This window comes from Dipodomys merriami, unplaced genomic scaffold (genome assembly GCF_024711535.1).
Source record: "Dipodomys merriami isolate MVZ:Mamm:240054 unplaced genomic scaffold, mDipMer1.0.p SCAF_3, whole genome shotgun sequence".
Taxonomy (NCBI): Eukaryota; Metazoa; Chordata; class Mammalia; order Rodentia; family Heteromyidae; genus Dipodomys; species Dipodomys merriami.
In genome coordinates, this window is record NW_027204492.1 from 28,200,282 (window position 1) to 28,486,809 (window position 286,528).

The following is a 286,528-nucleotide window of genomic DNA, read 5'->3' on the forward strand; positions in this document are numbered from 1 at the left end:
CCCTGAGCTGCTTTTTGCTCAAGGCTAGTATTCTACCACTTGAGCCACAGCACCACTTCCGGCCTTTTCTGTTTATGTGGTATGGAGAAATCGAACCCAAGGCTTCATACATGCTTGGCAAGCACTCTATCACTAAGCCACATTCCCAGCCCCAAAACGTATTGTCTTTACCACTATGATTTTTTTTTTTGGGGGGGAGAGGGTCCGGTCGTGGGGCCTGAACTCTGGGCCTGAGTGCTGTCCCTCAGCTCTTCAGCTCAAGGCTAGCGCTCTACCACTTGAGCCACAGCACCACTTCCGGCTTTTTTCTTTTTGCTTATGTGGTGCTGAGGAATCGAACCCAGGGCCTCATGCATGCAAGGCAAGTGCTCTACCACTGAGCCACCTTCCCAGCCCTGATTTTTGTTGTTGTTGTTGTTGTTGGTCATGGGATTTGAACTTTGGGCCTGGACTCTGTCTCTGAGCTCTTCTCTACCACTTGAGCTATAGCACCACTTCTGGTTTTCTGGTAGTTGATTAGAGATAAGAGTCTCATGGATGTTCCTGCCCGGGCTGGCTTTGAACTGTGATCCTCATATCTCAGCCTCATGAGTAGCTAGGATTACAGGTGTGAGCCACTGCGCCTGGCTACTGTATCTTTTTCCTGTCTGAACTTTCTGTTTCCCTGCTACTCTTTTTCTTTTCTTTACTTTTAACAGCAGGGGCTGGGGCTGCCAGGGCCCCTCTTTTTCTTTCAACCACCTACTACACATGGTTGTGAGTGAAGCTTGAGGTCCTGGATAGAGGTAACAGTGTGGAAAATACTCTGCCTTTCTACTTCCATTCCATTCATTCATTTATTCACATGACTTGTCCAGACATGTTCCTCTAGGACCATGCTGCTCTGAGGTAGAGGTTGCTCCTTCCTGTCAACAATCTATATGGGGGCTAGGAAGGTGGCTCAGTGGTAGAGTGCTTGCCTTGCCTGCATGAGGCCTTGGGTTCGATTCCTCAGCACCACATAAGCAGAAAAAGCTTGGGGTGGGACTGAGGCTCAAGTGGTTAGAGGGCTAGTCTACATCTGAAGAGCTGAAGGACAGAGCCCAGGCCCAGAGTTCGGGCACCACAACTGACAAAAAAAAGAAAAAACAAAACAAAACAATCTATATGTTTTGTTTTTTTTAATTTTTATTTATGTATTTATGTATTTATTTATTTATGGCCAGTCCTGGGGCTTGAACTCAGGGCCTGGGCACTGTCCATGAGCTTCTTTTTGCTCAAGGCTAGCACTCTACCACTTGAGCCACAGCACCAATTCTGGCCTTTTTGTTGTTGTTGTTGTTTGTTTATGTGGTACAGAGGAATTGAACCCAGGGCTTCATGGATGCTAGGAAAGCAGTCTACCACTAAGCTACATTACCAGCCCTATTTATTTTATTTTATTTTATTTTTTTGTCAGCCATGGGGCTTGAACTTTGGGCCTGGGCATTGTCCTTGAGTTCTTCAGCTAAAGGCAAGTACTCTACCACCTGAGTCACAGCTCCACTCTGGCTTTTTGGTGGTAAGTTGCAAATAAGAGTCTCACAGACTTTCCTGCCTAGGCTAGCATTTAACTGTGATCCTCAGATCTCAGCCTACTGAGTAGTTAGGCTTATGGGCACCCAGTCCTAACTGCTTTAAGCACTCTCTCCTCCAATCTTTTTTTTTTTCCCCAAGATCAAGCCAGTATGACCTTTCAAAATTACAAATGTATTTGTCACTCCCCAAGTCAAAGCTCTTCAGCTCCTCTCACCATCTAAGGGGCAGTTTCTCCAACTGATTCAAGTGGCCCAGCATCTAGACATTGTCATCCTCCTTCCAGAATGCCCTGGAATAATTGATATATTAAATTACACCATATGAAATAAGTCACTTTTCAAAAGAACACTTCTGCTAGCTGAAAAATATGTCTACATTCTGTGTGTGCAATAGAAAATCATAGCCACAAGCACAGATGTCCATTGGAAAAAAAAAATAAACTGTTGAATTAAGCATGATCTGCACTGGAATGGTCTGTTTAATATTCATTTGCTACTTGTTCATTCGTTTTGTTGCTTGCTAGCAGATAAGCAAGAGCATCTGTTAAAGATTTTGGAAAATTTTTATGGTTAAAAAAATTCTAGCCGGGTGCCGGTGGCTCACGCCTGTAATCCTAGCTACTCAGGAGGCTGAGATCTGAGGATCGTGGTTCAAAGCAGCCAGGGCAGGAAAGTCCTTGAGACTCTTACCTACAATAAACCACCAGAAAACTGGAAGTAGTGGTATAGCTCAAGTGGTAGAGTGCTCGCCTTGAGCTGAATTGCTGAGGGACAGCACCCAGGCCCAGAGTTCAAGCCCCATGACTGACAGAAAAAAAAAATTCTACCCATTAACTGATTTTCTTTTGCTCTATGAGTACCCTGTTAAGCAGGGTCAGGATTCCAGGCAGGGCTGAGTAGGCTTTATTCCCTAGAGAGTATGTTTTCCTCCACTCCAGAGCTAAAAGCTTATGTGAATAATTATTCCTAACATGACCTCTTCCAAACCTTTCCACATGTTACCTTCCAGTCTTATTTGTAGCTATGATCTTCTCATTCTCCCATTCCCTTTAGCCAAGACTTGAAATTCCTTAAATGCTCTCTGCCCAGTTTGTTTCTTTGCAGTGCTAGAGATTGAACTCAGGGACTTCTTGCATGCATTTTGCTCCTGATTTCCACTCCTGGACTGCCTTTGCTTTCTGTGATCTTTTTATTTTTATTTTTTTTTAAGAAAAAGAAAAAAAAAACTATTGCTTCCATTTTTTGGAGGTGATCTGTGAGCTTATACTATTTTCTGCCTGGCACTGGTGGTTCATGTCTGTACTACTTATTCAGTAGGCTGAGATCTGAGGATCACGGTTTGAAACCAGCCCAGGCAGAAAAGTTTGTAAGGCTCTTACCACCAATAAACTACTCAGAAAAAGCAAGAGGTGGTGCTATCACTCAAGTGCTAGAGCACTAGCCTTGAACACTAAGAGGCTCAGGGACAGCAGTACCCATCTTATGCCCAGATAAGGATCCCCAAAGACCACCAAGGAGCCGATATCAACGCAAGCACACCAGAGTTGTTTATTGCAACCTGGAGCCTGGACCCATCATGACGGTCACCGATGCAGCAGATCTAGATCGAGGGTCCTGACCCTTCATCTAGCAGGGTTTTTAGGGACTTTTATGCGTCATTGCAGCACTTAACAAATCATATCACACCGTGGGAAAATCATAAAATAATTCTAAAAGATGATTAGCGTAACCAGTGGCAGGAACCAACCAGGTACTGGGGATTGGCTGGTTCATGGGGTTGATGCTCTTCAAAATGATTGGCTAAAGCAGATGGTCTGAGCCCTGACCAAGTGGTTTTTAACTTGCAGGAATACCTGGAACTTTCGGTTTTTCCTGTTATCTGCTGATTAGCTGTAGTTAGTGGAATTTTCCGTAAAGGGGTATTTCTGGAATTTGGGCTCAAGGGGACCAAGGGGAGTTGCTGACACAGTTCCTGGCCAAAATGGAATCCAAACCTAAAATTGCTATATTTTGTTCAGGCTTTACACCCAGGCCCTGAGTTCAAGCCCTAGAACTGGCAAAACAAACAAACAAAAAACAAAAAAAATGGCTGGTCCTAAGGTTATCATTGATTGTTCACAGTCAGTTACAAAAAACAAAAAAACAACCAAACAAACAAGCAAAAAAATCACATATTATTTTCTGTAACTCTCCTTGACTGCTAGACCGACCAGCCATTTTTTTCTTTAAGAGTCAATCCAGGGCTGGGAAGTTGGCTCAGTGGTAGAGTGCTTGCCTCGCATTCATGAGCTCCTGGGTTCGATTCCTCAGCACCATATAAGCAGAAAAAAGCCAGAAGTGGTGTTGTGGCCCAAGTGGTAGGTGTTAGCCTTGAGCTGAAGAGCTGAGGGACAGTGCCCAGGCCCTGAGTTCAGCTCCCTAGATCGACCAAAAAAAGACTCAATCCAATTGGCTCTTCTTTTTTTTTTGGGGGGGGGGGGGCAGTCGTGGAGCCTGAACTCTGGGCCAGGGCGCTGTCCCTCAGCTCTTCAGCTCAAGGCTAGCACTCTACCACTTGAGCCACAGCACCACTTCCGGCTTTTTTTCTTTTTGCTTATGTGGTGCTGAGGAATTGAACCCAGGGCCTCATGCATGCAAGGTAAGCGCTCTACCACGGAGCCACCTTCCCAGCCCGCCAATTGGCTCCTCTTTGAAGTTTCTTTCAAACCCCAGGGTTGTGCTCTGTACTGTTCTTATCACTTATCCCATGATCACTTATGTGACCAGTCTGGAGACTACTGACCTAGGTTTGCTTTGTTTGTTTTTTTTCTTTTTCTTTTTTAATCAAGGCTAACACGCTACCACTTTGAGCCACTGCTCCACTTCTGGTTTTTGGTAATTTATTGGTGATAAGATTCACAGACTTTTTCTCTTTTTTTGGGGGGGGGTCCAGTCATGGGGCCTGAACTCTGGGCCTGGGCGCTGTCCCTCAGCTCTTCAGCTCAAGGCTAACACTGTACCACTTGAGCCATAGCGCCACTTCCGGCTTTTTTTCTTTTTGCTTATGTGGTGCTGAGGAATCGAACCCAGGGCCTCATGCATGCAAGGCAAGCGCTCTACCACTGAGCCACCTTCCCAGCCCCTCACAGACTTTTTTTTCCAGGCTGACTTTGAACTGCCGTCCTCAGATCTCAGCCTCTGAGTTGCTACGATTAAGGACTACAGGCATGAACCCACTAGAGCCCAGCTCTGGGAGCTTCTTATATAAGTAAGGCGTTTACTTATTTAATTTAAAATTTTTGGGAGGTGGTAATGGGATTTGAACTGAAAGCTTCACACTTACTCAGCTTGCTAGTTCATGGCTATCACTTTGCCACATGAAGCATACTTCCAGCCTGGCTTTTGGCTGATCACTTTGGAGCTGGCACGTTGCAGACTCTGCAGTGGAATCGTTAGTTCATCTACAGTCCACCCCTTTACTGTGTTTCTAATTCAATTGGTATCCTTTAGGTTTGATGAATTCGAGATCGCTTCCCCCTTCTTTTCTTCTTCTTCTTCCTCCTTCAACTTTCTTTTGAAATTCTCAGGGCTTCTTTACTCTCAGAGCAACTGCACTCTATTCTCAGAGCAACTCTATTGTCCTCTCTGCTTTCACAAAGCCATAGCTTCAGGGCAAAGGCTTTTCTCTCCCTTTCAGTGTCCTCCTCTCTCTTCCTGTCCCCTGGTCCTATCCGGTACCAGCAGTCCCTCCACCCCAGCAGTTAAAATGACCTTCCAAAGCTTGGCTCCACTTAGGGCCCACTCCTCTGTATCAGGGGAAGCCATTTCCTGTTCAGGGAGGGAGATTGTGGCTCCACAAACAATATTAGCATGATGACAGCAGTCACCTGCTGGCCCTTGGGAAATTGTGGTTTGCTCCAGCTTCCTCCAGGACAGTGGAAAAACCCAAAGTGTCTCATTTATGTGCTTCCCTTCACACCTCCATCAACAAACAGACTGAGCACCTGCCAAACACACTGCTAGGCCCGAGGGACCCCACCAGGACACATCAGACACGTGTACATGTTCATGTGTGCATTAGACCCCCAAAATGCCTCCAGATAATGGGGATCTGTTTTGATCTGGAGATGGGGACAGATAATCAAGGGAGAAAACCCACCAACTGTCCATTCATGAGATTTCTTTTCTCCTTAAGCCCTTCCTTCCATTTTCCCTGTGCCTGGGGAGGTGACCAGGATCAGCCTGGGAAGGTGACCAGGACCAAAGACTGGAAGGCTCCAACCCCCTTTGATAAAATGAGAATTGGAATTCACTTCTCTCAGTTGTTCACCTACTCACTATAGAGAGGATCAGGTATGCAAGCCCAGAACCTAGTCAGCCTAAAACTCTCTACTCTACTTTGACATAAGCACATTGTCACATACCACCACGTACCAGTGTCCTACAAACCTTATATACATACTTACCACTGCACAGCAAAACACACAAACATGCGCACACCTACTCACACATCATGCCTAAAGCATACCCCAGGGAGATCAGGAAGCCCAAGCCCAGGAGTGGTTTCCAGCGGCATATAGCAGCTTATTAGAGGAAATCAACCTCCAAGTTGCAAGAGACTTAATTATATACTCTGTCCCAGACTGGGAGGTCCAGTGTTTTGGAGGAAGTGACTTTGTGACCTTGTCAGTGAGGTTCTGAGTCTCTAGGGACCTGTGGCAGAGCAGGGCACAAAAAGTTGAATGGTATAGTGCTATTAGGCTGGGTGGAAATGTACCTGGCTTCAGTCAGTTCACAGAGCTACTGCTCATGGGTTGGGGAAGAGAGAGAGAGAGAGAGAGAGAGAGAGAGAGAGAGAGACAGACAGACAGACAGACAGACAGACAGACAGACAGACAGACAGAGACAGACAGAGAGGAGAAGAGAGAGAAAGAAGGGGAACAGAGAGAGATGGGGGGGAAAGAGAGATTGAGAGAGGATTCCTGAAGAGTTGTATACTCTTGAGTAGCAGCTCTCATCTCGTTCTCACGGTAACTCCAAGCTTAGCTCAGAACCTGGCCTGAGGCCCTTTCCCATCTGTCTCACCAAAGCTAAGGCCTGGGAAGACTGTCTTCCAGCCCCCATCTGGTTGGGGCCCAAGCTTTACAGCAAGTGGTTCCTCAAATTTAGCCCTGGTCACAAGTGTCACTGCCATTCCAATCCATAGCCCAGTTTCTCCCCCAGGGATTCTCGAAGACCCCAGTTACCCCTCTTCTTTGCCACAGCCACGTACCTTATGGCAGGGTCACTTTGGGGTCTCCAAAACAACCATGTGGCACAGTGGACACCTTCTGGATACTTAGCTTTCAATACTGTCCCCCTACTGCTACTCCTAGTGTCTCATTACCATTATGTCTGCGTTTTGTGTTATTTTTCCCATTAGCCCTGGGGCTTGGAACTTGGCCTGGGCACTATCTCTGAGCTTTTTTGCTTTTTTTTTTTTGTTAATTGGCAATGAATCTCATGGATTTTTCTGCCTGGGCTGGCTTTCAACCTCAATCCTCAGATCTCAGCTTCCTGAGTAGCTAGATTACAGGCATGAGCCATCAACTCCCAGCTATGTCTGTTTTTTTTTTTTTTTCCTTTGGTCCCTATTGGAATCGTCTTCTTCTTGTTCAGGAAATGCTGAACAGAGTAACTACCTTGTAGATGCTAGGCCTTGCATTTCATATTGGGGGCAGAATTTTTGCAGTTTTTGTAGTCAAAATACACAAGAGCCAGGCCCTGGAGGTTTACATCTAATTCTAGCTACTCAGGAGAGGTTCAGGGCTGGAATTTGGAGCTAGTTTAGGCAGAAAAGTCCAAGAGACTCTATGTCCAAACTGTTAGGAAACTGAGTCACGGGGATATTAGAACAATCAAAGAGCAGACTATGACTTCAACTGACCAGACCAACTTGAATGAAAAGTTGAAGGGTCCAAGGAGAGTCAGGAGACAAGAGGCATCACGGGAGGTAAGAGGTGGAGGAACTTAAATAGGGTAATGGGTAGGGGGCAGGGTCTTTAGTAGCTCAAGGGTTCCAAGAGTTTAGCAAGTTTCTGGTGCAGGGTTTATTTATGATGCAAGTCAGGCTCAGGGAACTTACTGGTGGAACAAGTCTCCGGTCTTGTATCTCAGTCTCTCCTGGCACCTATCACCTGGGGGGGGGGGGAAGGGAGTGGGCATTCATATTTAGATTAAGATTCTAAGATGGAGCTGGGAGATCCCCTGGGGGAAGGGTAGTTAGTGGGCTAAGCTGTTGGGAGCAATATTGAGTTAGGAGAAAAAAGCAGATTCCCATAAAAAATAATTCACCAAAAGGAAGACTAGAAGAGTGTCTCAAGTGGTAGAATGCCAGATGAGGAAGCAAGGCAGCTGAGTGAGAGTAAAGCCCTGGGTTCACACACCAATACAATAATCAATCAGTTGTTGCCCAGAGAGTAAGAGGAGGGCTACCTCTGGGGGAGGGGTGGGGGGTGGGGGGGATGGGTAGGGGAGAGAAGAGAATCAAATGCCAAGGATGGCTCCCATGACCTTACCATTTCCTTGCCTCCCTTTAAGGCGTAGAGTAGTGGGTTTCCTTCTTCTTCTGTCTACTCAATGCCTTCCTTTCACTTAGCTCTTCAACCTTAGTCTCTCTGGCGTTGAGAATCTTGAAGGTCTTCTCTCAATCTCTATAGGATCCCTTCGTAGCCAGGATTTTCTCCATTAGCTGTTGCCCTTCTTGCGGCATTTATCTCTGAGACCAGGGATCCTACCTGTTTGTACCCTCTTGGGCCTCTAGCTCGTTAAATCTGCCAGGGTTCAATACTCACAGGCAGCTCACAAGTGGCCAGGGATGGAGAGATGGTGAGTTGTGAGAACAAGGGAGAGAACTCACCAGGGCAGATGAGTAGAAAGAAAAGGGCAGCAGGCTGGCATAGTCCTTGCTTTTAGTCCTTCCTCTACCACAAATGACAATTCATGGGAGCTGGGCACTGGTGGCTCACACCTGTAATCCTAGCTGCTCAGGAGGCTGAGATCTCAAGATAGCAGTTTAAAGCCAGTCTGGGCAGGAAAGTCCTAGAGACTCATCTCCAATTAACTACTAGGAAACCAGAAGTGGATCTGTAGCTTAAAGTGTCACGGGACAGAGGTGAGAATTAGTGAAGCTCTCCTTTAAATATATTAATATGTTAACTCTTCACTTCGGGTTCTTGACTTCAATTGCAGAATAAGAATTTCTGGACAAGTCACAAAGGTAAGAACACTTGGCAAAGCTTTATTAAGTAAAAGAAGCAAGGAAACAGACAAAAAAGCAGACAAACAGAAGGGCAGGGGCACACTCTAGCAGAGTGTGGGTGCTCTCATAGGGACACAAAGACACAGACACACACAAGGAGACACCCAGAGAGACACACAGCTCCTTGGGCTGTTGGGTATATACAGGGTAAAGGCAGGGGGTCTGGCTTTAAGTTATGCAAAACTAGGTGCTTTGTTTTCGTTTTAACTACACCTGGTGTTCCAGGTAAGAATGCATCCTGCCATAAAACAGATCCTTATCCTTAAACAAGGAGACACCCTGCTATCTGCATTTTAAGGCATCCTGTCAGGCAGTTGTGAATTCTTGGGTGAGAGATGCATCTCTTAGGAAAGAATGCATTCAGTTGCCTTTGTTTGAAACAAAGATAGCATTTCTAAGTTTTTAGATAACATATTTCTGAGTTGCCTACCGCAGGCTGTTCCATAAGTTATTCTGCTTCAAAAGTAGTAGAGAGCTAGCCTTGAGCATAAAACAGCTCAGGGACAGGCCCCAGAACTGGAGAAAAAATAAAATAAGAATTCATAGGGAATTGGGGGGGGGGCAGGACAGAGAGCCTGATTCAGCTCCCCCTACCTGCTTCTCCATCTGGGTCAATACCGTTGGGGCCCTGGCCTAGGAAGGGTGGATAGTTGGAACCTCAGTTTAAGTTAAGGTTCTGGGACACGGGCCCAGTGGGGAAATAGCCATGAGGACCGTTTGTGTTAAGTAGTCAGTGGTGGTGAATTAGGCTTCTTGAAATTCCAGCCCACAGCACCCAAGGTTTGGGGACCCTAGGGCAGGAGAGAGGTCCTGGCTTCAGAATGTACAAGTAACAGCTGGGTTGGGGGGCATCCCATTTTCTAAGCTGCAATGTGGAGCTGCAGGTGCCCCAACCCCTCCCCTCCAGCTGCAGCAATTCTCCTGGGTCCTGGTGGGGTGTGGAGCATTGGCACTCAGGGGCTGAAGTCAAAGAGGGGGTTTAGGGGGCTGGGAGGAAGGAGTGTTGAGCTGAGCACGGGAGGGGGGAGGAGGGAGGGGTTCCTTCCTTCCCAGCCTGGGGTGTAAGTGTGTGTGTGTGGAGGGGGGGCGATCTGGGGACTCAGGGATGTAAAGGGGGGGATAATTCATCAGAGGGAGGTCGGGACGTACCATGGAGCCCAGTGGAGGGAGGGGGCAGAGGACATGGTCATCGAGGGGAGCCCCCGCCCCCTTGGCCGAAGCCTGGGGCTAGGGTTGGAGGGAGAAGTGGAACTGGGCTGGCGGGTGGAGGTGGGGGGAAGGGAGGGAGGCGGTGTGCTCCTTCCATCCCATCCCCCCCCCCCCAAACCCGGACTTCCGAGGGGGTGGGTGTTAGAGGAGAGGTTAGGCTTGGAGCGGGCGACGAGGGGGCCCCTCCCTTGCACCTCCCCCCCCCGACTTGGTCGCGCCCGAAGTGTAACACTTTCTCTTTGTCGGAGGAGCTCTTCTCTTGTTTCCTGTGCTGTGGCTCCGGTTGCAGCGGCGGCGCCGGTGGCAGCCCTGGCGGACGCGGGAGCGATGGCAGCGGCCGACATAGCTCGCCAGGTGGTGAGTGCGGGCTTTGGATTGCCAGCGCCAAGGGGAATTGGTGGTGGTGGTGAGGGGATTGGGGACGAACGGGGGGGGGGACTTCATCGCCAACCCGCGTGCAAGGAGGCAGTGGGCAGCCTTAAAGATCTGAGGCTTGGAAGGACTTTGGTTTCGGGGTTGGGGGGGTAGGTCAATGACTAGTTCCCCTTACCCCCACTCCCTTGGCTTGATCGGTGTGTGTGTGGGGGGGGACTCTTGGCAAAAAGCCTGCAGGCGGCAGCTGAACTTGCGTGGCCCTAGCCCGCTGCAGTAGGCGCCGCTGCCGCCTCCTTTGCTGCAGCTGCGGTCGCGCTGCTGGCTGGGGCGTTGCCGAATGAATGGCCGCACAAGCCGCTGAGTCCTGGGGTCCCTGGCCGGCCCCCGCTCCGACCTTGCTGCGCCCCCCCGGCACACTACTGCCTGCTGGGACTCATGCTAGCTGTGGCTAAGGGGCGAGGGGCAGGGGCTAGCCTGGGGCAGAGGGATGAGGGGGGCGGGGAAGTGACTGGCTGGAGTAGGGTTTCTCCATATGCATTGCATATGTGACTGCGTCTGTGTATGTGTTAGCCGTGTGTGCTTGTATATGTGCACGCGTGCGCTTTCGTGCCTTCCCCCGACCAGGCAGATGTGGCTCCTGGCCTTCTATCTATGACCCTAGATGAATCGATCTGTTTGTATAGAGACAGAGGTGTGCTTACTTCTTGAGTTGTGCATTGGTACGTCCGAATGCGACTGCAGCAGCTTGTGCTCTGTGCCAAGGGGTCCCCTGTGTGCCTCTGTGTGTGAGGGTGCAGTTCAGTGGCTTGTACTTCCATGGCTGCATATTTGGGCACGTTTCTGAGTGGGCCTGGGGGGGGGGGTGTCTGTCTCCAGTGTGTGTTCAGGGTAGCTGGGCTTGTTTACCAAAACCTGTGGAGCTGGCTTCTTTCTGTGGGGACTCAGGAAAATAAGTGTGAGACTTAAAATGCAGTACTGACTCTTTTTTTTTTCCTTTTTGTTGGCTTAAACTCTGGTTAAAACAAAACAAAACAAAAAAGCAACCCAAAACCCCAACAACAAACAACTCCCCCCCCCCAAAACCCCTTCATTTTAGAAACTGAAACTGAAGTTTTCCAGAGTGGGACTTACAGAGAAATCAAGTGACCCCATACTCCTCTTTTTTTTTTTTGACCAGAAGTTTGCTTGCAAAGGGAGAAGTTGATTCCATTTGCAGGGAATAATCTAGCTCCTTATCTATGGATATCTGGGATTTTTAAAAGCCCATCAGCATCCTGAGTTCATGAGTAGAACAGGTAGAGTAAATTCCCCTACACCAAATACGACTTGATGAAAATCTCTGAACCACACAAAAATGTTGCTAAACCTCATAGCTTATTTAGAGAAATAGTCCATACAATGCAATTCCAGTGGGGGGAAATGCCTGTAGGTATTTGCCGTAATCAACATTGATTTTCAAGATCTGAGTCCAAAATCTGACATTCATTTTCTCTACAGGACAGAGAAATGTAGTCCATTCCCTCTCCCACATTGGAAGGAAGGTGAAGATCGTTTCTTTGCAATCATCCCATCCCCTGTGCACCTAACACAGAACTCTGTAGGCAGTCCTAGTGAGGAAGGTTATGATGAATAAGTTAGGAGATAGTGCTCTCTGATGATGGAATTTAAGAGAATTCTCTTTCCCCCAAGATTGGCACTGTAATATATGTTGTTTTAGTGTTTAGAGGGCAACCAGAGTGCTTTTTTTATTCTTTGTTATGTACATTTTACAGATGGCATAATTAAGTAGAGAAATTACCCCCCTGGGTCACACTTGCTCTATTCTTAGTGACCAAAAATGGCACTAATGATTTTTTTTCTTGTTAGATAATGAATTTGCATTGATCGATACATACACTCTCACCACACTCCTTTTGCCTGGATTAGGATTGCAGGGCAGATGTTGTTAAAAGAACATTCCAGAAGGTTATTTCACTTCAAACACAACTAAGGCAACCCAGGGAGCTCTTTTGTTCTGCAAAATGGGGAGCAGGGGATGGAAGGCCTCTTGGTTTGCTTTGCTTGGTTCCACTTTGCTCTGGCTGCCTTCAGCCATGTTGTATACTGAAGTACATAATTGCAATGGCAGATTCTGGAGCCGAAAAAGCAGCCCAAGCACTTGAGACCTTGTTATTGTGATAAATGGGTTTCTGGGAAAACTGACGTCACTCTTCATGCTTCCATTTCCCCCCACCCCCACCCCCCAGCCAGTGAAGATCTTATTTATATGTCAATTGTCTCTGCTTTGCATCTGCAAGAAGTTGTAATTTACTGGCAGAAGTAGGGATAGACTCAGGAGACCTTGGGTGGCTGGTTACTGCTGGTTTCTTGTATCTAGGTTGTGAGAAAATTATAAGTCTGGAATCTTAGCTACTCAGGAGGCTGAGATCTCAGGAGCGTGGTTTGAAGGCAGCCCAGGCAGAAAAGTCTGTGAGATTCTTATCTCCCATTAACCACCAAGAGTCCAAAGTGGAGATGTGGCTCAGAGTACTAGCCTTGAGCGGAAAAGACTAGGGACAGTGTGGAAGTCCAGAGTTCAAGCATCAGTTCTCTCTGTCTGTCTGTCTGACACACACACACACACACACACACACACACACACGCACACGCACACACACACACACACACACACACACACGAATAAGCCTGATGGTTACAGGGCTTGAATTCATGGCCTGGGCACTACCCCTGAGCTTTTTTGCTAAAGGCTAAGCACTCTACCATTTTGATCCACAGCTCCACTTCTGGTTTTCTGGTGGTTAATTGGAGACAAGAGTCTCACAGACTTTTCTGCCATGGCTGGCTTTGAACCATGATCCTGAATAGCTAGGATTATAGGCATGAGCCACCAGTGCCCAGCAGGGGTGACGTCTTAATAAGCACTGAGATAGAGTATCATGCCAATAGTGCCTTCATGTGTGTGTGTTTGGTTTTTCTTTTTCTAGAGTCAGTTGAGGGTCACTGTGCCTAAATATCCTTAGTGCTTTAACAGGTCTGGAGTGCTTGGGGAAGGTCTGTATTTGGGCAAGTGTGCATCTTGGAATTTGTTCTTGTATGCATAATTCAATGCCTTCCCCTATGAATGGATACCACAAACCATTCTGTATGACAACATTATTTCTCCACTGCGTCCATGACTGACTCATGTATCCAAGTCTGCGGCTAGCCTTTGTCATCTAGACCAAAAAAGTAGTAGACAAAGTTCATCGCTTTTCAGCTTCTAGCCTATTTGGAGAGACAAATTGGGGACACAGTGGGACAATTAGAGAATTTGAGAAGATCCTTGGAGTTTTTACCCCAAATTTCTTTTCTTTTCTTTCTTTTTTGTCCAAGACAGGGACTGTAACCTCTCAGTATCTATAGATTTTGCTCATTGCCTAGTGCTCTACCAACTGAGCCATGCCTCCAACTCCTAACCCAAACTTCTAATAGTGCCTTGGGCTGCTACTTACTCTGTACTCTGGGAAGTTAACATGATTCATCTGAGGTAACAGCGAGGCACAGGGCAGAACTTCAAAAACCTGTAACTTCTACCTCTTACATTAGGAAGTTTCTCTCAGTTTTCAGCTTGGGGATTCAGCCATTAAATGCTGGCCTACAGAAAGCACAATCTGGTTGATTATTTTTAGAACCAATCCCAGGATTGGCAGTGGCACTCTAGGGCGTGGTCAATGCTAGCTCTCTCAAGTTTTCCATGAAAGAATTTGTGGGAGCTAATTTTACCCTATGAACTTGGGAGGGCTGCTTAAGTCTTGCTATTAAATGGCAGCTTTTAAAATTTTTTGTAAATGTGTGTGTGTGTGTGTGTGTGTGTGTGTGTGTGTGTGTGTGTGTGTGTGTGTGTGTGTGTGTGTGTGTGTGTGTGTGTGTGTGTGTGTGTGTGTGTGTGTGTGTGTGTGTGTGTGTGTGTGTGTGTGTGTGTGTGTGTGTTCTAGGCTTGAACTCAGGGCCTGGGTGCTATTCCTGAACTTTTTTGCTCAATCTAGCATTCCACCACTTGAGCTACAGCTCCACTTCTGGCTTTTTTGTAATTTATTGGAGATGGGTGTCTCACAGACTTTCTGGCCCTGGCTGGCTTTGAACCGTGATCCTCAGATCTCAGCCTCCTGAGGAGCTAAGATTACAGGCATGAGCTACCAACGCCCATTTTTTGGGGGGGGGGTAAATTTTTGAGTCAGGGTTTTGCTCTGAAACCACGGCTGGTCTTGAACTCCAGATCCTCTTACCTTAGCCTCTTGGTGGTGTATACCAATATGCTTGATGGCTTTAACTCTTCTCAAAGCTTCTGGCTGAGGTGGTCCCCTACTCACTAGGAGAGAAAACAAAATGCCAGTACTGTATTCACCTAGAGCTCTAATGGGACTATAGCACTGAGGAAAGTGTCCATGGCCCTAAGTATTAAAATTTTGTTGAATCCAAGTCAGGTATAGGGCAATCACTATACAAATTTCCAACTAGTCTACATGTTTGAGATTTGACAAAACAAAATTGGAGGAGCATTTCAGTTCCCCCCAAATGCACGTAGTCCTTTCCCTGAAAGAGTTTTCAGACTATTGATAGACACAGACACCATTAGATCATATTTATCATGGTGCTAAGTCCACACAGGGTAGCTATTGCCTGCCATGAGATTTCATTACTAGTGGTCCTAATTCAGCAGTTGATGAGGACTATGACAAGAAAGGCTTCTGGAGAGCTATAACACAAGAGGGAACAATTCATCTGTTCATTCACCCTTGATTATTTTCATTCATTCCTTTAACATTTATTTATTGGGCACCGATCCTGCCAGGTCCTGTGCCAAGGCCTGGCAATGTAATAGTGATTAAGGTACACAGGAACTCTTACCCTCTCAGAACTTCCAGGTAAAGGCAGGAATAAGCCTTGTTTCCTCTTCACAATCAAAATCCTGGAAATGAGAGCTTTGGCAGTGTGCTTATTACAAACCGCATCACAGTCCAGTGATTTGTCTGCACAGTGTAATGAGATTTTGAACTACCGTCATATGTATAGCATTTGTTTTGTGGCATCTCTGTTGTAAATTTTCTCTTGAAATTACTGGCTATGTTGCCCGGTATTGGCCCCTTCCCTTCGTGTGCTCTTGGAAGGGAATAAATCCATTGCATTGATCTGTGCAAAACTAATTAGCAAGGAATATTCCTTGGAAAAGGATTCTCCAAAAATGAAACAGGACTGATTTCTAGACTTTCCTGGATTTCCTTTCCTTTCCTTTTCTTTCCTTTTTTCCTTTCCTTTCCTTCCTTCCTTCCTTCCTTCCTTCCTTCCTTCCTTCCTTCCTTCCTTCCTTCCTTCCTTCCTTCCTTCCTTCCTTCCTTCCTCTCTCTCTTTTTTTCTTTCTTTCTTTTTCTTTCTTTCTTTCTTGCTTGCTTGCTTTTTTGTTGGTTGTGGGGCTTGAACTCTGGGCCTGGGCTCTGTCTCTAAGCTCTTCAACTCAACAGTGCCACTTCCAGTTTTCAGGTGTTTTCTGGAGTAGCTAGGATTATAGATGTGAGCCACTGGCGCCTGGCACTTGCCCGGATTTCTGAATTATCTAAGCCATGATTTAATATTGTTATTATTATTAAGGAGAAGCAGAAGGGTTATAACTCCACAAGTCGACTAATAGGTAATTTTTTTGTTTGGACACTGTCACCCCCTCTTTGACTTTCTCCTCAGTCCCCTCCAGTCCCAGCCCACAACAAGTTGCAAAGTTCATGGTTTACTTTTTTTTTTTTTTTCTCTCCAGTCATGGGGCTTGGATGCTGTCTCTGAGCTCTTTTGTTCAAGGCTAGCGCTCTACCACTTTGAGCCACATCGTCACTTCCGGTTTTCTGGTGGTTAATTGGAAATAAGAGTCTCAAAGGGACTTTCCTGCCTAGGCTGGCGTTGAACTGTGATCCTCAGATCTCAGCCTCCTGAGTAGCTAGGATTACTGGCATGAGCCACCAGCACCTGGCTTATTTTAATATTTGTGTGAACAATTGAGAAAGGGCTTTGAGTTGCATATATATTAAAAGGAAAAGGGAGGAAAGGGAAAGGGGTGGAGAAAGGAAGGGAAGAAGGAAGGAGAAAGAGAAAGCAAAGGAAAAGAAAACCATGGAGAGATGTAACATGTTTCTTTAAATTATCTCACAGTGCTTTCATCTGTATGATTTCACCTTCCCTGACAGCTTCCTGGACAAATATTATTCTCTTCATTTTAATGTGTGCAGGGAGACTAAGTGACTTAATCCAAAATTTTACTGCTGGTCAGTAGATGAGATAATGGAACACCTACCAGATGATACAGATTCCCTGTTTGAAAACTCTCACCTTTCCAAGATGTTTATGAGACATTGAAATCCTAACATGCCCCTCTTCTCACCCCTGTCAGCATACTCACAGGAATCAGAGAAGGGTTCACATGCTACTTTGGACATTCTGATAGATTCACCTTAAAATCTAAGATAACACAGTCATGGCTTGTGTGGGTTTTCTTTTTCTTTCTTCCTCTCCATATTACTTTAAATAAAAATCTTGGAGCCACCCGCCATGTAATGATGGATTATTTTAAGTAACAACTGGGGGGGGGCAGAATAAATTAGAAACAGACCCTTCTTCCTCAGTTTGGCAGCTTCTGCTGCTGGGATTTGAAATCATGGGTTTCTCTGCTGCCTGCACAGAGGAAGGAGGCCACGTGCTCAGGAGGGTGAAAAATCATGTTAGCCTCTTCTCCAGTGTCTTCTCCTTAGAGACAGCCATCTGCTGAACGATGCAGCGCCCTTTCTGCTGGCCCTGGCGAGGGGTTATTTGTGTGACCAAGGGGCAATCTGTAGGCCTTCTCAGGGAAGGCCTCAGGGTTCTGGGTTCCCCTCCCAGGGACCTCTCTGACCCCTACCTAAGGCCCTGGGGTAACAGGAGCTGAGCACTGCTTTCACAGTCCTGATGAAGTGTGAGATGGTGTTCGATTTCCTCCCACAGCAAAGGCCCCAATTCTGAACACTGGCTGATGTACAGGCAGGAACTGTTTTTTTTTTTTTTTTTTCTTTCTCTTTCATATCCCCTTTAAATAAGACCAGATGGAGGCAGGGGCAAATTCAGGCTCCCCAGAGGGCAATTGGGCATTCACCCAGAGGCCTATGGGAAAACCTAATTTTTTTTTTTTCCTTTTTCTTTTTAAGACATTAGAGGTTAACAATGGCCAGAAGACCAGAACACCTAGAAAACTCCATTGGGAGTGCCTGGCTTGAGGGAGAGTGTATGTGGCTTTTGTGGGAAAGTTGGCCCACCCTTAAGCAGGGGTCAGACCTGGGTTGAGATGGAGATATTTAACCTAGACAATGGCTTGTTGAGTTAGGTAGGGTTGTTAGCCTGGGACTCTTGAGTGGAGCTGGGCAGCTGGCCAGGCTGAGGCTTAGGCCAGAGAGAGAAGAGAGGAAAAGAGAAAGAAGAGTGGGGGAAGAGAGAGATGAGAAGGAACACTGGCCTTTCAGCAGCATCAGCTACCTCAGTTGCCTTCCAACTGGTCAGAGCCACCTTAGTGAGCTTCCAGGCCATGGTCCTTTGACCTTTCTTCTTCCTGACCATCAGGAATACCAAGTCCTGGATTTTTTTTCCCCTTATCTGTCCTGAGGCTTGAACTGTATACCTGCGACCTATCCCTGAGCTCCTTTTGCTCAAGGCTAGCGCTACAGCGCCACGTCCGGTTTTCTGATGATTAATTGGAGATGAGTCTCCTGGACCTGCTTGCGCTCGATTCTCAGATCTCAGCCTCCTAAGTAGCTAGGAGTACAGGTGTGAGCCACCAGTGGCAGGCTTGTCATGGAATTTTCATTCGCAGAAAGAAATACATCCACCACTGCAGTCAGTGTTGCCATCAGAGTGAGAGTCTGCTTTCCCAGTGGCCTTGCACCTAACACCACCATTCTCTGCCACTCTGAGTCAGACAAGTCACTTCCTTTCTCTGAGTCTCTGGTTCCCCTTTTGTAAAAGAAGAAAAAAGAAAAAGAGAAAGACCGTGTTGTTGGATCAGGTGATCTTCCAAGGTGTTGGTGGCTCTGAATTTATGTGGGTCTTAGGGTTTCTTCTCTAAGCTAATTTCTTTTAGGTTCTAGCAGCTTCTGCTTCCCAGTGAAGTGCCAGAATTAAGCTCCGCCCCTTCCCTCCTCTGACTTTTTGAGCTGGGAGGAGAAAGCTGGAGAGAAAGCCGGGCTATGCTTTGGGCTCAGTAGGGTCTCCATAAGTGGAATGGAAACAACCCTTCAGCCATTGCCTGTGGTGTGGGTATATATAGCTATTGCCTTCCAGATAGGTACACAACAGCTCAGTATTTGTCTATGGATCCCACTTTAAATATACTAGGAGAGCTGGCTATTTAATGCATTCCTGCTGTGAATTCTTTTATAGAATGAAAAGCCATGCTGGAACTGAACTTCTGTATTGAAATCAGTTAGGCCATTTCCCTTGTATGGTGTGAACTGTCTTCCTTGTGCTTCGTCTAGGTCCTCGAAACTCATCTCCACTGACGGACAATTCTGAGGGTGCTTGGAGGGTGCTGTCAGCTTTGTCAGGCCTGATTTCTCCTTAAAATGGCCCCCAAATTTCTCTGAAGGCAGCAGATGAGTCAGTTGTCTCAGGACTTTTCTCTGTGTGTTTCAGAGCATGTGATTTGTCTTCTAGTTTCCATGAATCTTTATAAGTTATACTGTATAATGCATGTTATATATATATTAATATTACATGTGAAATCAGTTATAACAAGGAGAATAATAGGGTTTTTATTGGGTTATTGGCAAAATAAATGTGCCTTATATATAATGGAACTGCCCAAAAGCTAAATGCCCTTCTTAACTAAATTTTCTGGTTATTTGTATGTAAAGCACCTTTTGGTTGTAGTTGAAGATTTTCGTCAAATATCTGAGGCTACTTTCTACCTAAGAAAGTATCCTCAGCCGGGCGCTGGTGGCTCACGCCTGTAATCCTAGCTACTCAGGAGGCTGAGATCTGAGGATCCTGGTTCAAAGCCAGCCCGGGCAGGAGAGACCGTGCGACTCTTATCTCCAATAAACCACCAGAAAACCGGAAGTGGTGCTGTAGCTCAAGTGGTAGAGCCGCTGGCCTTGACCTGAAGAGCTGAGGGACAGCGCCCAGGCCCAGAGTTCAAGCCCCATGACTGACCAAAAAAAAAAAAAAGAAAGTATCCTCACAGACTTAAAAAATATTAATTTATGGCTTAGTACCAGTGGCTCATGCCTGTAATCCTTGCTACTCTGGAGGTTGAGATCTGAGGATTGCAGTTTGAAGCCAGCCCAGGCAGAAAAGTCCGTGAGACTCATCTCCAATTAAGCCCCCCAAAAGCCAGAAATGGAGCTGTGGCTCAAGTGATAGAACACTAGCCTTAAGCAGAAAAGCTCATGGACAGTACCCTTGCCCTGAGTTCAAGCCCCAGGACTAAGTCTCCTCTCTCTCTCTCTTTCTCTCTCTCTCTCTCTCTCTCTCTGTCTCTGTCTCTCTCTCTGTCTCGTCTCTGTCTCTCTTTCTCTCTCTCGCGCACACACACACACACACACACACACACACACACGCAATATTTTTTCCATGCGTACTGTAGAAATTTTGGAAAACTGAAAAACAGTATGACGTATCATAAGCTACTTTCTACGCCAAACTTAGCACTGTCACTATTCCTACTCCCTACCTACCAGAGATGCTTCTGTGTATGTAGGTTTTTTTTTCTTTGCATGTTATTAAACATTCTTAGAAAATATTTTCCATTAGCTGCTTAATATTTCATCAGGTATCCTTGAACTGACGAATTGGAGCTTTGTGGTGTCTCAGACATCAATCAGTATTCAGGGCCTGAATGGGGATGGAGAAAGAGAAGGTGTGAGGGAATGGACTCATCATTAAGCTTCTGCGGGGACGCTGAAGAACATTCCACTTCAGTGTTTCTGTTTTTTTCCTTTTGTGTGTGTGTTGGTTTTAGGACTTGAATTCAGGGCCTGGGTGCTGTCCCTGAGCTCTTTTTTTTTTTTTTGGGTCCCGTCCTGGAGCCTGAACTCTGGGCCTGGGCACTGTCCCTCAGCTCTTCAGCTCAAGGCTAGCGCTCTACCACCTGAGCCACAGCGCCACTTCCTGCTTTTTTCTTTTTGCTTATGTGGTGCTAAGGAATCGAACCCAGGGCTTCAGGCATGCAAGGCAAGTGCTCTACCACTGAGCCACCTTCCCAGCCCGTCCCTGAGCTCTTTTTGCTCAAGCCGAACACTCTACCACCTTGGGCCACAGCACCACTTCTAGTTTTTGAGTAGTTAACTGGAGGGACTTTTCTGCTCAGGCTGGCTTTGAACTGTGATCATCAGATCTAAGCCTCCCATGTAGCTAGGATTACAGGCCTAAGGCACTAGTGTCCAGCTTGTCCCTTAGCTTTTTAACTCAAGGTTGACACTTGAGCCTTTCTCTTCACTTTTGGTGCTTAATTGGACATGAATCTCATGGCCTTTACCTGCTTAGGCTGACTTTGAACCATGATCCTCAAAACTCAGCCTCTTGAGTATGTAAGATTACAGGCAGAAGCCATCAGTGCCCAGCTCGGTTTAGTGTTTCTGTCCTTTGTTACCACTTGGATGCAAAAGGCCGGAGGGGAAAGTCAGTGGTGGGTCATGTGTTCCTGACATTTTGTTCTTATTGTTCAGGATGACAGTTACTAACTTAGCTACCTTGGCTTTAAAGGGAGGCAGGAAATTCTCCCTGGACACAGACAGATCCTCAATTCCTTATGGTCTCAAATCCCACTTGCTGTCTCTAGCAGGGATGTCAGATGAGAGGCAGCATAGAGTGTGAGACAGCAGTTACCTATTTGGTTACTTTATTTTCTGGAATCACAGCAGTGAGAAGAAGATACACAGCTGGAAGTGCCGTAACTCTTTTTTCTTAATAGGAATATCCAATTAAAAAACGCAGTTGGTATGTTCTCAAGGGAGGAGGCGGAAGAGGAGAGCAGAGTTTTTGCCTGTGATGTGAAAGGTGGTATAACGTATTTGAAAACCACATGTGGCTACAGATGAGGAGCAAACAGGAAATGGAATTGGGGAGGGGGGGGAGGATTTTGTCATTACTCAGGGGCCCTCTCATTTTGCCTTTGAAAGTTCCTCATCATGGCTCACACTTGCAATCCTAGCTACTCAAGGAGGCTGAAATTTCCAGGTAGGAAAGTCTGTAAGAGTCCTATCTTCAATTAGTCACCAAACAGCCCAAAATGGAGCTGTGGCTCAAGTGGTAGAGTGCTACCCTTGAGCAAAAAGGCTCAAGGACTACACCCAGGTCCTGAGTTCAAGCTCTTCTCAACCCCTGGCATCCTAATTACTCCTGCTATAAAGCCAAGTGAGCTAGAACAGGCCTTTCTTTTATTAATTACACAGGTGATATGGGAATACATTCATGCTATAAAAGAACCAAGCATTATGAAAGCGAGCTGACAGCTCTCCTGGACTGGGCCCTCACTTCCATTCCTTTCCCCTGATGTAGTTGGTTTGGCAAGTGTCATTTTGGTAATGTCTATGCATTGTATTTTTGTGTGCTGATACACATACAGGCTTTTTGTACCTATATTGCCTCAGATTCTGCATCTTGTTCTCCAACTTCTTTTTATTTACTTTTGTGTGCCAGTGCTAGGGGTTAAACTGAGGGCTTAGGCACTGTCCTCTAGCTTTTTCTTTCAAGGTTGACACTCTACCACCTGAGCCACAGCTCCACTTCCAGCTTTTTGGAGGTTAATTAGAGATAAGCATCTCATGCAATTTCCTGCTTGGGTCAGCTTTGAATTGCACTTCTCAGATCTCAGGCTCCTGAGAAGTTAGGATAATAGGTCTGAGCCACTGGCACCTGGCTCTATCCTTGATAGGCACCTGGTAGGCACCTGGCTTGAATTCAGGGCCTGGGTGCTGTCCCTGAGCTTTTCTACTCAAGGCTAGTGCTCTACCACTTTGAGGCACAGAACCATGACCAGTTTTCTGGTGGTTAATTGGAGATAAGTGTTTCATGGACTTTCCTGCCTGGGCTGGCTTTAACCTTGATCCTCAGATCTCAGTCTCCTGTGTAGTTAGGATTACAGGTATGAGCCACCCGGCACCTGACTTCTATTATTCTTCTGTATGGCTACACAATGTTCCAGAACATGCCCTGTACCATAATTTAGTAAAATATTTTTCTGTTGTCAGACATTTCCAGTTTTTCAGTGTTATAAACAATGCTGTAATAAATTTCGTTGTATATAGATCTTTGTACAGAATGGGAGGTTTTGTAAAATAGACTGAAAGAGGAGGTTTCAGGGTTATAGGAGCCATGCAATTTACAATTTTGGTGACTGGCCTTTCTGGCATCTGTGTTTAAGCTTTGCACATGGCCCTGACTGTTACTCAAGATGACAGTGGAAGGTTTCATTGTTGGACGTGCTGGGCCAAGCTGCCAGTTCCATCTCCCCTTGTGCACATTGTAGTCAAGGAAACATTCAATTAAGTGCAATTAAAGTAATCAGGACTTCAATTAATCAGGAGGACGGGGAAAGAGATAAGGTGGCAGAGGCTTAGTGAGACAGTAGGAAAGACACTTCTAAAGTCAGTATGCTTTCAGTGCAATGTTTTTGTCTATTGCTACAAATTTACCTCTGAACAATGAAGGCTAATATTCACAATGAAGACCTTAACTAAGATTCATCAAGCCCGGTGCTGGTAACTCATGCCTGTAATCTTAGCTACTCAGGAGGCTGAGATCTGAGGATTGTGGTTCAAAGCCAGGGGCAGGAAAGTCCATGAGACTCATCTCCAATTAACCACCAGAAAACCAGAAGTGGCGCTGTGGCTCAGGTGGTAGAGCCCTTGCCTTGAGCTAAAGAGCTGAGGGAAAGATTAATCAAAACACAACCAAGGTGCCTGCTAGACAGGATCTCCTAAAGCAGGAACTGTACTTTTTTTGTTGTTGTTGGTCATGGGGCTTGAGCTCTGGGCCTGGGCACTGTCCCCCAGCTCTTCAGCTCAAGGCTAATGCTCTACCACTTGAGCCATAGCACCACTTCCGGCTTTTTTCTGCTTATGTGGTGCTGAGGAATCGAACCCAAGGCTTCATGCATGCATGCAAGGCAAAGCACTCTACCACTGAGCCACCTTCCCAGCCCGAACTGTACATTTTTGAAACTTAACTATCACGATTGAGATTAAACAAACAAAAAAAAAAGGTTGTGAGGCTTGAACTCAAGGCCTGGGCACTGTCCCTGCACTTTTCTGCTCAAGGGTAGCATTCTACCACTTTGAGCCATAGCACCACTTCCTGTTTCTGGTGGTTATTTGTAGAGAAGAGTCTCATGGGGGACTTTCATGCCCAGGGTGGCTTTGAACCGTGATTCTCAGATCTCAGCCTCCTGAGTAGCTAAGATTATAGGCTTGAGCCAACAGCACCTAGTTTTGGATTGAGATTAAAAAAAAAAAGTTTGCTGCTTAAATATTAACAAGGAAAACAAAACAAACCATTAAGCCATGTTACTGTGGCTCAAACATGTAATCTTAGCTACTTAGGAGGAGGCTTAGTTCTGAGAATTACAGTTTGAAGCTAGCTTGGGCAGGAAAGTCCATGAGACTCTTCAATTAACTACCAAAAAGCCAGAAGTGGATCTGTGGCTCAAAGTGCTAGAGTGCTAGCCTTGAGCAAAAGTGTTCATGGACAGAGCCCAGGTCCTAAATTCAAGCCCTAGTACCAGCACACAAAAAAGGAAAAGAAAGGGCATGAGGCCCTGGGTTCGATTCCTCAGCACAACATAACCAGAAAAAGCCAGAGGTGGCGCTGTGGCTCAAGTGGTAGAGCACTAGCCTTGAGCTGAAGAGCTGAAAGACAGCGCCCAGGCCCAGAGTTCAAGCCCCACAACCGGCAAAAAAAAAAAAAAAAAAAAAAGGAAAAGAAAAAGAAAGGAAAGGCTATATGGCCAATAAAAATAAGAATTGATTTATACTTTATTACTCAAGAAAACACCCTTCTGTATTGTGTCAGATTAAGTCAGATTATGAAAAGGAATATAGAGGAATATCCCTGTCCTTTTAAATAAAGGTGTATAGACTGGAGGGAGATACATATAAATATTAAATGATTATCCCTGGAGAATAATATGGGTGATTTTATTTTTAAAAATAATTTCTGTATGAGAATTTTTGCAATGGAGCTTGATTATTTCTATAAAATATAAAGCCTACCAGGTGTTAGCAGCTCTCCCTTGTAATCCTAGCTATGCAAGAGGCTGAGATCTGAGGATCTTGGTTTGAAGCCAACTTGAGCAGGAAAGTCCAGGAGACGGTTAGCTCCAATTAACCAACAAAAAGCCAGAAGTAGAGCTTTTGGCTCAAGTGTCAGAGCACCACCCTTGAGAGAAAAAGCTAAGGGGCAACACCCAGGTAGTGTGCATATACAACACACACACACACACACACACACACACACACACACACACACACACACACACACACACACACACACACACACACACACACACACACACACACACACACACACACACACACACACACACACACACACACACAAAACAAAAATACAGAAAAGCCTGGTAAGTGCAATGTTTTGAATAACGGTTTATTTAAAAGCACATGCCTTGACATCCCACTAAACAAACTTCTTTTCTTGGCTTCTTTCCTTCTATCTGTGGTGCTATCAGCCAGAGCTCCCAGACTTAGACCTTGTAGCCAGCTTTGGTTTCTTATTCACTCGGCCTGGTTACTCAGTGGATCTCAGACCTCAGTTAGGACAACCTCAAATCTGTTCCTTTCTTGTCTGCAGTGCTAGGCATGCAACCCAAGGCCTCACTTGTGCTAAGGCTTAGCATTGGTGCTTAGTAGCTAAGCATATGGTCTACTGCTGAGATTCCTCCCCTCTTTCCTTCCCTCTCTTCGTTTTCTTCTCCTCCTTCCTTGTCTTTTTCTTTTTCTCCTTCCTCCTCCCCCTCTTCTTCCTCCTTCTTCTTCTCTTCCCTCGTTCTTCCTTTCTTCTTGTCTTGCTTTGTTGCCTAGGCTGGCTTAAATTTGAGATCCTCCTGCTTCCACCTCCCAAGTGCTGGGATTGCAGGAATGAATGTACTACCATGACATCAGGTCAGTTACAGCAGTTACCCTGCCAGTTCAGCATTATTGGAGCCATATCCTACTATGTCTCCTTGATATTAGTTTCTTGTTCTTCCTTCCCTACAGCTGGTGTGACGTTTCACCAACGCTACTTATATCATGGCCCTCCCTTCTCATTACTCAAGATTGTCTCAGCTCTACTGCTAAGGGAATAGAGCCCATCTCCTCCTTTTGTTTGCTGGAGTATAACAAGGGACACCTGGGAGGTGTTGTGCAAGTTTCTGATAATGAGAGAAATCTTTATGGCGAGGGACTGTCCACACTGTCCTCTATGGAGTCTTCCTTTCCTCTCCTTTTTTGCCACTTTAGATCAGAAGTTTTGGAGCACTTGAAATTTCATGGTGCTGAATTTAGAGACAGGAAGAGGCAGCCAGAGGCGATAAAATATGGCTCAGGAAACTTCCACTCTGAATCCCTCCCAATTTTCTGGGGCCTGCTACGTAGGAGGCGCCATGGAGAGAAGCATATTGGTTCTTAAGTTCCTTCTCCCAAGAACCAAACAGTGAAAAACTTTCATTTTAACTGTTTGCTTTACTAAAAAAGAAGGGGAAAAGGGGGAAGGAGAAGCAGCAAAGGGGTTGAAATAGAGAACAAAGCCCCAGTGATGGAAGCCCTTTGGGGGGGGGGCTGGGTGGAGGGTAGTTGGAGGAGACCACAGGCTCCGCCAACCTGATTGAATGATGGCATATGGCCGTCTGTCAAGTGTGCTCCACTGGGAGTGTGTGGGGGTGATACATGTGAGGGTAATGAACCTGCCAGATGGTAGTTACCGCCACTAGCTCTTGGAGGATCCAAGAGGATCCACTCACTAGCAGGGAGGTGCTGTCTGGAGCCAAACATTTTGGCAAAGTTAGGTACTAAGAGGCTCTTATATTGTCTCATCTCATTCCAATTTGTTTATTTATTTATTTATTCTGTCATGGGGCTTGAACTCCAAGCCTGGGCGCTGTCCCTGAGCTCAAAGGGGTAGAGTACTCACTTTGAGCCACAGCACCACTTCTGGTTTTCTGGTGGTTCGTTGGAGATAAGAGTCTCAGACTTTTCCTGCCCAGCCTGGCTTTGAATTGCGATCTTCAGACCTCAGCCTCCTGAGTGTGTAGCTGGGATTATAGGAGTGAGCCACGGGTGCCTGGCACTCCATTCCTTTTAATGTGAAAATGCCCTTCGATGGACCTAGCTTATTTTTTTTTTGTCGGTCGTGGGGCTTGAACTCTGGGCCTGGGTGCTGTCCCTCAGTTCTTCAGCTCAAGGCGAGCGCTCTACCACTTGAGCTACAGTGCCACTTCCCGACGGACCTAGCTTAACATCAGGTCTAGTCCAGGTAAGATGGTGCAGGCCTCCTGGTACTACCCATCCCTTTGGGGTTACTCCTGGCATCTTTCTCCGTATGGAAAGCTTTGGTGCAGCCCCACCCAACAGAAAGGCTTCTTCCAAAACCCATAATTCCTCTCTAGCTCTGCTGTCTCACAGTTTCCTTTCCTGTTCCTTCTGCCTTCCCCTTCTCCACTCTGACCGTTGGCAGTCGACATGTTTCTTGAGTACTTGTAGGCCATATGTGTCCTTTCCTCCTGGCTCCTTGGAAACCTGCCCTGGTTTGAACTTCTCGTTGGTTTTGTAAAACCATTAGCCACACCATGCTTTAGGCCTGCAAAGCTTTGGGCCTTGCAGGCAAAGCAAAGTCCCTAGCCTTTCCAGGGTTGGGAGTGGTGTGGCCGATCCTTGTGGAATCAAGGGAATGGGGAAACTTGGAGACAGTAGGAGGGAGCCACACATATTCTGTGGCATTCTGGGGTTAGTCTGCGTCCAAGGACAACCTCCCAGTGCAGTGGAAAGGAGAGCTACTGTTAACTGAATGGTTTCTCCATGCTAGACACTCTACTGTATGCTCCAGGAGCATTAACCTATAGAATCTGCTCACCAAATACTAGTTCCTGCTTGGCACTTGTAGCTCACATCTGTAATCCTAGCTACTCAGGAGCTGAGATCTGAGGATCACAGTTCAAAGGCAACCCAGGCAAGAAAGGCTGTGACACTCATCTCCAGTTAAGCATGAAAAAGCTAAAAGAAGTGGCTCTGTGGCTCAAGTAGTAGAGTACTAACCTTGAGCAAAAAAAGCTCAGGGACAGTGCCCAGGCCCTGAGTTCAAGCCTCAAAGCCCTGGAAAACACACACACACGGAGAAACTTATTGAGTAACTTGTCACAGGTCACAAGCTAGATGATGGCAAACCTGCCTGATTTCAAAGCCGTGTGTGTGTGCGTGCGTGCGTGCATGCACATCAGCCCTGGGGCTTGAACTATGGGCCTGGGTTCTATCTCTGAGCTTCTTTTGCTCAAGGCTTGCTCTCTAGCTCTACCATTCTTGAGCCACAGCTCTATTGGCTTTTTTTGTTTTTTTGGTGTTGTAGTTAGTTACAGGGTTTGAAGTCAGGGCCTGGGCACTGTTCTTAAGCTCTTTTGCTCAAGGCTAGTGTTCTACTACTTGAGCCACAGCCCCTACAGCCCCACTTCTGGTTTTTGACTGGTTAATTGGAGATAAAAGTCTCTCAGGGATTTTTCTGCCTTGGTTGGCTTCAGACCTTCATTCTCAGATCTCAGCCTCCTGAGTAGCTAGGATTACAGGTGTGAGCCACCGGCGCCCGGCTAAGCCTGTATTCTTTTTTTTTTTTGTCGGTCGTGGGGCTTGAACTCTGGGCCTGGGCGCTGTCCCTCAGCTCTTCAGCTCAAGGCGAGCGCTCTACCACTTGAGCTACAGCGCCACTTCCGGTTTTCTGGTGGTTTATTGGAGATAGGAGTCTCACGGTCTCTCCTGCCCGGGCTGGCTTTGAACCATGATCCTCAGATCTCAGCCTCCTGAGTAGCTAGGATTACAGGCGTGAGCCACCAGCGCCCGGCTTAAGCCTGTATTCTTAATGTGTACCCTGACACTTTTATAGATAGATCCTCAAAGTGTACATCCTAGAGGATTCACTTTATTTTTAAGGTCATTGGAAAGTTTGCTGAACACTTATACATAAACCACGCCTATTATGTGAAGTAGCTGATTTGACTTTCTCCCTCACCTCTAAGATTAGCCATATAATTTTTTTTTTGGGGTCAGTCATGGTGCTTGAACTTGGGGACTTGGCGCCGTCCTTGAGCTCTTCAGCTCAAGGCGAGCGCTCTACCACTTGAGCCACAGCGCCACCTCTGGTTTTCTGGTGGTTAATTGGAGATAAGGGTCTCACGGATCTTCTTGCCTAGGCTGGCTTTGAACTGTGGTCCTCAGAGTTCAGTCTCCTGAGTAGCTAAGATTATAGGTGTGAGCCACCAGCGCCTGGCTTTAGCCATATCATTTTGTAGGATGGACATAGGATGAAACTGAATCTCAGAGACATTACCCACTTCATAAGCGATGCAGTCAGAATTGCACCCAAGTCTGGGTTCCACCAGTACCAGTATTCTCTTTTCTTTTCTTTCTTTCTTTCTTTTTTTTTTTTTTTTTGGGTCCGATTGTGGGGCCTGAACTCTGGGCCTGGGCACTGTCCCTCAGTTCTTCAGCTCAAGGCGAGCACTCTACCACTTGAGCCACAGCGCCACTTCCGGCTTCTTTCTTTTTGCTTATGTGGTGCTGAGGAATTGAACCCAGGGCCTCAGGCATGCAAGGCAAGCGCTCTACCACTGAGCCACCTTCCCAGCTCCCAGTGTTCTCTTTTCTGACTTTCTCCTCCTTCCCCATTGAGCCTCTTTTGTGGTTTCTGGAACTTCATTAATGTTTGTTACTGAGCTTACAGGATGCCGGCACCCAAGCGTCCATGACTTCCAAGTTGATGGATGACCATTTCTTTGAAGTCAGGGAGTGGCTGAGTGAAGAGGGGGGTGGGGCGGGGGGGGCGGTTACTTCCTTCTATGTGCATGGAGAATCGAGACCTAGATTGCTTCTAAGCACATTTTTTATGTTCTCCCCTCTCCTCTCTTAAATCAGGGTGAAGGTTGCCGAACTGTCCCCCTGGCTGGACATGTGGGGTTTGACAGCTTGCCTGACCAGCTGGTGAATAAGTCAGTCAGCCAGGGCTTCTGCTTCAACATCCTGTGCGTGGGTGAGTTATTTCCATAGCAGGAAATTCTATTGCAGAATATGGACCCTTAATGGTGGCTGGATGTGGCTTTGCAGGTAATTAGGTTCAATAATGTGTCATTCTGATCTAGTTGCAAGAACTTCCCCCTCTCCCCCTTCTCCTCTTAGCTCTCTGCTCGCTTTTAAAGCAGCCAGCCATAATTACATTTTTTTTTTTTCCTGGCTAGACTAGAGTCTGGGCCTATACCTTGGGGGAAACAGGGCTGTGTAAAACCCAGTGGAAACTCTTTGAACAGGGGGCTGGGCTGCTCACGGACTGCTGTCAGGTTCATCCTGATTGAAGAAGACATGAACCAGGTCACAATTGAGAGGTTATGATGGCCGAGGAAAGAAAAATGGCTGCTCACCAGCTCTGAGAAGGGTGTTGGGCATGTTGCTTCCATTTGTAGCTCCTTTAGCCTTGGTACAAGTGAGATCACCCATGGGGTGTGCTGAGATCTTTAATTCCCCTTAACTTATCTCTGTCCTATACCTTTAATCTCATCTCATTTGTGGGAGCCATATCTTTTAGTTGTTATTGTTTTGCTTTTTTTTTTTTTATTTGTAGAGAGGTTCTCATTTGTTTTAGCTCAGGTCTTTGGATCTTCTTGCCTCAGCCTCTTGAATGCTGGAATTCTAGGTGTGTGCATCATACTCAGCTCAGAGCCACATCTCAGTCCCCTCTATATGTTCATAAAGAGAGTTCAGTGTTTGTGAAATGAATGGATGAGACAACTCCACAGGAACCACTCATTTAGTTCCTCACTCTCTCTTATTAGCTACTTAGGTCCTTAGTCTGCAAAGTGAGCAGAACAAGTAGCGTTTATATCCTTGTAGAACCCAGGAACACAGGACTTGGGAAAGACAAAGGATTTACCCCAGGCAAAAAAGAAAACATGGCAGAGCCATAACACAGACCCAGGCCTGGCCTTCCTGTTCCTCTTACTGCCTTTCCAGCTGCTGCCAACAATATCTTTGGAGAACACGATAGCACTTTGGAAAGCATCAAGTACCAATCATGCAACCACGAGGAACAACAGTTCCTTGATATTCTTTAAGAATGTCTCCTTAGACCTTAGAAACCCCAAATTTGCAAACACAATCATATAATTTTCACCCCACAGTGCAGGAAAGCAAACCTGTGTATTTTCAGTGACTTGCTTCTGAACCTTAATGATTATATAAATACCATAATAAAGTCAGTTTTCATACTGGCTGGAACACTCAAACACTTTGGCTAATTGCTTTTGATTATTTTTGTAGAGATTGTATAAGTAACTCATTCATGGTGTAGCTCAGAACCAACCATTGCATTGAATATTGTACTCTTAAAAATTCTTTTTTGCCGGGCGCCAGTGGCTCACGCCTATAATCCTAGCTACTCAGAAGGCTGAGATCTGAGGATCACGGTTCAAAGCCAGCCCAGGCAGGAAAGACCATGAGACTCTTATCTCCAATAAACCACTCAGAAAACCAGAAGTGGTGCTGTTGCTCAAAAAAAAAAAATTCTTAAAAAAACAAATTCTTTTTTTTCTTAAGGTTTAAAAATTCTTTTTTTTCTCACTTAAGGTTATTTCCTTCCCTTCCTTCCTTCCTTCCTTCCTTCCTTCCTTCCTTCCTTCCTTCCTTCCTTCTTGAACTTAGGGCCTGGGCACTGTCCCTGAGCTTCTTTTGCTCAAGGTTAGCACTCTACCACTTGAGCCACAGTGCCACTTCTGGATTTTTCTGTTTATATGGTACTGAGGAATTGAACCCAGGGCCTCATGCATACTAGGCAAGTACTCTACCACTAAGCCACATTCCCAGCCTCAAGCTTATTATTTTCTTGGGCTTTTTTTTTTTCTTCTCCCTTCCTTCACTCTTTCCCAAGTTATTTTCTGAAAGAGAATCACTGCACACTCAAGGACAAGTAGAAAATAACAAAGTGACTTCTAAATATGGAGGGCAGACAAGTCAAGCTAGGCTCACTCACTAGCGATATGACTCTTTTCCATGTCTCAGATTCAGAACCTATGACATGAAAATATATGTTTCACACACTTACACATTTAGGGGCTTTAGAGTCCAGATCAAGCCTACCAACCTTTTGAATTCTGAAAGTCTAATTCATAGTAACAATTAGGAGTTATGTGTAGGTGCTATTAGGATTGAGGAAACAAAACAAATCGAAGACAGAATGATTGACATCAAGAACAAATGCCATCACATCCCATATTAGCACCACCACATCTCTATTTAACAAGATCTCCAATCTTTGGCTGGTGGCCACCTTCTTTCCCCTAATATTTGATTACTGAAATATTCCAGCACAAACATATCAGATTCCCTTGGCATTCCTCCCAGAGCTTCCTCCATATGACCTGTGCTGAAGTTTGAGATGAGAAACGACCAAAATTCACCCGAAGCAACATTTCAACCAAGTGCACAACTGGGTGGGCCTTGGAAAGCTTCAGGATCCAGACTCTGTGAAGCAGAATGGCTCTCGATGGCAGAAATATGTAGGGGGACATGACATGGAGATCACAGGCTCTTCTGGGGTCCAAAGGAAAAGGCAGCCAAGACTAAGACAAAGTGCCTGGAAAAATAGTAACTCCCCTCCCCCTTCCTACTTCCCACACATGCCTTATCCAACTACAGCTGCTTAAACCTGCACCTGCTGGGATGGAATAGCTCGGAGGGCCGGGGGGCCGGGAGGGGGGCCCAGGACAGGACAGGCCCTCCAAGAGGGGAGGAGGAAGAAGGAAACCCTCACATCCTTAAGCTCTCTGTCTCTGTCTCTGTCTCTGTCTCTGTCTCTCTGTCTCTGTCTCTCTCTGTCTCTCTGTCTCTCTGTCTCTCTGTCTCTCTCTCTCTCCCCATATACATATTTGTCAAGTTCTAGGAAATGGCTGCCCCAGTAACTCCTTTTAGACCTGTGTGTGGAGCTATTGGGTAGTCAGTCCCACCTGGATGGGGTTAATCTTTTTATTTTTATTTTAATTTTTAATTGCTATTATGAAGGTACAGATGGGTTATATACATCAGGTAATGAGGCCATTTCTCCAGTGAATGGGGTTTAATATTATGCTCATGTACCCTCCTTTTGTTGAGCCAAGGTCACAGCAGCATAGAGTGGCTGAGACTGCAGTCTCAGCCTAGCCACAGTGCTGGGTTGTCACTGACTTGGCAAAGAGGCAGTAGCTTGGCTGGCGAAGGTGATCTTTCCTCTTAGAGGACTTTGAGAGCAGGTGTTCAAGCCTATTGCCTGTGCGTAACTGTCAGGTGAACTTCGTTAATGACTGTTATAAAACCCTTCTGTTTGGACATAAAATGTATTCCCTCGAAGTATTTTTAACATAAAATTGTGACAATGCTAGTTTGCATTATTAACTGAGAGCTTTGATCTCTTTTCTACATTATTTCTCTTGATACCCATGTCCAGCAGAGTATCTGATCTACAGATGTGTGTGTGTGTGTGTGTGTGCGTGCGCGTGCGCGTGCGTATGTGTGTGTGTGCACGCCTGATGGTTGAAATTGAGAGGGACAACTTTTATGAATCTAGAGCCTGATTTATACTAAGAGTACCCGTAAGTGGTTCCCATAATTATTACTTTGAGCTGTGCACATTGGTGTGAACATATTGTAACTCAGGTCCAATAGACTCTCTGAGGCTGCTGATAATTAGAGTGGATTGAGATTCCTCTTCCTCCATCAGAAATCATTTCGGAGGGGCTGAGAAGGTGGCTCAGAGGTAGAGTGCTTGCCTTGCATGCATGAAGCCCTGGGTTCGATTCCTCAGCACCGCATAAGCAGCAAAAGGAAGAAGTGGCGCTGTGGCTCAAGTGGCAGAGCACTAGCCTTGAGCTGAAGAGCTGAGGGACAGCGCCCAGGCCCAGAGTTCAGACCCTATGACTGACCCCCCCCCCCCCAGGCACTGTTGGCTCATGCCTTTAATCTTAGCTACTCTGGAGGCTGAAATCTGAGGATCAAAGTTTGAAGCCAGCCTGAGCAAAAAAGGCCTGCTGTGAGATTTTACCTCCAATAAAGCACCAAAAGCCAGAAGTGGACGCTATGGCTCAAAGTAGTAGAGCACTAGCCTTGAGCACTAATTGTCAGGACAGTGCCAAGGCCTTGAGTTCAAGTCCCTGGATAGGCACTAAAAAAATTCTATCTTAAGCCAGGTGTTGGTGCCTCATGCCTATAATCCTAGCTACTCAGGAGGCTGAGATCTGAGGATCAGGGTTCAAAGCTAGTATGGGCAGAGAAGTCCGCAGGAGACTCATCTCTAACCACTCAAAAACTGTAAGTGGTGCTGTGGCTCAAATGGTGGAGAGCTAGCCTTGAGCACAAAGAGGCTCAGGGACAGCGCCCAGGCCCTGAGTTCAAGCCCTACAACTGACCAAAAAAATACTATTGGAGCTGGGAATGTGGCTTAGTGGTAGAGTGCTTGCCTAGCTAGCATGCATGAAGCCCTGAGTTCGATTCCTCAGTACCACATAAACAGAAAAAGCCAGAAGGGGAGCTGTGGCTCAAGTGGAAGAGTCCTAGCCTTGGGCAAAAGAAGCTTGGGATAGAACTGGCACAAAAAGGTCCTATCTTATTCTTTAGCTTCAGAAAATTGTGAAGATCCCATGATTGTATTTGTTTGTTGTTTTTTGTCGCTTGTGGGGCCTGAACTCTGGGGCTGGGCACTGTCTCTGAGCTCTTCAGCTCAAGGCTAGTGCTCTACCACTTGAGCCACAGTGCTTTTTCTGCTTATGTGGTGCTGAGATCCCATGATTGTAGATGTGATTATAGGAGACCTCAAAGGAGCTGCCAGACCCCACAGTACATGTGTTCTGGGACCCATTGCTTTTATACCTCTGGAGACAATTCATCCACATGTGGCAGCAATAGGAAGGGCTAGGAGAGGAGCACAAAGGGTTATAATGATAATATTTACTTTGAAGCTGCTCAGGATTCCAGACTCAACTGTGCTCTATTGAACTTGGAAAACACACAAGAGAAGCAGGATTGAGGCATTCTACCAGAGCAAGGAAAGGGCAGCTAGCATTCTCTCAAGGTCACTGGCCAATTATTCTCATACCTTTGTGTCTGGGAAATGCAGCTGCTCACCTAAGACAGGCTGCTAGCATCAGCCAGCATCTAATGAGGAATCACAGGACAAAACTTGCCAAGGAGCCGGGTGCCAGTGGCTCACACCTGTAATTTTAGCTACTCAGGAGGCTGAGATCTGAGGATCATGGTTCAAAGCCAGCCCAGGCAGGAAAGTCTATGAGACTCTTGGCGCTGTGGCTTAAGTGGTAGAGCACTTGCCTTGAGCTGAAGAGCTCAGGGACAGTGCCTAGGCCCAGAGTTAAAACCCTACGACCAGGGGGAAAACCAAACAAACAAACAAAAAACCTTGCCGTGGTTTGTATTATTATCCATTCGTTTCTATAATGTCATTCTTCCCACTATAGCTGATTTGAAGCTACCCATGTAACACTGATGCATGCAGATTCCGAAAGAGAGGCAGGAAGCTGGACAATGCTGGCTGGAGTATGTCAGCGTTTGCCAGCCTTCTGCCAGTTCAGGAAGGAGAAAGGGCAAGGTCACAGGACCAGTTAGGAACCTGTCCCCAACCATAGGCTACCTAGATCTACCGGAGTTCCAGTGGAGTTCCTATTGAACTCAGAGCTATTCCTCTTGTTTACCCCAACATTCAAAGCTGAAAGGACTGGGTTCTAGCAGAGTGTTGTAAAGCATTTGCCTAGTAAGCCATGGGTTCAACTCCCAGCACCGCCAATAAGAGAAAAATAACAAAGGCGAAGGAGACTTGAGTTCCATCTCAACTGTGATACTGGCTCTGTTTTTGGTTGGTCATGGGGCTTGAACTCTGGGCTTGGGTGCTGCCCCTGAGCCTCTTTGTGCTCAAGGCTAGTGCTCTATCACTTTGAGCCACAGCTCCACTTCCGGTTTTCTTGTGGATAATTGGAGATAAGAGTTTTACAGCCTTTCCTGCCCAAGCTGGTTTTGAACAGCAATTCTCAGATCTCAGCCTCCTGAGTGGCTAGGATTATAGGCGTGAGTTACTAGTGCCCGGTTGGGATAGTGGCTCTTGTTCATCTATATGTCTTCAGCCTCTGGTTTCTATTAGAGGTTAGGGAACTACTTGGCAAACTGAACAAATCTATCATATTTAACCACATCCATTCCAGCATTACCATTGATGGAAATGCTGCTGGCTCTGCCACTTACCTGTTTGGGACACTAGCTTGTTACACATTCTCCACATTGTAAAGATTAGGAAAAGTAGGAGTAGGAGAGGCTGAGCAACAGAAGGAATTCACACTGCTAATGAGGGGCTTAGTAAGCTAACTGTAAATGGAGGACACACTGTGGTATCTTGGCGCTGGTTGGGGTGGAGTTCAATGGTGGAGATTTCTCATGGAACATGCATTTAGGCCCTAGGCTCCACCCCTACAAGCTTAAAAGGTCAAATTGTAGTATTTTCCTAATAGTCTTGTTATGAGGACTAAATAGAAAAAAATACATGTGGCTGAAGTTTATTTAGCTCAGTGGTCAAGTACTTGCCTCATAGGTGTGAGGTGCTAGATTTCATACTGAGCACTGCAAAGAAAGAAAGAAACAGAGAGAGAGAGAGAAAGGAAGGAAGGAAGGAAGGAAGGAAGGAAGGAAGGAAGAAAGAAGAGAGAAATTACATATATATTTACAGCAATACTAGGCACAGAGTCAGTGTACTATAAATAGTTGCCATAGTTTCACTTCAACGTTCTTTTTTTTGTGGTTGTGGGGCTTGAACTCAGGGCCTGGGCACTGTCCCTGAGCTTCTTTCTTTCTTTCTTTCTTTTTTCTTTTTGGGTCCAGTCAGGGGGCCTGAACTCTGGGCCTGGGCGCTGTCCCTCAGCTCTTCAGCTCAAGGCTAGCGCTCTACCACTTGAGCCACAGCGCCACTTCCGGCTTTTTTTTCTTTTTGCTTATGTGGTGCTGAGGAATCGAACCCAGGGCCTCAGGCATGCAAGGCAAGCGCTCTACCACTGAGCCATCTTCCCAGCCCCCCTGAGCTTCTTTCTTATGCTTAAGGTTAGCACTCTACCATTTGAGCCACAGTGCCACTTCTGGCTTTTTCTTTTCTTTCTTTTTTGTTTTTTTTGCTGGCCCTGGGGCTTGAACTCAGGGCCTGGGCACTGTCCTTGAGCCTCTCCATGCTCAAAGCTAACGCTCTATTACTTGAATCACAGCTCCACTTCCAGTTTTTTCTGTTTATGTGATACTGAAGAATTGAACCTAGGACTTCATGCATGCTAGGCAAGCACTCTACCACTAAGCCACATTCCCAGCCCATCAACCTTCTCTTTCTGTGGGAAAATAGACTGGGACTCAAAGATGGTCCAGGGTTGTGACTCAGGCTGTCCCGTGGTGACCAGGCTAGGATTCTTCATTTCATGACTTGCAAGATCTTAATTGCACAAGGTACCAGGATAAAAACAGCAGCTGAGGAAAAGGAATAAATCTTTTCCTCCCACTTGCTGGCCCAGGGACTTGAACTCTGAGCCTGAGCACTGATTTTGTGCTTCTTTTGCTCAAGGCTAGCACTCTAGCACTTGAGCCACAGCACCACTTCTGGCTTTTTCTGAGTAGTTTATTTGAGATAAGAGTCTCAAGGACTTTCTTACCTGGGCTGTCCTCCAACCCAGATCCTCAGACCTCAGCTCCTGAGTAGGTAAGATTATAGGCATGAGCTACCAGCACCCGAGGAAGACAGCTGAATTTGTATAAGTTTGTGTATTTGTATGTATATATATGTGCCAGTACTGGGGCTTGAGCTCAGACCTTTATGTTGTCACTTGGCTTTCTTGATTGTAGCTAGCACTCCACCACTTGAGTCATTTTGCTGGTTAATTGGTGATAGAATCTTGAGGACTTTTCTTCCCAGGCTGGCTTTAAACCCAGGCTGGCTTCTTCCAGGTCTCAGCCTCCTGAGTAAGTAGGACTATATACATGAGCCACTGATATATGGCTTAACTTTTACTATAGTGGTTTTTGTGTGTGTGTGTGTGTGTGTGTGTGTGTGTGTGTGTGTGTGTGTGTGTGTGTGTGTGTGTGTGTGTGTGTGTGTGTGTTATTGTAAAAATGCAGTACAGAAGGGTTACAGTTACATGAGCAAGGTAATGAGTACATTTCCTATTGAGCATTGTTGCTTCCTCCTTTGTTTTTCCCCTACCATTCCTTCTCTCCCCACCTCCACAACTACCCTCTCCCCGCCCCCCATAGTGGATTTTTGTTTGTTTGTTTGATTTTCTGTGGTGCTAAGGTTTGAGCTCACAGCCTGGCCTTGTCTTGTTAGGCAATTTCCAGTCATGCCCTCAAAACTTTTCTTTTTCCTTTCTGCTTTAGCTGTTTTTCAAATGAGATCTCAAGCTTTTTGCCTGTGCTGGCCTCAAATTTCTATCCTCCTACCTATGTGTAGGTGAGATCTACACGTGTGAAACACCGCACCTGGCTTCTTCTTTGCAATGGGGTCTCAGTAACCATTTCCCTGGGCTGGCCTCCAACTCCAATCTTCCTATCTCTGTCTTCTAAAACCTGAGATTCCACCTGGGTGCTTGCTGTGTGCCACACTGATTTTTCACCCAGGCTGGTGAAATCGACATCACACTGTCTCAAGGAGTATAGATCCTGGGGCTTGAACTCAGGTCTTGCCTGCTGTCCCTGAGCTTTTATGCTCAAGGCTAGTGCTCTGCCACTTGAACCACAGCTCCACTTATGGCTTTTTGGTGGTTAATTGGAGATAAAAGTCTCACAGCCTTTGTTGCTGGCTTCAACCTGTGATCCTCAGACCTCAGCCTCCTAAGTAGCTCGGATTACAGACATGAGCCACTACTGTCTGGCTCTAGAAAAAGTATATATTATATGCTTTCCATTTAAATATAGTTTCCCAAATAACTATCTACCTTAACTAAAGTGAGAGGAAATCCTCTTGGATGTTAGTATGCATGAGTTTTAAGAAACTCTAGTGTCTCCATGCTCTGGGAAGGCTAGGGAGAAGGAGAAGAGAGGGAAATTGACTCCTTGGGATTCCTCAAATTTCCTACTGGAGTCTAATTGCCAAGTTGCTACCTTCTTGCTGACAGGATCCCATTTAGGCCATGTACCTCCCTCCCCCAATCCAGTATCAGCCCAGGGCAGCTGTTAGAAGGGACTGTATCTCAGGTTCAAGCTGGGTTTGTGGCTGCCATTGAGAGAGATTCCCGCCCCCCCCCCCCCTTCCGCCCCAGCTTGACACTGCTGGGAACATGAGCACTCAAGAACCATAGGGAGAACAGCCTTGATTTTCTGCTCTTTCTGAGATATTGCATTTATTGCCATTCTTAAGCACCAGGAGTTTCTTTTTTTGCAGACCTTCATTAGCTGACATCTCATTTCCAAAACCCTTCTGTGCTGGCTTGCATCTGGGCAGTCATTTTACTGCTCTTCAGTCCTGATGCTTACCCTGCCTTCCCAGCCCTCATTTCTCCAGCTGTGCAAACAGGGTGGATCCCTTGCTCTGCAGTGCTACTCTTTTGTTGTTGTTGTTGGTCATGTGGGGATTGAACTCAGGGCTTGGGCACTGGCCCTGAGCTCTTGCTCAAGGGCCAGTGCTCTACCACTTTGAGCCACAGCACCACTTCCAGTTTTCTGGTGGTTAAATGGAGATGAGTCTCATGGACTTTCTTGCCTGGGCTGGCTTTGAACTGTGATCCTTACATCTCAGCCTCCTGAATAGCTAGGATTACAGATGTGAGCCAGCAGTGTCTGGCCTTGCAGTGCTACTCTTAAGCACCAAAGATTCTCTCCCAGAATTCTTAGGATGGGGAGCCAATGAGACTATGTTGGGTGCTGGGGAGTAAGCCCACCTTTCTCTAGGAGCTGCTAGACTTTGAGTTAGGAGCTTATGCCAGGAAAGGGGTGAGGGTGGAGATGCACATGGAAAATCCATTAGGCACTTACTAAGACTGGCTAGAATATACCTTGAAACAGTGCTGTAACCACCCTGTGTACTTCAAAAGTGCTGGCCCCATTTGCAGTTAAACTTTACCCCTACTTTAGGAGGTGTGTATTATGTGCGTGTATGTTTTAGGTGTGTGTGTGTTTCAGGGGTGTGTGTGTGTGTGTGTGTGTGTGTGTGTGTGTGTGTGTGATAGATCCCACTGCTTTGCCCAAGTCTGTTACCTTTCATGGCAAGATCCCAACTCATCCTATTTTTCTTGGGACCCAAATGCTTCCTGCTCCATTCATTAGAGGTGGACGAAAGAGGCCTCTTTTCAGTCTTTGCTGCTAATGGATCTAGCAGACCCTGGCTAGAAACCTGATCTATTTGAGGACCCATTTCCACACACCCTGGCCATCCACCATGTTACCCAGACTTGGAGCTGAAACTGAATGGTCTCCTTGTCTCCCCTGCCCCTTCCCTCTCCCCTTCTTACTCTTTCTCCTTTCCTCATACAAAATGCTCTCATCATAGACAGATATTTTTGAAAGCACCTCCTCCCTTCATAGCTCATTATTCAGGATAAAAGAAGCTTGGAACATGTGAAGCTAGACACACCCAAAGGGTGGAGAGAGATGAAGCCTTTTCGGGATTTCTAAATGTGCAGCTTTAGCTCAAGCCCTGCACTGCCTTGCAAATGTGTACTGTTGGTCCCAAAGGGGAGATTTCCAGGTTAAGAGCTTCCCAGGGCAAGCTGTGAAGAAAAGACAAAGCTCTAAAGTCTTCAACACACACACACACACACACACACACACACACACACACACACACACACACACACACACACACACACACACACACACACACACACACACACACACACACACACACACACACACACACACACACACAGCTCACACACCAAGCTGTGAAGAAAAGACAAAGCTCTAAAGTCTTCAACACACACACACACACACACACACACACACACACACAGCTCACACACATCCCCTGGTTGGGGAGGGGTGGGAAGAAGGATAGTGTAGGAAAATCAATCATAGGTATGCAAAGGGCAGTGAGAGTCGTTCACTACTGACATTTAGAGCTGGGTACGGTAAGAGGCCAAATACCTTCTGGATCCTTGGATATTCTAAGTGGTTTTAGAGCCTAGCCCAGCTTGTGGTTTCCTATCAGATTCCTGCCTAACTCTCTTGTCACCAACTTCCCTCCAAATTGAGCCTTATGATGTCTCATTCCCAAAGTGGCTTCAGGCAGTGCCTTGATAGGCCCTGGAGTTCCCAAAAATAACCTTCCCAAACCTTTGTCAGTCAGCCCCAGCCCTTCCCCCATTCATCTCCCTCTCATGAAATTCCAGACTTTTTAAATTCCAGTGCTTTAATTTATTAATGTCCCAAAGCCTATTAGTTAAACAAACAAATGACTGGTTTGTTTGAAATTTAAGGAGAACAGTAATTTGTGCTGTTCCTCCTCCCCCCATTAGCTAAAAATAGTACCACTAGAAAGCTCAAGCAGGCCTGAGGGAAGCCTAGAGCAGACTCAGTCTTCCTACTGGAGACACATTTGGACATATACAGAGTGCCTGGGGAGAGTGAGAAGGGGTAGGAAGGAGGGGGCTTTCCTTCCTTCCTTCCTTCCTTCCTTCCTTCCTTCCTTCCTTCCTTCCTTCCTTCCTTCCTTCCTTCCTTCCTTTCCCCAGTCCTGGGGCTGGAACTCAGGTCCTGGTCACTATCCTTGAGTTCTTTTTGTTCAAGGCTAGCACTGTACCACTTTGAGCCACAGCACTACTTCTGTTTTCTGGTGGTTAATTAGAGATAAGAGTCTCACAGACTATCCTGCCCATGCTGATTCTGAATCATGATCCTCAGATCTCAACCTCCTAAGTAGCTAGGATTACATGTATGAGCCACCAGTGCCCTGCTCTCTTTAATTTTCTTATTACCAAACTATACATGTTCTACTTGGAAAACACAGGAAAGTAGAAAGAAATACAAAGCACACATAATCCCATCACTCAGGCAAGCATGGGTAAAAGTGTATTGTGTTTCTTTACAGTCTTGCTGGCCATAACTATACCTCTCCATTACTGCCTAAATATAAATTACTATTATTATTATATTAGTATTTTTGCCAGTCCTGGGCTTGAACTTAAGGCCTGGGCACTATCTCTGACCTTCTTTTGCTCAAGGCTAGCACTCTACCGCGTAAGCCACAGTGCCAGTTCTGGCTTTTTCTGTGTATGTGGTACTGAGGAATGGAACCCAGGGAGAGAGAGTCTTACAGTCTTTCCTGCCTCAGCTGACTGTGAACCGTGTTCCTCAGATCTCAGCCGCCTGAGTAGCTAGTATAAATATTTTTCTGGATATGTACTCTAGATAAAAATATGAAATGACAGAAACAATCTGAGGAGTAAAATGGAAATGACCTGAATTCCAGTTAGAGTGCGGTGACTGGTAGCTCCCGCATTCCCTTTGGTCATTTGCATGTAATTGAGACGATGTAGTCAGTGTTCTTCCCTCTGCTTTTCCTTAGGTGTCGTGTGTATATTTGCTTACATACACAACGTCACTTGAAACATGGCGTGTAATGGCCGCATAGTCACTGTGTGAATGGATCCCAACTTACCTTTTTGTTTTTCAGGAGAGACGGGTTTGGGCAAGTCCACCCTCATGGACACTCTGTTCAACACCAAGTTTGAGGGGGAGCCAGCCACTCACACACAGCCGGGTGTCCAGCTCAGATCCAATACCTATGACCTTCAAGAGAGCAATGTGGGGCTGAAGCTCACGATTGTTAGCACAGTGGGCTTTGGGGACCAGATCAACAAGGAAGACAGGTAAGGATGGCATTCGGGTGGGAGGTGGTGGCTGGGGTGGGGGGCGCAGTAGAGCATTGCCCAGAGGACCTCAGGATGTTATCATGGATGCTGGGATCCAGCCTGTCTCCCCACAATTACAGGTAGCAGGTCCCTCATAAGCAGCACAGACCAGTACCTTACTCACTGCTCTAACTCCATACACTTGGCCTAAAGAAGGCCATTTTTCCCAGTATATATGGGTGGGCCCCCAAGTGTACACTAAAGTGTGCATTCAGCACACTTGTAGGTTTCTGCCTTGTGCTGGGTGTCATGTTCTTGGAATCCAATAAGGTACATACACATAGTATCTGTCCTTGACGCATTCCTGGGCAAGATCAGTGCTAAGTAAATAAGCCAATAATTTCCATAGAGTGCTATGTGTTCCATAAAGGACAAGGTACAAAAAGGCAGGGGTGAAAAGTGTCACTTCTTTGCAGTTAGAGGAGGTCAGGGTCGACCGGCGCCGGTGGCTCACGCCTGTAATCCTAACTACTCAGGAGGCTGAGATCTGAGGATCGTAATTCAAAGCCAGCCCGGGCAGGAGAGACCGTGAGACTCCTATCTCCAGTAAACCACTAGAAAACCGGAAGTGGCGCTGTGGCTCAAATGGTAGAGCGCTCGCCTTGAGCTGAAGAGCTGAGGGACAGTGCCCAGGCCCAGAGTTCAAGCCCCACAACCGACCAAAAAAAAAAAAAAAAAAAGGAGGTCAGGGTCAAGGAAGCCTTCACAAAGCCCCCCATGACTCTGAAGGATGAATCACACTACCAGATAGACAATGGATAGAACAGAGGGCATTCTAGGAAGAGGTAATTGCCGGGACAAAGGCAAAATGATGAAGAGAGTTCTAACAGTGGGTGTTGGAGGCGTGGCTCAAGGGGTACAGCGCCAGCTAATGAGAAAAAAGCGTCAGAGTCTTGGTTTTTAATGAAAAAAAAAAGAAAGAATTTTGATGTATTCTAGGAAACTGCAACTGTTTGACTAGATAGCTAGAGTTACAGAGAAACTAAAGAAGCTTAAGCTTTGGGATCCTATAACCAAATTTTAGTCAGAAGGTAGAATTAGTTTACTTGGAAGGTTAAGAATAAGTGTAACTCCCTCTGAAATGTGGATCTGCCCCTGGGCTAGTAGTTGAAGTGATGAGAGGACAATAGAGGAGGTGAGTCTGCAGATAGAGTGGTACCAAATCCTAGAGGGATTTAGATGTACATTTATGTAGAGCTGTTGAAAGATTCAGTATGGCTGAAGTTGGCAGAACACCTGCCTAGCAAGTGCTAGACCTGAGTTCAAACTCCAGTACCTCAGAGGTGGTAGGGGGAAGGAGGTAGATGATGAAGACCGGCTGGCTTTGAAAACAATCCTTTCAGATAGTATGCAGATAAACTAGATAATCAAGAAGACCAACCAAACTAGTGGAGCAATAAGATTGAAGAAGTAAAATAATGCTAAGATAGGCAACAGGAGACTGATTTTCATAGATACTGAGTGGGTAATATCACGGGGCTTGGTTTTGTTTTTATTTTTCTTTTGTCTTTGTTTGTTGTTGTTGTTGTTGTTTATTTTTTATTTTTTTTTGTTTTGGTCAATGGTGAGGCTTGAACTCAGGGCCTAGGCACTGTCCCTGGGCTATTTTGCTTCAGGCTAGCGCTGTACCACTTTGAGCTAGCTTTTTGTGGCTAATTAGAGATAAGTCTCACAGCCTTTCCTGCCTGGTCTGGCTTCAAACCAATGATCCTCAGATCTCAACCTTCTGTGTATCTAGGCATATAGGTGGGAGCCTCTGACGCCTGGCTATTCTATTATTATTTTGTTTTTAAAAATTATTTTTATTTTATTTATTAACTGTACAAAGGAGTTTCACTGTGATATGTTTGCACATGTATTGTGTACTTTGATCATATTCATCCATCTTCTACTTTCATTTTTCTTTTCTTTTTTTTTCTTTTTTTTTTTTGTGCTGGTCCTGGGGCATGAAATCAGGGTTTGGGCACTGTCACTGAGCATCTATGCTCAAGGCTAGCTCTCTACCACTTGAGCCACAGCTCCACTTCTGCTTTTTGGTAATTAATTGGTAGTTAATTTTGGTAATTAATATAAAAGTCTCATGGACTTTACTGTCTGGGCTGGCTTTAAACTTAGATCCTCAGATCTCAGCCTTCTGAGTAACTAGGATTACAGGCATGAGCTGCCAGCACTTGGCTATTACTCTTTCTTATTCCCCTTTGTGTTCTCCCCTCATTAAACTTTTTTTTTTTTTAACAGATTTTGGGAATGGGTTTTTTTATGCATTTCTTTTTTTCTTTCTTTTTTGGGTCCGGTCGTGGGGCCTGAACTCTGGGCCTGGGCGCTGTCCCTCAGCTCTTCAGCTCAAGGCTAGTGCTCTACCACTTGAGCCACAGCGCCACTTCCAGCCTTTTTTCTTTTTGCTTATGTGGTGCTGAGGAATCGAACCCAGGGCCTCATGCATGCAAGGCAAGCGCTCTACCACCGAGCCACCTTCCCAGCCCCTTATGCATTTCTCATATGTATACAATATACTTCATATTCACCTCCAGCTTGTTTTTCTTCTATCTCCTGCCATTTTCTCCCCAAACAGTCCCCCTTTAATGTTCATATATATATATATATATATATATATATATATTTTTTTTTTTTTTTAATTTTTAATGTTTTGGTGCCAATCCCAGAGCTTGAACTCAGGGCCTGGGAAGTTCCTAAGCTTTTTTGTTTTTCAAGGCTAGCATTCTACCACTTGAGCCATAGCTCTACATTTGGCTTCTTGGTGGTTCATTGGAGATAAAAGTCTCACAGACGCTGGGAAGGTAGCTCAGTGGTAAAGCGCTTGCCTTGCATGTCTGAGGCCCTGGGTTCGATTCCTCAGCACCACATAAGCAGGAAAAAAAAGCCGGAAGTGGCGCTGTGGCTCAAGTGGTAGAGTGCTAGCCTTGAGCTGAAGAGCTGAAGGGACAGTGCCCAGGCCCAGAGTTCAGGCCCCACGACCGGATCCAAAAAAAGTCTCACAGACTTTCCTGCCCTGGCTGGCTTTGAATGGCAGCCCTTAGATCTCAATCTTTTGGATTACAGGCTTGAGCTGTTGGTGCCTGGCTATTTTATTTTTAAATTAGTATATATTAACCGTATAAAGGAGTTTCACCATAGTATTGGCATGCATCTGTATTATACTTGGATTAGATTAACCCTCTCTACTACTCTCTTTCCTTATGTCATCTTTATACATAAACATAATATGCTGGAAACTGGTGTCTCATACCTATAATCCTAGCTACTCAGGCTGCTGAGATCTGAGATCATGGTTCAATGCCGATCCGGGCAGGAAAGTCTGTGAGACTTTTTTTTTTTGCCAGTCCTGGGGCTTGAACACAGGGCCTGGGCACTGTCCCTGAGCTTCTTTTGCTCAAGGCTCGAGCTCTACCACTTGAGCCACAGAGCCATTTCCAGCTTTCTCTGTTTATGTGGTACTATCAAATCCAGGGCTTCATGCCTGCTAGGCAAGCACTCTACCACTAAGCCACATTTCCAGCCCCTGAAAGACTCTTTTCTTCAATTAACCACCAGAAAACTGGAAGTAGAATTGTAGCTCAAAGTGGTAGAGCACTAGTCTTGAGCAAAAGAGCTCAGGGACAGTGCCCAGGCCCTCAGTTTAAACCCCAGGACTAGCGTGCATGCCACACACATGCACGCACACAAAAGTATATGAACATTAAAAACATTAAAAAGTATATGTATATATATTGTCATCTTTCCCTTTTTTCTCCTCCTCTTCATAGACAGTCCCATAATTATAGTGATGGGGTTGTTTATATTTGTATATATATTTTTAGGTCTACTTCCACACAAGAGGAACAATTTCTATTCCTTATGAATATATGTAGCTCCTTAAGATGATATAAATACTCTTTTTCATTTGCGATTCTAGAAAGATCTCTGCCTCTCCCTTCCTTCTGTGTGTTTTTTTTTTTCCTCTGTCTGAGCTGGAATTCACTATGTGACCTAGGTTGGCTTCTAACTAGAGATCCTCCTGCCTGAAGCTTCCCAGGTTGGGATTTTAGTTATATGCTATCATGCTAATCATACTAATCTTGTTAGCATGAGGATAATTAGACTTTGCACCATCAGTTGAGTAGTTGGGCCACAATGTGCTTGATCTCAGCTGCAGATTTTCAGGAACTTCTCAATTAAATTTGTAACAGCCTTTTCAGTTTCATTTATTCAACATATCTAGTATTGGACAATGCCTTAATGATGGCTTGGGGGGACTGAATGGATACTGCCCTTAGAGGCAAATCTACTTGTAATTTGTTTGTTTGCTTATTGTATCAGTATTGGAGCTTGAACTGGGCAAGAGTGTGTCTGAGCTTTTTTTACTCAAGGCTAGTGCTCTACCACTTTAGCCACACCTCCACTTCCGGTTTTTGGTCATTAATTGGAGATAAGAGTTCCACAGACTTTCCTGCTTGGGCTGGCTTCCAACCTTGATCCTCAGATCTCAGCCTCTGAGTAGCTAGGATTACAGGTGTGAGACACTAGTGCCCATCTTCATGGCTATTTATTAGTTAATCCAGAGACCTTAGGCAAGATACTGAAATTCTCTGGGCCTCCATTTCTAGTCACTTGTACAATAAGGCTAAAGATCATAATAACCTTACATTAAAGGGCTGTGATGAATTGTACTTGACAAGAATACCATAAAAGGGCACCAGTGGCTCTTGCTTGTAAATCCTAGCTGCTCACGAATCTGAGATCTGAGGATTTTGGTTCAAAGCCAACCTAGGCAAGAAAGTCCACAAGACTCATCTCCAATTAACAACAAAGATAATCAGAAGTGGTATTGTGGCTCAAGTGGTAGAATGCTATCCTTGAGGAAATAAAAATTGCAGAGAGGGCCGGGAAGGTGGCTTAGTGGTAGAGTGTTTGCCTAGCATGCATGAAGTATTGGGTTCGATTCCTCATAAACAGAAAAAGCCAGAATTGGCGCTGTGGCTCAAGTGGTAGAGTGCTAGCCTTGAGCAAAAGAAACTCAGGGACAGTGCCAAGGGCTCTGAGTCCAAGTCCCAGTACTAGTGTGTACACACACACACACACACACACACACACACACACACACACACTCATAGCATGAAAAATGCTTAAGCAGCACCTGGCATGGACTACCTCACAAACTCAAGGTGTTACTATGGTTATAATTTTAATTGATAGAAGAATAAAGGGAACACTTGTATCATGCAGCATATAGGAGGAAATTATAAATGGTGTCCAGAAAAATCAGATCAGAAAAATAACCACTGTGTTTGATATGAAGGTCATGAGTATATTTAGGAAGAATAAACCCAGGAGAAATATCGGTAGAAGCTATATTGCTATGATTACAGACTGAAAGGGATGGAAGAATGTAAAAGCATCCAAATAGCAAAAAGGGTCATAGAACAGAAAAAACAAGTTCAAGATCAGATTCATGTTTGCATGAAAATCTAGCATATATAAGGCAGCAGGAGGAAAAAAAAAATGAACTATTTAGGAAATGATGCTAGGAAAATAGGCCATCCATTTAGGAAGGAAAAAAAAAACCCCAAATGAGACCCTTTTACACAAACACCATTCATAAAAATAGATTCCCAATGAACTAAAAACACAATTCTAAAAATATAAGGAGAAAATGTCAGAGAATATTTTTATAACTGCAGGGATAGAGAAAGCTTTTCTAGCCATGACACGAAATCCAAGTCATAGATTGACAAATCTATAGTCATTCAAATGAAATCACTTTTATATATCAAAAAGATATAAGTAAAAGGAAAAATGTGCTACAGATTGGGCAGAAATCTTTGAAATCTATTTCATGGACAAATGATTTTGTAAAATGTCAGAAATGCTTCTACAATTCCCTGAAACTAATTGGCAGAAAGAAAGAGACTTAAATAGCCAATCAACATATGGAATGATGCTGTTTCTACTTCCCTGTTGAAATGTAAAAAGAAACAATATAAGATTCTTTTTTTAGCCATCAAATTTTCCAAAATAAAAAATAGTATAATATTCCCTAACACAAAGTAATTTCATTTGCGTTGGTGGGAGTATAAACTGATACACATTTTTTTTTGGGGGGGGGGTCAAATTTGGCAATGCCCACTAAAACCTAAAATATGAATATTTTTGTGCTGGTCAGGGGCTTGAACTCAGGGCCTGAGCACTGTCCTTGAGCTTTTGCTCAAAGCTATTGCTCCACTACTTGAGCCACAGTTCTCCTTCCAGCTTTTTGGTAGGCAGTTAATTGGAGATAAGAGTCTCAAGACTTTCTTACCGGGGCTGGCTTTGAACTGTGATCCTCAGATCTCTGCCTTCCGATTAGCTAAAACTATAGGTATGAGCCACCAGCTCTAGGCCATGCGAATAATTTTTGACCCAGCAGTTCAACTTCTAACTATACAACCTAGAGAAACAACTGCTTATGTTAATAAGCATCCAGAAAGGACATGGATTGCACTGCACTGCACCACACGGCACTGCACTGCAGTACTGGCAATCAAAATAAAGAAAACAAAACTTTAAATATTCTAAATTTCTATCAATAGAGCAATTAAAAGCATCCACAAAGGCTATGTGTTGCAGCACCAGTGATTGAATTAAAAAAAAAAAGCCTCAATTTTCATAAATAGAGCGGTCAAATGAACTGTTGCACAGCCCATAGCATAGAGTTGAATTTGATCATTTAAAAGAATGAGACAGCCGGGCACCTAGGGCTCACGCCTGAAATCCTAGCTTACTTAGGAGGCTGAGATCTGAGGATCAGGGTTCAGAGTCAGCCAGGCAGGAAAATCCGTAAGACTTTCAATAAACCACCAGAAAACCGGAAGTGGTGCTGTGGCTCAAGTGGTAGAGCACTGGCCTTGAGCTAAAGAGCTCAGGGACAGCACCGAGATCGAGAGTTCAAGCCTCACAACTGACCAGAGAGAGGGAGGGAGAGAGGGAGAGGGAGAGGAAGGGTGGGGGGGGGGAGAGAGAGAGAGATAGAGAGCGAGAGTGCACCAGGTATGTAGATGCCTGATGTCTGGAAGCCCAGCACTTGGGAAGCTGAAGCAAGACGATCAGGAATTTGAAGGCCTCCTGGGCTATGTACCATGACCATGTCTCAAAAACCCAAACAACAAGAAAAATAATGAGGTAGATTCATGTCCTTATGTGGTTAAAAATCCATGTGATGGGGCTGGGGAAGGTGGTTCAGTGGTAGAGCGCTTGCCTTGCATGCATGAGGCCCTGGGTTCGATTTCTCAGCACCACATAAGCAAAAAAGAAAAAAAGCTGGAAGTAGTGCTGTGGCTCAAGTGGTAGAGCCCTAACCTTGAGCTGAAGAGCTGAGGGACAGCGCCCAGGCCCAGAGTTCAGGCCCCACGACCGGACCCCCCCCCAAAAAAAAAGTCCATGTGATGTTCTTACATGAAGTTAAGAATTCCAGAATGACACACAGATGACGATATTATTTGACTAACTCAGTCTCCACCCTACAACAGAACACCACACATGTCTATTTCTATAAACACAGGGGAAAGATCTGAAAGAATAATCAATACACTGAAAATAAAGATTAACTCTGAGAGAAAGAGGTGTACTTGTGTGACTTGGATTTTTTTTTTTGGGGGGGGGTGTCAGTCGTGGGGCCTGAACTCTGGGCCTGGGCGCTGTCCCTCAGCTCTTCAGCTCAAGGCTAGTGCTCTCCCACTTGAGCCATAGTGCCATTTCCGGCTTTTTCTGCTTATATGGTGCTGAGGAATCGAACCCAGCGCCTCATACATGCAAGGCAAGCACTCTACCACTGAGCCACCTTCCCAGCCCCTGACTTGCATAATTAAAAGTAAATCAAGCTGGGTGCCAGTGGCTCACATCTCTTATCCTAGTTACTCAGGGGGCTGAGATCTAAGGATCACAGTTCAAAGCCAGCCTGGACTGTGAGACTCTATCTACCAAAAAAGGCAGAACTGAAGCTGTGGCCGTGTGGTCAGAGATAGAACACTGGCCCTGAGTTCAAGCCCCAGAGTCTAGCATTAAAAAAAACAGGATGAAGTTTTATTTATTTATTTTTAAAAAGAGAAAATAGTCGTACACTGCTCATTTTAAAAGCTTGTCTGAAGCTGGACAGTAGTGGCTCTCGTGTATAGCCCTCATAACTCAGGAGGTTGAGACCTGGAGGATTTCAGTTTGAAGCCAGGTGGGACAGAAAAGTCTTTACGACTCCAACTCCAATTAACCAGCAAAATACTGGACAGGAGGCATGGTTCAAATGGTAGAGCTCTAGCCATGAGCAAGAAAGCAGAGAGTGTGTGGCACTGAGCTGAAGCCCTGGTGTAGCTCCCCCTTTCTACCACACCAAGTTTATCCCAGTTGGGAAGAGGAAAGAAAAAGCAGGATGTAAAAGGAGTGACTGAAAATGCGAGAGATTTTAAAAGAAAGAGGGGCAGAGACCGAGAGACCAGCCACAAGATGTAGCCAAGTTGCTGCAAGGAAGGAGAGAGCAGGTGGTCAGAAAATACTGAGTTAGGAAGGACACTGGTGGGACAGGAAAGGGTGAGTTAATTTTTAGAGGACAGGAAGGGAGATGAACCTGGTGGCCTTGAGTTTGTTGGTTATGTAGGTTGTCAGATCTCTTTGTAAGAGTAGAAGGCTCATGGGTAATTTTGGAGTATGAAGAAATAGGCAAGTGTTTGGTGATTATTCGTCCTTTTTTTCTTCTTTTTTTGTCCAAGACTAGGATTGGAACTCGGTATCTGATGCTTGCTTTCACTCATTGGCTGGTGTTCTGTGACCTGAGCCATGCCTCCAAGCCCTGGGTGAGCATTAAGGACAGTCAGTGAGACCAATGAGAAGGGAACTCATCAAAACTAAGTAAAGAGGTAGTCATGTTGCTTTGGATGCCCATATGAGCTTGGAGACCAGGAGTTTGTAAAGGTCTTTAGGCCTATACTTTTGTGTTCTCACCTTTAGCAACAGTGGTGTAAGGGCAGAGAAAGCAAATCTTGCCATGTATTCAGTGTAGCAATTTTGTTAAGCAACTATAGCAGAAGGACAGGGCTGGAGTGAGATGAATGTGTCAATAAAAAGTCCGGTTTAGGGGCTGGGAATGGGACTTAGTGGTAGAGTGCTTGCCTAGGATGCATGAAGCCCTGGGTTTGATTCCCTAGTACCTCCAGTCTAGCTTTTTGCTAGTTATTTTGGAGATGAAGTCTTTTAGACTTCACAGGCTGGCTCAAACCAGTATTTTCTGGATCTTTTTTTTGGCAGGGGTGTGCGGTGGGGGGTGGGGGGGAATCAGTCATGGGGCTTGAACTCAGGACCTGGGTACTGTCCCTGAGCTTTTTCACTCGTAGCTAGCATTCTTAGCACTTATAGCTACAGCACCATTTCTGGGGTGGTGGCTTATTGGAGGTAAGAGTCTCATAGACTTTTCTGCCCAAGCTGGCTTCGAACCTTGATCCTCAGATCTCAGCCTCTTAAGTAGCTAGGGTTACATACATGAGCCATCAGTGCCTGGCTAGAATTCCCTTGTTTTTATGCCTGAAGCTATTTCATGTTATGGATGGTCCCATTTTCTTTGTTCCAGTTAACAATGAATGGACATTTGTGGCCCTTCTACCTTTCAGCTATTGTAAATGGCTATTATTTGTCCTTCACTTGCTGGATCTCGGTTCCCTGAACTACTTCCTATTGCCAAACATGTCAAGTTAGTTTCTGCTGTGGATGAGGAGTTTGTAAGTCCAGTAGAATATGGGCAGTGATGCTCCCGATGGGGGTGAGGGCCCCTTACAGTATTGCAGGCACCAGGCTAGGCACTGGGGACCCAAAGATGACTTCGACAAAACGAGTCACCCATTTCAAACCAAATCTTGGTGTCTCATGGGCTGACTGGGTTGGCCTGATCTGTGGACATCTTCAGAGACCCTGAGAGCCAGAGGCAACAGCAACAAGATGGGTACAAGGTATCACTAGAGATTTTGGGGGTGGGGGAGGGAAGCTTAAGAAAAAAATGTCCTTTCCCCCTTCTGTTGCCTTTTGGAAAGCAGAAAATGAAGCTTAGAAAGTTATGTAATGGACCCAAAAATGAAGCAGTATCATGATCAGATGATTCACCCCAGTCAATCATCTAAAAATGATTTGAGCCTAGAGGAGGATATGTCACCACCTTCACCCTGAATTATTCTAGAACATTCTAAGGATCTTTGCCACCAAGTGGTCCTTTGATACTGTTACATTTCAGAACAGTGTTGGCTCATAGAAGTCACGGGAAGAAAGAGAAGTCTATATTTTTAGATTTTTTTTTTCCTTTGGAGCTCCAAAGCTATGCCACACCTGGATTTCTTCTCTCTGCGTGGCTCTTGATAACTAGGATGTTATGATTCTTTTGTAAATGCTATTTTCCAGCCAGGCTTTGGTGGCTCATGCCTGTAATCCTAGCTACCCAAGGAGGCTGAGATCTGAGGATCAAGGTTCAAAGCCAGCCTGGCCAGGAAAGTCAGTGAGACTCTTATCTCCAGTTAACCTAAATGCCAGAAATAGAATGTGGCTCAAGTGGTAGAGTACCAGCCTTAAGTGAAAGAGCTAAGGGACAGCAACTAGGCCTTGAGTTCAAGTCCTAATACTGGCAACCACCACTCCCCTTCCCTCCCGCCCCTCCCCCTCCCCAAAGCTGTTTTCCCTTATCTACTAGGAGGCTGTTTTCTCACGTTGGGAACTGCTATGCCCAGGAGGCATTGGTTGGGCTCATCATCTTCTTTGATAGTTTCTTTTTGCAGTGGCATCTAAAAAATCCCTGCCCTAGGCCTAGGGAGCAAAGTCAATTGATAGGCAGCAAGCACACAGACAGGGGAGATGAGATTAAGAGCACCGGTAGAGCTGTAGCTGAGCTGATCTAGTTAGAATGGAAAGAGACTGTGTAAGGGATGACCGGGTAGGCCTGGGCAGAGACTAGAAAAGGGAAGAGGGAAGTTTCTCAAAGTGGCTCAAGACTGAGAGGAGAAGAGAGCTGAATATTGGGTGAGAAGCCTTGATGCTGGGTGGCCAGTCTGGGTTACACAGTATAAAGGTCCTGTCTCCAAAAAGGGAAGAGAATGACAGAAGAGAGTCTGATCAAAGCACATTGTTCATTATGTGGACATGTTACCCCCTTATACAACTGGTTGATGCAATTTTTTTAAAAAGCAGAATAAGAAACAAAAAAGCAGGGAGCTAGTGACTCATGCCTGAAATCCAAGCTACCCAGGAGGCTGAGATCTGAGGATCGTGATTCAAAGCCAGCCTCTGCAGGAAAATCCATAAGACTCTTAGCCCCAGTTAACCACCAGAAAACTGGAAGTGGCACTATGGCTCAAAGTGGTAGAGTGCTAACTTTGAGCTGAAGAGCTCAGGGACAGTGTCTCAGCCCCAAGTTCAATCCCCATGACAACCAAAAAAAAAAAAAATAGACCAGTGTAGTGATGCACTCTTTTTTGGGGGACAGGGAGGGTCCGGTCGTGGGGCCTGAACTCTGGGCCTGGGCACTGTCCCTCAGCTCTTCAGCTCAAGGCTAGCGCTCTACCACTTGAGCCACAGTGCCATTTCCGGCTTATATGGTGCTGTGGAATCGAACCCAGGGCCTCATGCATGCAAGGCAAGCGCTCTACCACTGAGCCACCTTCCCAGCCCAGTATGCACTCTTATAATTCAGCTTGACATTAAGATCCCAGGTGGAGATGGTTTCAGGCTAACCCCAGCCAAAGAATGAGACTTTATGGGAATAGGGAACTAAAACTAAAATGTATAGGGATGTGGGTCACATGGTAGACTTCCTTCATATCAAAATGAAGAGCCTTGGGTTCAAACTCCAGTACTGCTAAAATAATAATAATAATAATAATAATAATAATAATAATAATAATAATAATAATAATAATAATAATAAAAAAGAAGTGTTGGGAATTAGAATCAGAAAAGTATGTGGCCCTTAGGGGAACTGAGTGAGGTGTTCTAGTCAACCCAGTAAGAATGAGCAAAAAGATTTCAGTATTCTGAGAAGATTCTCCTAGGTAGGCTAAGGAGAGATGTGTACCCAGCCCTCATCTAGTCATAGTGATGGAGGAAACAGACAGGCACCTGGTAGGGAAGAAAATTAGCTCAGTCACTGATCTACTAGTGGACTTGCATCACTTCAGGGCCCGTTGGGGATAGAGAAGGACCCTGTCCAAGCCCTGTCTTTCAGGATACAGTTCATTTGAGAGAACAATAATCATGGAGAAGCAAGAGGAAGTAGTCCAATACACTGTGTGTGTGTGTGTGTGTGTGTGTGTGTGTGTGTGTGTGTGTGTGTGTGTGTGTGTGTGTGTGTGTGTGTGTGTGTGTGTGTGTGTGTGTGTGTGTGTGTGTGTGTGTGTTTTCTTTTTGTGCCAGTTTTTGTGCCAGTCCTGGGGCTTGAACTCAGGCCCTGAACTATGCTCCTTTTTCATTTTTTAAAACATTTTAAAATTATTATTATCTTGTTTTGTTTTGTTTTTGTTTTTGTTTTTTGGGTCCAGTCGTGGGGCCTGAACTCTGGGCCTGGGCGCTGTCCCTCAGCTCTTCAGCTCAAGGCTAGTGCTCTACCACTTGAGCCACAGTGCCACTTCTGGCTTTTTTCTTTTTGCTTATGTGGTGCTGAGAAATCGAACCCAGGGCCTCATGCATGCAAGGCAAGCACTCTACCACTGAGCCACCTTCCCAGCCCTAATTATTATTATCTTTAAATAGTTGTACAAAGAAGTTCCCATTCTACAAAACAGTATATGAGTACAAGGTGACAACATTGTCACTCATCACTCCCTAACCTATCCTTTCTCTTACTTTCTTTTTTTTTTTTTTAATTGAGATTAGGTGGGGCTGGGAAGGTGGCTCAGTGATAGAGCGCTGGGTTCGATTCCTCAGTACCACATAAGCAAAAAGAAAAAAAGCTGGAAATGGTGCTCTGGCTCAAGTGGTAGAGCGCTAGCCTTGAGCTGAAGAGCTGAGGGACAGCGCCCAGGCCTAGAGTTCAGGCCCCACGACCAGACCCCCCCAAAAAAAATTGAGATTAGGTGATTACATAAATTCCCATATTTCACAGTATTGTGGAATAGTGATAGTTAAGTCACAAACACATTTTAACCTTCACAAGGCACATTGTCTTTATCATGGTCCATAAAGTTTGTGAATTCTATGAGCTTTGACAATATAATTATTTCTTCCACATCAGGTGATGATTACATTTCTTTCCTTTTGCTTAGTGTAGGCTGTTCCCTCTTTCCCTCTCATTCCTCCCTTCCCATCACTGTCTTAGGGTTGCTTAGTTTTTTTCTTCCATGTCTAGTGCAGCTGATGCTCCTTTTCATTTAAATCTGGCACTCTACCACTTGAGCCATAGCTCTACTTCCTGATTTTTGGTGTTTCATTGGAAATGAGTCTCATGGACTTTCCTGCCTAGGTTGGCTTCAAACTGTGATCCTTAGATCTCAGCCTCCTGAGAGCTGGGATTATAGGTGTGAGCCACTGACGCCCAGCTCAATACCATATTTTTATTCTCTTGGGTCATGAAGGTGTTCCTGGACTGTAGGCAGGAGGGAGGCATCAAACTGAGCCCTGGGCAGTGAGAGGGAAGGGTTGGGATAAGCAGGAAGAAATGAGCCTTCCAGAGTGAAGGTGAACACATAGGAATTAATTGAGCTCATGTAGGGACCAAGAAGATTGCCAGGCTAACAGCCCATGAAGAGGAGATGGAGGAAACCAATTGGATGAGGAAGACTCTTACTGCAGAAGGCACTTCACATTTCTAAAAGGGACTATGTTGCCAGGCACTGGTATAATCTTAGCTACTCAGGAAGCTGAGATGTGAGGATCACGGTTCAAAGCCAGCCTGGGCGGGAAAGTGTGTGAGACTCCTATCTCTAATTTTTAAAAAGCCAAAATTGGAACTATGGCTCAAGAGTTTCAAAAGCAGCTCAGAGACAGCGCCCAGACCCTGAGTTCAATTCCTGGCAACAAATTACTAAATAAATTAAAAGAGACTACATTATGTCAAAATCCAAGTGCTTGGGCTTCACTCATTTCTCTCTCCCCTGTAGCTACAAGCCCATTGTTGAATTCATTGATGCACAATTTGAGGCCTACCTGCAGGAAGAGTTAAAGATCCGAAGAGTGCTGCACACCTACCATGACTCCCGAATCCACGCGTGCTTGTACTTCATCGCCCCCACAGGACATTCACTGAAGTCCCTGGATCTAGTGACAATGAAGAAGCTGGACAGTAAGGTCTGGAAGTGGGGCAAAAGCTGGGGCTGGAGCAGGGGCAGGTGGGAGGCTGGAAAAACTGGATTCACTCATTGATCTCTTGTATTTACTAGGTACCTGATTGCTGACCAGACTTTGTGGCTTCCCCATCCTCTTTCCTTGTCCCTCTATAAAGATGGTATTATTATTAATCTAGTACCTAGCTCATTCACTTTGCCATCTCGTTTCCCAGCACTGGAGATGGGTTTGCCCTAAGCCTTCATAGAAATAGGGTTGCAACCAGGTGTAGTTGGTTCATGCCTGCGTGAAATTCTAGCTGTTCAGGAAGCTGAGATGTGAGGATAGAAGCTAGCCTGGGCAGGAAGGTCCCTGAGACTCTTATCTCCAGTTAACTGGAAAAATGTGAGGTGTGGAGCTGTGGCTCAAGTGGCAGAGCACTAGTTTTGAGCAAAAAAAGCTCAGAGGCATTGCCTAAGCCCTGAGTTCAAGCTTCAAGACTGGCAAACAAAAACCAAAAAAAACAAAGTAGTATGCTTGCATACAAGATGACTCTCCAGGGCTGGGAAGGTGGCTCAGTGGTAGAGCGCTTGCCTTGCATGCCTGAGGCCCTGGGTTCGATTCCTCAGCACCACATAAGCAAAAAGAAAAAAGCCGGAAGTGGCGCTGTGGCTCAAGTGGTTAGAGCGCTAGCCTTGAGCTAAAGAGCTGAGGGACAACGCCCAGGCCCAGAGTTCAGGCCCCATGACCGGACTAAAAAAAACAAAACAAGATGACTCTCCAGGTCTAACAGTACAGGTTTTTCTTTCTTTTTCTGTCCCAGTATTAATCAGCACATGGTAGAATCAAATATGCAGACTTGACTTTGAAACTTATTATGGTTAGTTTTTGGCATAGCAGGCAACATTTCTTTTTTTTTTCTTTTCTTTCTTTCTTTTTTTTTTTTTGCAGGCAACATTTCTTAAACCTTCATTTTATGCCATGACCGAGCTAAGTATCTCATGGAGTATTTGACTAAATCCTTTTGCCCCTATGAGGTAACTATTTCAGTTACCACCAGTTAAAGAAGAGAAGATTGAGTCTCTGAGAGGTTGTGGCTGCTTTGTCAAATAGCTACTGATGGGTTCTAGATTCGAACCCCAATCTGACACTTGTGTTATTTTGGGTCCATATTTGAGAAAGATAGCTGTGGAAATCAGATATTTTCTGCTTTCATAGAAAAATGCAAATACGATGTATAAATTAGACAAGAATTCTTTGTTAAAGGATTATTTGCAGTACACTTGAGCTGACTACAGGATTATTTAAAAAGCTTAATGACCAGTACCTTTACTTTTAACATTTAACATGTGCTAGGCACTGTAAGTACTTTATATGTGTTATTTTTTAAATAAAAATTATTTAAGCAGTACTTGGATTTGAACTCGGGGTCTAGTGATTGCCAGTAGGCACACTACCACTTGTATATGCACCCACAGCCCTGATATGTGTCATTTTATTTCCCTCTTCCAATTAATCCAGTGTGGTAGATACTGTTGTTACTCCATTTTTTTTTATTGTAAAGATACTATACAGAGGGTTACAGTTACATGAGTGAGGTAATGAGTACACTTCCTCTTGAACATTGTTACCCCTCCATTGTTTTCCCCCTACCATCCCCTCCCTCCCTCCCTTCCCAGAGGTTCTTTTTTTTCTTTTTTTGATTGTGATTAAGTGATTACATAATTTCAGGAAATTCACAGTATTGTGGAATAATGATGCTCATTTAAAGTCACAAGTTCATTCTAACTTTCCTGGAGCAAATTGTCTATCACAGTCTGTAATATATAACGGTGCTCACATGTTATATACCATATATGTGATCAGCAGCATGGGGATATTTAGTAGTGGTTCAACCAGATGAGTGGGAGTTCTTTGTTTCTTAAGTCCTGTTAGTTTTGTCATATCACCTAACATTTTGGATTTAGCATCCACTCATCAGGGAGACCATGTACCGTTTGTCTCTTCGTTCTTGGCTTACCTTGCTCAACATGATTCCTTCTAGCTCCATCCATTTCCCTGCAAATGCTATTATTTTGTCATTTCTAATGGCTGCATAATATTCCATTGTGTATAGATACAACAATTTTTGGATCCATTCATCTGTGGTGGGGCATCTAGGTTGTTTCCATATCCTAGCTATTGCGAACAGTGCTGCAATAAACATGGAGGTGCACGTGTCCTTGTATATTGGTTCCTGTTGTTCAGGGTAGATGCCTAGAAGTGGTATGACTGGGTCGTAAGGGAGGTCAATCTTAAGCTTTCTAAGGACCCTCCAGACTGCTTTCCAAAGTGGTTGTATAAGTGTACATTCCCACCAGCAGTGTAATAGGGTTCCTCTTTCTCCACATCCCCTCCAGCATTTGTCATTGGCTGATTTGTGGATGTGGGACATTCTGACTGGGGTAAGGTGGTATCTTAGGGTTGTCTTTATTTGCATTTCCTTCACCACTAGGGATGATGAACATTTCCTCATATGTTTCTTTGCCATTTTTATTTCTTCATTTGAGAAGTCCCTCTTTAGTTCCCTTGCCCATTTAGTAACTGGTTTGTTAGGTTTGGGAAGGATTAGTTTCTTGAGTTCCCTGTATATACAGGATTGTTACTTTATTTTATTTTAATTCATTGATTAGTGCCAATACTGGGGCTTGAACTTGTGGCTAGGTTAGTCTTCCCCAGTTTTTTTGATCAAGGCTGACAATCTACCACTTGTACCATACCTCCACTTTGCAGCTTTTTTTGGCAATTAATTGGAGATAGGGATTTGCGGACTTTTCTGCTCAGACTGGCTTTGACTAGAGATCCTCAGATCTCAGCCTCCTGAGTAGCTAGGGTTATAGGTGTGAGCCACCAGTTCCTTGTAATTATTTTATTTTGCATATGAGAAAAAAATGGAGAGGCAAGTAGTTTGCTTAAGGACAGACAGCTTGCAATAATGGGTCTGAGATTTGGATCTAACTCTGACTGTAAAGGATTTTTATTTTCCAAAAATGCTTTTATTTGGGTACAAGCAATACTGGTATTTTAACTCAGGGCCTTGCACTTGTTAGCTAAGCGCTCTACCACTTGAGTCATATCTCAGCCCTTTATTTTTACAAAATTCTAGTTTATATGCAGTCATGTAGTAGCATAGTCACTAAAAGAAAAACTGGATGTCAGCTATAACAAGAATTAGAGCAATTGAGCTCACTGCTCATGAATAATAGACTGCTGTTGAAATGTCGCCATGCCCAGCATGCCCCTGTATCGGGCAGCAGTGAGCGTGTGGCTGGCAGCTTGCTGGGTGGGCTGTGCTAACTAAGCAGCTTTTCACATGTTTATAGCATGAGTTGGCACTTTGCAAAAAGTGACAAGAATTGGATTTTCCCCCTTGTTACACATTGCCAAGGGCACCACCCTCCTCCCCCCTCCACAAAGACATCAAGGCAAGTACCTCCAAGGTCTAGATTTTATTTGCCCAGTACCTGAATCCCTGTGTGGCACAAGACTTGAGGCTTTTTTTTTTTTTTTTTTTTTTTTTTTTTTTTTTTTTTTTTTTTTTTGTCGTGGGGCTTGAACTCTGGGCTTAGACGCTGTCCTTCAGCTCAAGGCGAGGGCTCTTCCACTTGAGCCACAGCGCCACTTCTAGTTTTCTGGTGGTTTATTGAAGATAAGAGTCTCACAGACTTTCCTACCTGGGCTGGCTTCAAACTGCGGTTCTCAGATCTCAGCCTCCTGAGTAGCGACGATTACAGGCGTGAGCCACCAGTGCCCGGCTTTAGAGGCATTTCTAAGTCAAAGTGCAGGGGAGGCAGAACTTCTCTTCCAGGTCCATAGCTCTTCAGGCCCCCCCTTCAGAGCCTAGGGCCTGAGCACCGTAAGTGCCACCCCATTGAGACATGGTAGCAGGCAAGACTGTATCCTCCTTGGGGACTTGAGCTTAGGTGTTGTTCTGTCTCCCAAAGCCATGCCCAGGTCAAATTTCTTTAACCTTGTCTCTCTCTCTCTTTTTTTTTTTTTTTTGTCTTTTCTTTTTTGGTACTGGGGATTGAACCCAAGCACTTAGCCACTGACCTACATCCCAGTCCCCCCTCCCCCCTTGTCCCTTCTTGAAGAGATTTCAGGAATTAGGGTTCAGATGGGTTACACTTGCAAGCACATTAGGACTTTCTCCTACTGTCTGAAATTGGAAATGTCTGCTTTCTTTACCTGGAAATGAATCATCGGATTCAAACAGTATAACTGGATTTTTTTGTTTGTTTTTTGATTTTTGGCCAGTCATGGGCTTGAACTCATGGCTTGGGCACTGTCTCTGAGCTCTTTTTGCTCAAGGCTAGCACTCTACCTCTTTGAGCCGCAGTGCCCTTTCCCCAACAGTAGACCTCTTTGGTCAAATTGTTAACAGAGTCTTTGACCAATGAGACTGCTAGCAACAAGGGAGCCAGGTGTGTTTCCTCCCTGAGTACTGCTTGGCCTCCCTTCCTCCCTTTTCCACTAGCACCCATGTCATACATTGCTGGGGCTTAGCCTGGCCTGAACCTATTGGGACCATTTACTGTTAGCAAGGAGTGACCTCATCTCCTATTTCAATTACAAATGCCTTGCTATCACCTTTCTGCTTTGAAACACCCCAGCAATGACTTTGATAGTAAGCTATCACAGCTCTTCAACTTGGATCTGAACTGCTAGACAGCTCCAGTAAGTCTGTGGACTTAGGAAGAAGGCTTGGGTTTGAATCCTAGTTCTGCAAATTACCTGTCCTATGGCCTTGGACAGGTTATGTCACCTCTCTGCTGTTCAATTTCTCATTGGGAAAACAACAGTAATAATATGCAGCCTTGGAGGGTTATTTTCAGGATTAATTTTGTTAAACCCATACAAAATAGGTTGGTACCCAGCACATAAGTGCTTACAGTCGTTTATCATATTGTTCGGTTACAGAGGTGGCCAATCCCAGGCCAATAGGCAGAACTGCCCATGGGTGTAGTGTTTAGTGTATCAAAGTATATGGAGCATTTCCTCTTAGCTGGAAGTAAGTGGACTCTCAAGGTCATGCTTTCAAGGTCATGCAGTTACATTACCAACAATGATCCCAATTTGCTTCTCCTTTCCCTAGGTGAACATCATCCCCATCATTGCCAAATCAGATGCCATTTCTAAGAGTGAACTCACAAAGTTCAAAATCAAAATCACCAGTGAACTTGTCAGCAACGGGGTCCAGATCTATCAGTTCCCCACAGATGATGAGTCGGTGGCCGAGATCAATGGAACTATGAATGTGAGTGGGGAGCATAGAGATTCAACTTTCTAATCATTGCTCTGTTATTATTTTACAATAATAAATATTTTATAATATTAATAAATAATATTGCCTACTGAGTGGCACGCATCGGTGAAAGAAAATTCAGAACCCAAGTAGCCTCTCTTGCCAGTGTGGTCAGTACAAAGCCCCAGAGAGCCAGAGCCCGAGGGACAGAGAAAGGCTGACTCCAAGGTGGGGTTGAGAGCAAGGAATTCAGGCCTGTTTTCCTACCCAATCTCCTCCATACTGCTCTGATCTAAGCCAAGCAGCCTCCATAGGATTATAGAGGAAAGACATAGAGCCTTTCTCTGATCCATACACTGTTGGGACAGAAAGAAAATGTTGGCTGGCTTTGGTTGATTAAAAGGTGATGTGTCCTCAGCTCATCTAGCCCTCTGGGGGTGGGGTGGGGGGAGGAGGAATGAGGTATAGAGCCTCCAGTTTTGCTGGTGACTAAAGAAATGTTGCTTTTACTTTATTTTTTTTTTGCCAATCTTGGGGCTTGAACTCAGGGCCTGGGCACTGTCCCTGAGCTTCTCTGTGCTCAAGGCTAGCACTCTTACCACTTTCGACAGCTCCACTTCTGGTTTTTTCTGAGTAGTTTATTGGAGATGAGTCTCACGGACTTTCCTGTCCAGGCTGGCTTTGAATTGCAATCCTCAGATCTCGGCTTCTTGAGTAGCTAGGATTACAGGCATGAGCCACTGGCACCCAGTGAGATGTTGCTTTTAAATATTAGGGTTCTGCTTTGCTTTATTATTAAGTGTGAATGAATTAAATAAGCCCTGAGTCCTTCCTCTTTTCTCTCCTCCCCCACATTCCCTAGTAGAGGAGTGAGTAATAAAAAAAAGGCAGAGAATCAAACATCTCCTCATGGTTCTTTACAATGTGTTGATGGTGTTGCTGCAAATGCTTCAATGTTGTGATTTCAAGGAGACAGCTAATAGCTTTCAGAAAGCCTCTGCTTCGGGAACAAATTTCTTTTTGCTTTATTGAAAGACATCACATTTTCCTAATGACATAATGCCTAGGGATCGCCAAACTCAGGAAAGCTTTGTAATAAAAGCCATTTTTAGAAAACTTTTCCTGCTGCCGTTGCCCTCTAAGTTATCATTACAGCATCAGCTGCCACCTCCTATGAATCGGCCAACAAATTAGCATAGCAGGGTAGCAACTCATTGTCTCGCCTGACTTCCTGCCCCTTGTTCTGCCCAGGATAGGATTGTTACTAGAAGTTCCCTTATCATCTTCAACAAATTTGGTTCCAGGGTAAAGCTATATGGATGTGATAGGTGGATCTATGTCCTCTGTGACCTGCTGTGCACATGGACAAATTCAGAGATAAGTGCTTGTCCCTCTCCCACAGTCAGGGCATTTGGATAGAGACTAAAGTTCCTTTTCTTTTTCTGTTTTTGTCAACTCTGGGGCTGGGCACTGTCCCCCAGCTTCTTCGTGCTTAAGGTTAGCGCTCTACCACTTGAACCACAGCACCACTCACTTCTGGCTTTTTCTGAGTAGTTTATTGGAGATAAGAGTCTCAGACTTTCCTGCCCAAGACTGGCTTTGAGCCGTGATCCTCAGATCTTAGCTTCCTGAGTAGTTAGGATTAGAGGCGTGAGCTACCAATGCCTGGCCTAAGTTCATTTATGATGAAAAAAAGTGAGAAATCCTCACTGTCTGGGTGTCCCTGGCACTGGTGTGTGGAAGCATCTAGTTGCCTATGCTGGTCAGTCCCCACAGAGAGCTTGCAAACTCCTCATTCCCTAAGTCACCAAGTAGCTTTCAGCCTTGTGCTTTTTTTTTTTAAGAACAAATATGGTGGGGGGTGTTGGGAAGGAGGAAAAGTTGGAGAAAAATGAGGGAGGGGGTAACAATGTAATATAAGGTAATGTACTCATTACCTTACGTATGTAACTGTAACCCCTCTGTACATGACCTTGACAATAAAATTAAAAAAAAGAACAAGTAAGGGCTGGGTGCCAGTGGCTCATGCCTGTAATCCTAGCTACTCAGGAGGCTGAACTCTGAGGATCGAGGTTGAAAGCCAGCCCAGGCAGGAAAGTCCTGAACTCCTTATCTCCAATAAACCCCAGAAAACCAGGAGTGGCTCAGAATGGTAGAGCACTAGCCTTGAATGAAAAAAAAAGCTCAGGGACAGCACCCAGGCCCTGAGTGCAAGTTCCATGATCGACAGGGAGAAAAAAAGAACAAATAAGGGCTATGATTTCTCAGCAATCTCAAGGTGTAAAAGCAAACCACATTTCACCACATTGTGGATTAAGAATGACAGTCATTTTGAGCTGTATTCTCCACTCAGTTCAAGTGTCTTGCTTTAGCCTTAGGGTAGGTTCAACCTTAAGGTTGGCCCTCTTGTATCCTTATACAATTGAACCTACCTGTGCTTTGGTCATGAACTTCCTAGCTTCCAGGATTGCAGAAACTGTATTTCCATTCTTTATGGATTATCCAGCCTCAAGTATTTGGTTTTAGTAATACAAACTGGACTAAGACAGGTGGTGAATGTGCCAAGAGGCTCAGGAGTGGCTAGAGATTGTCTGTTGTGGAGCTCTCTGTGGCTGGAAGATGTGACATGTAGGGGGACACCTTACCAGCAGTGTGGATGACAGTCACAAGGCTCCTTTTAGCAGCACTGCTTCACAACTATCAGAGTTTCCTCCCTGGGGCCCCATGTACAAAACAGCACTTGTCAGGCTCCTATAGGCACCTGAAGAAAATGAAGAGAAAGCCTGGTATCCAATTTGGGTCGTATGGATAGGATCTGTGAGCATGTTTGGGGAATTAGCATTTTCCTGCCCTATCTGACTCCATTCTGGTTGCTATAGCCATCTGTCTCTCAAGCAGCAGGATACACAGAGGCTCAGAGCACGGTTCCCAGGATTTTCGCCTGTCATGGTTGGCTGATTTCCAGCAGATGCTGTTTAGCCAGAAGGCAGAGCATAAACCACCCTAGGTGAATGGGGGAGGCTGGCTGCCAATATGTAATGGCCTCAGTACTTTCTGCAAAGAGCTGGACATGGGACGTTGGGACTTGGGTAAAGTATTTAACCTCTCAGATCCCAATTCCCTCAGCTCATGCAGGAGGTTTATATTCATGGATATCTAAGGTTGGTGTGCGAATCATTCCGTTGGGAGCACTTGGAAATGATCTGCTTGCATATACTTATCAGAACTTGCTTTTGCCACTTGCAAAAGAATGTGCCATGACACGCCATGCTGTGGGAGGGCTTCGGAGCCCATGGATTTCCGTTTGGTGGGGGCTGTGTATTTGAGAACAGGGGAGGGAGCTAGAGGAATCAAATGACAGCAATTTGAGGAAATGGAGAAACAAGTAATATTGTCATTCTGATGGGCAGTATCTCTCCAAAGTAAAAATAACAGGCCCAAGGGAAGACTGACATTTCCTGTGCCTTTATTTTCTTCTTGCAGTTTCCCCCTTTATTTCCCCCTCCTTTCTTCTTGAGCCCAGAGAAGTGCCTCCCACTTCACACGCCTTCCTTCCTCCTCCATCACTTACAGCTGAGAGCCCAGGATGAGAGCAGAGGATATAAGGCGCTGTTTTCTCTTTCTCGCTTCCTCCCTCAGTCTAGCCCTCTGCAGCTGCTTCTCTTTGGCTCTGTGTGTGTGTGTGTGTGTGTGTGTGTGTGTGTGTGTTGCAATCTCGCTTCCTCCCTCAGTCTAGCCCTCTGTAGCTGCTTCTCTTTGGCTGTGTGTGTGTGTGTGTGTGTGTGTGTGTGTGTTGCAATCTCGCTTCCTCCCTCAGTCTAGCCCTCTGTAGCTGCTTCTCTTTGGCTGTGTGTGTGTGTGTGTGTGTGTGTGTGTGTGTGTGTGTGTGTGTGTGTGTGTGTGTGTGTGTGTGTGTGTGTGTGTGTGTGTGTGTGTGTGTGTGTGTGTGTGTGTGTGTGTGTGTGTGTGTGTGTGTGTGTTGCACATAAAGCTTTGGGCCTTCTGCAGAGGTTTCCCCAGAAAATGTTTGCAGGGAATTTGATGCTCTTGAAGCTTCTAGAGTCCCCAAGTAGGAATGAACTGTGCCCAGCTGACCTCTTAAAAAGCTAGCTGGCACAGGCAGAAGATGTTCAAGCATTTGAGTAACATTTTTAGGGAGTCAGTCTTCCCCAAATGCTCGTGGTTATGTGCCCACTCCTTTGTTGATCATTTATCTCCTAGCAATGATAAAAAAACTCTACCTCCAGCCCACACCCAATGTCCACATCTGTAATTCCCTCTTCCTCTCTTTCCTGTGTCCCTAATTGCAGTGACACAGTACAGTAAGGGAAGGGCTGCCTGAGAGGGATATTTAACAGAGTAGAAAGGAAGAGCAACTTCAACTGCTTCCTGAGCCTTTTCAAGAATTTATAGTTATCCTAACACTGAGTGCCTGATGAGAACATGTGTTTTGCTGCACCAAATAATATTTTGGGGCCAGGCCCTAGTGGCTCATGCTCGTAATCTTAGTTACTCAGGAGGCTGAGATCTGAGGATCACAGTTCAAATGCAGCCCAGGCAGGAAAGTCCATGAAATTCTTACCTCCAATTATCCATCAGAAAGCTGGAAGTAGAGCTATGGCTCAAGTGGTAAGAGAGCTAGCCTTGAGCCTAAAAGCTCAGGGACAGCACATTGGCTTTGAGTTCTAGCCCTAGGACCAGCATTAAAAAAAAAGAATATTCTTAGAAACCGGACCTAAAAAAGAATGGAAAATGATTGGCTCTGAGATCAGTATGCAGCTAAAGCCTTTAAGCAACAGATTGGCTGGGCTTTCTAGAACTGAACTTCCTTTTATAAACTGGTTTTGCACAAACCAATTTTCCTCTCCCTCTCCCTTCCACATGATTAGGAGTGTTTGTCTTGACTGCTGCTTGAAACTCAAATGGGATCAAGAAGGAGTGGTCTTGGAAATTAGAGAGACTCAGAGTCTATATCTAGCTCTGCTGTTTCTACTGTGTACCTCCTGACAAGGCATTTAACTCTTCTGGGCCTCAGTTTTCTCATCTATACAGTGCATTGGTAGCATATATACTATAAAATGAGGATTGTGGGCTGAGAATGTGGCTTAGTGGTAGAGTGCATGAAGCCCTGGGTTCCATTCCTCAGTACCACATACACAGAAAAAGCCAGAAGTGGCATTGTGGCTCAAGTTGTAGAGTGCTAGCCTTGAGCAAAAGAAGCTCAAGAAGAGTGCCTAGGCCCTGAGTTCAAGCATCAGGAATAGTCAAAAAAAAAAAAAAAAAAAAAGAGGATTATAAGATTTGGAAGATTGAGGCTGGGAAGGTGGCTTAGTGGTAGAGCGCTTGCCTTGCATGCATGAAGCCCTGGGTTCAATTCCTCAGCACCACATAAGCAAAAAGGAAAAAAGCAGAAGTGGCACTGTGGCTCAAGTGGTAGAGCACTAGCCTTGAGCTGAAGAGCTGAGGGACAGCACCCAGGCCCAGAGTTCAGGCCCACAACCGGACCCAAAAACAAAAAAAAAGATTTGGAAGATTGAGGTAAGCCAGGTGCTGGTGGCTCATACTTATAATCCTAGTTACTCACGAGGTTGAGATATGAGGTTTGAAGCCTGCTGAGGCAGAAAAGTCTGTGAGAGTCCATCTCCAGTTAGCTAGCAAAAATGCTGGACTGGAGACATGGCTCAAGTAGAACACCAGCCATGAGCGAGCAAAAGCTGTGTTATTACAAGGCCCTGTTTCAAGCACTGGTACTAGTATATATACCTGCCTTAAAAAGAAAAATCAGGGGCTGGGAAGGTGGCTCAGTGGTAGAGCGCTTGCCTTGCATGCTCAAGGCCCTGGGTTCGATTCCTCAGCACCACATAAGCAAAAAGAAAAAAGCCGGAAGTGGCGCTGTGGCTCAAGTGGTAGAGCACTAGCCTTGAGCTGAAGAGCTGAGGGACAGTGCCCAGGCCCAGAGTTCAGGCCCCACGACCGGACCCAAAAAAAAAAAAAAAAAAAAAAAAAAAAAAAAAAAAAAAAAAAAAAAAAAAGAAAAATCAATGGTGACTAGGAAAAAAAAGAAAGAAAAAAAAAGAAAAGAAAAAGAAAAAAATCAATGATATGGGAGGAATATGATAAAAAATAGATTTCAGGAAGTGGCACTGTGGCTCAAATGGTAAAGCATTTGCCTTGAGCTGAAGAGCTCAGGGACAGTGCCCAGACCCAGAGTTCAAGCCTCACGAAATGTAATAACGAACCCCCCACATTGTGTAACTAATATATGCTAATCAAAATGTAGGGGAAATATATAATGGGGTAATGTAATATAAAGCACCTAGTACACAGGGTTGCTGTGAATGTTTCATTTTGATTTTTGTTTTGTTGCTGTTTTTTTTTTTTTTTTTTTTTGGGGTGGGGGGGGTCGGTCCTGGGACCTGAACTCAGGGCTTGGGCACTATCTCTGAGCTCACTTTGCTCAAGGCAAGTACTCTACCACTTTGAGCCACAGCTTCACTTCTGGTTTTCTGGTGGTTTTTTGGAGGTAAGAGTCTCATGGACTTTCCTGCCCAGATGGCTTTCATTTGTAATTCTTAGATCTCAGTCTCCTGAGTAGCTAGTATTACAGGTGTAAGCTACCAGAATCGGGCTGCTGCTGTGAATTTGAAAGCTGCAAACAATGCTCATGGTATCTATTCTGGTACTGACTTTGTTTTCCCATAAAGTTGATGGCTTCCTGTTTGTATTCCTTCAGCCCTTGAGCCTCACGGTCCAACTCTGACCCACTCTAGTATCATTGTGGCCATGTCTCTTCCAGCACATTGTACTCTCCAGGGGCAGACTGCTCTATCAACATGTATTTATGAATCCCAGCCCATAGTTGGAAGTCAGTAAGTATTTATACAATGGATCAGTAAGCCAGTGAGTGAAAATATCTAAAGACTGTGGCCCATTTCTGTAAGCTGGCTATGAAAGCTCTCTCCAATAATCAGTCACCCAGGGCTTGTGGCTCATGCCTGTAATCCTAGCTACTTAGGAGGCTGAGATCTGAGGATCTCAGTTTGAAGCCAGCCTGGACAGGAAAGTCTGTGAGACTCTTATCTCCAGTTAACTGCCCTAAAAGCCGGAAGTGGAGCTGTGACTCACGTGGTAGAAGGCTAGCCTTGAGCAAAAAATGCTCAGGGAAAGTACCCAGACCTTAAGTTCAAGCCCCACGACTGGTACAAAAAATAAAATAAACTTCCCACAATCTTATCTCCTCTTTTCTTTATGCATGTAGCATCACCCTTCAAAGTATTTATTACGCACCTCCTATGTGCCAGACACACTGGTCACATACTGTCATGTATGATTGTAGGTTTGTAATTTGGGTTTCCCCAATCAGACTGGAGCATAGTTCCAGTGGGCAAGGCAGTGTGGCCTGCACTGCTCACCGGCATTACAGAGGCTCTTCCGGTCCCAGCCATTATGACTAGTAAATAGCTTGTCAATACATCTAGCAGCTTATTTTTTATCTACTTAGTGTCGTTGTTTCCTATGTGTTGGGCTATGTCCTTGTTATCTTCATGGGTTTGGGAGGAGCAGAGGCTGGGCATAGGCCTGGCTCCTCTTTTAGTCAATGCCTCTGGGTGATGGGGCCAGGAGCTACATTGCAGTGGGGTGGCCTGAAGCCTTTCCTCTAGAGGTCTAAGCAGTCTGTTTGCCTTCCGTTGCAGGCTCACTTGCCTTTCGCTGTCATTGGCAGCACAGAAGAACTGAAGATAGGCAATAAGATGATGAAAGCCCGGCAGTATCCTTGGGGGACGGTGCAGGGTAAGTCTCCAGCAGAAGGACTATGTTTGGGTAGCTAGCCCCTTCTGTCTGTTTCTGCTTGTCCTTAGTCACTAAGTCCCTAACTTGTCTATAGACTCTGCTTACTCAGCTTGGGTCTCTTAACAGCCATAGGGGTCACTAGCAGGCAAACTCTGGCCTCAGTTCTCTGATGGGAACATGCTCCCTTTGTGTCAATGGAGAAAGCCCTTTAGAAACATAATCAAATGTCTGTGTGCTTGTTAGAAATAGCTTGGAATACTGGAGTGTCATGGAATAAAGACACCAACTCAAAAGAAACTCAGTAAGGCAAAGTTTACTTCTGCAGAAGGGTGCGCTCTGTCATCTAAGTCTAGCAAGCAAGCACACAGAGCAGGCAGGGTGCTCCCTTTTTTGTTGTTGTTGTTGTTGGTTGTAGGGCTTGAACTTGGCCTGGGCATTGTCCTTGAGATCTTCAGCTCAAGGCAAGCACTCTACCACTTGAGCCACAGCACAACTTCTGGTTTTCTGGTGGTTAATTGGAGATCAGAGTCTCACAGGTGTTCCTACCGGACTGGCTTTGAACTGTGATCCTCAGATCTCAGCCTCCTGAGTAGCTAGGATTACAGGCATGAGCCAGCGGCCCCTGGTGATGCTCCCCTTTTATCCCTAACCCAGCAGGTCCTGCCCCTCTGCTCAACATTGTCTGAGCTCCAAAAGGATGCAGCTTAATTAACAGGATATAACTAAAACTCAAAGAGCTTCTAACAGGATGTCTTAAAGTGCTCGGGAAAAGGACATATGTGACTAAATTGTTCTTAACAGGGGCCAAGCCACCTGACCAATGCAGGAACCCTTCAGAAAAACATTCTCTCAGGAAGATAGAAAAGACAATTTTTCTCACACCACTGTTGGCTCACACCTATAACCCTAGCTGCATAGGAGGCTGAGATCTGAAGATTGCTGTTGAAAGCCAACTGGGACAGGAAAGTCGATGAGACTCTTATCTTCAAATTAACCAGCGAAAAGAAAAAAACAAAAAACAAACAGAGGTAGAACTGTGGCCCAAAGTGGTAGAGTGCTAGCCTTGAGTATAAAAGCTAAGAGAGAGACAGTCCCCAGGCCCTGAATTTGAGTCCAGGACGAGAGAGAGAGAGAGAGAGAGAGAGAGAGAGAGAGAGAGAGAGAGAGAGAGAGAGAGAGAGAAAGAGAGAGAGAGAGAGAGAGAGAGAGAGAGAGCAGGAAAGGAAAGGAAAGGATACTTGCGTGAGGATGCCAGGAGATGTACAGAATATTCACAATTGTGTGTTTGTAATGACAAATTATTAGAAACAACCAGATAGCCACAAAGAAAACTGAGTAAACTGAAATATTCATGTAGTAGGATATTACATAGCAATGAAAATTAATGAACTAAAGTTATATTGCCATGAATGAATGTCAGAAATATAATGTGGACCTAAACATATTACAGAAAAATGAATACTGTTGAATTCCATTTCTATGAATTCCAAAATTAATAAGATAATTATTTTAGGAGTTCATACAAGAGTGATAAAACTATAAAAGAAACTGAATGGCCCACAGGTGTGGCTCATGCCTAGCAACACAGGAAACAGGTCTGAGGACCGTGGTTTGAAGCCAACCTGGGCAGAAAAAACCTGTGAAAAAAGTCTGCGCATGCACACGCACACCTGCCCGCCCGCGTGTGCACCCCCCACCCCCACACACATATTAAAAAAAGAAAGAAGAGCTGGGTACCAGTGGCTCACACCTTGTAATCCTAGCTACTCAGGAGGTTGAGATCTGAGAATCATGGTTCAAAGCCAGCCCGGGCAGGAAAGTGCATGAGACTCATCTTCAGTTAACCACCAGAAAAATTAGAAGTGATGCTGTGGCTCAAAGTAGTAGAACACTAGCCTTAAGTAAAGTGAGTTCAGGGACTGTGCCCAGCTCTTGAGTTCAAGCCTCACAACTAACTACAAACAAAAAAGAAAAGAAAATGATTAGCCCAATGTCAGTATACTGGTTAAGTTTCATTGCTGTGGAGATGAGGGATGAAGGGAGGTGTGTGGGATTAGAAAAAGGAGGCAAGAACTTTCCAAGTGGTGGCAGCTCTGCCTCCGCTTTTGTCATTTTTGCAATGTATTCTGTTTGTTTATTTGTGTCTGTTCTTCCATTAAAGTTTTAAGGTCCTGAGTGTAACAATATTTGGACTGCGGTTCTGAAATCCAAGTGCCCCATATAGTACTATGGAAATACTTATGGAACATGTGTGATGCACTGTTGTCTGCAAAATGGCTTAGGGCAGACCCTCCTATGAGCCTCTGATGAATGGAATGAAATTTGCGTTGAGGCACAATGAATATCCTGGATTTTGTTTTTGTTTTTTGGTCATAGGGCTTGAATTTGGGTCCTGGGCACTGTCCTGAGCTCTTTTGATCAAGGCTAGCACTCTACTACTTGAAAGGCATAGCTCCACTTCTGGCTTTTTGCTGGTTAATTGGAGATAAGTGTATCGATGACATCCCTATCCAGGTTGGCTTTGAGCTGTGACCCTCAGATCTCAACCACTTGAGTAGCTAGGATTACAAGAACTGAGCCATCAGTGCTCAGGCTGGCATTACAGTTTGATCTCTTTTATTTTGTAACATTTGGTTTTCGTCTTTGGTAGAAGAATCAAAGTAGGAGGTACATTTACAGGCTGTGTATTACCCAGATTGCAAGGCAATGTCACTGCTAAGATTTGCCTCTCATCTTGTCTGTTTTTGCTTCTGCTGCCCTTCCTTTTCAATATACTTGCAATTCCCCAACCCATCCCTATGCAGTTGAAAATGAGGCCCACTGCGACTTTGTGAAGCTGCGGGAGATGCTGATTCGGGTTAACATGGAGGATCTGCGGGAACAGACCCATACTCGGCACTATGAGCTGTACCGCCGCTGTAAGCTGGAGGAGATGGGCTTCAAGGACACCGATCCTGACAGCAAACCCTTCAGGTACCATTCCCACCAGGCCAGGCCAGGCCAGCTCAGCTCATCCCACCCAAGTGTTATGGAAGCCTTTCCCTTGAGAAATCACAGGGGAGGCAACACTTGGGTGCTAGCAAGAAGGGCAAGGTGACTTCTTCTTGTCCACTTTCTTTTTTTTTTTTTTTTTTTGGTCTGTCATGGTGCTTGAACTCAGGGCCTGGGCGCTGCCCCTCATCTCTTCAGCTCCAGACAAGCACTCTACCACTTGAGCCAAAGTGCCACTTTCAGTTTTCTGGTGGTTAATTAGAGATAAGAGTCTCACAGACTTTCCTGCCGGGCCTGGCCTTGAACCATGATCCTCAGCTAGCAGCCTCCTGAGTAACTAGGATTGCAGGCGTGAGCTTCTTCTTGTCCACTTTTGCTTGTCCATTCCTTCTCTGTTTTATCCATGTGTTAGGCAAGCTGAGGCCCTGATTTAGAAGAATGGAGGAATGGAGGAGACCCAGAACAGCAGCTCCAGTCAGCTGCATTGGAGGGAAGCCCTGAGTTTTGAGGCCTTGTTCCTTAGGGTGACAGAAACGACTGTCTCCTGCCCCATTTTCTTTATTTCTTTTTTTCAATATATTTTTTTATTGTAAAGATACTGTACAGAGGGGTTACAGTTATATGAGTAAGGTAATGAGTACATTTCCTATGGAGCATTGTTACCTCCTCCTTTGTTTTTCCCTACCATCCCTTCCCTCCCCACCTCCCCAACTCCTCCCTCTTTTCCCCCCTTCCGTGCCTGAAGTTCTAAAGTTCGTTTTCAACATAGTATCTTGTACATCTCATTGTTACAATGGGTCAACCTGTATCCTTATATAAGCATTTTGTTTTTTCCCTTCCTCTCCCCAAATTAGAAAAATGTATATAAAAGATGCAGGGCTCTGGAATCAAATACAGTGAAAACAAGAGTCATGCCGTGGGAGAGGAACATAACAAAGAAACAAAAAAAAATCACATAGTACATTATAAATACGTTAAAAATAATAGCAAGAATGAGAAAAACTACTTGTGTCCCTATCTTGGGGTTCATTTCACTTAAATCATCTTATATGGTCATATGTACATAGCTTTTGACCTTTGCTGCTTGTCCTAGACATAAATTAGTTATTGCAAATAAGGGAAACCATGGGACCTATGTTTCTTTTCTCTGCCCCACTTTCTTTGTCAGGCTCCTGCTGCTCAGGCAGGTTTCTAGACTGTTCTTCCATACATACATTCCTCCCTATTCTGACAGCCAGAAAGGAGAACTTAGGGGTGCAGCTCAATGGTAGTGTGCTTACCTAGCATGTGCAAGGCCCTGGGATCCATCCCCAGCACTGAAAAAATAAAGGAAGGAAGGGGAGGAGAGAGAGGGAGAGAGGGAGGGAGGGAGGGAGGGAGGGAGAGTGAGAGAGAAAGAGAGAGAGAGAGGGGGGGGAGGGAGGGAGGGAGAGGCATAGTCTGGCACTGGTGGCTCACGCCTGTAATCCTAGCTACTCAGTAGGCTGAGATCTGAGGATTACGGTTCATAGCCAGCCCAGGCAGAAAAATCTGTGAGACTCCGATCTCCAATTAACCACTAGAAAACCGGAAGTGGCATTGTGGCTCAAGTGGTAGAGCCCTCACTTTGAGCAGAAGAGCTGGGGAACAGTGCCTAGGCCCAGAGTACAAGCCCAGGACCGGCCAAAAAAAAAAGAAACACATAAACTTGAACATCCGTCATGTTGCCTACCATGATGCACTGTAGGCTCTTCATTTGCTGCCTTGCATTCCAGTGTAAGTTTTGTTTTGGACCACAGGAAATGAATAATCAGTGGTGTATTTTTCAAAGCTTTTCAGAAAAGGGGAGTGTTTGGGAAAAGCAGTTTATTTTATACAGATGGGAGTGATAGACCAAGTAGAAGTATCGGATCTAGATAGGTGGTGTGTGACATAAGCTCTACATTTTTAAATTACCATGTGGTACCCTTTATATGGTACTGTGGCTCCTGTTGGAAAATGTCAGACAGCAAAAAGCAATTGAGCAGGGAAGTTTGTGAGTGGTGAAGGTGATCCCAGGATATCTGTTCACAGTAGAAAGCTGATCTGGGGCATACTTCAGGGAGTTTTGGCATGGCAGCTTTTCGGGGCAGGAGACAACTTTGCAACCCTATGGGAACAGATAATCCAGGGTCCCAGAGTACCTGGCCTAGCAGAAGGTGTGCTTGTCTTTTTTGTGGGAACTTCCTTAGCTCTTTCTCTCCTTTGCCTCTAATATCTTTTATCTGGGGGTGTGCCCCTACCTGGCCATTCAGTCCCTGCCTCTCTTCCGGTGTTCCATCCCAAATACCTGCATTCCATCCCAAATACCTGTGTTTGTATCTTCCCCTCTTCACTCTCCTTCACTCACCCTACATAAACACTCCTACATTTGGGGAACATTCCTACCTTTACCCTGCTCTTTCTTCCTAGCCTCTGCCATGTCAACAAGTTTGGTTGTAGTCAGACTAAAGGAGGATACCCTTAGGGAAGGAAGCCAAAAATATAACTTATCTGGACATTTAAAATACTATTTAAGGGCTGGGAAGGTGGCTCAGTGGTAGAGCGCTTGCCTTGCATGCCTGAGGCCCTGGGTTCGATTCCTCAGCACCACATAAGAAAAAAGCCAGAAGTGGCGCTGTGGCTCAAGTGGTAGAGCGCTAGCTTTGAGCTGAAGAGCTGAGGGACAGTGCCCAGGCCCAGAGTTCAGGCCCCACGACTGGACTCCCCCCCCCCCCCCCAAAAAAAATACAATTTAAGAGGCTGCAAATGTGGCTTATTGGTAGAGTGCTTGCCTAGCATGCATGAAGCCCTGGGTTCAGTTCCTCAGTACCATATAAACAGAAAAAGCCGGAAGTAGTGCTGTGGCTTAAGTGGTAGAGTGCTAACCTTGAGCAAAAGAAGCTCAGGGACAGTGCCCAGGCCCTGAGTTCAAGCCCCAGGACTGACAAAAAAAAAAATAATATTATTTAAGCCAGATGCCAGTAGCTCATGTCTGTATTCCTAGCTACTCAAGAGGCTGAGATCTGAGGATCAGTTCGAAGCCAGCCCAGGCAGGAAAGTCTGTGAGACTTACCTCAAATTAATCACAGAAGAAGCTGGAAGTAGTACTGTGGCTTAAGTGGTAGAGTGCTAGCCTTGAGCAAAAGTAGCTTAGGAACAGTGCTCAGTTCGAGTTTAAGCCCCAGGACTGGCAAAATAAAATACTATTTATTGGCCGGGCACTGATATCTCATGCCTGCAATCCTAGCTACTCAGGAGGCTGTGAGATCTGAGGGTCATGGTTCAAAGACAGCCCAGGTAAAAAAAAGTCCCTGTGAGACTCTTATCTCCAATTAACCACTCAAAAACTGGAAGTGGAGCTGTGGATCCAAGTGGTAGATTGCTAGCCTTGAGCAAAAGAGCTCAGGGACAGTGCCCAGGCCGGACTTAAGAAATAGTAACCTCTCTGTACAACACCTTAATAATAACAATACAAATTATATTAAAATAAGTTTGGTTCTGGCAGGAATGAAAAAGAGCTCTATATTTATTAATTCCTGTGACTCTTGTCTCATTTATTTCCTCTACACAATGTAGTCTGTCACCTACCCCCAACATTCCACAGAAGTGTGTCTCTCCAAGGCTAGCAATTTTAGACTGGGAACCACTTTCATTGTGACCTTTCAGTCTCATCATCTTTCATCTCAACAGGCATTTGATGCTATTTCCCACTACTTCCTTTTTATTTATTTTTGTGGGTGTGCTGGCGCTGGGACTTGAACTCAGGGCCTAAATGTTGTCCCTTAGCTTTTTTTTTTTTTTTTCCTTTTTTGGTACTGGGGATCGAACCCAGGACGTTGCACTTACTAGGCAAGCGCTTTGTCACTGAGCTACATCCCAGCCCTCTTTTTTTTTTTTTTTAAGTCCACTCAAGGTTAGTGCTTTACCACTTACCACAGCAACACTTCCAGCTTTTTTTTTGTGGTAAAATGGAGATAAGTATCTCATGGACTTGCCTGCCCATGCTGACTTGAGCTATGATCCTCAGAACTCAGCCTCCTGAATAGCTAGAATTACCGGCATCACTCACAAGTCCTCAGTGCCCACTGCCTCCTTGTGATGCTCTCTGCCTGTGGCTCTTCCAGTATTAGCTTTGTAATTTTATCCTTCTTTCTCTGTGTCTCACTACTCTTTCTCGATCTTGCTTGCAGGCTCATTTTCTTCAGCTTACTCCTTTAAATGTCAGTGTTCCCACAGGGCTTCTCTGCTCCTTGCATTTTATTCACTTTGTGCTGCTTCTTTCTCTTCTTACAGCCCTAATTACCACCTAGAAATAGATGACTCCCTAGCTAAAATCTGAGCATTGAACTCACTGATGCAATTGCATACTGGGCATTCCACTCAGACATCCCACAGAGGCCCCTCCCTGCAACTCAAGCTGTCCAGAATCTACTTCATCTTCTTCTCTCTCCAGTGCTCCATGCAGAATTATGGAGCACCGTGCTCATGGTGTCCCTATCCACCAGGTAACCCAAGCTAAAAAACAGAATCAGACTTGACTTCCGCTATCCTCAGAGTTCTGATTCCCTTACTGTTAGTTCATATTCCTCTGATCCCTACCAGCCCTTAACATGAAGATACTGTCATTTCCTACTTGGATTGTTGGGAGCAATTTCTCTCATAAAGCAGCCATAATGATCTTTCTCACTTTTCTTGATTAGTTCTAATCAATCTTCCTGTTTAATACCTCTCTGGATACATATTCTTGTGTGTGTGTGTGTGTGTGTGTCTGTGTCTGTGTCTGTGTCTCTGTGTCTCTGTGTGTCTGTGTATGTGTGTGTCTGTGTGAATGTGTGTACACACTACAGGTCCTGTGGCTTGAAATCAGGGTCTGGGTGTTGTCCCTGAGACTTCTTGCTCAAGGCTAGTGTTCTACCACTTTGAGCCATAGTGCTACTTCTAGTTTTTGGAGAGTTCATTGGAGAGTCTCATAAACTTTCTTGCCCAGGCTGGCTTCAAACCGTGATCTTCAGATCTCAGCTTCCTGAGTACCTAGAATTACAGGCATGATCCATCGAAACCCCACCTGTCCATTCCTTTAATATAGCACCTGAAGCCTGTCCTCTCTTTCCAGACTCAGGAACTTCACCTCCCACTTCTTTACCATTTACATGATATCCTCTGCCCTGTTAAACTATTCCTGGCTCTTCAAGAACACCACTCCATCACCCTCCCGTCGCCATGCCTTTATCCATGTAGCCCTCTGGAACATTTGGAGCACTCTCCCTCCTGTTCTTCACCAGGCTAAGTCCTACTTCCTGAAGTGCAGGCCAGGGTTAAGGGGTTTTAGTTCAGACATTTTCTACTACCACCCTGAGTTCCTTGAAGGCAAGCATGGTGGCTATGGGTTCTAGATGTTGAGCGGCTAGCAGGTCCATTAGTAATGTATGTAGAACATCGTAGCATCTCATCAAAAATTTGAAGTGAGCTGGGTGCCAGTGGCTCATGCTTGTAAATTCCTAGCTGCTCAGGAGGCTGAGATCTGAGGATCACAGTTCAAAGCCAGCCCAGGTAGGAAACTCTGTAAGACTCTTACCTCCAATAAACCAATAGAAAACCGGAAATGGTGCTATGGCTCATGTGGTAGAGTGCTTACCTTGAGCTGAAGAGAAAGCTCCCAGGCCCAGAGTTCAAGCCCCACAGCAGACAAAAATAAATAAATAAAAAATTTGAAGTGATAAATTTAATGTAGTCAGTTTCAGAACCAAGGTCTAACAGTACAGTATAATCAGTGGGTTCAGATGAAGACACAGGAGACCTAGCTTCTGGTCCCATCTCTACCTCTGATCCTGCTGTCACATGCCAGGCCAGTGGCCTTGTGGCTTTGTTTTTTTCTTTTAATTTTTTGATATTATAAAGGTGGTGTACAAAGGGGATTACTGTTACGTAAGTCAGGTAGAGTACATTTCTTGTAGAACCACATCACCCCTTCTCTCACTCTCTCCTAGTTTTTCCTTCCCATTGGATTTGTATTGCAACGATCAGATTTGGAGAACTAAGCCCAGAAGCTGACCTCAGGGAGGATAATTGGGGCTTGTTTTTATCAAGTTGGAGCCACCAGAAAACTGAAAGGGGAACTGTGGTTTCTGCCTTCTGAGAAGGTAGAGAATTAACCTAGCCATGTTCTCAGCTTACAGGAGACATATGAAGCCAAACGAAACGAATTCCTAGGGGAGCTCCAGAAGAAAGAAGAAGAAATGAGGCAGATGTTTGTTCAGAGAGTCAAGGAAAAAGAAGCAGAGCTCAAAGAGGCAGAGAAAGAGGTAAATGTGAACCTGTGGCCTGGCAGAAAGGAAAGGGAGTTTGCGTGTGTGATATAGAAGAGGATTCAGCCTCAAGAGCAGCCAAGGTGGCCATCCCTGCAGCCACTGGGCAGGAATGGGGTGCAGCTTGTCTGGCAAAGAGACTCAAGACTTTGCCTGCCAGGGCTGACTTTGAACTGTGATCCTCAGATCTCAGCCTCCTGAGTAGCTAGGATTACCAGTGTGAGCCACCAGTGCCTAGCTTTTGTTTATTTCTAAGAGACAAGTGTATCAGAAAAACAACCTGATGGGCTGGGAAGGTGGCTCAGTGGTAGAGCGCTTGCCTTGCATGCATGAGGCCCTGAGTTCGATTCCTCAGCACCACATAAGCAAAAAGAAAAAAGCCGGAAGAGGCGCTGTGGCTCAAGTGGTAGAGTGCTAGCCTTGAGCTGAAGAGCCCAGGCCCAGACTTCAGGCCCCATGAAACAAACACCTGAGTTTCTTCTATGGGCTCCATAGCTTCATAATGATTACATTATAAAGCTAGGTGCACTTAATATTCATTTTCAATTGTTAATTACATTTATTAGCATCAAGTAGTTGTACAGGGGCTTTCATTTTGATTGTCCTTTTATTCATACAGTGTACCTTGATCAAACCCTTCCATCACTCTACCTCATCTGCAGTCCCACTGCCCAAACCTGTCTCAGCAAGCTTTGTTGTTCCATTTCACCCATGTACATGAAATATTTTGACCATATTCACCCTCCTTAACCCTTTAATGTTCCCCCTTATTAGTACTCACACTCCAGATAGGCCCTGCCTTTTTGTTTTTAAGTATATTACGTTAATTGTCCAAATGGGTTTCACTGTGGCACATCACATGTGCATAGACTATTTTGTTTTTGGCGGGGGGGTGGGGTGGTGGGGGTCAGTCGTGGGGCTTGAACTCTGGGCCTGGGCGCTGTCCCTCAGCTCGTCAGCTCAAGGCTAGCGCTCTACCACTTGAGCCACAGCTCACTTCCAGTTTTCTGGTGGTTAATTGGAGATATGAATCTCACAGACTTGGCTGCCCAGGCTGGCTGTGAACCATGATCCTCAGATCTCAGCCTCCTGAGTAGCTAGGATTACAGGCATGAACCACTGGTACCCACCTGCTATGGAGATTCTTTTAGAGAATACACTGATCCTTGATGACTTGAGGGGTAGAGATTTTGACATGAGATAATATAGCTACCCACAGTATGGTGCCTTTTTGGTGCCATCCTGGCAATCCCTGGCAGAAATATCTCTTGAGGTCCCAGGGGCCTGCAGGGTTACAGCCGTACCAATCCCCACCCACCCTGGGCTCCACTCGGCTAGGGAGACTGCTCAGAGGAGACTCTAATTTCCATATGCATCCACGACAGCTCCATGAGAAATTTGACCGTCTGAAGAAACTGCACCAGGATGAGAAGAAGAAGCTGGAAGATAAGAAGAAGTCCCTGGATGATGAAGTGAATGCTTTCAAACAGAGAAAGACTGCAGCTGAGCTACTTCAGACCCAGGGTTCCCAGGCTGGGGGCTCACAGACTCTGAAAAGAGACAAAGAGAAGAAGAAGTAAGTATTAGGTGCTTCTGGGGGTGGTGGCTTCTTCCTCCTTCTCTTCCCCTTAAGGAAAGACTTGTGAGGTGAGATGCTTGAGGGCTGGTGACCAGGTATGAGCGATGGGCTGTTGTTCCATGAATGTAGATGGCTACAACTAATCTTCTGAGTGCCTGTGACATCGTTGCATTCTTGAGAGTTTGGGGAGCTGAGAATAAGGGAGGGATGTAGTTTTAAGAGGCCCCGTCCTTCTGTTTGCATCACTTATGCAAACTCAAAGCAGATGGTTGAGAGGGGGGGGGAAAAAGAAAGAAAGGAGGAGGGAAGCCAAGGGAACATGGAAAACCTAGATGCAGAGAAGAAGCAATGAGAAGTGTAGATATAGAAGAGGAACAAAAAGTTGTGGAAGAGTGAGCCACTGAGCATTTCTCATCTCACAGGTTAGACCTGATGTGGCTTACAGGCGGCCTTCCTACTGGTTCTACCATCTAAGGTGCCTCACTTCTCTATGCCTATATGTCAACTCTATCCCTGCCTCTGTTCTCACTAGTGACAGACATCTGAATTGAGCTGTTGCAGTTGAAGGCTGCAGCCCTGCTCTCATTGCCAACTCTCCTGATTGGCTGCTTCGGGGTACTGAGAACTTTGTGGGGAGCTTTTGGATGCCAGTGTTCTTCGTGTGTCTCCTCCCCGCATCCTCAAGTTGAGGGCGTGATTTTAAACCAAATCTGTCTGTCTTGCTAAGGCTTTTGCTTACTCAATGAGTCAATAGGCCTGGCCCTCCTTGGGTCTCTGCTTGTTGAAGTTCCCCATTCTTCTCAGAGCCAGAGAAGAACAGTGTTTTCTGGAGAGACCTAGGTAGTCTCAAGGAATCATCAAACGGCACCCTTGCGCTCTACAACTCCAGAAGCTCCCACATAGAGTTTTAGCAATGTCCTTCCTAAAGGGTTCTTAGGATCCAAAGATGGCTGTGGTTGTTCCTTTTTAGTTTTAGCCACTTGTTCCTACATTCAACTTTTGAATACTTGCTGTAAGAAGCAACATCTCCCTTTCCTGAACCTAGTGTGTCATGTGGGAATAATACCCATGCCTTTGTACAGTTGTGAACTATTTTGTATTTGGATTTACAAGCTAGCTATTCACATGTAGTTTGGAAATTTTCACTAAGTGGTCCATAGATTTTTTTTGTGTAGGGGGGGAAGGGGGCGTGTATGTGTGTGTGCTGGTCTTGGGATTTGAACTCAGGACATAGGCACTCTCCTTGAATTTCTTTTGCTCAAAGCTAGTGCTGTGCCATTTGAGCCACAGTTCCACTTTTGGCCTTTTTGATAGTTTAGTGAAGATAGGCGTCTCACAGACTTTCGTACCCTGGCTGGCTTTGAACCGAGATCCTCAGCTCTCAGCCTCCTGAGTAGCTAGGATTATGGATGTGAGCCATCGGCAGGTTCAGAGATTTTTTTTTTTTACTGGTCCTGGGTCTTGAACTCAGGGCTTGGGCATTGTCCCTAAGCCTCTCTGTGCTCAAGGCTAGCGTTCTACTACTTGAGCCACACAGCACCACTTCCAACTTTTTTCTGTTTATGTGGTACTGAGGAATCAAATCCAGAGTTTCATGCATGCTGAGCAAGCACACTACCAGTAAGCCACATTCCCAGCCACAGAGATTTTTTTAAATCACTGAAACTTAAAACTTTATGCCAAAATTCACTAATTAATTTTTTTTGTATTATCTGATAACATTCCATTAGTCAGAAGTAAGTCTCTTGGGACACACTATATGTTAGTTTACATGTGTTGGTATATTCATTGTACCAGCAGGAATAGATTCCTTTTTTAAAAAATAAGTTTTTTATTGTAAAAATACTACATTGCTTCTTTTATTTATGGATTTTTGTTGTTGTTGTGGGGCTTGAACACAGGGTATGATTGTTGTCCTTGAGCTCTTATGCTCAAGGCTAGTACTCTACCACATTGAGCCATGGCTCCACTTCTAGTTTTCTAGTGGTTAACTGGACTCTTGTAAGTCTTATGGACTTTTCTGCCTAAGCTGGCCTTGAACCTTCTTTCTCATCAGCCTTCTGAGTGGCTAGGATTACAAGCATGAGCCACTGGCGTCTGGCTTGTTTATGTATTTTTGTTTTTTACTCACTGCAGTGCTGAGGGTGATGGGACCCAGGGCTTTGTGCACGCTAGGCAGTCATCACCACTGAGCCCCCGATTCCTTTTTTCCTCCCTCTTTCTTTCCTTCTCTTTCTTTCCTTCTTTCTTTCTTTCTTTCTTTCCTTCTTTCTTTCTTTCTTTCTTTCTTTCCTTCTTTCTTTCTTTCTTTCTTTCTTTCTTTCTTCCTTTCTTTCTTTCTTCCTTTCTTTCTTTCTATCTTCCTTCCTTCCTCCCTCTCTTTATTTCCTTCCTTCCTTCCTTCTTCTTTCCTTTTTTCTTTTTTCCTCCTTCCTTCTTTCTTTCCTTCTTTCTTTTTCTTCCTTCTTTCCTCCTTCCTTCCTTCTTTCTTCTTTCCTTCCTTCTTTCCTTCCTCCTTCCTTCCTTCTTTCCTCCCTCCCTCAGGTCCTGTCCTCTCTCTCTTTCTCGCTCTCCTCTTTCTTTCCTTTCCTTTCCTTCCTTCCTTCCTTCCTTCCTTCCTTCCTTCCTTCCTTCCTTCCTTTTCTTTCTTTCTTTCTTTCTTTCTTTCTTTCTTTCTTTCTTTCTTTCTTTCTTTCTTTCTTTCTTTCTTTCTTTCTTTCTTTCTTTCCTTCCATCCAGTACTAGGGCTTGAACTCACAGCTTGGGTGCTGTCCCTGAGCTTTGTTGCTCAAGGGTAGCACTCTGCTACTTGAGCTACAACTCTACTTCTGCCCTTTGGGTGGTTAATTGAAGATAAAAGTCTCAGGGATTTTTCTTGCCTAGGCTGGGGGCTGGCTTCAACTATCTTCACATCTCAGCCTCCTGAGGAGCTAGGATTACAGGTATAAAGCCACCAGTGCCTGGCTAGATTTGTTTGTTTGTTTTTTGCCAGTCCTGGGGCTTGAACTCAGGGCCTAGGCTCTGTACCTGAGCTTCTTTTGCTCAAGGCTAGCGCCCTACCACTAGAGCCACAGTGCCACTTCTGGCTTTTTCTGTTTATGTGGTATTGACGAATCAAGCCCAAGGCTTCATGCATGCTAGGCAAGTACTCTATCACTTAAGCCACATTCCCAGCCCTAGATTCTGATTATTTATTTAGGTATTTATTTATTTTTGTCAGTCATGGGGCTTGAACTCTGGGCCTGGGCTCTGTCCCTGCACTCTTCAACTCAAGGCGAGTACTCTACCACTTGAGCCACAGCACTAATTCTGGTTTTCTGGTGGTTAATTGGGAATAAGGGTCTCACGGACTTTCCTGCCCAAGCTGGCTTTGAACTGCGGTCCTCAGATTTCAGCCTCCTGAGTAGCTAGGATTACAGGCATGAGCCACCAGCACCCAGCTAGCTTCTGATTTTTAAGATGAGGAAAATTAAAATTTATCTTTCAGTTCTAACCTGCTGCCTTCTTAGTCCCATAGCTTTGGTTAACTCACTCTGCAGGTTCATAGCCTGCTTGTAGGACTCAAGAGATTACATGGTTCATTCAGACCGCACCACACCACGCCATAAATATTCCCTGTTCAAGATGTTCAATGAAAGCTTCCTCTCAGATCAGGTTTTCCACTTGTGGCTCCAAATTCACTCATTTCCTTCCACAGCAGACCGAAGACTCCACGTAAGAGAAAGACATCTTTCAATAGTCTTCAGACATATTTTGTATGGGCAACAGTGCCCTTTTCCAGTTCCAAGATGCCCTTGCTAGAATGTACCATCTCCTCTTAGCAATAAAGGCCTGCCACAATAGCTTTCCTCTTTCATCCTTCTAGATGTGTCAGAGGCTCCAGGTGTAGGCTCCTCCTCCAATTCCATGAATAATTAGTTAACTTCTAGAGCATCCAATTCAACTTATGCTCCTCTGCTCTCAAAGTGATGCTGCTGGTGGTGGGATTTGGCGGGTAAAAATGGTGATAGTAGCATTTCTTTTTTAAGAGGGATGGTGGTTGGATCTAATCAAGTCTGCATTTCCTTCAGCTGCCCTTAAGGAGACTCAGAAAGAGCAGCAGAGTTTTCAAGGGTCTCTACTAATTTACCTTTTCTTCCCTCCCGACTCCTAATCTCTCTTGACCCCTAACTCTTCATTATTTATTTGAACTCATAGTCTTTCATTTCTCCTAATGTTCACTCCATCTTCATCAGTTCTTACTGTTTTACAGTTAACTCTGCTGTTTGCTGCATGCTGCATGAGACCCAAGGTCCTGGTAAGCTTTATTAACTTGAAATAGAACTAGCAGTGGCTTCTAGAGGATTATCTCCCCAACATCTGCCCCTTCCCACACACATGTAATGATAAAATAAGGCTGCTTCCTTAGATTAGGTGATTTCTTCTTGTAACTTGGAATATGAAGAAGTAGGGCTGGGAATGTAGCTCAGTGGTAGAGTGCTTACCTTGCATGCATGAGTGCCCGGGTTTGATTCCTCAGCACCACAGAAACAGAAAAAGCTGGAAGTGGCGCTGTGGCTCAAATGGTAGAGCGCTAGCCTTGAGCTGAAGAGCTGAGGGACAGCGCCCAGGCCCAGAGTAAAAGAAAGAAAAGAAGTAGCCTGGTGTGGCTTCAGGTGTGTACGATAGAATTGTGGTCTTTTTTGATGGAACAGCTGGGTAGCATAGTTGGGTCCAGGTGAGCAATATTTGAGGTTTGAACTTAGGATTATTTTTTGTTGTTTGTTTTTTCCTTAAGGAGTCATGAACTACATTGTAAAACGTAGTTTTTCCAGAAGTTATTTTAGGAATCATAGGTAATAAAGTCATTACTTTTCAGAATAAAAAGTGCCAGTGGAAGAAAGTTTGGGGTGCTAGGAATGTGGCTTAGTGGTAGAGTGCTTGCATGAAGCCCTGGGTTCGATTCCTCAGTACCACATAAACAGAAAAATCCAGAAGTTGCACTGTGGCTCAAGTGGTAGAGTGCTAGTCTTGAGCAAAAGAAGCTCAGGAACAGTGCCCAGGCTCTGAGTTCAAGACCCAGGACTGGCAAAAAAAATGAAAATAAAAAATGGGGTTCACAAGATTAGGGAAACTGCAGAGCCAGTGCGAGCATTGTTTCTCTATTTCACTCCTGTGACTGTCTTATCTGGGAGTTTTGAGTTCTCTTGATTTCCTTTGACTGTACATCATCCCCCAACCATAATTAAAGTAGAAGTAAACTAAGTAAAGAGACTTCATATGCTATAGATAAATTTTTACCATTTTTGTGGGGGAGAGGATACTGGACCTGGGTCTTGACCTCAGGGTCTGGACAGTGCCCCTGAGGTTTTTCTATCCCCCCCCCCCATCTCTCTGTTTCTTTCTTTCTCTTTCTTTTCTTGTTTTTTTTTTTTTTTTTTTTTTTTTTTGTCGGTCGTGGGGCTTGAACTCTGGGCCTGGGCGCTGTCCCTCAGTTCTTCAGCTCAAGGCAAGCGCTCTACTACTTGAGCTACAGCGCCACTTCCGGTTTTCTGGTGGTTTATTGGAGATAGGAGTCTCACGGTCTTTCCTGCCCGGGCTGGCTTTGAACCGCGATCCTCACATCTCAGCCTCCTGAGTAGCTAGGATTACAGGCATGAGCCACCAGCACCCGGTTCTTTCTTTTTTCTTCTTTCTTTTTGAGGCTAGTGCTCAACCTCTTAAGCTGTCACTCCACTTCTGGCTTTTTGGTGCTTACTGGAAAGAAAAGTCTTACAGACTTTCCTGCCCAGGCTGGCTTCAAACCATAATCCTCAGATCTCACCCTCTTGAGTAGCTAGGATTACAGGTATAAGCCTCTAGTGCCTAGCTTAGAGAAGTCCTTCTATTAAATCCTACAAGTACAGCAGCTTCACGAAAACCTGCTGAGGAGCTGAGCAGGTGACTTTGGGTAGAAAGGATTCCTGAGGGCTAGGGTTCTTGTCTACAATAGATAAAGCAGTGACTCTTGAGGCTGGGAAGGTGGCTCAGTGGTAGAGTGCTTGCCTTGCATGCCTGAGGCCCTGGGTTCGATTCCTCAGCACCACATAAGCAAAGAGAAAAAAGCAGGAGGTGGCGCTGTGGCTCAAGTGGTAGAGCGCTAGTCTTGAGCTGAAGAGCTGAGGGACAGCGATCAGGCCCCACGACCGGACCCCCCCACCCCACCCCCCAAAAAAAAGCAGTGACTCTTGTGAGTTTATCAGGAGGCTGAAAGCCATGATTAGCCACCTTCCATCTAATCTGCTGTTCCTAGGAAGAGAGTATGCATATTTTATTTTATTTTTTGCTGGTCGTGGGGCCTGAGCTCTGGGCCTGGGCGTTGTCCCTCAGCTCTTCAGCTCAAGGCTAGCGCTCTACCACTTGAGCCACAGCGCCACTTCTGGATTTTTCTGCTTATGTGGTGCTGAGGAATCGAACACTCTACCACTGAGCCACCTTCCCAGCCCAAGAGTATGCATATTTTAATTTAACATAATTAGGCTTATTTATTCTTCTCAAAAGTTTACCATGGAAGCTAGGTGCTGGTGGTTCATGTCTATAATCCCTGTTAGGAGGCTGAGGTTTGGGGATCACAGTTCAAAGCCTTCCTGGAGAGAAAAGTCTGTGTGAGATTCTTATCTCTAATTAACCACACAAAAAAAGCTGAAAGTAGAGCTGGGGCTCAGGTGGTAGAGTGCTAGCCTTGAGCGCCAAAGCTCAGCGACAACTCCCAGGTCCTGAGTTCAAGCCCTAGGACTGTAACACGAAAAACAATTAAAAATAACTAAAATGGCCAGAGATGCCCTTTATTTCCTAAATGCCCTTTTAACTTTTGTTCTTTTAGGGGAATATTAAGTATTGAGAAGGAATGAAAACATGCTAAGAAGAACAATTCGAACAATTCAATGATTTCCTGGCTGATTTAAAGGCTAGTGCACTGTAATTAAGCAGCAGCTCTTCATTTAGGAAGAATGTAAAGTCTTAATTATCTCTCCACTGCAGTGGGCCACTGCCGAGCAAAGTGTCTGTGATAGAGTATGGGATCTAGCCAAGAGCCCAGAGTACAGAATTAATTAATTAATTAATGTCACTTGTGGATCTTGAACTCAGGGCATGGGCACTGTCCCTGAGCTTTTTTTTTTTTTTTTTTGCCCAAGGATAGCACTCTACCACTTTGAGCCACAGTTTCACTTCTGGTTTTCTGGTGGTTAATTGGAGATAAAGAATCTCATGGGGGGCTGGGAAGGTGGCTCAGTGGTAGAGCACTTGCCTTGCAAGCCTGAGACCCTGGGTTTGATTCCTCAGCACCATATAAGCAAAAAGAAAAAAGCCGGAAGTGGCACTGCAGCTCAAGTGGTAGAGCACTAGCCTTGAGCTGAAGAGCTGAGGGACAGTGGCCAGGCCCAGAGTTCAGGCCCCACGACCGGACCCCCCCCCCCCAAAAAAAAAAAAACAAAGAATCTCCTGGGGGGGCTGGGAAGGTGGCTCAGTGGTAGAGCACTTCCCTTGCATGCCTGAGGCCCTGGGTTCGATTCCTCAGCACCACATAAGCAAAAAGAAAAAAAAAGCTGGAAGTGATGCTTTGGCTCAAGTGGTAGAGTGCTAGCCTTGAGCTGAATAGCTGAAGGACCGCACCCAGGCCCAGATTTCAGGCCCCACAACCGGACCCCCGCCCCCCAAAAAAGAATCTCATGGATTTTTCTTCTAAACTGGCTTACAACTATGATCCTCAGATCTCAGCCTCCTAAGTAGCTAGGATTACAGGTGTGTGCTACCAGCACATGGCTCAGTTTCTCTCATTTTCATTGAGGAAAGCAGGAAATATAACTCTTATTGAGTTGGAATTTGGCTCATTCATGTCATTGTACTTGGCTAGCCATGATTTCCCTGAAAAATCATTGTTAGTGATCATTCTTAAAATGAATTCTGGAAAAAATATTTTACAAGAGGCTATTGCTATTGCTAAACAGCTAGAACATCCAACCCCAAGTAGATTGGTTTTTCCTGGCAAACTTCTCCCCTGTAGACCACCAAAAAACATTTCTGAGCCAAATAGTCAGGGAAGGCCTTGCTGGCTCAGTACCTGAAAGCAACAAGGGTAACATTCTTCTCCCCTCAGCCCTCACTTGTAAGTGCCCTGCAGAGGCCCTCCAGAATGCAGGCCGAGTGAGACTTGCTGTTTCACCTTAACTTTTGTGTTATTTAGGCATTCCTATTCATAGTAGTGCCTAACTCATAATTAGGAGAGAAAGTTTCTTTTTTTGGGTCAGTCATAGGGCTTGAACTAGGGACCTAGACACTCCCTGAGTGCTTTTGCTCAAGGCTAGTGCTCTATCAGTTTGAGCCACAGCGCCACCTCCAGTTTTCTGGCAGTTAAATGGAGATAAAAATCTTGACTTTTCAGAAGGGCTGGCTTTGAACCCAGAGCCTCAGATCCGTCTCCTGAGTAGCTAGGATCACAGGCAGGAGCCACTGGCGCCTGCCCGGCTGACAATGGATTTTTTTAATTGTTATTATTCTTTCCCTAGAACATAGACAAAGAACAAAATAAGAAGCAAGCATACATGTAACATTTGCTTATTTTTTTGTTTGTGTGGTGCTGAGGAATTGAACCCAGGGCCTCTGCCTGCTAGGCAAACACTCTACCACTGAGCCACCTTCCCAGCCCCATCATTCATGTAATATTTATTACTTAAATTTTTTTTTTTACCTTTCACAATATTTTTCTGTGTGATATCTAACTTTACCACATTTCTGAGAGGTAAAGAAGGAAGGAAGAATTTGAGGGAGTCAGCCAAGGACCACTCAGTGTGTTAGTGCCTGCTAATTCCTGGTATAAATTGCCATTTACCTTAGGGTGTGTGTGTGTGTGTGTGTGTGTGTGTGTGTGTGTGTGTGTGTGTGTGTGTGTGTGTGTGTGTGTGTGTGTGTGTGTGTGTGTGTGTGTGTGTGTGTGTGTGTGTGTGTGTGTGTGTGTGTGTGTGTGTGTGTGTGTGTGTGCCATTTACCTTAGGGTGTGTGTGTGTGTGTGTGTGTGTGTGTGCGTGCGTGCGTGCGTGCGTGCGTGTCCGTGTGTGTGTGTGTGTGTGTGTCCGTCCAGAGTGGGTATTTATATAATCAAAGTGTTTTTTTTTAAATTTTGAGGAAGTCCGTGTGTGTGTGTGTGTGTGTGTGTGTGTGTGTGTGTGTGTGTGTGTGTGTGTGTGTGTGTGTGTGTGTGTGTGTGTGTGTGTGTGTGTCCAGAGTGGGTATTTATATAATCAAAGTGTTTTTTTTTTTAAATTTTGAGGAAGTCCCTGCACAGTTTCATATGCACATACTTTAAATATATTCTACAAATATCTAGTAATCTTGATTTTTTTTTTTTTTTGGCAGTCCTGGGGCTTGAACTCAAGGCCTAGGCACTGTCCCTGAGCTTCTTTTGCTCAGCACTCTACCACTTGAGCCACCACTCCCTTTCTAGCTTTATCTATTTATGTGGCACTGAGGAATCGAACCCAGGGCTTCATGCATGCTAGGCAAGCACTCTACCACTAAGCCATATTCCCAAACTTTTTTTCTTAGGGTTACTGTAGGATCATGAGAAGATTCTCATGAAATAACTCAGACCCTAGGTGTGACCCTTTCTTTGTGACCCCAGGGAAGGCAGTTAACTCCTTTGTATATCAATCGGATGGGGTCACCTAGATCAATACTAATTGTCCTATTGCTGTCGTAGGGATGAAGTTCAAATGGGAAATTGGTCAAAGTACTATGGGAACAGAACCAATAGGGCACTGCCATAGTTCAGGTTTTCAAGTAACTGTGGGCTATACCCATCTCCAGCCTCTTGACTAAGGACTATGTATTTAGCTGACTTGGCCAGCTCTGAGGAATACCTTACCTGCAACTTCAGTTCTTCTGTTTTTCCTAAAGGACAAGGAAACACACTGGCCATGAGCCTGGTGTAGCATCCAGTGCCCTTAGGATACTTGCTAAATAGATTCTTGTATAAGGTTTCGTAGAGGTATTGGTAGGGAATTAGTCAGAACTTAGTACTTAAGAAAAAAAGAGTTTAAAAAGTCTTTAGGTGGGCCAGGTACTGGTGGCTCATGCCTATAATCCTAGTTCTCAGGAGGCTGAGATTTGAGGATCACAGTTCAAAGCCAGCCTGGGCAGGAAACTTTGTGAGACTCTATCTGCCAGAAACTACCAAAAAAAAGAAAGAAAAAGAAAAGAAAAAAAGCTGGAAATGGAGCTGTGGCTCAAGTGGTAGAGCATTAGCCTTGAGCAAAAGAAGCTTGGGGACAGTGCTTAGTCCCTTAGTTCAAACCTCAAGATCAGCACACACAGAGAAAATATTTTTGTAATTCTCAAGATTTATGTGATTCTCAATCATTATTTCGTTTTTGGGTTTTTGTTTTGTTTTGTTTTTGTTTTTTGTTTTGGTCCAACTCTGGGCCTAGTTGCTGTCCCTTAGCTCTTCAGCTCAAGGCTTGTGCTCTACCACTTGAACCACAGCACCATTTCTCGTTTTCTGGTAGTTTATTGAGTTTATAAGAGTCTCACAGACTTTCCTGCCCAGGCTGGCTTTGAACCCTGATCCTCTGATCTCAGCCTCCTTCGTAGCTAGGATTATAGGCATGAGCCACTAGTTCCCGGCCATTATTTTGCTTTCTAATGCCACTACTGCTGCCATTCAGGGCTGTGTGTGCATGTATGAGAGAGAAAGCATGTTTGTAGGAGCCAATAAAGCCATCTAACAGCCATATTCTAATTTATTCATTAGTCATCATGACTTAATTTTCTTCTGACTTTTTTGGTACATTAATCCATTCATTCATTAACCCAACTTCTCTTTTCATTTTCAGTTTGGGCTTCCTGTAGAAGCGCCCTTTCCTGCACAACAGAGCTGGTCCTCCCTTTTCTAACTCCTCCTCTAATATGTCAGACAACCCATGCCTTCCCTTCTCTTCCTGCAAAAGTTGATAGATTCCCTGAGAGTCAGAGGATGGTGCCTGCCCTCTGATCAAGAAGTTAACAGACTTTGTAGCTGCATCCTGCATCCCAGTCCCCCACCCCTACCCCACTTCTCCAGCTGTCCACACACTCCCTTACTCTTCCCCCCACATCCTTATCCTTGCATCCTTGCCAGACTGTAACACATTCAGGAGGCCCATCTGCTACTTCTTAACCACCAGCCTCCCCATTCCAACTCTCATCGCTGCTGCCTCCCTGATGTATTTCTATCCACCGTGAGTGGGTAGATACCAGGCAGCTTCCACATGTTCCAGCTGTCCCCCTTAGTTTCCTTGTGACCCAGTTAGGGTCTTCCCTGTCCCTTCCCCCTGTCTTCAGAAATCACTGTCCTTTCTCAGGCTCCAAATGGGAGATTCTGGAATGCCTTTTCCTCTGGCCTCCTAGCCCAGCCCTTTTCTGTTCTCAGTCATTCACAGTAACTGCACTGAAGCCACATTGAAAGTCCACCACAAGTTTATTTACAGTGACCAAGCCCTTTTCCATAAAAACACAATTGCTTGAGCAAATAGCATAAATCTCCTCCCACCCCAATCTCTGGCTACCCCACAGATGCAGAAGGGAATAAACTTGAATGCTATTACCAGCCTAGAGTCTTGAGTTGACAGATTTACAGAATTCTGAGAGCTTCTTGGTCATTTCCCAGGGGGCTTTTTGCCATCCCAATAAAATGTGATCAATAGCAGAAATCATAGTCCCAGCATCATATAAAAGTGGCGAGCTGACTGGGAAAAGAATGAAGTGCTTGGGGGTTTGCTTGGATGAATTTTCTGGTCTTATTTGGGGAATGGGATGATAATTTTAAAATGCGTTTTGCACGTGTTACCTGTAAGAAGAGACGAAATTATCCACCCAGAAGAATAGAGGTATTGTGTTGGGAAGATCCTTAACTTTGTGTTTTGATGTTTTCAAACTATTCCAGCCCTAATTTTGACCATGAATACCACTTGATAGTGACTGTGGGAACCCCTTTGAAGTAGTAAGGTCTCCATTCTTAGGGCCATGAGAAGTACAGGCCTTTGCTGTTTGGCCAGTGAGAGAATGAAAGAGCTGGAGGCCAGCTACCAATGCTGTGGCTAATATGCCGTCTTTCTGCCCTTCCTTTGCAGTAACCTATGGCTGTGTACTGAATAGTATGCCCCGCTACAGCTGGACTGGACTCCACTTAGCCTTTTAAATGAAGGTTCTTATTTTAACTGACAGCTTTCCTTTGGGGTGCCAGACAGCTGAGCCCCCCATTCCCTCCCCTAATCCCTGCTGTATACTTCAAGCCCCACTGCTTCTTTTTGAGTTCTACAACTTGCTCCTTCTGTCTTCCAATCCCACTGGCACCATGACCACCTTATTTTTCTTTTCTTTTTCTTTTTTCCTTTTGTGATCACTTCCTTTATAAAAAAAAAATCACAGTGGTACCAAGTTTCTAGACCTTGTTGAAGTATTGCAAGACAATACTAAGAAGCAACACACGCACACATTACTCTTGTTGGCAAACAAGCAAGCCAGTTTTAGCCAGGTGCTGGTGGCTAACGCCTGTAATCCTAGCTACTCAGGAGACTGAGATCTGAAGATTGCAGTTTGAAGCCAGCCCAGACAGTAAACCTATGAGACTCTTAACCTCCAAGTAACCACAAAATGCCAGAAGTAGAGTTGTGGCTCAAGTGATAGAGCACTGGCCTTGAGCAAAAGAAGTTCAGAGACAACACCCAAGCCCTGAGTTTCAAGCCCCATGACAGGCACAAAAAATACCTTTAAATTCCCAATCCATTCCACCAAAGACAAGCTTGTTTATTTTTGATGGTGATGGTGATGGAACCCTGGGCCTTTTACCCATGCCAGGCACTCACTCTACCAATGAGCTCCAACCTTAACCCTCATGTTTTGAGACCATGTCTCTGTGTAGCCAGGCACAGCCTCCCCAGTGCTTAGATTATGGGTATAGAACCACCTCACCTGGCCAGAAACAAGGTCTTTTAACACAGTCAGGGTTAGAGGTCTCTTGAAGGTTCTTACCCTATATAAAACACCCAGAGATGGGGCAGGTGGGGATGGGCAAAGGAAAGTTTCCAGGGCAGCTTCTTAAGTAAGTTGCTGCCACCCACCCTTCTGTCTTTGGGACAAGACATCTGTTATTCTGGGGTCAGCCTTCCTGCATATCTAGAAATAGTGAATATAGGGTTAACAGGTGCTCAGGATGATCTTGTAATCGGAAGTTTGGTAAATAAAAATCTAACCTGTGAGTGTATATGAGGCCATTACAGCACTGGTGGCTCATGCCTGTAATACTAGTTAGGAGGCCAAGATCTGAGGCTCACAGTTCAAAGCCAACCTGGACAACAAAGTCCCTGAGACTCTAATCTTCAATTATCCACCAAAAATTAAAAAAGCTGGAAGTAGTGCTGTGACTCAAATGGTAGAGTGTTCTCCTTGAGCAAAAAATAGCTCAAGGACAGTGCTCAGGCCCAGAATTCAAGCCCCAGGACCGGGGCTGCAGGGGGTGGGGGGATGCTTATATCACTGCGTAGCTCTTCCTCACTGTAGACAGAAAAGGCTTTTTTAATTAATACAATTGTTACTATTTTTATTCTGTTTACTTGCGATGAAATGAAACCAGTCATTAGAAATGACGTGTGCTATTATCTTCCAAGACTAGGATGAAATGGATACACGCACGCACACACACACACATGCACACACTTCATTTCCCTTAAGCCAAAAAAAAAGTCTGCTTTCCCCAGCTGCATTTCGGATCAGTTTTTTTTTTATTTTTGTTTTAATCATTTGGCATTCAAATGTGGCTGTAATATGTGCTTATTTTTAATTAAACCAAGAAGCTTTAAACCAATGTGTAGTGTTCTGGAAACCTCTGTAGATTTTCCCTATGGTGCCAGCCCACGGACTCTGTTCCTAACCTGTCTTCTCAGAGTAGACTCTGTGCTACCTCATGCTGCAAGTTGCCTTTCCCTTGTCTCACTTTGGATGTCCTTTTTTCTGTGGCTAATTTCCTGTTTTCTTTCTCTTTCTCTCTCCCTCTCCAGCTTTTTTTAATCTTGTCTTCAGCAGCTGCACTAAATCTAAAGGAGAAGACTGCCATGATAGAAGAGTTAGGGTTCCATATGGTCTCAAACCAGAAATCAACCAGTTATCTCTCCTCCCCCAACTGCACACATATACACTCACACCACATGCAACAAGGGTTCATGTATCCCCGTGTCCTGGCAAGAAGCTCTCTTCTGATTTACATGGTATTTTCAGTGGAAGTGTCTTGTTCTAAACTAACAAGGCAGGAAAAGAATCACCAGAGTTGGAAAATGGATCAGATGGTAACCTCAGAGAGAAAACTGCAATACCACTCACTCGAGTGTAAGTGATTGGGGCAGGAGACCTCCGCTGTGGGAGTGGATGTGCTCCTTGTAAGGTTTTGAGTGTGAAGTTTTTCTTTTGAAACAATTCTTTAGTTCAGAGGGCTGACTGTTGCCAGCCACTATTAAACACTTCTGAAATAGGCAACAGAAAAAATTGTGTCTTCAACATTCATAGCCCTCCTTCAGACCCTAGCAAGGGAGAAAATAATGGGGTCTACTCTCTTAACCATTCAGGTGGAAAGAGACATTGATAGAGACACTGGGATTGAGGTTAAAGAACAAAATGACTCCATTCGAATTTCCAAGGCCATGTGGAATTTTGGGGAGAAGTTTCTGGTTCAGCTTTGGGATCTGGAGAGAGAGCTTTCATGTTGATCAATCTACCTTGAATTCATTGGCTAAACTTGCATCAAAATACCATGTGAGTGTGTTCATTCCAATATGTCCCGACCAACATCAATACCATTCTGCTGTTCAGTGTCTCTTGAGAGAGCCTCTTTGCATGTTTTCCAGAACCTGTGTTTGTTTTTCCTGTCTTCTCTGTTCTTTTTGCTCAAAGGTGTGACCAGTCATTGGCCCTTTGAGGCTTTGATTTTCCAAGAAAAACATCCCAGAACCAGCACTGTTTAGCTTAATACCTTTCTAATGTCCATGTTAATTTTCAATAAAATTCAAAGAAATGCTAATGGCTCTGTGATCTGATTTTGAATCAATAGACGATGTGCCTCACAACATCTCCCCTTCAGTAGGAATGGGTGGCTGCCTCCCAAATGGGTGGATTTGGGGGGCTCAGGGAAGCACCAGAGGCCACAAAATCATCTTCAGTGACTGCCATGCCCACTCCTTTCTTCCATTTGGCCTTGAAATCTCACTGGAGCAGAGTGAGTGTGAGCAGGAAGTCTTCTGCTTGCTTTATTAGCATGCATTAAATTAATCTGTTGGGCTAATTAACTTGTGGAATAATGGGTGAAGGAAGTGGTGAATAAGATTCCACAGGACAAGATTCAGGTTACATCTAATTCTAGAAGGAAAAGAACTCTTGTGTCCCTTCTGTCATTGAATCCTGCCATGTGACCATCACCCAGATTATCTTTGTCTGGAAAAGCATTATGTATATATCCAGTCATACTTCTGTATCCTGGGTATGCCAGCAGAGGAAGCCTACTTGTAGGTGTTAAAGTGGACAATAAGGAGAGATCAGTTTCTAGAATTGTGGTTGAGAGTAGGTGGGATTTCCTTTCCTCTGGTTTATTTATTTAATGTGCAGATGCTGAAGATTGGATGAATGTGCTGTTCACATTTTCAGAAGCCTGGTGGCCTCTGCAGGATACCGGAGGAAATGCTAGTAGCCTGCTTTTATGCAGTTTTCCCACTAGAGGGCAGCTGAGCAAAACCATAATCTCATGTGACGTCTCTGAGCAGAAGCAGACCCTGAGGTATGGAAAAATACAGACTCCAGCCAGGCAGGTTTGCTTGCTGTGTGCACAGAGGTAAGTTGTGTTATGAATGTTAGAGAAGGAGAATACCAGTGATTTCCTTGCAGAGTCATTGTGATGGCTTTCTGAGCTAATATAAATAAAATAATAAAAGAACCAAGCTTTATTTAAGATGAATTTTCTCTGTACCAGAACATACTCATTTTAAGGTCCTTTCTGGGTTGTTTTGTTTGTTTTTTGTTTTTGCCAGACCCGGGGCTTGAACTCAGAATCTGGGCACTGTCCCTGAGCCTCTCTGTGCTCAAGGCTAGTGTTCTACTACAGCGCCACTTCCGGCCTTTTCTTTGTATGTTGTACTGAAGAATTGAACCCAGGGCTTCATGCATGCTAGGCAAGCACTCTACCACTAAGCCTCATTTCCAGCCCACCTCTCAGGTTTTTTTAGTCTAAGCACTAAGAACATTTGGAACCAAATAGTTGTCCTGTGCATTATAGAATATTGAGTAGCATGCCTGGGCTCTACCCAGACCTCAGTAGCACACCCCTAGCCCTCACAATATGGCAGCAATGTTTCCAAAATATCCAGTTGTCCCCTGGAGCCTCAGTAAACGTTTTTCTATGAAGGACTAATGATAGTTAAGGCTTTGTAGGCCATATTCAACTGCAGCATGAAAACAGCCATACATAAAAGAATGGATATGGCTGTGCTCCAATAAAAAAAAATTGGAATTTCACCTTTTTTGGGGGTCAGTTATAGGGATTGAACTCATGTCCTAGGTGCTGTTCCTGAACTCTTATACACCAGGCTAGTAGTATACCACTTGGAGCCACAGAACCACTTCAGGTTTTTCTGGTGGTTAATTGGAGATAAGAGTCTCACAGTCTTACCTACCTGGGCTGGCTTCGAACCATGATCTTCAAATCTCAGCCTCCTGAGTAGCTAGGATTTCATGTGAGGCACCAGCACCTGGCTTGGAATTGCACATTTTTAACATTCTCAGCTGTACTTTTGATTATACTTATGTTTTTTATTAACCATTAAAAATGCAAAAATAGCTGGGCACCAGTGCCTCACGCCTGTAATCCTAGCTATTCAGGAGGCTGAGATCTGAGGATTGCCGTTCAAAGCCAGCCTGGGCAGGAAAGTCCGTGAGACTTATCTCCAATAAACCACTAGAAAACTGGAAGTGGCGCTGTGGCTCAAGCAGTAGAGTGCTCGCCTTGAGCTGAAGAGTGCAGGGACAGTGCCCAAGCTCAGAGTCCAAGTGCCATGACCGGCAAAAAATAGTGCAAAAATAGGCTGGGTACCTGTGGCTAATGCCTGTAATCCTAGCTACTCAGGAGGCTGAGATCTGAGGATCTCAATTCAAAGCCAGCCTGAGCAGGAAAGTCCATGAGACTTATCTCCAGTTAATCACAAGAAAACTGAAAGTGGTGCTGTGGCTCAAGTGGTAGAGTGCTTGCCTTGAGCTGAAGAGCTTAGGGTCAGTGCCCAAGCCCAGAGTGCAAGCCCCTGGACCAACAACAACAACAAAAAAACAAAAATAGGCTAATGCTAGTGCCTCAAGCCTGTAATCCTAGCTACTCAGGAAGCTGAGATCTGAGGGTCACAGTTCAAAGCCAGCCTGTGCAAGAAAGTCTTTGAGACTCTTATCTCCAATTAACTGAGTTGTGGCTCAAGTGAACAGAGCCCAGGTCCTGAGTTAAAAAAAAAAAACAAACCCAGAACTAGCCCATGTGCACACACACACAAATGCAAAAATACTCATCATAGAATATTTATCAAAATGAAAATAATTGTAAAATAGTCTGGGACTGGTGGCTCACATGGTAATCCTAGTTACTCAAGAGGCTGAGATTTGAGGTTCACAGTTTGAAGCCAGACTGTGCAGGAAAGTCCATGAGACTCTTCAATAAAACACCACAAAAAAAGCTGGAAGTGGAGTAGTGGGTGGCTCAAGTGGTAGAGTACTAGCCTTGAGGACAAAAGCTCTGGCCCTGAGTTCAAGCCCCAGGACCAGCACAAAAAATGCAAAAATATTCCTAAAGTAAAGGTCAATAAAAATTCAGGGCAGGAGGCCACTGGGTTTCACACTATGTTAGACAATCGCTCTACCACTGAGCTACAAGCTAGCTAGCACATAGCCTCTTAAATCAGTGCCAGTGTCTTTCACATTCTGATTCAGGAGTCTGGTTGCAATTGTTTTCAGTGCAGCTAAGAGGAAGAAATTCCTTTTTTCCCCAGATTGTTTTCTAGGGAACATAAGTTTTCATTACAGTCTTGTTTTGCTGAAGATCAGCAGCTTGAGCAAGGTCTTAGTCAATGTGTGCTATTATAACAAAATACCTGTAAATAACAGGTATTTATTTCTCAAGAATTCGGGAAGCTGGAAAGTTTGAAGTTAAGACACCAGCAGATTTGGTTATCTGGTAAAGGATGTTCTGTGCTTCCAAGATGGCTTCTTTTGCTGCAGTCTTTGGGAGAGTAGGAACACTGTTCTCACATGGTTGGTGGAGAGTGGAAGGGCAAACAGCAAAACACTGCATGAAACTTGAGGGCATTAATCCCATTCAGGAGAGAGTAGACTACTGTTAGTATAGTTTGTTTTTTTTTTGGGGGGGGAGGGGTTGTCAGTCGTAGGGCCTGAACTCTGGGCCTGGGCACTGTCCCGCAGGTCTTCAATTCAAGGCTAGCGCTCTACCACTTGAGCCACAGCACCACTTCCAGATTTTTCTGCTCATGTGGTGCTGAGGAATCGAACCCAGGGTGTTAGTGTAGTTCTAGAGGCAGCAAAGAGGCTCAGAGAAAGCCTCCTGACTCCAAAAACAAAAAGCAATTCCTGGGGCTGCTGGCCCCTTTTACACTGCTAATAATGATGTGTGGCCCACACAATATTTTTTTAAATTTTTATTGTTATTACGAAGGTGACATACAGAGGGGTTAGTTACATAGGTCAGGTAATGAGTACATACTTTTAAAATTGTTCATATAAAGGTGATGTACAAAGGAATTAGTTACATAAGTCAGAGAAAGTATATTTCTTTTTTTGACAGATTTTTTATTATTATCTTTAAGTAGTTGTACAAAGAAGTTCCCATTCTATAAAACAGTATATGAATACAACAATGTCACCCTTCCCTTGCTCTCCCAGTTTTTCCCTCCCATCCCCACTCACAGTCGTATAGTTCATTTTCAACAGTGTCTAGTACCATTGCTGCATTTGTTCACCCTTTGTCCCTTCATTTCTGTGCCCCTCTCCCCGCCCCTAGCCAGATAAAACAAAAAGGAAAGAAAACCAAAACAAAGAAAAAACACTTGTTTGGCATATGCATTATTAATCTCATAATAAAATCCCCTCCCTTCCCCAATAGTTTGAATCCTTTTTATTTTACATATTTTAAAATATTTTTTACAGGCAGTTGCTCGAAAACATGTAGACAGTATTTTTCCTCAATCTTGCTTTAGTTCCAGCAGATTTCTCAGGTCCTACACAGGGACCTGAGGGATTTCCTCCTTTCATCTCAATACCTCACCGAAGAAGACACCTCTCTGCAGGAAATAGAAGAGCCTTTTCCACCCTAGTGTCTAACCTACTACTCTCAATAAATAATAATAATTTTTTAAAAAACAAACAGGAAGAGGCTGGGATGTAGTTCAGTGGCAAAGTGCTTGCCTAGCAAGTGCAATGTCCTGGGTTCGATCCCCAGTACCAAAAAAGAAAATAAAAAATAAGTTTTAAGAAAGGAAGAGGGGCTGGGAAGTTGGCTCAGTGGTAGAGCGCTTGCCTTGCATGCATGAGGCCCTGGGTTCAATTCCTCAGCACCACATAAGAAAAAAGAAAAAAGCGGGAAGTGGCACTGTGGCTCAAGTGGTAGAGCGCTAGCCTTGAGCTGAAGAGCTGAGGGACAGTGCCCAGGCCCAGAGTTAAGGCCCCACAACCGGACCCCCCAAAAAAAAGAAGAAATGTTACTTCTGAATAGTCAGGTGCTGGATCAGAATTTAAGGAGGCTTTAACAGATTTGGACTTGAACAGACACCTCACCTGGTTTACTCTCATTTCACACATTATTTTTTTGTCCTACCATTAGTTGTTTTTTTTTGTTTTGTTTTGTTTTGTTTATCGGTTGTGGGGCTTGAACTCTGGGCTTGGGCACTGTCCGGTCCCTGAGCTCTTCAACTCAAGGCAAGCACTCTGCTGCTTGAGCCACAGCTCCACTTCCAGTTTTCGAGTGGTTTATCGGAGATAAAGAGTCTCAGGGACTTTCTTGCCCAGGCTGGCTTTGAACTGTGATCTCAGATCTCAGCCTCTTGAGTAGCTAGGATTACAGGTGTGAGCCACCAGCGCCCGGCCCATTAGTTGTTTTTATAGCAATCCCCAATAAATGCCAGCATTCCCATGGACTTACTGCTAGCCTGTACGGGATAATGGATCTCTAAGGTGTAGCTGGGCTCCTCAGGTTTTCTCTCAAATAAACCAGTGCTGGTGATGAACCATGTTTGTCTATTCTCCATGTCTTTTGACCGCAACAAACGTATCTTATAATTATCTCTTGTCTGGTGCAGGCCTGTCATCCTACTACTCAGGAGGCTGAGATCTGAGGATCACAGTTCAAAGTCAGCCTGGGCAGCAAAGTCCATGAGTCTCAATTAAGCACCCAAAAATCTGGAAGTGTAACTTTGGCTTAAGTGATAGAACGTTGGCCCTGAGCAAAAATGCTCAGGGACTGGCCATGCCTTGAGTTGAAGCCTCAAATTGGAAAAAAAAACCAAAACCAAAAACAAAAAAAAACTCTACCATTTAATGCCATCACAATGGTATGAAATTTCAACTCCTGAATTTTGAAAGGGGACTGAAATCAATTCAGCCTTGGCAGGCTGAAATCAATTCCATTATAAAAACAATAAAATCAGTTCATGATGTAAGCTCCAAGAAAATGTATTTCACTAGGCTGGAACAATTGAAAAAGTGTTCATTCATTCATTCATTCATATTAACAAAAATCTAGAGTAGCTGCAAGTGTTAGGTACAGGTGCTAATAGCCAAACAAGATGAGTTCCCTGCTATCCTCATAAAGAAAGTCAAGTTTTGTTTTTTTTTAAGCAAGGGAATGAGAAGGAAAGAGAAACAGCTTACACTAAGCAAAAGGAAAAAAAGCTACATATCACCCGATGTGGAAGAAATAGTTGTACTGTCACAGCTTACAGAACCAAACATTATAGGTCATGATAATGACAATTTGCCTTGTGAAGGTTAAAATGTGCTTGTAACTTTAAGTAGCACTACCCCACAATACTGTGAAATTTATGTAATCACTTAATCTCAATTTAAAAATATTTTTTTTAAAAGGAAGTCAGGCGCTGGTGGCTCATGCCTGAAACCGTAGCTATTCAAGAGGCTGAGATCTGAGGCTCATGGTTCGAATGCAGCCTAAGCAGGAAAGTCCAAGAGACTCATCTGCAATTAACCACCAGGAAACCGGAAGTGGAGTTGTGGCTTAAGAGGTAGAGCACTCACCTTCAATGAAAGTGCTTAGAGACAACACCCAGGCCTCGAGTTCGCGCCCCAGGATCGACACACACACAAAAGTGTAAAATCCATCCCAAACCTAAATCCTTCCAAAGGACATTGTGTCCGTGTTAATACCTCCTAGAAATCTAGAGGGGAAAAAAAAATCGGGCGAGAGTGCTGCCGATAGTCACCTAAGGATACCTCCAAGGACTTAATCATGTTCTCTAACCTCAGAGAACTTTCTACAGTCCTTTCCTGTCTCCCCCCCCCCCCAGCTTTTCACCCTAGTGCGTCAACAGCGCGTAAACCGTCATAGGAACGGGGGCGGGGGGAGCATGTCTCGCGAGATTTTGCTACGGGATTTGGAAGTTAGGGAACAGCGGCGGCGCTTGCGTACTGGCCTCACAACCTCGGGGCAGCACGCGGGTAGGTAGGCTATAGCCCAGAGGAGGGGGGAGTAGTGTTAGTGTCTGGTTTTTTTTCTCCCTCTTCTTCTGCTCTTCGGGGCCGTGCGTTGTCTTGTGCGGGTCCGAAAACGGAGCGAAGTTAGCCGGTTTGCTAGCTTCCGCGGGCACACTTCACGAGTGCACACAGGGAAACCCCCTCTTGCTCCTCCACGAGTTGGAAGAGTGCCGAAGGGGTGCGCCCTGGTGCCGGCACTTGAGCTCTTCCTGGCCCCTCTGTCCTTTGAGCGATAGTCCCCCTACTTTCACACTCCGGTCCCCTCAGAGTTGCTTCGTCCGAGTGTCCCTCACCCGGTCCTTCCGTCAGACCCCCTCGGCTTCCCGGCTAGCTCGCGACAAGAGTCAGCTCCGTCCCTACTCTAGGGTTTCCCCCCTCCCCCGCCCTGCTTGGAGGCGGAGAAGATGGCTGGAGGACGTCTGCTGTTGGGGGGCGACTTCCTGTCGCCGCCGCCGCTGCCCCCCCTCCCGCCGCCGCCGCTGCCGCCCCTCCCGCCGCCCCCGCCCGAGCCAGTGCTGGAGCAGTGGCGCTATAGCCACGAAAGTGACTGGCAGTGGGCTCTGCGGCGCAGCTTCATCTGTCGGCACCTGCACAGCTATCCCGGGGCTGCACTCGATCAGCTCCTCGCGCTCTCTGCTGCTTGGACCAACCACGTCTTCCTGGGCTGCAGGTGAGGAACAGGGAGCCGGGAGATGGGGGGGGGGGGAGTCGGGTAAGAAATGGGTAAGGGGTGAAGGGGTTGGTGATTGAGGATGGATGGGTTAGATAGAGCGGGGAGGGAGTCACTTGATGGTGCTGGTTGATGAGGGACAGGGGCAAGGATGGAGATGCTTTGCTTGGAAGCTGCAAGATTTCAAGGTGCTGGAGGACACTAGGATGCTCCGTGATTGCTTAGGGATGGGGTGGCAGGGGATAGAGTAGCTTGGACGTTGCGCAGATCTGTAGCCCCTCCAGGACGAGGGTTGCAGATAAAGCAGCACCTGCAAGAGGATTATTGATTATTGACAAGTAGTCATTGTGGTTGCTCATGGAATTGGAGGGCGTGGGAAAATGATGAATAGCAGACCCTTGGATCTGCGTAGGGCCTTCCAAGGATGCAGTATCTGCAGAGAATTTTCAATAGGGCTGCTGGGGACCACGATGGGGGATACAGAGCTTAGGGAAAACGCAATTCTAATCTTAATTTCCTCCTGACCACTTTCTCCTGCCGTTGCCATTAGATAGAACACCCCTCCCTCACGTCTCACAGCCCACCTAGGTGAGTCCTACTATCTTCTCCTGGGGCTGTGATGTATGCAGCAGGTCTCTAAGCCGCAGTGTCAAGCTTGCTTAGCTTTGCGCATAATGTGTCTGGGACTCAAACAAAGAAATGGAAATACCTGCTATAAAAATGAATTGCCCTCTCTTTACCTTAAAGGAGATCATGCAGATGAACATTCAGTCATTGGATGAGGTTTTACATGTACATGTGTGTTTGTGTATGTGTTTTCACTCCTTTCCTAGAACCTTCTGAAGAGAGAGGCCGGCCTCTTTGATAGCTCTTTGCATTCAATAGAGACTGCAGTATGGTTCCAACGCAGTTTTTTTCTTTTTTCCTATGAATTGGCTGCTTAGACTTGTGTCCTTCACAACCCTCAAATTGGCCCTCAAATCATTCCTTTGATAGACTGGGAAGCTTCTTTTTTTTTGGACATTCCTTTCTAACTGTTGACTTTTTTTTTTATTAGGAAGGATAATAAATTCTGGAAGATGATCCAATCCAATTCTAACAATTCAGTTTTAGGAATGCACTTAAAGATGCTGAAAAATAGACTTGTCCACTACAAGTCTTAATTGAATATAGCATTCAGTGTGATGCTTTGCTTTTCTCACCATTTTTTTTTTCTGTCTCCCCTGATAACTATCTCTAGGAGGTAATATTTATTTCACTGGATGAACTGGTCACTACTAGGGAAGTCTCAGTAATTGTCACAGACCCAATTGACCTTCACATAGCAATGTTCTTGCAATTGATAAAGTACCTTTATCATATAACCATGTCTCCTTAATATCACAGAAGGCCAGAGGGAATCTGAATCCTTAAAACACCTTTAATAAGAAAGAATAATGACCATTCTTTGTTTAAAACCATCCTTTATATTATAATAAAACTTAACCTTTCACGAGCACTACAAGCTCTTTTTGGGGGGGGTAAGGGGGAGGGAATTTTACTTTTTTATTCATACCACCAGCAGCAGTCCTAGAATACTGGCTGCGTAATAGCTGCCCATTAAATGTCTGAGGAATAAATGAATGTATACAGCTTTATTTTGTATAACACATTTAAAATAGTTTTGATCTTTACAACAACCTTAGGAGTTTGGAGATCTCTGATATTTACAGCTAAATCAGTGGAGGCCGAGAAGTTAAGTCACTTGTTTATGGTCCCACAATTGGAGCTAGCCAGGTTTTCTGATGTTCACAGTCTGATGCTCTTTTCACTGCGACACAGCTCCCATTTTAGGGAAGGATGGACCAGAAATGAAAGCAAGTAACTAAGAAAAGCCGTAGCATTATACCTCAGGACATGAACAAAAACCAAGCCAGTGATTGCTGGTAACTGGCTTTCAGAGCAACCCAGGTATCTTGGATATTTTATGTGTGGGCATAGGTATGCAGCTCTGTCATATGTATGCAAAAATCGTGTTCCTTGCATGGTGACTAAGTCAGTTATTGAATAGCTGAAGTGATGACTCATGTTTACATTTTATCTGAATCCTGGAAGGTAGGCACCCAGTGTGAATCTACTTCAGGCAGGTTTTATGTTAGCTTTCATCTTCAGATGGATAAAATCTATACTCGAATACTCGATGTGGGTAGGGCTCCTGTTTTTGTGACAGATGACTTTTAAACGGGAGTGCATAATGGCTTTAGGCTTTCTTTCTTTCTTTTTTTTTTTTTTTTGGCTTTAGGCTTTCTAAACTTGTTTATTGTTGTTCAAGGTCCCAGTCTGATATCTAGAACACTTTATGAAGGAGGACAAAACTAGCAAAAGGGCTGGTCACTGGAGGCTCACACCTATAATCCCAGCTACTCAGGAGGCTGAGATCTGAGCATCAAGGTTCAAAGCCCGCCTGGGCAGTAAATGCCTGTGAGATTCTTTTTTTGGGGGGGAGGTGGGAGGTCTGGTCGTGGGGCCTGAACTCTGGGCCTGGGCGCTGTTCCCTCAGCTCTTCAGCTCAAGGCTAGCTCTCTACCACTTGAGCCACAGCGCCACTTCCGGCTTTTTTCTTTTTGCTTATGTGGTGCTGAGGAATCGAACCCAGGGCCTCACGCACACAAGGCAAGCGCTCTACCACTGAGCCACCTTCCCAGCCCCATCTGGGAGATTCTTATCTCCACTAAAATACCAAAAAGCTGGAAGTAGAGCTGTGCGTGAAGTGGTAAAGTGCTAGCCTTGAACCAAAGAAGCTCAGGGACAGTACCCAGGCCTCAGGACTGGCACAAAGAGAGAAAGAGAGAAGGGGGTGGGAAGAAAGAGAGGGAGACCTAGCTAATGGAACTTTCTTCTGGCAAATTGTTTTGTGTTTGGGCCAAAATAAAATCCTAGTTCAAGGATATCTTTGAAAATTCCCTTAGGACTAAAACAGAAGGAGCTCAAGATGTGCAGAGAAGCAGACCCTATATAATTTCTTTGTCAATTTCTGTGAAACAGGGTTGAACAACTTCATGACTACGGCATTACCTGTTGGGGAGGTGTGGTTAGAATCTAGGCCACTCTAAGCAAGACCCTGTTTCAAAAATAATAGTCAGGTGGATGCTGGTAGCTCATGCCTATAGTCATAGCTATTCAGGAAACAGATCTAGTGAACATGGTTAGAAGCCAGCCCAGGCAGGGAAGTCTTATCTCCAATTAACCACAAAAAATTTAGTAGAGCACTAGCTTTGAGCAAAAAAGCTCAAGGACATCATCCAAGCCCTGATGACTGGCACAGGCAGGCAGACACACACATATATACCTATTAGGTTTGTTATAAATCAGAGCTCCTGGGTCCTCCCCTAGGGATTCTGATTGAGAAAGGCTGAGGCGAGGTCTCAGAATTTCAATTTCTATCAAGATCCCAAGTGATGATCATGGTGCTGACCCAGGAACTACACTGAGAACAGCTGCTTTCTAGCCTGTTTGGTTTTTTTAAAAATCATATTTCCTCATTGTCCAAGCATCCTGGAAGCTCAAATAGCTGAAATTATCTTCATAAATAGCCTGCCAAGATACTTTTTTCTATAAGCAACTTCTAAGATAATGTTTTGTGGCTAATGAAAAATTAGTATAGTTTTTAAATCAACTCCAGATATAGCACTTACATAATTGTTCATATATATGCCTAGGGATCTGTGCAATCTTTGCTTACAAACTATAGATAACATTCATTTTATAGTAAATAGGCTCAAATGCAGGATGTCATATAGGTTAGGCCAGTACGTTACCACTGGCATATATACATATATATGTATGTATATATACCACGGACATATATACCTATGGGTGTACATATATACACATACATATTTAAGACAATGTTTGGTTCATCTATAATATTCTGTTTTGAGCTATTTATTTATTTATTTGGTGCCAGTCCTAGGGATTGAACTCAGGGCCTGGGTGCCATCTCTAGGATTATACTTATAATACTAGCTACTCAAGAGGCTGAGAACTGAAGATCATGGTTCAAAGCCAGTCCGGATAGAAAAGCTTTTTTTTGTTTTTTTTATTTTTGCCAGTCCTGGGCCTTGCTTGAACTCTGGACCTAGGTGCTGTCTCTGAGCTACAGCTCTATTTCTGGCTTTTTTTTCCCCCTGGTGGTTCATTGGACATTAGTCGCACAGACTTTTCTGTCTGGGCTGGTTTTGAACTGCAGTCCTTAGATCTCAGCCTCTTGAGTAGCTAAGGTTACAGGCATGAATCACCAGCACCTGAAGAGACTTTTTTTTTTTTTTTTTGGCTGGTCCTGGGGCTTGAACTAAGGGCCTGGGTTGGGTGCTGTCCTTGAGCTTCTTTGTGCTCAAGGCTAGCATTCCACCACTTGAGCCACAGTGCTACTTCCAGCTTTTTTGAGTAGTTTATTGGAGATATGAGGCTCTCAGGGAGAGATCTGAGGTTCTTGGGGACTTTTTTTTCCCTGGCTGGCTTTGATCTCAGCCTCCTGAGTAGCTAGGATTACAAGCATGAGTCACCAGGGCCTGACTGAGACTCTTATTTCTTAATTGAACACCCAAAATTTGGAAGTTTAGTTATGACTCAAGTGGTAGAGTGCCAGCCTTGAGCAAAAAATCTAAGGGATTGTGCCCAGGACCTAAATTCAACTTCAATAGTGTCACAAAAAATAGGAATAAATAGGGCTGGGAAGGTGGCTCAGTGGTAGAGCACTTGCCTTGCATGCTTGAGGCCTTGGGTTCGATTCCTCAGCACCACATAAGCAAAAAGAAAAAAGCCAGAAGTGGCGCTATGGCTCAAGTGGTAGAGCGCTAGCTAGCCTTGAGCTGAAGAGCTGAGGGACAGCGCCCAGGCCCAGAGTTCAGGCCCCACGACCGGACCCCCCAAAAAAATATATGTGTATGTATGTATATATATATATGAATAAATAGTGTATTTTCTGAAATTTTTGTAATTGAAGCTATTACTTTTAGATACACTATGGAAAACCACTATGTCACTGGACACTATATTGAAAATGCACTATAAAACTTGTGGGTGGGGATTGGGAGGGAAAACTGGGAGAGAGCAAGGGAAGGGGTGACATTGTCCAAAAAGAAATGTACTCTTTACCTGACTTCAGTAACCGTAACCCCTCACCATTCTAACAACAATAAAAAATTATTTTTTTTTAAAGAAAAGGCACTGTGGAAGACTAATTAAAGCTTTGTTGCTGTGATTTGCTTTACATTTGTAGACCAGCTTCTTTTATCCTTAGCTAGCTATTCTGTGGGTGGGTAATTTTAGAAACAGAGAAAGAAAAATCCTAGTGACCTTATTAAAGACTCTAGGTTAATATTTGCCTTGTTCTTTGAGTAATTGAGCCTTAGATACATACGGTATTGTCTTTTCTATTCTTGCTCAAGCTAGCTAGGCTTCTTTGGTATCATGACTTCCTAATAAAGGACAGACAACCTGACTGTTGGCATCCTACGCAAAGTTTTATTTTTATAGTCTCTGGGAGCTGCTGGGTTTTGTGTCAATTGCAATGAATAGAGAACAGTAAATAGCTATCATAATTACTAGTGCTGGAAAGAACTTGAGAAAAAAGTTAAGTTTGAATGGAGCGAGTCCCACTTGTGTCATTCCTGGGCATTGTGTAGCAGGCATACCATGTTCAGTATACATACACACCATACTTGGAACAGGTTCTCATTGAAGGTCTGGAGAATTTTGACAAGAACTCAAGGTGGCTTGGATCACCTGTTTTGGTAGCAAATGTGAGATTCCCAAAGAGTTGCAGACTTCTAATTTTCATCATTTTCATCTTACACTTTGGAAATTGGGCTCCTACATTTGAATGGAAGTGATATATACAGAATTTATAATGTTTTAGAGTTTTACACATTTTTTGTTTTTGTCAGTACTGGGGATTGAACAAGTACAGAGCCTTGCCCTGTCACTATTTTCATTTAAGGTTTGTGCTTTACCATTTCAGCCATATCACTACTTCTGTCTTTTTTGCTGGTAAATTGGAGATGAGTCTCATAGCCTTTTCTGCCCCTGCTGGCTTTGAATTCCCATTCTCAGATCTCAGTGCCCTGAGTAGCTAGGGTTATAAGCACCATTACTCTGTTTTCTCATCCTATAAGTATTCCCCACCTAACTTTATTTTCATATATTTACTTAATGAGGAAACTGGGTTGTAACAGTATTTCCCTGGTTCTGGATTCCACTGGGTGTATTTGCTTTTCTTTTTTGTGTGATACTTGCTCAGTTTTTTTGTTTTTTATTTTTTTGGGTCCGGTCATGGGGCCTGAACTCTGGGCCTGGGCGCTGTCCATCAGCTCTTCAGCTCAAGGCTAGCGCTCTACCACTTGAGCCATAGCGCCACTTCCGGCTTTTTTCTTTTTGCTTATGTGGTGCTGAGGAATCGAACCCAGGGCCTCAGGCATGCAAGGCAAGCGCTCTACCACTGAGCCACCTTCCCAGCCCATCAGTTTTTTTGTTTGTTTGTTTGTTTTTTGCACAGTGTTCTACCTCTTGAGCCACATGTCCATTCTATCCTTTTTACTGATTAATTGGAGATACAATTTCTTGGACTTTTCTGCCCCAAGTGGTTCTCATTTCAGTCCTCAAATCTTAGTGGCTTGAGCCACCAGTTGGCTGGAAATATAGTTGCAATAGTGTTTAACATGGTTCTGGGTGTTAGGGACTTGTTGATTAAGTTCAGGTTCAATTTTTGGCAAGAAGAGTTACTTTAAAAATAGTGTAATATGTTGGTGTAATATGTAATCTGTTGGTAATATGTTCGCTCACACCTATAATCCTAACTACTTAGGAGGCTTAGATCTGAGGATCAAAGTTGAAAGCCAGCCAGGGCAGGAAAACCAGTGAGATTCTTACCTCCAATTAGCCAGCAGAAAAAGTGGGCTGCAGCTCAACTGTTAAAGAACCAGTTGAAGGGCTGGGAAGGTGGCTCAGTGGTAGAGCACTTGCCTTGCATGCCTGAGGCCCTGGGTTGGATTCCTCAGCACCACATAAGCAAAAAGAAAAAAGCCGGAAGTGGTGCTGTGGCTCAAGTGGTGGAGCGCTAGCCTTGAGCTGAAGAGCTGAGGGACAGCGCCCAGGCCCAGAGTTCAGGCCCCATAACCGCCCCCCCCCAAAAAAAAAGAACCAGTTGAAAAAGCCAAGTGAGAGCCTGAGGCCCTGAATTCCAAGCCCTAGTACTGGCATGCATGTGTGCATGCACACACACACACACACACACAAACACACAGAGTAGTTTAGTGCATGTCCTATTGCATCAAGCTCAGTTAGTCCCACATATTTTTTGTGTGCTAGTCCTGAGCTTAAACTCAGGGCCTGCGTAGTCCCTGAACATTTGTGCTCAAGGCTAGCACTCTACCACTTGAGCCACAGCTCCACTTCTGTCTTCTTGGTGTTTAATTGGAGATAAAGAGTCTTGCAGACTTTCCTGCCCTGTCTGGCTTCAAACCGTGATCCTTGGATCATAGCCTCTTGAGTAGCTAGGATTACAGGCATAAGCCACCAATGCTAGGCTGTCCCACTATTAATACACTGTTTTCAACTTTCCAACATCAAAATTTTTAAGTGAAATAATTGATATTATTGTAGATTCACTTGAAGTTGTAGGAAACATAAAGAGATGCCCAGTAATCAACTTTCATTTAAACTCTCAGTGGTAACAGGCTTCAAAATGATCATAATTCAACTAGGATAATAACCTCGTCTTCCTTAACTAATTTTACTCCAGATTCCCCCAGGTTTACTAGCGTATGTATAATTTATCATGGTATAGTTTTTGAGATTGCTTAGATTGTATCTATGATGATCATAATGTTGAATATTCAACACAGAGGTCCTTCCTATTGTCCTATAACCACATCATATCAGTAATTTACTCTTTTTGTTTCTGTGTAGTATTCCGTGGCATGTATGTACCAGAGTTTAACTATTCACCTCTTGAAAGATCTGGGTTGATTATACTTAGGCCTTTTAAAAATCAGGCTATTGCTGGGCACCAGTGGCTCATGCCTGTAATCCTAAATACTCAAGAAACTGAGATCTGAGGATTGTAAGTCAAAGCTAGCCTGGGTAGGAAAAATCCATGAAACTCTTTATCTCCTTAATTGCACCAAAAAGCCAGAAGTGTAGCTATGGCTCAAGCGGTAGAGAGTTAGTCTTGAGCAAAGAAGCTCAAATATAATGCCCAGGACTGGCACGCGTGCGCGCATGCACACACACACACACACACACACACAATTGTGAAAGTTGATGCACAAGTTTTAGTGTGTACATAGTTTTTTTTGTTTTCTTTTTTTTTCAGTCATGAGACTTGAACTCTGGGTCTGGGCACTATCCCTCAGCTCTTCAGCTCAAGGCTAGCGCTCTACCACTTGAGCCACAGCGCCATTTCCGGCTTTTTTCTTTTTGCTTATGTGGTGCTGAGGAATCGAACCCAGGGCCTCATGCATGCAAGGCAAGTGCTTTACCACTGAGCCACCTTCCCAACCCTTCTGAGTGGTTTATTGGAGATAAGAGTCTCTTGGACTGCCGGGCTGGCTTTGAACCCTGATCCTCAGATCTCAGCCTCCTGAATAGCTAGGATTACAGGCATGAGCCACCAATGCCTGGCTGCACATAAGTTTTTATAAGAAATTGTCAACTTGTTTTCTAGAGTGACTATACCATTTTACATTCCCTCTAGCAATGTCTGAGGAATCCAGTTTTTTGCATTCTTGCCAGCATTTGGTATTGTCATTTTGTATGTGTGAAGGGGAGAGAGTGTGTGTGTGTGTGTGTGTGTGTGTGTGTGTGTGTGTGTGTGTGTGTGTGTGTGTGTGTGTGTGTGTGTGTGTGTGTGTGTGTGTGTGTGTGTGTGTTTGCCTGCGTGCGTGCGCGCACGTGTGCGCACATGCACTGGTGATGTGATTTGAACTCAGAGCCTCATGTTCTCATTTGGCTTTTCCGCTCATGCGGGAACTCTACCACTTGAGCCACAGCTCCACTTCTGGCTTTGTTTGCTTGTTTATTGGAGAGAAGAGTCTCACAGACTTTTCTTCCCAGGCTGGCTTTGAACTGCAATCCTCTTTAGTAGTTAGGATTACAGGCATGGCTTGATTTTATGTTTCTATATCTTTTTTTCCTTAATATATTTTTTAATTTTAAAGATACTGTACAGGGGGTTACAGTTACATGAGCAAAGTATTGAGTCCATTTCCTATCAAGCATTGTTACACCCTCCTTTGTTTTTCCCCTACCATCTCCTCATCTTGTTTCTATATCTTTTTTTTGGGGGGGGGGGGGCGGTCCGGTCGTGGGGCCTGAACTCTGGGTCTGGGCACTGTCCCTCAGCTCTTCAGCTCAAGGCTAGCACTCTACCACTTGAGCCATAGCGCCACTTCCGGCTTTTTTTTTTCTGTTATGTGGTGCTGAGGAATCAAACCCAGGGCCTCATTCATGCAAGGCAAGCGCTCTACCACTGAGCCACCTTCCCAGCCCATCTTGTTTCTATATCTTATGCTGAAAAATATTATTCTTAAGAAGTAATTACTGGTTTCGTAGATAGGTATTGTAGGGCTAATCTTTGGTTTTACAGCCAAATACTGTAAATTCTATATGAGCAGTGATAAGATTTGCCCATTTAGAAGCTTAAAAAAAACACACACAAACGATGTCCTTACCTGTTTTAACTGTAGATTATATTTACTTAAATAGGTATAGCCCACACTTGATGGAGAAAATTCTCCAAATGGCTGAAGGTATTGATATTGGGGAGATGCCTTCATATGACCTGATGCTGCCCAAACCTTCCAAAGGCCAAAAACGCCACCTCTCAACATACGATGGTGAGTATACTTGTTTTGGGAAGCTGGGATTTTAAAGGTTTCTTTAAAAACATATCTATACATATGTGGTTTTAAATTACATTGGTCACATTGGTTCTTGTACAGAGAAAAGATTTTTTAATGTAGTGAAGTCTGATTTTTTTTGAGGATGCTAACTAGAACTGAAAGCTAAGAATACTGAAGACATGCTTTAGTGCTGTCCTTGAAGCGTATGTCATGGGACTTCCCTCTAAGTAGAACAACCTTATACTGGGATCAATTGAGCATCTAAGTAACTAAATCCTTTTGGATGGACCTGAAATGGACCAGTTTCTACTGAGCAGTCTTAGGGCAAGGGACTGCCAGTGTCTAGTATTGCCTTAACAGAGTTCTTCCATAGATTCAAATGGGCATTTGTATTTAGCTGACTGTTCTAGAAATAAAGCAACTAGCCTGTTGTACAGAATAGCACAGTATTAAGATTTTCATTGAAAAACCTCTGGAATCTTTTGATAACTTTTTTCTTTGATTTTTTTTTAGTCATAATTGCATAAAGTAACATCACAAAGTCACTCATCTCTGATACCAAATAGAAAGGTTTTGTAAATGCCTCTGGTCATCATCTCTGTTACATTAGAACCATCTGTTCCATTTGTAACCCTTCAGTGAGTAGTAAGAGATTGTACTAGAACATCCTTTCAGTGCACTTTATGTTCCAGAACAGGTGAACGCTATGTTGCACCTATGGTTTAGTTCATTTGATGCAAAAGAACCTTTCAGTCATGCATGGTAATGACCTCCCACTCTTGTTCCAGTGATCTGTTTCCTATCAAGAGTTTGCCCTTAGCAGGGTGCTGGTGGCTCACACCTGTAATCCTAGCTACTCAGGAGGCTTAGATCTGAGGATTGTGGTTCAAAGCCAGCCCACGCAGGAAAACCTATGAGCCTCTTTATCTCCAATTAAGCACCAAAAAATTCAGAAGTGGTTCTATGGCTCAAGTGGCAGAGCACCAATCTTGAGCAAAAGAAGCTCAGGGGCAAAGCTCAGGGCCTGAGTTCAAGCCCCAGGAGTGGCACCAAAAAATTAGTCTTACCTTACACATAGAAGGTCAGGGAATACCCCCTCCCTATGGTAAAATATTACACTGATATGAGTCCCTTCACCCAAATGCCTTTGAAGTTTTCGTGATGGGGCATTTCTTGTACCAACAATACATCTTGCAAGTAATATGATTGGTACCATTTTCCTGTTTGGGTCTTCTGAAATGATCCCCATTTTAATGAATTGTAAATTTCACTCATTCTATAGGTCAAAATCCTCCTAAAAAGCAAGCTGGTTCCAAATTCCATGCGAGACCTCGTTTTGAGCCTGTACATTTTGTAGCTAGTAGTTCAAAAGATGAAAGACAGGAAGATCCTTATGGCCCTCAAACCAAAGAGGCAGTCGAACAAACACATTTTTCCAGCATGCCACGAAACGTCTACCAAGATTATACTCAAGACTCTTTCAGTATACAAGATGGGAATTCTCAGTATTGTGATTCGTCAGGATTTATTTTCACAAAAGACCAGCCTGTCACAACCAACATGTATTTTGAGAGTGGGAACCCTCCCCCAAGCAGCACCTCCCAGCAGGCCAACTCTCAGCCAGCGCCTGAGCCAGCCTCATCCCAAACATACCCGGAGTCAGTGGTAGCTGAGAAGCAGTATTTTATTGAAAAGCTAACAGCAACTATTTGGAAGAACCTTTCTAATCCAGAGATGACTGCTGGCTCTGATAAGATTAATTACACATACATGCTAACTCGTTGTATCCAGGCTTGTAAGACAAACCCTGAGTATATATATGCTCCTTTAAAAGAAATCCCTCCTGCTGACATCCCCAAAAATAAAAAACTACTCACAGACGGCTATGCTTGTGAAGTGAGATGCCAAAATATCTACTTAACTACAGGTTACGCTGGCAGCAAGAATGGGTCCAGAGATCGTGCTACTGAGCTAGCTGTAAAACTCTTGCAGAAATGTATTGAGGTTAGAGTTGTCCGGCGGAAATTTAAGCACACGATTGGAGAGGACCTGGTAGTGTGTCAGATTGGCGTGCTTTCCTATGACTTTCCTCCAGCTCTAAAACCCCCGGAAGACGTGGTAGTGCTGGGGAAAGATGCTTCCGGCCAACCCATCTTTAACTCTTCCGCCAAACACTGGACCAATTTTGTCATTACCGAAAATGCAAACGATGCAATTGGCATCCTTAACAATTCTGCCTCATTCAACAAAATGTCTGTCGAGTACAAATATGAAATGATGCCAAATCGTACATGGCGTTGTCGAGTGTTTTTGCAGGATCACTGCTTAGCTGAGGGTTATGGAACCAAGAAAACAAGTAAACATGCAGCTGCTGATGAGGCTCTGAAAATTCTCCAGAAAACCCAACCCACATACCCATCTGTCAAAAGTTCACAGTGCCATTCAGGCTCTTCACCCAGAGGATCTGGAAAAAAGAAGGATATAAAGGATCTTGTTGTGTACGAGAACTCCTCGAATCCCGTGTGCACACTGAATGATACAGCTCAGTTCAACCGTATGACGATTGAGTACGTGTATGAAAGGATGACAGGCCTCCGCTGGAAATGCAAGGTGATTCTGGAAAGTGAAGTCATTGCAGAAGCTGTTGGGGTAAAGAAAAGTGTCAAATACGAAGCTGCTGGAGAAGCTGTGAAAACCCTCAAGAAAACCCAGCCAACTGTCATCAACAACCTGAAGAAAGGAACTGTGGAAGATGTGATTTCTAGAAATGAGATTCAGGGCCGCTCTGCAGAAGAGGCTTACAAACAACAAATCCGAGAAGACAACATAGGAAATCAGCTGCTGAGAAAGATGGGTTGGACTGGTGGTGGGTTAGGTAAATCTGGCGAAGGCATACGGGAGCCTATCTCAGTCAAAGAGCAGCATAAGCGGGAAGGGCTAGGTCTTGATGTAGAGAGAGTCAATAAAATTGCCAAGAGAGATATTGAACAGATCATCCGCAACTATGCCCGCTCCGAGAGCCACACAGATTTGACATTCTCCACTGAATTGACCAATGATGAACGGAAGCAGATACATCAGATTGCTCAGAAGTATGGCCTGAAGAGTAAGTCTCATGGGGTGGGCCATGATAGGTACCTGGTGGTAGGAAGAAAAAGGCGGAAGGAAGATCTCCTAGATCAGCTCAAACAGGAAGGCCAAGTGGGGCATTACGAGCTTGTTATGCCTCAAGCAAATTGAAGAGCATACTATATTTTATTTTCTTAATGCCTAATGAGGCAGCTCTGTGGTCAAAAGAAAATGCTACATGTTCTGGTTACAGAGTACTAGTCATTCTTAAGATGTTTCGCCTTGTTCATTTCATGTAGAGCTTTATTAGGTATTGGAATCTGAAGAAATCCATCTTGTACTAGCTTCATCCTGCAGATAATATTGTGCAGTAACTGTGTGTGTCTCTTGATAATGCTATGCCCCTTGGAGTTTAAGTAGTTTGCTCAAGCAAGAATACATCCAAATGGAATTCCACACTGAGAAAGAAATTCACCTTTTAAAGGGCATAGCACAGCAATCTGCAACAATATATATGTCAAGTCAATATTGACTCCAGTTAAATGGCAGTTTTAATTTCCAGACTTCTGGAAAAATGTCAGTTCATTTTTGTATGATCTCTTTTCATCTTTGTGTGAAGCCAGTTATAGAATGTTTAACAGTAAATTGTGCTGTACGTGTAAATGTCAGCTAAACGATGTAAAACTTTCTTAAAAGTACTTTGTTCATTTATTTATAACTTCAAGTCATGTGATTTTCAGAGTATTGAAAGTAATTCACTGTACCTTGTGATCTATAAGTTTTAACAAAATCCTAGTCTTCATGCTGAGAGAGCACTACTTGAGAGAGCAGTTGAAAAGTTTCAAAAACTTTTCATTCAATGGAAGGAAGGAAGTTTGAACTGTTTGTTCTTGGTGCCTTGCAGAGAGACTCACAGCAACTCTCCATTGTAGCTTTGCCATGGTTTGGATGTGCAGCACATCCCAGGCAACCACAGCTGTGGCAGAGCTTGATAAAAGACTGAAGATACATTGGTGCTTTGATGCAAAGGTCAGTTGGCTGGTCCCTCTCTCTCGGGAAAAAAAAAAAAAAAGCTTATTAAACCCCCAAAGCCAACTTTGTAACATATTTAAAACTGCTATTTTCGCTTATTTCTGGAATGTAAAAAAAAAATGTATAAAAAGAATTAGTGTATGCTTCCTGAATAAACCAAGGAGCCAGAGTTGATCAAAATAGCGGTGTGCTTATTTCTGGGCAGCAGCCTAGTCACGACACTTTGGGTCTTTAGATCTGTGCAGAAGGGAAGTGGTGTTTGCAGAAAATATGTCAGTTGTGAAGCGTATGTGGATGGATGTAACAGTTTAGCAGATGGGAATAGAAATCAGTCACCCAGTGTGCTTTTTCCTATGCACTAACATTCTAGCTTCAGTGAGATCTTAGGCTAGTCCCTTGTATGTGATTTGGGAGTTACATATCAGATAAATCAAGCACAGCTCCACCTTTCTAAAACAACACAGATGCTATTATTGTTATTTAAGGACCTCGAGTGAGATGATTTTTGAGATGGATCAGGTTGTTTGCAGTGTCTTAAAATGTTCAGCAGGCATAAGAAAGAGTAGTTTCCTTTCCCCCAATGTTTATATTTTACACTGAGTTATAGTTAAATGATTGAATAGAGATAAGCTTTTTCATCCAAATCTCTCTTAACTCATAAGGACCAATTGTCACTAAGAGTGTTTGATACTTGCTTTCCAGTATCTTCCTTTCTGCGGTGTGTGTCCTTTTAAGAAATGATGTATGGATATTATTTTGGCACTTAGTGTATTAGGAATGGCTAAAGGAACTCATCTTGGGGAGCATTAGAAAAACTTGGGATTTTTCTTGAATAAGTGACTTTGGAGGATTATAAGGTATGAAAACAACTTTAATCGGGACGCCAGTGGCGCATGCCTGTAATCCTAGCTCCTTAGGAAGCTCAGATTTGATGATTGATTTGAAGCAAGCCCAGGCAGCAAAGTCTGTAAGACTCTTATTTATCTCCAACAAACTACTCAGAAAAGGCCAGAAGTGGCGCCTGTGGCACAAGTGGTTGAGCGCCAGCCTTGAAAACAGAGACTCAGAGACAGCGCCCAGGCCTTGAGTTCAAGTCCCTGGTTTGGAAAAAAGAAAAAGTGACTTTTCACATTTCCTCTTCCCAAAATGATTTTTTGGAGAAATGTTACATTTAAATTGGATTTTAGATGAGCTTTAGAAAACAACTTATTTACTAAAAGGCTCAAACTGGATCAAGCGCATATGAATTTGGTTCCTGGTTTTGAAGGGCCAGATTTTTAAACTTTGTGGATCAGGTTCCGTACTGATGCAGAATTAGATCAAAGTCACTTAACTCTGCTTAAAAAAATCTTGGCTTTTTCCTAGCTAATTAGAGATACGAATCTCACAGACTTTGCTGCCCAGGCTGACTTTGAACTGCCATCCTCAGATCTTAGCCTCCTGAGTAGCTAGGATTAAAGACAGGAGCCACCAGCACCTAGTGTGACAGTAAAATAAAAGTACAGACAGATCTAAAAGTAGATATGTAACTCAATGCTACTTATATATACTATATATACTACATATAGATCTAATATATACACTATATACATATATGTATATATATACTGTACATAGTGTATATGTGTATGTATATATAGAGTCTCACAGATCTACTTTGATTTTTCCTTCCATTTTGCAAAGTGAATGGAAATAGGAATTTGTTTGTTTCTGTGTATGCGTGGTTAAGATGCATTCATTTTTCTGTGAGTGACCCTCACAACTCAAGATGGGTCCTAAATAAAGGAGTCATGATTAGAACTTCAGTTCCACAGCATGTATCCTTTTCCACATCAGCAGGTACAGAACTGAAGGAACCTTGCAAAACTTACTTAACTTTCTTGTAATGATCACATACAGGCATCCTGTGGTGCTGGTTAAATATTAGAAAGAAGGCAATTAGTATTAAATGCTCAAATGAATGGTAAATGGTGCATTTGCTTATAACTTGAAATGTCAGCTTGTTGATTCTGTTCTAAGGTTTTAAAAGGATTAGTCCCTTAAAGAGATTGGGAATGGTGTACAAAATAAAATGTTACCAGGCATGCTCTTTCCCAAGTCTCGTCTTGTATTTTCCAAGTCTGATTAACAGTGTCGCTGTTTCAGGTATATAGCCACAGTAGGATGAGAAAGTTCATTCACCAAATGAAAATTAATTTAATGGGGTTCTATTTTGAAGCAGAAATGGACTTGAGAGGAAATACTAAGCATGTTTAAGAAGTGGCTCCTAGCCCAGGCACCAGTAGCCCATGCCTGTAATCCTAGCTACACAGGAGGCTGAGATCTGAGGATTGCAGTTCAAAGCTAGCCCAGGCAGGAAAGTCCATGAGACTCTTATCCAATTAACCACCAGAAACACAGAAGTGGCTTTATGGCTCGAAATGGTAGAGTGCTTGAGTAAAAGAGCTCAGGGACAGTGCCCAGACCCTGAGTTCAAACCCCATGACAGACAAAAAATAGACAAGGCTCTAAAGTGAAATGATCCAGTATTGTGTAGTGCAGATTGGACTCCCATAAGTACCAGTTTTAAAGGGTGAGTGGGTATGTGAATCCTAAGGACTTAATTTCATTTAGCCCCCCCCCCAAACTATTTTTGTGATTGTTTTCATAGTCGTTTTTAAAAAGCTGGGCACTGGTGGTTCATGCCTATAATCCTAGCTACTCAGGAGGCTGAGATCTGAAGATCGCAGTTCAAAGCCAGCCCAGGCAGAAAAGCCTGTGAGACTCTTATCTCCAATCAACCACCAGAAACCAGAAGTGGTGCTGTGGCTCAAGCAGTAGAGTTCTCGCCTTGAGCTGAAGAGTGCAAGAACAGTGCCCAAGCCCAGAGTTCAAGCCCCACAACCGACAAAAAAATAGTGAAGGAAGATCCTCCAAGGATTTTTATTGGTAGTGTCAATCCTGGGGCTTAAATTCAGGGTTTGAGCATTGTCCCTGAGCTTTTTGTGCTCAAGACTAGCACTGTACCACTTTGAACCACAGCTCCACTTCTGGCTTTTCGCTGATTAATTGAAGCCAGGATCTTCAGATCTCAGGTTCCTCAGTAGCTAAAATTTTAGGCATGAGCCACTAGCACCTAGCTTGTAAAATTTTGAAAGGTCAATTTGCTTACAAGGGAACCAGAATATGTAACAATTACCTCTAAGTACATTTCCATGGGCTAAATCTCATTTCCAGGGCCTAAATCTCAGGACCTTTGTCTCTAGCTTGGCTTTCTTTCTCATAGCTGGTGCTTTACTAAAGCCAGGCCACCAGCCCACCTTTTCCCCCCTTCTTAACATATATTAATTGTGCAAAGGGGTTGGCATTGATAGTTCAATATATGCATGCAATATACTTGATCAAATTAATACCCTGTACTACTTTCTCATCCTCTCCCCTTAAAACAATTATCAAGTTTCATCATTTTATTTTCATACATGCTCAAGAAGTACCTTGATCAGTCAGTCAACCCCACTCTCACTACCCTCCCCCCCTCCTGCTGACTTCCCATAAACAGTTCCCCCAAATTATACTTGTCATTTTTTGGGGGGGGGTCCGGTCATGGGGCCTGAACTCTGGGCCTGGGCGCTGTCCCTCAGCTCTTCAGCTCATGGCTAGCGCTCTACCACTTGAGCCACAGCGCCACTTCCGGCTTTTTTCTTTTTGCTTATGTGGTGCTGAGGAATCCAACCCAGGGCCTCAGGCATGCAAGGCAAGCACTCTACCCCTGAGCCACCTTCCCAGCCCATACTTGTCATTTTTTTAAGGTCATATAAGAGAGAACATACAACATACTACCAAACCTTTCACACAAGTTAAAATGCCATTTTCAATAATTTGATAGTTTTTAAACTAAAAAAATTTTACATAGAATGTCATAATCTGCATTTTTTTTTTTTTTTTTGGTTGGTCGTGGGGCTTGAACTCTGGGCCTGAATGCTGTCCCTCAGCTCTTCAGCTAAGGATAGCACTCTACCCAATTTTGGTCTTTGAGGACACTGTTTTATTGTTCTTTTATAATTTCATTCCCTTGACTGGCCATAATGTATACTACTTCAGTACACTACTTGTTTGATAATTTTATATTCTGTTAAGAGACCTGTGTGTATGTGCCTGTCCTGGAGCTTAAACTCAGGGCCTACGCACTGTCCCTGAGCTTTTGTGCTCAAGGCTAGTGTTCTACTACTTGAGCCAAAGCTCTACTTCTGGATTTTTGGTGCTTAATTGGAGATAGTCTCATGAACTTGCCTGCTTGGGTGGCTTTGAACTGCAATCCTCAGATCTCAACCTCTTGAGTAGTTAGGATTATGGCAAGAGCCACTGGGCCACAGGCACCCAGCTTCTGTGAAGATTTTTAAAAAGCAGTTAACACATAATTGAAAAGAAAAAAAATAGTTCTTTCCAACATTATCATCATTATCTCTTCCTGGTGATATTATTTTTTTGCATTTAAAGGGGGGAAGCAAGTAGATAGGAGATTCCTCAAAAAAAAAACATGGTCCTAAAAGTTCAGACTGAGCTAAAATATAGTTATACCTCAAGGACAAAACTTTAAGGTTATTTTATTTACAACTTTTGAAAAATGTACATTTTTTTTACATGGGTTACTTGTGCAAAGCTAAAAAGCAATAAATGCATAAAAAGCAATTAGACAAAACACTTAAGTTTTGTCCAGTATTGTGTATCTAAAAGTGTAAATATCCAAAGAAAGATTGCAGACATTGATTTAAAAAGTTTCTCAGCATTGAAAGGGAATAAACTAAAGCATGCAGCAGTAACTCAGGATTTGAGTTGAAAATAGTTTGTCACAAATACGCTCCCTTCCTTGTTAACTAAAAAAAAAAAAAAAAAAAAAAAAAAACAACGTGGAGGATTTTAAGTTTAACACTGTTCCTGTAGAAGGATTAAAGAATTGTCCATACTTTCTGTAACTCGAAAACTTAATGATTGCGTCCATTCCTCTGCTCCCATACTTCTTTCAAAAGAAAAAAAAATGTAAACCCTCTGTACATCATCTTTATAATAAAATTTTTTAAAGAAATTTTAAAAAATATCAGAAGACTCTTCTTGCAAATAGATGTTATTGTATCACTTTGCTCCTTAACCAGGTCCTTCAGCATTAGCCTTCCACCAGTAAATGCCATTAGATATTAATATCATAGATTTTTAGTTTTCATTTTCCTTTCAAAACATGTTTTATACGATTTATTTCCATTTCCTATAGGCCACATTCTAAACACATTCACTTCTAAATGTTAACAGGGAAGGGACTAAGCCAGGATGAAACACTTGAGCAACCATTTTCTTAAAAATGACATCCTGAGCCAGATTATAGGCTCATGCCTATAATCCTAACTACCCAGGAGGCTGAGATCTGAGAATTGTAGTTGAAAGCCAACCCAGACAGGAAAGTCCTGTTCAATTAACCACTAAAAAGCTAGAAATAGAGCTGTGGCTCAAGTGGCTAGAGCACTAGTCTTGAGCAAAAAAGCTCAGGGACAGCACTCAGGCCCTGAGTTCAAGCCCCAATTCTGGCACACACCCCCCCACAAAAAAAATATATATGTGTGTGTATATATATACATACATACATATATGTATATATATGTAAATCCTGGTCATTAGAATATGCATCAGAGCCACGAACATAACATTTTAAAAGCCTAATGTAAAGCACAGAAATAAAGGTAACTGCCCAGGAGGCTACAGACACACAACAGAAGAGTTAAGCACTAGTAATGTTTGCAAGTAACCCAGGTACAGTACATTGGATTTCATAGAGTGTCTCATGTCAACAAGGATAGTAGAGAGGCAGAAAAAGCTTGGCAAAGGAAGACAGAAACAGCACAACAGCTATTTGCTTTTGTAAAGTAAATGTAATGACATTAGCATTAATGTGATAAACACATTTTTTATGACCAGCCTCTTCTTTTACTCCACTTGTGGTCAACAGTCACGCCAACTTTGTTCTACTATTGCAGAAACACGTTTTTCATATTCCCTCTTATTCTCCTGGTACAGCTGGGCGGCCTGGCTGTTTGCCGGACTATTCGGATTGGGTTCATCCAACAGAGACTATAGAGAAAAAAAATTTTAATGTCAGTATATCAGTGCAAAAAAAATGGTCAAAACAAACAGCTATTTTACCAGTGATAATATGTAATATATAATAGTTAAACTGCATGTCATTAGCATACTAACTATGTGACTTTAACTCCAAGTAGACTAGATACACACACACATACACACACACGTTTTCCAGTGGCTTGGGTATTAACGGTCTACTTTTATCTATAAAATAAGCTTTGGCTCAACAAGTTAGGACTTTCCAAAACAAAAGGTCACAGTCACAATAAGGAAAAATTCACCTGGATGGATGTTAAAATAGAAGACACATCATAAGTCGGACTCCAGCGGTTTTGCAGTATATCCAAACATATGCTACCATCAGCATAAACTAAAAGCACAGAAGTAGGTATGTTAAATGTAAGACTTCTAAGAATACAGTTAAGACAAAAATAACACTTTGCTTTCAAAATTTAAAGAAAATATTATTAGTTCACTGTGTTCCCACTGCTCTAGTGGATCAGTGTGATAAGATGATATCCAATGTGACTGGTATAAAACTAGAAAATATACTCATTCTGAAATGAGCCCTACTTTGCAGGAAAGCCTACTTCTCTTCTAATAGGGTCCCTTATCCATAGAATTATGGCAAGTTCATTCCACAAAATTTGTAAACTATGTCTCCTATCTGAAATAATAAAAGCACAGCATTCACCAGGTTTCATTCTTGGCATAAATATATAAAATATCTGATACTATAAACTATTTATAAAAGCAAGCCATTTTGAGCTTACTACTAGAAAAAAAGGCATGTTAGAATCCTGTAGACCTTACTCATTATCCTGACCATGTAAATGTAACCCCTCTGTACAATATTTTCACAATAATAAAAAAAAAAAAAGAATCCTCTAGACCTGTAGCACTTTCCTAACATATATATGCCTGGCCCTCAATAGAAGCTGATTCTTTCATAGGTGTAGAATGAGGCCAGAGAATTTTCTTTTTAAAAATGTTCCATGGCAAGTCTGATATACACAACTGTTTTTTTAAATACTAGTAAAGATAATTACACACTGACCTGGCCTAGCATTAAAAGAAAACCCCTAGCATTAAAAGAATGTGGCCTAGTGGCAGAGTGCTTGCCTAGTATGCATGAAGCCCCTAGGTTCAATTCCTCAGTACCACATAAGCAGAAAAGCCAGAAGTGGCACTGTGGCTCAGGTGATAGAGTGCTAGCTTTGAGCAAAAAGAAGCTCAGAGACAGTGCCCAGGCCTTGAGTTCAAGCCCCAGGACTGGCAAAAAAAAACAAAACAAAACCCCAAGCCACGTGCAGATGACTCATGCCTGTAATACTAGCTACTCAGAAGGCTAAGATCTGAGGGTAGTGGTTCAAAACCAGCCTTGGGCAGCAAAGTCCATGAGACTCTTCAATTAATCACAGAAAAAGCCAGAAATGAAACTGTGGCTCAACTGGGAGAGCCTTGAGCAAACAGAAGCTCAGAGACAGCACCCAGGCCCCAAGACTGAAAGGAAAAAAAAAGAAAACCCCAATTGCATCCTCATTTTTGTTTAATAAGTAAATGACAAAGATCACCAAACCCAGGAGGCTCTTAAGACTCCAATCAAGGGGAAAGTACCTTTCCTACTTCATTGCTAGGACTATAGCTCAAAATGGCAATAGAAGCTGGGCACTGGTGGTTCACGCCTGTAATCCTAGCTACTCAGGAGGCTGAGATTTGAGGATTGTGATTCAAAGCCATCCTGGGCTATAAAGTCCGGAGACTCTTATCTCCCATAAACCACTAGAAAACCGGAAGTGGTGCTGTGGCTCAAGCGGTAGAGTGTTCGCCTTGAGCTGAAGAGTGCAAGGACAGCACCCAGCCCAGAGTTCAAGCCCCACAACAGACCAAAAAAAAAAAAGATGGCAATAGATGAGTCAGTACCAATAAGTTCACATTTCAGGAAACAGAGCAAATACTTAACTACTACAGCTAAACAGGCAATGTGGTTCTCTGTATAGCACTATATCGTAACAGCTTAAAATACTATATTAAAACTGCGATACTTGCCATTGGGATGAAACATTTTAGAGACAAATCTGACAGTCGGTGGTTTATTCGGGTATTCTTCAGTGAATTCAATTGTAAGCTTAAATGTTCCTGAAGTTAGAAAAGAACAGGTTGAGAAATGTATTTATCACTGTTCAGTAGTGGTTTGGTTTGAATGTTCCATAAGGCTTTTTTTCCAAGTATTAAAATGCAATAGTGAAGAAAAAGTGTAGATAGGGTTAGAAATTCAGCTCTAGGAATGACTCTAAAGATGGACAAATATGTGTGTGTATACATATATACATATATATGTGTATATATATATACACACACAGCCAGTCTACAGGTCTGAACTCAGCCTGGGCACTGTCTCTGAGCTTCTTTTCCTTAAGGCTAGCACTCTATCACTTGAGCCACAGCACCACTTCCGGCTTTTTCTATTTATGTGGTACTCACTAATCAAACCCAGGGCTTCATGCATGCTAGGCAAGCACTCTACCACTAAGCCATATTCCTAGCCCAAGAAGGACAAATATTCCTAAGTCAAAGTTGATTTGTGCTTTGGTTTGCCATTATTCACCTCCAAACTTAAAAACTAGTATCACAAACTCAAAATTGTTCCGTGTAGGATGACTTTAGCCATTGTGCACTTCAAAAATGCCCTTATATAAAAATGACAAGGAACTGGGCCCCAAATTTGCTTTTGCCCTTTATAGGAATAAAAGACTTCTAAAGCATTATTTCAGTCAGTTGTCATCTTAAACTGCAGTAGTTTTCAACAGAGTAAAAGAGAAAAAAACAAAGGTTTCAAAACTAACGTTAGAAATAAAAATCCAAGTGGGGCACCAGTGGCTCACACCTGTAATCCTAGCTACTCAGGAGGCTGAGATCTGAGGATTGCGGTTCAAAGCCAGCCCGGGCAAGAAAATCTGTGAGACTCTTATCTCCAATAAACCACCAAAAAACCTGGAAGTAGGCTGTGGCTCAAGTGGTACAACACTAGCTTTGAGCTGAAGAGCTCAGGGACAGTGCCCAGGTCCAGAGTTCAAGCCCCACAATGGGAAGGAGGGAGGGAGGGAGGGAGGGAGGGAGAAAAATCCATAATTAAGTTTTCTTCCTTCCTTTTAAATTTTGTGCTGGCCCTGTGGCTTGAACTCAGGGCCTAGGTATTGTCCCTGAGCCTTTATGCTCAAGACTAGAGCTCTACCACTTAAACCACAACTCCACTTCCTGCATTTTTGGTAGTTAATTGGAGAGGAGTCTCATGGGCTTTCCTGACCAGGCTGGCTTTGAACTGTGATCCTTTTATCCTTAATGTCCTGAGTAGCTTAGGATTACAGGTGTGAGCCACCTGTGCATGGCTCAAGTTATTTTTAAGATAGGAGTAAGTATAAAAATTGTTCACTGGTTCACTTTCATAAAATAGTGACTAATGAAAACACTATTAAATCAACTTAGTCATATTAAGGGAGGGAAATCATAGAAATGACTTAAAAATCACATTTGGTTATACTGTATTAATAGAGGCCACAAAATTATCTTTCTAATGAGATCTGTTTAGGATAGTGCTACTGAAATTATTCTCCTTCAACATGGATCAACCTAAGGGGGCAGGAGACCTGAAAGCACAGCAGGTAATAGACAATCTGCATTTTACTCAAGAGTTATAGGATGTTGTTATCTGAGGGCAATCTTGCCTTTCAAAATGTTTTAAATTGTCAAATAAATCAAAAATACAATTGGGAGACTTTTTCCCCCTCACTGAGAAATTAAGTAAATGAGATGAAATCAGTTGCTATCTGATATAAGGCAATCCACATTCTATTTCCCTGGTGCATTTAATACATTACTCATTGTAATACAACAGACCATCCTTCAGCTAGAGTATAATTTATTACTAATGCAGAGTTGGTGATTTAGTTCTGCCTTGCTCCCGTGAAGAGGTTTATTACTGGGGAAGAAAAGAAGAATACCATCATTCTTCAATGTCTACATCTGTTATGTAACAATACCAAAGTATGTTTACTACAACCACTCACAGGAAGGAACTCACTGTAAGTGGCCCTTGGTATGAGTATGTGTTACAAAATTTGAGAATGACTTTAAAAGGTCATATCACAGTGGGGTATAGGGGGAGTTTCTGTGCTATGATAAAGCACCTGCTTAGCTGTGGGAGGTCCTGGATTCCATTCTCAGCACCACAAAATATGCCAACACATAGAGGCATGTTGTATTTCCCAAGAGTATGGAATGGTGGAACACAGTAGCATACACCTGTAATCCTATCTACTCAGGAGGCTGAGATGTGGGGATTGCAGTTCAAAGTCAGCCCAAGCAGGAATGTCTGTAAGAGTCTTATCTCCAAAAGAAAAAAAACTCAAAATGCTAGATGTGGCACTGTCGGTCAAGTGATCAAAGCGTCAAAAAAAAAAAAAAAAAAAAAAACTCAGAAAATGCTAGATGTGGCACTGTCGGTCAAGTGATCAAAGCATTAGCCTTGAGCAAAAGTAGTTCAGGGACAGTGCTCCACCCAAGCCTTCAGTTCAAGCCTGGAGAACACCAAATATACTTCACCTTTATTACCATCTAAATCTTCCTGGTTTTTGAGGAAGAATGTGCAGTTCTTCCTTTCAAAGTTATTCACTTTATACTATGCAAGAAAGTAGGAATGGTAGACAGTTGAACACTTGGAAGCTTCCTTATGTATCTCAAATGTGTATATATAATGGGATCAATGCTGAAATCTTACTAAATTACAGGTAAGGGATTAAACGCCAAGTAATTGCTCTAAAATTGGACAGGTTTAATAGCTCTTACAGAGTTGAAGGCATGGCTCAGTGGTAGGGCACCTGCCTAGAAAGTGCCAAGGGCCTGAGTTTAAACCCCAGTAGTGTCCCCCCAAAACAGACTACAGAGATCTTTTAACCCCACCATTATTAAATATGGTATCTAAAGGTGGTGAAGTACTACATAAGGAAGCATAAACAAGACTAGAGCAGAGTTGGCAAGAGCAAAATCTTTGCAGTCAGATCTGGGTTGAAATCCTTACTCTGGTTACTGGCTGGTAAACCTGAGGTGAAGGGAAAAAAGCACTCAATCTGACTAAAACCTCAAGTTCTTCAAGTAAAACTAGGTTAAAATAGTAAAAAAAAAAAAAAAAAAAAGAGCTCACTGCCAGTGGCTCATGCCTGTAATCTTAGCTCTTAGGAAGCTAAATTCTGAGGATTACAGTTCAAAGCCAGCCGGGGCAGGAAAAAAAATCTGAAAAATATCTCCCCTTAAGCACAAAATGCCAGAAGTGGAGCTGTGGCTCAAGTGGTAGAGTGCTAGCCTTGAGTACAAAGATGTTCAGGGACAGCCCTGAGTTCAAGCCCCACGACGAACTCCCCACCCCCGCAAAGAAAAAGCATTTAAATAGCTTTTACTATCTTGAAAAGTAAAGCAGGTAAAGACCCAAATCTTATTCAATAAATACACTAAAAAGGTATTCTATACTTTCAGACACATAAATCAGGACCTCAACAGAACACTCAATGCAATTTTGGAGAGCTAAACAAATATTAAGATCATTAAAATCATAGACTATACACAATCTCAGACTAGAGCTTACACTCAGAATATTTAAGAGGCTAGGTTCTAGAATAACTCCCAAGTTTAAGCCTCACAATTATTATACATCATCTCTATTGATTTTATTCATCTTCCTAAGGAGGCCCAAACATAAGGAAAACGGATCCATCTGTATACATACTGGAGACCAAGAAAATTATGCGTCAAATGGCTCATACATGGCAATAAGAACTGATATGGTTAAACTAAAGAATATATGTGCTGGGCGCTGCCTGTGGCTCATACCTGTAATACTAGCTACTCAGGAAGCTGAAATCTGAGGATTACAGTTCAAAGCTAGCCCAGGCAGAAAAGTCTCTGAAACTCTTGTCTCCAATTAACCACTCAAAAACCAGAAGTGGCGTGTGGCTCAAGTGCTAGAGAACTAGCCTTTAGTACAAAGAGGCTCAGGAACAGTGCCTAGACCTTGAGTTCAAGCCTCACAATCTAAATAAACAAATAAAAACATATACTCTGGGCTGAGGGCATAGCTTAAGAGGTAGGGCACTTGACTAGCAAACATGAGTCTGAGTTCAATCCTTAGTATTGAAAACTAAGTGTGTGGGGGCTGGGAATGTGGCCTCGTGGTAGAATGCTTGCCTAGTATACATGAAGCCCTGGGTTTGATTCCTCAGTACCACACAAAAAAGCTGGGAATAGTGCTGTGGCTCAAGTGGTAGAGTGCTAACCTTGAGCTCAGGAACAGAGAGCCCAGGCCCTGAGTTCAAAGCCCCAGGACCGGAAAAAAAAAAAAAGAAAGGAAAAAAAAAGTACATGTTCTTGGAAGTGGTGCTGTGGCTCAAGCGGTAGAGCACTGGGACAGTGCCCAAGCCCAGAGTTCAAGCCCCACGACCTACCAAAAAAAAAAAAAAAAAAGTGCATGTTCTGCCAAAAGATAGAAAAATACAAATTTTTGAAAATACTTATTCAAAAAGTCCCTCAGCAGGTGTTTTTCTGCCATTTGACTACTTTGTGACTGCTGAAAAGAAAGCAAACTACTTGTACTCAAAAATAAATTTGATGACTGAAAATTCTAAGTCTTAAGATAATGCCTCAAACTTTCCATCATAGGATTTAATTATTTTGAGAACACCCTCAGTGAATTTTTTTTTGGGGGGGTCCAGTCGTGGGGCCTGAACTCTGGGCCTGGGCGCTGTCCCTCAGCTCTTCAGCTCAAGGCTAGCGCTCTACCACTTGAGCCACAGCGCCACTTCCGGCTTTTTTCTTTTTGCTTATGTGGTGCTGAGGAATCAAACCCAGGGCCTCGAGCATGCAAGGCAAGCGCTCTACCACTGACCCACCTTCCCAGCCCCACCCTCAGTGAATTTTAAGGGATTCGTTTTAACAAGAAAAGATTTACATCCTCAAGAAGTCTACCTTTATGAAAAGCAAGCAACAGTACATTCCCCTGATTATTAACAATTTTAGATATAAATTCCATAACCTTTGTAATTACCACACATTATTTTAATGAAGTATAAACTGTCCAGAAAATTCCTCTGATTTCAAGTGTGTGAAGTCAAATCAAATTACCTTTACAAATCCCTTTTCTTCAGGGAAAGAGAGAGCAATAGAAAGAGTTATTCTCATTAAAACATAACATAACCTGACTCATGTAATTGTAATCCCTTTGTGTATCACCTTTAAAATAACAATGAAGTATATTAAAATAAAAGTAGGACATCTACAACATTTTAACAAATAACATTACTATAAAAATCACTTATTTTTCAAACTAAGTTGTGAGAAGAATGGCCAAAAAAAGAACATACACATGTGAATTGTCATAGTGAAACCTCCGGTACAATTAATATATAGTTAAAAAGATCCTTTTCTTAATATTCTTCTCTTTAATTGGGGCCTAGCAATTACAGAAACAAAGGAAGCTTGGAGCCAGGTGCCAGTGGCTCATGCCTATAATCCTAGCTACTCAGGAGGCTGAGATCTTAGAAGTGCAGTTCAAAGCCAGCTCTGGCAGAAAATTCTGTGAGACTCTTATCTCCAATTAATCACAAAAAGCTGGAAGTGGAGCTGTGTGGCTCAAGTGGTAGAGCACTAACCTTGAGCAAAAAGCACAGGGACAATGCCCAGGCAGAGTTCAAGCCTCAGGACTGGAAAAAAAAATCTCAAGGACAGCGCTCTGGCCCCAAGTGCAAGCTCCAGGACCACCATACATACACACATACAAAATTTTTTTTAAAAAGGTGGGAGTCAGTGACTCAAGCCTGTAATCCTAGCTACTTAGGAGTTTGTGTGATTTGAAGCCAGCTTAGGCAGGGAAGTCCATGAGACTCTTATCTTCAGTTAACCACCAAAAACCCAGAAGTGGAGCTGTGGCTCAAGTGACAGGGACAGTACCCAGGCTGTAAATTCAAGCCCTAGAACCAGCACACATTCAAATGGTCAAATCTATTTTTGTAGCCCCAATAGGAGTCCTAGACACCTGAGGAAGCACCCATGGCTAACAAAAGACAATTTAATAACATGAACCAAATAAGAGTACTGTCATTTGGCCTAATGCCTTTCAGTAATGCCAAGATGGAGATATTCACCATAAAAAATAGAGCCAGTTATGTCAAAGGGGACATGTCCAGGCAGATAATGGATTCCATAAGCACCTTTTCAATTCATACCACTTAAATCAAGAGAAGCACCCTTGAAATTTTAAGTAGCCAACCTCCAGTAAAGTGATGTGCTATTAATAATGCTGTGCCTAACATAAAACAGTCCAAGTAAAATAAGAAAAAAAAGAAGCCAGTGAAAACAAAAGCTTATTGGAACTAAAGCAAATACAATTAATCTGCACATAAAGCTCAGGTACAAAAAATTCACCCCAATGGAATGGAGAAAAAGTTAAGCCTAGGTATTTCCTGCTACAGGTCCAATTTAATGGTTAACAGCACCAAAGCAATCACTTTCCTGTCATTTCTTGCAGCAATGAAAAGCAGTGATAATCTAGCCAGGAGGTAAAGCAGAAAGGAAGCTAAAAGTACTGGGCTAACTGACCACAGTTTGCTAAGAAAATCTGAGTACCTGAGACGAATTATAGATCTTGACTTACCTCACAGCATTTTGGGGACTGGAACCACCAAAAAGCAATCCAACTCAGCAACATTAAGTATATAGTAAGTAGTCTGTAGAAATGTTTTTTTACCTTCAAACTGGTGTATGTATGTGAGTGTGTGTGTGTGTCTGTGTGCATGTGTGTGCATCCAAAATGCTATACCAAAGAAAGATAAATAATTGAGAAAAAATTCAGGTTTTCTTTTTAACTAGTTCAAATTTAAAGAATTTCATAAACTCACTTTTTAAACCTTCTTAATGTACCAAACTTTCAAGAGACAGTAGCTAAACACACACAAAATTGAGTGGATGCAAAATTCAATTGTCTATGTCAATTTTCTTGTGACATTTCTATGAAACTGGGAAGGGTATGTGAGGGAAAGAGTTAGGTGAAGGGGACACAGTATGTGTTCTATTTGCGGAAACTGAACATAAACCTGTGAAGTTTTGAGATAAATTCAAAACAAAGTTTAAAAACTCTTTAAAAAGAGCAACTGAGGGGTGGGAATGTGGCTTAGTGGTAGAGTGCTTGCCTCAAGCATGCCTGAAGCCCTGGGTTTGTTTCCTCAGTACCACATAAACAGAAAAGGCCAGAAGTGGCACTGTGTGGATCAGGGTGCTAACCCTGAGAAAAAGAAGCTCAGGAACAGTGTCTAGGCCCTGAGTTCAAGCCCTAGGACTGGAAAAAAAAGAGCAACTGAGATTATGTGCTTTAAAAAGTTAAGCCAGCCACACACCAGTGTGGCTGTAGCCAGTAATCCTAGCTCCTCAGGAGGTTGAGATGTGAGTGAGGACTGATTGTGGTTTGAAGCCAGCCCAGGCCGAAAGTTTTTGAGATTCTTATATCCAATTAAACACACATACACACACACAAAGCCAGAAGTGGAGCTATGGCTCAAGTGGCAGAATGCTAGCTTTGAGGTTTTAAAAAGGTCAGGGCTCACAGCCCCAATTTCAAGCTTCAGGGCTGGCGCCAAAAAAGAACAAAATGCAACAAAATTACAGCCAGTGTTTACAGCTAAGAACATCTGGGAGAAATGAGGTTGACAGGCAGGCAATGTCTGATTATAGAAAGCAGTTAGTTGTGTGTATGGGACTTCCACAGGCACTAAGCACTGAACACTCCCACACACCCACACACTAAGGCACCTGCTGACCACTTCCTGCCCTTGGGATAGAATTCTGAAGCAGATGGTCCCTGGGATCCTTCTTTCAGCAACTGGTTAGTTTCACACTAAGTCAGAATCACAGTGGGGGGGGGGGGTGAATGTAGCAAAATCCCAGCCCCAAACCTCAAAACCCCTTAGAACCAGTTTGGAACAGTCCTGTTTTTCCAATAGTGTCTGCCTTTACCAGAGTATGTTAAAAACTAAGTGAAAGGCAGAAAAAAAACAAGATGAAGAAAAACAAAAGGTCTATTTTCTAGTCAGTAGACAACATCTAGAGAAACCTGCCACACACTGGACTTCCACTCAAGCTTTTGGAAGGCAGAGGCTAAGGCACAGCAGGTTTCTAAGCAGGAAGGTGCTTGCAGGGTGATTCGGGATCCCCACCCCTTCCCCATATGATCAAGAGTCCTGAAAGCAGGGTAAAGAAACTCTTACCATCTTCAAATGGAGTCCCTTCAGGCCTGCAACATAGAGAAAAATCAAGTCAGTTCTCGCTTGGGCTAGGGGGGGCTCCCCTCGCCTCACTTCACCTTTTAGGAGATGGCTGGCTACTCTCAGGGTGCCATCCCGTATCCCCCTGATCAAGTGTCGCTACGCAGGGCCAAGCTACTAAGTCCAGTTATGGCGGGGAGGGGGGGAGTCCTAGAAACACAGCACAGGCCACCACCCCACCCACCAGCACTACTCCCCTACCCCGCCCCCCTCGAACCCCCAAATGATTTCCCCTGGCAGCGGGAACTGAGCTAAATCGAGGCATAGGCTCCGGGGAAGCGCCTAGGCCCAGCCAAACCCAAACAATTTTTCCCCCGTTCACCCTAAGTCTGCGCTCAGGGCCTGCCCGGGGATACCATGCGAGACGCCTGGTGACCCCCATTTCTAGGTAAGAGCCCGGAACGCAGACTCACCCAAAAATGACCGCGTTCCAGACCATTATGTTGTTCTCAGAAGGAGCACCGCTCACTCCAGCTGGAGGATCTTCTTGCAACCTTCAGAGAGACAGACAACGATCGCCCCCCAAGTCGCCTCAGTTCTCAGCTGGTCTACCCCAACCCACACTCCGCCTCTCCCGGACCCGCCCTGCACCCCTGCACGCAGCCCCCCGCCTCCAGTGTCCCTGCCTGTTTTACCTTTTGAAGTCTCTCATAAGACGGCGCCGGGCCGGGGTAGACATATCTCTTGTCCGGTCAGATGTGGAACATCCACCGAGAGATCGCGACTCGGAGGAAGCAGCCCCAGCCGGAGTCGGAGCAGGAGCTTGAGGTAGTGCGGCAGCGCCCAGCGGAACCGCACTGCCTCGCCGAAGCCTAGGGTCGGTCTGGCGCCGGCTAAGCACCACCCCCGAGTAGACGGGGGCTGAACCAAACTGAAAGGAAAGGGAGGGGTGTGTGAAACGCCTCTCTCCGGACAGGCCGTACCAACACCAAGGCGGGGGGGGGGCATAAGTTGCTTATGTCATTAAATTCTAGCAAAGGAGGCTGGGAGTCGCGCTGGGGATGGTCCAGGGGTGACCAATAAGCCTGAGAAAAGGGAAAGCCTCTAATTTACAAGAAATTAGCGAGGGAAAAGGCTCCTTTTGCACTCGGCAATACTAACAGGAACCCTGGGAACTTTCCCGCTCCCCCTCCTTTTCCTTTTTTTTTTTTTTTTTTTTTTTTTTTTTGGTGTGTGTGTGTGTCTGTGTGTCTGTGTGTCTGTGTGTCTGTATGTGTCTCTGTATATGTTTGTGTGTGAGAGAGACAAGAAAGACAGAGCTAGTAGGAGAGACAGAGATAGAAATTGAGAGACAGACTTGTTTTTGGAGGGAGGAATTTGTTCAGGCAGGCTGGCCTCAAACTCACCATCTTCCTGCTGGGATGACAGGTGTGCACCACCACACCCAGCTATTCTTCTTTCTTTTTCCTTTGAAGACCAGATTATTTTTTATTAAAATGGGGTGACAGACGGAAGGGAAAAAGAGAAGGTTGGAAGTAAAAGTGAATAGAAGAAGGAGTGGGTCTAACCAAACCTGTTTTCCAACAGCAGGAACTCTGTTGGAATGGGAGTGTGTGTGTGAGAGAGAAAGTGGCTAAAACTATGTAAAAGCCAAAAAGGAAATAAGCCTTGACTATGAAAGAGGCTCTGGGTCCCTTTCCCATGAAATGAATGTGAGGATTTCCATTGCAACATTTAGGCCAGTAATCACCCCAAAAATGGAATAAAATGGTGTTGGGTGTCCTGGGGGAGACAATAACAGCTTCATGCAAACAGAATAATTAAAAAAAATCTCTAGGCACTCACAATTTGACTCTGGAACCACATTTCCCTTTGGCAGTTCAACAAGCCAAGTGGCTCCAAAGAGTTCAAGGTATGAGAGTATCCAACTGCACACAATTGGAAGGACAGTAGATCAAGTAAAAGTAAGATGCACGTGGAAAAGTTGAAATTGCAGGAAAAGTCACGATTAGTACGTGGATCTGCAAAAGCAATAACAGTTTGAAAGAAATAATCTTCAAGACCAAGCAAAAATAACCTACCAGGTAGGCAAAATATGCATTTAAAAATTGCAGAAATTATAAGAAATGTAGGTTTGACTGAAGTCCTGGAGAGTCTTCAATGCCAAGCTAATGGATTCCTTCGAAAGCATTTCAGCAGAGAAGTAACATCATGAGAACAACATTAACCAGAGATTGCTCCTAGGAGAAAGGCTAGGAGATTCTGACTCCATTCTGTGTGACAGATACTACACTGGGCAATGCCAGAAAAGTAGGGGAAGGGGCGAATGAGGAAGACTTGGCAACCCATTGAACATGGGGAAAAGAGAATGAAAGGAGTTAGCAATGAGTGGAGCTCTAAGCCCTAAGGTAAATGGGGATTTGAAATTAAGGGATAGAAGCGGGGCGCTACTGGGTCACACTAGCTACTCAGGAGGCTGAGATCTGAGGATCGAGGTCCATAAGCCAGTCAGGACAAGATAGTCTTTGAGACTAATTAACCACCAGAAAACTGGTAGTGGAGCTGTGGCTCAAAGTGATAGAGCGCTAACCTTGAGCAAAAGTGCTCAGGGACAGCACCCAGATCTGGAGTTAAAGCCCCACAACTGACCAAAAAAAAAAAAAAAAAAAAGAAATTAGGGGACAGAGTGTGATGGGAAACTTTGAGAAACATTGTATGTGTGTCTCTGTATGTATGTGTGTGTGTGCCAGTACTGGTGCTGGAACTTAGGGCTTGGGTGCTAGCACTCTACCACTTGAAAAGTCTCATAGACTTTTCCTGCCCGACTGGCTTTGAACTGCAATCCACAAATTTCAGTCTCTCTCAGCCTCCTGATAGCTCTGATTACAGACAAGAAACAATTTTAAGTGGGGCCAGGTTGTGGCTCATGCCTGTAATCATAGCTACTTAGGAGGCTGAGGACTGAGGATGATGGTTTGAAACCAGCCTAGGTAGAAAGGTCTGTGAGATTCTTATCTCCAATTAAGTACCCTAAAAAATAAATAAAATAAGCCAGAAGTGGAGGTGTGACTCAAGTGGTAGAGTACTAGCCTTGAGCAAAAATGTTTAGACAGCACCCAAGTCCTGTGTTCAAGCCTCCAGGATCAGAACCAAAAAAATTTTTGTGATACTTCCTGAGCTGATGGTACAGATAAGACATCTACTTGAATGAAGATGTTTAGCAGTCTTCAGATATGCATGAATTTATGTACACTGGAGGCAGGAATTTGTTTACACCTATTGTTGCCTAGCAACCAGTAGTTTTATGGCCAATGATTTATATCTTGCATTAACTCCCACATATCAGTTCAATCTCCCTAATAACATTAAATTATGTCTATGGTGAGATGAGGGAAACAAAAAGATATTTTAAAAAGCTTTTTCTTCGCATCTAGAAACTTGTCATCTACTAAGTAGACAGGTGAAATTAGCAAAAACAGGACCTGTAAAAGCAAATGCCATGGTTCTCTTATCATCACTTAAATTAGCAGAAGTTGTAGAGAAAGTCCTGTTCTGTGCAGTTCTAGGACTGAGGTCTCTGTTTCAGTGCTGCCAAATTGGGAACCACTTCCACCTCTGAGAGATCACCTACATCTTTTGACTGGTGACCATCTTCAAAGTTGGCAACAGAGAATTTCTCTCACATTGAATTCCCATAATTTGAATCTCAAGGAAAATTCAGTCTACTTGAAAGTTTTATCTGATTAGGCCAGACCCAGTGTGGCTAACTTCCCTCTCTTAAAATCATCTCATTTGGAAACTTATTTAAATCTGCTAAATGGACTGAGTGAATATATAAATCATAGATGTGAGGGCTAGGAAAGTGGCATAGTGGTAGAGTGCTTGCCTACCATGCATGAATCCCTAAATTCAATTTCTCAGTATCACACACACAGAAAAACCTGGAAGTGGCGCTATGGCTCAAGTGGTAGACTGCTAGCCTTGCACAAAAGAAGCTCAGGGACAGTGCCCAGGTCCTGAGTTCAAGCCCCAGGACCGGCAAAAACCGGCAAAAAAAAAAAGGAGGTCTTCAGTATTGTTAGTGTCACAAAATACATTAACTATTGAATGTCTTCACAGTAGAGCCTAGTGTTTTGTTTAATAACTTCGAGAAGTTATGTACAAGATACCAGGCCTTAGGGATCTTGAAATGAGTCTATTTCAATGTTGTCATAAAACAGATGAAAATGAAGCTTGAGAGAATAATTCAGAAGTTTAGAATAACAGCATGAATAGGGGCAAAGAGTTTCTGGAGAAGTGGGGTTTCTGAGCTTAGCGAATAGAGAGCTTCACCAGGGAATACTGAGCCATCAGCTTGGAAAAGTGAGGGTGGTGAAGTTGATTAGGTGCTCTCAAATCCAGGGATGGTTAATTTAGGCAGCTTAGTGAGTTAGTGCATGTGGGAAAGATCAAATCTACCCCCATTGAAAAGCAGCATATATGGTCCCAGAGTGTACAAAAGGGCCTTAAAGTTTCCTGGATTGGACGTAACACTTAAATTGTAACCTATAGATATATTCGAGTTTGTTGTGCGCTTATCTATTTCCTTTGTTTGAATTTTGCCTATTTGGAGACAGAGCTCCATCAGTAGCCATGGCTGGCTTCCAACTCACAAACCTCCTTCTTCAACCTCCTTGAAGGCATCTACCGTCACACCCGCCATGCCATCCAGTTTTTGAAATCACCTTTCTTCCCCTTCTTTGGACCAAATGATCAAGGAAGCCAGAGATCACGAACCAAAGTAGTTGGGAAGGGCTGTGGTATCTGTTGACTAAAGGTATCTCTAGCAACAGAATGTGATTGCATCATCGGAATACTGAGCTGTCACAGTCCTCATCCAAAGCAGGATTGTCATAGCAAGTGGTAACACAGAAAATTGTTTCCCAAACCAGTACAAGGCTAGAACATCCTAAAATACAATACAGTTTGCCAAGCGTTGTTCCTACCCTCATCGCACCTCAACATTTTGCAGAAATACCCTCTTTATCGTCCCCCCTCCCCTTCCCTCTCCCCCCCCCCAACTTAGAAGTCTTACCTGAGGGCTGGGAGTGTGGCTTAGTGGTAGAGTGCTTGCCTCAAGCATGCATGAAGCCCTGGGTTCGATTCCTCTGTACCACATAAACAGAAAAAGCCAGAAGTGGCACTGTGACTTAAGTGGTAGAATGCTAGCCTTGAGCAAAAAGAAGCTCAGGGACAGTGCCCAGGCCCTGAGTTCAAGCCCCAGGACTGGCCAAAAAAAAAAAAAAGAAAAAAAAAAGCCTTACCTGATGTTGTTGGCTTGTGCCAGTAATCCTAGCTACTCGGGAGACTCAGATCTGAGAGTCAAGGTTCAAAGCCAGTCAGAGCAGACAAATCTGTGAGACTGTTATCGCCAAATAAATAACAAAAAAAGCCAGAAGTTAGAAGTATGGCACAAGTGGTAGACTGTCTGCCTTGAGCAAACAAAGCTAAGAGAAAGGCCCTGAATTCAAATCAGTGCTCCTGAAAGGGAAAATCCTTCATGGAGAATTCATAATGCAGAATTCAGACTTATATTTCAGAACTGGATCAGAGGAAAATAACAAATCAACTATGATTTCCAGGGTCATAAGACTGCTTGTATTTCTGTTATCCAATGAAAGCAGAAGGCGTGTTTTCTTACAATTCCTACTTTTGTTGATAAAATTTAATACAAACTGCAACCAAAGACAACAGAAAATACAATCAAGGTCTTTCTTGACTCCCAAATCTCAGATGGAGCCCAGAATCTCACGGGACTTAACAGAGGCCACAATGTTTGCTCCTGGCGACAAAGTAGTGATTTGCTATCTATTTACAGCTCTTAGGACATAGGGGATGGGGAATATAAAAGTTTGGAGTTAAGGCCTTTAATGTAGGAATCTGTTGAATTTCTAGATCAAGGGAAATGAAGGCATGGTGTCATAAGTTAAATAATGTCCCCTCAATTTCCATGTCAAGATTCATCTCAGAACCTGTGAATCTGTTACTTTATAAGATAAATGGGACTTCGTAGGTATGGTTAAATTAAGTCAGAAAATAGAGAAATTACTTTTCTGATTAAATGGCTAAGCTTGCTGGGAGCTGGTGGCTCACACCTGTAATCCATAGCTACTCAGGAGGCTGAGATTTCTAAGGATTGCACTTTAAAGCCAGCCCTATCAGGAAAGTCTATGAAACTCTTACCTCTGAACTAACACTTTTAAAAGCCAGAAGTGGAGCTGTGGCTCAAAGTGGTAGAATGCTAACTTGAGCCTAATAGCTCAGGAACAGTGCCCAGACTCTGAGTTCAAGCACCAGACTGGCAAGAAAAGGAAGGAAGGGAGGGAGGAAGGGAGGGGTGCCGGTGGCGGTGGCTCAAGCCTGTAATCCTAGCTACACAAGAGGCTGAGATCTGAGGATCACAGTTCAAAGCCAGCCCAGGCAGGAAAGTCTGTGAGACTCTTACTTCCCATAAACTACTCAGAAAACCAGAAGTGGAGCTGTGGCTCATGTGGTAGAGTGCTAGCCTTGAGCTGAAGAGCTGAGGGACAGTGCCCAGGCCCAGAGTTCAAGCCCCACAACCAAAAAAAAAAAAAAAAAAAAAAAAAAGAAAAAGAAAAAGAAAAAGAAAAGATAAAAAAAGGAAGGAAGGAAGAAAGAGGGAGAGAAAGAGTAATGTAATGTAATTCTTTTTGTTGTTGTTGTTGTTGGTCATAAGGCTTGAACTCAGGGCCTGGGTGCTGTCCCTGAGCTCTTTTGCTCAAGGGTAGTGCTCTACCACTTTGAGCTACAGCACCACTTCCAGTTTTTGACTGGCTAATTGGAGATAAGAGTAGCAGGGGGGGGGGTGAGGTGCTGGGAAGGTGGCTCAGTGGTAGATTGCTTGCCTCACATGCATGAAACCCTGGGTTCTATTCCTCAGTACCACATAAACAGAAAAAGCTGGAAGTGGTGCTGTGGCTCAAGTGGTAGAGTACTAGCCTTGAGCAAAAAGAAGCATTAGGGATGGGGCTTAGGCCCTGGATTCAAGCCCCAGGACTGGCAAAAAACAAAACAAAACAAAAAAAGAGTCTTACAGGGACTTTTCTGCCCAGTCTGGAATAGAACCGCAATCCTTAGATCTCAATCTCCTGAGTAGCTAGGATTACAGGCGTGAACCACCGTGCCTGCCTGTAATAGAATTGTTTTCTTTTTATTTTTGGGGGGGGGGGGGGTCCGGTCGTGGGGCCTGAACTCTGGGCCTGGGCTCTGTCCTTTGGCTCTTCAGCTCAAGGCTAGCGCTCTACCACTTGAGCCACAATGCCACTTCTGGCTTTTTTTTCTTTTTGCTTATGTGGTGCTGAGGAATCGAACCCAGGGCCTCATGCATACAAGGCAAGCCTGAGCCACCTTCCCAGCCCCTGTAATAGAATTCTTTTTTTGGGGGGGGGGTCCAGTCATGGGGCCTGAACTCTGGGCCTGGGTGCTGTCCCTCAGCTCTTCAGCTCAAGGCTAGCACTCTACCACTTGAGCCACAGTGCCACTTCCGGCTTTTTTTTTCTGCTTATGTGGTGCTGAGGAATCGAACCCAGGGCTTCATGCATGCAAGGCAAGTGCTCTACCACTGAGCCACCTTCCCAGCCCCATGTAATAGAATTCTTAAATGCCTCCTGAGAGATGAATCTGCTCAATCAAAATCATATATATTTATGGACTGATAGAAGTATATGGCAACTGGGCACTGATGGCTCAAACCTGTAATCCTGGTTACCCAGAGACTGAGGTCTAAGGATAGAGGTTTGAAGCCAGCCTAGGCAGAAAAGTCTCTGTGAGATTCTTACCTCCAATTAACCACTCAAAAACTGGAAGTGGAACTGTGGCTCAAAGTGGTAGAACACTAGCCTTGAGCAAAAGAGCTCAGGGACAGTGCCAAGACCTTGAGTTCAAGTTCCACAACCGACAAAAAAAGTATATGGCAGTATTTGCCTCTGTAAAAAAGATTTCAAGTATAAAATAAATAAATCTTATTACAGAGGAAATTTAATAGATGAATATTTGCAACTGACTTTTATCCCCTCCATAAAAGAATGCCATTCTTCTCACTAGTAGGTTGCATTACAAATATTATACCCAAGTATTAATACTATATTTTGAATTTTTCAAAAAAATTTACATGGAAGCCAGGTGATGGTGGCTCATGCCTGTAATCCTAGCTACTCAGAAGGCTGAGATCTGAGGATTGTGGTTCAAAGCCAGCCCATGCAGGAAAATCCACGAGACTCATACCTCTAATTAACTACCAAAAAGCTGGAAGTGCAGAGGGGCTCAAGTGGTAGAGTAATAACCTTGAGCATAAAAGAAGCTCAAGAACAATGCTCAAGTCCTGAGATCAAGCTCCAGGACCAGCAATAACAAAATGAGTAGGCCTAATGTAATCCCACTGGTCCCCATATGAGGGATGTATTAGGAGTCAGAGCTCTGAGTGAGAAAGTTATAGAATGATGGAAGCAGAGATTGGAGTGATGCAGCCAGAAGCCAAGAGACCAAGAGATGGTGACTTGAAGCGGGGAGAGGAAGAATAAGGTTTCCTTTGAAGCCTTCAGAAGCAACCAGCCTGACCAGTGAGACCACGGTTGAGATTGATTTGGCACTCTTGGACTCTAAAAGTATAAAATAATAAGTTTGTATTGCATTAAGCCACCAAATTGCTGGTAATTTGTTATAGTACTAAAATGAAACTAATACATGAGAATATAATCAAACAAACCATAGACCATGGGTAATCAAAGTACAATCAAATCCAGCCTGCCACTTGGTGCCAGTGGCTCAGGCCTGTAATTCTAGCTACTCAGAAGACTGAGGTCTAAGGAAAGCAGTTAAAGCATACAAATCCAAGAGACTTATCTCCAAATAACCACCCAAAATCGGGAAGTGAATGCTATTCATATCATCACATTTTTTTTTGGTGCCAGTCCTCCCAGGGCTTGAATTCAGCAGCTTCTCTGCCTTCCCCCAAGGCTAGTACTCTGCCACTTTGAACCATTTCAGACTTCTTTTTTGGGGGGGGGGGTCCGGTCGTGGGGCCTGAACTCTGGGCTTGGGCGCTGTCCATCAGCTCTTCAGCTCAAGGTTAGCACTCTTCCATTTGAGCCAGAGCGCCACTTCTGGCTTTTTTCTTTTTGCTTATGTGGTGCTGAGGAATTGAACCCAGGGCCTCATGCATGCAAGGCAAGCACTCTACCACTGAGCCACCTTCCCAGCCCCATTTCAGACTTCTTGATGGCTAATTGGACATAAGAATATCATATATTTTCCTACCTTCGAACCTGGCTTTGAATCTCTATACTCAGATCTCAGCGTCTTGAGTAGCTAGGACTATAGATGTGAGACATTGGTAGATCTCTTCTGGATAATGCCTTTTTTTTTGTCAGTCTAGCACTCTACTACTTGAACCACAGCAACACTTCTGGCCTTTTCTGAGTAGATTTTTGGCGATTAAGAATCTCATGGACTTTCTTGCTTGGGCTGGATTTGATCTGTGATCCTCAGATTTCAGCCTCCTGAGTAGCTAGGATGACAGCATAAGCCACTGGGGCCTGGCTTTTTTTTTGTCAGTCATGGGGCTTGAACTCTAGCCTTGGGCACTGTCCCTTAGCTCTTCAACTCAAGGCTAGTGCTCTACCACTTGAGCCACAGCACCACTTCTGGTTTTCTGGTGGTTTATTGGAAATAAGAGTCTCATGGACTTTCCTGCCTGGGCTGGCTTTGAACAGTAATCCTCAGATTTCAGCCTCTTGAGTAGCTAGGATTATCTGTGTGAGCTGCCAGTGCCTGGCTTGATATATATATATATATATATATATATATATATATATATATATACATATATATATATATATATATATATATATATATATTTATATTTTTCTGGTCCTGGGAATTGAACTTAGGGCCTAGGCACTCAAGGCTAGCTAGAACTCTATGACTTGAACCCCAGTACCACTTCCTGGAGATTGCATTTTTTAATTACAAGTGCATGTATATTCCAATAAGACAAAAAATGGATTTTTGAAGACAGGGATGGTAGTGCATAGTTTAAGCTCAGCATTCGGAAGATAGAGAAGGGGCAAGGCCCCAAATTCAAGGCCCCTAGTACTGAGAGAGGGGGGGGGGAGAAATTTTCTGAATAAGAAAATTTATTGAACACTAAACTATTTTGCTGTTAGGTTTGTTGCAGACACAATAATGTTTCGTAATAAATCTAACTTGTTACAAGGAAAAATAGTGCCTACATTTGACATAGTGCAGTTCAGTCATTCAATAAGCAACTTTTCTTGAATAATAAAGCAACGCCAAATTGCTTTAATGACTTACTGTCCTGTTAAAAATTAAAACAAAAAATCAAGACTCACATTCATACATAAAGTTGAAGTGAATCTATTTCCTGAACTCAAATTATACTTCCAGCAGTGCTTTTTAGGACCTCCATGCAAGGGTAAAGGAAACGTCTATGTTTCAAACTCAATCTAATTGTATGATTGAGAAGCTTCTACCTAAATTTTGATTAGAAGTCATTAATTTGCAATACAGGAGCATATTAAAAGGCAAATAACTTCTATTCCTACATTACAAAAAGAGACAGACAAATATCCAAAGAATAATATAACTGGGCACCAGTGGCTCACACCTGTAACCTTAGCTAGTCAAGAGGATGAGATCTGAGGATAGAGGTTCAAAGCTAGCTTGAGCAGGGAAGTCTGGTAATCTTATTTCCAATTAATCACAAAAAGCAAGAAATGGAGCTGTGGCTCAAAGTGGTAGGTTGCTAACTTGAGAACAAAAGCTCAGGGGCATTGCCTAGACCTTGAGTTCAAGCCCCAGGACTGGCAAAAAAAAAGAAAAAAAGAATAATGCAATAGAATTCTTAATTGCCTTCTAAGACATGAATTTGCTCAAAAAAAAAAAAAAAACCCATATGCTTGTGGATTGATAGAAGTATATGGCAGCCAGAAGCAGATGGCTCATGCCTGTAATCCTAGCTACTCAGGGGATTGAGAACTAAGGATGGCGGTTTGAAGCCAGCTTGGGCAGGAAAGTTCGAGACTCTTGTGTGTGTGTGTGGGGGGGGGGGGTTTGAACTCTGAGCTTGGGCACTGTCCCTCAGCTCTTCAGCTCAACGCGAGCGCTCCACCACTTGAGCCATAATGCCCCTTCCGGTTTTCTAGTGGCTTTACTGGAGGTAAGTCTCGTGGAGTTTCCTGCCCGGCATGGCTTTGAACTGTGATCCTCAGATCTCAGCCTCTAGAGTAGCTAGGATTACAGGCGTGAGCCACTGGCGCCTGGTAGTTCGAGACTCTTATCTCCAATTAACTGCCAAAAAAAACCCCGGAAATGGCACTGTGGCTCAAAGTAGTAAAGCGGTAGCTTTGAGCAAAAGAGCTCAGGGACAGAGCCCAGGACCTGAATTCAAGCCTCAGGACCAACCAAAAGAAAAAAAAAATTAGAGATGATTGACCCACCTATGTATAGTCCTTTGTTATACCAGGTTTTGCATATACATGTATGTATATGATTAAATATATTCATAAGCGCATAGAACTATAAATAACTTAGAAATATCAAAGATGCCACAGTTTAAAAAGTCAAGGCTCATATAACCAAGAGATAGAACTTCTGCAGGCTCAGGGCGGTGCCGGAGCATGTTAGCTTGAGGGACTTCCCGGAAGTTTCCTCCGACAGGACTGCGACAAGTGTCGGCAGCTGAGAGAAGAGGTGGGACTCGTGTGACGTCACTTGTACGCGACGATAGTCGCGTAGTTTGCAGTTGGCTCCTGTGAACTATGCCGAAAGTAGTGTCTCGGTCGGTCGTGTGCTCCGACACCCGGGACCGAGAGGAATATGACGACGGCGAGAAACCCCTCCATGTCTACTATTGTTTGTGCGGCCAGATGGTCCTGGTGCTGGGTGAGTAGACGGGAATGGACGGCGTCTCCAAGGAGACGGCATTTTGCGGCTGTATTGGAGGCACTGCTCATTAAAAGGCGGGCGGACTTTTCCTTCTGTCAAAATCCTCCCTACACATTCTGGGCCGTTGCTATTTTTTCTGTGTTCTGACTAACTCCATCATTCTGTATTTAGACCTTCCTCAAAACTAAAGTCTTCTTCCAGAAAAAAAAATATAATGATGTACATATAGCTCCCTCTTAGTTTCCTCTCTTCTTCAAGAACTACCTACTGTACAAACTTCGGGACTTTCCTATTGGGCATAAAGATAATGTAATAGCTCTCATTTTATAATAAATAAAAGCTTCTTGATCTCGGCCAGCTATCATCTCACTGGAGCTTGAACTCATGGCCTGGGCGCTCTACCACTTGAGCCACAGCTCCACTTCTACTCTTTGGTGGTTAATTGGAGGTAAGAGTCTCATGGACTTTCCTGCCTGGTCTGGTTTTGAACCTCGACCCTTATCTAAGGGTCAGCCTTCAGATTAACTAGGATGTACAGGAATGAGCTTCCTGCATCCGACCCTTTTTGTTTCCTTCTATTTCTTTTTTAAAATTTTCTTGTAAAAAGTGAGGGGTTATAGTTACATAAGTCAGGTAATGAGTACATTTCTTTTTGAACAGTGTCACCCCTTCCCTCATTTTCTCCTACTTTTTCCCCTCCAACCCCCCCCCAATTCATTTCCAACATATTCATTGTTTCTTTTATAGTAAAAGTTTTGAAAAAGGGTTTCCAACTTGTTGCAGACTTCCCCTCCTCCCTTACCATCCAAACCTTATTTTTCAACTTTTACTAACTGAACTCCATTTCACCAGTGCTTTTTGTTGTTTGTTTGACATAGTATCTCACCTGTGTACATAAACTTAGCCTCAAAATCATAATCTTTCCTCTGTAGCCCCACAAATTCTGGGATTACAAGCATGCACCACCACATGCAGCCAGTGCTTTTTTTTTTTTTGTCAGTCATGGGGCTTGAACTCTGGCCCTGGGTGCTGTCCCTCAGCTCTTCAGCTCAAGGCTAATGCTCTACCACTTAAGCCACAGCGCCACTTCCAGTTTTTTCTGCTTATGTGGTGGTGAGGAATCGAACCCAGGGCCTCATGCATGCAAGGCAAGTACTCTACCACTAAGCTACATTCCCAGTCCCCAGATGCTCATCTCTGACTTGTACCTTTTCTCAAACTCTAGCTGCCTGTTAAACATTTCCAATTGTAGGTCTTGTAGGCCTGGGAAATAAAATTTAATTCATGATTCCTGTTTCTGCCCTCCAGTTGCTACTATTGTAATCTTCCTTGTAGATATGGTGGTATTGTTATTCTGTCAGTGTTTCACAGCAGAGAGCACACAAGCTAATAGGCAAACTGCCTGATGGTCTCTAACTCCCTTCTCTACATTCTCCATTAATCTCACATCATTCTGACCACTTGACTATATATACCCTGTGATCTTTTCGATACTTAATTTGTATCTTGCCAGTTTCTTTTTCCTGCTTTACAACTATTCCTGATATAGTTTATGTCTGTTTTCAGTGAAGAGTCCTCTATATATCTATCCATCTATATCTATCCATCTTTTTTTTGGTTGGTCATGGGACTTGAACTCTGGGTCTGGGCACTGTCCCTCAGCTCTTCAGCTGAAGGCTAGCACTCTGCCACTTGAGCCACAGCACCACTTCCAGTTTTTGGAGTGGTTTATTGGAGGTAAGAGTCTCACAAACTTTCCTGCCTGGGCTGGCTTTGAACTGTGATCCTCAGATCTCAGCCTCCTGAGTAGCTAGGATTACAACAGGTGTGAGCCACCAGTGCCCAGCTTCTATCCATCTTTCTATAGACACAAATATATGGTAATAATTATAATGTAAAGTAATAGATTTCAGTGTATTAAAGGCCCCACTCTCACCCTTCCCTGTGTCCTTTTAAGGTTGACCTCTGTCTTAAGAGGCTAACACAGAAGGGTAAATGAAATCTCCATAAAACCTAGAGATGAGATGGTGAAACTCCTCTTTGGATCCTGTCTGGAGTTACAGCTGAAAAACAAATAAACACATAAAGGCCCCACTGAAAATGTCTGTTTTCAGCTCAAGATATTTTTCAGTGACTTTCGTGACCAAATCTTTCTCCATTCCTACAGATTGTCAGTTAGAGAAATTACCCATGAGGCCCCGAGACCGATCTCGTGTGATTGATGCTGCCAAACATGCCCACAAGTTTTGTAACACAGAAGATGAGGAAACTACATACCTCCGGAGGTAAGGGAATAATGCTCCCTCTGTAGGATTTTTCTGTTGTGTTGGGGTCTATTAAGAAGGATATAAATATCTCATGTAGTATTGAATGTTTTTTACTATCATTGGACTTAATATTTTTGACATTTGTGGTAGTTCTTAAATTCTCAATACAGCAAAAGTCTTTAGTACTTTGTGAAATGGTGCTGAGATGGGATTCTGTTGCCATTTGGTTAAAAATTATAGGTGTGAATGATAATCTCCTGGAGTATAGGTCTTAGTTCTATGAATAAGGAACAATCTTTAGTGTTTAAGAGCTCTGTCAGGAAACATGCTACCTATTGTGACAGTAAGAAATTTAGAACAAACAAAATGCTATGAGAAAATAGATGGGAGTGGGTCTTTTAGCCAAATGGTGGTCAGGATAGGCTTGAAAAGATAGTGTGACATTTGTGGTTGACCTGAAATCGTATTCCACTGGGTAGATGAGGGGGAATAGAACATTCCATTCAGGAAGAAGGATTAGGGAAGTATTAAAATAATCAAACATGGTGTGCTTGGGAAATTTGAATGGTTCTTTGTGGGCAGAACATAGGTTACTGTTTTATAAGGAAAGGGTTCATGCATACTGGGGTGAGGACTGAGTACAGTTGACAGTTTGCACTTAATTTGTAAACTTTTAAGAGCTGTTTTCATTTTTTTAAAGCAGGGTAGGGACATGATCAGGTCTGTTATAGATTTGGGAGTCCTTCATATGTATAATGGGGAATTGAAACCTATGAGAGGATAAAGCTAACAGAGACAGCGTGAGAGGACTGAAGATTTAAAAAGCATACTAAAAAGCTGGGCGCTGGTGGCTCATGCCTGTAATCCTAGCTACTCAGGAGGCTAGCTCTGAGGATCTTGGTTCAAAGCTAGCCCAGGCAAGAAAGTCCGTGAGACTCTTATCTCCAATAAACTATCAGAAAATCAGAAGTGGCACTGTGGCTCAAGTGGTAGAACACTAGCCTTGAGCTAAAGAGCTGAGGGACAGTACCCAGGCCCAGAGTTCAAGCTCCCCTGACTGACCAAAACAAAACAAGACAAAACAGAAAAACCACCAAAAAGCATATTAAGCATTAGGACTGAACCAAGAAAACCTAATTGGTGTGGAAAACAAGAGTTTTAAAGGGTGTGTTGGGAGGAAGTTTCATCAATAGGCACCAATGCTCTAGATAATGCTATGGAATTACTTTCATCCATTAATTCTAAAATATTTCATTTATTGGGCTCCTACTGTATGCCAGGTTCTGTCCTAGAAGCCTGGAATATACTATGCTAGAGCTGCCATGGTAAAGTACCCATGAACCAGGTCTCTGCCTCCCAATCCCCAGGAGTGAGCCATACCCCAATCCTCTTGTCAGATAAGGACACTTGTCATATTGGATTAAGGGTCCATCCAACTCCAATCCAATCTCTTAATCAAATTAGCAATAATTTTAAATAGTAGTTTTTCATTATTGTGTGGTAATAAAAGTTGGGTTACCAGGCAAGTTGCAAACAAGCTATTGAAAATATTTTCACCAGCACCTGGCTCTTTGGTCTTTTTTTTTTTTTTTTGTCATGCTTGAACTCTGGGCCTGAGCGCTGTCCCTCAGCTCTTCAGCTCAAGGCGAGCACTCTACCACTTGAGCACTCTACCACAGCGCCACTTCTGGTTTTCTAGTGTTTTATTGGAGATAAGAGTTTCAGGGACTTTCCTGCCTGGGCTGGCTTTGAACCGCGATCCTCAGCCTCTTCAGTAGCTAGGATTATAGGCGTGAGGCACCGGGTGCCTGGCCCCTGGTCTTTTTACCTCTAGTTTTGGTCTCCTCCAGTTTATCTAATATTGCTTAAATCATCTAAAGTGCACATATATCACATCTTTCAGTGGCTCTTGATTACTTTCAGAAGTGCTTTTCAAACATTTTTAGACAGCAAAAAACATTCTTCAGTAAAATTCTTATCCAGAAGTATAAACAAACAAGATTGATGAGCTGGAAACTGCTGCCTCCACCCACCTTCCTCTATGTGGTTTCATTTAGGGATCTGTTTTTAAAATCCTGTTCCCAGATGGGGGTGTAGCTTAGTGGTAAAGTGCTTGCCTATCATGTATGAAGCCCTGGGTTTGATTCCTTAGTACCATATAAACAGAAAAAGCTGGAAGTGGCGCTGTGTCATAAGTGGTAGAGCTCTTTCTTTGAGCAGAGGGAGGCTCAGGGCCAGTGCCCAGACCCTGAGTTCAAGCTCCAGGACTGACAAAAACAAAACAAACTCCCTGTTTTCTCCACCCCATTGCCTGTCAATCACCATTCTACTCTGCCTTTCTGTTTGACAGGTTTTTTTTTTTGTTTTTTTTTTTTAAGATTTTTACGAATAAATGAGGCCATGCAGTAGTTCCCTTTCTGTGTCTGATTTTTTTTTTGGGGGGGGGGTCCCAGTCATGGGGCCTGAACTCTGGGCCTGGGCACTGTCCCTCAGCTCTTCAGCTCAAGGCTAGCGCTCTACCACTTGAGCCACAGTGCCACTTCTGGCTTTTTTCTTTTTGCTTATGTGGTGCTGAGGAATCGAACCCAGGGCCTCCTTCCCAGCCCCTCTGTGTCTGATTTTATTCATTTAGCACAGTATCTTCTAGGTTTGTTCATGTTATCATAAATGTAGGGTGTAAGACCAAATAAAACATGTATATGTGCACTCACACACATTTTTTTGGCAGTCTTGGGATTTGAAGTCAGTGTCACACTTTCTAGGTAGTGCTGTACAACTTGAACCATGTCCCTAGCCTCTAAGCTACATTTTTTTTTTTTGGTTGGGAGGAGGGAGGTTGGTTGTGGGACTTGAACTTGGGGCCTGGGCACTGTTCCTGAGCTCTTTTTGCTCAAGGCTAGTGCTCTATCACATTGAGCCACAGTGCCACTTCTGATTTACTGAGAGTTAATTGGGGAGATAGGAGTCTCCCAGACTTTCTTGCCTGGACTGGCTTTGATCTGCAGTCCTCAGATCTCAGCTTCCCGAGTAGCTTGAAATACAGGCATGAGCCACCGCCATCCAGCAACACTGTCTATTTTTTCAGACTGGATGATAGAGGACAAGTGGGGAAGATATTTCCTTATCATTTTATTTATACTTGTGTTATACCATGTGTATATTGACTACCTAAAATTGAAACCATGGGGCTGGGAAGGTGGCTTAGTGGTAAAGTGCTTGTCTAGCATGTGATCCTCAGTACCACATAAACAGAAAAAATGGGAAGTGGAGTTGTGTCTCAAGTGGTAGAGTGCTAGCCTTGAGCAAAAGAAGCTCAGGGTCGGTGCCCAGGCCCTGAGTTCAGTCTCAGGACTGACAAAACAAAACAAAAAAACCAACAAGGGGTGGGGAGTGAGGTGACTGGTTCAGAAGCAGTTGTTAAAATAGTTCAGGGAAATGATAATAGTGGCAGATTCAAGAAGTTCCCTTCTCCCCCTTTTTTTTTTTTTTTTTTTTTTTTTGGGTCCGGTCATGGGGCCTGAACTCTGGGCCTGGGCGCTGTCCCTCAGCTCTTCAGCTCAAGGCTAGCGCTCTACCACTATGAGCCACAGCACCACTTCCGGCTTTTTGCTTTTTGCTTATGTGGTGCTGAGGAATCGAACCCAGGGCCTCGAGCATGCAAGGCAAGAGCTCTACCATTGAGCCACCTTCCCAGCCCTCTCCCCCCTTTTTTAAAGGTAACAAAGAGTTTATTTAATAAAGGCCACTCATTGAGGAAACTGGTAGTCCCTTTTTCCTTTTTTCCCCCTTTGAGTTAAAACTCTTCAGATTTGTTGATAAAGTAAGTGAGAGATTGGAAAAGAGAAGAATCAAGCTTGAGTCCCATTAAGTCATTTGTTAAATGAAATTGAGTTGTTTTATCTATGTATTGGTTATGTAAGGCAGTGTTATATGGGCTCTTGTGCTTGACTGCCTGGACTTAGATTATGACCTTGCGCAAATCATATAATTTGTACTTAGGTTCCTCTATCTATGAAATGGGAATAATAATATGACGTACACAACAAGGTTGTTGTAAGGATGTAATGAGTTAATACTTGTGTATATTTTAGAGTAGCTCCTGATGTATGGTGAAAACTATGTAATTAGCTCTCTGCATTTGTGGCAGATGGGTTCTAGGACCTCTTAGATGTTCAAGTCCCTTATAGATAATGAGCTATATAATGTGTGTGCTGTGGGAAGTTGGGAGGGGAAAAACTGGGAGAGAATGAGGGAGGGGGTGACACTGTTCAAAAGGAAATGTACTCATTATCTGACTTATGACCATAATCCCTCTGTACATCACCTTTACAATAAAAAATTTAAAAAATGGCCCAACAATTGCATGTAACCCACTCAAATTCTCCTGAATATTTTAAATCATCTTTATATGACTTACATAGAATACAATGTAAGTTGTAAATGCTATGCAAATAACTATTGTTTAGGGAATAATGACAACAAAAATCTGTCCATGTTCAGTACTGGAACAATTTTTTGTTTTGATCTGCTCTTAGTAAATCTATAGCTGCATAGCCCATGGATGGTGAAGACTGATTATGTAAAGTGGTAGCTATTTATCATTGTTATTATGACTCTAATTGTCATTGTATTTATTAATTACATCTTCCTCTGCTAGAGAAGTATCTGATTTGTATTAGGAACTCAATAAATGCTTGTGAAGGTAGGAAGGAATGCAGGATCTTTAACATTAGTATACATGTAACCAGTTGATCTGTATAATAAACTCTAGAACTTTCAGCATGATTGAATGAGTGATGAAGAAGTGAAGAGAATAAGATGGTAAGGCTGATTGGTTATAAGACTTGTCCTAGCCAGGTGCTGGTGGCTCATGCCTGTATTCCTAGCTACTCAGGAGGGCTGAGATCTGAGTATCCTGGTTCAAAGCTAGCCGGTTCAAAGCCAGCCCGGACAGGAAAATCTGTGAGACTCTTATCTCCAATTAACCATCAGGAAATGAAATGGCATTGTGGCTCAAGTGGTAGAGTGCTAGCCTTCTGCTGAAGAGCTGAGAGACAACGCCCAGGCCCAGAGTTCAAGCCCGATGACCGACAAAAGAAAGAAAGAAAGGAAGAAAGAAAGAAAGAAAAAGATTTGTCCTACCTTATTATGTTTTTACTTCCATTTTCTGTGCAGACCTGAAGGCATTGAACGACAGTACAGGAAGAAGTGTGCAAAGTAAGTATGAAAAGTGTGGCATAAGGTGGTAGAAATTATTTAATGAAAATTCTCAGTTGTGTCTCTATCTTTATAATCTTAACTTTCAAACCAAATACCAGTATGTTTCCCACACATTAAAAAAAATGAGGGAGCCAAACACTGGGGGGCTCACACCTATAATCTACCTATTCAGGAGGCTAAAATCTGAGGATCAAGGTTCAAAACCAAGTCAGGACAGAAAAGGCTGTGATAACCTGATCTATAATTCCAATAAAAAAGAGAGAAAAAAGCTAAGTGAAAGTATGAGGCACTGCATTCAAGTCCTAGTGCTGGCACAAAAAGAGGAGAAGGTGGGGAGGGGAAGAGAAGGAGAAAGAGAAAGAAGAGAGGGAGAGAAGGGAGAGGAAGAAGGGAAGGTGTATTTTAACTTTATTGCATTAAGGAAATTGCTTTTATCCTATCAATAGTATATGTGCTGTGGAAGTGAGCCTATCTTAATAGGTTTTTGTTTACCTCAGAAGTATAATAATGACCAGCCCAGCCAAAAAATGACAATTACTACAGGTTTTAGATTTGCAGTTGATCACTGCAATTTTTTTTTTTTTTTTTGCTGGTTGTGGGGCTTGAACTCTGGGTTTGGGCTCTTTCCCTGCCCTCTTCAGCTCAAGGCGAGTGCTCTACCGCTTGAGCCACAGCACCACTTCCAGTTTTCTAGTGGTTTATTGGAGATAAGAGTCTCACGGACTTTCTTGCCTGAGCTGGCTTTGAACCGTGATCCTCAGATCTCAGTCTTCTGAGTAGCTAGGATTACAGGCATGAGCCACCGGCGCCCCGCTGCAATAGAACCTTTTTAACTCCCTCCTGATGATGCAAAATAAAATAGAAAATATTTGACAAAGATGCCCAAACCAGGCACCCAGACACCTGTGAAGGATGGTAGAAATTTTTACTACAAAGCTATAAATAACACAAACCATCCCCAAACATGGGTAATGATAACAATCACTTAGGATGCTGATTAAAATGACAGATGTCCAGGCTTCATCAGCTACATGTGCTAAATCAGGATCTTCTGGGAGGGACCTAGGAAACTGATGAGCAATTTTAACATTCACTCCAAGTCATTCTTACCCAGTTGTTTTGGGAAACATGGGGAAGAGCCAATCATTAGTTTATGCCAGAAGCAAAAGTGTTCCTGGAATCTGAGCACACTTTGTAAAACACTGGGGATTTGGAATTAGAAGTCTTCCAGTGCTTCGCTCTGCCTTTGCAGGTGTGGACTGCCGCTCTTCTACCAGTCTCAACCAAAGAATGCTCCTGTGACCTTCATTGTGGATGGAGCAGTAGTGAAGTTTGGTCAGGGTTTTGGGAAAACAAATATATATACTCAAAAGCAAGAGCCTCCTAAGAAGGTAATTATTATCAAAAGAAACAGACTAGATTTAGCTTCTATTTTATTTTTATGTAATGCTGAAACTCAAACCTAGGTCCTTTGTGCATGCTAATCAAGCATCACTGAGCTATATCCCAGCCACCAAATTTTTTTTTTTTTTTTTTGTCGGTCGTGGGGCTTGAACTCTGGGCCTGGGCACTGTCCCTCAGCTCTTCAGCTCAAGGCGAGCGCTCTACCACTTGAGCTACAGCGCCACTTCCGGTTTTCTGGTGGTTTATTGGAGATAGGAGTCTCACGGTCTCTCCTGCCCAGGCTGGCTTTGAACCGCGATCCTCAGATCTCAGCCTCCTGAGTAGCTAGGATTACAGGCGTGAGCCACCAGCGCCCGGCTTCAGCCACCAAATTTTAAAATAAGGGTATAGTACACAAGAAACTTCCCTTCATGGCTGCATTCTTTTAGTGAATGATTTTTTTGTGTGTGTGCATAAGCAAAGTTGTCACACCTGTTATGTGTTTATTTTTCTATAGTTGGCTTGTAAGGTTAGAAATTGTATGTTTTTAAAATTTTCTTTATTTCCTTCAGAGTTGCTTCTTTTTCTAGTGTAAATAATTTAGTACTGAATGAATTATGCTATTTTTTTTCCAGCCATGGGTCTTGAAGTCAGGGACTGGGCACTGTCCCTGAACTTTTTTGCTCAAGACTAGCACTCTTATCACTTTTGAGCATTGAGCCACAACTCCACTTCTGGTTTTCTTCTGATTAATTGGAAATGAGTCTCATGGGTTTTCCTGCCCAGGTTGGCTTTGAACTGTGATCCTCAGATCTCAGCCTCCTGAGTAGCTAGGATTATAGGCACAAGCCACTGGTGCTTGGCTGAATTATGCTATTTTTTTGATGAGCAAATGTTATAAAAATATACTGTACATAAAAACATTGGCAATTTAAAATAGTCTGTCTCTAAGAGGAAGGTGTGTCCAACCTCCTCCCCTTAGTCCTGCACACGGGTATGTGCGTGTGCGTGCACACACATACCTGGTTCATGGATCCTTTGGGGATGACTTAGCCTGACTCCTCTTCCTGCTATTCCAGGTGATGATGACCAAGAGGACTAAAGACATGGGCAAGTTCAGCTCTGTTACCGTGTCTACCATTGATGAAGAGGAAGAAGAGATTGAGGCTGTAAGTGCTTCTGTTCTCAATGGATTTGAAATTGGGGGCTGAGAGGAAAGGGACCTCAGGAGCCAGAGCTTCAGCATAGGAGAATAACTAGAGACTTTGCTTTCAGACTTCCTCTCTGCTCATATGACACTGGGATAGTGTATTTCTCTGCATCTCAGGGACATCTGTATAGTGAGAACAAGGGAATTAAATTTTATTGATCTCTCTTTAATTATTTATTTTATTTTTTTGTTTATGTGGTACTGAGGATTGGAACCAAGGGCCTCATGGATACTAGGCAAGCACTCTGCCACTAAGCCACGTTCCTAGCCTCTCTCTAATTTGAAAAACTAGTAGAATAAATGCTTTTAGGACTCTTCTAGTCAGCTCTAATGCTTTGTCTGTCCTTCGCAGTAGCACCAGTCCTCCCCCCTTTTTTTTGTTGGTTGTGGGCAAGTGCTCTACTGCTTCAGCCACAGCACCACTTATGGTTTTCTAGTGGTTAATTGGAGATAAGAGTCTCATGGACTGGGGCTGGGAAGGTGGCTCAGTGGTAGAGTGCTTGCCTTGCATGCATGAGGCCCTGGGTTCGATTCCCCAGCACCACATAAGCAAAAAGAAAAAAAAGCCGGAAGTGGTGCTGTGGCTCAAGTGGTAGAGCCTTGAGCTGAAGAGCTGAGGGACAGCGCCCAGGCCCAGAGTTCAGGCCCCACGACTGGACCCAAAAAAAAGAAAAAAGAGTCTCATGGACTTTCCTGACCAGGCTGGCTTTGAACTGTGATCCTCAGATCTCAGCCTCCTGAGTAGCTAGGATTATAGGTGTGAGCCACAGGCGCCCAGCACCAGTTCCCTTTCTGATAATTCAGTAGAATGTTGTAGATAGAGAGGCATTATCTGTTGAATATATAAATCAGTAAACATAATGCAGCATTTAAACAGAATCAAGGTAAAAAAATCATATGATCATCTCAACTGATGAAGAAAAAACCTTTGACAGAATTGAACAGCTTTTATGATGAAAGTTCCAAAGAAACTAGGAATAGAAGGAATGTACCTCAGCATATAAATGCTGTATGTGACAGACTGATAGCCAACATACTAGATGGGGAAAAACTAAATTCATTTTCTCTATAATTAGGAATAGAATGAAAGAATTCCTTGCTACAGCAATAGGGAAGAAAAAGAGATAAGAAAAAGAAAAACAGGAAAAATAAGAGCAAGTATTGTCAAATGGTACTACATGAAATTTAAATGGTTTCTGCACAGCAAAAGAAACAATAACCAGAACCAAGAGACCACCTACAGAAAAGGAAACAACCTTTGCAAGCTAGTTAACAAGAAAAGGATTAATATCCAGTATATATAAAGGACTCAAAAAAAAATAGTAGAACTGGGCACCAGTGGCTTATGCCTGTAGTCCTAGCTACTCAGGAGGCTGAGATCTGGGAATCATGGTTCAAAGCTAGGAGACTCTTTTTTTTTTTTTTTTTTTTGGTTGGTCGTGGGGCTTGAACTCTGGGCCTGGGCACTGAACTCTGGGCCTGGGCGCTGTCCCTCTGCTCTTCAGCTCAAGGTGAGTGCTTTACTGCTTGAGCCACTTCCGGTTTTTCGAGTGGTTTATTGCAGATAAGAGTCTCACGGTCTTTCCTACCTGGGCTGGCTCTCTGCTCCCAGAGACTCTTATCTCCAATTAACCACCAGAAAACTGAAAGTGGCGCTGTGGCTCAAGTGGTAGAGTGCTAGCCTTGAACAGCTGAGGGACAGCACTCAAGCCCACAGTTCAAGCCCCACAACCAACAAAAAAAAGAAAAGAAAAAAAATCTGTATGGGCTGGGAATGTGGATCAGTGATAGAGTGCTTGCCTAGCAGGTGTGAAGCCCTGGGTTCGATTACTCAGGGACAATGCCCAGACCCTGAGTTCAGTCCCCAGGACTGGCAAAACACACACACACACACACACACACACACACACACACACACACACACACACACACACACACACACACACACACACACACACACACACACACACACACACACACACACACACACACACACACACACACACACACACACACACACACACACACACACACACACACACACACACACACACACACACACACACACACACACTGTATCTCACCCCTGTCTCACACACACACACACACACACACACCACTAAGATTGTATCTCACCCCTGTCAGAATGGCAATCATCAAAAAACAAACCAACAACAAATGCTGGCAAGGATGTGAAAGGAAAAGGGGGATCCTCTTACATTGTTAATGGAAATGTAAACTAAGTACAACCACTATGGAAATTAATATAGAGGATTTCTCAGAAAAATGCAAGTAGACCTTCCTTGTGACCCTAACATACTGCTCCTGGGTATATATCAGAAGAAGTGTAAATCAATATACAAGAAGGAAACCTGTGTCCATGTTTAAGCTTGCCATTTTGTTCACAATAGCCCAATTGCAGAATCAGCCAAGGTACCCACCAACTGATGAATGGGTAAAGAAAATATGGTACATAGGTACAGTATAATACTATTCAACTATTAGGGAAAAAAATAAAATTACAAGGAACTAGACAGAGCTGGAGATCATGTTGAGCAAGATAAGCCAAGCTGAAAAAGCCAAACAGCACATTTGAGGAATCTAGACTTGAAAGACACACACACACACACACACACACACACACACACACACACACACACACACACACACACATACACACACACACTCATATACTTTTTTACATACATAACACTTGATTGTAACTATGTGACTAGGCGGATGTGGGGGGACAGCAGAGAATATTGAAGGGGAATAATAGCAAAATGGGTTGTGTCTATGTATGAAAACAGCATAAGGAATCTCATTGGGAAACATTGAATAATAGGGGGTATGGCATAGGAGAAGAGATCAATAGAGATTATTCTGATTATGCTATAATAAATTACATGTACGTGTGAACTAAAGACTGAAACCAGAACTCCAGATTATTGAACAAATGAATTGTTGAAAGAACAGAGGTGTGCCATTTTAGTCATGATGTCCTGACTTGGACAGTATAAATTGCTGCATCAGTCTTCATTGTAATTCCTCAGTGAGAACACTGGGTAAAGTGTTTTTCTTTTATTCAGAGGGAAGTTGCTGATTCCTATGCACAAAATGCCAAAGTGATTGAAAAACAGTTGGAGCGCAAAGGTATGAGCAAGAGGCGACTGCAAGAGCTGGTGAGTGGAGTGGAGTTGAAAGACACTGGGAGCTTCATAGTTTGTATTTCTTGTTTTGAGTGAGCACATATGCTTGCATACAGTTGTTTAGTAGTTATGGCTATCGAACAAGTGTTATAAGTTATGAGCCTAGCCCCTGCAGTCACTACTACAAAGCAGAGTATTCTGGGAGGTGCTGGGGTCTCTGGAATGATGGCATTTTGAGCTGTTGCCTTGATTCACCTACAAATAGGTTTTTCATACAAATATCATTACTCTGTCAATTTGATGTAAAAGTTGCTGTTTAGTCTCAGTTTTCTCATGTATTATAGAATCAGAAAGATTGGAAAAGAAAGATTAGAATCTGTTGTTACAGATTCATAAAGATTTCAGAACCACTTCTAGTTTGTATGCTTAATGAACATGAAGGGAGAGTGCTGAGGGCAGTTTGAATAAGGCAAGAAAAATAAGAATTCTGTGTGATGTATTTGAGAATACAGTTTTCCCCCTCATTCCATTCCAGGCTGAACTGGAAGCCAAGAAAGCAAAAATGAAGGGGACCCTGATTGACAACCAGTTTAAGTGACCAGGATCTTTCTCTGAGCCCAGACTTGAGGCAAGCACTTAAATCATGAAGAAAAAATAGCTTTTTTATTACATAGATTGATTTCTGTTTATGCCCCAGGAGAAGGATTTACTTTGCTTCCCATTCACTCCTATATTTAGTGTGGTCTTCAAGTCCATTTGACCTGCTTTTCTAGGAGATGGATTAGTCTTTGTGTAAGATTTCTATGCTATGATTTTGTCTATTTGATGTAAATTTCTTCAGCTGTGTAGAAACTCTTATTAATTCATCAATTTTTTTCTAGTTTCTAAGGTGGCTTATTTTTATTCCTTTTTCAAAATGAATTCATATGAAAACAGACTCTGAATAGCCTAAGGACCCCGTTATTGGTAAAGCCAAAAATCTGATTTTTAAAAAGGTTTTTACTATTCTGAATTGTGGATTTTTAAAAATATATATTATTGAGTTTATTAAAAATTTTCATTGTGATACTATTTCATTTTGAGAAGTGCAATGTATAACATGTGCATAGGGAACACCCTATAGTATATCTGTGGTTACATTTCTACATATTTTCTTTGTCCTTAGATACTAATCCTAACCATTTTAACATCTGGTTTAAGTTACATATTTTGCTTTATCTATAAGATTGCTGAGTGCTGGTGGCTCACGCCTGTAATCCTAGCCATTCAGGAGGCTGAGATCTGAGGATCACGGTTCAAAGCCAGCTCAGGCAGGAAAGTCCTTGAGACTCTTCTCTCTCATTAACCACAAGAAAACCCTGTGGCTCAAAGTGGTAGAGCACTAGCTTTGAGTGAAAGAACTCAGAGATAGTGCTTACATCCTGCATCCAAGCCTCATGACTGACAAAAATTTAAAAAAAAATTGCAGTGTTACGTCATTAGTATTAGGCAAGCATATTTCCTTCATTATGTTTTATTCTTTTATACTGAAATCATTGACATGACATTTTCTACATTCTCTTTATTAACTCATAATACATTTACAACAAAAATGGTGTTTTAATGTTAAGGGGCCATATTGAAGTTTTGGAGAGTCTTATCCTATGTGTTTTTCAAGCTATCAATTTTGACAAAAATATTAAAATATAATGACATATTCTCACTAGAGTAGTAGTTGGTAACATTTGAATGTATAATTTTATTGAAGAGGAATTGAAAGACTAGCTTGTCTTGCTGGGTTTTGTGGTACACGTCTATAATCCCAGCCTTTGGAGGGTTGCTTGAGTCCAGCCTGGGCAACATCATGAGACCTCTCCATCTAAAATATAGAATAAAATAAAGACTAGCTTGTCTTGACCATCTTAAGATCCTTATCATTGTGGACCAAGACTCTTTATCCTAACTTTACTTAGTGACTGTTTCTTAGTTGTATCTTGTTTTATCGAATTGGGACTTCTCCTGATAATAGATGATATTGGACATACTGTTTGTCTTTTTTTTTTTTTTTTGATTACAGTAAAAAATACAACTTAGCTGGGTGCCGGTGGCTCATGTATGTAATCCTAGCTACTCAGGATGCTGAGATCTGAGGATTGCAGTTTGAAGCCAGCCTGGGTAGGAAAGTCTGGGAGACTCTTATCTCCAATTAATCACAGCAAAAGCCAGAAGTGGAGCTGTGGCTCAAGTGGTAGAGTGCTAGCCTGTGGCAAAAGAAGCTTAGGGACAGTGCTCAAACCCTGGGTTCAAGTCCCACAACCAGCAGCAAAAAAAACAAAACAAAAAAAAAACCACATCAAAAAGCATGTAACATAAATTTTATCATTATAACTTTTTTTTTGGTTTAAGATTAAAACTTGAACTCACTGATGCACTTATATTTGTTCATTAGCTGGTACTCTGCCACCTGAGCCATGCCTCCATCTCATTGTAACTTTTTAATTACCTGTCTCAGGAGCATTAAGTATATTCACACTGTTGTGATAGAGATCTCTAGAACTGTTCCACTGTGTAAATCTGAAACTCTATCTGCACTGAACAATAGCTTTCATTCCCTCTGTTCCTGAAATCCATTCTTCTGTTTTTGTGAATGGGACTACTTTAATTATCTCATAAAAGTGAAACCATATAGCATTGTCTTTCTGTGACTTAGTATAATGTTCTCATTATTCACCATGGTATAGGATATGAAAAATTCTCCTTCCTATTTAAGACAATACATAGTGCACCAGTACTCCATCTCAAAAGAAGAAAAAGCTGGTCCAACTATGTAGAAGATGTAAATAAGATTACAGTTTAGGCTAGTGTAAGACAGAAGATATGACCCTGTCTCAAGATAGCTAAAGCATAGGCAAGTGCTGGTAGCTCATGCCTGTAATCTTAGCTACACAAAAGACTGAGATCTGAGGATCACAGTTCAAGTTAGACTGGGTAGAAAAGTCTGGGAGACTCTACCTAAAATTAACTGGGAAAATATTAGATTGATGATGCCACTCAAGTAGAACTGTGAGAAAAAGCCAAATGAAAGCTCAAGATCCTGAGTAAATGCCCTAATACTGGCACACAAAAGAAAAAGAAAATACAATATACATACACAATAGAATATGATTTATTGAATTCTAAAGAATTAAATTGTATTTGCATGAGAATAGATGGAACTAGAGATCATGTTATGTGAAATAAGCCAGACTCAGAAAGACAAATAGGTCTTCTCTCATATGTAGTATCTAGACTAAATATATTAAACAAATATATAGATATATAAGTAATTATATGATATTAAATTATATATTATAAACATTATACACTGTATATAAAATAATAAAATATAACAAATATATAAATGTATATTGAACAAATATATAAATAAATGTATTATGATCATTTAACTATGCATATGTATTCCATAAATGTAAAAGGAAGGAATCAGCAGAAGGGGGCAGGGGAAAAGAAAAGATATTTGGGGGAGAATATGATAAAGGACATGAAATAGCAGAATGTATTAATGTATTAAGTAGCATAATGATATGCATACATTTTTAAAAAAAGTAGTAGAGGTGTGGCTCAGGTAGTAGAGCACCTTGATTGAAAAAGCTAAGTAGGAGTATAAGAACCTGAGTTCAAGTCTCAGTACTGGCACACACAAGAAAGAGAAGGAAGAAAGGAAAAAAGAAGAAAAAGAAAAAGTAGGGGATAAGAGTGTAGCAGAGGGCTGGGAAGGTGGCTCAGTGGTAGAGTGCTTGCCTTGCATGCATGAGGCCCTGGGTTCGATTCCTCAGCATCACAGAAGCAAAAAGAAAAAAGCCGGAAGTGGCGCTGTGGCTCAAGTGGTAGAGTGTTAGCCTTGAGCTGAAGAGCTGAGGGACAGCGCCCAGGCCCAGAGTTCAGGCCCCACTACCAGACCCCCCCCCCCCACAAAAAAAACCAAAACAAACAAAAAAAGAGTGTAGCAGAGTGAATATAATCAGAGTGCATGGAAATATTATAATGAAACTTCTTTGTACTTGTAGTATGTACCAATAATTTAAAAATATTATTTTAAAGCAATATGAGGTGATAGAGAATTTTGAGTCATTAGGGTTGGGCTTTGAGGAGGAACCATTTAAGGTCTATATAATACCTGAAGGACCTAAGTGAGCCAGACAGGTTATGATCGTGGGGATAGCATTCAACTGATGCCATTAGAAAGTGCAAAAGCATTATTGACAGAAGAAGCTTAGCCATTGGAGGAATATAAAGAAGACCAACCAGACTGATTTTAGAGAGCAAGTGAGTGGCAAGAAGTGAGATCCAAAGAGTGAACAGAAACCAGGACAGTTAGAGCCTGGCAGACCTGAATAAAGATTTTAGATCTAGAAAATAGTAGGAAGTTATTGGAGACTTTTTTTTGTGTGTGCTGGTCCTTGGACTTGAACTCGGGGCCTGGGTGCTGTCCTTGTGCTTTTTTTTTTTTTAATTTTTTTTTTTGGGTCCGGTGATGGGGCTGAACTCTGGGCCTGGGCGCTGTCCCTCAGCTCTTCAGCTCAAGGCTAGTGCTCTACCACTTGAGCCACAGCACCACTTCTGGCTTTTTTCTGTTTGCTTTATATGATGTTGAGGAATCGAACCCAGGGCCTCATGCATGCAAGGCAAGCACTCTACCACTGAGCCACCTTCCCAGCCCCCTGTCCTTGTGCTTTTGTGCTTAAGGCTGGTGCTCTACTACTTGAGTCACAGTTCTACTTATGGCTTTTTTGGTGGTTAATTGGAAATAAGTGTTTCAAGGGCTTTCCTGCCTGGGCTGGCATTGAACCATGATCCTCAGATCTCATACCTCTGAGTAGCTAGGATTACAAATATGAGCCATTGATTTACAATTAGGAGACTTTTCTGAGTGTGTGCCAGTAGTGAGGTTTGAACTCAGGGCTTGGGTGCTGTCCCTGAATTCTTTTGCTGAAGGCTAGCACTGTATCATTTGAGCCACAGCTCCACTTCGGGTACTTTTGGGGGGGGGATGGTAGTTAATTGGAGATAAGAGTCTCACAGACTTCTCCTGCTCAGGGGTGGCTTCTAGCTGCGATCCCCACATCTTGGCCTCCTGAATAGGTAGGATTACAGGCATGAGCCACTAGTGCCTTGTGAATTAGTACCTTTTGTTGTGGAGGCTGCTGGGGAAGAGGAATAAAATTATACTTGTTGGGATTGATCCACTCATAGAGGCTGTGAGTTATTCTCTTTTCTGTCTTAAAGTTGGGCTGGAGGGCTGGGAAGGTGGCTCAGTGGTAGAGCGCTTGCCTTGCATGCATGAAGCCCTGGGTTCGATTCCTCAGCACCACATAAGTAAAAAGAAAAAAGCCGGAAGTGGCACTGTGGCTCAAGTGGTAGAGCGCTAGCCTTGAGCTGAAGAGCTGAGGGACAGTGCCCAGGCCCAGAGTTCAGGCCCCACGACCGGACCCAAAACAAAACAAAACAAAACAAAACAAACTAAAGTTGGGCTGGAAGCAGAACAGACTCCCCTTATCTAGAGTGATTTTAGGGTATAGAGACATAGTCCCTCCTAAATAGTTCCCCTATAGATCTGTTATTCTCTAGGTCCCAAAAATTCTGCAATTAGCATCTTTAATATCATAAACCTTTGTTTATGTATATTCTCAGTAGCAAATCTGTGCAAGAACACAGGGGGATGCCTCATTATAGTGTCGATTCTGTTCTGGAATTGAATATTTCCATTTCCACCTAAGAACCATATTGTTCCTGTCACTTTATGAAAGTTGTTGCTACTTTGCTGTTAGTTATTCCTGGGTAACAGGCTGGTTTTATGAGCAAGGCACAGTTGGGTACCTAGCCCACGCTTCAAGTCTAATGAATTCTCATTATAACTGCTCCTCCTCTTATGGAAACCCTTTCTTCTCAGAACAGTGAAGTATTGTTTTTGAATGATCACCCATGTAATTCCTGTATGGATTTTAAAAGCCTGTTGAATTGTGTACTTGGCTGTTGTCACTCCAATACCTGGATAAGCCACTTGTTTTGTATTTCATCATTTATAATAGTGCTTTTTCTTTTATTACTTCATATTCATGTTCCTTTGTAATTTTCTACATTTTCTATTTGCTTACTAATTAGGTTTAATCTTGACTCCTATCATTTTTATTCATCTTCTTGTAGACAAATGTTTGTATCATCTCCATTGTTAAGCCTGCATTTGTTTTCTGAATGGTTTATAATATTTTACTATCCACATAGTTTTTTGTTTGCTCTTAGCAACATGGTTGTCATTAGCACCAGTAACTATTGTTGGAGCAAAAATAATCATGACTCGTGTCTGTGAGTTTAGTTTTTAAGAAGTAAATAGAATTTGGGGGCATTTAGGAATATGGTCTCATGAATTGTTCTCTAAATGATTTGTTCTCTAAATGAATTGTTCTCTAAATAATACAGATATTTCCCAGCACAGACTCATTAAATCTGAAGGAAGAAATCTAAGTGATCTGGGATTATGGAGCTTTGGAATTTGAACAGTTCAGTCCTGCTAAAGTGATTTGTTCTCTACTTTCACCACTATGTTTCTGGCTAAATTCTCCTGCCTGAGCTATCTGCCTTTTTTTTTTTTTTTTTAAAGCAAAAACAATGTTTTCAGTTTCACTAAGCAAGATTTAGGTCCTTCAGCCTTACACCACCTGGCCCACAGATCAACTCTAATGCAATAGCGCCCTCTTTGTCTCTGTGGTGGTCACTGTGAAGTGCTTACCCACAAAAATGTAGGACTCTGCTTATTGCAGATAGACCTCAGCTGCCACATGCCTTTGAGGCCAGCTTCAGCTGAAGACAATCACTTGGCCCAAGGCCATGCTGCCAACCTCAGAGAGCATGGATCTAATGAGTGACTGATATCAAGATATAAAGGCCTGAAGTCCTGGCTTTAGAGCTTTTCATGGGCTGGAACTTGTACTGCAGCCTTATCTCTCCCTCCATTCCTCTCCCTGCTCCCTTCCCACAAGCCTCTATTCACACAGATCTATCCTCACATTATTCCTTGATAAACCTCCTGTGTGCTGATGTCACGTCAGAGTCAGCTGCTCAACAGACTGAGCCTGTAACATCCTCCCTTCCCCCCTCCGCTTTCAGGTATGGGTCCTCTCTCCTCTCATTGGACTTTAGCACTCTCTTTCCTGAAGCTTCAACTTCTGTCTTCTGTCGTGGTCCTCATCCTCCTCTTCTTCCTCCTTCTACTACTACTTTTTTTTTTTGTCAGTTGTGGGGCTTGAACTCAGGGCCTGGGCACTCTCCCTGAGCTCTTTCACTCAATGCTAGAGCTCTACCACTTTGAGCCACAGCACCACTTCCAGTTTTCTGGTGGTTAATTAGAGATAAGAGTCTCATGAACTTTCCTGCCTGGGCTGGCTTTGAATAGTCATCCTCAGATCTCAGCCTCCCCAGTAGCTAGGATTATAGGCGTGAACCACCAGAGCCTGGCAACTTCTGTCTTCTTGACATGCAAATTTGAACAAAGACTCAACAAAAAACCTCCTTTGACACAGAGCTCCCTTTAGCTTCTGCTGTCTCCTTCCATTTCTTAGGCTGAACAAGCAAGTTTGCTTGGTTCCTTTCCATTCTCCTTTTTTTCTTTCCCTCTCCCCCTTTCTCTTTCCCTTCTTTTCCTGCCTCTCTCTCCTCTTCCTCTCTCTTTCTTCCCCCTTCCACTGCTCCTCCCCCCCTCTTTCACCCTCCCTCTCCCTTCCCCCCCTCCCTTTCAACCATGGGGCTGGAACTTGGGACCTGGGCACTTCCTGAGCTTTTGTGCTAAAAGCTAGGGCTCTACTACTTGAGCCATAGTTCCACTTCCAGCTTTTTGATGGTTTATTGGGATGAGAGTCTCATGGACTTTTCCTGCCAGGACTGGCTTTGAACTATGATCCTCAGATCTCAGCCTCCTGAGTAGCTAGGATTACAGGCATGAGCCACCAGCACCCAGTCTCTCTCTCTTTTTTTCCCAACAGGGTCTTACTATGCAGCCCAGCCTAGTCTTGAACTCTCAATCTGCATGCCTCTGTCTCCCATATGCTGGAATTACAGCTATGTTTCACTACAGCCAGCTGGGTTAAACTTTTAAACCAGCTTACTGTGATCTGGTTTCTGCCTCCACTACTGCTAAAATATGTCTTCCTATATCAGTCTTGCCTTTCTTTTCTTTGTGCCAGTATACGGGTTGAACTTGGGGTCCTGGTTGATGACCCTTTGGCTTTTTCACTCTAAGATGGTTTGCTACCACTTGAGCCATACCTTTATTTCTTGCTATTTGCTGGCTAATTGGAGATGAGAGTCTTATGGGCTTCGTGTGTGTGTGTGTGTGTGTGTGTGTGTGTGTGTGTGTGTGTGTGTACATATAAGCATGTGTGCATGCACACCAGTCATGGGGCTGGAACTGAGGGTCTGGAAGCTGTCCCTGAGTCTTTTTTTTTTGGTCCATCGTGGGGCTTGAACCCTGAGCCTGGGCACTGTTCCTGAGCTTTTGTGCTAAAAGCTAGAGCTCTACTACTAGAGCCACAGTTCCACTTCTGGTTTTCTGGTAGTTAATTGGAGATAAGAGTCTCACAGACTTTCAAAGCCGGGCTGGCTTTGATCTGTGATCCTCAGATCTCAGCCTCCTTAGTAGCTAGGATTACAGGTGTGAGCCACTGGCTCCTGGCTATCCCTGAGTTTTTTTTTTTTTTTTTAACTCAAGGCTAACACTCTATTGTTTTTGTTTGAGCCACAACTCTACTTCTGGTTCGTGTGTGTGTGTGTGTGTGTGTGTGTGTTTGTGTTTGTGTGTTTGTGTTTGTGTTTGTGTGTGTGTGTCATTAATTGGACATGAGAATCTCACAGATTTTTCTGCCCAGGCTGGCTTTGAACTGCTATCTTCAGATTTCCACCTCCTGAAAAGCTAGGATTACATTTCGTCCATTGGACTTATCTCTCACATGCAACACTTCTTTTTCAATGTCTTTTTTTCATGTTGAATGTTTCCATACACATCCCCCAAGTGAAGCTTTTTCTTGTGTTTTAAAGTAGGTCAGGGGTCTTTGTTTATTTCCTTTTATAGGTGAGGAAGCCAAGTTATGGTGAAGTCAAGAGACTGGGGTCAAGAACATCATTAGAGCCAAGTCAAACAAAAAAATTTAAGTAGTGTACTAAGGAAACTAAATGTTAAGTAGGTTAACTGGCTTCCAGTTAGGAAGGGCTGTGGCTGAGGCCCAGCTCTCTAGGGCTGGCCATTGCAGTGCATTTACATTCAGCCCACAAGAGGTCAGTAGGGCCCATAAAAACAGAATGGGTACAGGAAGGCTTGAATCTTGGAAAGCTGTGTTTCAGGGACAGTAACTCTGGCTCCTGGCTGCATAGAACTTCCAGAAAGGAAATCCTGGTATCACCAGGAGTTTTGGGGAGGACCTTTTCCAGTGGCTTTCCAGGGCTGGTGTGTGGCCAGGGATGTGCTTATCCTAGGAAGGCTGTGCAAATGTCTAGGGCTGATCACTTTCTTATACTGTAATTCTCAGGGCATGATGGGCCCATATGTAGAGGGCCACACATGTATATAGGGAAGCTGACGTTTCCCCTCCATTTAGAAAACTATAGCTATGTCTGTGGGACTAAATGGAACCAATTCTACTATAGAGGCTGTGAATGGAGGAGGTTGAGGTTGGAGATTTCATAAGCCATATATAGCATCCTCAAGATTTAGAAGCAGACATCTCTGGGATGATGGATCTTGACTCTTTTTTTTTGTTGGTTTGGGGCTTGAACTCAGGGTCTGGGTGCTGTCCCTGAGCTTTTTGTTCAAGGCTAGCTTAACCACTTTGAGCCACATTGCCACTTCCAGTTTTTGACTGGTTAATTAGAGATGAGTCTCATGGGAACTTTTCTTCCCGACTAGCTTTGAACTGCAATCCTCAGATCTCAGCCTCCTAAGTAGCTAGGATTGCAGGCGTGAGCCACCAGCACTCAGCTTGACTCTTTTATTAATGGGAACTTTTTTATGCCTCAGTCTCCTAGTTGTTAGAAAGAGGAAAAAATATTTGCTCTTCAGGTTGTTCTGAAGTTTTGTTTACTCATTTACTTGGAATATCTGTCCTTCCTACCTTCTTATAACAGTGTTTAGAGTCCATCACGTAGTAAGTGCTACATTACTGACAACTTTTCTTAGAAAGCTAGGCTATGAATCTGGGCTGGCAATAGCAGAGGAAGTAGAGGAAGGAAGCCTTCTTTCTTCCTGCAGTGTGGAGTCAGGGTTGAGGGCCAGATTTAGTGTTTTCCAAGGGTCCTTCTGAACATCACAACATACTGGTGGTGATGGTGGATCACATGAATAGAATGCCTGAGGACCTGGTTTCACGTCCAGCACCAAGAGTAAATAAATAAATAGATGCAGAAAGAAAGAAATGCAGAACAAGAGGCCAAGGGCTAACAAGTTGTCAGGAGTTGGAGCTACATAACAGTTTCTAAAAATCACAGACCCACAGTCTCTTTCCTAGGACAGAGGGACTAAAAAGCTACTTTTCCTCTCCCTCAAAGTGAAGGAGGCTTCATTTTGCTAATTTTTTTTTGTCAGTCATGGGGCTTGAACTCAGGGACTGGGCACTGTCCCTGAGTTCTTTTGCTCAAAGCTAGTGTTCTACCACTTTGAGCCATAGCCCCAATTCCAGTTTTCTGGTGTTAATTGGAGATAAGAGTCTCACAGACTTTTCCTGCTTGGGCTCGCTTTGAATCCTGAGCCTCACATCTCAGCCTCCAGAGTTAGCTAGGGTTACAGGTGTGAGCAACCAGCGCCCGACATTTGCCAATATTCTTGCCTATCTTCGGGCAGTGGGTTCAAGGTATGGAAGAAGGCATTGGGTACACATATGTAGTAGTGAGAACTCAAGCCAGGACATTCTAAGGACAAGAGAATCCAAGAGCATAGAAATGCCACATGTGGCTGAGCCTTGGATTTTTTTTCTCAGACAAGGGCATCGTGGATGACAAGACCCAAGCATCATCCTTGGGTTCTTTAGTAAACTCTCAGCAATGAATTTATTCACAGTTTTCAGAAGCTGCAATCTTCTGTTTGAGGTTGCCTTCCAATTGGGATGCCTTCTGTACATTTTTGCTTCCTCTTAGAAATTCTATTAAAAACATACCTGCCAAGTGGTAGAGTGCTTACCTTGCATGCATGAGGCCCTGGGTTTAATCCCTCAGTGCCACATAAACAGAAAAAGCTGGAAGTGGCGCTGTGGCTCAAGTGGTACAGCACTAGCCTTGAGCTGAAGAGCTGAGGGACAATGCCCAGGCCCAGAGTTCAGGCCCCATGACCAAAAAAAAAAAAAAAAAAAGAACCTGCCAAGCCAGGTGCTGGTGGTTCATGCTTATAATCCTAGCTACTCAGGAGGCTGAGATCTGAGGATCACAGTTTGAAGGCATCTCAGGCAGGAAAAGTCCTTGGGACTCATCTCCAGCGAACCACAAAAAATCCATAGGATAGTGTCCAGGCCTTCAATTCAAGCTCTAGGACTGACACAAAAACAAAAACTCAGAAAACCATACCTCTTTGAAGCTTCAAGTGATGTACTTCCTCTGCTATATCAGAATTCCCTCCTATTCCTCTCATCCCAGCTTTTAGGTGCCTGTAGTAGCAGTAGGAATCCATAGGAATCTTTTCATCTTCTAAAGTAGCCCCATTTTCTACCTAAGCAGACTAAGGATCAGAGAGGTAAAGTGACTTGTCCAAGGTCTCACAGCTACTATGTGATCCATATAAGTAGAAACCCCTTAGGTTTCTGGTTAAGAAGATCTATTGGGGCTGGGAAGGTGGCTCAGTGGTAGAATGCTTGCCTTGCATGCATGAAGCCCTGGGCTCGATTCCTCAGGACAACATAAGCAGAAAAAGCTGGAAGTGATGCTATGGCTCAAGTGGTGAGCTGAAGAGCTGAGGGACAGCGCCCAGGCCCAGAGTTCAGGCCCCACGACCGACATACACACACTCAAAAAAAGATCTATTGATGTTTGACTTCCCATGAACTTTTCTTTTTTTTTTTTTTTTTTTTTTTTGGTCGGTCGTGGGGCTTGAACTCTGGGCTTGGGTGCTGTCCCTCCGCTCTTCAGCTCAAGGCGAGCGCTCTACCACTTGAGCTACAGCGCCACTTCCGGTTTTCTGGTGGTTTATTGGAGATAGGAGTCTCACGGTCTCTCCTGCCCGGGCTGGCTTTGAACCGCGATCCTCAGATCTCAGCCTCCTGAGTAGCTAGGATTACAGGCGTGAGCCACCAGCGCCCGGCTCCCCATGAACTTTTCTAAAGACTTGATCATTGCCTTGCTTTCCTCCCCCTCCCCTAATTTCATTCTTGTCCATACAGTCCCAGTTGGCAGCTAGACCAGCGTGCTAAGTCCAATCTAGGTGCCTCAATTTTGGGAGTGACAGCAAGGTGTCATTGAGATACCACCTTCCAGGAAGCACAGGAGTGGGCCTTCCTATCACGCAGCAGTAACACCTGCTTTGGGCCTTTTGGAGTGCATGGGGAAGGAGGAGCAGGGAGTTTGTGGATGGGGCCTGGGCTTTCCAATCTGGTGACATTGAGAGAAAGGAACTCGAACACAAGACCATTTAAATTCTTTCCTTCCTTCTTCCCTTCCTTCCTTCCTCTACCTTTCTCTTTTTTCTCCTCTCCTCTCCTCTTCTCTTCTCTTCTCTTCTCTTCTCTTCTCTTCTCTTCTTTCTCTTCTCTTCTCTTCTCTTCTCTTCTCTTCTCTTCTCTTCTCTTCTCTTCTCTTCTCTTCTCTTCTCTTCTCCTCTTCTCTTCTCTTTTGTGTCTTGGGGCTTGGACTCAGGGCCTAGGCACTGTCCATGAGTTTTTGTGCTCAAGGCTAGTGATCTAACCACTTTGAGCCACAGCTCCATAAGAGTCTCACAGATTTTCCTGCCTGGGCTGGCTTTGAACCGAGATCCTCAGATCTCAACCTCCTGAATAGCTAGGAATTCAGGTGTGAGCCACCAGCATCTGGCTAATTTCATTTTTTCCCCTAAGAAATCTTGACTGAACATTTCCCATGTGCCAGGTGCAGGCTAAATACCAAGGAACCCATGAGGAATAACAGGGGCAAAGTCCCTGTCTTCATGGGATTTACAGCCTAGTGAGATAAATAGATGTTTATTGGTTTGCTTTAAAAAGAACCCCCCACACATAAATATTTTCTACTCACATGCCTGTCCTCTCAGGTTTGGTCAGGATTGGAGCACCACTGGGATTTTTGAACCTTGTGTTTCTGGTGCAAAAGTATCTGAACCTTGGGCTTAAGCAGTGATTTGTTGGTAAATGTTTAACACCCAGCTCTCAGTATATAGGGGGATGTATGTGTGTGTACATGTACAGAAATTCATTATAAATTTTACTGAATAAAGGATGTGTAGTATACATAAGTACAACATAATAAAATATACAGCATTATTTATTGTAAATTGCATATAGATAATTGATTCTCATAGAATGTTTTCATTGATGTGATTTTTGTCCAACTTATTTACCTGTAATTATAATTTTTTTTTAATGCTGATCCTGGGATTTGAAGTCATGGTGTAGATGCTGTCCCTGAATTTTTTTTGCTCAAGGCTTACCACTTAGGCCACAACTCCACTTCTGGTTTTTTGATGGTTAATTGGAGGTAAGAGTCTCATGGACTTTCTTTCCCAGGCGGCTTCAATTGTGATCCTCAGATCTCAGCCTGCTGAGTAGCTAGCATTACAGGAGGACCCACTGGATGCCCCCTTGGAATTACAACTGACAGATTATAGTTTAGGTGTGAATTTTAGATGATAACTTTTATTTACATGTGAAACAATGAAGATGCAGGTACCTCATTTATCAATAAGATGAGTGCTTTTTTTATTTTTATCAATTCTGGGGCTTGAACTCTGGGCCTGGGTGCTGTCCCTGTCATTTTGCTCACTCTATCACTTGAGCCACAGTGCCACTTCTGTCTTTTTCTGTGATTAATTGGAGCTAAGAGTCGCATGGACTTTCCTGCCCAGGCTGGTTTCAAACTGTGATTCTCAGATCTCAGCCTCCTGAGTAGCTAGGATTACAAGCATGAGCTGCAGCATCTAGCATGAGAGATTTCTTTGCTAAATAAGTGAATAGATTTCAAATGTTAGAAGACTAATTCCTTATTTTGTTTTGTTTTTCATAGTATAACCTACAGATATGTTACACCTATTTTTCTGGTGCTGGTCCTAGGGCTTGAACTCAGGGCCTAGGGACTGTCCCTGGGCATTTTTGCTTAAGGGAAGTGCTCTACCACTTGAGCCACAGCACCACTTCCAGTTTTCTGGTGGTTTATTGGAGATAAGAGTCTCATGAACTTTCCTGCCTCAGCTGGCTTTGAACCACAATCCTCAATTCTCATCCTCCTGAATAGCTAGGATTACAGGCATGAGCCATGGTACCCAGCACACCTTTCTGTTTAATCTGTATTGTTAATATTTCTGCCCCATCAATTTCTTAGGTCTAGATAGCAAAACAGTAAACCATAGTTGATTTCCTATTGCTACCTTCATTGTAATGTTTGGGAACTGATGCTGGAGGGGTGGGGTGAGCCCAGTGGAGCCATGATTGAATCACAGGCTTTGTGCTTGCTAGACATGCAGCTTACCACTGAGTGGCACCCCTCCCCTCCTCCAGCATATTATATAGTATTTCATCAGTACAGATAAAAATAACCTCAACAGCATAAATAATAGTAAACTATTAAAGTGATTAGGAATTAATGAGTTTGAGTGCTTTCATTAACTTTTTTTTTGTTTTTTTGTTCTGTCATGGGGCTTGAACTCCGGGCCTGGGCACTGTCCCTGAGCTCTTTTGCTCAAGGCTAGTGCTGTAGCACATGCAACACAGCACTACTTCCAGTTTTCTGGTGGTTTTTTGGAGATAAGAATCTCATAGCTGGGCGTCAGTGGCTCACGCCTGTAATCCTAGCTACGCAGGAGGCTGAGATCTAAGGATCTTGGTTCAAAGCTAGCCCAGGCAGGAAAGTTTGTGAGACTTTTATTTCCAAATAACCACCAGAAAACCGGAAGTGGCGGTGAAGCTCAAGTGATTTAGCACTAGCCTTGCGCTGAAGAGCTGAGAGATAGTGCTCAGGCCCAGAGTTCAAACCCCACGACCAACAAAACAAGAGAGAGAGAGAGAGAGAGAGAGAGAGAGAGAGAGAGAGAGAGAGAGAGAGAGAGAGAGAGAGAGAGAGAGAAAATCTCATGGAATTTCCTGCTCAGGGTGGCTTTGAACTGTAATCTTCAGATCTTAGCCTCCTGAGTAGCTAGGATTATAGGCATGAGCCAGTGGCACTAAGCTGTCCTTTGGATGTAGGCACGAGTGAACTCTGTGCTTCTGGGCCATAAGCAATTAATTGTCTCTTCTCCTCAGCTAACCCTTGGGCACTTTCTCAGGCTTGACTCTTCTGATGGATTCGGGGCGATGTTGCTGTGTCCTACTCTGATATCATTGCACAAATGAGTGTTGTGTGTTGGCACCTAGGCTGGCAGTTCTCCCATGGCACAGTCTTTGGCCCCACCCTTCCCAGCACTCAGTACAAAGAGCTGCCCTCAATGACTTAATGAATCAATGAATCCAAGCCTGGCTGACAGTCAAGATTTCTTCTTGGCAAAACAGAAGCACAGTGTGGAGTCCTGTAAGCAGCACTCATCTTGTCATCTTGTGCAAGGAGTGTCCTTTATGATTGTCAGCACTTGTGGGGAAAAGAACCTGTCCCCCATCCTCAACACATTTTTTTTTTTTTGTCAGTCCTGGGGCTTGAATTCAGGGCCTGAGCGTTGTCCCTGAGCTCTTTTGCTCAAAGCTAATACTCTACCACTTTGAGCCACAGCTCCATTTCTGGTTTTTTGGTGGTTAATTGGAGACAAGAGTCTCACAGACTTTCCCACTCAGGCTGGCTTTGAACCACAATCCTCAGATCTCAGCCTCTTAAGTAGCTAAGATTACAGGGCAACAGCCACACATGGATTTTTATTAGCCGGATGTTCTGTAACCAGGAAGTTCAGATGCCAATAGTTTTTCTCCTGACTACTTTCCCCCTCCCCCCCATAAAATGAACACCCTCTATCACCCAAGCTGGCGGAAGTGCTCATTGGGATTATTTGCTCTTAGCATCAGCCTGAGAACATTCTGTGCAGCTGAGAGGGTGGCACTGCCATGTGTGTAATACTCAGGATGGGAAGTAACCAGGGTGAGGGCACATATATTACTGGGTCAATACACTCAAAAAAAGTAGGGCTTAAACCATACCAGAATTACAGGTGCTCCATTTACTACCAAACCCTGCTTAGCCCAACATGCAGCCCCCATCCCCAGCATCCACACAGTCCCAGCACAGTTGTTGCTTCTGCCAATACCTCTGAAGTCCTCTGAAAGAGTAGAGGCCCTAATAGTGAGGTCTGCAGATAGGCATAATCTGGAGTTTCAGAGTAAAAAGTATCCAGTTCACAATTCCCATTATCCTTATAGATATGGATAATGATGATCAGAGAGACATTGAAAACCACAGTATAAGGTCAAATATAAAGACCAAGGCAGGAGGATCAAAAATTTGAAGTTCACCTGGAGACTTAGCAAGACCCTGTCTTAAAAGTAAAAATTTTAAGCTGGGCACCAGTGGCTCATATCTATAATCCTAGCTACTCAGGAGGCTGAGATCTGAGGATTGCAGTTCAAAGCCAACCTGGGCGGGAAAGTCTGTGAGACTCTTACCTCCAATTAACCACCAGAAGTGCAAAGAGGGGCTTTGTGGCACAAGAGGTAGAGTGCTGGCCTTGAGCAAAGCTCAGGGACAATACCCAAGCCCACAGCTTAAACCCTATGACCAGTACACACAAAAAGAAAACTTTTTAAAAGGGCTGGCATGTGTGAGGTCCTGCATTCTCCCCCCACCCCCACCCCCCCACCCCCCGCAAATAAACCAGTGTACAGGAACTTTCCATGCCTGTCTCCTCCCAGGGTGACTCCCACAGCTTCTTCTGTCAACAAGTCCTGGCCTAAATGAGCCCATGTGTGCTCACCTTGGAAGTTCTGTGCTCCTATATATAAGTGCACACAAATACATAATGTGTGAATGTTAGTAATACTGTGTTTCCAATTCAGACTTTGCTCATGCGTTATACCAGTCTCCAACCTGAGTGCCTCTTAACCCTGCTTGGATGTTCCATCATCAGCTCAAATGTAATATACCCAACAGGGTGTATCATTGTCTCTTCTCCTTTGGAGCCCACTCTTTGTCCTGCCTCAGGATCCCTTTCTCCATAGATGGCACTGCCACTCACCAATTGGCCACATGGGAAACCTGGGCACACTCTTGTCTCATACCTCTACACATCCACACACCAACCCAGACCTAGTTTAGCCTTTGATCTAGTCTCAATCCTGTTGACAAACTACTTCCAAATGATGTGCCCAAGGCAACAGGAAGACAGGCTTTGCCACAGCTCTCCTTTCTCTCTTTTTTTTTTCCTGAGACTGGGACTTGAACTTGGTACCCCATGCTTTCACTCATTGGCTGGTGCTTTACCAACTGACCCATACCTCCAACCTCTAGTTTTCTTTTTCTTTTTCTTTTTTTGTGCAGATCCTGGGGCTTGAACTCAGCCTCGGTGCTGTCTCTGAATTCTGTGCTCAAAGCTAGTGTTTTACCATTTGAGCTACAGCTCTATTTCTGGCTTCTTGATGGTTAATTGGAGATAAGAGTCGCACAGACTTTCCTGCCCCAACTGGCTTTGAAAGTTGATCCTCAGATCTAAGCCTCCTTTTCCTGAGTAGCTAGGATTACAGGCATGAGCCATTGGTGTCTGGCAGCTCTTTTTTTAGCCAATTTTGAAGACATGTTCTTATAGCCCTAGCTTATCTGGTTTACCCTGTTGGCATCAGATTTCCCCAGCTGGAAAGGAAGGAATGTGAAGTGAAAAGGCAGGTCTTGTTTTGTCCTTTCTTCCTTCCTTCCTTCCTTCCTACCTTCTTTTCTTCCCTTCCTTCCCTCCTTTTTGCCTGTATTTGGGTTTGAACTTGGGTCTTCATGCTTGGCTTACTTGCTTACTTTTGAGGCAGTAGTTTTAACACCAGTACTGAAAAAAAGTCTGAAAAATAGAACTACCATAGGATCCTGCTGAACCACTCCAAGGCATATATGTGAAGAATTACCAGTCAGAACACAACAGACATACCTTCACAACCATGTTTATAGTAGCAGTATTTATGATAGTCAGACTGGAATTACCGTAGGTGCTCAATAACTAATGAATGGATAAAAAGATGTAGTATATATATGCCTTGGAATATTATACAGCCATAAAGAAGAATGAGGATATGGGGCATGTCTCAAGTAGTAGAGCATTTTCTTAGCAAATGGGAGGCCCAGCATTCAGTATGTAGTGTGACAAAAATGAAATGTCATTTGCAGAAAAATGGATAGAACTGGAAGTTGTGTTAAGTGAAATAAGGCCAACTGAGAAGGACAAATATTGAAAATTCTCTCATATATGGAATCTAAACCTAAGAAAAGAATGACATGAGTATAAAATGGTATTGCCTAGAGTTGGGAACCACTGAAAGGGAGAGGTCATACTTCATATGTATGTATGAAAATAGAAAATAGAATAATGAAATATATTAAATTTGTTTAAAAAGGTAGGAGGAGCCAGCTGCCTGTGGCTCATGCCTGTAATTCCAGCTACTCAAGAGGCTGAGATCTGAGGATCATGGTTTGAAGCCAGCCCAGGCAGGAAAGACTGTGAGACTCTTATCTCCACTAAACTACCAAAAAAAGCTAGAAGTAGAGCTATGGTTCAAGTGGTAGAGTGCTAGCCTTCAAAAGAAGCTCAGGACAGCACCCAGATCTGAATTCAAGCCCCCAGACCAGCACCAAAAAAAAAGGTGGGTGGCAAGATTAGAAAATAATAGAGGTGAAGCCAGGCACTAGCTGCTCAGGAGGCTGAGATCTGAGGATCATGGTTCAAAGCCAGCTGGGTCAGGAAAGTCTGTGAGACTCTGATGTCCAATTAACCACCAGAAAACCAGAAGTGGCACTGTGGCTCCAGTCGTAGAGTGCTGGCCTTGAGCTGAAGAGTTGAGGGACAGTATCCAGGGCCAGAGTTCAAGCCCCACGACCGACAAAAAAAGAAAAAAGAAAATAATAGATGTGATTATATACCCCTGGAGATAACACAATGGAACATCCTTTTACCATTAATACTGTATACACTAATCAAAACGAGAAGGCTAAGAGGTTGCAATGGAGACCTCTGATCTAGAGAGGTAACAGCCCAAATTTCTTCTCAGAAAAGATGGGTCATTTTCCCACAACACTACCCTAACAAGTTTCAGAGCCTTACTCCCTTGGACTTCTGGGAAAGGGACTACTGTGCCTCATTTATCATTCTTCTAATCACGAAGTTTCCCCCCCAAACATAACAGGCCTGCCGTGTTTCCTTCTTTCTTTTTTTTCCTTGCACTTCTGAGATTACCTTCCCCTTTGGAATATACATTTAAAGTCCAGATTCTGACCAAGATGTGCAAGTCTCCTCAAACTGCCAGCTGCTTTCATTTCTCACCGTTTCCATTATGCTTCCATCCCTTTGTACCCTCTGGCCATATTTGCAAAGTCTCTTATGTAAAGAGGAATTTAAATTGGTAAAACACTGCAAAAGTTAAAATAGCAAAAGGAGCACAAGTATATTTTTTTCCCAAATTCACTTACTGTTAATATTTTATCCCATTTCTCTTATGATCCTGAAAGTGCTTACACACATTTCACAGAGATACAGAGATAGGAGATAAACACATAGTAATATTTATGCAAACATTTCTATACATATTGTATATACATGCAGTATGTATACATGTAAGCTATATACAATATATATGCATTCTGTGTATACATTCTGTTTGTATAAAATACTTTTGGGAAGTGTCATGGTCCTTTATCCTTATACTTCAGTATGTGTTTCGTGCGTGTGTGTGTGTGTGTGTGGGGGGGAGCTCTGGAGATTGAACTCAGGGCCTATGTGCTAGCCTTGAGCCCTTATACTCAAAGCTAGTGGCTCTACCACTTGAGCCATAGCTCCAATTCAGGCTTTTTGGTGATTAATCACAGACAAGAGTCTTATGGACTTTCCTGCCCGGGTTAGCTTTGAACTGCAATCCTCAGATCTTAGCCTGCTGAGTAGATAAGGATTATAGGCCTGAGCCACCAGCACCTGGCCCAGTGTGTGTTTCTTAATATCTTCACATAGTTAGTTATGCAAGTTATCAGTTTCAAAAATCTAGCCCTCCTACAATGCTTTGCTGTCCTGATTTCATTTTCATCAGTTGAGACAGCATGTCCTGTAGACTGTTTCCCTCCAGTACAGGAGCTCCTTCTGGGTCAGATTTTTTGCATTTAGTTGTTCTTTCTATTTAGCATTCTTTAATCTGGAACATTCCAATAGCATGCATTTTTTTGTCTTTTATGACAAAAGAAGAATTAGAAGAATTCTCGAAGAGTACTGTTTCCCCTCCTGCTAACATTTTAAACAGAATGTGCTACATATTGTGTTTGTCTAATACTTCTTTCTTTTTTCTTTTTTTTATATTTTTTTGCCAGTCCTGGGGTTTGAATTTAGGGCCTGGGCACTGTTTCTGAGCTTTTGCATTCAAGGCTAGTCCTCTACCACTTGATCCATAGTTCTTTCAGCTTTTTGGGAATAGTTTATTGAAGATAAGAGTTTCATGAACTTTCCTGCTTGGGCTGGCTTTGAACCACCGTTCTCAGATCTCAGTCTCCTGAGAAGCTAGGATTACAGGCATGAGCCTAAAGTTTCTTCTGGATTAGACTGGGGCTGTGCCTTTTTGCTGGCACACTGCATAAGTCATGTACTTTCTTGTATGTGGGTACTCTCAGTTTTTGATCACCAGTGACATTAGTCCACAGTTTGTCTTTTTTAAGCTATGTTTTCCCTCCTTTGGCATATAATAAACAGTTTATGGGAAATACTTTAAAAAATCATGCCACTATCTTGCTTCTCATTAAATTTCCCCTTGGCTTTAGCATAAATGGATATAGTTCTTGTCTGGGCTAGTCTTTACAGTGATCTTTGGAGTGTGATGTGTTTCCAACTTCTACAGTCTTGTCCAATCACTTTTACAACACTGGCTGTGCACTCTAGCCTTTTTGGATCACTCTGTTCTCTACACCTGCAAAGTCCTCTTGGCTAACTCCTATTCATCTTTCAGCCTGGGCTGCCAGGGGCACCGTTTGTGTTGTAGCCAGCCAGGCCTGGTGGCCTCCATGATTCTAAGTTTATATGGCACTTCCTCTGGCAAGCTTTCCTAGACCCCTCAAATGTCAGCAATTCTTCCCTCTTATTTTCAAAGCTTTGCTGCTGAATCCTGTCATCATCCTTGTAACATTCAATGATACTGCCTTCCCTCTTCTCTGCCTCCCTCACTAGAATAGAAGCTCTGCAAGAGTACAATTATCTCTTTCTTCTGTGTATCCCTAACACCCAGCAGAGTGTCCAGCTCAGAATATGGGTTTAGAAGCTGGGCGTGTTGGCACATGCCTATAATCCTAGCTGCTCCAGAGGCTGAGATCTGAGAAACACAGTTTGGAAGCCGGTCTAGACAAGGGATACACTTAATTCATGTCTGTATCCTTTTCCCCTACTCTCAGTACTTGGCACAGGACTTTGCTCATAACAGGCGCTCATCAAACATTTGCAGAGTCCATGTGTATACATTGGTTATTAGGGATACGTGTTGTTTTTTCTTCCCACAAGAACTGTACTAAACTGCAAACCCTGCCCATTGGGGTGACCTGTCCTCTGAACCCATGCTGTGGTGACATACCTAGGCCCAGCCCTGACTGAGCCTGAAGCAAATGGAATTGCACTTGTATGTGATCTGGGTCATACGGGTTCCCATAACTGAGGGATGTGGAAATCTGAGTGAGTTTCTGAGGGCCATGGAGAACCACACAGGCCCTATCCTGAAGCTCTGATGCATTCTTGGATGACAGTATCTGGCTCCATCTACCTAGTCTCCCCAGGGGCTGCTGATAAAGCTGGAGACCCAAGCTAAGTGAGCTGACTAAAGAAAGACTTGAAGCCGGGTGCCGGTGGCTCAGCCTGTAATCCTAGTTACTCAGGAGGCTGAGATCTGAGGATCACAGTTCAAAGCCAGCCCGGGCAGGAAAGCCCATGAAACTCTTATCTCCAATCAACCACCAGAAAACTGGAAGGAAGTGGTAGAGTATTCACCTTGACCCGAATTGCTGAGGGGCAGCTCCCAGACCCAGAGTTCAAGCCCCAGGAGCAGCAAAAGAAAAAAGGAAAAAAAAAAAGCCCTGGTGTTGTGTCACTGGCAAGGCACAGAGGAGGGGCTAGGTTGACAGCGCAGCCCTTTGGTTCTGCTCACAGAGTGCCACTCTGGCCAAAGGAGCTCTGATGATGGATTCTTAATTTCTGGTTTCTGTCTTGCTGGGCAGCCTTGCAGCTCCCCACCCCCAACCCACTTGTTGCCATAGCAACAACAAACATTTTGGGGAAGCTGAGTTCTTTGCCTAGCTCAACAATGAATGCATCACTGGGGAAGTTCTCAGTGGACTCTTCTCAGTCCTCTAAGGCAGAGTGGGATCCTACCAGCCCCAGGAAAAAGTCAGGGCACTAAGGACTTTATTTATTATTTTTTTTACAGTGCTAGAGGTGGAACTCAGGGGCCTCATACATGCTAGGCAAGTGCCCTATCCATGAGCTACATCACCAGCCTTGTTTTGTTTTGTTTGTTGTTTTAAAACAGGGTATTTCTATGTACCCCAGGCCCCCTTGAACTTAGAATCCTCCTATCTCAGCTTCCCAAGTATATGTTTTATATTTAGATTTTTTTTTTTGCTGGTCCTGGAGCTTGAACTCAGGGCATATCCTGATCTCTGTCCTTGAGCCTCTCTGAGCTCAAGGCTAGTGCTCTACCACTTGAGCCACAGCACCACTTCTGGCTTTTTCTATGTATATGGTACTTAGGAATCGAACACAGGGCTTCATGCTTGCTAGGCAAGCGCTCTACCCTTAAACCACCTTCCCAGCCCTATATTTAGAAATGTTGCATTTCAAGATTATATTTATCCATTTAAATTACAGGGTTTTTTTTTTCCTGTTCTGGGGCTTCATTTCAGGACTTTGCACTTGCTTGGCTTGCTTGGTCATGGCCAGCACTCTACCACTTGAGCTAGCCTTCCACACTGGTATTTTGCTGGTTAATTAAATGCAGATGGAGTTTTTCAGAATTTTCTACCCAGGCTGGCTTTGAACCATGATCCTTCAGGTCAGCTGGGTAGCTAGGACTACAGCCATGAGCCATTAGTCACCAGATTAAATACCAGTTTTTGTTTGTTTTGGTATCAATTCTGGGGCTTGAATTCAGGGCTTGGGTACTGTTTCTGAGCTGTTTGTGGTCAAGACTAGTGCTCTACTATGTGAGCAATAGTGCCACTTCCAGCTAATTGGAGTCTCATGGACTTTTCTGCCTGGGCTGGCCTCAAACTGTGATCCTCAGATCACAGCCTCCCGAGTAGCTAGGATTACAAATGTGAGCCACTGGTGCCCAGTGAGAAACTCTTGTGTTTTATTTCCTGAGCCACAATTCTGAGCTGAGCAGTTCTCATAGGTTAGAACAACATCAAAATCAGTCACCTATGGAGGAGAAGCCAGAGGTGATGAGCTTTTGCTTTGAACAGAGCAGAGTAGAAAACTGGGCATTGGGTTACTCTTGTGAATTCTATTGTGAAACACAATGACTTGTTTATATTAAGCAAGGCCCCAGTGGCCTCTCTGTGAATCTCAGTTCTGAGAAAATCCAGCCAGAGCTGTGAGCCCAAACAGGTAAACTTTTGATAAGCTTGAGGAAATTTCACCTAGAGAGTTCAAGCACCCATGTCTGGGACAAGGTCTGAAAACTTTGGAACAAACACTCAACAAACGTGTGTATAGGGCTGGGAAGGTGGCTCAGTGGTAGAGCGCTTGCTTTGCATGTCTGAGGCCCTGGGTTCGATTCCTCAGCACCACATAAGCAAAAAGAAAAAAGCTGGAAGTGGCGCTGTGGCTCAAGTGGTAGAGTGCTAGCCTTGAGCTGAAGAGCTGAGGGACAGCGCCCAGGCCCAGAGTTCAGGCCCCATGACCGGACCCAAACAACAACAACAACAACAAACGTGCGTATATCTGCTGTTCCTGGGGCTTGAACTTAGGGAGTGACTGCTATCTCTTAAGTTTTTTTTCTCTAGGCTAGTGCTTACTTGAGCTCCACTTCTGGTGTTTTGCTGGTTAATTCGGGATAAGAATCTCCTATACTTCCCTGCCCAGGCTGGCTTCAAACCATTATCTTTAGATTTCAGCCTCCTGAGGCACCAGCACCCAGCCCAACAAACTTTTTGAAGGCACATTTTGATTTGTCGCTGGGAATTCAAGTTGGAGTAAGAATGCTTCCATTTGTGCTAAAATATTGTGTGTTTGCATGTGTAAGGTGATCTCTGCAAGAGGGAGCCAGAATGTGGTGTCAGAGCTGACCTGTGGTTGGGCAGGACACAGGGTTGGGTAGAATAATTACACCTTGTCCAGGCAAACTCTTATGTTTTGTGAATTCAGCATCAGCGGCATTCGATTCACATGTATTACCTATTCAAAAGATAAATGGCTGGGCACTGGGCACTCACAACTGTAATCTTAGCTACTCAGGAGGCTGAGATTTGAGGATCATGATTCAAAGCCAGTCTGGGCAGGAAAGTCTGTGAAGCTCTTATCTCCAATTAAATCACAGAAAAATCCAGAAGTGGTGCTGTGGCTCAAAGTGGTAGAACACTAGCTTTGAGTAAAAAAGCTCAAGGACAGCTCCCAGGCCCTGAGTTCAAGCCCCACAATCAACAAAAAAAGAAAAAAAGAAAAAAAAGGATAAATCACACACACACACACACACACACACACACCACAATCAACAAAAAAAGAAAAAAAGAAAAAAAAGGATAAATCACACACACACACACACACACACACACACACACACACACACACACATATTTGTACAGGAAAAGTACTGAGGTTGCTGACAGCAGTAGAAGAACCAGGATATATATGTTAAGTTTACAAGTTTCTCTTTCTGGCTTAAAGCAGAATTTAAGTGTTGGCCATGCCAGTTATTGCCAAGAAATCTTTTTTTTTTTTTAAATTATGCGCTAGCTGGGAAGAAATGTGTATTTCTTAGTCTTTTTCCAAATCAAACACCTGCACAAATTTATAGTCTGATTAAAAAAAAAAAACAACCCAGGGCAGGAGTCCCTGGGTTCTATTCCTCAGCACCACATAAGCAGAAAAAGCTGGAAGTGGCGCTGTGGCTCAAGTGGTAGAGTGCTAGCCTTGAGCTGAAGAGCTGAGGGACAGTGTGTCCAGGCCCAGAGTTCAGGCCCCACGACCAAAAAAAAAAAAAAAAAAAAAAGATACAACGACTGTGTAGCTAACAGGCATTTGCTTTGCAAACAGATTCCTGGCTCTGTTTCATTGCTCACTCTATTCTATACCTGCCTAGGCAGTATCTCAAGGTCAAGCAATCAGCTTTTGATGGTGTTCAGGATAATTAGTGGATAACTTGTTTTAATATGGATAATACGGATTGTTTTCTTTTCTGGATTACATGCTGAAGGTTTTATTTATTTTTTCCAGTTCCACACAAGATGTGCATTTCATAACTGATAGCTGCTTGTGAGCCCTATTAGGCCTTTTAGGAATTCTAGATGAAAGTTGACCTGCTGTACCTTTAGGTTTCTTATCTATTATTATATAAGCAATATATTATAGCACTTATTTACATTGTGATTGGTATTATTAAAGTGATATAGAGATTACTTAGAATATTAATATTTGCTTATATTAGTATCTATGAAGCAAATCTTAGTATTACTCTCCCCATTGCACAGATGATGAAACTGAGGCTTAGGAGGTTAAGCAGCTTGCCCTAAGTCACAGAGATAAGAAATGTTGGAGCTGAGACTTGAATCTAGGTTTCTATGATCCTAGAGACACTCTGAACCAGCGTAGGTTTGTTTTTTTCTTTCCCATTAGATGTAGTTCATTAAAAAAATTCTTGGGCTGGGAATGTGGCTTAGTGGTAGAGTGCTAACCTAGCATGCATGAAGCCCTGGTTCAATTCCTCAGTACTACATAAACACCATATCTCCAGTTCAATTAACTAGCAGAAAGCCCAAAGTGAAGCTGTGGCTCAAGTGCTATAGAGCATAAACCTTAAGTGAAAAAGCTAGGGACAAGGGCTGGGAAGGTGGCTCAGTGGTAAAGTGCTTGCCTTGCAAGCATGAGGCCCTGGGTTCGATTCCTCAGCACCACATAAGCAGAAAAAGCTGGAAGTAGCACTGTGGCTCTAGTGGTAGAGTGCTAGCCTTGAGCTGAAGAGCTGAGGGACAGCGCCCAGACCCAGAGTTCAGGCCCCATGCATGACCCGCAAAAAAAAAAACAAAACAAACGAACAAAAAAGCTAGGGACAGAGCTCAAGCCTTAAGTTCAAGCCCCTGTAACAGTACCAAAAAAAAAGTAATTTCTGGATTTCCAGTTTCCAACATCTGATCCTGGGTTTTTCTTATAGTGGGTACTTGCTCAATGGATTGATTGATGTCAGTTTGCAGGACGTTTAGTATCAATCAGACTGTGCTTCTCCCTAGCCCTTGTGCAAGATGCAAACTGTAGGGCAGCCATGACCTAGGGGAGAAGGAAGTGCCAGGTCAGAGCAGTAATCAGTGTGCTGTGTATTTGGGCAAGGGCTCTGCAGCTTCTCAGTGCTCATCTAACTACGTCACGAGTGGCAGGTCCTTGTAATAGGGCTGAGAAAGTGAATGCCATCAGGAGTGTATTGCCTTTGTGCTTGTCCAGATAGCTGCAGTATCTGTGAGGGAAGATTGCCTTGTAATATCACAGCATTTCCATCAAAACTAGACTTTGCCAGATATTGGCTGCCCCCTTGTGGACACTTGGAGGCAAAACAAGCACAACTCTTAAGCCATAGCATGGCTTGAAAATGTTTGCAGAATCCGAATCAGACCGCTCTGGCTTTCACTAAGGACAGGGACCTAAGAGTCCTAAGGGTTTTGTGGTTTTTTTTTTTTTTTTTCCATTTTTCTTCCTTTTTTGTGCTAGTCCTAGGGCTTGAACTCAGGAACCGTGCTCTGCCCTTTAGCTTCTTTTGCTCACAGTTGGCACTCTACAATTTGAGCCACAGCTTCACTTTTGGTTTTCTGGTGGTTAATTGGAGATAAGAGTCTCACAGACTATCCTGCCTGGCCTGTCTTTGAACCTCGATCTCAGCCTCCTGAATAGCTAGGATTACAGACATGAGCCACCAGCGCCCTAATGAATTTTTACAGAACCTTCCCCCATCTCCCCCCGACACCTGTTCTAGTTCTGGTGCTAAAGATACAGAGATGTACAAACCAGGCATGCTTCTGCTCTGCCTGCCTTTGAGCTTCTGATCTCATAGGAGCAATGACATTTTTACTTCAAGCATTTGTATACAGGTTTCTGTTACTTAGCTTGTCCTGCTTCTCAAAATTTGTGGAAAGCTTTGATTTTCTTTGAATTCATTTCATTCCTTTCTTCCTTTCCTCCCTATGTCCTTCCCCCTTTCTTCCTTCCACGTATTGAGAGCCTACTATATGTCAGGGTCAGTGCTAGGCACAGGACAGAGCAGGAGCAGAGAACACACCCTCTGGTACTTGGGTTTCCAATCCTTCATGCCACTCTGCCACTCTACCTTCATTACCTTGGGTCCACATTGTCTTCTCTATGTCATATAATTTCAAACCAATCGAGTTCATACTATTCATACCAAAATTCAAGCCAATCACCAAGACCTTTCTCAAATCTTGCCTCCTAGATAGAGTCTCCTCCAATCCCTGAATTCATTCAACACTTAGGTGGATAACTCAAATGTCAGGACAACTCATTTGACACATGTCTAATGTTCCTCATCCTTAAACACTTTCCCTTTCTCAGGAAAAATTGTGTGCCTGTTATATATTTCAGCAGTTTTAAAAAAAAGGCAAACTCGGCTGGGAAGGTGGCTCAGTGGTAGAGCGCTTGCCTTGCATGCCTGAGGCCCTGGGTTCGATTCCCCAGCACCACATAAGCAAAAAGAAAAAAGCTGGAAGTGGCGCTATGGCTCAAGTGGTAGAGCGCTAGCCTTGAGCTGAAGAGCTGAGGGACAGCGCCCAGGCCCAGAGTTCAGACCCCATGACTGGACCCCCCCCCCAAAAAAAAAGTGCAAACTTGCCAGGCACTATGCCTGCAATCCTAGCTACTTTGGAGGCTGAGACTTGAGGATTGTGTTTTGTAGCCAGCCTTGGTAGGAAAGTCTGTGAGACTCTTAGATCCACTGAAATACCAAAAAAGCCAGAAGTGGAGCTGTGGCTCAAGTAGTAGAGCACTCTCCTGAGTGCTCCGAGTTCAAGCCCCAGGAATGGCACAAAAAAACCCACAACAACAAAAAAAGTGCAAACCATGTAGAGCCTGTTTTAGTTAACAGTTTTTGTAACTATTTTATCTCTGTGTGTGTGTGTGTGCAAGCAAGCACACACACGCACGCAAGCATGCGTACGTGCCAGTACTGGGCTTGAACTAAGGACTTGGGTGTTGTCCTTGATCTTTTTTGCTCAAGGTTAATGCCCTACCACTTGAGCCACAGCTCCATGTCTGGCTTTTAATTGTTGTTATTATTTTGGTAGTTAATTGGACATGAGTGTTATGAACTTTTCTGCCTGGGATGGCGTGGAACTGAGATCTTCAGATCTCAGCCTCTTGAATACTTAGATTTACAGGGCTGAGTCATCCATACCTTTGACTTATTTTATCATCTCATCATGAAAAAGCACAACCCCTTTCATTTTATCTTGTCAACTTGAAAAATGTAATTTAAATTGTTTCAAGGGTAAATATATCCTTGCTGTGAAAATAAGCACATGACCTATTTGACTACTGCATTGTCTGAACATCTCGACCCCCTACTCCACTCCATAGTGCTTTAGAGATAAGAAGGAGGAAACTGAGGGACATGCGTTATGCTCATGATCACACAGCTAGTGTGTGCGAGGGATATTCTGACTCACTCTCTACTGTTCCTATTTTTTCCCTTTCCCAGGTTCAGGAAAGACCCTATTTATGCCAGGATGGTACCAAAGCCAGGGCTCAGCAAATGTTTCCATAGCAATGCACTTGTCTGCACCTGTGTTTGCTCTGCACAAAGCCATTGCCTTCTGAAGTGGGCTGTGCTGACCACAGCTGGTCAATGCAGGTTCAAGGTGGCAACTGAGACTATGAAGGCATCCTCTTAGCTGTCCTCCCTCTCCCCTCTCTCTCTCTCCCTCTCTCCCTCTTTTTTCCCACTTACAGGGGCTTGAACTCAGGACCTCATGCTCACTGAGCTTTTTAGTTTACTGGGCTTTATTACTGGGCTTGAGCTCTACCACTTGAACCACACCTTTGGCTCAGTTTTTTTTAATTTAATTTTTTTTTGTTTTGTTAATAGGAGATGGAGTCTCTGGGACTTTTTCTGCCAGTTTTTTTTTTTTAATCAGTCATGGGGCTTGAACTCTGGGCCTGGGCACTGTCCCTGTGCTCTTCAGCTCAAGGCTAGGACTCTACCACTTGAGCCACAGTGCCACTTCCGGTTTTCTGGTGGTTTATTGGAGTCAAAGTGTCATTGACTTTTCCTGTCCTGGCTGGCTATGAACCGCCATCCTCAGATCTCAGCCTTCTGAGTAGCTAGGATTACAGGGGTGAGCCACTGGTGCCCTGCTCAGGGCTGGTTTTGAATTACAACCCTCCAGATCTCAGCTGCTGTCCGTTGTATCAACCGTAGGCTCTGTAACATGAGGTCGTCTGAGAGTCTTTGGGAGCACTACATCTAGGTCTAGTAAAGGCAAAGTATTTTCTGGCACATACCACGTGGCTACCAATGTGTGTGGGGGAGGGGGGTTAGGGCCGAGGGGCAAATATTAAATATGATACTGTTGAGAAGCCAAGACTTTTCCAACATATCCCACGCACTCAGCAGACCAGCCAGCACATGCCCAAGTTCTAAATTACAAATTCCTGATGGTGTTTGAGGGGTCAGGGGAGGAAGAGCATGCATTGGATGATAAGCGGAGGAAATGGATTGGATTTAGGTAGGTGATTGGCAGCCTGCAGGGGAGGGGCCAGGAGGAGGCTAAGAGGAGCACGCCCTCTGCAGGCAGCTGCTAGAACGGCAGCTGCGAGATAAGGAAGGAGCTGGGACCTCCGCTGCTGCTCTGGTTATAACTGGAGTGTGCCACGTGATGGCTTTCTCAGCCCTTGTCTTTCATCCAGCCTGGCACCGTGACGCCATTAGATCCATAGTCACATTTTCCGCTTGGTGTGTGCTAGATGTCTTAGGAGCAATGGTGGGGACGTTTTCCTCTGCTACTCTCCATTCTCAGCTAGACCCTGGGGTCATTTAACAAACAAGCACTTATTTAGTATCAAGCACCTGGCAAATAGCAGCTCATTTATCCTCTGGACACTGCAAGGCAGATGCTGTTATTGCTCCCATTGTATAGCTGAACAAACTAAGGCACTGAGGGGAACTCATAGTCCCACAGCTGGAAAGGGGCAGAACTGTGCTCCAGGGAGGAGGGAGAGGAGGAGAAAAATGAGGGAGGGAGGAACAAATTAGACAAGAAATGTAATCATTACCTTACTTATATAACTGTAACCCCTCTGTTTTTTTTTTGGGGGGGGGTCCTGTCGTGGGGCCTGAACTCTGGGCCCAAGGGCTGTCCCTCAGCTCTTCAGCTAAAGGCTAGCACTCTACCACTTAAGCCACAGTGCCACTTCTGGCTTTTTTCTTTTTGCTTATCTGGTGCTGAGGAATCGAGCCCAGGGCCTTATGCATGCACAGCAAGCGCTCTACGGCTGAGCCACCTTCCCAGCCCACAACTGTAACCCCTCTGTACATCACCTTGACAATAAAATTAAAATAAAAAAATAAACTTGCTCCAAGCACCTCTCCTTATACTCCTGATTCATGGGTCAGTCCCCAAACAGGCTGAGGATTCTTAATCTGAACTCCTTCCTTTCCCTCTCCTTAGTAAAAAAAAATTCCTAGCTGGGTGCTGGTGGCTCACGCCTATAATCCTAGCTACTCAGGAGGCTGAGATCTGAGGATAGCAGTTCAAATCCAGCTTGGGCAAGATCATCTATGAAACTCTTATCTCCAATAAACCAATAGAAAGCCAGAAGTGGCGCTGTGGCTCAAGTGGTAAAGCATTTGCCTTGAGCTGAAGAGCTCAGGGACAGTACCCAGGCCGAGTTTAAGTTCCATGACTGACCAAAAAAAAAAAAAAATCCAGATGCTACACTATTCTGTGCTTCCCCTGGCCCTCTCTAAGTGGAACTCAGCAGTTTCCCTATCTGCAAAATGGGGATCATAGCATTTGCAAGGTAAGGCTGCTGGGAAGATTCTGTGAGAGAATCACACACAATACAAAGAGTACTTGTGTCGCAGTCAAAGCCCAAGAAATGTTATTGTGAGAGGGAAAAACATGTGAGAAGGAACAAACCCCACTTGCTTTCTGAATAGGTCAGAAAAGTTGTATCCACTCTACGGTTCTTGTCTGCTTTTGGTGGCTGGGATAGTTTTAAGAGCTGGGAACATTAGGCTCAAACTATGTCTAGTGTACTCAGTCACACCGGTGTGCAGCTTGTACAGCTGTAATGTCAGTGTCCTTGAGTGCCCCCACAACATCCCGGCTTCTCTCCCCTTGGAGTGGCTTGAGTCATCTTGTATGACAGCCAGTGTTCATGATTGTCACCATCACAACAATATGCCCATCAAGTACTTACTATATGGAAGGCTCTATGTTAACAGCTCATGATGGAAGGGCCAGCCTATATTCAGAGAATGGCAGAAGCACTTGATGTGGAGTCATCCCTTGTTTGCACACAGATGTGAGGCAGGGGTGATTCCCAAGGCCCTGGCTCTCAAGTTCTCTAGCATGGACAACATAGCAACAGGAACCATGTGATTTCCAAACTCCTGCTGCATCCAGATCTTCCGTCTAAGCCCTCTGGGCAAATGATAAAGGCAAATCAAAAAGGCTCTGAACAAAGATTCATTGCTGTAGAGGTGTTCCTAGGTATCACGGTTGAATCCAGCTGAAATTCATATCAATCAATAACCAAAAGAACAAATCTAACAACATGTCATCATGTCATTCATTTATTCAACCATTTTTCCTCCTAGTGAACATTTACCCCTCACCTACCACATGTTAGGTTCTGTGCATGGTGTTAGGCACGTTAAGAGGTACAAGACAGAAGACTCCCCCCCCCTCCATACTTCCTGATCATCTACTATGTTCCAGGCACTGTTTAAAACACCAAGGGTGCAGCTATGAATAAAACAAAATTCTGCATTCATTGAGCTGACATAGACTGCTTTGCAAGTCCAAATGAGAGAACATTTGGGTCCTGGCTTGTGGAGTATGTTGAAGGCTTGCAAAGGAGGGATGGTTCAAGCTGGATCTTGAAGGACTGTGCCTTAGCAAAGGCAGGGATGGGTATTCTCAGGAAAATCAATCATGCAGCATAGCTTAGGTTGAGAGAGATGGGTATGGTCGGAATGGCAGATGGGTTGGTGAGCATAGGCACGAGAAACAACAGACCATCAGGGATGTGCTATGGCTTCTCCATAGAAGATGCAATCAAACAAAAGCCTTTCTGATGGCCAGACTTGCTTAGATGTGAAGGCTACCCAATGTCACAGGCTCATGTGGTTGTATTAATTGCCCAATGCCTCAATCATGCCAGCTTAAGGTTTTCTAAGTGTGTGTGTGGTGGTGGGGGGGGGTTGGTGCTTCATAATTCTTCCTGAAAGAGCCTTCATTTAAAAGGCAAGTCTGTCCTGAAAAAGCTAAAGGAACTAGAATAAAATCAAATTTAAATCCAAACCTTCACATTCATGTAGTTTATGCAACAATAATTCTTAAATTGACTGAAAATAGAAAATTACCCACTCTAAAAATAGCCTGTAAACTGTGCTTTGGTGATTATAATTTCTAGTTCATATTTGTCAAATGGATTTCTTTGCTTGCTACTGAAACTAGCTGGCTTCCTTCCTTCTTTCTTTCCTTCCTTCCTTCCTTTCTTCCTACTTTCCTTCCTTCCTTTCCCCTTTCCCTCTCTCCCTCTCCTTCTCTATTTCTCTATTTCTTTCTTTCTTTTTTCTCTTTTTCTTTTTCTTTCTCTTTGTTTCTCTTTCTTTCCTTTCTTTCTTTCTCCCTCTCCCTCCCTCCCACCCTCCTTCCCTCCCTCCCTCCCTCCCTTCCTTCCTTCCTTCCTTCCTTCTCTCTCTTTCTTTCTCTCTTTCTCTCTTTCCTTCCTTCCTTCCTTCCTTCCTTCCTTCCTTCCTTCCTTCCTTCCTTCCTTCCTTTCTTTCTTTCTTTCTTTCTTTCTTTCTTTCTTTCTTTCTTTCTTTCTTTCTTTCTTTCTTTCTTTTCTTTCTTTCTTTCTTCCTTTCTTTCTTTCTTTCTTTCTTCCTTTCTTTCTCTTGTCCTGGGGCTTGAACTCAGGGCCTTGGCACTGTCCCTGAGCTACTTTTTGCTCAAGGCTAGCACTCTACCACTTGAGCCATAGAGCCATTTCCAGATTTTTCTATTTATGTGGTACTGAGGAAGCAAACTCAGGACTTCATGCATGCTAGGCAAGCACTTTTATCACTAAGCCACATTCCCAGCCCAAAATTACTTTTTTCTTTTTTTCTCTTTTCTTTTGTTGGTTGTGGGGCTTGAACTGGGGTCCTGGGCATTGTCTCTGAGCTCTTTTGCTCAAGGCTAGAGCTCTACCACTTTGAGCCAGAGCTCTACTTCTGACTCTTTTGATAGTTTATTGGAAGAAGAGTCTCACAGACTTTCCTGCCTGGGCAGACTTTGAACCGTGATCCTGAGTTCTCAGCTTACTGAGTAGCTAGGGTTATAGGCATGAGCCGCTGGCACCTAGCTTCATTTTTTTTTTTCTTGTACTGGTGCTAGGGCTTGAACATAGGGCTAGGTCACTTTCTCTTAGCTTTTCTGCTCAATGCTGGCACTCTACCACTTGAACCACACTTCCACTTCCAGCTTTTTGGTACTTAATTGGAAATGGACTTTTTTTTTGAACCAGGATCCTCAGATCTCAGCCTCTTGAGTAATTAGGATTATAGGCATGAGCCACTAGTGCCTGGCTATCAATAGTTTTATTAACAGAAGTAAGCTCAATTCACTTCAATCTGTATAGCTCTAGAACCTCTGGAAAAGTAAACCCCCAACAGGAAATTTAAGACATGACCATGAAACCAGTTGAAATTGTTTTAAGCAAAGAGCAAGGGGTAGGAGAGAATGATAGAAGGGGTGAGATTGATGGGGTTACATTGTATGCATATATGGGAATGTCACAATGAATTCCTCTTCTACAACTAATATTTCTAATAAACATCTTAATTAAAAAAATAAAATTTAAGAAATGAAACTGCAACTCAAACAGAAAAAGTCGGTTTCCAGTTTTCTTGGTGGACAAAGAGAGGCTACAGCCAGTGATAGGGTAGGATAGAACCCACAACAGGTCAGGCACTGCGGCTCACGCCTGTAATTCTAGCTACTCAGGAGGCTGAGACCTGAGGATGGCAGTTCAAAGCCAGCCCAGGCAGGAAAGTCCATGGGACACTTATCTCCAATTAACCAACAAAAAAACCTGGAAGTGGAGCTGTGGCTCAAGTGGTAGAGTGCTAGCCTTGAGGAAAAAACTTCTCAAAGAATGTCCAAGCCCTGAGTTCAAGCCCTAGGACCAGCAAAATCAACCAAACAAACGAACCTAAGATAGAGAAGCACAGAGCAGAGATAGGTTCAGATTTCAGTGACTACTCATCCATCATTTTATCCTGAGTGGCAAACAGGAGAGTTTTACTCTGAAGTCCAACTGCCTTTGCTCCCTAGCCCTCATTTCTAGAGTGAAACTACTACCAGGTTCAATATTTATAATGAATGGACATTTTCGCCCCCCTCTGATGTGGGGCTTGAACTCCAGGTCTGGGCGCTATCCCTGAGGGTTTTTTTAATTTTTATTTTTTATTTTTTATTGTGAGAATACCATACAGGGGAGTTACAATTACATGGGCAAGATGACGAGTACATTTCTTCTTTTTTTTTCAGCCAACAAATTCATTTTTTAATTTATTTTTTGCTGTTGTAACTATCATCTCTGAAAAACTAGAAAAATGACAACTATGATCCAAAAGTGAGATCCTCATGGCTCGTGGCTTTTAGACCACCCACAAAAAGCAAGCATGGGGGAGGCCCCCCAGCAGATGAATGGATCAAGAAAATGTGGTATATATACACAATGGAATTCTATGCCTCCATCAGAAAGAATGACATTGCCCCATTTGTTAGGGAATGGAAAGACTTGGAAAAAATTATATTAAGTGAAGTGAGCCAGGCACAAAGAAACATAGGTCCCATGGTTTCCCTTATTTTTAATAACTAGTATATGTCTGAGTCAAGCAGAAAAGGTCGGATAAGCTGATGGTAGGGGAATGAACCCCAAGATAAGTATTCAAATTTTTTTTTGTTTTTTCCTTTCATGCAATTGTTTCCTGAGGGGTTTTTTTTGCTCAAGGCTAGTGATCTACCACTTTGAGCCACAGCTCCACTTCTGGTTTTCAGGCAGTTAATTGGAGATAAGAGCCTCACAAAGTTTTCTGCCCTGGCTGGCTTTGCATTGCAATCCTCAGATTTCAGCTTCCTGAGTAGCTAGGATTACAGGTGTGAGACAGGCCATGAATGAACTTCTTCTTCTTCTTCTTCTTTTTTTTTTTTTTTTTTTGGTCAGTTGTGGGGCTTGAACTCTGGGCCTGGGCATTGTCCCTCAGTTCTTCAGCTCAAGGAGAGTGCTCTACCACTTGAGCCACAGCACCACTTCCATTTTCCTGGTGGTTTATTGGAGATAAGAGTCTCACAGACTTTCCTGCCCAGGTTGGCTTTGAACCGCGATCTCAGATCTCAGCCTCCTTAGTAGCTAGGATGACAGGCGTGAGCCACTGGCGCCTGGCCATAAATGGACTTCTGCACGCTGAGCTTACTCGCAGAAGTGAAAGGAGCTCTTTGGCCAGTCATCTGTCACTTCCCTGAGGCTTCCTTCCCTGGGGAGTGGTGACAACACTGGATAAGCTGACTGGAACTTCATGAATTCCTTGAAACTCTTCAAGAGCAAAGGTAGCTAGAACCCTGATTGCTCTCTACCTCCTGGGTGGCTGAGCCAGGCAGTCTGCTCCTTAGGCAAGCTGGATATTTTTGGTCTTTGTTCCCTTTTATAATCAGTTTTGTAAAATAAGGACTCAAAAAAAGGCTCTGAGTTAGAGCTCGAGATTATCACTATGGCCATGTTGTTTCTTTTCAGTCCATTGCAAAATGATCTTTTTTATTTTAACCTTTTCTTTGTATGTATAACTTTCTATATGGTATATCTGTGGTACTGGTGTTTGAACTCAGGGTGTTGTGTTTGCTAGGCAGACACTGTATTGCCTATGCCCTATCCCAAGCCTTTTGGTGTTTTAGTTAATTTTTGGACTATGTTTTCTTGTTTTTCCACAGGCTGGCCTAAACCATGATCCTTCAAGTATGCTATCTGTATAGCTGGAATGATAGACACTTGCCACCATGCCCAGTTTATTGGGTTTTATGGGGTTCTGTGAAAATTTTACCTGGGCTGGACTCAAAACTGAGATCTTCCCTATCTTTGGCCTCCTGAGTAGCTGGCATTACAGGTAGGAGCCACCATGGCCAGCCTCATGTAGCATTTTCTTGAGGCTGTTTAAAAAAATGCACAGATCAAGGATAAATTCATTAAGCCAACCTCCCATGAATGAAGTGAAAATAAAATATTTTGCTAAGACAATTATATAGGGGCTAAAAGTGCAGCCCAGTGGCAGAATTGGTGTTTACCATTAAGTGCAGTCCTGGTTTCCAGTTCTCAGTACCGGAAAGAAAAAAAAAAACCCAATCCGAAACAAAACAAAATTAGTTTAAAGCAGGTCCACAGGATTGTTCTTAGCACTCTACACAAATTAATCTCTTTAATCACAACATGATTCCTATGAACAAGTTACTGTTATCTCCATTTAACAGAAGGGGAAACTGAGGCACAAAGCAGGTAAGTTAAAGTTGGATAGTTGTCCCCAGACAATGTGGATAGTTTGGAAATGAGACCTTTAATCCCAAAGCTTGTCACAAACCAGTCCTGAGCAAAAAGCTGAGCAGTATGCTTCATTCCAGGTGAGATCAGGTTGACTGACTCCCAGTCCCTTCTTCTATTCCAACCCAGCAACAGAGTTACATCTAGGTGGGGCTTGAACTCAGGACCTGGGTGTTGTCCCTGAGCTCTTTTGCTCAAAGATAGTGAGTGCTCTACCACTTTGAGCAACAGCTCTAATTCTGGCTTTCTGGTAGTTAATTAGAAGTAAGAGTCTCATGGATTTTTCCTGCCTGGGCTGGCTTTGAACCCAGATCTCAGCCTCCTGTGTAGCTAGGATTACAAGCATGAGCCACCAGCACCCAGCATGGAGCTTTCTTTGAAAAGAAAACCCTTTTGAAAATGTTACCAAACCATCCAAGCATATGAAGATATAGCCAGGGCTTGGCTTGGCCAGTGAGGGGGTGGGGGCATGCAAGGGGAAGCATCTGCCTCTGTCTACGAGATGTCTGCTTCTCCCTAGCCAGCCATTGGTGTTCACTCAGACAGAAGAGTTTTCCTTTCACTGGTAAAACATGAGGCCTTTGGAAGTTCATCTTTCAACGGCTATTGAGCATAGTCTTTGCTATGGTTTTTGTCTTTTTCCCACAACAACCATCTTCATTCTGGAAGTGAAACCATGAGAGCTGGTGCAATATCTCCAATGTGATCAGATTGGGTATGTGCTCTTAATTCTCAACAGTGCTAAATTTTCTCCCTAAGTGAGCCAAATGTGGCCCAAGGAGATGATATCCTAGGACAGACATTCACCATAGAAATAAGAACCCACTTACTTCCCCTCTCCCCCTTGCTGACGCTCCTGCAGCAATCGAATAGACTCGTCTAATTCAACTCAGTTTGGTCTCCAAAGAGGGTCCAGTGAAAGCAACTGCCCAATCTGTCACTTGAACATTGTTTATATTTGTTGCCCGGATACCGAAGGCTCTTTTAAGCCTTTGGCTAGGAAGAGCACCATGAATCTGACCTTGTTCACCTGCACATACAACAAATAATGGCAGAAATGATAGGAAAGATCCTCCAAACATTTGGAGTAGAACACAAGGCATTTTTGCGGGTATGTGTGTGTGTCCCCAAATTGCCGCATCCAATATTTGTGGTTCAACTCAATCTCCACCTGCATACACAAGTGCACATTTCACATAATAAAAGGAGGCTTTGGGATCACAGATGCTAATTATTTTGGAGGGCAATCAGATTACCTTTGACCCAAACCCCAAAACTGCAATTTTGTTGCTCCATTTCTTGGTGCTGAAATTAATGGAAATCTTTTACATTTGTAATTTTTATTTGCCAAACCCACCCACACAGTCTGTAATGACTGCTCTGAGTCAGAGACCATTTAGTTATGATTTTGTTAGGTATTTTGAAAAATGTTCTCTGCAAAGATTAAATCATTTCATCCTGGTCCTTTCACTGATTCTGCTCTACGTAAAAATGAGGGAGTTGAAGGATAGCTAAACTGGAAGGGACTTTAAAGTTGGTCCCCCCCCCCAATTCCTCCTTTCATAAGGTTCTGATGTTAGACCACCCCCCTTCCCCCCACCGGCTCCGCCACGGGGGCCAGGTCACTCAGCAAACAAAGCTAAAACCCTAAAGGAAAGTACTGGTTTGGGTTTTTAGTAAAAGGCTACACTTAGAAATTCTTGCTCAATATCTAGAAACTCCCCCTCCCTTGCTCCTGTCTCCAACAGCATCCGAGGGCCCTGGCCCCTGATAGCTTGGTGCCTTTCTTTAAAAATGCCGTTTTGAATACAAATGTTCAGAATATGATTCCAATAATTCAGCTAGCATGATAGCAATAAGCATCAATTTGGGGAGATGGATAGACAAGACACTACCAATAATGGTGACTTTTGAGGAGAGGGTCTCTGGAGATGGGAGAGGGTGGGTGAGGAGATGTTGACTTGGAATTTCCTATCTGTTCTTCACAATGTGGCTTTTATTCCCATGTACAGATAGGAACGGTATTACAAACCTAACAGGCAAATTAGAAATACTATGCTCGCAAACTTTAAAGGAGAAATCGAATGAATCTCAGAATATAACATTGATGCTTGAAAATCATTACATAGTAACAGTAGTACTTTAAAAAAAAAAACCAAAACACTTATTTTTTTTTTCTCCCAAAGTATCCACAATGGCAGAGAAGATTGAATGGGTCCCCTCCAGAGTCTGGGGACAGTGACAGAAATGGTCCTTGTTTACAAGAACTCACTTTGCAGTTTATGTTTTGTGTTTTTTTTTTTCTAAAATGCCATGAAATTCACCGACCCCCTAGCATTTCTGCATCTCTTTTAATACAAAAATAATAGCTTCAATGACTTACCATCCACGAAAAAGCTGGCCCTCTGGGAAAGACACCCTTGGTTTCTTTCCCCCGCGGTCCGGAGCACCCGCAGCTCACCGCCTCCTGTGACTGAGTGGAGAGGCCCCTGGAATAGACAGCGCGGCTGTGCACAAGCTGACTGACCTGTATTCTGGCTCTCTCACCTGGAATCAGGCTCCCCAGATCCTGTTAGGCGTTGAATAGTAACAAAACAACAGCATAAATTAGGGGGTTGCTAAGATTGTGTACCATCAACGTTTGCATGAGCGTAATGGACATAATGAATTCTATAGCACTATCCTGCACAGCTTGGGGAGATTAAAATCACTTTGTCTTTAAATTAAATTTCAAAAATCATTGAACAACCGGAATAGCAAGAACAACAACCAAAGCCCCCTACCTCATCTATGTCAGCCACCCAATGGAAGCAAGGTATCACTTCTTGCTTTCTGATCATTAATGCCCAGTCCTATGCTTATTTTAATAGCTGCCAGCTCAGTGAGTCCGCATCTATTGTAATAACCATAAAGGGGGATTGGGTCCTCTTGTATTGTGTGTGCAGCCCGAAGTGAAGAGCCTCTTACTCCCTTTCAGGAACAGAAATCTATAGCTGAAAAAGACCTAAGCTGAAGTTTATTTTAAATAAATGCTACAGGACATACTATGCCTAGGCTGTGGCAAAAGAAAGACAGAAAGGAAGGAAGGGAGGGAGGGAGGGAGGGAGGGAGGAAGGAAGGAAGGAAGGAAGGAAGGTAAGAAAAGGTAGACTTGAATTCATTCTATACTGGACTTCAACAAATCTTTGTTCAACAAAAATGGGTTCTGAATTGTAAAACAAAACACACAACGGGACACTTATTAGATGCCAGCCATCATACTTACTGCTCAACAGGTTTAATCTTTCTTGGCCCTCATTCCCAACACCCCTGAGGAGTATGACCATTCCTGTCGCTCTGTTTCCACAAAGAAGGAAACTGAGGCTCTGAGAGATAGACTTGCCTGAAGTTACACAGCTAAGTAAGCAGCAGAGCCAGCCTTAAAACCCTGAAATCTGAGCTGCCTCCTAATTATCATAGTTACACCACTTATGGAGTACTTACTTATTACATACGTTCTAGGGCAGAGGGTTTACACAAACCATTTAATCTTTGCGACAACCCTCCGAAGCAGGCAGTATTCATCTTATGAATAAGGAAAACTGAAGCTTCAAGAAATTTAATTAACTTGCCTAAGAGCACAATTAAGTGGCAGTGTCCAGATTTTTAGCTCAGACTTCTGTCTGATACCAGCAGTGTTTACTTTACCCAAAAAAAATCTCTTCTCAGGAAACCACTAAGATGATGATGAAAATGATGTGTGTATAGAATTTCCTACTTGCTCAAAGGAAGCAAACAGCCATCAATGGCAAATGACAATTGAAGCAAAGGAACACCAAGAGGCAGCTTTACCCTCAGGAGAGAATGCTGCTGCCTCCTCCTCTTCGTAGTCACAACAATTCTTAACAACTAAGCTATAGTGTGACTCAGATGCTTGGCCAAGGTGTGTACAACAAAACCCCTAGGATCTCCTAGTCAGTAATACATGCTGCTATTCATCTGTGAATAGGCCTTCAAATATAGCAGTGTGTGGGATGTGTTCCTTGGGAATGAGTTTTACCTGTCACGTGGATTACCTATCTTATTTTCTGTAAATGTGGTGACCTGACAAGACAGAGTGCTTTATTATTCACACAAATCTTATGTTACACACAAACCTCACTGGATTTGAGCCCTAATTGAGAGCTACAGAAAATGCAAACTTTCATGTGGATGCCAAATAGGGGCTTAGCCCATAGAAACAAGCATGTCTACCACCCACAGGGCTGGTGAATATTAGTCCCAATGCAGGTGCTGGTTCTCCTTTGTAAAATGAGTTCTGAGGTCGTGGCTGTCATCCAGCAATCTTCATAGTCTTTAATGGCACTGCAACTATGCCAGCTCTAATCCTCTTGCTTTCAGTGAGATTAAATAAAAATGGCTTGAGCCAGGTGAATGCTGAAAGGCAATTAGATAGAAAGTAACTAGGGCTGGAGGTGCGGCTCAAGTAGAAAGGTGCCTGCCTAGATAGTATAAGGCTCTCAGTTCAGTCCACAAGACCACCAAAAATATTTCCTCTCTGCTATGATTACATTGCATTAAAAAAGGTGGGGGGGGCGCTGGGAAGGTGGCTCAGTGGTAGAGCGCTTGCCTTGCATGCATGAGGTCCTGGGTTCCATTCCTCAGCACCACATGAGCAAAAAGAAAAAAGCTGGAAGTGGTGCCGTGGCTCAAGTGGTAGAGCGCTAGCCTTGAGCTGAAGAGCTGAGGGACAGCACCCAGGCCCAGAGTTCAGGCCCCACGACCGGACCCAAAAAAAAAAAAAAAAAGGGTTTGGCCAGGCACCGGTGGCTCATGCTTGTAACCCTGCCTACTCAGGAGTTTGAGGTCTGAGGATTGAGATTCAAAGACAGCTCAGGCAGAAAATCCTGTGCAACTCTTTTTTTTTTTTTTGGGGGGGGGGGGGTCCGGTTGTGGGGCCTGAACTCTGGGCCTGGGCGCTGTCCCTCAGCTCTTCAGCTCAAGGCTAGTGCTCTACCACTTGAGAGTAGTGCCACTTCCGGCTTTTTTTTCTGCTTATGTGGTGCTGAGGAATCGAACCCAGGGCCTCATGCATGCAAGGCAAGCACTCTACCACTGAGCCACCTTCCCAGCCCTCCTGTGCAACTCTTATTTCCAATTAACCACCAAAAGGCCAGAAGTAGAAGTGTGCCTCAAGTGGTAAATCACCATTTTGAAGTGGGAAAAGCTAAGGGAGTGTTCCCAGGCCCTTAGTTTATACTGGAACAAAAAAATAGGGCTGAGAATATGGCTTAGTGATGAGTGCTTGCCTAGCATGCATGAAGCCCTGGGTTCAATTCCTCAGTATCACATAAACAAAAAAAGCTGGGAGTGGCACTGTGGTTCAAGTGGTAGAGTGCTAGCCTTGAGCAAAAGAAGCTCAGGGGCAGTGCGCAGGCCCTGAGTTCAAGCTCCAAGACTGGCGAAAAGAAAAAAGTTTAAATGGAATAACATTCATGCAACAAATTGACCATTTGAAAGTGATCATCCAGACCATAGTTTTTGATTAATAAGCACAGAACTAGCAAGTGTAGGTGCGTGATGCTTTTTGGAGAAAGCTTCCGCAGCTATGACAGGCAACAGATAGCATGTTTTTGTATACACCAACTCCAAATTTCATTTTGCTAATTAATGTATTGGGAACATTGGCAGGTCCTATAAACAAGTGTATTCTCTGATGCTGATACCTGATGATGGGGTCTAAAAGTTCATCTCAAAGCTAGGTGTTGCTGGATACTGATGGCTCCTAACTAACAGTATTCAGGAAGCTGAGATCTGAGGATGTTTAAACCCAGCTGAGGCAGGAAAACCTGAGACTATCTCCAATTAACTGCCAAAAAAGCTGGAAGTGGAGCTGTGGCTCAAGTGACAAAGCACTAACCTTGAGCAAAACAGCTCAAGCATAGTGCCTAGGGCCTGGCTTCAAGCCAGGACTAACACAACTTAAGGGACAGTACCTACTCCCCAGGTCCAAGCCCCAGGGCTACCACAAGGAAAGAAAAGAAGCTGGTGTCTGGCTTACTCTTATAATTCTAGTTACTCAATAGGCTGAGATCTGAGCCAGCCCAGGCAGACAAATCTTTATGTCTAACTAACCAGAAAAAAAGCTGAAACTGGAGGTATGGCCCAAGTAAAGAGTGCCAGCCATGAAAACCAAACCAAGAGCGAGAAACTCTGGTACCAGCACAGATGAAGTATCTCAGATGCTGTAGCATTTGCTTAAATATAGCACTTACTCAAATCCCCTCTTATCCTCAGATTTCAACTTCCTGAGTACATTTTCAGATGAAAATAAGACAAAACTTTTTATTTCTTTCAAAGATGTTTTTATTAGGAGTTTCTGAAATAAAAAATGAGTCTTTATTATTATCATCATAGAAATAGCTTTTAAGACACAACTGGTGAGATGAGTATTATTGCTTCCCATTTTCAACCAGCAAATCGTTGCCAACGATAAACGGGCCAGAATCTCTCCAAAAATGCTCAAGACATACAGCATGGTTAGTCACAGAGATCCTTGGGGAATTACTTAAGTGTACTTCTTGATTTCATCATACAAGACAAGCACAAAGGCCCCCCCCATGCCTCTGAGAACATTGGACCATGCACCCTTGAAAAAGGCCTTGCTTCCTTCATCACGTGCAATCTTCCGCCAGCAGTCAAGTGTGCCTTTGTACATGATATCAGCTGCAAAGAAGAAACACATGGAATTGGTGACTAAAGTCAATTCAAGCCCTAAAACAACAGACCAAATAAAATGTAGCCCTACTTATTGTTAAATAATTTTTTATTGTGATTAAGTGATTATATAAATTTCACAGTATTGTGAGATAGTGATACCCAGCTCTCAGTGTGGGTTTTAAATCCAACGTTTACATATCAGAATTGACAATACTGAAATATTAATGCCATGAATAAAGAATAGGGATCTGTAGACTTCCCACTGGTCTTAACCTGTAATACCATTTAAGCACCTTCATTCATAGGCATCTAAAGGGCCACTTGCTTGCAGGCAGTTGTGTGGTAGGCACATATGCTATAATCTCTCATCTCTCACCATGAATATATAGTGCTGGGTTTGTGTTTGTGTGTATACAACACTCCTGAGCTCTGTCTCTGAGCCACAGTTCTACTTCTGGCATTTTTGGTGGTTACTAGAGATAAGACTCATGGAAAGCCCAGGCTGGCTGTGAACCGTAATCCTCAGATCTCAGCCTCTTGAGTAGCTAGGATTACAGGCGTGAGCCACTAGCATTTATATTGCTGTGGGGTTGGGTTTTTTTGTTTTGTTTTTCTGTTGGATGTGGGCTTAAACTCAGGGCTTGGTGTCATCGTGAGCTGTGTTTTGTCCAAGGATAGTGCTGTACCACTTGAACCACCGCTCCACTTCCAGCTGTTTTAGTGTTAACTGGAGATAAAAATCTCATGGGCTTTTCTGCTGAGACTGGCTTTGAACTGTGATCCTCAGATCTCAGCATCCTGAGTAGCTAGGATTACAGGTTTGAGTCACCAGCATCCAGCTAATATTCCCATGGGTTTTTTTTATTTGTTTTTTTTTGGTCAGTCATGGGGCTTGAACTCTGGGCCTGGGCATTGTCCCTCAGCTCTTCAGCTCAAGGCTACCGCTCTACCACTTGAGCCACAGCGCCACTTCCGGACTTTTTTGCTTATGTGGTGCTGAGGAATGGAACCAAGGGCTTCATGCATGCAAGGAAACTGCTCTAACACTGAGCCACCTTCCCAGCTCCAAGGGCTTTTTTTTTTTGGCCAGTCCTGGGGCTTGGGCATAGTCCTTGAGCTTCTTTTGCTTAAGGCTAGCACTCTACCACTTGAGCCACAGCACTACTTCAGGTTTTTTCTCTCTTTTTTTTTTTGTCGGTCGTGGGGCTTGAACTCTGGGCCTGGGCGCTGTCCTTCAGCTCTTCAGCTCAAGGAGAGCGCTCTACCACTTGAGCTACAGCACCACTTCCGGTTTTCTGGTGGTTTATTGGAGATAGGAGTCTCACGGTCTCTCCTGCCCGGGCTGGCTTTGAACCGCGATCCTCAGATCTCAGCCTCCTGAGTAGCTAGGATTACAGGCGTGAGACACCAGCGCCCGGCCCGGCGCCAGGTTTTTTCTCTTTATGTGGTACTAAGGAATTGAACCCAGGGCTTCATGTATGCTAGGCAAGCACTCTACCACTAAGCCCTCCTGTCTGTTTTTTTTTTGTGTGTTTTTTTTTTTAAAGACAGGTTATCACTATTTTGTAGCCATGGCTTGCCCCATGCCCACCAACTTTTCCCTTCTGCTCAAGGGAAACTTACTTCCTTTTCGACCTGATTGCATCATCATGCGTCTGCGAACAGTATCAATAGGATAAGATATCAAGCCAGCAATGGCTGTGACAGACTGGGCGATCATCCAGCTGATGAAGATGTGAGTATTTTTGGGATCTGGAAGCATTCCTGGGTAAAGAAAAGATATATTTATTAAAAAAAAATTTGGGGCTGGGAAGGTGGCTCAGTGGTAGAGCGCTTGCCTTGCATGCCTGAGGCCCTGGGTTCAATTTCTCAGCACCACATAAGCAGTGAAAAAAAGCCGGAAGTGGCACTGTGGCTCAAGTGGTAGAGCGCTAGCCTTGAGCTGAAGAGCTGAGGGACAGCGCCTAGGCACAGAGTTCAAGCCCCACGACCGGACCCAAAAAAAAATATTTCCACAACCCCCAACGAACATTTCATCAATCTTTGACCACAGTGACCAAGATGCACTGTACTCATCTGACTTGAATTGAAACCCCTTTATACAACTACTTAAAATAAAAAACCAGGGGCTGGGAAGGTGGCTCAGTGGTAGAGCGCTTGCCTTGCATGCATGAGGCCGGGGGTTTGATTCCCCAGCACCACATAAGCAAAAAGAAAAAAAGCCGGAAGTGGCACTGTGGCTCAAGTGGTAGAGTGCTAGCCTTGAGCTGAGGGACAGCGCCCAAGCCCAGAGTTCAGGCCCCACTTCCCCCCAAAAAAAACCAATACAAACACACACCCCTGACACCCGTACAATCTCTGGCTCTTAATTTTAGATTGGCACTGTAATCTTTTAAATTGTCTCAAAGAACATAGCATCAAAGTACATAGTTAACTTACCCTTTGCAGTGTCATAGATACCAAAGTAGGCGGCCCGGTAGACAATAATACCCTGTACAGACATATTGAAACCTTGGTACAGGCCTTTAATACCATCAGATTTGTAGATCTTTACCAGGCAGTCACCGAGGCCTTTGAATTCCCTTTCAGCTCCAGCTTTGCCTACATCAGCTGCTAGACGGGTACGGGCAAAATCAAGAGGATACACAAAACACAGGGATGTGGCCCCAGCAGCACCTCCGGATGCCAGGTTGCCTGCAAAGTAGCGCCAAAACTGGGTTTTCTTGTCAACACCACCCAGGAAGATCTGCTTGTATTTATCTTTGAAGGCAAAGTTGAGAGCTTGGGTGGGGAAGTATCTGATGACATTGGCCAGGTTACCACGCCAGAAGGACAGAACTCCCTGTTCCTTGGGGATCCGAACCACACAGTCTACAATGCCCTTGTACTGCTTATCTGCGGTGATTTGCTTGCTGGCATGTTGTACCTGATAGACAGGAAATAAGACAACGGGTGAAGTTGTAAGTATGGAGGAGGGAAAGGAAGAGTTTAAGTATATCATCTAAGGCTAACTCTCCTTTTTGCTTTTTGGTGTCAGTTCTGGGGCTTGAACTTAGGGCCTGGCACTGTCCCTGAGCTTTTTTTGCCTAAGGCTAATAATGTTCTACCACTTGTGCCACAGAATCACTTCTGCCTTTTTCTGAGTAGTTTATTGGATAAGAGTCTCATGGATTTTTCTGCCTGGGGATTGGCTTTGAAACATGATCCTCAGATCTCTGTCTCCTGAGTAGGGAGGATCACCGGCATGAGCCACCAGCGCCTGGCATCACTCTCCTATCTCCAAATCTGGCTTCTGTGTCCCACAGGCTGGATCCTCCTAACAGCTGACTGTCATAGGAGCAGAAGTGATGTGCCACTGTAAGAGGCATTTAGCCTCCACCCTTTTGGGTGGGGAGGTGACACTCTCAAGCTGACCCGTGATCTTTAGAACTGGGGAAAGTTCATTGTCTCAACTACAAGTACAGAGGTATCTGGGCGAGTTCCACATAAGGCACGATGACCAATCAAGATGACCATGACCTATATGTAAGGAGTTGCCTGAGCTACTCACTTCCTCGGTATTCCGCCCCCATCAGTCTTGTAGGGGTCACTGACTGCAACAGTTCTTACGTACGCTTGCGCATGCGCGCCCCCTAGGGCCGACATAGCCGGCACATGCGGCTGCCCAGCCCAGTTTCCGGGCGGTGAAGTGTGAGCTCGGTTGCCGGCCCGGTCCACGTGGGCTCACTCTATTACTTTCTCACCGCACCCTTAAAGTCTTAGGCGTTTGTGTGTGTCCGCCCGCTCGTTCTGGGTCTCGAACTGTGGGCCTGGGTGCTGTCCCTGAGCTTTTGTGCTCAACTGTAGCACTTCACTACTTGAGCTACCGCTCCACTTCTGGTTTTTGGTGTTAATTGGAGATAAGAGTTTCACGGAGGACTTTCCTGTGCGGGCTGGCTTTGAACCTGAACCGTGATCTCAGAGCTCAGCCTCCAGAGTAGTTAGGATTACAGGCGGGAACCACAAACGCCCGGCTTAAATGTGTGTGTGTGTGTTTTTTTTTCTCTAGCGCCGGCTTTCCGGCAAGGCCCGAAAGGCAGTGTTCCCCCACGATGTCTGTCTAATAAAGTTCGCTACCCAGGGGGCACGACGCCCCTGAGCCGCTCCCCACCCCCCCCCCCCAGCCTCCCACGGTCTTGTATCCCTTTGTAGATTTTCAACTTTAAGCCACTCCCAACTTGGTCTTTTCATCCGACTCTGTGCCCACTTTTGCCGCCACACATGTCTAAAGAGTTAGCCCCGATATCCGGCTTTCAGTGCGGCTCCCCCCCCCACTTCCTGCCCGGGATCTCTTGATTCCAACACTTACCTGTAGCAGCAGCTTGACTCGCTCGATGGGGGCTACAGCAGTCTTGGAGATAGCCGCGGCCACTCCACCTGCCAGGAAGTCCTTAACGAAGGACATAGTGGCATCTGTCATGTTGAAAGGAAAAGCGAAGGCAAGCCAACTACGAACGGGACAAGAAAGCCAAGAACCGGCAAGGACTCCCGGGATCCAGGGCGGAGCGATCCAAATGGCCGACTTATATATGGGAGCTCTTGCTCGGGCGGCGTGGGTGGATTGAGGCGGAACCCTCGGTGCTGTAAAGCCGCTGAGTGGTTCAGCGCATAGAGGAGGAGCCAGGTGTTTAGGCCCCGCCCCAACCCCACCCTCCAAACTCAGCTCTTCTCTTTCCTCCCTCTTCCCCCCCCCCACTTGACATGCTGGAAGGAGCTTCCGGAGGGTGTACCCCATCCCCCACGGTAGGGGCCTCTGCTGTACAAGTGTAGCAACCAAACAGAACAACCACAAAAAAAGGCGGGCGATACTCAGGAAGCTGAGATTCCAAGCTCCTGATTCGAACCCAGTCTGGCTAGGAAAATCCGTGAGACTCTTCAATTAACCACCAAACAGTCGGAAGTTGACTTGTGTTGTGGCTCAAGTAGTAGAACACCAGTCTTGAGCAAAAAAGCTAAGGAACAGCACCCAGTCTCTGACTTTAAACCCTGGGACTGGCACACTCACACTCCCCAAAATAATACAAAAACTCGCAGCATTCAAGACAAATAATATGTAATATAGTATTTAAAAGATTTCAAATTGTATGGCTATGTAGGTGATTCCAGCATTGAAAACGCAGAAGCAGAGAGTAGCTCCCTGGTCTACTTAGAGAGTTCAAAGCCAGCCTGAACCATGTCTCAAAAAAAAAAAATAATCCAGGGGCTGGGAAGGTGGCTCAGTGGTAGAGTGCTTGCTTGCCTCGCATGCATGAGGCCCTGGGTTCAATTCCTCAGCACCACATAAACAGAAAAGTCTGGAAGTGGCGCTGTGGCTCAAGTGGTACAGTGCTAGCCTTGAGCAAAAGAAGCTCAGGGACAGTGCCCAGGCACAGAGTTCAAGCCCCACGACTGACAAAAATAAAAAAATTTAAAAAAAATCCATAAGTAACTTATGTCCCTCAGCTCACTGCCACTGTACCATTTAGCCCTGCTTTTGCTGACTAAGTAAAGATGGACTCTCTGATTTGTCTAGTTTTGAGCTTTGATACTGGGGGTCCCAGCTGCCTGAGTAGCTAGGAATACAGATAGATGTCAACTACCCAGTGCTGGCTCTGGTCATCTAGTTTTGTAATTAAAGGTGACTTGTAAAGTTTTTTTTGGGTCTGTTTTAGAAATAAAAGGATAAAAAAAAAATTGCAAACATAATTATTTGGCTACGTATTTATTTATTTTTTATTTTTATTTTATTTTGGGTCCGATTGTAGGTCCTGAACTCTGGGCCTGGGCACTGTCCCTCAGCTCTTCAGCTCAAGGCTAGCGCTCTACCACTTGAGCCACAGCACCACTTCCAGCTTTTTTCTTTTTGCTTATGTGGTGCTGAGGAATCGAACCCAGGGCCTCATGCATGCAAGGCAAGCGCTCTACCACTGAGCCAACTTCCCAGCCCCTTTTTAAATGTATTCTGTGGATTCCAAATCATAAAAATAATATATTTTATTTAAATTTAAATAATGTATCTTCAAGTGTTTATACAACAAAAAGAAGCAGCACCCTTTAATAATGAAAAGCTACTTTAATAATTAAATTCTTTGGGTATTTGAATGAATTTACAGGTATAAAAGCTGATAGATATATTTAGAAAGCACAAGTTTCCAACACTTATTTAAACTTTTCATCATTTGTTCTTTGTGACTTTTGCATTACTTTGGATTTTTAAAAATAAGGTACTAAAAATTATCCTGGTGCCTGAGTTATTCTGTGCCAAGATGAAGCTACAGGAAATTGGGGTGAACGGCATGGCCTGTACAATGGAGCATGCCTCATACCCCCATTTCCTAGGAGACCCCAAAGACTAGGTTGAGCATGAGGAAATTATTTTAATAAGAAGCCAAACAGAGATGTTGTAGCAAAAGGTTTAGAGGCTTAAGAAGGTTAAGCACGAGATTGCCATTTGACTCCATGAGCTCTTTGGACTGAGGATTTCTGAACTCCAAAAATATTTAGAGGAATCAGTGGAATTAGATGACATGTATTTTGTTAATGTACAAGTGCTACTGAGCCCCTTAATCCCAGCATTGGGTAATCATTTGTGTCTGGTGTCCTTGAAAGCTTGAGTGCCTTCCCTTAGGGTCAGAACAGCAACAGAGAATGCAGATGCAAATCTCCTATTTAAATCATAAGAATGTTGATAGAAATAAAGGTAACAGTTGAAACCTGCAGCCACAGCAGAACCTTAGGTGGCCAGACTTCACAAATCCCTGAGGCAAAATGCCTGCAGGCCTGTGCACACCAAAGGAGTGAATGGACACATCCCTCATTCTCCTTTCCTGTTCTCTCCCTCTTTCTCCACATCTGCCTTTGATATAACCCAATTCTAGGGTTCCTCCCGGACTGGCCTCTTCTACAAGTTAGTCTTTCAAAGAACCCTAGCAATCTAGACCAATGGGCAGAAACTATAGATGTTCAGAACAAGGAGCGTGTTGTTGTTGCTATTGTTTATTATTATTATTATTATTTTGCTGGTCCTGGGGCTTGAACTTAGGGCCTGAGCTCTATCCCTGAGTTTGCTCCTTTCTTTCTTTCCCTCCCTCCTTTCCTTTCTTTCTTCCTTCCTTTCTTCCTTCCTTCCTTCCTTCCTTCCTTCTTTCCTGTCTTCCTTCTTTCTACCCCTCCCTCCCTTCCTCACCCATTTCCCCCTCCCTTCTCTCTCTCTCTCTCTCTCTCTCTCTCTCTTTCTCTCTTTTTGTGCCAGTACTGGGCCTTGAACTCAGTGCAAGGGCATTGTCTCTGAAGGATTTTTTTGTTTGTTTTGTTTTTTGTTCAGGGCTAACACTCTAACGCCTGGCCATAGCTCCACTTCCTGCATTTGTGTGTGTGTGTGTGTGAGAGAGAGGGGGGGGGATTAATTAGACACAAGAGTCTCATAGACTTTCCTGCCTGGGCTGGTCTCAAGTTATCTTCAGATCCCAGACTCTGGAGTAGCTACGATTACAGGCATGAGCTACTGGCACTTGGCTTTTTTTCCATTCTTTTTCTTTTTCTCAAGTCTAGTGCTCTACCATTGAGCCACAGCTCTCTGTAACTTCAGCTTTTTGCTGGTTAATTGGAGCTAAGTGTCTGACTTTCCTGCCCTGGCTGGTTTTGAACCATGATCCTCAGATCTTAGCTTCCTGAAGGATTACAAGTGTAATCCCAGGTGCCACTGGCACCCGGCAATTAATACATTTTTAACTAAATGGTAATTACTCCTTGGCACACCTCATAATCACTCACACACCCCTTTTCTACCTGTGGTCCTTCACTTGCCTTTTGAGCGTAGTGCATCTTCCATATTTGATTTCACAGCTCTTATCATTGAAAGTACTTCCATATGTACTGTTTTGTCAGATTTCCTTTTCTCCACTAAATAAATGTATAATAAAATCATTACATGGAATTTGTCCTTGGGTGACTAGGTGTAGTTTTATTGACAATGAAATACAAATTGAGTCATTTAAAAGCAACTTTGTGACTCACCTTAGTATTTTGCTAAATCCACTATGATTTCGAGCTCTCTTACTTGCCTCAACCATGTTCACCTTCAAAGCAGAGGTCTACTTTGAGGTACTTTCAGAAATGTCCAGGGAATCTGTGTGTAGCGGCTCACATCTGCATTCCTAGTAGTTTGAGAGGTTTAGATCAGGTCGATTGGAAGGATCTGATTTTTTTAATTGTTATTATAGGGCTGGGAATGTGGCTTAGTGGTAGAGGCTTGCCTAGCTTACATATAGCCTTGGGTTTGATTCCTCAGTACCACATAAACAGAAAAAGCTGGAAATGACACTGTGGTTCAAGTGGTAGAGTGCTAGCCTTAAGCAAAAGAAGCTCAGGGCTAGTGCCCAGGCCCTGAGTCCAAGCCCCAGGACTGCAAAAAATTGTTATTATAAAGGTGACTTACAGTTACATAAATCAGGCATTGAGTACATTTCTTTTTGGACAATGTCACCCCTTCCCTCACTCTCTCCGTTTTTTCCTCACCTCCCCCACAAGTTGTATCTTTCATTTCCAACATAGTGTCTAGTGAGTACCACTGTTGCATTTGTTCACCCTTTGTCCCTCCATTTCTGTGTCCACCCTTATGGGAGGATCTGTTTTTAGTGGATTTTACTATTCTATTTTCATATATATGTATGTATATACAATAACTTCAATCATCTTCACCCTGTATTCTCCTTTCCCAACCTCTTCTTGCTGATTCCTCCCAAATAGTCCTTTTAAAATCATGTCTTCTTCCTTCTCGTCCTCTTGTTCTTCTTTCTATGAATGTGAACATTTAACTCATCTTTTTTTGTGTTACTGCTGTTTGAACTCAGGGCCTCAATTTATCAGGGAGGTGCTCTACCACTGAGTTATGCCTCCAGCCTTGCTTTTGTCTGGTTGTTTTGAAGATGGGGTGTTGATTCTGCCTGGGCATGTGTCTGGACCCTGATCCACCTATTTTAGGCTTTCTGTCATTGCTAGTATGACAGGTTCATGCCAGGGCATTCAGCTCCCCTCTATTGATATGGACTGTTTCAGATTTCGCTGCTGTGGCTTTCCTGGAACTACAATCCTCCCAACTTCAGCATCCCACATAGATTAGGATGACATGTATGTCACTGTGTCCAGCTATGGATTGAAAAGGTGTCTCATTAACTTTTCTACCCTGGCTGGCCTCAAGCTATGGTCCTCCTAGTCTCATCCTCCCAAGTAGTTAGGATTATACTCATGAGCCATTGGCACTCTGCTGCAATAGTCTCTCTCTTTTTTGTTGGTTGTGGGGCTTGAACTCAGGACCTGGGCACTGCCGCTGAGTTCTTTTGCTCAAGGCACAGTATATATCCATATACTGTGACAAACATGGCTGTGCAGGTGTCTCTATTGTGGATTGACTTATAGTCCTTTGGATATATGTCCAAAAACAGGTTGTTATTGATTTTTTGAAGAACCTCCATTCTGATTTCCATAGTGGTTGGACTAATTTACATTCCCTCTATTCTTGCCAACATTTTTGTTTGCTCTCTTTCATGATGGCCATTCTGACTGGGACAATATGGACTCTCAGTGTTTTTTTGATTTGCTAAAATCTTTTTCTTTTTCTTTCTTTCTTTTTTTTTTTTTGCCACTCCTGGGGCTTGAACTCAGGGCTTGGGCACTGTCCCTGGGCTTCTAGTACCCCTTCTAGGCTAGTACTCTACCACTTGAGCCACAGAGCCACTTTGGACTTTTTCTGTGTATGTGGTACTGAGGAATCAAACCCAGGGCTTCGTACATGCTCGGCAAGCACTCTACCACTAAGCCACATTCCCAGCCCTGTTAAAGTCTTTTTCTATACTTATTACTCATTTGTATATCTTCTTTTGGGAAATTTCTATATAGGTCTCTTGTCCATTTTCAAATGGGGTTATTCTTTTTTTTTTTGGGGGGGGGTCCGGTCATGGGGCCTGAACTCTGGGCCTGGGCGCTGTCCTTCAGCTCTTCAGCTCAAGGCTAGCACTCTACCACTTGAGCCACAGCACCACTTCCGGCTTTTTTCTTTTTGTTTATGTGGTGCTGAGGAATTGAACCCAGGGCCTCAGGCAGGCAAGGCAAGCGCTCTACCACTGAGCCACCTTACCAGCCCATCAAATGGGGTTATTCTTATTGTTGCTATGGAGCTTTTGGAGTTTCTTATATTGTGGATATCAACACCTTGTCAGATATATCTTTGTAAAATTATTGCAACATTTAATAAGTCTGAACATTAAAAAAATCTAAAAAGAAAAAAAGAAAAAGATCAAAAGCAAGCTCTGAGGAGAATAAAGAATAATATTAATGATAATGATGATCATACTGTTAACAATGTATGTTTGGTCAATTCATATGGAACTTCTTTCTCCTGTGAGTCAGTGGGGACTCTATGTAGTAACTATGGGACTACAAGTATAATAAAGGGGAAGTTAAGCTAAGGCAAGTACCCAGTAATTCTCACAAAATACCCCCAAACACCAAAGATAAACAAGGAAGAGACCTTAGATATCTATGTACCAACACCCAGTATATAAATAATAAAGTGGATGTAAAATTTTAATACAAGCAGGAAAACACAACTTTATAGGCATTGTTCACACTGTGTAGAATGGTTCTTGGCAGACATCTGGAAAAGGAGGAGTCAACTTGTGTTACAGAAATAGTATACAGACAGGGATAGTAGGGGAAACACAAAGGAGGAGGTGCAACAATGCTCGATAGGAAGTGGACTCATTACCTTACTCATGTAACTGTAACCCCTCTGTACAATATCTTTACAACAAAATATATATTAAAAAAGAAATAGTATACAGAGGATAGGAGAGTAGTAATATCCCAAGATATAAGCAGGAATTCATTGGCTGCAACGTGAAACACATTCATCAAGAATTAAAGGGGGGGTTGGGGGGTGGGGGGGAGGCTGGGAAGGGATGTGAAGGGTAAACAAAGGAGGAGGCTGCAATGCTTGATAAGAAATGTATGCATTAACATGCCCTTGTAATTGTAACCCCTCTGTACAGTGTGTTCACAAAAATTTTTAAACAAAGAAAGAAAAAAAAAAGAATTAAAGGGGGGGCTGGGAAGGTGGCTCAGTGGTAGAGTGCTTGCCTTGCATGCATGAGGCCCTGGGTTCGATTCCTCAGCACCACATAAGCAAATAGAAAAAAGCTGGAAGTGGCGCTGTGGCTCAAGTGGTAGAGTGCTAGCCTTGAGCTGAATAGCTGAGGGACAGTGCTCTGGCCCAGAGTTCAGGCCCCATGACTGACAAAAAAAAAAAGAAGAAGAAGAATCAAAGGGAAGGGGCTGAGAATGTGGCCTAATAATGGTAGAGTGCTTACACAGCATGCATGAAGCCCTGGGTTCTATTCCTCAGTACCACATAAACAGAAAAGGCCAGAATTGGTGCTGTGGCTCAATTGGTAGAGTGCTTGCCTTGAGCAAAATAAAAGAAGCTCCGGAACAGTGCCCAGGCCCTGAGTTCAAGCCCTAGGACAAGCAAAAAAAAAAAAAAAAAGAGGAGATGGGAAGGTGGCTCAGTGGCAGAGCACTTGCCTTGCATGCCTGAGGCCCTGGGTTCCATTCCTCAGCACCACATAAGCAGAAAAAAAAAGCCAGAAGTGACGCTGTGGCTCAAGTGGTAGAGTGCTCACCTTGAGATGAAGAGCTGAGGGACAGCGCCCAGGCCCAGAGTTCAAGCCCCACAACCACCCCACCCCCCCTAAAAAAAAGAATGAAATGAAAGCTGGATGCCGGTGGCTCATTCCTGTAATCCTAGCTACTCAGGAGGCTGAGATCTGGGGATTGCAGTTCATAGTCAGCTCAGGCAGGAAAACCTGTAAGACGTATTTCCAATTAAAGTACCAAAAAGCCAGAAGTGGAGGTGTAGCTTGTTAGGTTTTTAAAGTGGGGTTGCCGAGTAAGAATCACACCACGCACGTGGTATTCAGGTAAGGGGTAGGTTTATTTATCGTTCCGGCTGGCACCAGGCCATGTTGGCCCTCCACTCGGCTGGGAAAGGCCTGGGAAAGAGACCTGGGAAAGAGCTGGGAAAGAGAGCTGGGAAAGAGCTAAGAAAGACAGTGTCTGGGCCTGGGCTAGGCCTTATCTAGGGTATGGGCGGAGAAAGGTGTGGCCACATCAAATTCAGATGTGACCTCAGTGGATGCAGATGTGACCTCTTCCAGGTGTGCCAGTTGCCTAGGTAACACAGGTACTGGGTGGAGACCTTGCTCTGTGTGTGTGTGTGTGTGTGTGTGTGTGCTTGGTACTAGGGCTTGAACCCAGGGCCTGAGCACTGTCCCTTAGCTTTTCTACTCAAAGCTGGACCTCTAGCACTTGAGTCACAGGCCCTCCTCCTCCTCCTCCTCCTCCTCCTCCTCCTCCTCCTCCTCCTCCTCCTCCTCCTCCTCCTCCTCCTCCTCCTCCTCCTCCTCCTCCTCCTCCTCCTCCTCCTCCTCCTCCCCCCCCTCTTTCTTTTGGCAGTTAATTGGAGGTAAGAGACTCAGACTTTCCTGCCCGAGTTGCCTTCAAAGTGCAATCCACAGATCTCAGCCTTTTGAGTAGCTAGGATTACAGGCATGAGCCAGGGGGCCCAGCTTCATTTACTTGTCTATTCACTACTACAATTGCTAGAATATCCATAGGCTCCAGGATGGAAAGACCTTATTTGTCTTAGCTATCACACTGCACCACAGTACCCAGCACCTGTTGAATGGATGCATGAAGCTGGTTTTCTCACTCCAGCCCAAGCACCCTTGCTTCCAGTTTTGTGACTGATTATGTGCTGCCTCTGTGACACTGCTTATCCCGTTCAAACTTAGTTTAACTGTGAGGTATGATGAGGTATGCCTGTACTTTCAGCACTCAGGAGGCTGGCACTCAGGAAGATCCTGACTGTCGCTTTGGGCTATACATAATTAGACCCCATGTCAAACCAATTTTGTTCAAGATTCCTTTCTTCCAAGAGCCGCTGTCCATTACTAGCCCCTCTCTGGTCCTGATCTCTACGGATCGTTCAGCAACTCCTTGGCAGTCTTCTCAGCAAGGAGATTATATTATCACTGCCTTTGCTCATGTTTGCTTTGTAATCCTAATCATTTCATATATTTGATTCCTTAAGACTAAGTTACTCCTGGGTAAACATTGTATCCTATTTCTTTATCACCATTATGTGTGGTGAGCACGGGCAGACATAAAATAGGAAGGTTGGGGTTGGAAGTAAGTGGTAGAGTGACTGTCTAGAGAGAAGGAGGCTGTGGGTTCAAAATCTAGCACCACCAAAAGAAAAATCAGGAAAGCAGATCACTCCCTTATACGGCTAAGGAAATAAACATAGCAGCTTCTTGGAAAGTGGAACCAGGTGGACCGAGTTTGAAGCGAACACAGGCAACACTATACAAAAGGACTGGGTACATGGCTAAAATGGAAGGCCTTGGGCTCAACACCCAGTGCTTGAAAAAAAAAAAGAAAAAAGAAAGAAAGAGACAAAGCAAGCAAGCCATCCAGCTAGCCTTTAGTTCATTTTAAGAACATATCTAGAGTCCTAAAGAATTGTTCTGAAATTACAGAGACCAGGCCTTCTTCATTTCCTCACTTTAATTTATTAAACAGTTAAAAGTGCAGCACAGAAAACATTCCTGTCACAAGTAGTTATTTCAATTATTTCTAGAAAAATACACAGATCTAGTTATTCAGGAGACTGAGATCCAGGTAGCAGGAAAAGAAAACTAGATAGAAGATCTACTATGATGTACATAAACTGAGGTTGGAATGTTAGAATTTTTTTTGGGGGGGGACCCAGTTGTGGGGCCTGAACTCTGGGCCTGGACGCTGTCCCTCAGCTCTTCAGCTCAAGGCTAGCACTCTACCACTTGAGCCACAGCACCACTTCCAGCCTTTTTCTTTTTGCTTATGTGGTGCTGAGGAATCGAACCCAGGGCCTCATGCATTGCAAGGCAAGTGCTCTACCACTGAGCCACCTTCCCAGCCCTAGAATGTTAGAATTTATGAGTTATTTTTGCAGCTTTTAAAGAGCTTTATGAAATGTTTGCTTTAAGGGGAACAAAGAGGACAAAGTATGAACTATTCATTCTTAGTGAAATATTTGTTACCCTCTGAATTCTAATAGACTGAGCTTTAGATGAGGTTTTCATGTGAGTGTTAACAGCATTTTCCTGTAAAGTTCAGTGTGTCCCAGAGATTGGAGAACTGAGTCATTTTGGCATATTTAGAGGTCAAGTCTCCGAGAGTTTAAAGTTTGACCATTTAGGTATTTAATAATAATTTTATAGTTCTGGTTACTAATAATGACAAATATACTTTTTTAATTTTGGAAAAGAAGTTTAATTTAAAAAATACTTTCAACACACTGAAAACCTTAGTGGGTGTATGAGACACACAAAAAGAGAATAGTGCGTGAATAACAACTTAATTAAAAGTTAAAGTTATATAAATTTTACATAGGATCTCTAAGGTAGAACATTCTTTTTTGACATTGTTGTTTTTTTGGTAGCACTGGGGATTGAACTCAGGGCCTGGTGGTTGCTAGGTATATGCTCTACCATTTGAGCCATGTCTTTCATTCCTTAAGGTGGAACAATCTTGAAATTCATTTAAAAAACATCCCAGTACAGATAATGAGACAAAAGTGGTTTAATTCCACTATATTTGGTTGGGTATGTATGTCAAATGTTTCATTTGATCCTTTCTAGGCAACTGGGACATTTGTGAGAGTAATGCAAGATGACTAAATAATTCATTTTTAGTGTAGGCTTGCCAAGCGAGTTGAAAAGGCAGAGAAGCAGGCCACCTGAACTGCACCTGACTTCAGTCAGAAGGTATGTGTGTAGGAGGCATAATTAAAGAGTCATGGTAAAAAGTGCTTTCTGAAACAAAAGCTTCCAAGCCCAGTGTGCTTCACATTTCAGTAAAGGACAATAGTCTTAACTCAATAATGATAACTTTTTTGAGTGTGTGCTGTACTAGGGTTTGAACTAAGGGGCTGCATACTGTGTCTCTTAAGGTTCTTTTTTTCCCCTCAAGGCTTGCTGGCACTCTACCACATTAGCTACAGCTCCACTTCTGGCTTTTTGCTAGTTAATTGGAGGCAAGAGTCTTACAGACTTTTCTGTATAGGTTGGCTTTGAATACTGATCTTCAGATCTCAGCCTCTGGAGTAGCTAGGATTAGAGGTTTGAGCCACCAGTGCCTGGCTTTAGCACTGTCAGCTGTAAGTGGTAACGCTTAGCAGAAATTCCAGCACTGGACTGGATGCATGAGGATGGCTCACTCAAGGTCAGCCTAGGCTCCACAGTGAAACACCGTCTCAAAGAAACAGAAGAAAAGTTATGATTATTATTTCTTTTTCATCTGGTTCAAGATAACTTGTAAGCTATATGTTGTAGTGGATGTTCTCAGAAGTTAACCTAGATTAACTGGAAGGGGAGGCCACAGGTCCAACTGGGAGGACTCTGTATCATCTGAGAGTCACCTTGGGGCTGAGCTCAGGACTGCACATTCCCATGCAAGTTGCTCTGAAATATCACAACACCTTCTTCTTCTTTTCTTTTCTCTCGTTTCTTTTTAGAGGCCACTGTACATTTATGACCACTGGGCTTTGCTTATACGATCTGGTGGTATGTCATTGTGACCCAGGAGTGTGGGAAAACTTCATAGTACAAGTGTTCTCAGGGATGTCAGTAAGGGGCTCTGAGGCGACAGATGACCAAACCATCTCATGGTGAAGAGGCAGCGGACAGGATTGCCCTGTCATTACTTCTCATGTGCACAATTAGGTGACATTTGTCTGTGATTGTCACATGTCTTCAGCCAGTGCCCTGGTACTGTACTTTCCACTATGACATCACAAAGTTGGTTTTCGAGACTTCAGTTTTCCAGTTTTGAAGAACTTTATTTCCCGTAATTCTTGGGGTTTCAAACTTTGATCCACTCCTGGGGTCAATTTATAGCTCAGAGGAGACATGATATAACCATTTTGGTAAAGAAAGATTCTCTTGAAGAACTCAAAGGTGCTAAACATGACTCCAAAATAGGGAACAACCTGTAAGAACAGAAAATTAAAATTGTATTAAACTCTTAGAAAGAAATGATTAGCGCTTCTAACAGCAAGTTAGATGAGGGTAGAATGAGGTAAGAGCTGTGGGCAGTACTATAAGGAATTCTTTTGGAAATCAGACTAATTGGTAAAATGAATCCAAGCTTCAGTGGCGTATATCTACAGTCCTAGCTACTAAGGAGGCTGAGATCTGAGGATTGTAGTTCAAAGTCAGCTCTAGCAGGAAAATCTCTGACACTCTTATTTCTAATGAGTCATCAAAAATTCAGAAGTAGAGCCTAGCACAGTGGTTCAAGCTTAGCACAGTGCTAGGCTTTAGTGAAAAAGTTCAGAAATAGCACTTAAGCCTGGAGTTCAAGCCCCAGGACTAGCACACAAAAAATGGTAAAATGAAGGCTGGTTCGGTGTGTGTGTGTGGGGTGGGGGGAAGGGTTGAAAGAGCCACTGGAGGACAAGCAATGGGCCTAGATGGATATTGAGGGAGATGATGTAACACTTCCTGTCAGTATCTACTGGCCCTGATTGGAATCACTTGCATGGCAGCTAGTATGAGGGTAGCCCACCGTTTTTAACCTTAAGTTTTTGCTCATAGACATTTTTGGAAACATGATGCATACATGCATACAAATACACGTTTTTGCAGACAATTTTAGGATTAGTGTTAGGTTCTTCTTAGGGTTCCTATGTCCCATGTTTTGGACCTTTAGACTAAATGTTCAGCTCCTTTATGATAGGGTATAAAGCTGGACACCAGTGGCTCATACTTATAATCCTAGCTACTCAGGAGCCTGAGACCTGAGAACTATGGTTTGAGGCCAACGTAGGCAGGAAAGTTCATGAGACTCTGTTCTCTAAGAAACTAGTTAGGAAAAAAAAATGGAGCTATGGCGCAGTGGTAGAGTGCTAGCCTAGAACAAAAGATCAAGGACAGCACCTGGGCCCTAGAGTTCAAGCCCCATGACTGACAAAAAAATATAGGGTATGAGATGCCTACCACTGTCTTCAGGGTCAATAGCCAGCTTGTATCCCTAGGCTCTGTACTAATGGAAGTGCTAGATGTGGTGTTTCCATGGCAACTCATAACTGAGGTGGGTGCCAAAGGAATGGGTACAAATGGAAGAGGCAGGGGAACAGTAGAACAGTCACTTCTCACCTTCAGTAAGTTGGCTGTCAATCCATTCCAGAGCCCCAGTACCCCTTGGGCCTTCACGATCTGCCGGAAGCAGTCCGCTGCTCCTGAGAATTGGACATCAACTCCTCCATAGTGGGGGAGGTAGGGACTCTGAGCCTGGTAGGAAACAGAAGGTTGGAGAAAGTGATTCCAGGAAAGAAACAGTGCTAGTCAGAGGAGCCAGGGTGTCAAGTGTGGATGCCATGTGCCTGGCCTAGACAATAGCAAAGAATGATTGTTCTGGGCCTCATCTTCTTCTGTGGGCTTAGAATGAGTATTTAGTTACTATCAAACCATGGCACCCTGTTCTCCTATTTGTGGTCTATTTTTGCTCAGAAGAAAGTAGGATTAGGGAAACAGATTTGATTTTGTTCTGATATTCTCTCCCTGACTCCACTCTCTGGAAATGGCAAGGGTTTGTGTGCCCTGAACCTTCCCCAGTGCTCTCCTGCCTCTTCATAATTCTCTCCCCTGGGAAGCTACCAAGTGGAGGTTGGTACAGATGTTACAGGGCAGGGAGCAAAGTGATGCTGGCATTCATCTGCTCCCTCTTGCACTTCCCAGACTCCCACATCTTCACTCTCCTGTCCAAAGTACTGATTGGGCCTCTCCCAGCCTCATCAGCATCCAGAGGAACTTATTGACAGCTGGTGAGTTCTCTGGAGAAAATGGAAACAGCCTCAGGCCCTATGCAGACACATCCACACAGTGTATTCCACTCTTCCTGCAGATTAGTCATCTTCTTGGTGAGGCTTTCCATGACCACCCCCTTCCCAAGAAAGAACTTTAGTGTCTTCCATGCACTGGCAAGAGCTTATTCTCTGCTTTCATTTTCTCAGTTGTGTGCTGATGACTGCCAAGTTTATCTCTTGCCCTCATCTCTCCTCCCATCTCAACTATTTGCCAACTGCCCATCTCCCTTTGAATGTCTAACTGGCATTGCATGGTTGAGCCCGTGCTGTTTCCACCCTGAAATGTATCAAGCTGAAAACCTGCTTCTACAGTTTTCACCAGCTCTTTTTTTTTTTTTTTTTTTTTTTTTGCTAGACCTGGGGCTTGAACTCAGGGCCTGGGCACTGTCCCTGAGCTTCTTTTGCTCAAGGCTAGCATTCTACCACTTGAGGCATAGTGCAACTTCTGGCTTTTTCTATTTATGTGGTACTGAGGAATCAAACCCAAGGCTTCATGCATGCTAGGCAAGCATTCTACCACTAAACCACATTCCCAGCCCACCAACTTAGTTTTTGATATTGCCGTCTACCCAGTTGACTGGCTAGAAATTTTGTTCTCATTCTGACTCTTCCTAGGACCAGAGTATGGGTTATTATGTCAATTTGGGGTATAGGATGTGGGCAATCTGGGAGTTTTAGAATGAAGTCTCAGAATCCAAAACATTTTCAGTTCTGCTACCTATCTGCTAGGATGACAGCTCTTTCTTAGAAGCACCCAAAATGATCCTGTCAAAACAAAAAATACATGGTGCCACTTTTCTATTCATAATTTCCAGCAGCTACTTTTCTTTTCTTTAAAATTTTTTTTTTATTGTGAAAATACTGTCCAGCAGCTACTTTTCTCAATCAGTAAAAGTAACTGATTTCAATAGCCTACCTATCAGCCTGGCACAGTCTGGTCATAATTTATTTTCTGATATCACCAATTACTCTCTTTTTAAAAAAAATTTTTTTTCAGTGGTTGTATAAAGGGGTTTGGATTTTCAAGTCAACATGTCAATTTATAAGTACAATGCTCCCCTCCTCTGTTACTGGGGCTTGAACTCAGGGCCTGAGCACTGTCCCTGAACTTTTTTCCTCAAGGCTAGCACTCTACCACTTGAGCCACAGCTCCACTTCCTGTTTTCAGGTGCTTGGGCTGGCTTTGATTCAGTCTCTTGAGGAGCTAGGATTACAAGCATGAGCCACAGACAGACACCAAGCCTATTATAGTTCCACTTGTGGCTTTTTATGGTTAATTGGAGATAGAGAGGAGTCCCATGGCAATCAGTAGTAAAGTGCATGCTTTGCAAATATGAAGTCCTGGGTTCTATTCTCACCTACCTGCCTATGTCTACATTTCATCATCTCTAGAAAAAAATGTCCATGTATTTTTTATAAGACTATTGATATTTCTAAGTCATTTAAACTTTAAATATCTAAATCACATCTTATCTTCTTGTGCCTATACTGAGAAATAAATGTTGAAGTTAGATAAAATTTTAAAAAAGTAAAAAACGTCGCATGTTTGTGGCTCATGCCTATAATCCTGGCTACCTCAGGAGGCTGAGATCTGAAGATTGTGTTTGGGCAGGAAAATTTGTGAGACTCTCAGCTCCAAGTAATCCCAGAAAGGGCAGGAAGTGGCCCTTTCCATCAAGTGGCAGAGCACTAGCCTTCAGCAAAAGAAGCTCAGCAACGGTGCTCAGGCCCAAAATTCTGGTCCCAAGACTGGGAAGAAGGGAGGAGGAGGAGGGGGAAGAAGGAGGAGGAGGGGGGGGAGGGGGAAGGGAGAGGAGGAGGAAGGGGGGGAGGAGGAGGAAGGGGGGAGGAGGAGGAGGAGGAGGGGGAGGAGGAGGAGGAGGAGGAGGAGGAGGAGGAAGAGGAAAGAAATGTCTCACAGAAGTGGTTAATGGAGATAAGCATCTCATGGGCTTTCCTGCCCGGGCTGGTTTCGAACCTCGCTCCTCACATCTAAGAATCCTGAGTAACTAGGATTACAAGCACGACCTGTAAACTGCCAATCTATAGCTCCACTTCCGGTTTCTAAGATTAATTAGAGATAGAGACAAGTGTTCTGCCGGGATGGGAATGTAGCTCAGTGGTAGAGCGGATGCTTTACACGCATAAGGTCCTGGGTTCGATTCCCAGCATCCCAGTTTCTTATTATCGACTATTTGCCTCTGTCTACATTTTAAGATTTATCTTTTCAGAGACACACATTAGGGTTTAAAAGACGACTGCTATTTCTAAGCCATTTAATTTTAAATATCTAAATCACACCTTATCTTCCTGTTCTTATATTGACAAATAAATGTCAGGGTTAGAAAATTAGAAAACTAAAAAGGCGTGTGCTGCTCATGGCTCACGCCAGTAATCCTAGCTACCTCAGGAGGCTGAGATCTGAAGATCCTGGTTCCTAGCCAGCCTGGGCAGGAAGTCTTCCACACCTTTACCGCCAATTAATCTCAGAAACGCTGGAATTGGAGCTGTGGGTCAAGTGGTAGAGCGCTAGTTTTGAGCAAAAGGGGCTCAGGGACTGTGCTGAGGCCGGGACAGTGGGGGGGGGGGAGAGGCGGGGGGGGGGGAGGGGAAGGGGGGAGGCGGGGAGAAATAACGAGGGGAAAAAAAGAGTCTCACAGACGCCATTTTTTAGTGGTTAATTGGAAATAAACATCTGATGGGCTTTCCTGCCTGGGTGGTTTTGAACCTTGGTCCTCAAATGTAAGACTCCAGAACAGCTAGGCTTGGGTTACCAGAGGCCAGCCTACAGCGCCACTTCCGGCTTTGTGTGGTTAATTAGAGGCAGAGATAAGGTTGTACTCTTGAAGGGGATGTAGCTCAGTGGTAGAGCCCATGCTTTGCATGTATGAAGTTCCGGGTTCGATTCCCGGTATCTCCACTTATTTTCAACTACCTGACCATGTTGACGTTTCAAGACTGAGTTTTCAGATACATAGTGGATTTTATATGACTTGATTTTTTTTGTCGGTTGTGGGGCCTGAACTCACATGCTTTACTACTGAGCTATTTCTAAGCCATTTGAACTTTAAATATTTAAATCACACCTTATCTTCCTGTGCCTATATTGAGAAATAAATGTTGGGGTTAGATAAATAAATTTTAAAAAGTCATGTGCTGGTGGTTCACTCGTGTAATTCTAGCGCCTCTGGAGGCTGACACCTGAGGTTCAGGGTTTCAAGCCAGCCTAAGGAGGAAACTCTGAGACTCTCATCTCCAATTAATTCCAGAAAAGGCCGGAAATGGCGCTGTCCCTCAATTGGCAGAGGTCTAGTCTTGAACAAAAGAAGCTCAGGGACTGTGCTCAGGGCCAGAGTTCCAGCCCCAAGAATGGAAAAGAAGAAGAAGAAAGAAGGAAGGAGGAGGAGGAGGAGGAGGAGGGGGAGGGGGAGAGGGAAGGAGGAGGAGGGGGAGGAGGAAGAGGGGGAGGAGGAGGGGGAGGAGGGGGAGGGGGAGGAGGGGGAGGGGGAGGAGGAGGAGGGGGAGGAGGAGGAGGAGGGGGAGGAGGAGGACGACAAAGATGACGACTAAGACGATGACGACGACGAAGGGGAAGAGGAGGGGGAAGGGGAGGAGGAAAAGAGGAGAAGAAGAAGAGGAAGAAGAAGAGAAAGAAATAAAACGCCTCACAGACGCTGTTTCGTTTAGAGTTTATTTGCAGATAAGCGTCTCTCGGGCTTTCCCGCTTGGGCTGGTTTGGAACCTTGATCCTCACATGTAAGAGTCCTGAGTAGCTAGGATTGAAACGTGAGCCACAGGTTGCCAGCCTATAGCTTCACTTCCGGCTTTTTTTGTGGTTAGTAGAGACAGAGATAAACATATTACGGTAGAGCACATGCTTTGTACATATGAGGTCCTGGGTTTGATTCCAGCATCCTACTTTCTTATAATCAACTACCTGCCTCTGTCGACATTTCGACATTTAGTTTTTCAGAGACACATACTGGGTTTTAAAAGACGACTGCTATTTCTAAGCCATTTAATTTTAAATATCCAAATCACGTCCTAGCTTCCTGTTCCTATATTGAGAAATAAGTGTCAGGGTTAAAAAATTAGAAAAATAAAAAGTCCTGTGCTGCTTGAGGCTCACGCCAGTAATCCTAGCTACCTCAGGAGGCTGAGATCTGAAGATTCTGCTTCCTAGCCAGCCTGGGCAGGAAGTCTTCAAGGCCCTTATCTCCAAAGAATCCCAGAAAAGCCTGAAGTAGCGCTGTGGCTCAAGAGATAGAGTGTTAGCCTTGTGCAAAAGGAGCTCAGGGACCCTGCTGAGCTCAGGGACCAAGTTGAGGCCGAAACAGGCGGGGTGGGGGGGGGGGGTGGGGATAAATAAAGAAGAAAAATGATTCTTACAGACGCCATTTTTCAGTGGTTAATTGGAGATAAACGTCTGATGGGCTTTCCTGCCTGGGTTGGTTTTGAGCCTTGGTCCTCACATGTAAAACTCTGAGTAGCTAGGCATGAACTAGAAGCCAGCCTACAGCTCCACTTCCGGCTTTGTGTGGTTAATTAGAAGTTGAGATAAAAGTCTCCCTATGACGGGGATGTAGCTCAGTGGTAGAGCGCGTGCTTTGCATGTGTGAGGTCCCGGGTTCGATTCCCGGCATCTCCATCTATTATTTTCAAATATCTGCCCATGTTGACATTTCAAGACTGAGTTTTCAAACATATTGGGTTTTATGACTATTGATAGTTCTAAGCCATTTAAACTTTAAATATTTAAATCACATCTTATCTTCCTGTTCCTATATTGACAAATAAATGTCAGGGCTAGAAAATTAGAAAAACAAAAAGCCGTGTGCTGCTTGGGGCTCACGCCAGTAATCTTAGCTACCTCAGGAAATTGAGATGTGAAGATCCTGGTTCCAAGCCAGCCCTGACAAGAAGTCTTCAAGGCCCTTATCTCCAAATAATCCCAGAAAAGCCGGAAGTAGAGCTGTGACTCAAGTGATAGAGCGTTAGCCTTGTGCCGAAAGAGCTCAACCGCAGTACTCAGGCCTAGAGCGCAAACCCCAAGACTGGAGAAAAAAAAAAGAATGAAACAAAAGAGTTTCACAGATACTGGTGTTTTAGTGGTTAATTGGAGATAAACGTCTGATGGGCTTTCCTGTCTGGGTTGGTTTTGAGCCTTGGTCCCCACATGTAAGACTCCTGAGTAGCTAGGCTTGAGCTACCAGAGGCCAGCCAACAGCGCCACTTCCGGCTTTGTGTGGTTAATTAGAGGCAGAGATAAGGTCATACCCTTGAAGGGGATGTAGCTCAGTGGTAGAGCTCATGCTTTGCATGTATGAGGTCCCGGGTTCGATTCTCGGTATCTCCACTTATTTTCAACTACCTGACCATGTTGACATTTCAAGACTGAGTTTTCAGATATATAGTGGATTTTATATGACTAGTGATTTTTTTTTTTTTTTTGTCGATTGTGGGGCCTGAACTCACATGCTTTACTACTGAGCTATTTCTAAGCCATTTAATCTTTAAATATCTAAGTCACACCTTATCTTCCTGTGCCTATATTGAGAAATAAATGTTGGGGTTAGATTTAAAAAAAATTAACTACTCAAAAACCAGTGTGCAGCAAGTGTGCAGCCCGGTGCCGGTGGCTCACACCTGTAATCCTGGCTACTCAGAAGGCTGAGATCTGCAGGTCCCAGTTCAAAGTCAGCAGGGCAGGAAAGTCTGTGACACTCTTACCTCCAATAAACCACCAGAAAACTGGAAGTGGCACTGTGGCTCAAGGACTAGAGTACTAGCTTTGAGCTGAAAAGCTGAGGGACAGTGCCCAAGCCCAGAGTTCAAGCTCCATGACTGAGAAAAAAAAAGAAAAAAATGTCATGTGCTGGTGGCTCATGCCTGTAATTCTAACTACTCAGGAGGCTGAGCTATAAAGATCATGGTTACAAGACAGTCTGAGTAGGAAGTCTTCGAGACTCTTATGTCCAATCAATCACAGAAAAGGCCGGAAGTGGGGCTGTGGTTCAATGGTAGAGCACTACTAGCCTTGAGCAAATGGAGTTCAGGGACCATGCTCTGCCCAGAGTTGAAGCCCCAAGACTGGGGAGAAAAAAGAAATAAGAAAAAAGTGTGTTACAGATGTTGGGTTTTTAGTGGTTAATTGGAGATAAGTGTCTCATGGGCTTTCCTGCCTAGGCTGCATTTGAGTCTTGATCTTCATATCTGAGCCTCCTGAGTAGCTAGGATTGCAAACATGAACCGGGAGCTGCCAGTCTATAGCTCCACTTCCGGCTTTTTGTGGTTAATTAAAACTAGAGATAATTGTCTTGGGGGAGGGGATGTATCTCTAGTGGTAGAGCACATGGTTTGCATGCATGAGGTCCTGGGTTTGATTCCCAGCATCCCACTTTCTTGTTCTCGACTACCTGTCTGTGTCTACATTTCAAGATTGAATTTTCAGAGACATATATTGGGTTTTATAAGACTACTGCTACTTCTAAGCCATTTAAACTTTAAATATCTAAATCACATCTTATCTTCCTCTTCCTATTTTAAGAAATAAATGTCTGGGTTAGATGATGATGATGATGATGATGATAATAATAATAATAATAATAATAATAATAATAATAATAATAATAATATAAAAAGCCACGAGCTGGTGGCTCACACCTAGAATCCTAGTTACATCAGGAGGCTCAGATCTGAGGATTGTGGTTTGAAGCCAGCTTGGGCAGGAAAATCTGTGAGACTCATCTCCAATTAATCATAGCAAAGGCTGAAAATGGTGCTGTGGCTCAAGTGGTAGAGCGCTCCCCTTGAGCAAAGGATGCTCAGGCCTAGAGTTCAAACCCCAGGACCTGTGGGTTTTTTTGTTCTTTGTTTTGGTCATAGGGCTTGAATGCTGGGCCTGGGCACTGTCCCTCAGCTCAAGGCTAGCGCTTTACCACTTGAGTCACAGTGACACTTCTGGTTTTCTGAGTGGTTTATTCTAGATAAGAGTCTCATGGACTTTTCCTGCCCCAGCTGGCTTTGAACTGTGATCCTCAGATCTCAGCCTCCTGAGTAGCTAGGATTACAGGTGTGAGCCTCCAGCACCCAGCTGCACACTGGTTTTTGAGTGGTTAATTGGAGATAAGAGGCTCAGTGACTTTCCTGCCTGGGGTTGGCTTTGAACCTTGCTATCAGATCTTAGCCTCCTAAGTAGCTAGCCACCAATGCCTGGCTTCCTTCCTTCCTTTTATTCTTCCACTTCTTTCTTTCCTTCCCTCTTTTCTTCCTTCCCTTCCCCCTTCTGTTCCCTTCTATCTCCCTCCCTTCATCCCTTCTTTCCCCCCTCCCTACCTCCTTCTTTCCCTGCCTCCCTCACTCTCTCCCTTCCTCCCTCCCAACCCCCTTACCTTTTCTGTGTCCTTCTCTGAGCGCTAGAGATGGAATCCAGGGCTTCATGATGCTTGGCTAGTGTTCTACCCATGAGCTCCACCTCTAGATCTTTATTGCTCTCCTTCTACATCCAACTCTTAAGTCCTGAGACTCCAGAATCCCTTAAGTACAGACTACAATGTGTTAGGAATCCCACGTTCCTCTAGTCTAACTACTTCATTTTACAGGTGAAAACCCAAGACCATGAGAAGTATGAATTCATTAAAGCCTGCGCCGAGTGTAGTGGAAGCAGAAGTCACGTGTTCTGCCTTCTGGTCTACTGCAATCTATACTCTAGGATCCTGGCCCCCAGTGGCTTCAAATAACTTGTGCCTCCCATCAGCTACCCACCTCTTGACCTCTCAGGACATGCTGTCACACTCCCTGCTGCTGCACAGCCCTGGCAATGAGTTGTCATCTTGCTCAAATTAGACTTTAGTCTCTCTTCATGACCTATTCCTATAAGAACAGCCAATAAACCCTATCATAAGATACCATGAATTCCAACAGTGTGGCAGCCTCCCTCTCACCTTTGCATCTTTGAGTTACTCTTTTGTGTGTGTGTGCTGGGTCTGGGGCTTGAACTCAGGGCTTAAGCACTGCCCCTGAAGTTCTTTTTGCTCAAGGCTGGTGCTCTACCACTTGAGCCACTCTACTTGCAGCTTTTTGGTGGTTAATTGGAGGTTAGAGTCATATAGGGACTTTCTTGCCCAGGCTGGCTTTGAACTGCAATCTTCAGATCTCAGCCTCTTGAGTAGTTAGGATTACAGGCAAGAGCCACTGGCACCTGGCTCACAATCAATTTTTGATTAAAAAACACAGGGCCATCTATATTTAGTCTGAGACACTAACAGTCTTTCAAATGTCTTCACTGCGCTCTTCCTTTGACGAACCACCATCCATGCTCATGTGGACCAGTGTAGTAGTTGCTTCTTATTTTTGTGTCCGTCATAGGCCTAGGTGCTGACCCTGAGCTCTTTTGCTCAAGGCTAGTGCTCTACCATTTTGGGCCACAGTTTTACTTCTGGTTTTCTGGTAGTTAATTGGGGATAAGAGTCTCATGGATTTCCTACTTAGGCTGGCTTTGAACTGTTATCCTCAGATCTCAGCCTTCTAAGTAGCTAGGATTACAGGCATGAGTCACCAGTGCCCAGCTAGTATTTGCTTCTTCTTTTTTATATTGTGAAAATACTGTACAGAGGGGTTACAATTACATGGGCAAGATAATGAGTACATTTCTTATCAAGCACTGTTGCCTCCTCCTTTGTTTCCCCTTCCCATCCCATCCTCCCCCACTGTATTTGCTTCTTAAGTGGCTCCTTGCCTTCTGCTTCCCTGGACAATTCTCTGCAATGATTTATAAAAATGAATCCATTTAGCTGGGCACTGGTGGCTTACGTCTGTAATCCTACCTACTCAGGAGTCTGAGATCTGAGGATCGCAGTTTGAAGCCAGCCCACAAAGAAAAGTTGTTAGAGATTCTTAGCTCCAAATAAACACCAAAAAGCCAGAAATGAAGTTGTGGCTCAAGTGGTAGAGCACTAGCCTTAAGCACAAAAGCTCAGGGACAATACCTAGGCCCTGAGTTCAAGCTCTATGGCCAGTACACACACACACACACACACACACACACACACACACCACAAAGGAATCATAGGCCCTGAGTTCAAGCTCTATGGCCAGTACACACACACACACACACACACACACACACACACACACACACACACACACACCACAATCATAGGCCCTGAGTTCAAGCTCTATGGCCAGTACACACACACACACACACACACACACACACACACACACACACACACACACACACACACACAAAAGGAATCATTTGATCCATTTGCTTAAAATATTGCAATGGCTTACATCCAACTTGGACTGAAATGTAAATTGCTCACTGGAGCTTACAAGCTATGATGTCAATGTGGTGGTAACCATTTTAACAACTGGTTGTTGGGGAACAGAGAAGCTTTGGGATGTAGCATTTGCCACTTTCAATGGTATAAATACTCCCACTGATTGTAAAGTCAATCAGCTCCCAAGCCCTACAGTTTAACAGTCACTTCCTACAGTGAGGAGGAGCGGGCTCCAGCTTGCTACATGCACTGCCCTGCCCTGTCTGGTATGCCCTGCCTAAATTTGCAAATTGGTCTGTGTCACTCTTTTGCTCCTGCCCTACACTTGCACTGGGCTCTGGCCTCTGATTTCTATTCTCTGCCTTGTGGCTTTCCAGATTTTTTTTTCTTTTATGCCCGTCCTGAGTCTTGAACTTGCAAGCAAGCAATCCTCCTGAGTAGTTGGTGCTATAAGCAGTACCAGTGCACCTTGCGCAGGCTGGTTGATTTTAAGGTGCAGTTCTGATATTAGGCAAAGGTTTTGTTCTTAAGTACTACTTCTATGAAACAGAGTGATTCAAAGAAATGATCTATGGAAAGCATGACATGGATTGCCTGACATGTAATTAGAAAATGCCAGTGGCCTCCAAAGATATCATTTTGTCATGGTACTCAGTGTACTATTTTGGTACTGCTGTTTCAATGGATTTTGGCCTTCATGGGTTTGTTGTTGTTGTTGTGTGGGGTTTGAACTCTGGGCCTGGGCTGTCCCTAAGCTCTGTCCCTAAGCTCTTCAGTTCAAGGTGAGCACTCTACCACTTGAGCCACAGTGCTACTTCCAGTTTTCTCATGGTTTATTGTAGATAAGAGTCTCACGGACTTTCCTGCCCAGGCTGGCTATGGACCACGATCCTCAGATCTCAGCCTCCTGAGTAGCTAGGATTATAGGCTTGAGCAACCCGCACTCGGCAGGATTTTAACTCAAATGTATACAATCCTAGTCATCCTAGTGGCTCAGTCGTAGAGTGCTTGCCTTGCATGCATGAGGCCCTGAGTTCGATTCCTCAGCATCACAAAAGCAGAAAAAGCCGGAAGTGGTGCTGTGGCTCAAGTGGTAGAGTGCTCGCCTTGAGCTGAAGAGCTCAGGGACAGCGCCCAGGCCCAGAGTTCAGGCCCCATGTCCAACAAAGAGAGAGAGAGAGAGAGAGAGAGGCCGAATTCATGAATTATACTTTTTGGTTAATATTTTTTTGGGGGGATTGGAGGTGTGGCTAAGTAGGTAAAGCACTAGCCAATGAGCAAAAGCATTGGGTACTGAATTTGAGTCCCAGTCTCAGACCTAAATTTTTTTGTTAGTGTAAATTGATTGCATAGAGATGAGATTTACAACATGCTTATGACATACTTTGATCAAATTCACCCCATTTATATTAGTGTTTCCTAACTTCTCTCCTCCTTTTAAACAGTTCTTGGCGAGTTTCATAGTTTTCATACATATAATGAGCTACTATCATATTACCAGCCCTTGGTGTGTTGAAATAGGGTGTTACTACGTAGCTCAGTCTGGCCTTGATTTCAGTATGGAGTTCAGGCTGGCACTGGAATCAGGATACTCTTGTCTCAGACTCCTCAATAGTGAATGTGCCACCACTCTCAGCAAAGGTACCATTTAACTCAATGAACTTTGAGTAAAGCAAACGACCTTCCATAACGTGAATGGGCTTCAATCAACCAACCAGTTGAAAACAAAAGAAAAACAAAGAATCTAGGTTTCTAGAGGGAACTCTTCCCTGGCTCTCCAGTTTGCCAGTCCATCTTGTAGATTTCTAATATGCCATTCCTCATAATCATGTAGGCCAGTTCCTTAAAGTCTGTCTCTCACTATATATGCGTACATGCACGTGCGCGCCTGCGCACACATACAGACTCGTACCCTGGGGGGGGGTTCCTGTTTCTCTGGAGAATCTAATGCCCTCTCCCACTCCAGGAACCCCCCTTCCCATATCGACTCACACATCTCATACCCATCTCTGGAGCACCATGACTACTTTTTACTCTAGTCACCCATATCTGGACCAGATGCACCTCATTTTTGAAGTTGTTCTTACATGGGAGACTGTTCCTTCCCTCTGTCACCCCTTCCTTTCTTTTCTTAAACCACTACTATTATCATTATTATGATTATCTAACCTTGGAGAAGAGACAAGTATGTTGAAGACCAAACCAACCTGCTGGACTGGAATTATCTTCCTGCCCAAATTAGCTGACTGCAATAGAGAAACAGAACACATCAGGCTGCTAGGTCCAAGGACCTGAACTCAAATCTTCTTTCCACACAAACTCAGCAACAATGCAGGCTAATAAAACCCAGCTGCTGACTTCAGATTTCTCAGCTCTCAGGAATGACACACTAGATTCCACAGTGTAACATCATCTGAAAGATGCTGAGGAGCCAGGCCAGCCTCAGCCATTATCTGTGTAACTGTGCCTATGTCGTTTACCTTTGAACTTGAATTTCCTCACAGGTCGAGTAAGGAGATTGAAAGGAAATGACCGTGAAGGTCTTTTCCAGTTTAAATAATAGGTGTTGCTTGTCTTGACTCCATGCTTCTTTACATTTCCTCTGATTCACTTAAGTTTGTCTTTGTCTTATGGATCAGATCAACAGGAGTTCCTCAGACTGTCTTCTCAAGTCCCCAAACTAAGCATACTATAGTTCTCCTTTATAATAACAGTTTGATCTGCTGTATAGTTCGTAAGTTCTGTCCAAAGGGCAGTGACCACACCTGTCTTGTCCATGGTTCTAGCCCCAAAGCCTGCCAGCATGCTAGCACACAGTAGTTGCTTAATATATACTGAAGGAAGGAACAGAGAAGATGAAAAGGAAGACCCAGTACTCTAAAGCTAAGCACTTGAGTGTTTCTGTGATGACCTTCAGAGACCTTCCAAAAGAGCATCTAGGTCGGTCATTCAGTCTTTCCATGAGTTACTGAAATTGTTGAATAATGTTGATAAAGCTGGAAACATGTATCTTTGGGTCAAAGCAATGAATTTGCTCAACAGATGCAACTACATCTGTGAAATTAGCTGTGTTACAAGGAGGCTTGTTATAGCACCGTTGGTAGCAATAAAAGGTAGGAAATAATGCAAATGTCCCATTAACTGGGGACTAATTAGAGAAATAGGACAATAGGACATGTGGCAACTCCATGTCGATGGTTATGGTGTCAGCCCTATGATAGATTTTTAGGGCACAGAAGAGGGTCAGTAGTGTGCTACTGATTATATAAAACAAAAAGAATATACAAGCCTGATGCTGGTGGCTCATGCCTGTAATACTAGCTACTCAGGAGGCTGAGATCTGAGGCTCATGGTTTGAAGCCAGCCTAGGCAGGAAACTCTGTGAGATTCCTGTTATTCAGAAAAGGCTGGAAATAGAGCTGTGGCTCAAGGGGTAGAGTGCTAGCCCTGAGAAAAAGAATCTCAGGGACAGCACTAGGGCTCTCAGTTTGAGCCCCAGGATCAGCACCAAAAGACAAACAAAAAACAACAAGCCTCTCAAAACAACAACAACAACAACAACAACAAACCAGAGAAAAGGAAAAAAAAGTAACTATGAATGTAGGGGTGGAGAGAGTCAGGGAAAACTCAGCATCCTGTGTAGCTGTGGGTAGAACATGTTGACTCAATTCCTCTTCCCCACCCCACTGTTATTCTACAGGGGCCAAACATTTGCTTTGTTTGTTGTTTGTTTATGGTATGAGGACCAATCCAGGGCCTTGTACCCGCAAGGCAAGTGCTCTACCACTGAGCTACCCTCCCTAGCCCCAAACAACTGCTTTTATTCATTGCAGAGAGCTGGTTTAGGAGCAGGGAGAAGCCAACATTTATCAAAGCAAAGAAATAGCCACTGCTCCACGGGCAAACCCAGTTGAGTCCTCACTGAATTTGAATTTGAATTGGACAGGAGAACTGCAGAGGTAGAGGTAGCCACAGGAACCCAAGCAAGGCCTGCTGACTCCAATATGAAACAATACTCAGGGCCTGGGAGAGGAAGACTGAGCAAGATCACTTTGTTTGCAATCTTGCAAAGTGGGGGAGATTGTACATAGAAATCGGAACTGTACACACCTTTGAAAACTAGGCCTACATTTCAGAATGACAGCCACCCTTTGGAGCTGCTGCAGCCTCTCACTGGCTCTGTTCCGTCTGTTCTGCTTTTCCTATTGAAATGCTAGGCACATTTTGTGAGCACAGTGAAGGTGAGTTTCCCAGAATGCCTTCAAAAGCCATGAGGGCTCAGAATGCATTTTAGAAGGCTTTATTGTTCAGGGGCAGAATGCGTGTTCTATGGATTCCCCAATGCTTCTGACTTCCTACAGGATTTTGAATTTACAACTCCTGATCTAGAAGGCCTTTGTGCAAAGACAAAGAGCAGCAAAGCTGGTAAGGGCAACATGCCAGGCCAAGGGCTCAGCCTTTACTCTTTAAGGGTAATAAAGACTGACCAACTCAGGCAATGGTTTAAGAAAATTCATCCAGGCAAAGCCCATGCATTGGGCTATGGGGAACAAAACACTACTGACCTTGGAGATGATCCACCTCGGCTTATATCCCAGGTCAGTTTGTGCACTCTACCACTTTGAGCCACCGTGCCACTTCCGGTTTTTTGGTGATTAACTGGAGGTAAGAATCTCATGGATTTACCTGCCTAGGCTGGCTTTGAACCGCAATCCTCAGATCTCAGCCTCTTGAGTAGCTAAGGTTACAGGTGTGAGTCACCAGCTCCGGGTGGCAGGTGTGGAATCTTTTGAGCTGGTCAAGGCTTCTGTTTAGTTACTGACCAGGTGTGTTCTGCTCAGTCAGCTGTGCTGCGGAGGCACCACCTTTGTCCTTCTTCTTATGTGCTTTCAATTCAAATGCTGACCTGCTCCAATCTTGTTAACCTTGTAAGCAGTAAAGGGGCCAAAGTCCATCAGGGTATAAAGCAACAGGCTGACTCTTGGGTTCATAGTTGAAATGAAGACACCTAACATGGGTCACAGGAGAGGGTGTTGGTAGAGTTGGAGTCTGTACTTGGGTCTGGCACCGGGTCTGGCACCTCTTTCCTCTTTCTGAGGGCCTAATAGACTTATCTTTCACCCCCATTCTCAGCAGCTCCCTGGATCTCCAGGGCAGTGTTCTCCTGCCTGTCTCCGTCTCCTTTACTCACACCTATCCACTGACCCTAGCCTTTTTAGGGGCTTACAGATTCATCATGTCCATTATACTTTGTCAATATTTTCCTATCCTTAATACACTTAGGGCAGTCAATCTCTTTTGGCCCAGGGTCTAGGCCAAGTACCTGGCCTAGATGTACCTGGAGTTGCTTGGGCTAAAAATGCCTGGGCATTTTGAACAGCATAGTGTTGGAGTCTGTGAAAACACATCCTTCACAGAACTCATCAGCCCCCTGCCCACTGGAAACATTGTCTAAACATGTGCATGCATAATTTATTGACTTCTCTATTCTCTCGCATGCCAGCCCTGGAGCCAAGGCAAGAAAAAAGGAAAAAAAGGAATAAAATGAGTGTAAGCCTGGTGAAGGAAGGGCTCAGGTGGTTAAACAAGACTTGATTATTGTCATTAATATTCAAAAGAGTTCTAATCTGATGTGGCATTAAATGGGCAGATTGTGTGTGAGTGTGTGTAAAAGCCTCTTAGGAGAACAAGTTGCCCAGACAGAGGCCAATCAGTATGTGTGTGTGTGTGGGGGGGTGGTAAAAAGAATTCCCTATCCAATTGGTAATCCAACAGACAATCTGCTTCTCATTGGGCAGCACGGGGGGTGGGGGGGGGAGCAGATGGAATGCAAATGCTCCCATTAACTATGGTCAGGTCCCAGCAGCTTGGATGCCCTGTAAATGTCCCTTGTGACAAATTTGGTTGTTAAACCTTGCCTTCTCCAGTTGTAGGACTCTCTTCTAGGTGAATTTGGATTGTGTACTTTGCAAGGGAAAGAACAGATTTAGGGTTTGCCTATTGAGTCTAAGTCTCTTATCTTGTAAGCTGAAGAGGGACTTTGAGCTGAGATGCTAGGGTGGTTAGTGCGTGGAGATCACTATCCTCAGATACTTGCCATTTACTATAGCGACATCTAATGGTCAGAGAACACAGTACCATGCTTGCATTCCAAAGCAATCAATCCATGCTTCTGTCCTGGGGGTTAATTAAAAACACACACACACACACACACACACACACACACACACACACACACACACACACACACACACACACACACACACACACACACACACACACACAGAGAAAGGGAGAGTATGGACAACATATTATATTTATAAATCCATAAAATAACAGTTTAACTGAAAAACCTGAGTTCACTTCCTGTATCTTTGGATGATATTATGATGTTTATAATTATTCTGTGTACACACCACAATTACTTCTGTGGATTGTTTTTTAAACCATCAATGGTAGAGGGCTAGCCTTGAGCAAAAGAAGCTCAGGGACAGTGCTTAGGCCCTGAGTTCAAGCCCCAGGATTGGCAAAAAAAAAACAAACAAACAAAAAAAAGGATTGATGGAGAAGACTGAATAACCTCAATCCCATATTCAGATGTGGATAAACTTAATTTGAAAATTTAATGACTGATCCTCCAACTCTTAAGACCCTTGGGGGCAATAAACTGAGTTCAGGAAACCTTGCACAGGGTCACTCAATTAAAAGAGGTGGCAGAAAGGGCTGGAGAAATGCTCTTAGTAATGAGAAAAGTTCTTAGAGCCGGGATTTTTAATTATTATTTTATTTTATTTTAGTGTTACTGGGGTTTGAACTCAGGGCCTTGGACTTGTTAGGTAGGTGCTCTACCACGGAGCCATACCTCCAGCCCACAGTTTCTTTTAAAGATGAGCTTATGGCTTTATCATTCTGTTATCCTTTCTATTCTACTTCTTTCCAGCTTTATGCTATTTTTCAGAAGAGGGTAACTTTGGGTGCTGGGGATAAAGCTCAGTATAGATTGCTTGCTTAGCCACTATTTTTTTAACTTAAAAATATTTTAAAAGGAAAGAATATAAATACCATATAAGGAAAATAACTTTCCAAAGGGTTGAAGCATAGAAAATTACCATTGAATATGACAAAGGTTGGATACTGGCAATTTCCTATGGTCTAACCTAAAGAAAGATGACTGAAACTAAAGGAAAGATATACTATAATCCTGAAGAAAAACTGGAATATTTCCCATAAATGATTCCAAGTTTATATACCTTAACCTAAATTGTAATCTCAAATACATGGTAATTCTAAAGTTCATCAGGAAAAAAAATGACTGAGAAGAATGAAAGCAATGCTACAAAGGGTATTACAAAGCTATACTAATCAGACTGGCACAAGAATAGCCAAACATATCATAACAGAAAATATAGCCCAAAGAAGAAGACTGTAGGGAAAAATACATAAATATGTTGTATTCACTAAAAGAAATATCACATGCAGTGGGAAAAGGATAGACTATTAAAAATGGTGCTAAACACTGGGAGCTGGTGGCTCACGCCTATAATCCTAGCTACTCAGGAGGCTGAGATCTGAGAATCACAGTTCGAAGCCATCTGGGCAATAAAGTCTGTGAGACTATTATCTCCAATAAACTACTCAGAAAAAGCTGGAAATGGCAGTGAGGCTCACTCAAGTGGTAAAGTGCTAGCCTTGAGCAAAGAAGCTTAGGAACAGTGTCCAGGAAACACCCCCCCCCACACACACACAAAGGTGCCAAACAACTGACAAACAGTTAAATTACAAATATATTGAAGTGTCAAGTGTGAAATGATTTAAAAAGTATTTCAAGAATACATAGTCCCAAACCATAAGATTGCACTGGGGCTGGGGCTGGAGCTAGGTGGTAAAGCATTTGCGTGCTTAGTATGCATAAGGCTTTGCATTCCAGCCCCAGCATCAGAAAAGAAAAAGGATTATGAGATAGGGTAGACTTTTTAAACAGAAAAGCAAAGTTAAAAAATAGACAAAATTAAAAAGTACATCTAAGCAAACAAAAATAAAAGACACACAGCATTAGAAGCCAGATGTCAAACTGGGGAAATTGTTCAATGAGCCATAAAGGATTAGGTACAATTTAATTATGTAAAGACTTCTTACTAATCAAAAGAAGAAACTGAATATCCTAGAAAACTAGGCAAAAGGCATGGAAAGAAGATTTATAAAGAAATGCAAAGGGACAACTGACATGAAAAATGAGCAACCCTGCATCTAAACAATGACATTTTTAAGTGAAGACAATGACCTAGAAAGTACCAATAATTACTTCTAAGAGACTTTAGAAGATGACTCGTTCCCCTTTACTTCTGGCACAAATGAACACCTGTATGTTTCTGGAGTGGCAATTTCATTAAGTCTTACAATTATTTATCATGTAATCTCCAGGTCAGTTTCCAGGACTAGAACCTATAGGTAACATCAGATATATAAGGATAACAAGTGTTTTCATTACAGTGTTATTATACTGAAGAATTAGAAACATGCTCAATTTTCAAATATGAGAAATTGTTATTGATTTCTAGTGCATCCATATGGTGGAATATTATTTGATAATGAAACACTTAATGTCCTGGAGCAATATAAATTATTTGACAAGTGAAAAGAAAAGAGTACTAGGGCTGGGAAGGTGGCTCAGTGGTAGAGTGCATGTCTTGCAAGCATGAGGCCCTGGGTTCGATTCCTCAGCACCACATAAACAGAAAAAGCCGGAAGTAGTGCTGTGGTTCCAGTGGTAGAGCGCTAGCCTTGAGCTGAAGAGCTGAGGGACAGCACCCAGACCCAGAGTTCAGGCCCCATGACCGGCAAAAAAGAAAAAAACAAAGAAAAAAGAAAAAAGTACTAGTGGCTAGTACTCTAGTACTGCTAGCCAGCCTGGACAGAAAAACCCAAGGAACTCTCTTTTTTTTTTTTTGGGTCCGGTCGTGGGGCCTGAACTCTGGGCCTGGGCGCTGTCCCTCAGCTCTTCAGCTCAAGGCTAGCACTCTACCACTTGAGCCACAGCGCCACTTCCGGCTTTTTTCTTTTTGCTTATGTGGTGCTGAGGAATCCAACCCAGGGCCTCAGGCATGCAAGGCAAGCGCTCTACCACTGAGCCAACTTCCCAGCCCCCCAAGGGACTCATCTCCAGTGAACCAATAAAAAGCCAGAAGTGGAGCTTGAGATTATTATCTCGAATTAAAAACACACACACACACACAAAAGCCAGAAGTGGAGCTATGGCGCAAGTGGTGGAGCACTAGTCTTGAGCAAAAAAGCTCAGGGACAAGAAGCAGGCTCAGAGTTCAAGCCCCAGAACTGGCACACATAAAAAAAGGTCCTAGGGAAGGGAAGTTGAAGAATGAGAAAGGGCATTGAAGAGGCACAGGGACAAGTCAGAATCAGGTGGGGAACCCAACAATAGGAACTAATCATTTTAAATTGCATGCAACTGATCTTGAATTAATTTGCACAGAGCTCTTCAGGAATACACAGATTGTCTGAATTAGTTTGCTTAGAGGAGGCAAGGGAGGCAGCTAAGCCCATGGAAGTGAAATTATGCAGGAATGAGTAGATAGGGGATGATGCAAAACTTCAACCCTGCTTGGACTCTGAGCCTTCCTGTTATACAGAAGCAGAGTAACTCCGTGTTAACTGATTTATCTTTTATGCAAAATGGCTTCTTCTAGGCTAAGCCAACTAGTTACTTTGGAGCCTCTGCTTCTAGGCTTCTGCTTCAATGACAAGACATTGTGGTTGATCATGTGTGGCCAATCCCATTAAGGCCCGCCCACATGAAAAGCAGTTCCTTCCATAGCCAGGATGGAGCTGAGGACCACACAAGCCTTATTGTAAGCTACAGTTCTTGGCTTATGTTCGTTCTAGCCAGTGGGTAAGGACCATGACATGCAGGAATGTGCGCCCTCGCTGTGGAGGTGGAAAGGAGTGTGAGTTAGGGGGCTGCATTCTACATTCTTGCCCTTGCAGGTGTTGGAGGAAGTGACGGATCCAGGAAGACAGGAGAGAAAAGGAAGCCTTACCTGCAAGCTTCATAAAAGAACAGAGGAGGGGAGGTGGGGCTTGGGCTCCAGCCAGCAACCTCGAGGTCAGCAGCAGAAATGTTACATTGAGGTTGGCATAGTGCTGGGAGGAGCAGTTCTTAGCTCCTTGGAAACCTGGCATTCACCAGGGGAGGTCGGCGTTCTTTGCTGTTAGCCATCCACAAACCCTTCAAGGCCTCCCCTGACCCCAGCCACCACCGTCACTCCTTACCTGCATTTTTCTCTTCACAGTGTCAAAGGGAAAGGAGAGGGTCTGGCTCACTGCAGCAGCCAGACAGACATTGGTAAAGTTCTGCAGGAGAGAGAACTGGTCTCGAGGTCCATTCCAGATTTTCTCCAGGTTCATGTAAACTAGAAGGGAGCCAGCAGAGAATGGGAGAGCACCTGCCAAGAAAAGGCAGAAGAGACTGATGTGTGCGGGAAGCACTGGCTTAAGCTTATAAAGGCCCTGGAAGATTGGGCAAAGGAAACAGAAGGGGTTCTGTGATGGTTACAACCACTGTAGCCAAGCAGAGTGGCTCAAGCCTGTGATCCTTAGCCATTTAGGAGGCAGAGATGGGGGATAGTGGCTTGAGGCTAGATCCCTCAAAAAAGTTTACCAGAGTTCATCTCAATCAGTGGTTGGGTGCAGTAGTGCATGCCTATCATCTGTAGCAACATGGGGAAACACAAGTGCAGTCCAGGTCAGCCCAAGTATAATGGGTGACTGACCCTATATAAAAAATAGCCAGTGCAAAAAAGAGGCTGGAGGCATGGCTCAAGGGGTAGAGTGCCTGCTTAGGAAGTGTGAGGCTACAAGCTCAATTCTTCATTACCACCAGAAAAAAAACACCCACAAACAAATATCCATGTGATATTGATGAAACACATGTTGAAGGGTTCAGGGGTAAAGTGCACAGATTGCAATTTATATCGAAATCATGCTGTGAGGGATGAGAAACAATTGAAGCATCTCGTCAGTGAGTGTGTGGGTGTTTGCAACTGTTTTTACTCTTCTGTGTGTTTGCAATTAAAAAAATAAAATGTTAGGGAAAACCACTCCCAGAAAAGTTATTAGGTAGCTGGGAAGGTGGCTTAGTGGTAAAATGCTTCCTAGAATGCTTGCTTAGCATGAATGAAGCCCTAGGTTCAATTCCTCAGTACCACATACACAGAAAAGGCCAGAGTGGCACTGTGGCTCAAGTAGTAGAGTGCTAGTCTTGAGCAAAAGGAGCTCAGGGACAGTGCCTTGGTGCTGAGTTCAAGACCCAGCACTGGACAAAAGAAAAGAAAAGGTAATAGGCAGCACTTGATCTAGTGTATGTAGGAGGCTAGTAAGGACTGGTCCTAGCATGCTGGAAAAACTGTGGTCAAGGAGGTTATATGACCTTGCTTTTGAGAATGGCATCATAGTGTCAGGGCCCAGTGGTCACCCTGCATTCCAAATCCTCACCTTTCTTACTAGATGCTAAGCAATAGGGAGTATTCTCACAAACTTCCAGGAACTGGAGGAGCCATTTTCAGTTTCTAACAGGGACTAAATTTCTTCAAAAGGTGATTGAACAGTGGCGATACACAATGGGATTTTACTCATTCATGAGAATGACATTGTACGAGTTGTAAAGAAATGGAAAGACCTGGAAAAATTATATTAAGTGAAGTAAGTCAGGCCCAGAGAAATAAAAGATGCATATGTTCCCTCATATGTAGAAGCTAGATGTAGCTTATAAATTCATAAGTAAATACTTTGGGTGGTATGCAAGTGTATACAAGTGTATTCATCGAAATACGGTAGATTCAAGGGAGAACTCAAATAGTGTAATTCCTTAGAAAGGTAAAATCAAAGTTCGACAAAATAAACACCAGGAAGTGGGTACTCAAAAGGGGTGGTGTGGGGTCAAGAGGAAAGGGATGGACCAATGAAAAGGAGAAGAGGGGGAGAATGTAGTCAAGATTCTAAAGTATAATCTACAAAATTAGTAAGAGTGAGAGAAGGGGTGGATAGGGGAGGAATGGGTGAGAATGTTGAAAGGGGGACATTGATTAAGATGTGTTGTATTCATAAAGTGCTCTGTTAAATGGCAACTCCTTTCTATAACTTCTTAAAGATAATTAAAACATTAAAAAGTGGGGCTAAGCTGGTAAGCTCACATCTGTAATCTCAGCTATTCAGGAGGCTGAGATCTGAGGATTACAGTTGAAAGCCAGCCTGTACAGAAAAGCCAGTGAGACTTTTAAACTCCAATTAAGCATCAAAAAAGCCAGAAGTGGAGCTATGGCTCAAGTGGTAGAGTACTAGCCTTGAGCAAAAAAGCTCTGGGACAGTGCTCAGGCCCTGAGTTCAAGCCCTAAGACCAGCAAAAATAAAGTGAGGATAAGAATGATGATGTAGCTCAGTAGAAGTATGTGTCTGTCTAGCATACATTAGGCCCTGAATATAATCCCCAGCATTGCAAAATAGAGAAAAAGAAAGGGTGAGGGACACAGGGGAGATTGTACATTTATTTATTTACTACTGGCACTAGGGCTTGAACCCTGGGGCCTTGTGCTTTTTTTGGGGGGGGGTCGGTCATGGGGCCTGAACTCTGGGCCTGGGTGCTGTCCCTCAGCTCTTCAGCACCCTTCAGCTGGTGAGGCCGGCACCCTACCACTTGAGCCATAGTGCTACTTCTGGCTTTTTCTGCTTATGTGGTGCTCAGGAATCGAACCCAGGGCCTTGTGCATGCAAGGCAAGCACTCTACCACGGAGCCACCTTCCCAGACCAGGCCTTGTGCTTTTGCTCAGCCTTTTTACTCATGGCTTGTACTCTTCAACTTGTATCTACTTCTGGCTTTTGATGGTTATTTGGAGATGAGTCTTTTAGATGTGTTTGCATAACTTTGCTCTGAACCAACATTCTCAACTCTCAGCCTCCTGAGTAGCTAGTAATAGCTGAGTAGTGGCTTGGGGTTGCTTATTATTATAGAAAGGTAATATCAATTGAATAATGACACATTCATTAGATGTACAAGTCCTCAATAATAACAATAAAACATTTTTAAAAGAGATATATTAGGCTGGGTGACAATTCCTCACACCTATAGTCCTAGCTACTCATGGAGGCTGAGATCTGAGGATCCCAGTTTGAAGCCAGCCTGGGCAGACAAACGTGAGAGACTCATCTCCAATTAGCCAACAAAAAGCCAGAAGTGGAGCTATGGCTCAAGTGGTAGAGTACTAGCCTTAAGTGAAAAAGCTGAGGAATAGCACCCAGGTCCCAAGTTTAAACATCAATACTGGCACACAAAAAAAAGACACATTAAAAATGACATGTGAGCCATGTGCTGGTGGCTTATACCTGTAATCCTAGCTTAGGAGGCTGAGATCTGAGGATCACAGTTCAAAGTTCCAGCCTGGGCAGGAAAGTCTGTGAGACTCTTCTCTCCAATAAAGTCAGAAACGGCCAAAGTAGCAGTGTGGCTCAACTGGTAGAGCACTAGCATTAAGCAAAGAAATTCAGGGATGGAACTCAGGCCATAGTTCAAGTCCCAGGACCAGCAAAAAAAAAAAAAATAATAATAAAATAAAAATAAAATAAAATAAAATAAATAAAAATTAAAATAATAAAAAATAAAAAATATTATTACAAATAATATTTGTAAGCCAGGTATATTAGCATACTCTTGTAATCCCAGCTACTTGGCAAGTGGTAGTAAGAGGATCATTCTGGTGAAAATTCGAGACCCTTATCTGGAAAACCAATTACAAAAAGAGGACTGAAGTCTGTGGCTTACGTGGTATAGCACTTGCCTAGAAAGCAGGACAAAATTGCTTGGCCCTATACCAAGTGTTAGGATCCTGAAGAGGAACAGGCAATTTCTAGAGATACTTGCCATCTAGCCAGATTGCTAGGGAAAACTAGGAAATATTGGCACCTCTGATGTGTGCTGTAATAGGGGACATACAAGGCGCTTTATGTACTCAAAGATCGTAGGCATTATCAATTTTGCCTGGGAGAATCAGGAAGGACTGGATAGAACAGATAACTTCTTTTGTTTGTTTTTGAGAGAAGGGCTTTTGCTATACTCCAGGCTGGTCTCAAATTCTTGGTCTCATCCTCCTGAGTGCTGTGATTATAGATGTGACCACTATATCTGGCTCAGAAGAAAGAACTGTTTTTTTTTTTTTGTTGTTGGTTGTGGGATTTGAACTCAGGGTCTGGGCACTGTCCCTGACCTCTTTTGCTCAAGGCTAGTGCTCTCCCACTTGAGCCACAGTGCCACTTCTGGCTTTTTCTGCTTATATGGTGCTGAGGAATCGAACCCAGGGCCTCATGCATGGAAGGCAAGCACTCTACCACTGAGCCACCTAGCCTTCATGGGGGCTCTTCTGCCCAGGGCTGGCTTTGAACCTTGGTCCTTAGATCTCAGCCTCCTGAGTCGCTAGGATTACAGGCATGAGTCACTGGCACCTGGCTAAGAAAGAACTTTTTTTTTTTTTTTTTTTTTTGTCCAGTCGTAGGGCCTGACTCTGGGCCTGGGCACTGTCCCTCAGCTCTTCAGTTCAAGGCTAGCACTCTACCACTTGAGCCACAGCGCCACTTCCGGCTTTTTTCTATTTGCTTATGTGGTGCTGAGGAATCGAACCCAGGACCTCAAGCATGCAAGGCAAGCGCTCTACCACTGAGCCACCTTCCCAGCCCCGTAAGAAAGAACTTTTGATCTGGGTCTTGAGGGATGAGTAGGAGTTCATCAGACATGCAGACAGTGGAAAGGCATTCCAGACAGAGGGACCGGTATGTAGACGAAAGCTTTTTAAGGTTTTAGTTTTTATTCTTTTCCCTGATGTTTATTCGCAGATGAGTCAGTGTCTATATAACAAGTTCATTTAAATACATTCTCCAGTGTGCTGTCCTAGCTATAAATTGTTTCTCTTGTGACATAAAATACAAATTGAAATTATTTGTACCTTACTATACATTGACTGCTGTCAGTACTCCTCTTTTGCAAACACCCAAATGGAAGAAACAAATTTTTCTGCATGTCTGGACTAGAAATGCAGGGTGGAAACATGATACAGGATAGGATGAAGCAATATAGGTTGGCAGGGGCCAGATAGGAAAGATCTAGAATGCCACAGGGAATTGAGGCTCTTCCCCTTAGCCCAGAGGGAAGCACTGAGGCACTGAAGGAGGGTGGTGCACGTGGAAAGATCACACAGCCTGGAGATCACATGGCACACTGAGGCAGGAGAGGCCTGAGACTGACAGACACTGGAGCCTGAGTCTGCAGGAGCATCTGACTCTCTCAGAGTGGGCTGGGAAGATCCTGAGAGAAGAGATGGCCACAAAGGGACAGGCTTGAGCACGAAGTGATCAAAGGGACAAGTACCTAGTAACTGAAATGGAATTGGGAGAGAAGGAGCCAAGGTGACACATAGCTTTCTCCTGACTGGGCCTCCTGGGTGAAAGGAAGTGGCCTCATTCACTACAGGTTACAGGAGGAAGAACAGGTTTGTGACTAATAAGAACATCAGCTAGGGTCATGTTTGTGCCTAGGGAGTGTGAAGGTAAGGGGTGGTGCCATTAGGAGCTGATGTAGGTCAGTAGCTAAGAGAGGAGGCCTTGCAGTTGGAGTGCTGAACTTTCCCACTGCCTAAGTGTGGAGCCTTGGGCAAGTCCTTTAGAGTCCCTTCAGCATCAGTTTTCTCATCTGTTGAATGAGGCCTTTGAGAAGTGAGTAAGATCTAGTTAGAAGGAAAATACTCTGGTGTTCTATCACAAAGCATGGCCACTATGGTTGACAATAATACACTCTGTATTTCAAAATAGCTACGAGAGGTTTTGCCTGTCCAAGGTGAGCCTGAGTAAAAAGCACAAGACAGTATCTGAAAAAGAGCTCACACAAAATGGACTTGGGGATGTGGCTCAAGAAGTAAAACACTTGTCTGACTGCAAGGCCTCTGAGTTGAATGCCCAGTACTGAAAAACAAAACGCTAAAAATTTCTAGGTGTGATTATATACCCCTGTAATCCCAACACTCAGGAGGCTGAGACATAGGATCTAGAATTCAAGGACAGCCTGGCTAAAGCAAGACTCTGTATCAAAAACAGTAAACAAAACAAAACAAGCCGGGCGCTGGTGGCTCACGCCTGTAATCCTAGCTACTCAGGAGGCTGAGATCTGAGGATCTCGGTTCAAAGCCAGCTCGGGCAGGAGAGACCGTGAGACTCTTATCTCCAATAAACCACCAGAAAACCGGAAGTGGCGCTGTAGCTCAAGTGGTAGAGCACTCGCCTTGAGCTGAAGAGCTGAGAGACAGCGCCCAGGCCCAGAGTTCAAGCCCCACGACCGACAAAACAAAACAAAACCAAAAACTAAACAGAAATAAAAAGAAAGCTTGAATGAGAAATCATATGCAAAGCATTTGGTAAAATATCTGGTACACAATAAACAGTGCCCCCCCCAATGTTAATCACCTTACCTAAAACAGCCAGGGAAACCCCTCTATAAAGGGCCAGGAACCCTTCCTGTCGATAAACAGTAGCAAAAGCATGGACAAGCCCCTTGTAGGATGGTGCCAGCATGTTCTGCACAATCAACCGGGTTTTGATGAGATCTGTAGGATACATCACAATGGTGGACACCATGCCCGCCAGACTCCCCACCACGGTGGCGCTCCACTGGGAAATGTGGCCCAGGTCATCTGTGAACAGCACAACAAACCTGGGGAAACAGAGGGAAACCCAAAGGCATCAGCTAGGGATTGTGCCAGTGTTCTACACCACAAATTCTTTCCAGTGTGTGGACGGACTCTACAAAGGGAAATTATTGTATTATGTTAGAGTGAATGAATAGTACATTTAGCTTGCTAGCTATAAGAGAGTCTGTGAGACTCTCATCTTTAGTTAACCACTCAAAAACCAGAAGTGGAGCGGTGTCTCAAAGTGGTAGAGCATTAGCCTTGGGCAAAAGAGCTCAGGGACAGGGCCCAGGCCTTGAGCTCAAGCCCCATGACCACCACCACCAACAAAAGAGAGTCTCACAGACTTTCCTGCCCAGGCTGGCTTTGAACCTTGGAGCTCCTGAGTAGCTAGGCTTACAGACGTGAGCCAGTGCCCGCCATACTTCCCTTTTTTATATGCACACTTGTCTATCTAGCCTAACTTGTCTGTGGGCTGGAAGTGTACAAAAGCACTTGCAGATATCAAATTAGAATGTCTCTTCTAGTCCTGCTAAAACTTTAAAGGAATGTAATTTCTTGAAATAATTACTTTGAACATCCCAAGAATTGAGCTAAAAAAATGTTTTGGTTGGGCTGGGAAGGTGGCTCAGTGGTAGAGCGCTTGCCTTGCATGCATGAGGCCCTGGGTTCCATTCCTCAGCACCACATAAGCAAAAAGAAAAAAGCTGGAAGTGGCGCTGTGGCTCAAGTGATAGAGTGCTAGCCTTGAGCTGAAGAGCTGAGGGACAGTGCCCAGGCCCAGAGTTCAGGCCCCACGACCGGACCCCCCCACAAAATGTTTTGGTTTTAGCCAATTGGATAACTACCCATTCAATATAGAAATATCCAGAAAACAGCAATTATCCAAAGATAGATCCATATGAAGAAGCACATACATACACACACACACACATATATACATATATATATACAAATAAATAAATAAATAAATAAATAAATATATATATAAAGGTAAATTTATACCTCTGGCAAAGGGGAGAGGGAAAGTGAATGAGGATGAACAGAATAGCTTTATCTATAATGTTTTACATTTAAGAAAGTCATGGAGGAAGTTGGGCTCCAGTAGCTCATGTCTGTAATCCGAGCTCCTCGGGTCTGGCAAAGGGGAGAGGGAAAGTGAATGAGGATGAACAGAATAGCTTTATCTATAATGTTTTACATTTAAGAAAGTCATGGAGGAAGTTGGGCTCCAGTAGCTCATGTCTGTAATCCGAGTTCCTCGGGAGGCTAGGATCTGAGGATTGTGGTTTGAAGCCAGCCAGGGCAGGAAGGCCAGTGAGACTCTTATCTCCAAATAACCACTGAAAAACTGGAAGTGGAGAGGTGGCTCAAGTGGTAGAGCACTAGCCTTGAGCAAAAAAGTGAAAGGACAGTGCCTAGGCCCTAAGTCTTAGGACTAGCATACACACCCACCACAGACTTAGACACACAAAGCATCTCTCAAGCTGTAGCAGTATTTTCATTTTGTCAACCTGCCTTCATGGTCAAATGAAATAGTCATGAGTTAAGTAACTACTCTTAAAGATATAGGTAAGAGGTTAGGGGTGTGGCTCAAAAGGGCTCTGGTTTTGATACTTAGCACCCATCTTCCCAACAATAAAAAAGAAAGATAAAGATACAGATAATGAAAGCTGGCATTGAAGGATGGGGGCAGAAAGCCTGTCTAGCAAGCAGGAGGCTCTGAGTTAAAACCCCAGGCGCTGCCTCTAAAACTGTCATTCACTAATGGATCATTTGGCTTAGTGTTACTGCCCAAGTATCTCTTCCTCTCTTCCCTCCTCTGGCCAGAGAAGGGAAGTGCAGGAGAGACAGGAAGTAGACATACTCAACTAGTCATTGGCGCTTGAAATGTCAGGAGCTCCAACTTCCCTTTTTCCTAGCCTTATTCCCCACCCTACGGCTACTTCTATTTTTGAACATGTGCAATTTGCCAGATATGGCTATCTGTACAGATCACATAAGAGACTTCAACAGTCCTGACAAAGAGATGACTGCTGGAGACAACTATGGGGAAATAAGCTCCTGGTATCCTGAATGACCCTGTCCTTTATCAGTCTGCCTCATGAAGTAGTCTTACTATAAATATACAAAATTAAAAAGGAGGACTGAAAGAAGTCCTTTCTTCTCAGACTCCTACCATGGGATACTTGCATCAGATCACTGATCTTCCCTCAAAATTGCAAAGTTAGCTTAGGCAGCCCTGATAGGCCACCAATGATGTCATTTAGGTCCCTACTCCTTAAAATCTTGTCTGATTGGCTAGAGCAGCCGTGTTCTTGTTTCTGCTTTTTCTCCCACCCCCTCCCATACATACAGGCTCTGAAGATTTTTCTATCAAGACTGGATGAGCTGGTGAACTGCAGTAACTCCTTCCTTTCATCCAGCACAAATTCTCCACACCCTGGATACACGTGATTAGGACTTGGTAATGCGTCAGCCTAGGGCAGGCTAGCAGCCAATACAGCCAAACAAGCTCACCGAGTGTTAAGCAATGAGGAAATAGTGTTGGTCCTCAACAATACAGAGCCTCAATGACTGGATAAGACAAACAACCACGGAACGAGGCTGGGGGGAGGAGTCTGATGCTTTTGAATGCCATCTGTTGTGCCAGCTACTTTTTGCTTCTGAGAAGAACCCTGCGTGGTTTGTTTTGATCATAAATCCACATGGACAGAGCCCCAGACCTGGTTTCAAATTCTAGCTAAGTCACTTCGTTCTGTGGATAAGTGCTTTAGCTGCTCCAATCTGTGAACCTGCTGCGTGGTTACATGCTTTCCAACCCAAGATCTGAAACAGTCCCTGTACTACCAATCACCTGTTTTGACCATATTTATGGACAGAAGAGAGTAAAAAAGAATCAGTCTATCTAGGGACCAATAGTATCATCTTTAAGTAGGAAGGTGGTCTCATAATTAATTACCCACTATGTCGTTCTGTCTCACCATTCACCAAAATACTTTCAGTTTTCAGGAAGAAAATATTTGTGTCAAAAACAAAATATTGCTGGTATTGGTGACTCACACCTGTAATCTATTTGGGGGTGAGAATTGAGGATCACAGTTCAAAGCCAGCCTGGGCAGGAAAGTCCATGAAACTCTCATTTCCAATTAATCACTAGAAAACTGGAAGTAGAGCTGTGGCTCTCACGGACACTGCTCAGGCCCTGAGTTCAAGCCCCATGACCTACCGGAAAAAAAAAAAGTAAACAAGCTGAGTGCCAATGGCTCAAGCCTGTAATCCTAGCTACTCAGGAGGCTGAGATCTGAGGACCACAGTTCAAAGCCAGCCTGGGTAGTAAAGGCCCTGAAACTCTTACCTTCAATAAACCACCAGAAAACTGCAAGTGGTGCTGTGGCTCAAGAGGTAGAGCATTTGCCTTGAGCTGAAGAGCTGAGGGACAGAGCCCAGGCCCAGAATTCAAGCCCCATGACTGACAAGAAACAAAAGTAAACATACTAAACTATGTTTGGAAAAGGTTTTCATATAACTGATTATTTAAAAACTAGAATATAAAGTATTTTCTTTCAACAAGTCTAAGTAGGAGCCTCTTTTTCTATTGGCACCAGCCTAGTTCAATGGCTATGGCTGCCAGGTACACTAATGCTACAGGTTCCTAACTGGTTCCGGCCACCAGCAGTCTTCCTTCTCTCTGCCATCATATGACAATCCTTCCCTGTGGAACATTTTGATCACAGTATGCTGCCTTCTACCCTGCACAAAAGTCTCCCACAGTCACCTTTGAATGCCAAGCCAGCACTAAAATCCTTAATCCAATCCTCCAAGATCTCATTAGGCCCTGCTTTTTTTCAGCTTGTATTTCCAGTCCTGCTGCATGCCTTTCCTCCTCCATCTTTGCTGACATTCCTTTAATTATCTCCCCATTTTTGCCCACCAGACTCATGCTCTTTTGTCCAAGGATAACTCAGATGTTTTCTCCTCCTCTGTGAATCTTTACATATTATCCTTCCCCTCTCATACCTGAGGTATATGATTTCTTTCTTGCTTTCTTTTTATTTTTGCCAGTCCTGGGGCTTGAGCTCTGGGCCTGGGCCCTGTCTTTGAGCTTTCGTGCTCAAAGCTAGCACTCTACTGCTTGAAGCACAGCTCAACTTCCAGCTTTTTGTGGTTAATTGGAAATAAGAGTCTCATGGACTTTCTGAATTGCAATCCTTAGATCTCAGCCTCCTGAGTAGCTAGGATTACAGAGGTGAGCCACTGGTACCTGGCTGGCTGAAGTATACTGTGTGTGTGTGGGGGGGGCCTTGAATTCAGTGTCTGGGCACTGTCCCTGAGCTTTTTTTTTTTTTTGTCGGTTATGGGGCTTGAACACTGACTTGGGCGCTGTTCCTCAGCTCTTCAGCTCAAGGCAAGCGCTCTACCCCTTGAGCCACAGTGCCACAGTTTTCTGAGTGGCTTATTGGCGATAAGAGTCTCATGGACTTTTCCTGCTGGCTGGCTTTGAATCGCTATCCTCAGATCTCAGCCTCCTGAGTAGCTAGGATAACAGGTATGAGCCACCGGCACCAGGCTTTGAAGTATACATTTCTATGACCATTATATTTCAATGGCAATCACATGCCACTGTGTGTGTTTTGATTATGGAATAAGTACACTACTCTTTTCTTTGCCAGTCCTGGGGCTTGAACTCAGGGCCTGGACACTGTCCCTGAGCTTCTTTTTCACAAGGCTAATATTCTACCACTAGAGCCACAGTGCCACTTCTGATTTTTCTGTTTATGTGGTACTGAGGAATCGAACCCAGGGCTTCATGCATGCTAGGTAAGCACTCTACCACTAAACCATATTCCCAGCCAAGTACACTACTCTTATTGGTCTGTAAACTCCTGAGACAGAGGGACCGTGACACTTTCATCTTTGCACTGTTCCCAGCATCATGCACATATCATGTACTTCGTGGACTAAATTAATGTCAAATGAATGTAGAGAGAAGGAAAGGTGGTCAGAGATAACAGAATGAGCATAAGATCTGGAGTCAGAAGGCCACATGGTTGCACTAAGCTGTGTCACTGATAAGTGGTGGATCAGACTAAGCCCAATTCTACATGTGTGAAATGGGCATAACATTTCCTTCCCCATGGAACTTTGAAGGCCAGAGGGAGAAGGAGAAAACATCAAATGATGTAAACACACGAGGCAGTTGTTCAAAAAGCCATTAGTGCCCCCTGCTCCTAGTTAAACATTCTCTCTTACCCACAGGAAGATTAGCAAATCACTTTGTGGAAAAGAGGGAGACATAGGGGAGAAACTGAGTTGCTGAAACTCCGAAGGGGTTGCATATGGTGGCATATACCCCCAAATCCCAGCTATTCAGGAGGCAGAGGTACGAGGATTATGGTCTGAGGCCTGCTTGGGAAAAAGTTCAAGACCCTATCTGAAAAATAAAGCAAAAAGGGCTGGAGTTATTATTTAAGTGGCTAGCAAGAACGAGGTCCTGAGTTCAAACCCCAGTCCTGCCAAAAAAGTGAATAATTGCAGAAGAGAATTATTTGCAGACTGCAGGACAGATGTTGCTGAAGGGCAGGGGGAGTGGGAAGGGAAGAGACCCTTGATAGAAATGCTACAGGATCCTACCAACCATGATTGTATCCACAGAGAAAGACAAGGCAATTCTCCCACAGGTAAGTGGTGGTGTAGAGGATTTTGACTTCTCGCCTGCCAGGTGAGCCTTGGAAGTTCTGCCCTTCCAAGTGACAGGGTTAATGCAAAATCTTTATTTAGCATGCTTGAAGCCCTGGGTTCTAGCCTCTGCACTTAAAAAAAAAAGATATACTGGTGACCAGTTCTCTCTCAGAGTCAAACTCAACCTTTTCACTATTATTATTTATATTATTATTTATTACTATTTTCTTATTTTGTATTAGGGCTTTTTGCTTGGCTTTTTGCTCATGGCTGGTGTTCTACCACGTAAAGCCATGTATCCAGTCTAGGATTTTGCTGGTTAATTTCAGTCTCTTGGACTTTTCTGCCCAGGCTGGTTTCAAACTTATATCCTCTAGATCTTGGCCTCCAGAGTAGCTAGTATTCCAGGCATGACCCATGAGCATCTAGCTGAACATTCCTTTCTTTTCTCAGTGGTAGTGGGATTTGAACTCGTCTTGTCCCTTTGCTAAATAGGCACTCTAATGTTTGAGTCATACCTCAAGCTCAAAGACAGTCTTTGGACTTGGCCTGCTTTTTTTTTTGCTTTTTTTTTTTTTTTTCTGGTTAATTGGAGAGGAGAGTGTTTCAGATTTGTCTGCCTGGGCTGTCCTTGAACTATGATCCTCAGATCTCAGCCTCCTCAGTAGCTAGGATTACACATGTAAGGCACAGGTGCTCAGCTACTTTTTTTTTTTTTTTGGCTTTCTTTCCCAGTTGCCATGCAAATGTCTCTGAACCCCAGAAAGCTTTTTATACTCATCAGTCATTTGCCATAATTTCTTAAGGAGCAGCTGTTAATGTGGGAAAGAGTTGGGGAAAAGCCAGAGAATAAAATAAAGCCAGTGGGCAGCTAAGGATGGAAGAAAACATTAGTCCCAGGAAATGGCTCCCTGCTACAGCCTCTGTTAGACCATACAGGCAAGTTTTGTGCGGCTGGGTTTGAGGGTACATTGAGACAATGTAACAGGTGCTTCTCCCTACACTGACCACTTTATTTTTACTCCACTGGCTACAGAGACACACCTTCAGCTGGGTCTCTACTAAGCTAGGCAAAACAAAAATCCCCACTTTTTTGGATGGTACAAATAAAAGGTCAGTAATCAACTCTCTAGAGACGTCTCCATTCCAGTCCTCAACATCTCTCTTTTGCATTTCACCTCCTGCCCAAGGTCCAAACCCCAGAACCTCAAGATGTTACTGATTGTATGGCAGGCATTCCAGGAAAATGCAGAAAGCTTTACACTTGCCACTCTCTGTGTGTGGATCTCATTTGTGGCTCTGAGAAGACCCCCCCCCCATGTGGTACGGAAGAGGGGGTGCTGTAGCACGACAAGGCCCCTCCCGGCTCCTCCCGCCGACCCTTACTTGCGGTAGGCGGCGAGCTGCACGGTGCTGCAGGGAACGAGGCGCAGGCAAGCCACCGCGTTCCCCTTCCACAGGGCCCGGAGCCCCTCGGCCTGCCACACGAGACGCGCGGTGGCCCACGGGGCATGGGCGTGGCCTCGCCAAACGCTGACCTGGGCCAACACAGTGGCCAGCTCCAGGGGTGCTGTGAGGGTGAGGCTCAGCGCCCCTGCCAGCCCCGCGCACAGCAGCCGCTGGCTGCCAGTCAGTCGGCCGTCCCGCCTCCACGTAGCCATCTGGCTCAGCTAGAGTCCCGGCAAGTGCCCGGCGAGCGCCCCAGCGCTCGCCGGCCACTGGCCTACCGGCAGAGGGTCGGGCCAGGCCCCTCCCGATGTGGGACGGACCTGCAGGAGCAACGCTGAGCCTAGTTCACGCCCTAGGCCTGGGCCAAGGGCGGGTCTGGGAAGGCGTGTCTAGGAAGGCGATCAGGGGATCCAGTGAAAGTCAGGTTTGCCAGGCTCGATCTTCCACCTTCCCTGGAAAATCATCACCCAAAACCCTCAAGGCCTAGCCAGCTAGGCTGTTTGCTAAGAATCCAGACATTGCTTCTCTTCCTGTTTGCCTCTTTCACATTCCACCTGGCCCTGTCTGCTTCCCTCACATCTACGACCGCCCCCCCACCCCCACTTCTGTTTAAAGAAAAAGCCTGGCTGGGCACTTGCAGCTCACCTAGCTGCCCAGGAGGCTGAGATTTGAGGATCGATGTTTGGAGCTAGACCAGGCAGACAGACCCATGAGACTTGAATCTCCAGTGAACCACCAAAAAGCCAGAAGTGGAGCTGTGTCTCAAATGCAGAGCACCAACCATTAGTGAAATCAGCCCAGTGAAACTAGGAGGCCCTGAGTTCAAGCCCCAGTATCAAAAAACAAAGCACAAACAAACAAAAAACAAGACTGGAAGATTGTGCAAGTACAGAATGGATGACCTTTGATAACAAGCACAGCTCCTACGTGTTAGATAAGACTCTCACAGACTTTCCTGCCACTGCCACTTGGCTCATCATACATGTAATCCTACCTACTCAGAAGGCTGAGATCGGAGGATCTCCATTTGAAGCCAGCCTGGGCAAGAAAGTCTGTGAGACTTTTATCTACAATTAACCACCACAAAGCCAGAAGTGGAACTTTGGCTCAAGTGATAGAGTGCTACCCTTGAGCACAAAAACTTGAGGAACTTCAGTGCTAGGACACACACACACACACACACACACACACACACACACATGGCTTCACATGTATCTCCTCAGTAGATCCTCAGAACAGTGCTTAGGACATAGTCCTCATTTGCAGAGGCTGTGGGTGTGAAGATTAGAACTATTATCATTTTTTAACATCCTTGACTGCACAGCTTCCTAGCTGTGTACCTTTGGGGGAAGTTGCTCAATCTCTTTGTGCCTCATTTTCAAGTGTAAAATGGAGATAATAGTTTCTTCTTCCGAGAAGTTTTTTCCTCAACTATTTAAATGAGCAATGATGGGGACAGTATATAGATGCCAGTTATGATTAGATATTACTTTATAGAACACATCATTATTTTATAGACATTAGGACATAAGAGATAATGACTTGTTCAAAGTCATGTGAGCACTACAAGGCAGAGAGGAGTCAGATCTAGGCTGAGTATCTGGAGTCATGCACTAAAGGCTGCATTACAAGTATATCCACTAGCACTGCTAAGTGCAACTTGTGTGGGAACATTTTCAATGCTTCTTTTAGCTAAGAGGAAAACTGGCAAAGTAGGGCTAAGAGCAACCTGGCCAGAATAAAGAAACACTTTAATTTTTTTAACATTTCAATTTTATTTCTGATTTTTAAAAATAAATGTCCATAATAATAATAATTACAAGAAAAGAAACAGCCAACTGTGAGCATGAGCAAGATGTTCCCGGCCCAGAAGCTTTTAGAGTTGCTTATTATTTTCTACATTTACTACCCCACAATGATAATAGAAACCTTTTCTTTTAAAGTAAGAATGTAGGGGTATGTGACATATAAAAATAGCATATATAGCTGAAAGAATTTTTTTTGTTTCTTTTTTTGGTCTTGTTTCTTGGGGGACAAGAGAGGCACAGAAGAGGAGGGACAAAGGTGAACAAATGTAGCAGTGGTACTCAATAGACACTATGTTAAAAATGAAAATGAAAATACAACTTGTGGGTGGGGATGGGAGGGAAAAACGGGGAGACAGGCAGGGAAGGGGGCATTGTCCAAAAAGAAATGTACTCATTACCTGACTTATGTAACTGTAACCCCTCTGTACATCACCTTTATAATCACAATAAAAATAATAGCATATATTCTTGACATATGGTCTGATATTTGGATGCTCATACAATGTGTAATGATCAGAGTAATTAGCATGTCTATCACCTCAAACATTTATAATGATTCAAGGCACTTGAAAGGATTTTGAAAGTATCTACTAGAAAGAAGTAGAGGAAACTTTTCCAAAAGCCATTGCAGGATTTCAATAGGGAGAACATGTTCTAGTTACAGAAGCTTTGCTCTATTCTCAGAAATTTTGAAATGCTTGCTTTTGTTTGTCTGCTTGGCTTGTTTTCTGAAACTCAGGGCCTCACTCATGCTATGCAAACTCACTACCACTGAGCTACCACTCCCGCCCCAGCCCAGGAATGGTTCATGTTCATGTTTTGCTGTGTTCATGGCTGTGGACAACTAGAGACAGTAGATTTATGATTCTGAAGATCACAAGACAGAGGACTTTTAGAGAGCTTGAATTGGACTATAGGAGCATCAATAGAGAAACTTTTAATTCTAGCAATGTGTTGCCAACATGACTGGATGCTAGAATTCCTTCAGAGATTTGCCCTGGGATTGGAGCTGTTGCTGCCACACTCTGTTGTGTGCAGACTGGCTCTAGTGAATTGTGTTCTTTTGGCTTTGTTTTAAGGCAACCTCTATGAAAACTTCAATGGTATCCCTCTTAGAACCAGGTGCACCCTTTTCTTTAGTGTTGTCATTCTTTTTGCATTCTGCACAAATAACAGATTCCAGTGAGTCACAGGCAGAAGAGCCATTTTCAGCATTGATAGCTATAGGCCAAGAACAACATGAATTGATGTATTTTAGCTTCAAAAGTTAATTTTGGTCTACTTTTCCTCTGCAGATAAGTTCAACTGTCATATGAGGCATATGAACAGCAAGCTATATACTTGATGCCTTCTGTGTTTTTATGATATAATGTGCTAACAAGATGTGTTCATATTTGCCACAACCAGAGTCTCCTTCACTTGTGAAGAATTGACACATCATGTATATTGATCTTTTGTTCTTTTTGGGGCACTGGGGGATGACTATAGGGCTTCCCACACATGAGACACACTACTACTGAGCTATACCTCTATCCCTGTTTATCAATCTTAAACATAAATAAATCCCCCAGTGGGTAGGGCACATTTCCTAGGCTGGTTTCAAACTGAGATTCTAAGATGTCAGCCTCCTGAGTTATTACAATTATAGATATGATCCACTGACATCTGGCTCATCTTATGGTTTTGTTCTGGCAATGGAATATGTATGGGATTGATTCAGCCATTTTTTTTTTTTTTTTTGGTCAGTCGTGGGGCTTGAACTCTGGGCTTGGGCGCTGTCCCTGTGCTCTTTAGCTCAAGGCGAGTGCTCTACTGCTTGAGCCACAGTGCCACTTCTGGTTTTCTAGTGGTTTATTGGAGATAAGAGTCTCACGGACTTTCCTACCCAGGCTGGCTTTGAACTGCGATCCTCAGATCTCAGCCTCCTGAGTAGCTAGGATTACAGGCATGAGCCACTGGCGCCAGGCCTTGGTACTGCCATTTCTTGACTGGGCTCATATAATATTCCTCCATAGGGTTTTCTGCTCAATCTTTCTACCATTGGTGCAACAGGAGGCAAAGGATTCTGAAATGATAATGTACTTTAAAGAACCTGGATTCCTGAGTTCAGCACTCAAGAGAAAGCTCACCAGACAGGAATCATTTCATGGGACTTTGTATGAATATGAAATAAACCTTTGGTTAAGACAATGAAATTTCAGTGTTTCATTACCGCAATATAAACTAGTCTACCCTGATTAAAATGTCTAAAATACTGTTGCTTTCTCTACTTGAGTTAAATATGAAGATTATGAGAAGCACTGGATGCTTATCAATTACATTAAGGGCTTTTTAAACTCACTTTCATGATAAGATGAGTGACCATTATAAATAAAAATAAAAATAAAAATAATTTTTTTGGGGTCCAGTCGTGGGGCCTGAACTCTGGGCCTGGGCACTGTCCCTCAGCTCTTCAGCTCAAGGCTAGCACTCTACCATTTGAGCCACAGTGCCACTTCCGGCTTTTTTTCCCCTGCTTATGTGGTGCTGAGGAATCGAACCCAGGGCCTCATGCATGCAAGGCAAGTGCTCTACCACTGAGCCACCTTCCCAGCCCAATAAAAATATTTTTACTCAAGGAAATCACTGACTCTCATAAGAAAAAGTCATCACTTGACTATTTGACCTTCCAGAAAAATCATTTGTTTTTTGTTTGTTTGTTTGTTTGTTGGTCATAAGGTGTGAACTCCACAACTGGGTGCTGTCCTTGATCTCTTCAGCTTGAGCCTAGCACTCTACCATTTGAGCCACAGCGCCACTTCTGGTTTTCTGGTGGTTTCTTGGAGATCAGAGTCTCACGGACTTTCCTACCTAGTCTGGCTTTGAACCATGATCCTCAGATCTCAGCCTCCTGAGTAGCTAGGATTACAGGCATGAGCTACTGGTGCCGGCTAAAAATCATTTGTCTTTATGGAACAAAACCTTTCAATATGAATCATCATAAGCATAATTTGGGTTGATGTGGAGCAGCCCAAATTTAGGCTTGCGTGACAGGCTTATCAGTGTTTTATTGTACAAGAAAAAAAACTGGATATAATAGCTGCTAAAAATATAGCTGTCGTATACGTAGGTTGAAGGAGATTGTGGGGCAGGGTAATAAATGCTTTTTATTGTCTGAATTACCTAGTTGTGAATTCCATTGAAGAAATCGCTGGAAACATTTTGATCATAATGAAGAGACTCTTGAAATACTTGATTGAGTACCTTATAAAAAAATGTTCTCAAAGTGGATACAGTGGTGAATGGTAGTTTGTATCAATTTGGGTCTTTCAGGAAATAAATACTAATATGGAGTTAGGAATGTAAGATGATAATTGGGGATAATGCCCTTGAGAGATAAAAGGCCTGGAGCAAGGAACCTTGCTCCACGGAGCAGGGCAACTCTCTAGATCATAATGCAGATCTAACACACATAGGAGGAGAAGGGCAGGAACAGTCTATGTTGAAGACAAAGACCTTTGACTGTGAGGCAGAGGCGACAGTCTTGGGCAGCACAATGGGGAGTCTGGAGGAAAGACAGCCCTTAACAAGAGTCTCATATTGGGCAGAGATGACTAGGCCTTGGTGTTGACACCATCACCATGCTTGGTCATTGGCTGGAAACTGCCCAGGGAAAATATATTCTTACCAAGAACACTGCAGCTGAGTTTGCAAGGTGCTATGGCTGGAGGTGGTTAATTGATTGCTTATATAATTGCAAATTCTTATACATACATACATACATATATATATATATATATATATATATATACACACATACACACAAACACACACATATATGGAATATATATTGCCATGGTGTGGGTTGAACCCAGGTTTTTGTGCATACTAGGCAAATGTTCTATTCCTGACTGTACCCTAGCCTCATGACAGTCTTTCTTGAAGACAGATCTGAACCATGCACCTCAATGTCTGCCACACTCCCCCACTCTCTGGTGAATAAATCAACTTTCTCAAACATGTTCAGGGTTCCTGTGGACCTCACTGAGGGGAAAGGTAAATAGGAAGACCCACAGCTCACCTTTCTGCTGATAATCTCAGGCCTCCTCTGGTTTTCATCTCCTCTTTTCTCTACTAAGTTTATCTTCATACTGATGTTTTGTCTGCTTGATCTATCAAGTATTGACAGAAGGGTGCTGACATCTCTAATGATGATGATGATGATGATAATAATAATAATTTTTTTCTGTTTCTTCTTGGAGTTGGTCTATCTTTAATTATTTGATGCTCTGTTGTTAGGTTTATGCATATTAATGACTGTACTATCTTCTTGAAAATTAACACTTTAGTCATTACATCTTATTGGGGAGATGGTGCCACTAGAGCCCTTTGGCTTGGTGATTTGACAGCACACAGGTGGATAATAATATATCCCTCTAAAACATTGGTAGGTTAGGTGCCAGCTCAGCCGAGGTCATTGTTGCTTTATGGGGCTGGATACTTTGGAATGGCATGGAATGTGACATGCCTAGAGAATCCCATGGTGGCAACTAAACCCCCATTCTTCCTTCTATTAAAATTGGGTCTCATGGTGTGTATCATGCATCTTTAAGCTTCAGTGTAGTGGTACTGAATGAGGATCTATGGCCAGAAAAAATGTCCATTCTTGTGAGAACAAATTGATAGCCCTTCTAGGATGGAAGAGGCCCCAATCTACCCACTGATACTCATGATTCAATTCTGTAATTGCTTCTATTACCGTCCAATATAGCCTGCAGTGCAGAACTACAATGAAGTTCTGAGTGGTGCTCATAATCCTCATGGCCTTGACAAATGATAGTTATCTTTTCAGACCTCTGCAGTGAGTCATAATCATCCAGTGGATATTCTGGATTCACCTGTCCATTACACAAGCCCTCCTCTCTGAGACTTCTGAGTCTGTTTTTGTTTTTTTTTTTGGCCAGTCCCGAGGCTTGAATTCAGGAGGGCCTAGGCACTGTTCCTGAGCTGCTTTTGCTCACTATCACTCTGCACTTGAGCCACAGTGCCACTTCTGGCTCTCCCCCCCCCCCCCGTTTATGTGGTACTGAGGAACTGAACCCAGGGCTTCATCCATGCTAAGCAAGCTAAGCCACATTCCCAGCCTCCTGAGAGATTCTCCGTGCTATTTTTCATGCACTGTATGTGCTTAGGGATAGAGTTGTTGCTGTTCACTCAGCAGTAGCTGCTTTGGAAACAGAGTGAATACTGGCATCTATTAAGATAGTAGAGACTCTACAAAGAGAAAAAGATAGTTGGGGAGAGATGAAAGCGTTCACTTCTGGAACTCTTAAGGTGGAATCTTTGAAATCATGAGAACAGAAATTAAATATTTAAGTTGGAGCACAGAGGAAAGGTCAGGGTTGCAGATAGAAATTTGAAACCATGGAACTGGAAAGGATTAGTAAGGGAGTGAGTCGGGCTGGAGGGAAGAGGGCCAAGGACAGAGTCCTGGGCATTCTAACTTTTAGACATTAAACTTTGCCTGACTGAACTCTAGTCTGAGACTCTCTCTTCCCTATTATGCTGCCTTCACCCCTTCTGTTCATACATGTCAGATCTGTATCATGGTCTAAGGCATTTCCTACCCATCTTCCCACTTAAACCTCTTGCTCTCCTGACTCAGTCTCAGTGTATGCTTTCCAGAGGACCTGAACTGATACAAGTGGTACCAGGCAGGACTGGTCTGAGACAGCAAGGGCATGCTTCAGTGTCAAGATTGCATTATAGACTGAAATGAAGACTTCATCCCAGGTGAAGGCAGTGTGGGCCACAGATAATGAGTAACTTTGGAGGATTTTCCCAGTAAGAGAAAATGCCCTGGCAGGCACTATGGAAAGCAGAGGTGTATATCTCTGCCACAAGGATGCTGGCTGACCCCCTATGGAGGAACAATGAAACTGCTGAGGGCAGTTAACAATGGAAACCCAAGTGTGAACGCCATGAGAACTCTTTGGTACCTCACAGAGAGGTCCTCTTCTTCAAAGGGAGTGTAGAAAAACCTAAAGATCAAGCTCAGCTTCCAAGAGTCACCCAGCTTCCAAGAGGATCAGTGCTCATCTCAGTTACCTATTATGCCACAGTGACGGTGCTAGTTGGGCAAATCTAGAGAATAGTTAAGTGACAAAGGCAGTTCAACCATTTCTGATCACTGTCTTCCTCTTTGTGAGGAGGCAGTTAAAAAATTCTCTTCCCATAAGATAATACATTTTCCTTCTACCTCTTTGCATAGATACAAAATGAATAATCACAATTAAATCTAACCTGGAATGTGCTGGATAAGTCAGGAAAGGAGCTATACCTTCATGTGGTTGAAGTAACTAGCCAACACATACTGGTAAGAGAATCAGAAAGGATCCACACACTGGATTTTGAGGGTATTTGATTAGTGGGGCAAAATCACAAGACTAGATAAAGGAGAGTTGATTGATTGGGGGCACATTCTTGGAACATAGGACTTATTTTTTGGGGGGGGGGGTCCAGTCATGGGGCCTGAACTCTGGGCCTGGGTGCTGTCCCTCAGCTCTTTAGCTCAAGGCTAGCGCTCTACCACTTGAGCCACAGCACCACTTCCGGCTTTTTTCTTTTTGCTTATGTGGTGCTGAGGAATCGAACCCAGGGCATCACGCATGTAAGGCAAGTGCTCTACCACTTAGCCACCTTCCCAGCCCCTGGACTTATTCTTGCAGACTTCTAAGGGTTGGTGCAAATTTACCATTAGGTTAGCTCCTAGAGGCCTGGGAAATATGATGACTCACACTGAGTGACAGTGAAAGTCTCAGAGAAGCAGCACACTGGAGAGGCTTGATTGTCTGGGCTTAAAGAACCACCAGAGAATTATGATGCACAGGAGTGCTCTAGTCCATTGATAAGAAAAGAAAGGCACAGGAAAAAAACAACAACAATGAGCCAATAGTATAGGCATGACAGGTAGAAAAACCTGAACTGTACCAATAGCAAACAATTTATTGAAAGGGAGTGTTGGACCTATCAGGTTTTATTTTTTTAATTTTTATTTATTTATTTTTTTGGGTCCGGTCGTGGGCTTGAACTCTGGGCCTGGGCGCTGTCCCTCAGCTCCTCAGCTCAAGGCTAGCGCTCTACCACTTGAGCCACAGCACCACTTCCGGCTTTTTTCTTTTTGCTTATGTGGTGCTGAGGAATCGAACCCAGGGCCTTAGGTATGCAAGGCAAGTGCACTACCACTGAGCCACCTTCCCAGCCCCCTATCAGGTTTTATGTGCACTCATTACACTTGAACATAGCTGAAGATATGCTTCAGGGTATCTGTAAGCCTTTTGGAAGTATTGCATGTATCCAATTTACAATGGTTAGTGAAACAGTGATCCAAGGGATATGGATTTATTATATTTCCTGACTCACAACGAACTAAAAAGGCTTTGGAAAACTTAATTGATTTGAACTAGCAGGGAGCCAATGAAAGAAGTATTATTAGTGTTAGTTCTTTTTGGACAGTAATGAACTGGAAAGGATTATAATAGACGGGAACAAGCAGACATCTCTAACTAATGGTTAGTCTTGCACTGGACATTGGAGATTATAGCAGCAGCAAGGTACACATTTGATGCTGTGGCAAATTTGCAAACATGAATTGCCCTACATACTAAAGCTTCAGCGTTAGCTATGGTTGCATCTGTTTAAGCATTTGCAGTATAGTGCTTCTAATTCACTAATCTGTTTAACTCGAGAACAGAAAAAAAAGTTTAATAGCACAAAGATCAAAGATGATGTAAAATGCAATAAACATCAAGGAGTTATTTATATTTAGAAGGAAAAATTCAGACAACCTGTATATGGAGTACATATCAATTACTGTGGCTATTGCTGTTATGGCAGGTTGTTTGCTAGTAAAACGATAGCAGGAGCATGTATATATCTTCCAACTTATTAGAACCCCTTTTGCTGATTCTATATCTGTGACACAATTACTGGTTCTAAGAATAGTCTCTTCTGGATGTAGCTTGAGTTATTTCTTTATTTAGATAAAAAAGAATAAAAATATGTGTAATTAAGCTAAGTGCTAGTGGCTCACACCTATAACCCTAGCTACTGAAGTTGTGGTTTGAAGTCAATCTAGATAGGAAATTCTTATCTACAAAATTAAATACAGAAAATCTGAAAGTGGAGCTGTGGCTCAAGTGGTAGCGTTCTAGTCTTGAGCATAACAGGTTAAGGACAGTGCCTAGACCCTAAGTTCAAGCCCCAGAACTCGCACAAAAAATTTTATGTAGTATACAGTAGATAGTATATTGAAACAGACAGCTTTATGATAGTATATTTGGAACCTAAGTGGGTACTTTAATAATATAAATATAAAACTACAACATTTCAGAGCTCAGCCAAGAAGAAATGGACGTGATTACAAATAAAATTGACGTGATTACAAGCAGATGTGATTACAAATAAAATTGAAGTTGTGATTCAAATCTATCAACCAAAAAAACTAACAATCCACCATTACCCACCTAGACATACCCCCTCGTATAGAAGAATTCTATCGAGTACTTAAGGAACCATTTCAATGTTCTTCAATATTCTTTCACTAAGTCCCTTGCAACTCATAAGGCTAGAATAACCATTTATAGGAAAGGAAACATAGCAGGTTAACTTTACTTATGCCCATAGTGTTAATGATTGGAATGAGATGTATTAATTTATATTATATTAAATTGTAATTAACTCAGTAATAAAAGTGACTTAATGCTAGAAAAATCAGGAATTTGATTCACCTCAACAATGGAACAAAGGAGCAAACCTAGCACTTCTTTTCAGGCTTGCACTGTAGGTCCCACTGGAGTAATATGAAAATAAGTAAAAAAAATAAAAACAGTAGAAACAAAAAGTTTATTACTTAAAGGTGACTTGATTGTCTACATAGAAAATACAAGAGAATATGTAAGTTATTGAAGCTGTAAAGAGTAGTTAGCAAGGTTTGAGGATGTAAGGACAGTATAAAAATCAATAATGCAATAATTAAGTTTACAGTAGCAACAATAACTAAAAGACATTCAGGAATAATCTAACAAAAGATGTGGAAGACCTGTATGTAAGAATATAATTCTTCATTCAATAACATTAAAGAAAATCCAAGTTAACACAACAAATCAAAGAAAGGTTGGACAAATGGGATTGCATAAAGTTGCAGAGCTTCTGCAGGGCAAATGACATAGCTAGCAAGATCAATAGAAAACCCACGGATTGGGAGAAGATCTTTATTAGCCATACAACGGACAAGGATCTCATATCTAAAATATACTTGGAACTCAAAAAATTAACCCCCCCAACAACAAATCCTCAAAGAAACAATAAATAAGTGGGCTAAAGACTTAAAGAGAAACTTCTCTGAAGAAGAAAGAAGGATGGCCAATAGACACATGAAGAAATGTTCAACATCCCTAGCCATAAAAGAAATGCAAATCAAAACAACATTGAGATATCACCTCACTCCAGTTAGAACGGCAAAAATCAAGAACTCTAACAACAACAGATGCTGGAGGGGATGTGGACAGAAAGGAACCTTACTTCATTGTTGGTGGGAATGTAAACTTGTTCAACCACTTTGGAAAGCAGTATGGAGGTTCCTCAAAAGACTTCACATAGAACTCCCCTATGACCCAGCAATCCCACTTTTGGGCATTTACCCAAATGTTTACAAACAAGACCACACTAAAGCTACCAGCACAACTATGTTTATTGCAGCATTATTTACCATAGCTAAGATATGGAACCAACCCAGATGCCCCTCAGTAGATGAATGGATCAAGAAAATGTGGTATATATACACAATGGAATTCTATGCCTCCATCAGAAAGAATGACACTGCCCCATTTGTTAGGAAATGAAAAACTTGGAAAAAATTATATTAAGTGAAGTAAGCCAGGCCCAAAGAAACATAGGTCCCATGGTTTCCCTTATTTGTAATATCTAGTATATGTATGAGTCAAGCGGAAAAGGTCAGACAATGTGATGTCAGGAAAATGAACCCTTAGATGTGTATTTTAATGTTTTTTTCTTTCCTGCATGTGTTTCTAACGCATTTATAAGATTATCTCTTTGTTGCTTTGTATGTCCCTCCCCCACAGTATAACCCCTGCTTTCACTATATTTGATGTCAGTATAACTTGTGGAGGAGATGGGGAAAAACCAGTTGTTTAAAGATACAGGTGGACCTGTTGCAACAATGAGAAGTACAAGTTGTCATATCCAAAACTAGCTTTACAACGTCGGTGCGGGGGGGGGGGGGAAGGGGGGGAAGGAGAAGGATTGGGATTGGGGGGGAGGGGGGAGGCTGGGAAGGGATGTGAAGGTTAAACAAAGGAGGAGGCTGCAATGCTTGGTAAGAAATGTACGCATTATCCTGCCCATGTAATTGTAACCCCTCTGTACAGTATGTTCACAAATAAAATAAAATTAAATTAAAAAAAAATAAAAAAAGAAAATCCAAGTTAATTGAGGGGTAAAATGTGTTCATTATAAAGAGACTATGAGTGTAGCGATTTCAGATGTCTCTCAAATAATTTTGAGATTAATACAATTATAACTAAAATTCCAAGTAGGATCAAGAATAGCCAAGATAATATTAAAGCAACACAATATGATTATCAGATGTCAACACTTTTATAAGCTATAATAATGAAAATAATGCAAAAAAATCATAGTAGTGAAAGAGCCCAGAAACAGACTTACACAGATATAGACACTTGATACACCATCAATTCACACATGAGGAATTATTTAATAAATATTCCTAGAATCAGTTACCCACACAGAAAAATAAATTAATATCTAAACGACCCATTGTATACAAAATCAAACTGTTTTTCTTTTTCTTTTTGTGCTGGTCCTAGGGCTTGAACTCAGGGCCTGAGCACTGTCCCTGAACTGTTTTGCTCAAGGCTAGTGTTCTACCACTTGAGCCATATCTCCGCTTTTGGCTTTTTGATGGTTAAGAAGAGTCTCTCAGACTTTTCCTGCCTGGCATGGTTTTGAACCTTGATCCTCAGATCTCAGCCTCCTGAGTAGTTAAGATTACAGGCATGAGCCACTGGTGCTCAGTCTATTTTCAGTATTTGTGACAAGTATTTGAACACCTTTGAAACATAACATAGACAAATATCTTTATGATATTTTGGTAAGAAAGAATCTCATAAACACAATACAAATTGATTATCCATAAAATAAAATCTTGATATACTTTTATTACATTAAATATTTAAGACTTGTGCATAGAAAATAAATCATAAACACAATGGGAAAAGATATTTGCAATGTGCTTGCTCCTTCTTCAGACCTTTATCATTCTCTGCCTAAACTAGTGTGTGTCCAAATATACATTTGACTTTCTCCTTCAATTCAACAACATCTTTGTCCAAATATCACCTCCTTTGCATCATCTTCATCACATTGATGAAGTGCTGACATTTATACTTGCTCTTTTATTTATTGTTGTCTCCCTACTAGTTAGCATACATGCTCCTTGAGAGCAGAGACTTTGTTCTGTTGGCTTCCATATCCTCCTTTTGTCTTTAACAATGCCTTGTTCATAGCATGTACTAAAGAAATAAATACTTGTAGAGACTATGAATCGATGAATACAAATGATAAAGTTTTATATTCAGAATGTATAAAGAAATACACATCAATTTAAAGATATGAAAACATTTAATACAGGCTGTACTGAAAGAACATATAAAATTAAATAAAATGACCACTTCAGACCAAGAGACGAGTAAAAATTAAAAGCCTTATATTGCTAGTTATTGGTAAAGACTTTGGAGGCAAAGAAGACTTTCACTGTTAGTAGAAATACAAATTGGCATAATCTCTTAGAGAGGAATTTGATAGTATCTAATAAAAATAAACATACAAGGGCTGGGATGGTTCAGTGGTAGAGTGCTTGCCTTGCATACATGAGGCCCTGGGTTTGATTTCTCAGCACCACCTAAGCAGAAAAAGCTGGAAGTGCCGCTGTGGCTCAAGTGGTGGAGCACTAGCTTTGAGCTGAAGAGCTGAGGGAGAGTGCCCAGGCCCAGAGTTCAGGCCCCATGACCAGCAAAGAAAACAAAAAACAAGAAACCAGAAACAAAAAACAAAAAACAAATACATATACCTATGTAAGAATCAGACATTCTACTTCCAGGCAAATATGCTAGGTATCTTTTCATATTTGAATCAAAGGCTACACAAGAATGTTTATAGCACTATTGTTTGTAATAGTAAGTGACTGGATATAACCCAAATCTTCATAATCAGTAGAATAGAAATAAACCATGGCCTATTTGTACAATAGATTACCACATGACAGTAAAAATGAACAAATTATAACTACATTTACATTTACATTGCTGCTAATAAATTTCCTGAACACACTGGGCTAAATTGTAGGATGTATGCTATATTACTCCACTTTTGTAAAGTTTTGAAACACATCTAAACAGACTTATACTATTAGTGGATGGAAGAATGATAAAAGGTTAATACCTACCTCTGAAGTGGGACCAGAGAAGGCTGTTACAGGAGACTTCAACTACATGTTTTTATTGCTTCAAAAAGAAACAAATACATTAACCAAATGTGGTGGTGTACACTTGTAATTTCAACACTTAGGAGGCTAAGTCAGAAGGATTTTGACTTTGAGGCCAGCCAAGGCCACATAATTGAAATATATACTAAAGAAATAAGTACTTGTAGAGACTGAATTAATGAATACAAATGATAAAGACAAAAAATTAGTACTAGAATGCCTGCCTACCATGCACAGGCTGTAAATTTGATCCCCAGAATGACAAAAAAAACCCCAGCAACAACAAAAGAGAAGCAAACATATTAGAATTCAATCAGATATGCAGTGGTATTATGATACTGCATGAGATATTTTATTATTCCCTTAATGTGTGCTTGAAGTGATTTATTTGAAAAAGTACCTTAATCCAGTGTTCTCTATTCCTTCCCTCCCCCTCCCCTTTGTCTCTCTCTTTCCCTCTCCTTTTCCTCTACCCCATCCCCTCCTTCTTCCCCCCTTCTTTCTGTTATGTCATCCCAGATTTAAGGTTATCTGCTGAACTAATATCATTGTTCTTCAATTTGTGATTCACTCTAATTTTGGACAGGCATCAGAATAGTTTCTGTGAAGAGCCAGATAGCAAGTACTTTCAGCTTTGTGGCCTCATATGGTCTCTGTTGCAACTACTGAAGCCTAGCTTTGTAGAGTTAAGGCAGAGTGGTATGCAAAATTTGAGGATGGCCCCCAAGATTTCTAGAGCCTGATGTACATGCACTTTATCTCAAGTTGTCTAATCAAATTCTAGGTGCAGCTGTGAAGACATTTTGGCGATGTAACTGGTAGAAGACCGGGGGTGGGAGATAGGAGATTGTCTTAGTAAGGATATTAATTCAAGTGTTAAAGAGGAGATGCCTCACTGCTTACTTTGAAGATGAAAGGGCCATAAGGCAAGGAATGTAAGAAGCTTTAAGGAGGTGCAGCTGTCCAGAAAAAAAGAATGGGAGTTTTAGTTCTCCCACTGCAAGGAACTGCTATCTTTCAACCACTGAGCTTGACAATGGATCAGATGAGATTTTTGGCCCAGCCAAAAACTTGGTGTCAGGTTGGTGGCACTCTGAGAAGAGGGCCCTGCTAAATCCTAGTCAGACTTCTAACCTATAGACACTGTGAGATAATGTTAATATTGTATTAAGCCACTAAGTTATAATAATTTGGTACACAATAGCCATAGACAATAAATACATAATCAAATGAGTGAAGGAGGCTATATTCCATTTAAACTTTATTCATGGATACTGAAATTTGAATTTCATATGATTTTCATATGTCATAAAACATTCTTTGACTTTTTCCTATCCATTTAAATATATAAAAATGATTCTTAGTTCATGGATTATACATAAACTGCAGATCAGATGGACCCAGCCTGTGAGTTATAGTTTGGTGCCTCCTGATCTAGGATATATGTTGGTTAAACCTTTTGAACTTTTGAGAAACTTTTGTGTCTCATAGGAATATGGAAATAAGCCTTTATGGGAATGAATCTTTAAGCTATTATTTTCTTCAGATTTAAAATGAATTATAATTCATTTCCTTCACATAGCATTGTAAGTATCTCGTATTGTAAGTATCATATATTTACAATCTCTGGTGCTGAGGATTGAAACCAGGGCCTTACAGATACTCAGCATAAGCTCTGTCACTGAGTTATACCTCTAGACCCACATGACACATTTAAAATACTTTTCTCAAATGGCCTAAATCTCTTTTAAGTATCAAATCTAAACTATAAAACTAATTTATACATCAATTTCTAGTACTCAAGCCAACTCTAATGAAAATATTGTAGTTATTTATTTATTTTGTATCCCCCAAGGAAGTACTCTTTATTCATTTGATTACAATTCTAATTAGTTGATAAACGTGCATGGCCTTTTGTAAAACATGGTAATTAGTCTGGATGCTGCTCTAATCTTCTAGTAATTTACATTTTCCAAATATCTGGTATATCATGCATTAATTTTTATCATTTAACAAAACTGTTAAATCAGGAATTCAGAATGCTATCCTTAAACTTTCTTTAAGAAATAAACATAGAGCAGTTAGGACTCTGGGAAACAACAGTTCAGTAGTACAAGATAGATATTTATGGAGGGCTGGGAAGATGGTTCAGTGGTAGAGCGCTTGCCTTGCATGCCTGAGGCCCTGGGTTCGATTCCTCAGCACCACATAAGCAAAAAGAAAAAAGCCGGAAGTGGCGCTGTGGCTCAAGTGGTAGAGTGCTAGCCTTGAGCTGAAGAGCTGAGGGACAGCACCCAGGCTCAGAGTTCAAGCCCCACGACCGGAACCCCCCCCCATAAAAAAGATAGATATTTATGGAAAAACTTTCCGGGTTAGTTTTCTGGGAGTGTCACAAAGAATCACAAATGGAGTGGCTTAAAACTCACTATCCTGGAAGCTAGAAAATGAAAATCAAGCTGCTTTCAGAGCTTGCTCCCTTATGAATGCTAAGATTACAATGTGCACCACAATGACCAGCTCTTGGCCCTTTTAAAATTTTAAGATGGGATCTTGCTTAGTTTCCCAGGCTGTCTAAAAACCTATTATGAAGCCTAGGCTGCTTGGAACTTGTGATCATCCCACTTTAGCCTCCTGAGAAATTGGATTATGTGTATATGCCAGAACACTGGGCTCTTTATATACTCTTCTTGTAAATTCAGAAGTCATATTGGATAATTGCCTGTCCTTACAACCTCATCTTAACTTGATTACTTTTATAATTATTTCCAAATAAGGTCACATTTATAGATACTGAGAGTTAAAGTTCACTATATCCTTTTGGGAAACATAGTTCAACCCATAACACTCTATCAAAGAAAAAGATAAGAATGTAAGATGGTACCAGAATGTTATCATAGGAATGGCCTTAGTAATCAATCATTTTCTGTAATATTCATCTGCTTTTCCATTTGGAGAAACTGAGGCATAGAGAGATTAGTAGAGACTCAACCAAGGTCACATAGCTAGACAAGGACAGAGTTGGGATTGGAAATTAGTAATGGCAGGGAATTTAACAAACCATGTAGATACAGACATGGGAATTAAAGTTTGAGTCTTTCTCATCTCATTCAGTGGCTCTTCTAGGATCAGGTAACATTTGGTGAGAGCTTCCTCTGTGCTGGGTAGTATACTAAATCATCTATAGTATTTGTTCATTTTAGTCTCATAGCATTATAAGTACTTTCGTTATTCTATTTTATACAGAAGTGAATGAACTTCCCAGGGTCATATGGCTTATATGAGGCTGGGCTGAGGTTCAAACATGGGAAGAGACCACCTTTTCAATTATTATGCTATTCTGCATCTTCCTTCTTAACCTTGTCTTCCACCATATGCTTGCACACCCTTTATACTTGGTCTAGAATCTTCCCTTAAAAGCCCTTGTAAGCCTGCTTTCCAGGATAGGGTCCTTTATTTTAGAATCATCTCTTAGACTCTGCCTGTTGCACTGAAGAGATGGTAAAGGAACAATCTGGATGGCTGTAATGAACAGGGCCTCCCAGGGGCCTAGCATGTATTTCTGAAAGTGTATTGAGCTGTTCCTCAAATTTGAGGACTCATAACCTTTGCCTTGTTGGCTTACCAGAGAGTGTTCCGATCTAGGGATGGAACAATACTACTAAATATACAAGTGCTTAATTGCTAATCCAGAATATCAATTTTGGAATTTACACTGAGTAATATGCCTTCCGAGAGTTGTGACTAGACAGTAATTTTGGAGAGAGAGAGAGAGAAGTTCAGATAGGGCTCTACAATGGCTCTAATAGCTAGATTCTAATGTGATTTGGAACCTGGCTTCACACCAAAGCCACCAGGGCAAATGGATGGTAGTACCAGGAGCTTTTCCTTAGAAAATCCAAGCCAGACACTGTGTGGAGAAGGGCTGAGGTTTAGCAGGGAAACCAATGTCAGTATTAAGTCCAAAAGAAAGAAAACACAAGAAAGGAATTGTGTAGCTCAGAGAAACAGGGGAAGGTGAGTTGAGAGGAGATATAGTGCCCAATTCTTTGCTGTCTGAATTTTGTCTCTGACTCCATAGGTTTGGCCCTGCACCAGGTCATCTGGTGTTTAAATACCAGCTTTGTCCTAAGGGCTATGCCTTGATCTAATGCTCAGGTTTTGGGCAGTCAAAATTATCTCTGCCTTATACTCTGGCTCTGGGTCCATGATTTCCAGTTGTCTCTAAGAAAGGAGGATTCAGATTATTTAGCCCCATGTCAGAACAGCTAAGCCTATGTGATGATCTGAAATTCTTATTTCTACTTCTGAATTAAGTATCAGATTGAGCATCTTTTCATATATTTACTGGCTAAAAGTAATTTGTGTTCTGCAATTTACCAATTTTTGTCTTTTGCTAATTTTCATACCTTTTCTCTCTTGTTTAATTGATTTATGGCAGTCATGTGTGCATTACTATGTTAGTCAATTTATATTTCTGTAACAAAATACCTGAGACATTCAATTTATAAGGAGGAAAGTCTTATTTTGATTCACAATTTCAGAGGCCTCTAGGTCCCTGCTTTAGGGCCTATCGTGGAAAGTACATGGTAGAACAATGCTACTAAGCCCATGGTTGTATGGAAGCAGAAAGAGGAAGGGGCTAGAATTCCAAAATTCCCTTCTAGGGCACGCCTCCAGTGAGCTAACTTCATCAAGCAGGCCCCCACCTCTTATAGGGCCTAGGATCTCCCAAGAGCTCCACAGGTTAGCAACCAAGCTTTAGCCCATAGGCTAAAGATTGCTAGGTTGCTTACCTTGCATGCATGAGGCCCTGGATTCAATTCCTCAACACTACATAAGCAGAACAAGCCAGAAGTGGCGCTGTGGCTCAAGTGGTAGAGCGCTAGCTTTGAGCTGAAGAGCTGGGGGACAGTGCCCAGGCCCAGAGTTCAGGCCCCATAACCACAAAAAAAAAAATTACTTCTCATATTTGTTAACATACTTTCTCCAATTTTAAGAGGTATCCTCTTTTTTTAAAAATTGATATTTCTTTACTGCTTTTTTTTTTTGGAGGGAGGGGGTCCGGTCGTGGGGCCTGAACTCTGGGCCTGGGCGCTGTCCCTTAGCTCTTCAGCTCAAAGCTAGCGCTCTACCACTTGAGCCACAGCACCACTTCTGGCTTTTTTTCTTTTTGCTTATGTGGTGCTGAGGAATTGAACCCAAGGCCTCAAGCATGCAAGGCAAGCGCTCTACCACTGAGCCACCTTCCCAGCCCCAAGAGGTATCCTCTTATATTTTATTTTACTCCCTTGTTGATTTACCTGTAAGTGGAAATCTTAACTCTGGTTGAACATGTGTTTGTATAGGCAGGAAAATAGGGATCTAGTTTTATATGTTTTTCATAACTAGTGAGTTAAGGATCTTTAACTGTTAATAAAGGAACTAACTTGAGCTAGGTTGAGGGGAAAAGGCGAATTTATTATGGGAATTCAGAGCATCTTTCTGGAGCCCTAAGTCTGAGATAGAGCATAATCTCCCAAAGGACTGGAATTGGAGCCGGAAAAGGTATAAGGAATGAGAAAAGTAGTTTTTCTATGTCTCAACTCTTGCCTTCAGTGTATTGGCCTCATTCATTCCTGTGGATTGGTTTTCTCTGCTGCTTGCTTCTGTTAGTGAAGGCTGGCCATACTGAAACTCCACAACTGAAGTTTTAGGTTACTTCCCTTCATGATGCCAGCTTTTCAGAATGGAAGACACTCTGCTTAATCTCTTGGAGTTTCACCTCTGATTTCATCAGCAAAATGGAGAACATGGGAGAGTTTGTGAACACATGATTGTTATGATGGGTGAGTCTGTACCCATGGTTGTTGTGAACTCACTCCTGAAGCTTATAGCTTTGGATAGAGAAGATAGAAGGTGAAGGTTCTGTAGGAAGAGTCACAATGACATATACAGTACACCATTTGTCCCAGTGACATTTTTCAACAATGTGTTTTATTCCCACTAATGATCTATTCCACTCTCTAGTAACTTTTTCACACTGCAATAATAGTGGCATGTGAATAGGGTTTAATCACTAAAGGATACCATAGGACCCAAATGGCAGTGCTTACAAATATAGAGTGTAGTACACGATAAGGATTTGGAGAGGTCAGATGTGGCATCTTATTGTCCTCTCCTATAAAAGACATGACAAGAGACAGCTTCTCACATGGACCAGAAACCAGAGATATGTACATGAAATACCTCAGAACTATGGAGTCCAAATGGAGTCTCAGTCATTAATTTCTTTTTTTAAAAAACTGTCACGTAAGTATACTCCAGCCTCAACATTAAAGTCATAGATAGGAAGAGGCAGGTAGCTCAGTGAGACCAGGTACAAACCATCAAGCTCACTTTTTTCCCAGTCCTGGGGCTTGAATTCAGGGGGTGGGCACTGTCCCTGAGCCTCTTTGAGGTCAAGGCTAGCACTCTACCATTTGAGCCACAGCACCATTTCCAGACACTTTTTTTTACTTCAAAATTTACCTCTTGAATATAGGAACTTTCTTGGAAAAGCAACAAACATTGAGAACATTTTATTCTATGGGTACTAGACAGTATTTTTTGAGTTGACTTCTTAAATCACTAAGAAAATTACCAGAACAATTCAGTTTATATCAAAATTCTCTTGTGTCTTAAAGGAAGTTCAACTTGGATTATACAAACCCACTTCCTTTAATGGAAGAGTAGTGGTTTCTAACCAATTTAAGGACAAAACATCTTACCTAAAGAGCTTTCAAAGACCTTAAGATTAAAAATAGTTCAGAATGGAATTATTTCAATTCTTTTGAAGTGGATTAAATCGAGATGCATTCAAAAGCAGAAATCTGTACTGCTACCACTTGATGCAATTCACATGCTGAAAATGTTATATCTTACAAAAGACCTGAAAAAAAAACCCTCCTAATAGGCTGTCTTACTCATGTTTGTACTTATTTTTGTTAGAGAAAGCACATGGTCCCATTAGCCCCTGGGCATTGTCAGGCCAAATACACAGAAGCATTCATTGAGTACTCAGAAGTCTCAATTAGGCAGTGGTTTTTGCCAATAATATAAGGAGAAAAACATCTTGATTGAAGTTGGGGGAGGGGAGAAGCAATTTGGTCCCCATTGCAGATGGTCTGATTAGCTATGAAAAGGAAACGTGTTCTCTCTAAGCTTCGGGTTAATCATCTTAAAATCTATTTCTGTGGCTCTTGTTAAAAAACAATCAGATATGACACTGAAGGCAGAAACCATTAAAAAGAAATAATGAAAGTTTAGATCACATTAAAAAAACCCTATATTGAGACACCATAAATAATGTTGAAAGTCAAACAATATAATCAGAAGAAAAACATTTGCAACATATATGGCATGATTCTAACACGTTGATTAAAATGAAAAGAAGGCACATGCTGAAACAGAAAAATTGGCAAATGACTCCATTGTAAAATAAAAGAGGAAATATAAAAGGAAATAAATATGAAAATTGTTCTGCTTCACTGGTGATCAAAATCATACAAATTATAATAACATTGCTATTTATAAAAAATTACTAACAGGGAAAAGATTAAAAGATTATTCATACCCAGTGCTTTAATGGGTACAGAGAAAAGGCGTTTTTATAAATTGCTAATGAGAAAGCCAACTGAGAGGCAATTTGGCAATAGCCATCAACAAGGAAAATGTTCACGTTCTTTATTGAGCAATTTCAGAATTCAGAAATCTGTATTTTGCAACTTACTTCAAATATACAAACAAAGATATTAATTTCAGCATTGTCTATAATCGCCAAGAAGATAACAGTCTAAATGTCCAGCATAAAGAAAACTGAGTATGAAGGCAGGGGAGGGATATCTCAATGGGAGAGTGCTTGTTTAGCCTGTGCAAGGTTGTGAGTTCCAGGAAAGGAGTAAACTGAGTTAAGAAATTCTGATACCCTTACACTGGACTGCTTTAAAAATAATGAAGTAGGAGTAACAAGTTTGACAAGAAATGTATTTATTAGTTTACTTATGTAACATCACCTTGACAATAAAAAATAATGAAGTAGATCTATATATGCTGATAGGAGAAAAAGCATATCATCTATTCCTGAAAAAAGCAGTTTGCAAATTACAAATTATCAAAAAAAATTATAAAAATATCACTGTCTCCAAGTTCTACTCTTTCTATTATTTTTTATTCAACTCCATCCAATCTTGGCAACTCTAACTTCAATGATGCTAAATCTAGATGACAATTTTCTTTCTTCACATTATTTGAAATAGTTACTTCTTCTACTTGGAAACACTTTTTCCCTTGGCCTCCAGGACCCCACTCTCTCTGGTTTTCTTAGACCTCATTTAGTCATTTCTTGATCTTTATTCATCCATCTTTCTTTCCCCAAGTGTTCCATCAGTTGAGTTTCTTAAGGCAGTTGCCCTGGCCCCCACTTCTTCTTTTTGTTCTTAATATATATTTTTATTGTAAAGATACTATGCAGAAAGGTTACAGTTACATGAGTAAGGTAATGAGTCCATTTTCTATCGAGCACTGTTACACCCTCCTTTATTTTTCCCCTACCATCCCTTTCATCCTCCCCAACTCCTTCTTCCCCTCCCCCCTCAAAGATGTAAAGTTCATTTTCAACCCTCTTCTTCCTCTTTTTCTTCCTCCTCCTCCTCCTCCTCCTCCCTCCTCCTCCTCCTCCCTCCTCTTCCTCCTCCCTCCTCCTCCTCCTGTTCTTCCTCCTTCTCCTCCTCTTCCTCCTTCTCCTCCTCTTCCTCCTCCTCCTCTCCCCCCTTTCTTTCTTTCAGATTGGTCTCAGACCCCATGATCCTCCTGCATGCTGTGATTACAAGCTCTTTTCCCCTTCCCTTCCCTCCCCTCCCTTTCCCATTAGTCCTCTTCTTTTTATTTCTATTCTTTTCTTGTGTTAGGGATTGAACTCAGGGCCTCATACATACTAAGAAAACACCACTGAGCTATTATCACTTACCTTGTTTCCTTTCTCTCACATGCCATATCTAATGCCATGTATACAGTAAAGTGAAGTTCCAGAGACACAGAAGCTCTTTATAAGCCCCTAACATAGAATAAAATAGTCATGTGCTTTGTATAACTTTCAGAAGTTAATTTTTTTTTGTCGGTTGTGGGGGGTTGAACTCTAGGCCTTGGCGCTCTCAGTTCTTCAGCTCAAGGCAAGCGCTCTACTACTTGAGCCACAGCACCACTTCCGGTTTTCTGGTGGTAAGAGTCTCTGGTGAGATAAGAGTCTCATGGCCTTTCCTACCCAGGCTGGCTTTGAACATGAACCTCAGATCTCAGCCTCCTGAGTAGTTAGGATTATAGGCATGAGCCACTGGCACCCGGCTTGATCAGATCTAATTTTATAGCTGGCAGTTATTTCTATGCTATGGCTAACTGCGTCAGTGTAAAAATGATTTCCTGACATACTAATGGTGCAAGAAAAAAGATCTTTCTTTCCTCTCCTCTCCTCTCCTCTCCTCTCCTCTCCTCTCCTCTCCTCTCCTCTCCTCTCCTCTCCTCTCCTCTCCTCTCCTCTCCTCTCCTCTCTTCTCCTCTTCTTCTGTCTCTGTTTCTGTATGTCTCTGTCTCTGTGTCTCTGTGTGTGTGTCTCTCTCTCTCTCTCCCTGTCTCTCTCTCAAACAAGATTTTACTATGTAGTCCAAGCTGGCCTCTAACTGCAGATCCTTTTGTCTCTATTTTCTAAGTACAGGTGTGAGAAACTATGCGTAGCCAAAGATAATATATCTTAATAAGTCCTGTAGATGCCACATTAGAAATACATGTTGCTAACATGTACAAGACGTTATGTCGAAAAACTAACTTTACAACTTTGGCTGGGTGGGGAGGGGGTTAGGCGGAATGGGAAGGGATGCTAAGGGGAAACAAAGGAGGAGACAACAATGCTTGATAAGAAATGCACTTATTACCTTGCCCATGTAATTGAACCCCTCTGTGTGGTGTTTTCACAATAAAAAAATTACAAATTACATTAAAAAAAGAAATACATGTTGCTAAAGAGAAATAAGGTTTGGAATGTACAGAGCCTGAAATTACTCTGGAAATGTATTCACTGGGCATATGAAAGTATATGTGGAGAATCAAACACTGGCTAGTCAACTCAGAATGGACATTTTCTTCTATCACTAATATAGTTAACAATGCAGTATACACAACTATAAATTTATCATACTTTTATTGTGGTAATACCATGGAATATAGGATTTACCCTGTTGATAAAATTTTAGTAGATATTTGTCAATGATTTAACAATTATAGATATTATAATTATATATTTGAGATTTATCCTTTTGATAAACTTTTAGTATATTTAAGGTCTCTAACAGATCTCTACAACTTACTCACCTTGCAAAACTGAAAATGTATACCTATTGAACAGTGTCTCCCCTTTTCCTGTATGCTGCTTATTCTCTGACATCTACCATTCTACTCTTTGCTTCTATGAATCTGAATATTTACATACCACATATAAGTGGAATCATGCAATATTTGTCCTATTTCACTTGGCTTATTTCACTTAGCATTATGTCTTCCAGATTCACCCATACTGTCACAAATGATAGGCTTTCCTTCTTTTTAAGACTGAATAATATCCTGTCATATGGATGTAACACATTTTAATTATCCATTTGTCCCCGATGGTCATTTGTTGTGCATTTCTCCACATTTTAGCTATTGTGATCAATGATAAAATGAATTTTGTAGAGTACAAGTATTGTTTTGAGACCTTGATTTCAGTTGTTTTGGATAAATACCTAGAACTGGCATTGCAAGATCATTGGGTAATTAGTTCTACTATTAATTTTTTTTTTTGCCAGTCCTGAGGCTTGAACTCAGGACTGGACACTGTTCCTGAGCTTCTTTTGCTCAAGACTAGCACTCTACCACCTGAGCCACAGTGCCACTTCTGGGTTTTTCTGTGTTTATGGTGCTGAGGAATTGAACCCAGGGCTTCATGCATGCTAGGTAAGGACTCTACCACTAAGCCACATTCCCAGCCTGCTATTATCAATTTTTTTTTGTAGAAACTCTGTACTATTTTACATAGTGGCTTCATATTTGTATGGGAGTCTTGTGAAATAGAACGAATCAAAGACTTTGTGCCTGCAGACCAAGTCTGTAGCAATTTTACAAATAATGATCTTGCCTATCTATGATTTGTGTGTTTTATGCAACTAAACGTTTTAGAATAATGTTTTAATGCATCTGGCTCATTTTATTCTGATGAGCCTGACAGTTTCTGATGAAATGGCAAATGAAATTATCATAGACATAGGGAAATAACTGGAAGAGCAATTGCCCCAGTCACAAAAAGCCTAAAGATGTTTATCAATAACTAAATATATGGGTTTTTAGTGATTTTGGTTATGCAGTCTCAGAAGTCAATATAATACAGTGCCAATTTTTAAATACATTCAATTACTCCTATAATTTACTATTTTCAAGTCAACTTTGTATAGTTTTCTGAAGAGCTGATGAACCAAAGTGTAAATATGACAGGAAGAAAGCCAAATACATAAATTGAAAGACTAGCCTGTTAAAATCTCTTAAAATGGTAATTAAATGACAATTATGAACTTTACCAAAACAAATGTATGAATAATACTAATTTTGATAAACTGCTAGAGGAAAAACAGAATTACCTTTCCATTCTTTTTATAGAAAAAATTACTATGACGTCGTCATATGAGTTGGTGAACAAATAGTATACAACAAACAATAGAGGAAAGTTACATTATAGGTATATAAGGAAATTACTGTTGGGTTAGTTTCTATACTTTCAGTGTTTGTAATATGTTATAAACTTTTTTATAAATGTGTTCTCCATTTGAATAAATATTTTTTTTGTCCATCATGGAGCTTGAACTCTGACCCTGGGTGTTGTCCTTGAGCTCTTCAGCTCAAGGTGAGCACTCTCCCACTTGAGCCATAGAGCCACTTCTGGTTTTCTGGTGGTTAATTGAAGATAAGAGTCTCATGGCCTTTCCTGCCTGGGCTGGCTTTGAACTGTGATCCATATATCTCAGCCTCTTGAATAGCTAGGATTACAGGTATGAGCCACTGGCACCCACTTTTAAGTGCAGTACTCAAGGCTAGGCAAGTGTTTAAATAGCCAGCTATAGCCCCAAATATTCAATTTTGTACTTGATTTTGAATTCTTCTTAACAGATAACTTCCTAAATTCTGGACAGGCCTATCCTGGATCCATTCTTTCCTATATCCAGTTCTTTGACAAATGCTGTTGGCCCTATCTTCAATATATATCTGCCATCTTCACTGTTACTCCCTCCCCGCCTTTCCCTCTTCCTCTTTTCCTCCTCTTTCCCTCCTTCCTTTTTATTGTTTTTTTTTTTCTTGACATAGGTTCTCATTATGTAGCCCAGGGTGGCACAGAACTTGCTATGTAGTCCAGGCTGGCCTCAAATTGATAATACTCCTGTTTTATTTCCCTAGGTACTGGTCTTCATTTAAAAAAATTGAGGAGCTGGGAAGGTGGCTCAGTGGTAAAGCGCTTGCCTTGCATGCTTGAGGCCCTGGGTTCGATTCCTCAGCACCCATAAGCAAAAAAAAAAAAAGCTGGAAGTGGTGCTGTGGCTCAAATGGTAGAGCGCTAGCCTTGAGCTGAAGAGCTGAGGGACAGTACCCAGGCTCAGAGTTCAGGCCCACGACTGGACCCAAAATAAAAAAACAAAAAACAAAAAATAAAAAATTGAAATATAAGGCCTGGAGCGTGACTTAGTGTAAGTTCCTGGGTTCAATCCTCAGTGTCAATAAAAAATTGAATTCTGTGAAAAAACCATATATAGCATAAATTTTAATCATTTTAAGTTGAGTAACAAAAATATTGTTGTGCAACTATCATCACCACATATCTTGTGGGTTTTTTTGGTATTGAGGTTGAAATTCAGGACCACACACATGCTAGGCAAACACTATCACTGAGCTATACCCTCAGCCATGCTACAGAACATTTTTAGTTTAAAAAAATTGAAATTTTATATAGCAGTTTTCTTTATACATTAGGTTTGTGCTTTTCTCCCTCCCTTCCTCCATTCTTCCCCCTCCCTCCCTCCTTCCCTCACTCCCTCCCTCCCTCCTCCCTCTCTCCCTCCCTTCCTCCCTTCCTCCCTTCCTCCTTTCCTCCTTTCCTCCCTCCTTCCCTCCCGCCCTCCTCCCTCCCTTCCTTTCTCCCTTCTATCAATAATGAGGCTTGAACTCAAGGCCTGGGCTCTGTTCTTAAGCTCTTTTGCTCAAGGCTCGTGCTCTATCACTTCTGAGCCATAGTTCCACTTCCAATTTTAGGATTAATTAGAGCCTAGGAACTGCTACCCTCAGATCTCAGCTAGGATTATAGGTGTGAGCAACTGGTGCCAAGTGGTCATTTCCATTTTGGGAGCAAAGTAACCTGAGATTCATGATCATTTTCTAAAATAATAACTGAGGAAAAAATGTATTCCAATTCCTTCAGTAAAATAAGTGTGACACTGTCCAGTTTAAAAAATGATTCATTAACATGTTCCTCTAGGAGTTTTAATATTCAGTACCAGTTGTTTTCCTCATTAATATTTGAATTTAACATTTTACCTTAATAAATTCAATACCAAAGGGATAATACTTAACGATGCATGATATTATTTTAATTTGTTGCTATATTCTTTTTTTTTGTCAGTCATGGGGCCTGAACTCTGGGGCTAAGTGCTGTCCCTCAGCTCTTCAGCTCAAAGCTAGAGCTCTACCACTTGAGCCACAGCACCACTTCCAGCTTTTTCTGCTTATGTGGTGCTGAGGGATTGAACCCAGGGCCTCATGCATGCAAGGCAAGCACTCTACTACTGAGGCACCTTCCCAGCCCATGTTGCTATATTATTTTTTTTAAATAAGATTTTTATTGTGAAAATACTCTACAGAGGGGTTACAGTTTCATGAGTAAGGTAATGAGTACATTTCCTATGAAGCATTGATGCCTCTTCCTTTGTTTTTCCTCTATCATCCCTTCCCTCCCATCTCCACAACTACACTACCCCATCTTGCTATAGTCTTTAACCTAGAGTTTGTTTAAAAATGATACTATTGCAGTTGTGTTTCTGGATCTCTATTAAGAAAATTTCGGCCTGTGCCAAGGACACCTAGGGTTTTTTCCTATTCCTTCTTGTAATGTTTCCAGGGTGTCTGCTTTGACTCTGAGGTCTTTGATCCATTTGGAGTTGATTCTGGTGCAGGGTGATATATAAGGATCTAGCTTTAGTTTTCTTCAGGTGATTAACCAATTTTACCAGCACCATTTACTGAAGAGGTTGTCTTTCTTCCATTCTATTTTTTTAGCTTCCTTATAGAAGATTAGGTGGCTATAGGTCTGTGGGTTCATTTCTGGGTTTTCAGTTCTATTCCATTGGTCCTCAGAAACACAACAAATCAAAGAAAGGTTGGACAAATGGGATTGCATGAAGTTGCAGAGCTTCTGCATGGTAAAGGACATAGCTAGCAAGAGGGATAGAAAGCCCACAGATTGGGAGTTCTTCACTCCTCAACATTAGTTATTTTCTGTTTTTAGCATTCTGATAGGTGCAAGATGATATTTCATTGTGAGCTTGATTTGCATTTCCCTGATGAGTAATGATAATGACAATTTTTCAAATTATCTGTTAGCCATTTATATATCTTTTTGAGAAATAGCTATTGTGGTCTACTGCCTTTTTTTACTAGTTGATTTTTATTAGTGAATGTCAATTATATAAATGAAGGGCTTCATTGTAAATTTTCATACATGCATGTAATGGACTTGATCATATTCACCCATTGCTCATCTAATCTCCATTTAACTGTCTTAATATATTTCATTAGTGTCTATTAATTGTTCAAAAGGGTATCATTGTGGCATTCTACAAATTCATGTATTATTTTGCAGTCAGATTAACCCTTTATTGCTATTTTCCTCATTTCACCTACCTCTATTATTCAACAGCATTCTGTGAGTTTCGTTATGCCATCTTTATACACAGATAACAATGTATTTCAATATTATTCACCCTCCTTCATTCTTTTATATTTTTCCCTCTACCTCAAATCCCATTAGTTATACAATTACAAACATGTTTTCTCTCTATAGATGTATCGGTAATCATTCATGCATTTATATATATGTTTATCTTTTAGGTCTACCTTCCTAGGTAAGAGAAAGTGTGTGAGCTCATTCTTCCAAACGGTGCCACAATTCCAATCATGTTCTATTAGGTTTAACTTCCACATATGAGAGAAAATATGTGATTTTTGTCCTTCTGGGTTTAATTATGACACTTCTATGCATGCATAAAATGTATTTCAATTATACTCTATCATATCAGCCCTCTTTGTACCTCTTCCCATTTCCTGCTGAATTTCATACACCAGGTACTCTTTCTTCTTATATTTATGTCTTTTTTTCTGTATACTGGAGAAACCTTGCTGCATTCATCTTTCTGAAATTGGTTTATTTCACTTAATGTCATGAGTATCCACTTTCCTGCAAGCAACATTAATTTTATTCTTTTTTATGAATGATAAATGTCATAGTGTAACTCCACTCTTATTTTATCTATATATCCATTGATGGGCACCTAAAATAGTTCCTTAATTTGGATATTGTGAGCATTTCTATAATAGAGACATACCTATTGCATGTTCTGGTAGTTTCAAAGCTTCAGGTGTTCAGTTAAGGTCTTTGATCCACTTTGAATGGAGTTTTATACAGGATGAAAGATAGTAATCTAGTTTCACTCTTCTATGTGGGGATATCCAGCTTTCCAAGTAAATTTATCAAAAAAATCTCTTTTCTCCAATATATGTTTTTAAATACTTTTATGTAATTATATCTTTGTAAAGAACTTGCTAGCTGTAGCTGTATGAATTTATTTCTTGTTCTCTATTCCGTTGGCCCATGTGTCTGTTTTTATGCCACTACTATGCTGCTTTTGTTATTATGACTTTGTGGTATGATTTAAAGTCAGGTGATACCTCCATCTATTGAGATAATTAAGATGCTTTTGTTATTGATTCAGTTTACATATTGTATTTATTGCCCAATACATTCCTAGTTAGGTTATATCCTGAATTTACTCTAGTTATTGGTTTTGTATTAATGAGAATAGAAAGAAGGAAAGCTTATTACCCTATGGGAAGAGAACTTTGTACTGCCTTCCCACAAAGGGGAAGACAGTGATTGGGGATCGGTGAACTGCCTCTGTCACTTAACTATTCCCATGTTACAGGAGCCTAGATTTGCCCAACTAGCACCGTCACTGTGGCATAATAGGTAACTGAGATGAGCACTGATCCTCTTGGAAGCTGGGTGACTCTTGGAAGCTGAGCTTGATCTTTAGGTTTTTCTACACTCCCTTTGAAGAAGAGGACCTCTCTGTGAGGTACCAAAGAGTTCTCATGGCGTTCACACTTGGGTTTCCATTGTTAACTGCCCTCAGCAGTTTCATTGTTCCTCCATAGGGGGTCAGCCAGCATCCTTGTGGCAGAGATATACACCTCTGCTTTCCATAGTGCCTGCCAGGGCATTTTCTCTTACTGGGAAAATCCTCCAAAGTTACTCATTATCTGTGGCCCACACTGCCTTCACCTGGGATGAAGTCTTCATTTCAGTCTATAATGCAATCTTGACACTGAAGCATGCCCTTGCTGTCTCAGACCAGTCCTGCCTGGTACCACTTGTATCAGTTCAGGTCCTCTGGAAAGCATGCACTGAGACTGAGTCAGGAGAGCAAGAGGTTTAAGTGGGAAGATGGGTAGGAAATGCCTTAGACCATGATACAGATCTGACATGTATGAACAGAAGGGGTGAAGGCAGCATAATAGGGAAGAGAGAGTCTCAGACTAGAGTTCAGTCAGGTAAAGTTTAATGTCTAAAAGTTAGAATGCCCAGAACTCTGTCCTTGGCCCTCTTCCCTCCAGCTTGACTCACTCCCTTACTAATCCTTTCCAGTTCCATGGTTTCAAATTTCTATCTGTAACCCTGACCTTTCCTCTGTGCTCCAACTTAAATATTTAATTTCTGTTCTCATGATTTCGAAGATTCCACCTTAAGAGTTCCAGAAATGAATTCTTCCTTCTTTTTTGTTAGCCTCTATAATCTCAGTGGACAGCCACCAAGGTAGCTGTCACTGAATGATTCCTCTTCTTTCCCCTGTACATGCAGTGTCTTAAAAAGTCCTACTGTCAGAGCTGGGTATGTGGCTTAGCGGTAGAGCACTGCATGGAGCCCTGGGTTCAATTCCTCAGTGCCACATACACAGAAAAAGCCATAAGTGGTGCTATGGCTCAAGTGGTAGAGTGCTAGTCTTGAGTAGAAGAAGCTCAGGGACAGTGCCTGAGCACTGAGTTCAAGCCCCATGACCGATCAAAAAAAAAAAAAAAGTAAACAAGCTGGGTGCCAATGGTTCACATCTGTATTCCTAGCTAATCAGAAGGTTGAGATCTGAGAATCATGGTTGAGAGCCAGCCTGGGCAGGAAAGTCTGTGAGACTCATTTCTCCAACTACTAGAAAACTGGAGGGTCAAAGTGGAAGAGCACTAGCCTTGAGTAAAAAAGTTCAGGGACAGAGTCCAGGCCCTGAGTTCAAGGCCCATGACTGACCAAGAAAAAAGTTCCACTGTTGCTTGGTGCTGGTGGATCACACATGTAATCCTAGCTACTGAAGATGCTGTGATCTGAGGATCGCCGTTCAAAGCCAGCCTGAGCAGGAAACTCAAAGACTCATCTCCAATAAAGTACTCAGAAAATGTTGGAAGTAGAGTTGTGGCTCAAGTGGTAGAGCACTATCCTTCAGCAAAAGAAGCTTGAGAATAGAGCCTGGGCCCTGAGCTCAAGCCCTAGGACCAACACATTAAAAAAAAAGTATCACAGAATACAATCTTGGATCAGTCAGAGAAAGTGACTGGATATGACCAACTGGGCAGGAATGTCCTGCTTCCAAAGACTAGGGCATGGCTTTCTGGATCCTATTTGTCTATGAAGATACAAGAGTGAGTTGGAGCTGGGCGCTGGTGGTTCATGCCTGTATGTGATTTTTTTTGTTTCTTTGGTATGTTCCTTCCCCACGGTATCACCCCTATTTGCACTATTTGGTTTCAGTGCCCTGCATCTTGTATATATATATTTTCCAATTTGGGGAG

General features: G+C 43.4%; 6 protein-coding genes and 5 non-coding genes across 17 annotated transcripts; 8 read left to right on the forward strand and 3 right to left on the reverse strand.

The window, feature by feature from the left end:
- The first annotated feature begins 10,154 nt into the window (after nt 1-10,154).
- Septin6 (septin 6) lies at nt 10,155-95,814 on the forward strand. Of its 5 annotated transcripts, none has more exons than XM_070039826.1 (11): nt 10,156-10,401; nt 29,574-29,688; nt 42,316-42,511; nt 56,641-56,827; nt 61,938-62,099; nt 69,782-69,878; nt 72,683-72,851; nt 79,039-79,171; nt 80,560-80,750; nt 85,006-85,050; nt 94,802-95,814. In XM_070039826.1, exons 1-10 carry the CDS (start codon nt 10,372-10,374, stop codon nt 85,007-85,009), a joined length of 1,284 nt encoding a protein of 427 aa, XP_069895927.1. In that variant the 5' UTR covers nt 10,156-10,371; the 3' UTR covers nt 85,010-85,050; nt 94,802-95,814. The 5 variants fall into 5 exon arrangements, with proteins under 5 accessions (XP_069895923.1, XP_069895927.1, XP_069895926.1 ...); XM_070039825.1 differs by lacking the exon at nt 94,802-95,814 and adding an exon at nt 91,601-92,352; XM_070039822.1 differs by lacking the exons at nt 85,006-85,050; nt 94,802-95,814 and adding an exon at nt 92,876-94,795 and having other exon boundaries at nt 10,155-10,401.
- Nucleotides 95,815-102,510: 6,696 nt separating this feature from the next.
- Nucleotides 102,511-122,968, forward strand: Nkrf (NFKB repressing factor). Its single transcript, XM_070039828.1, has 3 exons — nt 102,511-103,206; nt 112,951-113,081; nt 114,370-122,968. The coding sequence occupies exons 1-3, from the start codon at nt 102,941-102,943 to the stop codon at nt 116,325-116,327; spliced, it is 2,355 nt and encodes a 784-aa protein (XP_069895929.1). The 5' UTR covers nt 102,511-102,940; the 3' UTR covers nt 116,328-122,968.
- A 97-nt stretch (nt 122,969-123,065) lies between these two features.
- On the reverse strand, nt 123,066-134,495 carry Ube2a (ubiquitin conjugating enzyme E2 A). Its single transcript, XM_070039829.1, has 6 exons — nt 134,293-134,495; nt 134,071-134,151; nt 133,601-133,626; nt 125,346-125,435; nt 123,578-123,666; nt 123,066-123,284 (listed from the first exon to the last, which is right to left on the reverse strand). Exons 1-6 carry the CDS (start codon nt 134,334-134,336, stop codon nt 123,156-123,158), a joined length of 459 nt encoding a protein of 152 aa, XP_069895930.1. The 5' UTR covers nt 134,337-134,495; the 3' UTR covers nt 123,066-123,155.
- Nucleotides 134,496-145,403: 10,908 nt separating this feature from the next.
- Nucleotides 145,404-159,844, forward strand: Steep1 (STING1 ER exit protein 1). Of its 3 annotated transcripts, none has more exons than XM_070039830.1 (7): nt 145,404-145,558; nt 147,729-147,846; nt 153,004-153,045; nt 154,301-154,439; nt 155,511-155,600; nt 158,731-158,823; nt 159,326-159,844. In XM_070039830.1, exons 1-7 carry the CDS (start codon nt 145,435-145,437, stop codon nt 159,386-159,388), a joined length of 669 nt encoding a protein of 222 aa, XP_069895931.1. In that variant the 5' UTR covers nt 145,404-145,434; the 3' UTR covers nt 159,389-159,844. The 3 variants fall into 3 exon arrangements, with proteins under 3 accessions (XP_069895931.1, XP_069895933.1, XP_069895932.1); XM_070039832.1 differs by having other exon boundaries at nt 158,731-158,794; XM_070039831.1 differs by lacking the exon at nt 153,004-153,045.
- LOC138840583 (small nucleolar RNA SNORA26) lies at nt 147,506-147,626 on the forward strand. Its single transcript, XR_011376143.1, has one exon. It is a non-coding gene; the product is annotated as a small nucleolar RNA SNORA26 (small nucleolar RNA).
- Nucleotides 159,845-202,459: 42,615 nt separating the features above from the next.
- Nucleotides 202,460-207,426, reverse strand: Slc25a5 (solute carrier family 25 member 5). Its single transcript, XM_070039833.1, has 4 exons — nt 207,186-207,426; nt 205,277-205,763; nt 204,461-204,601; nt 202,460-202,843 (listed from the first exon to the last, which is right to left on the reverse strand). Exons 1-4 carry the CDS (start codon nt 207,294-207,296, stop codon nt 202,686-202,688), a joined length of 897 nt encoding a protein of 298 aa, XP_069895934.1. The 5' UTR covers nt 207,297-207,426; the 3' UTR covers nt 202,460-202,685.
- A 9,050-nt stretch (nt 207,427-216,476) lies between these two features.
- Nucleotides 216,477-254,181, reverse strand: Slc25a43 (solute carrier family 25 member 43). Its single transcript, XM_070039834.1, has 5 exons — nt 253,907-254,181; nt 246,620-246,861; nt 240,389-240,561; nt 220,111-220,245; nt 216,477-218,942 (listed from the first exon to the last, which is right to left on the reverse strand). Exons 1-5 carry the CDS (start codon nt 254,179-254,181, stop codon nt 218,745-218,747), a joined length of 1,023 nt encoding a protein of 340 aa, XP_069895935.1. The 3' UTR covers nt 216,477-218,744.
- Nucleotides 222,925-222,997, forward strand: Trnav-uac (transfer RNA valine (anticodon UAC)). The gene has a single exon. It is a non-coding gene; the product is annotated as a tRNA-Val (tRNA).
- On the forward strand, nt 223,669-223,740 carry Trnaa-ugc (transfer RNA alanine (anticodon UGC)). The gene has a single exon. It is a non-coding gene; the product is annotated as a tRNA-Ala (tRNA).
- Trnaa-ugc (transfer RNA alanine (anticodon UGC)) lies at nt 225,397-225,468 on the forward strand. Its single transcript has one exon. It is a non-coding gene; the product is annotated as a tRNA-Ala (tRNA).
- On the forward strand, nt 226,105-226,176 carry Trnaa-ugc (transfer RNA alanine (anticodon UGC)). The gene has a single exon. It is a non-coding gene; the product is annotated as a tRNA-Ala (tRNA).
- Nucleotides 254,182-286,528: the final 32,347 nt, after the last annotated feature.

Excerpts from the sequence above, each read along its gene's own strand:
- Septin6 (XM_070039822.1), top strand. The coding sequence starts at position 10,372 with ATGGCAGCGGCCGACATAGCTCGCCAGGTG. Across the intron at positions 29,689-42,315 it reads CTTCAACATCCTGTGCGTGG|GAGAGACGGGTTTGGGCAAG; the intron begins GTGAGTTATTTC and ends TTTGTTTTTCAG. Across the intron at positions 42,512-56,640 it reads CAGATCAACAAGGAAGACAG|CTACAAGCCCATTGTTGAAT; the intron begins GTAAGGATGGCA and ends TCTCCCCTGTAG.
- Nkrf (XM_070039828.1), top strand. The coding sequence starts at position 102,941 with ATGGCTGGAGGACGTCTGCTGTTGGGGGGCGACTTCCTGTCGCCGCCG. Across the intron at positions 103,207-112,950 it reads CACGTCTTCCTGGGCTGCAG|GTATAGCCCACACTTGATGG; the intron begins GTGAGGAACAGG and ends TTACTTAAATAG. Across the intron at positions 113,082-114,369 it reads CCACCTCTCAACATACGATG|GTCAAAATCCTCCTAAAAAG; the intron begins GTGAGTATACTT and ends CTCATTCTATAG.
- Ube2a (XM_070039829.1), bottom strand. The coding sequence starts at position 134,336 with ATGTCTACCCCGGCCCGGCGCCGTCTTATGAGAGACTTCAAAAG. Across the intron at positions 133,627-134,070 it reads TGGAACGCGGTCATTTTTGG|GCCTGAAGGGACTCCATTTG; the intron begins GTGAGTCTGCGT and ends TCTATGTTGCAG. Across the intron at positions 123,667-125,345 it reads TAAAATGTTTCATCCCAATG|TTTATGCTGATGGTAGCATA; the intron begins GCAAGTATCGCA and ends CTGTGCTTTTAG.
- Steep1 (XM_070039830.1), top strand. The coding sequence starts at position 145,435 with ATGCCGAAAGTAGTGTCTCGGTCGGTCGTGTGCTCCGACACCCGGGAC. Across the intron at positions 154,440-155,510 it reads AGCAAGAGCCTCCTAAGAAG|GTGATGATGACCAAGAGGAC; the intron begins GTAATTATTATC and ends CTGCTATTCCAG. Across the intron at positions 158,824-159,325 it reads AGAGGCGACTGCAAGAGCTG|GCTGAACTGGAAGCCAAGAA; the intron begins GTGAGTGGAGTG and ends ATTCCATTCCAG.
- Slc25a5 (XM_070039833.1), bottom strand. The coding sequence starts at position 207,296 with ATGACAGATGCCACTATGTCCTTCGTTAAGGACTTCCTGGCAGGTGGA. Across the intron at positions 205,764-207,185 it reads GAGTCAAGCTGCTGCTACAG|GTACAACATGCCAGCAAGCA; the intron begins GTAAGTGTTGGA and ends CCTGTCTATCAG. Across the intron at positions 202,844-204,460 it reads GCAATCAGGTCGAAAAGGAA|CTGATATCATGTACAAAGGC; the intron begins GTAAGTTTCCCT and ends TCTTCTTTGCAG.
- Slc25a43 (XM_070039834.1), bottom strand. The coding sequence starts at position 254,181 with ATGGCTACGTGGAGGCGGGACGGCCGACTGACTGGCAGCCAGCGGCTG. Across the intron at positions 240,562-246,619 it reads GGTTTCCCTGGCTGTTTTAG|GTGCTCTCCCATTCTCTGCT; the intron begins GTAAGGTGATTA and ends TTTTCTTGGCAG. Across the intron at positions 220,246-240,388 it reads CTGTGAAGAGAAAAATGCAG|GCTCAGAGTCCCTACCTCCC; the intron begins GTAAGGAGTGAC and ends GTTTCCTACCAG.